Source organism: Netta rufina (assembly GCF_964035555.1).
Source record: "Netta rufina genome assembly, chromosome: 19".
In the NCBI taxonomy this organism is placed as follows: Eukaryota; Metazoa; Chordata; class Aves; order Anseriformes; family Anatidae; genus Netta; species Netta rufina.
In genome coordinates this window covers 33,293-268,149 of record NC_140143.1, presented here as the reverse complement: position 1 = coordinate 268,149, position 234,857 = coordinate 33,293, and the positions used below count along the sequence as shown (strand labels likewise).

The 234,857-nt window shown below is 42.1% G+C and overlaps 12 protein-coding genes across 27 annotated transcripts; 5 read left to right on the top strand and 7 right to left on the bottom strand.

Moving 5' to 3' along the window:
• Positions 1–4,862: 4,862 nt before the first annotated feature.
• NOTUM (notum, palmitoleoyl-protein carboxylesterase) lies at positions 4,863–13,036 on the bottom strand (the record flags this gene model as incomplete). The annotated part of the gene is made up of 11 exons (XM_084298484.1): positions 4,863–5,792; positions 5,903–5,950; positions 6,446–6,593; positions 6,694–6,794; positions 7,372–7,563; positions 8,324–8,426; positions 9,825–9,883; positions 10,629–10,689; positions 11,843–11,938; positions 12,083–12,135; positions 12,507–13,036. The coding sequence occupies 11 exons, from the start codon at positions 13,034–13,036 to the stop codon at positions 5,486–5,488; spliced, it is 1,698 nt and encodes a 565-aa protein (XP_084154610.1). The 3' UTR covers positions 4,863–5,485.
• ASPSCR1 (ASPSCR1 tether for SLC2A4, UBX domain containing) lies at positions 11,995–66,703 on the top strand. Of its 6 annotated transcripts, XM_084298479.1 has the most exons (16): positions 18,855–18,969; positions 19,041–19,096; positions 20,161–20,275; positions 22,037–22,137; positions 32,105–32,162; positions 32,982–33,055; positions 33,557–33,995; positions 40,755–40,894; positions 44,029–44,110; positions 44,991–45,057; positions 46,086–46,148; positions 46,489–46,541; positions 62,693–62,744; positions 63,491–63,560; positions 63,888–64,075; positions 65,626–66,703. In XM_084298479.1, exons 1-16 carry the CDS (start codon positions 18,871–18,873, stop codon positions 65,637–65,639), a joined length of 1,671 nt encoding a protein of 556 aa, XP_084154605.1. In that variant the 5' UTR covers positions 18,855–18,870; the 3' UTR covers positions 65,640–66,703. The 6 variants fall into 6 exon arrangements, with proteins under 6 accessions (XP_084154606.1, XP_084154608.1, XP_084154607.1 ...); XM_084298482.1 differs by lacking the exons at positions 18,855–18,969; positions 65,626–66,703 and adding an exon at positions 12,009–12,128 and having other exon boundaries at positions 63,888–65,617; XM_084298478.1 differs by lacking the exon at positions 65,626–66,703 and having other exon boundaries at positions 63,888–65,617.
• Positions 66,704–66,923: 220 nt separating this feature from the next.
• CENPX (centromere protein X) lies at positions 66,924–70,949 on the bottom strand. Of its 4 annotated transcripts, none has more exons than XR_014618981.1 (6): positions 70,885–70,949; positions 70,741–70,792; positions 70,615–70,668; positions 70,285–70,373; positions 69,923–70,130; positions 66,924–67,564 (listed from the first exon to the last, which is right to left on the bottom strand). XR_014618981.1 is itself a non-coding variant. In XM_084298485.1 (5 exons), the coding sequence occupies exons 1-5, from the start codon at positions 70,912–70,914 to the stop codon at positions 70,116–70,118; spliced, it is 240 nt and encodes a 79-aa protein (XP_084154611.1). In that variant the 5' UTR covers positions 70,915–70,949; the 3' UTR covers positions 69,556–70,115. The 4 variants fall into 4 exon arrangements, 2 of the variants coding, with proteins under 2 accessions (XP_084154611.1, XP_084154612.1); XR_014618982.1 differs by lacking the exon at positions 66,924–67,564 and adding an exon at positions 69,556–69,794; XM_084298485.1 differs by lacking the exon at positions 66,924–67,564 and having other exon boundaries at positions 69,556–70,130.
• A 52-nt stretch (positions 70,950–71,001) lies between these two features.
• On the top strand, positions 71,002–83,365 carry LRRC45 (leucine rich repeat containing 45). Of its 5 annotated transcripts, none has more exons than XR_014618986.1 (18): positions 71,018–71,268; positions 72,080–72,141; positions 72,840–72,910; positions 73,224–73,402; positions 74,068–74,196; positions 74,864–74,976; positions 75,533–75,591; positions 75,704–75,781; positions 76,707–76,842; positions 77,171–77,248; positions 77,419–77,530; positions 78,034–78,104; positions 79,381–79,473; positions 80,059–80,151; positions 81,239–81,412; positions 81,507–81,654; positions 82,074–82,326; positions 82,931–83,365. XR_014618986.1 is itself a non-coding variant. In XM_084298595.1 (17 exons), the coding sequence occupies exons 1-17, from the start codon at positions 71,037–71,039 to the stop codon at positions 82,268–82,270; spliced, it is 2,025 nt and encodes a 674-aa protein (XP_084154721.1). In that variant the 5' UTR covers positions 71,002–71,036; the 3' UTR covers positions 82,271–83,365. The 5 variants fall into 5 exon arrangements, 3 of the variants coding, with proteins under 3 accessions (XP_084154721.1, XP_084154719.1, XP_084154720.1); XR_014618987.1 differs by having other exon boundaries at positions 82,847–83,365; XM_084298595.1 differs by having other exon boundaries at positions 71,002–71,268; positions 82,074–83,365.
• An 841-nt stretch (positions 83,366–84,206) lies between these two features.
• Positions 84,207–89,575, top strand: RAC3 (Rac family small GTPase 3). Its single transcript, XM_084298597.1, has 6 exons — positions 84,207–84,294; positions 86,626–86,697; positions 86,955–87,072; positions 87,692–87,754; positions 88,237–88,396; positions 88,514–89,575. The coding sequence occupies exons 1-6, from the start codon at positions 84,260–84,262 to the stop codon at positions 88,642–88,644; spliced, it is 579 nt and encodes a 192-aa protein (XP_084154723.1). The 5' UTR covers positions 84,207–84,259; the 3' UTR covers positions 88,645–89,575.
• Positions 89,576–89,623: 48 nt separating this feature from the next.
• DCXR (dicarbonyl and L-xylulose reductase) lies at positions 89,624–93,191 on the bottom strand. The gene is made up of 8 exons (XM_084298596.1): positions 93,106–93,191; positions 92,927–93,024; positions 92,614–92,768; positions 91,290–91,332; positions 90,885–90,984; positions 90,655–90,719; positions 90,443–90,560; positions 89,624–89,919 (listed from the first exon to the last, which is right to left on the bottom strand). Exons 1-8 carry the CDS (start codon positions 93,161–93,163, stop codon positions 89,816–89,818), a joined length of 741 nt encoding a protein of 246 aa, XP_084154722.1. The 5' UTR covers positions 93,164–93,191; the 3' UTR covers positions 89,624–89,815.
• A 1,081-nt stretch (positions 93,192–94,272) lies between these two features.
• RFNG (RFNG O-fucosylpeptide 3-beta-N-acetylglucosaminyltransferase) lies at positions 94,273–102,829 on the bottom strand. Of its 2 annotated transcripts, XR_014618985.1 has the most exons (9): positions 101,924–102,829; positions 101,058–101,106; positions 100,435–100,537; positions 99,929–100,082; positions 98,846–98,934; positions 98,594–98,759; positions 97,150–97,235; positions 95,793–96,928; positions 94,273–94,769 (listed from the first exon to the last, which is right to left on the bottom strand). XR_014618985.1 is itself a non-coding variant. In XM_084298560.1 (8 exons), exons 1-8 carry the CDS (start codon positions 102,380–102,382, stop codon positions 96,862–96,864), a joined length of 1,173 nt encoding a protein of 390 aa, XP_084154686.1. In that variant the 5' UTR covers positions 102,383–102,829; the 3' UTR covers positions 94,273–96,861. The 2 variants fall into 2 exon arrangements, 1 of the variants encoding a protein (XP_084154686.1); XM_084298560.1 differs by having other exon boundaries at positions 94,273–96,928.
• Positions 102,830–102,845: 16 nt separating this feature from the next.
• On the top strand, positions 102,846–118,655 carry GPS1 (G protein pathway suppressor 1). The gene is made up of 14 exons (XM_084298559.1): positions 102,846–102,913; positions 105,370–105,462; positions 106,949–107,130; positions 108,350–108,514; positions 108,710–108,845; positions 109,010–109,087; positions 109,493–109,553; positions 109,897–109,982; positions 110,410–110,504; positions 111,605–111,710; positions 112,113–112,193; positions 112,320–112,457; positions 112,620–112,754; positions 113,487–118,655. Exons 1-14 carry the CDS (start codon positions 102,881–102,883, stop codon positions 113,559–113,561), a joined length of 1,464 nt encoding a protein of 487 aa, XP_084154685.1. The 5' UTR covers positions 102,846–102,880; the 3' UTR covers positions 113,562–118,655.
• A 1,179-nt stretch (positions 118,656–119,834) lies between these two features.
• On the bottom strand, positions 119,835–133,527 carry DUS1L (dihydrouridine synthase 1 like). Of its 3 annotated transcripts, none has more exons than XM_084298355.1 (13): positions 133,167–133,527; positions 130,121–130,229; positions 129,415–129,465; positions 126,847–126,959; positions 126,006–126,088; positions 125,683–125,816; positions 124,635–124,779; positions 123,821–123,917; positions 123,356–123,444; positions 122,947–123,113; positions 122,341–122,378; positions 121,353–121,428; positions 119,835–121,071 (listed from the first exon to the last, which is right to left on the bottom strand). In XM_084298355.1, exons 1-13 carry the CDS (start codon positions 133,401–133,403, stop codon positions 120,923–120,925), a joined length of 1,488 nt encoding a protein of 495 aa, XP_084154481.1. In that variant the 5' UTR covers positions 133,404–133,527; the 3' UTR covers positions 119,835–120,922. The 3 variants fall into 3 exon arrangements, with proteins under 3 accessions (XP_084154481.1, XP_084154482.1, XP_084154483.1); XM_084298356.1 differs by having other exon boundaries at positions 125,713–125,816; XM_084298357.1 differs by lacking the exon at positions 121,353–121,428.
• A 1,919-nt stretch (positions 133,528–135,446) lies between these two features.
• On the bottom strand, positions 135,447–175,522 carry FASN (fatty acid synthase; the record flags this gene model as incomplete). The annotated part of the gene is made up of 42 exons (XM_084298244.1): positions 135,447–138,529; positions 139,558–139,809; positions 139,928–140,026; positions 140,610–140,830; positions 141,294–141,521; positions 142,026–142,214; positions 144,364–144,603; positions 144,892–145,043; positions 145,196–145,287; positions 145,770–145,921; positions 146,989–147,190; positions 147,489–147,712; positions 149,740–149,862; positions 150,011–150,130; positions 150,683–150,861; positions 151,392–151,542; positions 152,526–152,729; positions 153,075–153,229; positions 153,336–153,454; positions 153,671–153,835; positions 155,702–156,091; positions 156,242–156,552; positions 157,871–158,074; positions 158,301–158,480; positions 158,797–158,982; positions 159,077–159,157; positions 159,433–159,624; positions 159,973–160,148; positions 160,617–160,732; positions 162,925–163,128; positions 163,422–163,556; positions 163,948–164,042; positions 165,205–165,394; positions 166,593–166,780; positions 167,134–167,593; positions 170,345–170,479; positions 170,729–170,844; positions 171,491–171,613; positions 172,060–172,260; positions 172,993–173,166; positions 174,459–174,611; positions 175,396–175,522. 42 exons carry the CDS (start codon positions 175,520–175,522, stop codon positions 138,392–138,394), a joined length of 7,542 nt encoding a protein of 2,513 aa, XP_084154370.1. The 3' UTR covers positions 135,447–138,391.
• Positions 175,523–185,544: 10,022 nt separating this feature from the next.
• CCDC57 (coiled-coil domain containing 57) lies at positions 185,545–225,293 on the bottom strand (the record flags this gene model as incomplete). Its single annotated transcript, XM_084298689.1, has 15 exons — positions 185,545–185,771; positions 192,319–192,541; positions 192,882–192,995; positions 195,789–195,925; positions 196,583–196,811; positions 200,504–200,557; positions 202,728–203,012; positions 206,339–206,476; positions 208,031–208,139; positions 216,273–216,330; positions 218,763–218,819; positions 218,973–219,003; positions 219,607–220,463; positions 224,191–224,234; positions 225,025–225,293. 15 exons carry the CDS (start codon positions 225,291–225,293, stop codon positions 185,545–185,547), a joined length of 2,832 nt encoding a protein of 943 aa, XP_084154815.1.
• On the top strand, positions 220,022–234,557 carry SLC16A3 (solute carrier family 16 member 3). The gene is made up of 5 exons (XM_084298245.1): positions 220,022–220,100; positions 226,759–227,002; positions 227,413–227,556; positions 227,943–228,710; positions 229,927–234,557. The coding sequence occupies exons 2-5, from the start codon at positions 226,780–226,782 to the stop codon at positions 230,211–230,213; spliced, it is 1,422 nt and encodes a 473-aa protein (XP_084154371.1). The 5' UTR covers positions 220,022–220,100; positions 226,759–226,779; the 3' UTR covers positions 230,214–234,557.
• Positions 234,558–234,857: the final 300 nt, after the last annotated feature.

The following is a 234,857-nucleotide window of genomic DNA, read 5'->3' as shown; positions in this document are numbered from 1 at the left end:
GTATATGCTTTCCCAGACTTGGTTGCTGCTCAAAGGTCTTTTAATTTTATCTCTAAAAGTTAAGTAAATTTTCTGCTGGAGTTTCAGAATGCAAAAAACACACCACAGAAAAAAAGATTCCTCACAGACCTCACAGCAGCGTTGCTGTCTCCCCACCTGCAAACCAGCCCCTGCTGCACTGGTCCCAGGGTGGCACCAGGGTCCTCCTAGGAGCTCAGCACAGGTGCAAGGAGTCAGCTCGAGTGTGGCCAGACCCAGCCCTAAGCAGGGAAACGTTCCTTAATGCTGCCAGGTAGTCATCAGATGTGCTGATGAAGCCTGTAACTTCCTAGGGGTGGTGCTTGGTAACGGTGATAATTGCTTAATATCACTGTTTCATATTCATATGTTAATGTGACAACATAAGACCCACCCACAAATCACCACACACAGCGCTAGATACCATAAAGTGATGACAAAAGAGACTACTCCAAACCATCTTAGCATGCGGTTCTGGGGCAGCCTGGGTTTGCCCAGGTGAATGCTGCTGCCCCTTCTCGCATTGCCCTTCCGTGCACTGGGACTGGGAGCTCATGTGGGCCAGCTCAAGGATCTCAGTGACTGAAAGCCCCTGATCCCACTGGAAGAATGCCCCCTCTGAGCACTTGGCTGCCTGTGAAGTCTGCTGGCAGGCAGGACCTCCACCTGGGAGGCCACACTACAGCAATTCCTGCTGCTGGGAAGCTCACCTGTATATGAGCTTCCACACGGACAGCATAGGCTTTGGTGGTGATGCAGCACATCCAACTTCCAACTGTTTGTTTCCACTCATCCACTCCCTTCCCTTGCTCTTATACATCTTGCTTACACAGCTGCTGTGTGAGCTCGATCAGGATACTCAGGTTTAAAAAAGAACAGCAGAAAATTTACACCTGACAAGGATTATTTTTAACCTGGATTAATCACTGGTCTGATTCACAATGCCAATGAGCATGCTTGTATCCATGCAGCAGTGGCTTTGATAAACAGTAGCCAGAACCAGGGGACTGTACAGGAACCAATTAAGCTGGTATTGCTGCTGAAAATCACTTGTGATCGAACTGTGGTTTAAGAAGAGACAAATTCTGACAGACGTAGGTTACAGCAGGATTGCTTACCATGAAAATTAGTCACTCCAGCAGTTTAGCATACTTACAGTCAGTATTTTGTAGGCCAGGGATAACTCCAACTGTCTTGTTGCAAAACTCTCTCCAGTTTTCCTTAAAAAGACTTCTGGTGATAAATGTAGAAACTCTGCATTCATTCTGGGGTGGAATTATCACAATTAACATAACAACAACCAGGAAATGCAACAAGAAGGCCGAGGAGCTGCAGGCAAACAAACTGGCACTCTGAACCCTTGCCCTTCCTGACTCTCTGTGATGCTAATCCTTCACCTCTAGCAGAGGTTTTTCCAGGCTTTACTGACAGTGTTGCTGTCTATATTGTGGCATGTCCGGTTAAATGGTCTGTGTTACAAGGCAAAGCTATTGCTGCTTTGGGTTCTCACCCATCCTGCTTTGCTGCCCCTGTGCAATTTCAGCACTCCATCAATGATGCTCTGTTGCATCTAAACATCTGAAGTCACACTCATCACTTTTCTTAAGTCACAGGAGGAGCTCCTCTATGTCCTGCTTTTCTTCCCACCACTCCCTATTAAAGCACTTAACTGCAGCTGTACCGCACTGGCTATGTGGGGGCAGTGAGGAAATGTTTACTCGGAGCAGAGCTGGATGTGCTGCCCGGCTCCTGCTTCTGCAGGCAGTGGTGGCACTCCAGAGACCTCAGTGTTGTGAGGCAGATCTGGTAGAGGTCAATGGTGCCACTAACAAATAGTGGACAGGAGCAGTGCAGCTGGTGGACCACTGCCTTCAGCCAGAGCATTGTGTTTGAACATTCAGGTCTAGCTTCTGAGGATCCCCAGGGCCTCCAGGTGCTGCCACCAGTCTGATTTCCTAGCATCTAACAGGTGTATTTCAAAAGCACTTCAGTTTTCTTTCCACTTTAGAAAGGTGTAAACAAGTATCACATAGAAGGTACGGCAATAGAAACCCACAGCTTCTTGCACCTCATCATGGCAGCTTGCTGCACTGCTCCTTTGAGACCCTGCTGTGCTGAACAGGGAACTATTCTGCATGCTGTTGCAGGTTTTTTTGAAAGATCCAGGGCCAGTCATTTGCTGCTGAATGACATGGAAGCTTTGCAATTAAAATGAGTACTGAAAAGCACGCATGCCTGCACATCAGACTAGTGGTTCCTAAGTGGTAAATCACAACATCCTACAAAGTGAGAATTGATGAACCCAGAAGAAACCATGACTACTAAAACATCCAGACTTTTAGCCCAAATTCCACACCAAAGCTGTGCTGCCATGAGGTTGGAGCAGCAAGAGCTAGCACAGAGAGCAAATCTTGATCAGCTGCACCACAGCTGCAACAGATACTGTGGAACTGAGGAAGGAATAGCAGCGGCGATGCTGTCCCACAGCTGCTACCACACTGTCGATGTGTTTTCACAGTAATGATGTTGCCTCCACATTGCTGGTCAGAGGAACGGGGCACCTTTCTCTATCACAGCCCTTCTGTACCCTTCTTCTCTCCAGTGCAGCACTTTTAGCATGCAGTTCCAGTCAGTAAGCCTGACAGATAATAATTGTCCGTGGTCTTCACCAGTGTTTTTGGTGTGCATTACTAGCTCAGGTCTGCTGTCCTTCGCAGTCAGGGATAAAGAGGGGCTCACTGCTTACCTGGATAAAAGTTAAGTTTCAATCAGCCTGCTGCAACACCATTAGAGCCCCTGTGTATTAGCAGCCATTGCTGTAGTAAATAGTTATGGGCTCTGCCCTCCATCTTACAAATGAAACTTTTACGTGCCCAGTGTCTGAGTCTGGAAACTATAATCATGTAGTGCAAATAGACACCTCTGCTAACAACTTTTCATTTCTTAGTTGCCTTTTAATTTTGGATCAATCACATGATCCTGATAGAGATGACTTTTCAATGATGGGTGTCTAATAGAAAACATCTCATCTAGCCATAAGATCCGAGTACAAACACATGGTACTGAATTCTTCCAGTCTTACCCATTTTGACATTGGCTTCCACATAGCAAATGTCACTGGGGATGAACTTAGGAGTGTCAGAATCACAAAGGCTTGGAAAAATTATTTATTGCACAAGTACGAGAAGAAATATAGAACTGGAAATGACCACCTGTGTTACAGATTGCAGTTCCCAGCTACTGCTGGCAACCACTTAGTATATATTTTTTTTCCTAATAAATTAGCCAAATTCCCCCTTAATAATATTTCTGAGGAATTTCTGCTTCCTGTTATATCTTTTGAAAGACTGTTGCAGAGCCATACTAAGCTAAATGAGATCACTGACCTCCAGGGATTTTTTTTCCTCTACTCCCAAGAAAAATAGATGTCACTTATCTCCTCTGAACATTCTTAGCCTCTTAGAAATTAGCCTTTGATTTAATGCTTTAGTAATACAGGTAGTCAGCTCTGCAAAAAATATTGCAAACATAAGTAGTGGCATTTATACTTTACCTTTTCCTAGTAGAAGGACATTGATGGACAGAGACTAGGGCACTTGCCATATCTACAGATGCATTATCTTGTGTGTAGTCATTCTATGAACTACTGATGTAGTAGTTCAGCAGTTTCCCTCAATGCTCCCAACTGACAAACTAGTGCATAGCAGAAATTCTGGCTACTACTCAAGTACCAGCACTTTATACTGATTGACTTCACATGACTCCAGCCCTCAAAGGAATCCCATCTTCCCATATGCTTTTTCAACCATTCTCTGTACTGAAGAAGCCTCTCAATTTAGTGCCAAAAATATAGTCAGAACAATTTTACATCAGTCAATAAAACCTAAAAAGTATAAGTAAACCCTATATTAATAATACGGAAACTCCATTGATAGCTTTCCTGCATGTCTGTTCTTCTGGGAACACCATCCATTTTGTCTTTAGCTACTTTTTTTTTTTTTTTTTTTCCTTTTAATCTTAAATGTGTAATAAACCCCATCTTGCACAGCAGGACTGCTAATTTCCTATGTGGTACTGCCCGAGTGTTTGCTGAAGTCTGTAACCAGTAACTGAATGGTTGGAGTTTTTGCTTTTTTACTCACCTATGACAACAAATTTCACACATAGCGCTACCCTTTTAACCTGGTAAGATATTTCTTGGAAGTGCATGCTTCAGCCACACATTCCTGATCCCTCCCTTGTTCTCCTCCCATTACAAAGAAGATTCTATACAGGTATGTTCTCTGAGGTGGGCGCGTTTGCAAGCAATCAGTAGAATAGCAGTATGTTTCTTGACTTGTGTTCGCTTTTTTTTTTTTTTTTGCAAATGCTTCACCTTCTAAGACAGACCAGATAGTATGATCAAATCAAATATTTCTCTAACTAGAATAGTGGCCTTTGCTGTAAAACCAGATCTCTCTGCATCTTAAAATACACTGCCCTTGAATCCCTGACAAAACACAAACTTCAAGCTGAAAATGCTGTGCAAGTAAGCAAACAGCAGATGCTGGGAGAAAGTATCTGTACTTAGACCTCACATACTCTTCATTACAGAAACAATGACAAAGCATATTGCAAGTGGAACACTGAAGTCTAATTAATATAAAATGTCAATACCCCCCTCAGCCCTCTCCCAGGCACAAGTGATCATAAGGAAAACCCACCCAAATGAGCAGCATATACAACTTTACAAAGACATATGAATGGTTCTCTGGTCAGCCCTTATAAATAGCATTTTACATATTAAAATAAATATGTCCACATTGCCAAAGTAGCAAGAGGTGCCTTCGTTATTTAAAAAAAAATATGTTACAAAACAATATCATTTATATTTCTTGCTTAGTTTAAAAAAGTAATAAAAAAGTCATTTTATAAAATAATACAGAAGTAAATTGATTACAAGAGTGTCCATCCCTAGCACATGTCCTTTGTTTGTATGTTATGATATATCATGAGATGCTGACCTCCAGGAAGTCATGTAATCATTCCTTCACTTCTTGTTGGACAAAAGAAATCCAGTGCTTGCTTTTTTCACCACTTGTATCGAGTCTATGATGTAAAATTCATGACAAGGGAAAAAGTCCTAGATCTGGGGAAGGTTCTCATTGCTGCTATTTATGGCTTTACTACTCCCTGTATTAGATTGCCTTGTGTAAGACAGGAAGAGGATGTGAATGGCCAGAAGTGATCCCTCGAGTTTGGAGGTAACAAGTTCCAGACAAATTGTGTAAGCAAGAAATCGCATTTTTTTTTCTTGACACATCTTAAGTGTGCAAGAGTGCGGGAACATGTGGTTGTGTACAGGTTTCTGCCTGCATGGGGGGTGAGCATGCACCAGCCTGTATGAGCTTAAGGAAGAAGATTAGAGTGTGTGGGAGAAGGGCCCCGAGTCCCCTCCTGATCTCCCTGCCCCTCAGAAGATCCTTTCCTAGTTACCACTGCTGAGCATCCCCAGAAGTTTACTGGGCTCCAGGCCCTGTTGCTGTGCCATCTTCTGAACATCAAAACCCATGTGCATGAGAAACTGGATCACGTTCATCTCCTGCCCTGTGAACTGGTCCCTGATAGTGGGGCACGAGGGGTTGCAGTGGGGCCATGGACAGCTGTCAATCAGATGAATTGGGCAACCTTTCAGAGGGGCTTTCCCATTTTTGTTGCTCTCATGTAGGCTCCGATCCCAACAGTGCAGGGCACGGGGTAATGATGTCCCCTTCACCTGGATGTCCGTCCAGTGACTGAAAAGACAAACCACACAGATTGTATCAGAAGGGTCAGGTTATCAGAACTGATTAATTCCCCTACTGTTTCCGTGTTGACCTTTCATAGAATCTGTAAAATCACTCACTTGCGTGTAATGATCTCGTGAGACAAACAGGCAGGAGCAAAGCTAGCACTAAAGAAAAAAAGGGAAACATTGATTAGGATTTGTCTTGGACGGACAAATTAACTCCTGTTCAATAGAATATTCTGGACTAGGCAGAAAGTGGAATTTTTGCTGCCCTGACAAAGCTTTTAGAAACAGAGAAGCTTATCATGACATAAAACTTGGCTGGACTGGAAAAGGGGTTCCATCCTGCCTAATAGTGTACATCTACTACAAGAGACTCCTGAATACCCGCTCCCGCATGCAGCAAATAAAGTACATTAATGGTTCTTCCTCTGTTGTCTCAGCTATCTCAGTGTTTTATGATCAGTACTTAATAAGGACAACTGGTAACTGTGAACCTGGAAATTACTTTGCACTTATTCAGAAATAAAACCAGCAAGATTCTTGGTGTAGACTAAGCATAGTTACCAAATCTACGACACCAGAGATCTGAGAAACGCTGCCAGAATATTGGATAAAATACTTGTTTTGGAAGTGAGTTTTCCTTACTGAAAGACTTACGTTACATCCTTCAAGGTGTTTCTCAGCTCCCTGCCCAGATTCTGGATGTAGAGCCACTGCCCTTCCTGAACAGGCTGGCCAGTGAGGTGTACATTGTCTACAGTAAGCTGAGCCTCATCAAAGAGCCATTGGACAACAAAGACTGGACCTAGGAAGACAAAAAATTCGGAAAGTGAATGGCTAGTAAGTTTGCTGTGAATACAGAGAAAACCTTAGAATCCATTTTATCTCTCTCCTCCGATACTTACATCGAAGAGTAGGATAAATCTTATATCCAAAAAAACAGTTCCATTCCTCTCCCTCTTTAAACTGCAGCTTACAGCGTTCAGGAACAATACCATTCCAATACCTGGAAGACAAAGCAACAACAGAATGAATGTCATAATGACATCTTAACAATAGTCTATCCATATCATGCTATATTTCTGTCCTGGTTATCATTCCAGCTTAATAAAAGCAGCATTCTTTCTTGGCTACATTGTCCTACCAATGCATTTGAGGGCATCTGCAATTGCACATTCTTTTGCACACCTATATTTGAAATTTGATTTTATTAAAAAAAAAAAAGTGAAAAAAAAAACAACACTGACATTAGATAATAAATAAATACTCTTCAAGCATCAAAATACAGGAAGATCAAAATTCACTCAGAGGGTGGCAAGGCACTGGAAAAGCTTGCCTACAGGTTGTGGATGACCCATCCCTGGAGGTATTCAAGACCAGGTTAGATGAGGCCCTGAGCAACCTGATCTAGGCAGTTGGCAACCCTGCCTATGGGAGGGGAATTGGAATTAGATAATCTTTTGAGGTCCCTTCCAACCTAAGTCATTCTACGATTCTATGAAGATAGAGGAGAACATGATTCTATGAACATCTTTCCACTATTAATCCTGTATAAAAGCATGCTTGAGAGCATGTGATTGTACCTTATTCCTCTTCTGATAGCTTCTGTTGGAGCACACGTTATGGTATCGATACAGTCAGTTCTGCGATACTGTTTATTATCCAGGAACCATCCGGAGTCTGCCAAGCCTCGAACCTGAATCCCTTGATAACCCATCTCCTCCAGCTGCTCCGCCACTCGATCCACATTCAAGAGCACTCCTGTTCCTCCAGCACTGTAACAGCAATTTTAATACTGCAGTGATGATGCTGGTGTAGCTATTAAATGGCTGGCTAGTGTACATATTCAGCAGTGACACTCAAAACAACTGGTTCTATCCACAGGACAATCCAGTTAGTAGTTACCAAGTTATTTCCTTGCTTTGCAAAACATTCTGAAATAAAGCCAGCTCTGAGTAACAATCTGGTACCTCAGAAACAAAATCCAGTTCTAGTTCTTTCTTTTGGGAGATATATAGGCTTTATACTACTTGCAAGAGTTTTGGCTGCTCAAAACCTGAAAGAATCTCAAGTGAGAAGTGGCAAAGAGTGAATTTGTCTATATTACACCCATGTAATATATGCTGAGTGTATCACAGCAGCGCAATGTAACAAGATTCAGAGCATCTGTGACAGGCAAATCTGAGTTTTTAATCAGATGTCTTGTGAATAGGTTCAGCACATGTGTCTCATGGCATGTATCCACAGGTGCCAGCATTTTTAATGCAGGGCAGAATAAACACATCCCCTCCCTCTTGCAAATCTTTTACCCTGTTATTTTCTTATAAATGTACCTGGACCAAAAGCTGAGGAAATACACTTCTATCATTTCCTGCTGTACCACCCAAAGGAGAAAACTGAGAACAGATGTAGAGTTTGTTATATTACAGTTACTACATTCCTAGAAGAAATTTTTCAGGAATTTAGCTCATCCCTAACAGCTTTCTGCTGTGGAGATCTCCTGTCTTCACCACAGGAATTCTTGTAGACACTTACCTGCTCCCTGCTAGCAGCAACACTTTTGCGGTGCTAAGACCTTTTCCCACAAGCTCCTTTATAACCTCTTGAATGATCAGTGCTCCCATGAAGGCATATTCATCTGGAACAGAGACCTCAGCATCAATAAAACTGTTTCCTGTCCAGGTTAAATCTTTTGCTTCCTCTCCACAAACGCTTAAGAACTTTATGAAGGAATCATGAATCTAAAAGCAGGCCCATTTCCTCTACCTGTATCAAACTAATCTAGTAAGAAATATTCTCCCAGTACAGAACTTCCCTGAAAGAAGCGAATAGACAGCAAACAGAATAAAAACAAACAAACAAACAAACAAACAAGAAAACAAGCAGGCCTTCCTACAGCAGTGCATAGGAACTGGTAAACTAAGAGAAGGAAAACAAGAGCAAACCAGGAAGGTGCTGTGACCCTTTCTCTATTCATGGTGAGTATTCTCCCAGTCCATAAAGCCAATTCAGACATGCCACATTTCAAGACATATTACACTTGCACCAATTCCCAGGCACCACCAAAACACTGTTTGCTGTAGTGTAGCTGCTTCATAGGAACAACACAAGAAACTTACAAAATGAAAAGGTCCTTACTGTGACAGAAAGTATAACTTTGGTATCCACAAGTCATCAGTTTCTTGATACTAGTTAGTGAAGAGACATTGAGTAACAAGGTGTCTGGTTTAAGGTCAGAGCTCAAAGATCAACTCAAAGAAAAACAGTAACCTCCTGCCTTTCCAGTGCCACATCACAGAATATCTTAGGCCTATCTCTTTCTTTCACAGCAGTGTACATCAGCAGTAATTTCATTCTGTTCAAAGAAAACTCTTCATGAACAAAGGCAAAGAAGACAAAGTTCCTTGTGCTTATACAAGTATTACTGCACCAATCCTGCTTCACTTGGGAAACCCAAAGAACTACATGATGTAGAACAATTCACTTGCATGAAATTCAGCTTAAACTGGCAGAGGACGCCATTAAGCAGACTCCTAGAGTTCTGGCATTATCAAAATGACAGCTGATGCAAAACAGGATTGTACGCAAGCAAACTACCCTGTTTTACAAAGAAACCTGCAGATAGCTTTAGGTTGACATGAGGAGAGATATCCTCCTCATTCAAGTTTGAAACTAAATTCACTTGCCTCTCAGACTAACAAAGCCAAAGTTGCACGCAACAAACCATGGTTCCTCAGCTACACCACTTAATTTGCTGTGTGCTGGATGGAACCTGGGGATTCATCTAAAAGGAATTTAATTCCTCTAATCCTTGCCTACTGCATCAGCGTAACATCTCTGCAAGCAGTGGCTCTGAACTATGTCAAAACAGACTGAGCTAAAGAGATCAGGATGTTTTATCTGGAAGTAGCTTGATATTCTTTCCTGCCCTTCAGCAAGAAAAGCCTGTTCTTCATTCATGTTGTTTCACAGAAGTCTGGCCATATCCTTTAATGTGTGATGTCTGTGGCAGCAACAACCCATCAGTAACACTCACTTTTCTCGGACTTGGAAGAGGCACCACTCCAAACATCACTTGAGCAATAAGGGATGAATCTGTAAAAGAGTTGTGTGAGTACTGATGTTCCTTAGACATGCAAGGAGGGGGTGAGGATAGGGTCAAGTAACTAGAAGAAAATTAAATTCTGGGGAGGGGAAAAGGAAGCGTTTCTTGTCCACTTAGACACTTAACATACCTTCTTGCACACAAAGTGACAATTGCAACTCTGTCTTGAATTTTCTTCTGAACACTGGTAGTTTTACTGAGTTAAATCAACAAGTAATTCCTGTTTTCTCAATCTAATTGGAGCACTAAGTTTGGTGGACAGAACAGAGGGCCACAATTTTGCTCTCAGCTGTCCCACTGATATGGTGGGTGACCTGTCACAGGGAAACTGTGCTTCAGGAACATCCCCTCTCTTCTGCTTTTTCCTCACATATAGATGCATGCATAAACAGATGTTTTTCTCATTTCTCCTCTTTGAACTAAAAGAGTTACTCCATGTTCCTCTCAAATTGGCAAATGTACAATACACTATCAGCCCCTGCCCACAACAGTATTTGCCACTTCATTTATTTGAGAAGGCTCTCTGAGCTATCCCCAGTTTTTCTTCATTAGATCACCCCACAACTCCAAGCAGACTGAACTTGGGTTTCTCCAGACCTTGCCAGCACAATTTAGTTAGAGAGGTGAACTGGAACAAATGAGGAAACGTACAATTTCCTCTTGCAGACATTAGTCTTAATCTGTCTCAGTAGCACTCTGTTAGCCCCAAAAGCAGGAGAAGCAGTCTCTCCTTACACCATGTTCGCGTTCCACCAGTGGGGATTTTCCTCTGGCTGTGATGACAGGATCCCAGTTCCTGCAGATGGACATAAAGAAACAAGAAACATACCGATGACAGTGTATGACTTCAGAGTAACTGTATGAGTCTAAAGCAGAATCTCTGACCACGTAGAAAACAAATGTTCACAATGTACAACATTGGTTAGAGAAGATGAATGAGCATTTGTAAATCTGCCCTTAGGCATATGTGACTTTCAGAATTTGATTTGTGTTACAGATGAAGCCTGTCTAGAAAGCTTCAGTAGTATAGTTTCTGTAGTACAGAACAGAACCTATGAACACATACTTAAGACGATCAGCATTTTCCCAAACACCAAATCCTACCAGGTCAAACACAATATTTGCAAATGTAGGATTCACTGTCTGTGAATGAGAAAAGTCTGAGTTTTCAGAAGGGCTGAGTATAAGCACCAAGAATGAAAAGGAAAGTTCAACATTTCTCTGTTGACTCTGGAGCCCTGTTGTCCAGCGTGTGTCTTGGGTGTTAATTCCATCTTATGCATTAAAATCAAAAAGCTAAAAGTACTTTTATGTGTACCCCAAACGTATGCTTTCACCGAGAATCACTGTGATTGCTTCAGTGACATTATACAATTATAAACGGGGAGGAGGTGGAATCACACAGCTCCACACAAGAGGCCCAGACAATTTACCCCATTTCTGCCTGGCACGTAGGGCCAGTACTACTGTCCGCAAACCCATCCAGCCCATTCTGCAAGAAAGTACAGCTGTCCTGACAGACAGATTACAAGGTCCAAGTGCTTCCGACAGGATTAAGAGCAGCTTTCTTTGGAAACCAAATGACAAAAACAAGACTATGAAGATCCCAGCAGGTCTGTCAGCATGTGAATACGTTTAAACTAAAGAGAGTACGTTGGCGAGAGTTCAAAACACCAGTATCGCCCACCAGCCATAAGCAGACAGCCAAACACACGCGTATCTGTGCTTTCATGACTGTGCGAGCGAGCAGAGGCATATTATTTGCACGTACTCACGCAGGAACCGTCTGCGTGGGAGAGGCCGTGCTGGTGCCAGGCAGGAGCAGGCGCCCGGCAGCGGCTGCGCGCCCACCGGGACGAGGGGGCCGCCGAGCGCTGCCTCCGGGGAGCCGTCCCCACGGGGCAGGGAGGGACCGGCGGCCGTCCCCACGGCACGACGGGGACACTCACCCACTCTGGTCGCGGGCCACTCCTTGGAGCTCATGAGCCTCCGCATGGTGTCGTAGCGGCTGTCGCAGTTCTCCCTGTTGAAGCAGTACCACCCTCCTGGCGGGGAGAACAGGGGTCAGCCGCCCCCGCCCCGCCCCGGGCCGGGGGCCTCGGCTCCGGCCGACGGCTGGGGGAAGGCGGCCAGCGCCGGGCCGCCCCCCGCCCTCCGCCCGGCCCCGGCCCGAGCCGCGCGAGGCTCACCTTCGAGGAACAGCAGCCACCGCCGGCTGCCCTTGGACTCCTTGAGGTAGTAGCTGCGGACGGACAGAGCGGAGGCGGCGTTAGCGGGAGCCGCGCCCGACCGCGGCGCTTTGACGCCCGCAGCGCCGGGGCCGCGCGGAACACGTGGCGGGGGCGGGGGCGAGGCGGCGGCGGCGGCACCGGGGCCGGCGGCACCGGCGCCCGCCGAGGGGAGCGGCTCGGGCCGCGCCGCCCGCGGGCCGCGCGCTGCACCTGTCGCTGCAGAGCCGCCCGCCGCCGCGCGGTGGCGCCACAGCCCTCGGGGCCGCGCCGGGGCCGGGGCCGCGGGGAGCGCTCGGCGGGCCGGGGCCGGGGCCGCGGCCGGGGGCTGCGGGGCGCCGCGAGCCGGCGGCGAGCGCGGCGGGGGGCGGCGCGCGGGACTCACCCGGCCGGGCTGCCGTCGTTGCAGGTGACCGAGGCGTTGTGCAGGAGGTGCAGGCGCAGGTCGTGCGGCAGCGCCTGGGCCGAGCAGGGGTACAGCGACTGCGCCAGGCTCTTGACCTGCGCCATGAAGCTGTCCATGTTGCCCTCCACCGCGGTGAAGTCCAGCGGGAAGCTCTCGGCCGGCGCCGCCGCCGCCGCCGCTTCGCCGCGCTCGCGCACCGCGGGACCCCGCCGCCGCCAGCCCTTCCTGCCCTCGCCGCCGGGCCCGGCGTGCAGCAGCCCCAGCAGCAGCAGGAGGTGCACGGCCGCCGTGCCCATCGCCGCCCGCCGCCACCCGCCGCTCGCCGCGGCGGCAGCAGCAGCAGCCAGTCCCCGGCGGCGGGCAGCGCCGCCCGCGCTCCGCCGCGCCCCGCCGCGCCGTCCGCGGGGCCGGGGGTCGGCGGCGGGCGGCGAGGGCAGCGCCGGCGGCGCGGGCTCGGCGGCGCGGCTGCCGGCGCAGGAGCCCGCCGCCCGCTCCCAGGCGGCGAGCATGACAGAGGGGCACGGAGTGCGCGGGGAGCGCGCCGGGGGCGCCGCCAGCCCGGGCGCCGCGTGGGGCAGCAGCCGGCCAGCCCCCGCCCTGCCCTGCCCTCCGCCCCCTCGGAGCGAGGCGGAGGGAGCGGGGGGTCTGCGCCGCGCCCGCCGCACCGCCGCGGCGAGCCAGTGCCGCGGCGCGGGGCCGCTCCGTCGGGGCGTCCGCCGCGCCGCGCCGCCATCGCCGCCCCTGCCGGCGCCGGGGCCGCGGCCGGCGGCGCCCGCCAGCCTCGCCCGCAGGGCGGCGGGGGCACGGGGCGGCTCCTCCCGGCCCGGGCCGGCCGGCGGGCGGGGGGGGCTGGGGCGCCCGACGGCGCCGTGTGGCCGCGAGGGCCCGCACGTGCCAGCCCCGCCGGCGGCGGCGCCCCCCCGACCCCCCGCGCTCCTGGCGGCGGCTCCGCCCCCCCGGCCCCGTAGGGGCGGTGCCGCCCGCCCCCCACCCGCGGGAGGTGCCGCCCCCGGCCCCCGGGTCGCGCTCTTCCCCGCACCCCCCGCGGCGGCCGGCCCGGGGGGCGCCCGGGCGGGCCGCGGCCGGCGAGCAGCGGCGACGCAGCGGCGGCCGTCGTTCCGCCGGTAAACGGGCGCTCCGCTCCGCGCCCGTCGGCGGCTCCGAGCCGGGGGACGCCGCTGCAACGGGAACAAAGGAGAACGAAGCTGCCGCGGCTAAAGTTAGAGGGGACGTTAGCAGAGGGCTTTTTCGCAGGACTCGGTAAGCGTGCGGGCGAGCCGGGCGGTGCGGGAGGATCGCGGGGGGCCGGGGGCGGCGGCCCCCAGCTGGGCTCCTCCCGGGGCCCTCGCCCCGCCCGCCGCCGGCCGCAGCGCTCAGCGCCTCTGAGGGACTTCTGGGTGCCCTTCGCGGCTCGTTAGGCTTATCGTCTAGCGGCTCTCCCTAGTTTTCTCCACTGTTTTGACATTTCCAGCAATTAAAGGAAAAAAAAATCCCCGACATAAAAGTAGCGTTAAGTATCTGTTACTAGGACGCCTGTCAACTGTAAGAGCAAAGCATGTCACAAAAATGTTGTAACTACCTCAGAATTCAGTGTTATAAACCGAGGGAATGCAGAGAAAATGCTACACTTGAAATAATTCCTTTGTTTAGTTACCCAAACGGACAGCTTTTGCACTTCAAGAGCACCTATTGGTGGTAGGGTGATGGTTGCACCGGATGATCTTGGAGGTCTTGTCCAACCCTAATAGTTCTATGATTCTACAATTCAACAGCCCTCAAGAGAGGAGCAAGGAAACAGGCTGCCTTTATGAGGAAATTTAACGTATCTGCGATCAAAAAGGTGAAAATAGCGTATTCTTGAAATAATAAGTGGAGTTTTTTGTTTGTTTGTTTTATTTAATTATTGGGCAAGAATTAAGGCTGTTCAGCTGCTGCAACTACACTTTTTACCTTAGCACATTTGGACTTTTAAAACATCCTCAGCTCTGAATTTCCTACATGCATAGCTTGTGATTTCACAATAGGATTATCACTTTTTTTTTCTTTACTTGTTCAGTTACTCTTACGTACCCAGTCCCAGCTCTGTCCTCAGTCAGATTTTTTTTTTCTAAATATTTTATTTAAATGCTGATAGTACCATCAGTATCCTAAACCAGGAAAAAAAAAAAAAAAAAAAGTTAAACTGAGGTAACCCTCCAGTCACATGCTGCATTCACCCCCAATACATTTTTGGGCCCAGCACAATTCTGCATCACTTTATCTTTTACTGCACCACCTTTAAGATCCCTTCCTCACCAGCCATGATAAGTGTGAGCAATTGGTCCCTAGGACCAGCTACAGCAAGTTAAGAGAATTTGCAAGGCTGACAGAGCAGAGGTGCAGCTGGTTAGTTTGCACAGTGTCTGAAGATGTTAATCTGTAGGTCCTGAGTGCTTTGGGATCTCTGGAGTAGTTGGCATAAACAACTCCAGGAGCTCATACTCCACTAGCTACAACAAGAAAATGGGACAGATAATGTTGCTAAACTTCACCCTACTTTCTTAAGAGAAAAGGGTGCTGTTTGTCACACTGATGGGCTTATGTTCTTGATGTTCGTATTCCATCTCGTTGGGCAGATCTGGAGTTACTGGACTCTGTAACACGTTGTACCAGCTGATGCATTCACGGGTGACACTGAAAGAACCTTAGGGCAAAGAGAAGCACATGTTAATGTTGCAGATCTTTGGGCTTTTGTCCAAAGAGGGGAAGCTAAGAAGTTAAATAATTCCTGTCTTGGCTTTACAGGGCTCCCTCCAGCTTTCCTGTATCTCTTGTTTCAGATAACTCAGGAGGAGGGTTTCTCTCAGAGCACTCTTACTTGTCATCCTTCCAAAGTCCAGACAAATGTTTGTATTACTTCTGTCATGAAGGAGGAAGGGGGCTGTTAGAAGAGTGTAAGACTGTCAGGGTATGGCATGAGAGACTACTTTCTTACTTCTAGAAAATTCTACATTTAAATTTGGTACAATGTAAGTCTGACACACTGAATTTGAGGGAACGTCCGAGTGCATGCAGATTTCAGAGAATTGTACAATACTATCCATCAATGCAACAGCTTCACTAAATTTTAGTCCTTTGGTTAGAGCTGTCCTACGTAGATTGCACCCAATATGGAAGAAAGCTCAGGGAAAGCAGCAAAAGAATTGGATACCTCCTCCACACACTGAAGATTTGACATTTTTATGTTGTGTTGATGCATGTAGGGGGCCAACAAGAGATTTTTAACCATTGGGAGTAATGTGAAGGGAGATGCTGTTTCGATTTAGTACCTCTCAAAATGAAATAGCCTGTATAAAATGTTCCAGTATGTCGTAGTGTAATTCAGTATTTTGAAGCATTTTGAACTATGCTATACAACAGGAAATGAGACAGTTCTGAAATTCCCTAGTACTCTGCCAGGACTTGACCTCTTGATGTTTCCCTATCAGAAGCTGGGAGGATTTCTCCAGGAGCCCCGTGCAAGGACTTGTGTTTCAGGTGTTTCCCTTTGGCAGCCAGCATTCTTGCACCTGATCTCAGACGCTCTGTGGCCCTGGCTCAGTTAAAGTTCCTTGGCTCATTTATTGGGTCTCAAGTTGATCAAAAGTTGGTCAAAGTGGTGGGGGAGGGAAGAAGGGGTAGAAGATGTAAGTTACCCCACAGAAGGCCACTCACTAACAGATAAAATCTCACATTTGCATGGTCATGCTACTTTACCACCATCTCTTCTTCTATCAGTGGGGGGTGGGGGGTAAAGGAACTTCAACAGGGCAACACAGTCCCTTCATAGCCTCAGTACAAAGTGATGTGTGGTTGGAAGCACCCAGTTGAACGTTAGTGGGACTCAGCATGATTAGTAGTACATACCATTAGTAAAGACAGGAAGAAATACTTTACAGTATTGTCATTACTCTGATAAATAGCTATTCTGTATGATATTTTGGAACTGTTTGCAAAGTATTTCTAGATGTTCACAGTTAATTTCCGATCCATTTGAAAGAAAATAAAAAGTTTTTTTTTCCCCCCATGCTTTTTCGAGAAACAAACTTCTGCATTATTCTCTGCGTGAGTGTGTGACTGAATGTAAACATGCATAGTTATATTATGAAATATCTCCCTAATGCAAAGCACATCTAGCTGCCTAAAAAGTGATTTTAGGGAAAGATTGTTTTACAGTTATTACACATTACAGTATTCACTGTAATCACTAATGAAAAGCAATTTCTAAGCACTTTTTAGCATGATGGATGTTGTTTTGCTGAGGCTCACCTGGTAGATTTGCAGGCATGCTCTTATCCTGACAGTGGCAGAAATCTGAATTGTTAGAGATATTTTCAGCAATTCCCTAATGAGTTCCTATTACTTCGTAGCACTTTAATGAACTCCAGGTTGTAGTTTCCTCTCCCTTCTTTCTCTCCTGATTCTTCTAATTTCAGATAAATATTTCAGATTAGAAGTGGCTCTGGATATGAAATGTGACCATTAACCTCCATGCAACTCTCTGATTATGATATGCCATTAAAAGCTAGATTCATCTCTCTAATCCAGCCACTTGGAAATTTTTGGCTCAAATTACATTGGTATTTTTTTTAACAGGAGCAACATTTCTTTAAGGGATGTGTCACTCTCAGATGCAAAATAGAAAACAGCTGCCTCTTTCAGACATCAAATAAGAACCAACCCCATCCAGAAACAAGACCAAATTTTTGGGCTCCATGAAAACCAAGATGTATCTTTTTAAATTGAATGGCTGCTCCACCTCAGCAGCTGACATTAACATAGCCTTTTTAATTGTTCCTTTTTCTTCATACCTTCTGTTGAAGGTGTAACAGCAGGATATTTTGTTCTGTGATAAGTACTTGCAGAGCTCTGGGTTTCTACCTTATTTTAAAGACTGAGAACTTGCACACCATAGATATTTGTTGCCCCTTTTGTAGGCATGTGAAAGTTTACAGGACAATCTTACCCTTAAGTCATAATGCCTCTTCACATTATATTCTACAGCAAAATGCTCTTACAGTGGCAGGGAATCACAGGAAATATGTTGATGGACTTATGAATGTTACAGAGATGGTAGTGGAGAATGATTAGTGATTGTCTTAATAAAAGCTGGGGAACACCAAAGAATAAGTTCTAAAACATAATTAAGTATTTCTGTCATGCAACACAACAGAACTGTGGCACCCATTGCCTCAGGATCTTGTGGATGCCAAAAGCTTAGACAAGGGGGCTCAAAACACAGCTGAGCATGTTTATGTAAGAAAAATCCAGCAGACGTTATTAGATGTAAAGATACAACCGCTAACTTGGGAAGCCCAGAAGGCACTAATTGCAAGGTGCTCAATGTTTTTCTTTCTCTCTCTTAGGCAGTGGGATGCTCTAATTTGTCTTACCACTAGTGTTCTGTTTGTGACACTGTGTAGACACTCATTTGACGATGGGCATAATGCTCCCCTCTTCTGAGTTTCTCTCTGAAATGAGTTTGTCGCTATAGTTTTTATATTTTGCCAAGGGGTACCTTTCTTGTAGCATTGGTATTTTCAGTCTTTAGTCACTGTCATCACTGCTTGCTCAAGAGGAAAGAGCTTACATCTGCAGAAGAGGATTCTTGCCGTACATTCAGCACGAGTGCGCAGCCTCCTCAGCAGACCCTTAGGCTTAGGGTGAAGAACTGCTGCTGGTGCACGTGCTGTCCGCTGCCTGCGAAGATTTGCTACTTCGCAGCGCTGGCGTGCTCAAGGATCTGACCTGTTGGAGCAGGCTGCTCAGGGCCGGCGCCCAGGCGGCTTCTGATCTCCAAGGAAGGAGGAGACTCCGCAGCCTGTCCGGGCTGCCCGAGCCAGTGCTCCGTCACCCGCCTCGGAAGAGCGCTCCCTGATGCCGGGCCGGGCCCTCCCGTGTCCCCGGCGCCGGGTCCTGTCCCTCTGCCCCTCGCGTTTCCTCCGGAGCCCCCCGGCCCGGCCCCCGGCCCCCTCGCTTTCCGCGGAGGGGAAGGCCGGACGGTCTCGCTCTGCCTTCTCGCTCTTCTTCCGAGAAGCCGAGCGAACCTGTGCCACCGGCCGCGTGTCTGTCGCTCGCTGCCCTCCCTTCCTCGTCGGGCACGCGTTACCCCGTTTCCCTGCCTTTGTTCTAAGTGCCGCTCGTGCTCCGGGCCCCGGCCGTGCCGCGGGGAGCCGGGAGCCGCTCCGCGCCCGCCGGCCCCGGCGCCCTCGGCCGCTGCGGGGCGAGGCGGGGCCGCGGCGGGGCGGGCCGCGGGCGGGGGCGGCCCGGGGGCGGCCCGGCCCCGCCCCGGCAGCGCGGAGCCAGCGCCGCGGCGGGCGGGAAGATGGCGGCGGCGGGCGGGGGGGGAGCCGTGGTGTCGGTGCTGGCCCCCAGCGGGCGGCGGGTCACGGTGCGGGTGGGGCCCGGCACGGTGCTGCTCCAGGTGGGTCCGGGGCGGGGGCGGCCGGCGGCGGGGCCGCGGGCCGGCCCCTGACGCCCCTGTTCTCTCCGCAGATCCTCGAGGAGGTCTGCAGGAAGCAGGGCGGCAGCCCCGGCGAGTACGGCCTGAAGTGAGTCTCACCGCGGGGGCCGGCCGGGCGGCAGCGCTTCCCCCGTCCCGTCCCGTCGCCGGGCCCGGCGGAAGCCCTGCCCCGCGCTGCCCGGGGGCCGGGCCCCGCCCGCGGCTGCTCCCCGCGCCGGGCCGCGCTCCTGGCGAGGCGCCCGCACGGTGCCCGCGGCCCCGGCCCCGGCCCCGGCCCCTCTCCCCTCCCCTCCCCTCCCTGCTGCGGACGGCGCCGTCGGCCTGCAGCCCGGCCATGTGGGCGCCCTGTCGCCCGCCTGTCCCCGTTCACTGAGCGTGGCCTCGTCCCGAGGGCGGCCGGGGAGGCCTGTGTGAAACACGCGTGGGAGCTGCTTGCTGTTCGGTGTGGGCATTCTTGTGGCGGGTGGGCGGGCGGTCTTAGAGGGGCCCAAGGCGTCCTTTAGCTGTTTACTGAGGCTGGTGTTTGTTTTAGTCATTGCCACAGCTGTGTAGGTGCTGCGTGATAGTGCATGAGGAAATCATTCGTAGTTATCACGGGAGAGAGGTCCGTGCTGTACAGTTAAGGTTATGCTCTAGAAAAGTTATTTTGTTTTAGTTAAGCTCTGGGGTTCTCCTAGTGCTGAGTTCCATTCACTTTTAGGACGTGTGCTGAAATCCTGTGTACCTTCCGTGAAAACACTCCCTTCCCTGCCTTACACTCACTTTTGCTAGTTGACAGACTGATAGGAACTCTTCTGTCTTACCTACTGTTTTGACTATATACTTTTACAGTATAAAAATCAAGAGCTTATTCATCTCACTGGCAGTAAAATACATTTTTATTTAGTGTTGTATGCAGCATGTGAATAGGTATTCAGTTGTTGTTTATCTCTTAAAACCTAAGTAGGAATACAATTAGAGGATTTTATCTCTGACCTCTACAACCTTTAGTATTTTGGATAGGCAGTACCATCTTACTCTATGGCTTCCAACCAGTCTGTGGAGAGTTCTGTTGCTTCAGACCTGGATGTTGCACTGTTGCCAGTCCCTAAAGTGATCTGAAGGTTGCATACGATGGTTCCTGGTGTCTTCATTTACTGTATTCTTCTTCAGGTTTCAGAGAAGTGTGTTGGATCTCTCTTTACAGTGGAGATTTGCCAGACTACCCAACAATGCCAAGCTGGAGATGGTGCCAGTCTCTTGCAACAGAGTGGGAATTGGAAATACGGTATGTTCATTTCACAGTGTGACCTGATTTGTTTAGTTTTTCAGACATGCTGGATATGATCTTGTCATGTCTAGTGAGCAGGAACATGTTCAGGCTTGATCAAAATGCACGAGTGGAAGACTACCTGAAGAATAGTGGAGGCGTGGTGAAAAAATAGATGTAGGAAATTAGGAGCTGGAAGTCTTTGCTTACGGTCCATATGGTGGTGGTGTTCCAGTGACGTGTTGGTGGGCAAGGGGATCTTTTAGGGGGCTGGCAAACTTAATAGACGTAAATGTATAAGATGTTAAAGATCACTGTTGGCTTTGCTCAACAGTTGCGTTAGTTCCCTTTCCTAATTTCTATTTCTGTTACTGTAGTTTGCTTCTGAGCTTCAACTAAAATTTGAAATTCTTAAAGAATTCACGATATGTTCACACAGCTTTGTAGTTTTCTCTGATATGTGCTGTGTTTAGCATTGTTCTAATGTTCCTATTTATTATTATTTGCAAAGGGCTTATGGACGCTTTGTTCTGTAGGAATTATTGTCAAGTTTAGGAGACTTAAATCTTTTAATGCACGTCATTCTAACAGCTGGAGACAGAACTTTTAAAACAATGCAGAGATATTAATGAACATAAACATGTTATGTGGTAAAAATGATGTAATGGCAGGTGATCTAGGGGTGCTATCGGTACAGTTGTAGTGATAAAGTTATTGACATTTTTCTTATATGTTTGTAAACTTAGACCAGTGCCAATTATCTCCTATTATTTTATATAGAGCCTGGGATTTTGAGAAAGACTTTTTCTAATGGACTGAATGTGACTTCCGTGACATACTTAGCTTTGAACTGTTGCCCAAAAAACTGATGCAACTGGCAGTCTGAATTTCAGGGCTGGATTCTTATGGAATGGTGATGTCAGCTGTCATCAGTCTGCTGTAGATGAGAAAAATCTAAGGCCTGTATTCAGCACTGAAGAAATCAGGAGGTCATGTTAATGGTAGTATGAAACTACTTAGTTTTGTTGGCTAGTTGTTGATGATGCCACTGATTTCTTTATTAGAAAAATTCCTGTCTCCAGCAGATCACAATTTGCAGTCCTGTAAGGACTGGCAGGAGTTGTGGCAGATTACAAACACGTTCTTCCAAGGAAAACACTGCAGATTACTGGAGTGTGTGGTGTCTATTTTCATTTCCTGGGGGAAGGGGAAGGATGCAGATTTTGGTGGGGACAAATTAAAACAGAAAACTGTCCCGCTGTTTCTGTAGGCAGATAGTAACATTAGCCAGTACCATGCTATGCATTCTCACTGTAAGAAAATATGTTACAGGTTGTGCAGCTGAGAGGAATACAACAGATTCATGTGACCTTATTAAAGTGGTAATTTTTCTAGCAGTGCTAAATGTGTACTGTGGGCTTGGACTCTGAAAGCAAAGCTGTTAATTTTATTCTGCAAATCTTTCTAAATTGAAGTTGCACTGTCATGTTAATTTTTCAGTGATGTGAGAGGAGACTGAATGAATTGCCCAAAGAGAGCTATTTACTAAAGGACTAAAATCATAATATTCATAATAGAATAGAACTATTCTGAATATTAACTTCTAAAACAATCATTAAATACTAATTGTTTTTATCTAATGTAATAATTTGCAGCAAGTGTTTAGAAGAAAGTCACAATTTTTGGTTAGCGTGTTCTAAAGATCAAAGAAAACACTGAAAAAAGTTGTAGTGAAGAAATTTTCATTGAATTCTTGTATTTACTGTGTTGTTCCTATAGGTTCGGATTGCATTACAGTTAGATGATGGCTCCCGTTTGCAAGATACCTTTCTCTGTCAACAGACTTTGTGGGAAGTTCTGAACCATTTTGCAAAGACCAGGTAAGCAACTCAGTGGAAAAAAAATACTTGTTTGGATGGGTCTATGTATGACAGTATTTAGTTGTTGTTACAGTGTGTTGTGGTTCAATCCCAGTAGGCACCTAAGCACTGTACAGCATCTTGCTCTCTCCTGCTTGTTCCCTAGTGGGATGGAGCAAGAGAATCAGAAGGCCAGAAGTTAGAAAACTCATGGGTTGGGATAAAGAGTTCAATATTTTTTTTTTAAACTCACTTTAAAAAATAAATAAATGGGAGGGGGTGGGAGAATGACGTAAAACACAATTGCCCACCACCAGCTGACCGATTCCCACCCAGTCCCCACGCAGCAGCACCCATGGTAAGCTTTCCCCCAGTTTGTGGAATACAATGCCACATGGTATGGAATATTCTTTTTGCCAGTTTGAGTCAGCTGTGCAGATTGCGTCCCCTCCCAGCTTCTTGTGCGCCTCTGGCCTCCTTGCTGACAGGGCAGTATGAGGAAAAAAAAGGCTTCAACTGTGTAAGCACTGTTCATCAACAACTAAAACATCAGCGTGTTATCAACACTACCTTCATCACAAATCCAAAACCTAGCACCATAGAAGCAACCATGAAGACAATAACTCTATCCCAGCCAACATCACCACACAGTGATCCAACTAAATCGTGCAGAATTGTAGAATTTACATTTCATTGCATTTTTTTCCTTTATAACACAGATGTTTGCCTTTTCTTTGCTGTTTCATATTTGACAATCCATTGTTTTGTTGCTATTTTTTAATACTGGACTTGCAGTCTTGGTTCAGGGCATAAACTGGAAACAAACTGCAAAGGCCAGAAAGAAACTATATACCTGGATGTATTGCTGCATTGTTCTTTTATACAAACTTATTTAAAGTCAAGTTACTTCCAGAGCTGAGAAGCTAGTCTAGAATATCTTCATCACTAGTATTTTTTGCGTTGCGGTTTCACGTGGTAGAGAGAGTTCTTAAGCAAGTTGCTGTTGCTTTTGGGACATGAGCAGATCTCCAAGGAAATAGTTCTCAGCAGGCTGATGTGGCTAATTAACTCCTGATTAACTCCTACTTAAATGGAAAAATATTTGGTCTTACATTTATTAAATATATACGTGGGTTAGAAATCTTATTGAGTCTGGTTCATTGCTTTCCTTTGTCTCTAGCTTTGACTTTAAAACGCAGTATTGTTTTGAAATGTCAAGCTAAAAAACTTTTCTCTGTAGACAGTTTTTATTTTTTTTCATGGCTTGGAAGATGGAGCCTTGAAGCTGTGACAGCCATTCTACTCTGAACAGAATTTCCAACTTTATTTTTCTTTTTGTATTGTTGTTGGTTTACCTTTCTCTTGGTACAGTGTCTTTTCAGATTTTGTGTTGCTAGCTTGCTTTTTCTCTTGTATTCCTCACCTTCTACCAGTTGTTCTGCGCTTTTTCTAATGTGACTAAGCTTGCTTCTGTTGCACTCAATCCTCCTGCTCCTCTGTACAGATGCTGTATTGTGCAACTAGGAACGGTTTTTGTTAATTTCTCAGAACACTTACATACTCGTCAATCTACAGAGATAGTGGTGATCTGTGTGGAAACTTCTTAAGTCTCCAAAGCTATGGTGCTAGAAAAGCTATTAAATAAGTGGTCACTGGGAAGGGACAGGTGATAGTTCAGTAACCAGTAGTAGTTTCAGATAAGCTCAGTCTTTCAGCGTACACTTAGAGGATGCAAAATCTTGGATTGCCATTTGTCATCTGGGCTGGAGCAATTGACCAGTTATGGGTATGCATTAGCATTAGACTACTGTACTAGCGTAAACTACTTTAAATGAAGTTTGATGTTGCTTATTATGTACTGCAATTGGAATAGCCAAAGAAACACAGTTCTGAGGATGAATTGGTCAAACTTACCGCATTAAGTCAGGGTAGCACAGTTGAGTTGTGTAGCTTGAGTTGCTCTGGAGCTGTTGTGCTTCCCAGGGATGCACTGTTTGTTTTCAGCCAGCTTAGCTCCTGTTCTGGTTTCAGTTAGAACAGAGTTAATTTTCTTCCTAGTAGCTGGTAGAATGCTATGTTTTGGCTTAGGATGAGAAGAGTGCTGATAACACCCCGATGTTTTAATTGTTGCAGAGCAGTGCTTATACTGAGCCAAGGACATCTCAGCTTCTTGCTCTGTCCTGCCAACGGGCAGGCTGGGGGTGCAGCAAGAGCTGGGAGGGGACAGACCCAGGACAGGTGACCCAAACTAGCCAAAGGGGTATTCCATACCATCTGGGGTCATGCTAAACAATACATAGGGGTGGCTAGCCGGGGGGAGGGGGCCGGACTGCTCGGGGTTAGGCTGGGCATCGGTCAGCGGGTGGTGAGCAATTGCATTGTGCATCACTTGTTTGTACACATTATTAGTAGTAGTACTATTATCATCATTGTATTATTATTATTGTTATTATTATTTTCCTGTCTTATTAAACTGTCTTTATCTCAACTCACGGGTTTCACTTTTCATTTCTCTCCCCTGTCCCAGAGAGGGAGGGGGGAGGGTGAGCGAACGGCTGTGTGGTGTTTAGCTGCCGGCCGGGTTAAACCATGACAGCTCCCTGAATGGCCCATAACAAGATCAAATGAGTGCCTAGTGTCGGCCCAAGGGAGAGAGTTAGGATCATGGTGTGTGTGTGTGGGGGGGCGGGGAAAGCAGGTCAAAAACATCTTCTGAATAGCAGCAATGGATTGAACAGTTACTGCTCACTTCCCACGCTCCTGTCTAACTCCCCTTGTAGTATTTGTGCAGCTTCGTGGGGAATTGGCTTACATAGCTGATTTGGCTGAAAAATAATGTTTTCCCTGTTATTTTTCAAGTAGGTCAGTTTCCTAATCCAGGTAAGGGCTGTCTCTCATAGACAGTTATGGTAAGAAGTATAATGTGTCTCAAATAAGGATCCAAAAGGAGGAAGCAGATAGGTAGAAATGGTTTGTGACAGGTTTTTGTTTTTTTTTACTCAAAATTTTGTATCATCAAAATATCTGCTGTGTGGCATTTAGCTCTTAAATTGAAAAGGACAGTCTTTATGTAAATACTAGACATTCAGATTTTTTTTTGGAGTGGGAAAGAAGTAGACAAGGGGAATGGAGAAACAAAACCTGGGTTTATTTTTGGGGGTGTTTTAAGGCCTTTCTTGTGCCTTGTTACATACTTGGTGCCCTCTCGGAGACGAGTGCCTGTTGTAGTTGGGGAAATGCTAGACTGGTGGAGGTTTTATTTGTTACAGGACGTAGTAACACTACTAGTCAATATACATACTGCTCTTTTTAGGATTATAACTGCCAATCTGTGCTAAGTGTTATTAACTTCAGTTCACAAGACACAGCTGTTCTTTTCTGCTCTCTGGAAGCTGAGCTTAGATGTTTGGATGGACTTTGCAGACTTTTGATTAAAGTCAACAAGCAGCAGAGATGCTGTGTGTGACTTGCATAACAAGCTGGAGCTGTATCCATCTGTATAGATTTCAGGGGTTGTGATGCTTTTTAGTATGTACGGATGCAGTTGACTGACTAGTCATCTAGTTGTTGACTTTTGCTGAATCCTTCCCTTGGATTTCCAACTGAAGATGTTTTTGTGGAATGTTCAGCTGCTGTGAGTGCGTGAGGGGGAAGTATTCTAAATCCACTGGAATTTCCCCCAGGTCTCCAGCGTCCATCTTGGCTAATTGGGTCTGAAGAAGGTCTGGAAGCTATTGTAAATCTGCTCCTCCTCTCAGCGTGCAGCAGTCCTTGCACAAGATGTTTACAGGCCCTGTCAGATCACTACATGAAGGAATCTAATCTGCCTGCCGTTCCCCTTCTGAAGAACAGCACATCAAAGAAATGACAGTGTGTTTGATGTGTGTGCTTGCCTCAGTGAGTGAATGTAATGGATTAACAGCAGCTGGAGGAGGAGCCTGCTGGCTTCCAAGAGTTACACAAAAATAAGTCTCCCAGGGATCTTTGCTTGGAGTCTGTTCTGCACAGATTTGGTCGAGGGCACAAGTGTTTTAGCATCAGGCCTGGGAGAACTGTTGCTTTTCAGTCTTCCACTCTTGCTTCTGTGTCACCTTCATCAGCTTTGTTGACTTTTACATAGAAGTGATTGCAGTCAGGACACTTGACAATTTTGACAATGGCTATGACTCCTTACTGCTTTTATGGTATTATTCATTAAGTTTAGATATTTTCCATGTATTTTCAAAAGGCTTTTTAATCAAACGGTTCCTTGGATTGACATGAAAAGAAATTTTGGGAAGGTGAATGGAGCTAGTTTATATAAGTCAAATTGTTTTGCTCTCTTATGGGTCTTTTGGGTCAGGATGTATGTTTATTCCATTGTGCCCTCTCCTCCTAAATTGTGATCATCCAACTTTAATGATAGGCAACCTGAGGTTTAAACTTTATTACTGTGGGCTGCTTTTGTCTGCCCTTTTCTGTAATTTCAGGGAGAAACTGTAACCAATAAAGAGTCTGAACTGTTTCTTCCATGTCTCAGCAGTCTTTTATTTTTATCAGGGATTTCTATAGGGATATAGGTGATCCTGATTGGAAGCTAAAACATTTGAAATAAGGTAGGGATGACTAGCTCTACTGGCTTGTCTGGAAAAGTCTGAGCACACATGGTCTGTTATGATACGCTAAAAGTAGTCTCTTAGGTGCTATTTTGCTCCAAACTTCCAGTGAGGAGACAAGGGTTTTTGTTTGTTTGTTTGTTTGTTTATTCTCCTTCTTCCCCTTTCCTCATCAAATGCTAGCCTTTGGAGCTTAGTTACTGCTGCAAAAGGAGTAGGGGAGGTAAGAGCCTGGGTCTGGAGTTACAAGGTAAAGCTCAAGGATCACAGCGTGGACATGCATTATCTAGCACAGCACTCTGGCAAGGTTTGCCTTCCTTGCCAGAGTGTAAGCAAAACCCACTCATTATTGGAGTCTTTTTTTTAATAGGATTGGAAGCAGAAGTGACAGCTGCAAAATGCTTCTTGAATTGAGTTACTCAGAGGTTTGTGATAGTCTGCATCCTATATGCTGATGTTTTGCTGCCATTGCTTTGAATACACTAGCAGTTTTAGGATTTACAAACACAATTGTAGGTAGGATCTTCCTGCTGTATGGGAGAATGCCTGGAATAATGGAACCAGCTTTCCACCCATCTTTGGCAGTAGTTTCAATTACTCCAGTGTCTAACTGAGTAACAGCAGATGAGGGGTCACATAGGAATAGTCATACTGGTGCAAATAGTTGTTCATCTGCTACAGATTGATTCCTACAGAGCATTGTATATGGCTTTCTATCCTTGACAGAGTATAACTGATTGCAGTACTATATGTGGTGGCAACCTATTTTTTTTTTTTTTTATCATCTAGAAGGGTAATTGTTTTTCATAATCTGAAGGTTGAATGTAATAGCTAGGATGCTCTGGGTTTGTCTGTCACTTCCTGCATGGTAGCATTTGATGCATTGGTTTGGTTGGAGAAGTGTATTCCCCCTCTAAATAAAATAAGAGATACCTCAGTACTGAAACCATTCGGATCTGTTGCAGCTGGTCCCATAGTAGTTCTCAGCCCCTCACTTCCCTGAATGAGACCCATCCCTCAGGACTGGTTTTACAGGTTGCTTTATTTGGATTTGTTGAGTCTAGCAAGCAGAGCCTGTCAGTTTTGTTGTGACTTGCCTTGTCCCATATTATCATGCTGTTGCATACTTTATTTAGAAAGGCTTAAGTTTTAACCTTTAGATCAAGGCTGGAGATAGACTGTTGTAATTAAAGCAAACAGAAATCTGAATTCTGGCCTGTGCTTAACAGGTTTGCTCTCCCACATCCTCCATCTGGAACTCTTTGATGTGCTCTTGCTCTTGAGGATTACTCAAGGATTGTGTATTGTTTTCCAGATGGTGTGTTCAATTCTGAGTGACTCCTGATTCCAGCTACTTCACTTATATTTAATTGAAGCTGCATTTTTAGTCTAAATGTAAATATCCTTGATGAATTTTTCTAGAACTTAATGGCTATATCCTTTTGTTTTTCTGCTCTATAGACTCACTGACTCTTTCCCTGATCATTTATTTCATATCACTTTGTACTGGGCTAACAAGATACATGTTAAAATATTATGCAAAACATCGATTGTATATATATTCTTCTGAGCTGCTAATCTGTGATCTATTTTGGACAAAATAGAGAGACTGCATAAGGTATTGACAAAGCTAATGGTGTTACATAACTCCAATTGAACATTATGATGATACTTAAGATTAGAGGAACCACTGCATTGAAAGTAGTACATTGCGTTTGGGTACACAGACCCATCTTCTGCTGTGCAAGCAGATTGATAGTGTGCTAAGGGTTATTTTGCATCCTTACCTGGATAGAGAATCTTATTCCTGTCTTAAGATGGTCTTTCTGTAATAATGATTATAAATAATCACCTTTGTGTTGGGTTTGTTGCATGCCTACTTGTGGTCTTAACAGCTACAAAGTAGAAACTTCTCTAACCACAGTAGTCAGTGTGGCCACAGCACAGACATACTCCATAACGTGCAGTCACTTCAGGATTAGTTACTTGGTTGACTGAATGGATTTTGGCTCCTGCTTAAATGATCCTTTTTCTTCATAAATCTGGGAGATAATTTTGTGGCTGGGAGTATTGTAATTTAAACACACACGTTTTGGGTTACATGATGCTGAAAGCAGGATGTTTTAAATAATGAACCCAATTCATTTAACTCCTTTATAGGAAAGTTAGAAGGAACCCAGGCTCGCTCACTGATTCCCTTTTCTTACAGGCTTTCCCTGTTCCACCCCCCAGGTATGATGCTCGCAAATTAAAGCATAAGATAGAGAATGAGTCAGACAGGTCCAGAAGGTAGTTGTCAGTGGTACAAAATCTAGTTGGAGGCCAGTAATAAGTAGAATGCTTCAGGGCTTGATGGAGAGTCCAGTCCTGTTAAACATCTTGATTAACGATCTGAACAATGAAGTAGAGTGCACTCTAAGCAAGTGTGCAAATGACATGAAGCTGGGGAGAATAATGGATTTCCCAGAGTCATGCTGCCACCCAGAAGGACATGGACAGGCTGGAGAAAGGGACTGACAAAAACCTCATGAAGTACAGCAAGGAAATGTGCAAAGTCCTGCACCTCGGGAGGAACAATCCCAGACAACAGGATGTGCTGGGGCCCCTGTGCAGCTTGAGCAGGGGTGTTGGACCTGAAGGCCTCCAGAAGCCTCTCTTGTCCTCAACCATTCTGTGATTCTGAGTCCCTGAAGGTACAGGTGATAGGTGTGAGTAATGTCATAGATGTAATTGATCTGAGTTCCTACTTAAATTTTGTGACACCTGAACACCTAGTAGATGAATGTTTTATAAGCATATTTAAGGGAATGTGTCTGTGACTGATTTTGCAGAATTGCAAATAGTACAGAGAAATTATTGAAATAGATTTTCTTAAAATTTCTGATTTCTGGAGGGAAATACTGGAGTACTTTCAGGCTGCCAGGGCCTTGTAGATTTTGCTTTTTTTCTGTGAAGTTCACTCCAATCGCTAGCCTCAAATAACTGAGAAGACAGTGAAGTGCCAGAATTAATTTACATAACCCTCTAAGTTATTTGCAAAGTTCTGTTTGAATTTAGTAATAACACAGGCATAATAGCACATAAAATGGCAAGTTGATTCAGTGACTAAATTCAGCCTCTTTTGTTTGAGGTCTCAGGAGATGGGCAAGGATGTGGCTGTCAGGTGGATTTCATTAGCTGATTTGTAGAGAGGTGGATTCTGTTAGTCATAGGAGTTGTGTGAGTATTTCCCGGTGGGGTGAGGCATAGGAGAAAGCTTGGTGGTCTCCATCTACTGTAGTCTGCTGTTTAGAGAAGCAGATAATCAAGAAAATTAACATTTAGTATTTTACTATCTTATGTTAACCCATTCAATTTTAATTTCTTCAGTTCCCTGGCACACTGCTTTGCCTTTCTGATTGCAGGTTGAATCCCAGGGGTTCAAGTTTTATGCATTGCTTTTCTTTCTTCTTTTTTTTTTTTTTTCTTTCTAAAAAACAAACAAAAAACACAAAGAACTTGAAAGGATGAGTATAATTGTTGCTCATGTTTACTTGGATGAGCGCTCTGTGCTGAATCACTATTTGTTGTGCTGGTTTTCCTTGCACAGAATAATCCGCCATCAACACTTATGTTTGGTGTGCTGTTTTTTTTCTCCCACAAGATAATACACTATTAATGCTTGTTATTTTTTGTTCCTGAGGGGGGAATTGGATTTGGAAAGAATACTGATCATAAGAAGAGGCTTTTTTTTTTTTTTTTTTTTTTTGTTAAAGCTATGTCAGTCGTTAAGCGGAAAATCTACTTCACAGCTTCTTGGTTAATAATGGGAAGAAAAAAAAAACACAACACAATCCTTCCATCTTTAATTGTTCTTTCAGTTCTCTAAATTGTTTTCTGCACAAATTAAATTCTCCATAGTGAAGCTGGGAGATGCATCAAGGTAAGGCACATAGTTCACTTCTGGACATGATGTTCCCAGTGGCATCAAATGATTCTTACCTACAGTGGAAGAGAGGAGTAATAAACCAAGTCTAGACTACAGAGCCTGATCACTCAGTATAAATCAAAGGGGTAGGCTGTACCCTCCTAATTGTAGGCTTGGGGCCAAATCAACTCCTGTAGTAGAAGTTTGCATCTGCAATGATTCTTTCTTAAATTGAATGCTGATACTATTGAAACCAGACTTGATTCCAATTCCAGAGTTAAGTACTAAGGCACTTACTAGCTGCCTGTACAAAATTCTGGTCAGGGCTTGTTAATGCTTACAATGGTGGCTTCTCCAGTAATGAAAGAAGCAGAGAGTGTGTGGCAATTATCTGATTAGAATTTAGGGAGGCTTGTGACAAAACTCTAGGTTGATACCAGAATAACTGATCTCTGATAGGATTCTGAATTAATGAGGGAACCGAGTCATCTTCCATATACGCCTTCACATTTCAGTGATGCAAGAACGCGCACATTTCTGCACGCAGTGGGCACTGCTGATTGCATGAATGATCTTGGATGGATGAAAACTGAGACTTGCTATGGTAGATTGTTATTGGCTTTTTCCTTTCAATGTTTGATCAAATAAATATGTAATAAAGCTTCTATTCTTGAATGCCGCAGAATTGCTTATCTTCAGGAAAATGGGAAGAGTAGCATCTTTTTAAGAATAGCACTTGGGTCTGCCTTCTTCACAGCCCTGAACTAGTTCTCCCTCTTTTCTATGCTATGAATCCTTTGCTTATATCTTCCTCTGCAGATGGCCTGTCATCAGCTTGCATCATTGCCTCACTGGAATACTCACCTGTATGTTTATCTTCACTTTTTCTAGAGCAGCAGCCTTTTCTTTGGCTTTGTTTCATCCCTGGTCCCTAAAATCTAAAAGCTTCTGTTGCTTTTTTTTGTTGTTGTTTTAAATCTTTCTGATACTAAGACAAGCAACCTCTTTGTTCTCACATTATTTGCTTCAGAGCAGTATTTCATTCTGTTCTGTTGCTGCGCATACATGGGAAGAAACTGACCCTTCCATAAAGGAAGTACTGTCTATACATTAATAAACTTTTGAACTTAGATATGGGTTTAAAAAGAGCAAGTACTAGTCATGTTACAGATCGGGCACTGAGGCACTCTAAGAATGATGTTGAATTTATCTTGTAAAATTGACTCACTTCAGAATTAACTTGAAGAATTATTTCTCCTTTGTTTTTCAACTTGTCAGGAGCTGTGTTTAAGGAACAGTGAGTGCACTGGAGCAAATTCTTTACTTAATTTCTAATACCAATTCTGTGAAGTGTGTAACGGCTGTTGCTGGAGTAACAGGGAGGAGGGTGATGCTAGCTAATTTTGCTTCTTACTATTTCTCTACGTTGGTTTTGGAAGGGATAGACTGCTCTACAGATGCTGCAGTATTTTGCTGTTTATTGCAGGGAGTTTATGGAACAACATGGTGAATTCTGTCCAGTCTGTATTTACATGCGAGATGAGGTAAGTCACCAAAACCTTCTTAACCATCTCTTCTTCTGTCCCTAAAATACAGGGAAAACTTAGCTCCACTTTCCAACCTGGAAAGTGTTTCTTTTGAACTTTCTTAAGAGGGGAAGTAGAAAAATGTTGGTCTTTTGAAAGCCTGACAAGTCTGTATGGAAAAAAGCTTTTTTGGAACATAACCCAGAGCCGTTTAGACCTCTGAGCCCATAAAATGAGCTCAATGACTTGTTTGTGTTTTTCTTTCCAACTTCTTTTAAAGCTCAAGAGTCAAAACAGTGGTTTCATTTTAATAAATATTTGCTTTCCTCCCTGTTTTGATCTTTTGCTGTTAATGTTTTGTTTAAAATTTTGTATGTGTGTATTATGGAATTCGTTCTCCCTAGCTGTCCCCTTCACTTCCCACTGACCTCTGTGGACAGATCGTCTTTATTCTGGAATGGGTCATTACAAGCAGATGGGAAGTGTATGTAATGAAATCAGCTGTCTTCTAGCTCAGATATGTTGCCTGTGATTTAACTGCTGACATAAAAAATAACGCTTTGCTGAGGTTGAATCAGATTTGGACGTACACATGGGACAGAAACATGTATAGGTTGTCTTCAATGAAGATCCCTTAGTAAGCAGTGAATATGGTAAAGCCAAATGGGTGAATACAGATGTATTCAGGTCTCATTTCCAACTGCAGAAAGAATGTGCTGTGAGTTGTTTCTGGTGCTGTGTGATGATTATCTTAATATAGGCTTCACTCTAGAAAGAGCTCTTTAAATGCTCTCAGATAGACAGTTACTATCTTTTTTTCCTCTGTTTTTGTTACAGATCTCAGGAAAAGATGCACTAGAGAAGACAACACTGAAGTCACTTGGTCTGACTGGAGGCAGTGCCATCATCAGGTTGGGAGGAGAAAAGTTTGGGCTCTTTATTTTTCATTTTCACTCTAGTGATGAATTTGTTTTGTTTCAAGTACCAAAAAGTTGAATGAAAATAATTCAAAAAAGACAAACATCACTGCGCTTGGTAATTGTCTTTGTCTGTTTACCTGAAACTTCTGCCCATGAGGTGGGGAATAGACAATGACAGGTTTTCTGTGATCATCTAGCCAGTTTTTTGTAATATATACAGAAGGTGGGAATGATTAAAAACTGTGTTTTACAGCTGACTTTTTTCTTCCCTGGAGGGCGATTTTCTTCCCTTCCTGTGGGGAGGGTAATTCCTGTTTTGCTTCCTCCCTCCTCCTAACTTCAGAGCAACTGCAACTGGTTCTTTGTAGCTCTGGAAGAAGCAGATTATTAAACTATGGTCTAGCTGTCTCCTTTGTGTCTTGGTCATGTTGAGAATTGGGAGGACAGCACTTATGATAAATAATCTTTTTTTTTTCTGGTGTTGTCTTTAAGGGTTGTCATGAAGAAATGCAGTTTGTCTGGTCAGGAGGAAGCTGTGGATGCCATGACACAGTGTAATGAGCCAGTGGTGAGGCCAGGCTCTATCAGAGGAGCAGAGAATGTGCCCTTACCTCAAATGCACGTGTTCCCAAAGGACTTGGACCACAGGGATGTGGCCTTGTCTTTAAACTGTTGCACAGACAATCGAGGCTTGATTAGAGAACCTAATGCCAGTGTGGAGGAGCTGTGTCCTCCCTCAGAGCCCAAGTCTACCCCATTTGTCCCTTTTTTTGGAGATGGACAGCGTCTGGGGGACACTTCTGTGGCTACTCCACCTCTTGGGTTAGATAAGCCATCTTCAAAGCTGCCAGCGACTTTTTCTAGCCCTGGAGGCCCTTCTGAGCCAAAGAAGTCAAAGAACAGCCAAGAGCTGCAGAATGAGCAAGAGCAGGTAAGGTAAAATTTGTTTGCAGTGAAGGCTTTGTATCATGCCTTGGCCTAAGTGGGGAAAGATGTTTCCATATTTGAGATGCTGTGTGTTTCTTCCCCCCCCTCCCTCCCCCAATTTAGCATTGGATGCCTTGGTGATATATAGTTCTGCCAAGTAAGTTCAGTAACTTGCATTTTGGTCTGTTTGCTATAGGATATACAAAAGATGGGAATTTATGAATTTGTCCACTGTCCAGAGGCAAGCAAAGCTTTGAACCTTGAGATATCTTTGGTGATTGGTTCTAATGCAAGCAACACAAGTGCATTAGAAACAGCCCAGAAGAGCTTAAATTTCTGCGTCAAATTTCATGAAAAGCTAAATGTCTTTAAAAAATGCCCACTTGTCACCTGAGCCCTGGAAACTTGCCTTTTTTCTTTTTTAGTTGCTATCGACTATGTAATTTTTCTGAAGGTGAGCAGAGTTTGTCCAGACTTATATTTTCTATTACTAAGAAAGCGCTTACTGCTTGTTGTGACTGACTTGCCCTCTGAATGATCTGGGAGATGCAAGTCTGGCAGAGTTTTCCACATGGAAAGGGATAACCTTTCTAGCTCGTTGCAGGATTATGTCCTAGGAGAAGTGGTCTTAACAGATTTGCTGCAACTTGATCACATACTTCTAAGACCTGAGAAGACAGAGTTTTGAACTCTTAGGTTGTAAGGTGTACCCTATTTCTCATCTAAGATGTTCTGTGGAACACTGAACTTCATAGTAAAGCAATTGTGAAAGCAGCATCCAATGCTGGTGGTTGTTAACATCTGCTTCCTCAGTTCCTCCTGTCCATGGTTGCTTCAACTTACCGCTTAACTATTGGTGACACAGTGGATTGCAAGGCTCACAGATGTAGGAAAGGAATTTTTCAGCTACAGTTGCACCACTTTTGACAAAATTTAGCTATTTGAAAAATGAGGTCTGGGCATCTTCTCTTCCTTTCAGTCTACCCATTCCTTCTGTGAGTCTTAATTTTCTTATGATTGCAGGTGATACAGAAACCTTCCTTCCTTTTCCCTACTTCTGTTTGCATATAAAAGTATATTCTGTCTTGCTTTTAAATATCTTGCTTCTTAAATAAAGTCTACCTCTCTTTAACAGTTTTCCTGACAAATTGTGTGGGTATCTGCATTGTTGGTGTCTCCAAATTAAAAATGAATCAGTTAAAATTAAAAATGCTTTGAGTCATATGTTGATACCAGAACTGGTGGCTCAAGAGTGCTATATTGTTGATACAGGCTGTCTTTGAATGATGTCAGATACACTTTCTGTAGGTCAGCTATATGAAATTGAATGCCCTCGGCAAGGATGGATATGTCTGACAAGTGGCATAGAAGAAAGTACCAGAGATGTTAATAATGTATCCTTATTAAGTTGTGAATTTGTGTGTTGGGAGTTTCATGTCCCAGGTTCTCTGTGACCAGCTCCTTCCCTTGTCCCCTCACTGCACACATCACCAGGGCTGGATTTAATCTTCAGAGATCTCCTCTATTTCCCAGTTTTTAGTACCTCCTAGAGTTGGAGTTTGGTGTTTATCTTTGATTCTGATCCAGCCAAGGGATTAAACAAAGAAAAGCCATACGCAGGAAGAAAAGACGCCCAATAAGGTTCCAAGGGCGCTCAGTCCAGGAGGAATTTAACAAGGCTATGTGTATGCCCTCTCATTGATGCAGAGGTTCTACCTTGGTTGACTTCTTTGTGGTTGCAGTCCATTCTTCATGAGTTTCTGAATTGTTTAGGTGGAGAAGCCAGACCCTGGAAGGACTCTGGAACAGTTATAAACGTAGAAGAAAGAGGTCTTGCCAACCCAGTGGTGAATGTTTTAGTATATTAGAAACATGTTTGGGTCCATTTAATCAGTGTTATTTAACCTTTTGGAACAGACTCTGAGTGTGGAGTCCTGAACAGTAGGCTGGGTGATTTGTCTGCTCTAATGCATTGCTTGCTTCAATCACACTCTCACCTATGAGTGATTTGTAAAGGAGGAGTTTTAATTGTGTCTGAACAGGAAGGAAGGAATGGTGCAAGTGTTAGGTGTTACTTTTCACCAGCCTTTTGTCTGTGCTTCTCCATGTGCTGACTGGAGAGACAGAACTAATTTTAGTTTTATTGGCTACAGCTTAATGTGAAGTTGTGCTGATGGTCACAGAGCTGCACCATGGTGGCCTAGGGACTCTTGTTTGTGATCCAGGATCTTTCTCAGAATTGCAGTCCAGTTCAAACCACTTAGAGGCGCTTCGGGAGCCAGCCATCCTTCCAGTTTGAGAACAGTTTTGGAAGCAGCTGCAGATTCTGTTGGGGGGGGTCTGCCCTTGTGTTAAACAGCATGTGATTTTGACTGCTGCTTTCAAGCCCTTTGATCTCTGGTGCTTTTGCTGCTGATTGATTACATTTTGTTCCCTCCTCCATTCCTGCCATCCTCTGCTCTCAGCAGCAACAGCAGAGCAGGGCTAGCCACATGGCATCTGCTTTTTGTCCCTTTTCAGTCCTGAGGAAAAAACAAAACAAAACAAATTATTTTTAAACATCAAAGGTTCATTTTTGTAAAAGAATCTTCCCATTAATGCTTTGCCTGTGTGTGGTTTTTGGAGCTGCAGAGAGGCTGGATAAAATCTGTGCTGGCGTCCCTTCATTTCTTAGGATAAAGATGGTTTACAGACAGCTGCATGCTGACTTTGATGTCAGAACATTAATTATTAGAAGGTAACTTTACACCAGATTCCCCTGGAGATTAGAGCTCCCTGAGGTGGTGGGGAGGAGGTGGGTCTGCAGGGAGAGCTTACTGCTGTGGAAAGCACAATAGCCACCACTATACTTCAAATTAAATAAGGGTTTTCCTCAGCTTACCTGCTTACTTGGGGCCAGGATAGTGAGCTTAGACTGAATTGCATTCTTTCTAACACCTAGCTGTATTGCATAGACTGCAATTACATCAATTGCCTGGTAGGCACTGTTGTGAATAGATGGCTTCAGCCTGCTGGTGAAAAGTGTGTAATGTCTCAGCTTTGGTAGAAATAGAGATTTCAAAGAACTGATATTTTGGGAAGGTGACAAACCATAATGCAGCATCTTTGTCTTCTGAAAGGTATTACTGACAGAAAGATAACGGCACAATGCATAGATTTCCTTCCTTCCAAGTTCAATAGTGAAAGGCAGAAACTGCCCTTATGGTGGCCATCTTTTATTACAAGAGATAGCTAGCTACCTTTTGGCACTTGAAGAAAATACCAGATTCGAACTGGAAAGTGAGTAGGTTTACCTGGTAGAGTCCTTTTTGTAAGTAGCCATGGGAAGGTAGCTTTCAGATTCTGCCTGTACTTCGGTGTTGTCGCTGAGGCTTTAAAGCAAAGCTGTAGTGAGAGTATTTAGATTGGGAGATCCCGAATTGGAAGAGTTAAGTGAGTAAATGGTAATGGATAAAGAAACAGGATTTTTTCTGATTGCTGGACTCTGGGCGAGGAATTGGTGGAACAGCCTCTTTCTCTCTGAAGTGTTTCTTATGTCTGTAAGGAGGTGAGATTTATGGTTGGTTCCACTGGGTGTGAAAGGCATGGCAGAAGGAGTAATACGATGTGGCAGACTTTGCATCCTCAGAGTCACTGTGGTTGTCTCTTTATTGCTAAGTTGTGCCTAGTAGACACCTTGTGCTGCTCTTCTCTTACAGACCTAGTCATGTAATTCTGAAATTGAGTTGCAGAAACATTGAAAAACAAGCTCAAAACACCTCCGTTATTTTCCACAAAAACTCAGTTGCTACAGCTCTCTCCAGAATTTTCACTGTTATTAGGAGGGGTTAACTGAAAATTTAATATTAGGAAATTCTTACTGTAGTTGTGTGTTTTTGCAGTCTAGTTAGATGTAAACAGATATGCTTTTTCTTTCGTATAGAAGAAAGTGTGTTCCTTCATGTAAAGGGGTAGTGAAGTTATGTGCCAGTTTGGAAGCTAATATAGTCAGCATTCAGTGTTGGCTGGGGAACAGAAGAAATTACACAGTTACGTTTCAGCTGCTAAGTCTGTGTCTGTTCTGGGCCACTATAGGTATGGTGCAGAGAATTAAACAGGCACGTCTTGGCCGAATATAATTTGGAGGGCAAGAACAGGGCGTTTATGTCTAGGAAGAAGTAGTTTTGTGTCACAGCGCATACGTAGTTCTGCTGGGCTGAGTGACTGTAGAGGGGGAAATTCCTGCTGGCACAGTGCTATCTGCAGTGCAGAGCCAGTTGTCTCAGCAAAGATGTCTGGAAAGCGAGGTGTGAATGGCAGTTCTAAGGCAGCCTGAGATGGTGAGTGCACAGCGAGAAGGGGTGACAGCTAAACACCGTGGGCTGGGATATACATCCACTTTCTGATATGTTATTATTTCTGTTGTCTGGGCTGAAGCTGTCTTTACCTGCTCCCATGGTTTGGGAAGTGATTGACACTTTCCACTTGGAATCCTGCTGTTGTTATCACTGGTGCTAAATGATAAGTTTAGGATTTGCTAATGCAGACTTTGTAATTCCACTGTATGTCAGCACCACCTTTCACAACATCCCATAGGGTATGTCTGGTTGTTTTTTTGTTTTTTTTTTTAAACTTTGGAAGGAGAAGTCTGTTTTCAGTATGTGTGTTCTGAGTGAAACGAAATACAAGCCTGTAGGAGGAGACTGAAGTATACCTGATTATTTGGGAGGCCTGGTTAATTCTCCTCTAACACTGATCTGCCCTTACTGGATCAGTGGCTCATGGCAGTTAGGACTGTTGTGCCACAGGCTCTTTCCCAGAGGGTGGCTCTGTATGCTCAGGATCATTTCATGCAGGCAGCTCAGGGAGTTCTGCAGCCCTGGACGTTCCTCCCCTGAGTGCAGGGAAAGCTGCAATCAGGGTCCTTCACCCTCTAGTTAAAGCTGACTCTGCTCAACTTTCTAAATGTAGCCAAGGGTCCCACCCATACAACCTCGCTCTTCTAATTTCTCAAATTACCCTTTAGTGCCCACAAATAGAGTGAACATTGCCTTGTAATTTGTGTCCTCTCTTTTGACAATTGAGGGAGACTCCTTTGCTTCCCAAGGGGCCTGTGCTTGGGGGAAGGGAGAATAGATGGAACAGATGGCAGGAGGAGAGGACATCTAGGCACTCATTTGGATTGCAAAGAGTGTATAAGGCAATATATACTCTTAATATTGCCATGTATAAGGCAATATATACGTATTTGTTCATAGAACCTAGGGCTGTGTTAGGCTGGCAGCTGACTGTAAAGAAATGCTGTATCAACGACCAAAATTTTTATTCTGGTGGGCCTCTCCATTCGTGGACTCCTTCCCCCCTGCATATCCTATAGGCTCTAGCACAATATTCTGTTTTCAAGCTTTGGGCATTTACAAATTTCTAGAATTCAGGAAGTTTGAATTGTTCAAGGTCCAGTAGGTACAACTGTCTTTTGTGTATTTGACTCCTGTTGTGGTTTATATTCACATTCTGACACAGCTGCTTCTTTTGATGTCAGGGATAGTAGCCAGTATCTAACCCCTTCTAAATTGGAAGGGATATGGAGTGTCAGTCTCCCTTCAGAGATGATGAACACTGTCTGATAGTTTGGGAGTGTGTGTGTGCATGTGATTATGTGTATTCATATATGTGTATGTATACAGATGTATATAAAACTGCAGCCGTAGTTATAGGACAGGACACAAATGGGCTGACAGATTTGCAATCATGATATCCCACTGCCAGTGATGGGCTTTGGAAGCAGGGGGAGCAGAGTGGCCAGGCTGCCTGTGCCTTACAAGTAAGAGGGGTACATTGGAGGTCTCTGCTGTTTGAACAGCGTATCCACAGCAGCTGTGGTGTGGGGAAAGTTGCCAATAAATGTAATGAGTACCTTTACTGCAGCTAATGTGTATACTGAAGTGCTCCCCCCACCATCTGTCTGTTTTGCCTACAACAAAGGTTGATTTCTTTCTGAAAAGGGTTTTGCTGTCCAAGGGAACTTTGTGTCATTTGACACAGAATACTTACCAGAAGCCAGGTTAAAAAGTTGAAACATACAATGAAAACCTGCAATGACTCAGTTCAGAGAACTCAACAGGTCAAAGGATGGCTCCCTAGAGTAAGGAGAAATGGATTGAGACCTAGTACCCTTGGCTCTGTGGCAAGAGAATGTAAGCCAAGAGAACATAAAGCATGATGACAGGCAGGAATACATGGCAGATGAACAATTTAAAAGGGCGGTTTATAAGCAGTAGTACATAGAACAGCACCTGTATTAGTTGTGTACTGCCTGTAGGATGAGAGTGGAGTGGAGAGGTAAAGTATAATTTTAGGATAGGAATGCTTATAACAAGGTTGTAGCTACCAAAATATCATTGTGCTGTCATGTCAGTGAGAAGATCCCACATGCCCGTCCTGGAGGGGAGTAATCTCTCCTTACATTACCTGACTGCAGAGGTTATTGCCCTGGTTTTCCTATACAGACAGGAGAGCAGCTGGCTGTTAGGGTGTCACTCATCAAACAATATAGGCTTCTACTGCTTGTTGGGAGGAATTGTGCCACAGGCTCTATCAACTATAAAAAATAACTAGTCAAAACAATGGCAGCCTCGATACAGTCAGTCTCTGATCGTATGGTCATGAATTCCACACTAGTAATTGTAGTTCAGTTTGAACACACTATTCTTTTTTCAGGAACCTTTCAGAATAAGCAAAGTAGTGCATTTGAGACTAACCTAAGCCTGTTTTTATTCTGTAGTTTGTGGAACGAGAGCCACTTTTATGTCACTTAGACCTGCTAGAACCACTTCCTGCTGGCCTAGATGACCTTCCTGATGATTTTTTTGAAGTCACAGTGGATGATGTACGGAAACGTTTGGCACAACTGCAGAGTGAGAGGTAAGTTCCCTTTCTGCTGGTGTTTGAGTTTGCTTCATATTCTTTTGCTGAGCAGAGTAACACAGTGCTCCTATTGATGGCTGTGATTTCTGGGGAGAGGGTTGTAGGTAAGTTACTGGATATGGAATTACTGAATTAATGATCAGCACTGGAAGTCTCTGCCCTTTATGCTGTTTAAGTTCAAGGGCTATCCCATGTTTCTGTGACAGAATGTATGTTTTTGTGTGAACTGGTTGACTATTTGTGCATGAGATAATTGTTTTACTTGGATTTTGAAAATTTAATGAAATGAAATGTCTGTGATGCCTGTGTGGTGGTAAGTTTATCTGAGAACCTCAAGGTAATGAGGGCCAGGCCCTCACTAAGGAAAGGATTAAAAGAAAGGTCTCTTTCTGCCTTCTGCATTTCAAAGAGTTACTCAAAGCCACTTAACACACTGTCTCTTTTTCTTCCTTTTCTTCCCCCTTCTTCTTAAAGAGCAACCACTGTCTATAATTAGATGTGTTTTGATTTGCGAGAGGCTCAAAGCAGTGGTGAGCTCCTGCTTTCTGTTTTGATCTGATTTCACATTTACTACTAGGAATTAAATGGCTGGAATTAACAACTTCTAATGGACAAAACATATGAGCACAATGATAGCTTTGTGAGAATAACTCTCATTGAGTATGCTGGGCTGCATCAAAATAAGCATGGCCAGCAGGTCACGGGAGTCAGTTCTCTCCCTCTGTTCTGTTCTCGTGAGACCCCACCTGGAGTACTGTGTTCAGCTCTGGGGCCCCCAACATAAGAAGGACAGGGACCTGTTAGAGGAGGTCCAGAGGAGGGCCACAAGGAGGATGATCAGAATGCTGGAGCACCTCTCTTATGACAAGAGGCTGAGAGAGCTGGGGTTGTTCAGCCTGGAGAAGAGAAGGCTCCAGGGAAACCTTATAGCAGCCTTCCAGTACCTAAAGGGGGCTACAGGGAAGTTGGGGAGAAGCTCTTTTATCAGGCAGGTAGTGACAAGACAAGGGGTAATAGCTTTAAACTAAAAGAGGGTAGGTTTTATGTCAGACATTAGGAAGAAATTCTTCATTATGAGGGTAGTGAAGAACTGAAACAGGTTGCCCAGAGAAGCTGTTGATGTCCCATCCCTGGAAGTGTGTGAGACCAGGCTGGGTAGGGTGTTAGGCAACCTGGTCTAGTGGAAGGTGTCCCTACCCATGGCTGGGGGGTTGGAATTAGACGATATTTAAGATCCCTTCCAAACCAAACCATTCTGATTTTATGACATCATTAGCAGCTACTAGCTTTTTCAGCCAGTAAGAAAGGCCATGTATTTTAAGAAACAGCATTCAACTTTTATTAGACCTCATCAAAAAAGACAACTTTGAGAAATTACCCAAATGGAAATAATGTAAAATTAAGCTTAACCACAAAGCAAGATGTGGGAATGTTTGGGATGCACATGAAGAGAGGGAAGAACTATAGGAAGACATTGTTCGAGTAGCTTGCTGTTGAATATTCATGACTTCATTGTACTTAAATTCTGAACTAAAAACTCAGGTTAAGGTAATGTTTGTCTCCTTATCACACCATTTTGCTGTCAACACGTCCTTAAGAACTTAATTTCATTAGTGTATTTATTTTCAAGAGGATCACAACGTTCTTTTAAACTTTACAAGTATTCTGCGAAACTTCGGGACAGCTCACTTTGCAATATAGCCAAGACTGAGCTGAACTTCTTACTTAGAGCTGTTCCACCTCCTCCACCCGCCAAGGCCTCTAAAATCTGCATGTGTACGCAGATTGGCCTGAAAATTGCTCTGTCACTTGTGGGTCTGGAGTAGTTAGTGGTACAAATGTAGGGTCATTTGGTTGGGGGTTACTGGAATTCAGCCCCGTCAAAAAAGACGTCATTTCCAAATTTGCTGATGCTTGTAATCCTTTTTTTCCCTTGCAGCCAGGGATAAAAATAAAGGCAAGTTGCACATGAAACTGATATCATTTGACTTCTGATTTAAGCTGGTGAATCTTACCAAGAACTAGCTGCATGCAATGCAATGCTTTAAGTGCAGTTAGAATTTAACTCTAATTTCATAAAGAGCTGAGAATTGGTGTAAATCAGAAATTGGTACACAAGGAAGAAACGGAGCAGGTTAATTTCATGTTTGTTTTTCAAATTCTGAGTAACACTTTCAGAGCATCTTTGCGGTGTACCGGCAGACAGTTCTGGGTACAATTGGTGAAGTAAGCCCGTAGCTGTTTTGTTCAGCAGCTGTTCCTGAGATACCTTGATGACTCTCAAAAAAACAAACAAACAAAACCAAAAACAACAAAAAAAAAGCCCACACCTAAAAACCTGCAAAAATATGTATATAGAGGTTCAAACTGTTGAGGTATAATAGAGAGTTTTCAAATAGTTGTGCTAAATTTTAATTAGATGATCAAATATTTCACCAAAATTTAGTCTAGTAAATGAGTTATCTGGAATTAAGTACAAACAAGGAAAAAGATCTACAGCTGAACATGAGATTGAAAGGGATCTGTTGGATCTAAGCTTACTTTTTTACTTAGAGGTAAAAATACATATTTTTCCTGAATGTACTGTTTTATTGTGAATACTGGCAGATCTTTTTTGCACCTACTACTCCCTTTAAAAGACCAGTCTGCAATGCCATTTCTTGAATGAGATGAAACTTACTATTTTTGTTTTGTTTCTCTGTTGCTGATTAATTAACCTGTTAATTCTTGTGCCAATATTGTTTTTTCAGTAGCTCTTCTCCCTCCCTGAAGTAATCTTGTCCCACGTTAGCCTCTATTTCATTAGTTTAATAAATCCATCTCTTCTCACATAATCTCAGCAAATGTTCTGCTGCTGTTCTTAGTAGTGTTTCTGGCACCTGCTCTAGTGAACTTATTTTTAAACTTGTGCAAGAAAAGTAATTTTATACAATGCTATCACCAATGCTCAAGAGTTCCATATATGAGAGTGGGGCAGGGAGCTGTGAGAGGTGGGGAAACTGCTGTGAGGGATACGTGGAACAATTGATCAGTTTTCATCAGCCCTGCTTCAACTTAACACTTTCTTAGTAATACCAAAAAATATCTTAAAATTATAGAAGTCATAGCTTGTCATCTTCCCATGTATCTAGGAAACGCCTGGAAGAAGCTCCACTGCTGACCAGTTCTTTGAGGGAGGCTCAGATGAAAGAAAAGATAGAACGTTACCCTAAGGTAGCCTTTGTTCTTTTTCCAGTCCTTTTGGCTAGTCCAAACTTGGGAATTAAGTAGCTTTGGAAACCAGTTGAGAACAACAGGATCTTCAGTTACTTACAGGAGGACTTTTCAAATTTCTGTCTCCATTAATTGTTTGTGGGACTTGCGTAACAGTGGTACCACGTAAAATCAGCTGGCCTGTAATGGTGTTGTTAAGTGGCAGGCAGTACAGGTCTCTTTATTTTATTCCAGGTGATTGTTCAAAACCCTTATATGTGCACACATCAGTATGTCTGACTGAGCTTTCCTATCTACCTGTCCTCTGTAAACTCTTAAGATTCAGTAATGTCTCATTACAGGGTAAATGATGTTATGGACTGGAGATATCTCGCTCTATAAATATGATCCTAATGCAGTTTTTGTCGTCTGTCTTATTGCAAAGTAATAAGAGATTAAGTTCTCGAGTTAGGTGCTATCTAACCAACACTGGAAATAGAATGGTACAATTTACTTCAGAAGTACTGCCTGGGGTCTGTCTGACTGAGAGGATTCCTGCTACTATGGATGCTTTTTTCTGTACCTGTCTGTGTTAAGGATATAGAGTGACTTCATACTTCATTTGAGCATCACTTAGCACAAGGAGCTCCTTCTCTCTGAATAAATACTGCTGCATTGTACATCATAGTGTTTCTATAGATCAACTCTCTTAGTCTTTGAAAGACAGACCAAGGAGGAGCTGCACAGCAATTGCTAGCCTGTATGTTATTTTGCCCACGTAGAGTAAATAGTTAAAATCTCCCTATTTAAAAAGAAACTTGCTCACAAATTTGAAGCTAAGGTCACGTCTTACCAAATAGCTATATGGAACTAACTTAATGTACTTTGCCTCTGACTCTAGGTAGTTTTGAGAGTCCATTTCCCAGACCGTCATGTTCTACAAGGGTTCTTCCGACCTAGTGAAACTGGTAAGAGGTATCTCTGCTTCAGTCTGTGTGCCTGCAGCTAACATCTTTCCTTGTTGGATAGTTGCATGACAAAAGAGGGGTGGTTCTGGAATGATCTTTCTGCTGTCCAGGGGAGGAATCGTGCTCTGAAAAAGCAGCTGTAGCTAGTTATACTGTCCTTATCCCTGAACTGGATGAGAAGGGAGTCTGAGGTAATTACCTTACTTAAGGGGAGTTTATTTCCAGGATTACTTGATGGAGACTGTCATGCTGTTTGATGGCAAAATATTTGTGTTCAGGAAAGTGTTCCACATGATTTCCCATTATTTGGGTTGAAATGGTATGTTACAGAGTTTTTTTTTTTTTTCAGAGAGAATCTGTAAATGAAGTCTTGGTGGAGCAAGAGAAAAGCTTGCATGCTTCCTCTATGTCAAAGCTTTTTTTTTTTTTTTTTTTTTTTTTTGGGGGGGGGAGGAGGAAACCAGCAACAACAACAACAAACAACAAAACATGCACACAAAAAAACAAACCACAAACCTCCCTTCCCACACGGGAAAAAACTAAGGAAACAAGATTTACCTACTGTAATAAGGATAATGGGCTGGACCTTTCTGCCTCTATCATTTCAGAAAAGGTAGTAAGTTAGACTGCATACAGTGTAACCCTTACTGTTATTGATTTAGATCCTCGTATTCTGAGATGGCAGTGATACTATGTTTTGATGCTTTTCTATGGAAGAAAACCTAATAATTAGCTACTAGTGTCTTACCTGACTACTCTGAAAATCTTGCAGCTGCTATTGGATTTCCTAGGAAGAACTTCACTGCCATCTTTAGATTTTTGCCAGGGGATGAACATGTCCAATTTTTTTCTAAGAAATTTGTAATGGTAATGGGTGTAGTGTACCAAATATGGTACAGTTGAGTGGAGCAAAAGGTGATCTGCAGATGCTGTAGAGGGCAGTTCTGTAGAAACAGATTAACCATTCTGCCCAGCATCTGAAGAAACAAATGTATTCAGCAAACCTTTCTCTCCTCCTTTTCTTACAGTTGGCATTTTGAGAGACTTCGTAAGAAGCCATCTTGCAGATGCAGATTTACCATTTTATTTGTGTAAGTGTGCTGTTGGTAATACTTGACCTTACTTCACAAAGTCTATTTGTAGCTGTGATGTGTATGGGATCTTGTGATGCCATGAGAGATGACCTGGGGAGGGATTTTTTCTCCCTAAATGTGGCCTCAGAATGCAAAGGAGGTATAATCTGCTCACTTAGCCACGTTATACATCTGCCCAATAAGAAGCCTGTGTTGGCAGTATAAAAGTGTCACTTTTTTCTCCCCAAAAAAATCAAACAGAGAAAAAGAAAAAAGCAGTAATCCTTCCCGTACCTGCTGTGCTTATTGTTTTGGTTGCTGGATGGTCCTGTTTTATAACTTGTTTTTTTAACTTCAGTTATTGCACCTCCCAGAGTCATCTTGAATAATGAAAGTTTGACACTCTTTGAGGTAAGGACTCACGTCTGCTCTCTGATTCTTTGACTTGCTGCTTTCCCTTGCTGTCATGTGCTTTAGTTACTTAAAAAGAAGACGTGTAATGTTATGATTCATGTAGACTTCTGCTTAGCCAAGAGTAATGGAACAAGGTATTTCAGAGCACAAGCTCCTCACCAGAAGAGGTCCACCTTGTGCAGGAAGATGCACTTTTGTTGTTACGGGGGTGGGGGGATTTGTGTTTTTGTATACATATGCTCAGTGCTTTTATGAAGTCCAAACCGTATTTAACCTTAAAACATTATTGCAAGAGCTGAGTTAATGACAGTTTGTTGTATCCTTAGTTGGCCTAATATAGTAGGAGATGTAACACTGGATTTGGATAGGTACAGCAGGAGGTAGAGGCTACATTAGACAAAAGTCTGACTTTTTTGGAAGTTACTAGATGAGACTCCAGTTTCTCAAATCCATAGTCCTGGATGCTTTTGCAAATGTTGTATAAGGTGGTCTTGAAGTCTTTGGCTAGAGACCTGGGTCTGTGTAAATCACACATGCTAAAAAGAGACAGGATTAATTTTTTGCCAGCTGCTTTACCCCAGACTCACCATGTTTAAAATGTGCTGTCATTCAGAGATTTGTAGACATTTGTAGCAATGGACTGAAGCTCACTTGCAGAGTAGATGGTCAAGCAGACTGCAGTGGGAGTTTTAGCTTGATGCCCCTAAGGGAGCAGAACAGCAGGGAGGCAGGAGAGGGATAGAAAAAGAGACCTTTTAGGCAGCATGGTGAATTAGGTAGGGTTTAGTATGTCTCTGAAGTTGTTTGTAATGAAGCTTTCCAAATTCCACAACTTCCTGACCAGGCTGTGTGGGTGCAATACAAATGTAGCTGATCATAGGCTATTGAACGTTCAGGGAGGCCAAGTGTGGATCACTATGTTCAGTGGGAAGTCTCCACTCTTCCTAATACCCTGTTAAGAATTTGTGGCTGAAATTTGACAGTTCAGGAGTGGTTTTGTTATGTCAGAGTTCTTTGTATTATCACAATACCTGTAAGAGGTGTAATTTCTTAGAGAGTCCTGAGCATCTTGGGGATCACAGCCCTGTTTGGTTCTGTGGTTCAGGAACTCTGTGTGCAGTAGCTCTTAGTCCTCAGGCTGTGGAGAGGCTGCTCTGTTTTTATCAGCCTTCCTACTCTCTACACGAGCGTGGCATCTGTTTGAATGTGCTGCGTGCATGGCAGTGCTTCTCCTGCCAGACAGGAATGGGACAGCATATGTGTTAGTAAGGCATGATACCATGGTGGGTGGGGAGAAAAATCATTTTTCTTTTCAAAGCCCTTTTGTATATTTTACTTAATAACAAAAATACCAGTGGAAAACACGTTGTGTCTTTGAAACAGGAGGTTTTGCCACTCAGGCATGAAGGCAGTTCCTTCCAGCTTCCTCTGACTTGTGCCATCTCATCCACATCTGCCACCCAAAACACTGTCTCAAGTCCCACATGGTAACCATGATGGGAAATGCAAAAGACAAATTTTGTCTTCAGATTTCTGAGAAACCCCAGGAAAAGGAAACTGGTTATGGTTGCATTGCTAATAATACATTTGGAAAACATTCAGAGGAAGAGCAGATGGTAATAAAAAAAAATAAATAAATAAAAGTTCTGCACTTGCTAGCTGTTCTGAGGCAAGGGAAGCAGCCTCAGAGCTGTGACTAGTACAAACCGGTCTGAAATGGCACATGCACACTACTCTCTGCCCTCCTGCTCCCCTCTGTGTCCTAAGCTGTCATGTGTGAACACATCCCTCACCTAGAGTTCCTTTAAAAACATTTTTAAGATGCTTATTGGAAAGATTTTTTCAACGTTCTGAAGTCTCTCTGTAGCTCTCACCAGCAGATGTCTCCTGCATAAAATGGGTGTTTTTGTCCTTTCCTAAGATTTGGCTGAGATGCCTCCCAAGGTTTCTTGTCTTAGCATCTGACTTACCATGTGTTCCTTCAAAATACAATGCTTCATTTGAGTTTCTCTGCAAGAAGTGATTTTTTTTTTTCCATATGCCACATTTCCATCTAGAATCCAATGAATTTAGTTTGCCTTTTCTTTTGTACCTCCTAGATGCTGAAGACTCACACTCACATTCTACCTCTATAATTTACCTTTTCCCCATTTTTGGTTCACAGTTCATTTTCTCTTGGATATTTTGTTGCTTCTTTGAGATCTAGGTACTTCACTTCTGGAAGCTGCTTTCTTCTGTTGTTTTCAGTCACTGTTGGAAAGTATCCTGTCTGCTCATGTGCCTATCTGTATCACCTTAAAATCACCTGTGACCATTCTCTTCCTTTTCTTTAGTTAGCTTCTAAGTCCTTTGTATGCTGTGCTCGTTCCCCATAGGAGAAGCTTTTCTGCATTTCACATTGAATGCATCACCTTCTTTGCTGGCCCATATCTGCTTTCTATCCCATCTATCCTCTGATGTCTCCGGTCTCTTTTGTTACCTTTGGTTCATATTCTAAATAAACTTCAAAATCCTCTGTTTCCCTTTATTCCGCAAATCCCCCTCCCCCAAGAGTGTTCTTTTATTTTCTTTTTCAGCATACATCTGTTGTTTCTCTGGACCTCTTCCAAAACATAACTTGTTCAGTGAAACACCAAAGAAATAATTACTTTTCCCTGTCTTTGAGTCAGAAATGTTGTGGCAGGAATTTTAATTGGCTATGTTAAAGTCTTCATTTGGCACCTGGTACCGTTACTTGTGCTTGTTACATGTGTGGCAACTTCCCAGTTTCCCAGTTGTGATGGTAGTTGTGGAATTCATTCCTTAAGACAGCTTCTTGAAATATATAAAAATGTACTGTATTACTGCACTGTAAAGACTTTTTGCTTTAGAGCCTAGTCTCTTTTAGATCTGTTTAGAATTGACAGCTTGATAAAGATCCTGATCATTTTTAATGTCAAGCACCTTCAATTTATGATGGCTTTCTTTAGGTTTAAGTACTTGCAATATTGCATGCAAAGGTGCAAAACCTTGGCATCAGTACAAAACTGATTGTTCAAGATACAACATTCTAAAGCAGAAAGTTCTCCTACTAATTGACTGTTTTAAGGAATCATCTTTCTCATTTCCAACTTCTTCTGTGTCAACGTAAAAGCAGACCATCCAATTAAAATAAAGGGTGGGAAATTCAAAGTTGAGAATTGTTTTTTTTTCATGCAACATATAATTACAGTGCACTCTAAAGTATAATTAGAATGTGATTGTGTTGAGCATTTGGGCATAATTAAAGAAAAGAAGATGTTTTAAAGCATAATCTGAATACACAGGATCACTTGTTTGAAAACGTAGAATGCACATAAAAGTATCTTAAGCATGAGATTTTAGGGACTAGACCATGACCTTATGAAAAGATCATCATCACATTATCTAAGTTGCATGACTTTGATAATTTTCTTAATCAGTTGTCTCAGTATATACAAATGTAGGAATGCATGTATGGGGAAAAATATCTTGGACTTCATATGCATCTCAGTGAGCTGAGATGAGTTGATTGTTACTGCTCTGGAACAAAGTCGTAAGGTGACAAAATCAGCAGCTCATTACTGAATAGTAGTCAAAACCAAAACAACCTGTGTTCCAAAATCAAAATGGAATATTTGAATTCAAATATATAAACTGTCACAGAAACATAGAATGGTTCAGGTTGGAAACCCAAAGACCTTAAAGACGACCTGGTTCCAACCCCCCAGCCGTGAGCAGGGCACATCTCTCACTAGATCAGGTTGGCCAAAGCCTTGCCCAGCCTGGCCTCAAAAGCCTCCAGGGATGGCGCATCCATAGCTTCTCTGGGCAACCTGTTCCAGTGCCCCACCACTCTCATAGTGAAGAATTTCTTCCTAACATCTAAACTTAAACCTCTTCTTTTTTTTGGTTTAAAGCCATCACCCCATGTTCTGTCACTACATTCCCTGATAAAATGTCCCTGTCCAGCTTTCCTGTAGGCCCCCTTTAGAGGTACTGGAAGGTTGCTATAACGTCTCAGTTCTTCTTCAGTGCTGTTTTCTTCTACTTCATGCAAATGATGATGTGACACATACAGGCAATAGAAAATGCGTATGTGAAACAGTATGGGCACTGCTAACTTCTTACAGCTAGGTGTTCTGTAGAAGCTTTTGTTTGCATACAAACTTCTGCTCAAAACCATAATGTGGATGTTTGTGCTTTTAAAGGAACTTTTACTTAAGTAATTTAAGCAGTAGACACACATTTGCTGGTTACAGCTAAGTCAGCTGAAGAGACTCCTGCCCCACTATTCTCACTTCTGGCACCTGGGCTGCCATCTATTTCAGTCTTGATGATTTTTTTATAAATATAAACAGTTTAAATAACAGCTATTTTCAGGTTCAGGTCTTTTGGCTCAAGTGGATTAGAATCCCATAACATGTACAAATCCAAGTGTTTGTTAATATCTTGTCAAGGGTGATAGTTGAAGGTCTGAAGAAAGTAACCTTTTCAGTGGTTACTGGTGCTTTGGCTCAGATACGTCACACGCTCTAAGAGCTTGCTGATGCAGTAATGTCAGTGGACCTGAGTAAACTCTTTTCTGCCGGAGACCTTGCTAAAGGTTATGGTCAGTTTAAAGAACACACTTTCAAGTTTTGTAATTTTTCTCCTTCTGCAGCTGAATATATAAACTCTGCACAGTTTATAATGTAGGTTGTCCCTGTAGCCCATCTGGCGCAGGAAACTCAGATAGTTGGAAATTTGTATGTCTATAGGTATATAACTTTCTAGATTTTTTTTTTCAACATGAGCACTCAGGTTAACATTTCAAAATGCTATTGTTTTCAACAGTTTATCCCTGGAATTAGGAAAGTCAATGTGGTTCTTTACAGGTAAATTGAGTTGATGATGAAAGGAGCAGGCCTGAGTGCTTTTTGTAATGAAGTTTATTTGCTTTAGTCTTGATTACAAGAACCCTAGGGAATTAGAAATGAGTGCGTGATTTGACCCAAATGCTTGAGTCTAGCAACACTAGTCTAATGAGGTGAGTAGAGTAGACGTTTAGCAATAAGGAAAGCCACGTGTCACTGGATTGGCAAGAAACAGCAAGGGAACTGACTTGTTTGAAGAGCAAAGAAATTCATGTATGCTCAGGGTGAGGTGTGAGAAGGGAGAAGACTGCAAGGGCTGACGTGACTTGGAAGGATAAAATGGGGTGAAAAGAGGGAGCAGAATGAAATGTGTGCTTAGATGGAGTTTGGCTCCACTGTCAGTTTGGAGTTTTAATTTTTTGAGGCAACAGCTTCTGCAGTGCCAGGAATGTGAGTTGTGGAGGGCATGATAGCTTGTGCATTAAATTCTTGAAGTTGTTTAATGCTCCTGAGTGTAAAATGTCCATTTTATAAAATGAATTTGTAGATTGAAAAGAGTGTGTTTAATGCTGGTGGCTATGTTGCCTGTGTCCCTCACACGGGGCTCTAAAGAGTCCCTTTCTGGTCCTGATCTGGTTATGGCAGGAAGGATTTTGTGTGTTTACAGACATTTTATTTGGATAAAGCATCAAACCAGGAAAAAAAAGTTTCCGCAGAGAACTTGTCATACCGTTCTGATTACCTGTCCTGCTTGTCAGAGGCCGAAGTGCTCCAGTTAATTTGGATGGTGCCTTGTCCCAGTTCAGGTTGTCTTATCCTGGGTGAAGCTTTGCTATCTGTTACTAGTGCAAATCTTCTTACATCTTATTTTTGTCTTGAGAAAGGGAAGGCATTATGCTGTAATGTCTTCTGCTGGAGGTCCAAGTGCTCAGCAGGGTATCTGAAGGAGGCTTTCTTCTCCCCAAAGAAATGGGTGCAGAAGTTCTGGCTTTCATGTCCCTGGCAACTGTGTCATTGTTGGATGCCCTTTTTATAGGCAGCTGTTACTAGTTAGGCTGCTTTGGCTGAGCGTCAGTGCTCTTAGTAAAAATGACACTGTCACAGGCCAGGAGCAAGAGGAGAATTACTTCTGGTGTTGGGCCAGGTGGGGCAGCACTGGGGACAGGACCTGCTCACTGCTAACGTGTCTCTGGTGTCTTTCAAACTGTGAAATTCTCAGTCTGGGAAGAAGTTTGTGTGAGTCAGTATCAATTTCACAATTGTTGTAAGGTTGAGGGCAGACTACAGTGCCTGGTCCTGCACTAGGTGGGATTGGGCTTGGAGAAGAGGAGCTTTTATGCTAAGGTGACCATGCGGTGCTTATCTCTGTACTATTAGAGCTTGTTCTGGAATAACACTGTGTTAATACACTAGAATGTGTACATTAATGATGTGGGGTTCTTCCACACATCTTAGGGAAAGGGAGCACAGGTAGCTAATTTCGCAAGCTGTTATGGTATCTCCTTTTTATGGCTGTGTGAAAGGTTGAGAAGGGAGGTTGTCTTTATTGGTATTAGAGCTCTTTATGTTTGTCAGTTTGTGTCATGTAACCTCTAAAATTCATGGCTTTTACTCCAGGTGCTCTGACAGTGGTGTTAGCAGTAGCCTCCTGGAATGTTTTGCAGCTTACGCAGTTCTTTTGCAAACATGTACACACATAACCTGACGCTTCATTTTAATAAGATATTTCTTAGATGACTAGAAATCTGTTTCTATTCAGAACTGATCTTCCAAAACCTGTGTACTGCCATGCTGTATCTAGCAATTCTGTACTTTTTTAAAAGCATTTAACTTTAAAACTTTTAACCTTGTCTTTACGTTCCAAAATGAGATTTTGTCTAATTACTCTCTCATAAATGATTTTTCATCTCTTAAAGTGCTTTGTTCTCCTTTAGCTCTCAGAAACTTTTTAGATTGTTGTTCCCGAAACATGGTGCTTAAACTGTTTAGAAACAGAAAATTAGAAAACCAAAGCGTAGAGGAATAGATTGGCTTATGGCTCTTCACAGTCCGTTCTTGGTTTTCTAGGTTGCCTCCTGTCTTCTGAAAACACGTGATGCTATCATGTCTAACCACCAGTGAACTATTACCTCTTAGGTAGGGCTGGGACACATAAGAATTCCTTTATTTCTTCCCTTGAGTTTAGCTGTGGGCTGCTTAACTGCCTTCTGTTTTCTCCTCTTTGAGAGATGCTTTGGTGCACAGGGAACTCAAATGTCATCATCCAAGGATATGGAAATTCTCTCGGTGAACTTTAAAAGGATTTTCTAGAAACTTACGGTGATTGTTGAGACTATCAGAGGCAGAGACTGCTTAAGACCCAACACAGTGTTCTGGACATTGACTGCTGCCAGCCTGGATGTTTTAGGAACAGACCGTTGCAGGTTCTTCTGTGATATGACTGGGAATTGGTTGTTTGGGATTGCTTGTCCAATGTCAGGCATGATTCAGAAGCTTTATGCTAGAGGCCTTATGCTAGTAGTAGGTTATCCTCCAGTTTTCAGGCTGCTGTGATGCTGTCTACAAGAAAGCGTACATGGTGTCTGAGGTAGTAATGTGAGCATATTTGAGTGTTCAGATATTTATAAATGACTGCAACTTGTTGAAGTACCGTATTATCAATATTTCTGCTTTCTCAGCCCTCTCACTATGTTCAGCTGATAAGATTAGAACTGTGTTCCTTCATCTGGTTGCTCACAATGAAAGGAAAGCCATTATGCGGTAAGCAGAACCAGGAAAAAAGACAAATATTGTCAGCTTGTTTGCTAAGATACTTGGGCTGAAAGAACTGTCTGAAGTGAGTTCTTCTGAAATGTGTATTTACAGTTTAGTGAGCGTGCAGATTGGCAGCAGTGTGTTTTTGGAATCCATGGAGAAGACTTCAAGGCATTACTTTGATTTTTGTTGTTGTTACTGCTGTTTTCACCGGCTTCCTTATCCTTATGCCCCTTGAAGTGTTTTATAAGTTCTGCTCTCCAGAACAGATCAACTACAGGCTTCCCTGTTGTAGCACTTGGCCTCGAGTTACTTATAGCTCTGGTTGCGTGTTTGTGCTTTCCTAGGCTAGCCAAGCTGAATTTTCAGAGTTGCTCTTCTCTTTCTTTCTCCTCCCAGAAACAGGCACTTGAGTAGTGTTCATCTGGGGACTTTAGTAGAAAGAGTAATTGATTGCAGAGTTAATACTAGGAAAGAGTTAGCAGAATATAAGAATACCAGCCACTGGAAAAGTCAAAACAGTAAAGAGGGCAAGAAGCCATCTTCTGTCTTTAGAGAAGCTAAAGGAATCCACGCACTTCCACATAAATATTTAGATTTTTCTAATCAGATCTTAGAGTGCACCAAGTGTTTCCTCTGGCATGTACCGTGGGCAGGAATCCAGAGGAGCTGTTTGTTCCTCTTTTTTGCCTTTGGTTCTGTTTCCATATCCTATTTGTTAATGCCGTTTTGGGCAACGTCTGGCATTTTGTTTAGTGAAGCAGATTATGACTTGGGCAGTGTGAAGCCTTCTGCGCTTTTGGCAATAGTCTGAATGCAGTTTCATAAAAAACAAAAAACAACAACAACAAAAACAAAAACAAAAAAACAACAAACAAAACAAAACAAAAAAAAACTTCATCAGAGTCAGTCTGTCAGAGGTGTTTCCAGTGGCAGGTCTTGCATTTACCTTACTCACTAACAAAGAAAATTGCAATTAGTAGTGAAATTCATCCAGACCAAAGGATGGCATTTGCCTTCCTGTGTGAGGTTTTAGCCCTTTACTTATTCATTCTGGATTTTCTCATCTAACTAAATTTTGGTATTAATACTACCTCCAACTAGGAGGTCTTGCTAGTTCTTGTTCATTACCATACTCGTAATGTCTGTACATACTTGTTTCTTATGCTGGCTTTGATTAAGGCTAGACATTGCAGTAAGGATGAGGCCTTCCTTGTGTGACTTATTTTAGAGTAGAAATTCTGCCAAAAACGTTCTTTCTTCTACTATTAATTTTGGAGGCCAAGTCTTTCTGATCTCAGCTCAAGGGCTCAATGAATGCTCTTTATACCTGGATTTCTTTCTAAGTAGCCTTCTCAAAATAGTGCTTTCAAGTCTTATCTTTGCCTTATGAATTTTAAAGATCCTCTGTTCAAGCTGGTTCAGATTTCCCCTGTATTGGCTGCAGAATATCCATCTTCTTTCACAGTTGCAGTCCACATTGAGAAGCTTTGTTCTCAGGTTATAAACAAGAACCACTTAGTCAGTTTGCCCCTTTCACCGTGACTGTGGTGTTTATTTCTATTTCAGCGATGCTTTGCAGTCTTGCTGGAGAAGCTTTTGATCCACCGGCTTTCCGGCTGAATTTTCCAAGTGCTAGTTTATGTGTTTGGGGTGTGTGTACTGTGCAGTATTTCATGTTGGTAGCTTGGGTTTCTCCTTCCATGTGCGTGTTCCTTTGAAGTGCTTATTTTCTTATTCATCTTTTAAGATCAAACTAACAGCAGACCTGTGGCACTCTAATCTTTTCAGATCATGTAACGGAAAGAATGCTTCATTCTGGCAGCTGCAAGTTCCCCTTAGCAGTCTCTGCCTGATTTGAAAGCATCATTCTGTCTGTGAACAGAATAACTGCATGGTAACAATGTACATGTTTTGCAGTACTCAATTCTAGGATTTTTTTGAATTTGTGTGTCTGGAAATGACCACTGAAGGAGGAAGTATTGAGACATTATTTGAGATGGTACTGCCTGAAACCTTTTCCATGCTTCAGAGAACAAGTTACTAAAACATGCAATAAAAGAAAGCAGAAATGTTTCTCCTCTGTGATAAACAGGGGATTGCTGTTCTAGTGTAGATATTTTTGTCATGGAATGCAAGATCCAGTAGACCTAACATACCACTCTACAACCAGGATGCTCTGCTGCCATAAACCACACTCACCACTGTGGTATCTGAGTAACTTCAGGCTGAGTGCCTGAAATAAAACTTTGAGTTACTGTAGCTACAGTTTGACTAAATGTGGCTTTGTGAGTAACAGGCTGATCTTCAGCTTTAAAAAAATTGAAAGTGTTCATTTAATTCATTTAAACTTCTGCAACTGTAATTAAGTGTATTGATGAAGCTGTGTTATTGAAATCTTTTTAAAACCTGAGGAATAGTTTGTGATGATACTCTTTAAATGGGGAGGTTGGTAAGCAGAACGCAGGTTCCTCTGCTTCTTGCCTCATCAGTGACTGTGGCTAAGACCCTGGATGGGAAATATGTGTATGTATATATGTGTGTGTACATATATATACATATATTTCTCACTTCTACTACTGCCATTCTGTATGACTTTTAATAAGTTACTTAGTCTCTTTAAATCTCAGTTTTTCATCAGTACAAAAAATAGCAATTGTACTTTCTCACATTTTTAATTTACTTTGCACGTTACTTTTCTTTCCATTTGTATATTTATATAAACATAGATAGATAGATGTGTGGCATTGGAATAGTCTGCCCAGGGAAGTGGTTGAGTCACCATTCCTGAAGGTCTTCAAGAAACATGTAGATTTAGAACTTAGCAGCATGGTATAGTGGTGAACTGTAGTACCAGGTGAAAGGTTGGACTAGATGATCTTAGAGGTCTTTTCCAACCTAAATGATTCTACGATATAAAGTGAACAATGGGACACCATTCCTAACTGGATTTCTGGATGCTGTTGCAGTATCAATAATCTAGCTGCATCCTGCAAATATGTCTTTTACAGCGTGATTTGTATGTTATATTTCCATTGTTTAATTTTCCCCAGTAAGAATGACATTGTATTTTGGGTGAAAGCATCAAGGAAGAGAAATGCCGTATATTTGAGTACAGTAGCTAGCTCTTGACTTGTAATTCTTGGCATATAGCTGAATGGAGATTTTTTTTTAATATTTGTTTCAAACAACCTGAGATTCATTTAGTCAATCTGCTAGGCTCAGTGTAACTGTTACAAGTTCCTAAATTTCTCTTGGTTTGCAGATCTTAAGAGAGTCCTGTACTGTGAGTTTAAGAACTGCAGCACTCTTCTAGGGACGTTGATACATGCATTAGAACAAATGCAAATGAAGAAATAGCAGCTGACTTGTGAATATAGGTTTCAGATAATGCTCTACACAGTATTTGATTCTTGCATCCTTAGCAGTACATGGGAATACTAAAGGCTCCGACTCTGGGGTTGTATGTTTTCCTGGACTGGAGATACTAAAACATTCTTATCTTTATGCCAAGACTTGTTGCTAGTGGACAAGACTTTGGCTAGTGGAGTTATTCCACTCTGAGTGTGTGCATATATTTTTAATGTGAAATTGGTGGTGGTTTAAATACTTTTGTGTTCCAAAAAACTTGCAGGCGGCATTTGTCCTATCAGTGACTGGCTGGAGAATTACTGGGATGATCAATGAGATGTAGCTAACTGTTTTCTGTGCTGAACCCTTAATAAGTATTGAAATAGGAATGACACCTGAGAATTCTGCAGGAAGGAAACTAGACAAAGGATGGTATGAATGAACCATTATTCTTAAGAAAGAATTGAATTGAAGAAAAAGAACTTACTGGATATAAATTTGGCAAGATGGGACTCTGTGTTGGCTGAGCCCTAGGAAGGGGTAGTGATGGAGGGAAGTGAGCCATGGGAAGGAGGTTGCATTTTGTATACTTATGAGCTGCTGTCTAGTGCCCTTAAGTGTCTTTCAATTAAATGATTTTGAACTGAAGCATTTGGACTGATGTTTTGCCAGCAGCTGGAAATGGTGGTGGCCGTGGAGCCTGAAATTTAGAACTACGGTTATTTGTCAACTTGTGAGTAAACAGCGTAGAAGTTTATACTGGGGCACATTCTGTTTGTGTGCTTGTGTGGTTAGTGTGTCTGTCTAGCTCTTGGTCTGTTTCTCTCTCTCTTTGTGCCTCATGCAGGCCCTGCCATGAATTTTCTCTGACCTCTTGGGGCCATTCCCACATGAAGCTTTGATGTGTGTGCCCAGAGCTTGATTGACAAGGAAGTTTTGGTGGTGGCAGCAGGAAAGGAAGAGAAAAGAACAGGGCTTTGAACTAAAGGGCTTTGAGCTCTGAGATGCTGTGCTTACTTATCTCCTTCAGAATGTTAATTATTTACCGAGATAATTGGGTGGGAGAGGAAAAAGAGAGAGGGGAGGTTATTAAAAAATTCCAGCACTAACACGCTACAAAAACCTAATTTTCCAACTTGCAGCCTTCATGAAAAGGATGTTGTGTGTAAGAGGGCTTGAGTGTATGTGTGTTTGGGGAGGGAGCGTTGAGGGGACTCCTTTTTAAGCCACCCATTTCCTAAATAGAGGGATCCCTTCAGACAAATGCAGCAGAAACATCAAAGCTCTCGCAAGAGTTTTCTCTGGGGGTTTCTAAACTTTCTGGCACTTCTTAATTAAAAAGTTTATGGAGAGCCGTCTTTCTGATTGGAGCAGGCAACTTTAGGCCCTGTTGAATGAGGAATGACATGTTAAAAGACCTAATAGATAATGATTTCTGCTAAAATGTCAGTTCAAGGATGTGAATATTCCTGGCTTCTTAGGCAGGAGCTGAGGCTTGGACTAGACTGAGGGGATATCTCTCCTGCTTCAGTCTAACATGTGGGCCATACTACATGTGAAAGTCTCCAGAGCCTTTTGGATTAAAGTCCAAAAAATTTTGGCATTTGTAATGCCAAATACTCATTTGACATTTGTAGTCGTGAAGATAAGTGAAGCTGTTTCAATTTGTCTGCAGTTCATACAGTTTTATTAGTTTCTGTACTAGGTAGGAATCCAGATTCCCCAGCAGAGATCAGGGTTTGTCTGAGTTCTTGTAATTGTGCTGCTGGATCAAGTCCAGATACCATCAGTTCTAGTATCCTGACCATGCTGATGATGGCAACAGAGGATCGAGACTTGAGAGCAGGCAGCGTGCCCTGCATGGTTTCTAAGTATGTATTGATGGTATGAAGAGAGGCAGGTAGATGGTGGTGTGGTTTTTTTTTTTTTTTTTTTTTTTTGGTTTGGTTTCTTCAAGAGAAGAAGTTTAGTATTACTGTTTTGTTGGGGTAAATGTAGACCATCAGTCAATGTCTTCTGTCTCCCTGATAGTTGCTACCTATGACAGTCCTTAACTCTTCTACACTGTGATTTGGCTTCTTTATCTGTCTCTTAAAATAAAAGGTCTTCTGAAACCTTAAAAAATACTTCTTTATGTAATATTACACTGACATGTTAGTTCCAGTAATAAGATTTGTATTTTTTCCTTCAGAATCCTTGCTGGTGTACAGCTGGTTACACCATGTCATATTAATCTACATGTCAATTTCAGCCCTTTTTAAAAATACAAGCCTGTGCTTGCAGCAGTGCCTGCTTTTAATAAGAAGCTTAATTTTGAATCTCCTACTCTGCAGTTCCTTGAGAACACTTGGATGTACCATCTGGGCATGGTAATTTAGAGCATTTTTATTTATCTTTTAGTTCCAGTTTTTGTACTGCTTCAGTTTCTTTGCAAGTGTGGTGTCATACTATAATCTCTGTAATGTAAGAGCAGATTTCATATTTATGTGCAGTTGCTTTTATGATTCCTCAAATGAACCAGTGGGACTGCAGGCACAGATTTAAAGTTTCTCTGTTTCCAAGCGAAGAACCAAAAGATGATAAAGGGACTGGTGCATCTGACATACAGGGAGAGGCAGAGAGAGCTGGGGTTGTTATGCCTGGAAAAGAGAAGGTTCTGGGATGGGAGTGGATTTGTCAACGTGTGTAATTACCTCATGGGAAGTGGCAAGGAAGATGTAGCTAGGCTCTTCTCAGTGGTGCCTAATGAAAGGACAAGAGGAAAAGGACACAACTTTCAGGAACTTCGATTTAAATGAAGAAAAAAAATGCTGTTTGAATTGTTTAATACTGGAGCAGGCTGCCTGGGTAGGTTGTGGAGTCTCCCTCCCTGGAGGTATTCAGAAGGTAACTGAACATGGTCCTGAGAAAAGTGCTGTAGCAGACCCGGCTCTTAGGAGAGGAGATTGGACAAGACAATTTTCAGATATCCTTTCCAACTTCAACCATTCGGTCTTTACTAATAAGGAACTTAAAATGAAACGATGACCTGAAATTACTGCGTCTTTCGTGAAAGAAAAGATCGAGAACAAATTTACTTGCTTTCAAGTCTCCCTAATGATGAAACTGGTCCAAAATCATCATTTAAATTCTCATTTTTAGTAGGATTCCTTAATATGTATGTAGTGTACCAACCAATTATTATAGGGTCTACTTTTAACCGAACTTCTTATTCTAACTTTTTGCTGTTTTAACACGAATTGTATTTTAACTCTCTGAATTTCCTTCCCAAGTCTTTTCTGCTGCTTCATGTCATATTGGCCTCAGAAGTGTTAGCTACCAAAGTTGAAAAATCTTCTCTCTTTGAATTATGGGTAAATGACAAGACTTAATTAGCTTGCTTTAATACTTGCTTCTCTGCCTTTTCTCAGTTAGGGCTGCATACCATTTCTGAGACTCACTTTTCCAAATAACGTTTATTAAACAGCTAAGAATTTTACTTCATTGCCTCTGACTTCTTGTTCTCTAATCAGCATACTTAATTTCATTAAGTCTCTAAAATCCAGTATTTGCCTTATTTTTTCATATGTTTTTTTCTGTGATGTTGAATTTTACTACATTGTGATCACTATTTCTTATTGTCTTATTTTCCACTACAGTTTGAATCTGGTCTTGTACTTAGGGCTAATTGAGAGTAATTTCTTTTCTTGTACCTTTGGAATTATTTATTCAAGAGGTCACCATCTGAGTTATATTAGTACTATTTCATTTAATGTGTTAATATGTTCAACAGGGAACATAATTCATATTCTGTACTGAATTTGGTTCACTATATATTTATGCAGAGGTAGTTGAATAAAGCTATTTAGCGATGACATAGCAGATGGGTACAAAAAAATGAGAGAAGATGGGCGAGGGTGTAAGTTGTTTAGCTCTATGGTTGAGAAGCTTCATTGTTTTGATTTGTTGCTATTTGAAATTTAAAAAAGAGTGAACTGTAAGACAGGACACTATTTGCTTCTTTACATTTGTGTAACTTGAGGGATATCAGTTGCAACCTCATTCTTGTGTGATGGTCATACGTCTTAAAATGGAGGAAAACAAAGTATAAAGCAGTATGTTAAATTTAGAAACAGATGGAACTAGGTATCAGACCTGGTAACTACCATTATAGACAATGTTACTGTTTGTTTTTTTCCTCCTGCAGAGTGCATCTCTTCAGAATGATAGTAAATAGTAGGAAGGGAACAACTGAGTCTGGCTTTATTGCACTTCTGGGTTGACAAAGGAGCAGTTTATTCTGTTAAAATATGAGCTCATGGGAACCCTCTTTAATGTGTTCTTTGTGTATACGTTTTGACCAGAAATTGCTTGTTGTTGACTACTGAAGAGGTAGGCAGAAAGATACAAGGTAATGTGGTGCATACCTTTCTGGGGCCATCCCCAGTGAGATGAGCAGTGTTTCTCACCTTTTCAGTGATCTGGTCAGCTGGGGCACTGTGGCATATCATATCATTCTACTATGGTGGTAGTACTTACAAGTTCAGACTCGATAAATTTATGTACTGTAATATACCTCCATTTGATTCAGTGTTTCATCACCTGTATGTATATTTCTTTTTAAGGTGGGTAACAGTGTAATTAAAGTGCAGCTAAATGAATTATGCTTTGCCTGACTGACATCTCACATAATAGTCACTGAGGAGTTGTTGAAAAACAGGAATCACACTGGTGTTCTGGGCACACTCTGCTTTTGTTTTTATCTGGTTTGGAAATAAATGTATGAATGCAAAATCAATAATAGCATTTGAATGTGAAATAAAGGTTGATAAATGCAGATGTAAAGGAGAGGCAGTTCTACACAGTCCTACAGTTACCTAGATCACATAATGAGCTAAATGGATTAAAAAAAATAAATGCTCGAATATAGCAGTTTAGACTGGATTGAAAACAAATAGCAGGTCATTAGCACAATGACCACATTGCTGTACTTGTCTAATCATCTGTATGTAGTAGAATAGCTACATTGTACAATTTTGCTTAATATCTAAGTGCCCCGTGCTTTACACAAGTTCAGACTTCTGAACTGTAGATGTTTCAGTGACCTGATCTTAATCTGAATTGTCCATAATTGTCTAACCGGTTTCTAACATTCACAGTGGACCATGAAAATATCTACAGTCAGTCATGTATTTTTCCCCTTTACTGCAGGCTAAACTCTTTCCAGCTGCTGTCATTCATTTTGGATCTGAGGAGCGCAGGGGTGAGTGAGCCTCCTCTCTTCTTTAGCTGATAGTATTGCACCTATGTAGAAGACTGAGAAAACTATATCTGTACATTCAGATCCCCCCTTTCCCCCCCTCCCCCCCCCAAAAAAAAAAAACAAAAACAAACAAAAAAAGGCAATCCTTGAGAATGCTGGTAACTGTTCTCATTTAGAATGGCTGAAGCTCTTCAGAGCTAGAGACCTAGCCTGGTCCTGCAAGAATTGTATTTGATTACTGGTTAGCTTGACCACAAATGTAAGTATAGTACCTTTCTTGTGAGATTTTCTTAGCCTATGGAATAAGCGTTATCTGCTCTGAGGACAAGAATGATAGAAGAATCCTTCTGTGAAATGCTGTTACAGACCTTCTGTTGTAGTATACTAGCTGGAGATGGGAGAATAGATTCGAACCTTCAGTTCTCTGACACCTGTGGTTTATGCATAGAATCTCTGTTTGTCCCAGAGATTAAAGAATGCTGCAGCTTCACATAATAGCTTCTGAGATGCGGTGAGCACTGGAAGAAAATGTCATTATCTTGAGTTTTGAATGATGAAATAGAGCACCTTGACTTGTGAAAGAAACCATCATAGTTTAAATACATCCTATTTGTCAGCTGGTGGAAGGAGATTTACTACAGTATACAGCCGGTATTTGCTGATTGTAGAGCTATGTGATTTTGTGGTGACTGATGTCTTTGTTACCAAACAAGTGTTTGTATTTCATTGGATTTTATTTTAAACAGATTGTTACCTGAAATCAGACCTGCTGAGCTCTGCAGTTTCCCCTTCTGCAGCTGATTTATTAGTGTCCAGGTATGTTGGGACCGAATAGAGTTGCAAATGAGTTTTTCAGGGAGGGGAAGCGTGAAGTGAGTCTATCTTTCTAAAAAGAAATATGATCTGAAGATAGATACTAGGACTTCAGCTTCTCCTTCATACAGTCCTACTTGAGTTTGTAGTTTATGAATCACAGAATCCTTCTTTGTAAAGCAGCATTTCAGTGACTAAAGTAATTCTAAGGTCTTTATTATGAAAAGGAAGAGCCTTTTCAATCTGACTTTGAAAGCTTAAAGGTGGACTTTACATGGGGCTATTATGAAAAAAATGAAGTTTAATTCAATTTGCTTATTTTCTCCTCAGATGTTTGTCCAAGTCATTAGTTCCTTCTGCCTCATCATCTTTAGAATCAACAGTTCTGTCCCTACCTGAACCAGAAGCAGGAAGTGACAAGAAGACTGATGAACAACCAGAACCAGCAAGAGTGTATGAAGCTCCACAAGTGTTGAAAAGGGACCCTGGGAAAATACCCAAATGGCTGAAGCTGCCAGGTAGCATGAAATTGGAGGAGAGTTCTTCTCCTGCTGAACTCCACAGAAAGGCAGGCTTCTTTATATCAAATGCTTTGGATGTTGACACTGTTCTTAAAGATGTCAACAGAACGCTTGCAAGATACATACATGGTTCAGTGCTTGTCAGTCACGAATCAATTTGTGACCTAAACTTCAGCCTTCAGTGGAGAAGCACCTGAATGCTGTTTCCAGGCCGCGTTGAGCCTGAGGTCTAATTCATTATGCTTGCAGCATCCTTAACTATGTCCTGAGTTCTTAACTATGCCAGTATAGTTCAAATACTAATACTAATGGGCATGATATTCAATCTATAAATGGCCTGTGTAATCTGTTAAAACCTCCATCAGTTCTTTGTCCTTTACTGGCATAGTCTCTTTTAGTCCTTTCCTTTCTCTTAATTTTTGAGCTGGTCTTTTTGTTGATCTCTTTACTTCAGAGCAGTAGTGGTTTTCTCTAGTTGAGATTGCACCCAAACTTCCATTATGTCTTTTTTTTTCCTCGTCAGAGAACTGCAGCCTTGGTTTTAGTCTCAGAACCAATAGTTTGTGTGGTTTTATATGAGAATTTATAAAAAAATATGAAGGACTGAAAAAAGCATTCCTAAATTAAACAATTGGCAATACTGATTTTCTGATGCAGTGGCAAAGAATAAAAAGTTAAGTCAACCCCCCTAAAAAGCAATAAAACTAGGAAGCATTATCTGAAATTCCCTGGCTAATAATGCCAAATTTTAGTTTCCTGTTAGAATTTTAGTACTTGATTCTGTGGGGCTGGCAGTGTAGCATACGGTGTGTAGTGATTACTGGAAGGCTGCAAACAGTGGGTCTGTGTGTGTTTCCCTGCTACAGCTGATCTGTCCTTGATGGGACAAAGGACAGTGGTTAAACTAAAAGAGGGTAGATTTAGATCAGACATTAGGAAAAAATACTTCATTATGAGAATGGTGAGGCACTGGAACAGATTGCCCAGAAAAGTTGTGGATGCCCCATCCCTGGAAGTGTTTAAGGCCAGGTTGGATGGGGCTTAGTGCAACCTGGTCTAGTGGAAGGTGTCCTTGCCTCTGGCAGGGGAGTTGGAATTAGATGATATTTAAGGCCCCCTCCATCCCAAACTATTCTATGAGTCTATGACTGATACTGGGTTACTGGTGCAGATTATGTGGAAAACAGTATCTTTACTGTTTCCAGTATGCTTGAACTGTTTCACTTGAGTACAACTTTCTTTCCCAAGTAAAGATGATCAGGATAAAGCACAAAACATCTTGTCTACCTATGTAGGTTATCTACAAACAGCTTGTATGAAAGTTTAATAACATATTCTGATATTTATGTCAGTAACATGTAAGATGAAATTCTCTTTCCTGGAAGCTATGTTGTATTTACCTTTCCACTTGCTGAAGAACTACTTGTCCATGCTACCCAACTGTTGTCTGAACACAGGAACATATAGAATGAGATCATGTTATTGAGAAATGATGCAGTGCCAACTGTGTGGTTAAGTGTTTTAATGGTCTTATGTTTGTGTTGTAGGTGGGAAGAGATGAAGCATTTTGGGGTGCAATGAGCATTCAGCTGTGCCTCTTTCCTGATGAACTACTTGAGAATTTGTAAGAAATTGTTGGTGGCCCAGGAGAGGCCTAATCTGTATGAACATTAGTTATAAACAGAAAATCGCTTTTTCAGCTGCCAGTTTCATCTTTTGGAGGAGTGGAAGGCCTATTTATGGGCTTTGTGACTACAGAATCAAGATTAGAGGTTAAATTTAAGATTTCCTGCATGCAAATTATGTGAATAGAGCATCGAGGGGGAGATGATTCCTAGATAATCTTTCTGAAGGACTTTGCTTCCATCCATGTTTTTAAATTTGAATCTCCCTAGTTCAACCTTCAAAGATAAGTGGAGGCTGGCTTCCTGAACTCTAGCAGCAAGGTACAATTAATTCAATTTTATCTATAGTTTAGTGCTGCCTAGAACAAGACTTCTCTCTGCTTTTTGCTGGCTAGGGTTAGTGCTGCTGGTAATTCTGGGCGTAGTTGCCTGGAAAGTCACTTCAGAGGAAGCACTTATACCACAACAGATCAAATAGGCTTTTCCTGTGAACCACTTGGTTTGCTGCACTTGTATTGTTTTCATTTGCCAGAATCTTTTTAACGAAGAACACAGGTATCTATTAGTAGAAAGCATGCGGAGTTTGTTTCTGCCACAAGCTCTGTGCTTTATTTTCACTATACCTAATTAACATCAGTAATTATGGGTATAATCAGAAAAAAAAAAAAAATCCCGTAAAAGAGTCTCTTCATGTGATCTTTGATCTACAGATTTCTTCTTTGGTCTGAGTACTTCCACAGCAAAGTAGCTGTTCTCTGCAATGCAGTTAGTGTACAGAGGGAAGTGCTAGTCCTGATCTTTGCCTCCTGCAGATGTTGTAATGGAATGGGTATTACTGTTTAGAACTGTGCTTATATTGGATATGAACTATATAGTGCTACTGTAGCCATGGTGCTGTATTTTATTTGAAGTTTTCTCCATGGACTGGTGATTTATATTGGATGAACTGGGGTTCCTTGTTATGGTAATAAAATATTTTCCGTTTTCCCTGTATAGACAATTGTTCCCTAAACTATGTGTGCATCTGCACGATTCGTAGATGTAATAAAGCGCAGTGTCCAGAGGAGGCCGTTTTGTCGGTCCCTTTGATGATGTGTTCCTTCCCCCAGTGCTCTGCTTCTCTATTGCTTCTCTGTTAGTTCACAGGAACCTGTTCTCTTTTCAATGGGCCTGTCATGCCTCATTCCCTTCCTCCCATTTTTTTCCCCAACAAAGCAAAACAGAGCTTTGTACCATCTGAATGAACTTCAAAGTGGCTAGAAAGGGCACCCAGGGTTCCTGGCACTTGTAATTGTCTCCCAGTCTGGCCAACATTTCCCTTCAGGTCTAATTACTTCCAAATGCTCCCAGATGCTTTGAAGAAAGTCAGAGGGAGGGGAAGGCATGAAAGGTGGAAGAGGAAAAAGACTCCAAATGGAGGGAGCAGAATGCAAAAATGTTGATTGATTTCTTGTATGACACCTAAACACAAACAGGGAGGGTGTGCAGCCTCTGGCAGTGGAGAACGAAAGAGGATTTAGAGCAGCAGCTCTATAGTGCTTTCTGTGGAAAGCAAGCCCTTCTGGCACTTGACAGGATAGCTGTAAAAGACATACTACAGCAAAACAAAAGAAACTAAAATAATGTTTAAAGCTTACTACTTTAGTGGATTTAGTGTGGGCTGAGCATGCGTTCCACAGGACTGCCTATCTTGGTTCAGGTGCTGTGTTATGCTTGCTCTTTCCACAGAAGTCAGCAGTGTATTGTAGCTAGAGATACTTTGCTGAGTACATGCAGGATATATTGGAGGCAAATATCCATAGGTTGGCTCCCGTATAGGTGCGCTGGTGTGTATATACTTGTCCTGCTGTTGTCTGATTCACTGGATTAGAATAAATGGAAGAATTCTGATTAGTAGGAAGTTGTGCTGGGCTTTCAAATGTGCTAGTCTTGTTTTTGAAGAGCACAGGCAAAGTCAACTAGTTATGACTAGCTTAGCTATTTCGATTGCAACAGTTTTGATAAAAGAGCAAGCACTGTAGTTGTCACCTGCAAGTGTTTTAGGCAAACAGAGGGAAATATCAGGATAGCAGTATCAGTATTATTGGGGCAGTTTCTTGGGTTAAGCACAGGGATGAGGATTAGGGAGCTAGTGTCTGGTCTGTCTTGACCTAACTGCTGTTCACAGAAAGTTAGGTTGACTTAATCTGACAGAGAGACACTAAAAAATCTTGGCAGTTTCTTTTTAGCTGTGGTTAGGGATGAGCAACAGCTGCAGGATCAATATTGGTTTTAACCAGATCCCCAGAGTGAACTTTCTAATAATCTAAAAGTCAAGATACTGGTTTATCCAATTATAATCTGATGGGCTATGCCAGTGAAAAGAGGTTTCTGGTGAGGAGGTAGCATTCTCCCTCTTGACTCTTGCAGCCATGTTCATCTTGCTGTGTACACTAACTTCAGTCAGTTGCATATCCCTTGTGTAATACTGTAATGCACCAAACACAATTTAATCTACTCATTTTTCAGGAGAATGAAAAACTGGTACTTTCAACAGCTGGACCAGAGGTCTTATTCCCCCTTCCCTATGCAAAAAAAAAAAAAAAAAAAAAAGAAAAAAGAAAAAAGGGTGGGGGAGGGTTTAACTGTTGCTGTTACAGTACCACTTTACCACTAACACTCAGATCTGCAGTCACCTACAGTCAAGAGTGCTGGTGGCTGGGGAATTGAACTCCTACATTTCAGGGAGGTAGACTGACAGATCTGTATGCCACTAGGAGTCAGAATGGGGGGAAGTAAGGATTTGGAATGCGGATAAGGCAAAGTAGGAGTGAGTTCTTTAAGAGGAATAAGGCCCTGATACTTAAAACTGCAGGCTCTTCAATAAGGTAGTTGCTAACAAGGATTCCTACTGTGCCAAAGAGCAATACATGCAGATACCAGATTTGCTTCGATCTTTCTTCTGCTGTAGTAGCTGAACTCATTTTTGAGGTTGTTGGGCATTCAAAGGTAGTATTATGTGCATTTTTTTTTTTTGCTATTGACTTTTTTTTTTTTTTTTTTTTTTTTTTTTTTTTTACAACTTGGTTGTGGGGTTGAATGCTGAACTAGGTCAGTTACTTCACTGGTTTCGTTGTACAGCTGCACAAACAGTTCTCTTGGCAAAGAGGCTGCAATGGAGAGGGTTGGGGCACTGCTTAAACTGGTACTGTCACCAAAAAGAATGTGTATTAAATTTTGGTTTTATTTATGTTTCCAAGTGACTTGTGTCTGGAGTGATGACCTGGATGGTTCTTAGATGAAAGAGTACAGTGACCTACTGAGCCTTTGCCTGCTACAGCTGCCAGTTGGAGGGAAAAAAAGTCACTATTACTAATTATAAAGACTACAGATAGCCAGCAGCAATGTGCAACCCTTAAGATGCTAGTGTCAGCTGCTTTTTATGTAGCAAGCTATGTATTTCCCAACAAAGCCAGTTCAGTTGTGTGAATCCTCCCTACATGTGTAAGGTTTCTTATTTCACAGCTCCCGCCCCCAGCCCCCCCACTGGCTGAGGGGCCGAGCTGTCCCATGATGTGGGATTCTCACACATGCTGTTTGTTATTCTGTCCTTTTTCCTTTCGTCCTACAAAGATTTAGAGAAGAGGGTGGGTGAGGGTAAAAACTGTGCAAGTCTTTGAAGCAACTTGACTTTTGATGATTAATTACAGCAAAGAGCCTGCACAAGGGAGGGAGACTTGGTTTTGATTTATTGATGTTTCTTTGTGAGAACAAATTTATAGCAGAGTGCAAGCAGCTTCTGAGGAGAATATCAAATGGTTAAAAGGTTCTGAACATGCTTTGATGTCACAGTGCTGGAGAAATACTGGAAAGTAGTGAGGGACAGGCGCTGTTTATTTATAAAACAAAGATCAGATACCTGTTTTTGGCAGGAGCCTATAACAGCGCTCCTGTTAACAACCTATTCATTAGACAGACTTGGAGCTGAACCTTAAGTTTCTGCCACAGCTGCCTGCTGAGGTGATGAGAGCCTGATGTTTGGATGACATTTCCAGCCATTAAGTCTTTCCATGCATCTCGTCTTGTGAAGCAGCACCTGTTTCTCACATTAGCTGAGAAAGCAACACCGCTTTACCATGCTCTTAAGTACAGGCTACTGTTAAAGGAGTTAGGCAGCAAGATGGAAACCAATTGCAGTCTATCAAAACTGCGTAGGGCAGCCTCTTTTTAAAAATAGTACCTGATAGCATAATTGCCTAGGGCTTTGTCATGCTTGGTAAAGAAGAGAGGAAATGGAAGCCGTATGGCAGAGAAAGAAGGTGATGACGCTGTTCTTCCTAGAGCTAGACGCTGAGTACACTAAGCCAGATGTTCGCTGTCAGGTCAGGATCTTCTGCTGGCAGCTGGCATGTCACATTTGCTTCATGAGGTCTCTAGAAATCTAGGAGCTGTAAGGAAAGCACAACAGCTTCTTTAGCGTTTTAATCAACAAGCCACTTGGCACATTGTTGGCTCAGTTACACCTGCCACAAGGAAGAGGATTAAGCAGCCTCAGTCCACATCCCTACCCTGTTGAAGTGCATTCGGACTCCAGTTACGTACCAGCTGTGGCAGCACTTTCTCTACATGCTCAATATTCACGTTTTCCACGTCCTCCGCTTGAGCCTGCCGCGCTGCTCGTGCCGCTGCTTCTGCGGTACAACCGTGAGGACAGAGCTGTTGGGGGGGTTGCCAGGAGGGGGCAGAGGCCGGGGCTCCGGGAGGGCGAGGCTCCAGCCCCCTGGAGGCCGTTCGGCAGCGGGCACGCGGCTCCCCCGCCGCTGCGCCCGGCCGCGGGGCTACGGCACCGGAGCGAACGGGGCGCGGGCGGGGGCCCCTCGAGCCGGTAACGGGCCCCTGCTGCGGGTCGGACGCACCAAGTGCCGCGCTCACCTCGCACGAAGACCTTGAGCAGCTCCGCCGTCAGCCGCAGAGCATCGCCGTTAACTGCAACGACAAGGCGCTAGCGGGAGGCGGGCGGGGGGGGAGGTGCCGCGCCGCGCCCCGCGCCCCCCGTACCTCGCGTCTTGTCGTCACGGAAGTGCAGGCGGAGCAGCCGCTCCACGGTGTCCTGCGCGGAGAGAACAGCCGCTGAGCCGCCCGGTGCCGCCCCCGCCCGGTGCCGCCCCCGCCCGGTGCCGCCCCCGCCCGGTGCCGCCGGACCTTCCTGAAGCCGCCGTCCCGCTCCTCCATGGCGGCGCGCGCGGCCGGCCCCGCCCCGCGGAAGTGCGGCCGGGGCGGGGGGGGGAGGGGGGGCGCGGCTCCGTGGCGGCAGCGCCGCGCCCGGCGGCGGGAGGTGGCGCCGCGCCGCGGCCATGGAGGAGTTCCGGCGGGCCTACGCGCGGCTGTGCGCGGCCGGCGGCGCGGCGCCGCAGGAGGCCGTGCTGCGGCGGCTGCGGGAGCTCGGCGAGGCGCCGGGCCGCGGCCGCCTGGACCTGGCGGCGCAGAGCCTCTCGCTGGAGACGTGCGGCGCCCTGGGCCGGCTGCTGCCCGGCGCCGCGCCCTTCGCCGAGGTGGCGCTCGGCGACTGCGGCCTGAGCGAGGAAGGTGGGCGCGGGGCCCCGGCCTCCCCCCCGTCCCGTCCCCCCCCTCCCCGGCCGGGAGCCGGCCCGAGGCGGGGCGGGTCCCGGCTGTGGCCCGTCCGTGCGGCCGCCGCGATGGCGGGGGCGCCGCGGGCTGCCGGGGGCCGACAGCAGGAGAGAAGGAGCTGGGAGCGCGGCTGCAGAGGAGCGGATTATTCCAAGCAGATGAATCTGCCCCGCCTGTGACTGGGCAGTGAGGTGACAGCGTAGTTGGAAGCTGGTCACAAATCCCTTTTTTTTTTTTTTTTTTTTTTCAGAAGTGTTTTCCTTCTGTCTTCGAGAGTGTGTCTTCAGGTGTTAACTTGAATAGAAGGGATTGGATGTAGCTACCGGTTCAGGAGGTCTCATGCTAGTCAGCTTTAATTGCTAGATCGTTAGTTCCAGGAGACGTTGGGTAGGGATTCTGTCAGCCATAGGGCGATTCTCTACTCGGTCCCTACTGTGCGAGCAGGAATTCAGTAAGCCAGCGAGAGCAAGTGTCTTGTCTGTGTGGCCTGTCTGGGCACAGCCTGTTTCCGTGCCTGAGATAGGAAGGCACATTGAGTGACGTGCAGTTCTCTACCCAGATTCTTCTTTCTCTGGTGGTAGATAAAAAACTGCCCTGAAAGTTCAGGCTCACACCTCCCCAGCAGCATCACTAGCCATCTGCTAAGTGATACGTTTTGTTGTAGCAACCTCTTCTGTAGTAGCTGTTGTAAAGAATGTTTTCCATCTAAGGGCAGAGGGTTGCATACATACCAAATAAATACCTGCATTTGTTGTTTTTCCCTACCCAGGTGTGAAACTTCTGTTGCATGGTCTTTGTTCGAACACCACGGTCAAATCTTTGGATCTGAAGGTGAGTCTGTTAGATTAAAATTAAGACAAATAGATTGGGAAGGAAAGGGGAATACAAACTTAATCAGAGTTAAAAATAGACAGTTTGGGCGCAGTTTAATTCAGTTTTGTACATTTCTTGTTTTCCTGGGACTCAGTCTTTGCCTCCCTAACACTGCATCACAACTTCACAGAATTACCTCACAGTTCATCTTTGTTTTTATTCACTTTTTTTGATGGGAAGTTGTTACTGTAGATTCTTTGTCAGTTGTTGTATGGTCAGATGTAGGCTTTTCCTCGGGTTTCTCTGTTAATCTGTGGGTTACTAGTTAACTTGTTCTTCTGTAGAGTTCATCCAGCTGGCTAGTGTCTTTCTGCTAGCCTGGGGTTTGGAACTAAACAAGCACTTTCAGAGGTGATAATTGGTGTGCAATGAGAGTGCCCTTCTGTCTGCGTTCCTCTAGCACATAGTTGTTCTATTGGATCTACAGTCCTAAACTGCATCAGACCCGTCTTTCTCAGCTGTATCCACTGTTCCTCCAGGTGTGTTTCACTTTCCAGAAGGTTGTCTGATACGTAAAATAAATAACACAGGCCGTCTTTGACTGACTGAAGTCAGTATTACAGCTGGAGTACACTTGGTGGTGTACACCTTGCTTGATAGGATAGCTAGACTGGGGCAGAGTGTAATTTACTGATCACCCAGGACTTTTGTTTCAGGGAAATAACCTGCGAACCATGGGAGCTGAGGCTTTGGGAAAACTTCTTAGGCAGAACAAATCCATCAGGAGGTAAAAAAATAAAATAAAAATGCATCTGTCTCTCTTTCTGTTATTCCTGCCAAATGAAACACAAAATTGGAAAAGAATAAGGGGTGAAGATGGGTTTCTTGGGGTAGGAGGAATGTCATGCTGTTCCATTTCTTGTGAAGGAAGTAGAACTGGAGGTGCCCCTTCTGAGGCTGTAGGTTCCTAGCAGCACCCTGCTATCTGAAACTGAGTTTCTGTTAAGGGAGCTGGATGTATAAATGAGTACCATGGTCCAGGTGTTGTTCAAGCTCTTGCAACTGTCTGTAGACTCCTGTCCTGTTTGATTTTTCCCTAGCCTAATCTTGGAATGGAACAGCCTGGGCGTGTGGGAGGAGGGCTTCTCCTTTTTCTGCCAGGGACTGGGAGCAAACAACTTTCTCCAGCGACTAGATCTGCGCAATAACCAGATCAACCATCATGGGGCAGGAGAGTTGGCCATGGCACTGAAACGAAATGCTAGCCTACAGGAGCTGGGTAAGAGTGACTAGTTTTTGTCCACCTACATGCATGCACATGCATGTGTGCGCACAGGCTCATTGCAGCCTGCCCTGGTACCTGCCAACCAGTCAGCAGTTATTCCCAGTTCCTGTTAGTCCAGAGTGCTTTGCAGGGCGGGAACTGTAATTGGGATCTCTGGAACCAAAACTGCAGATGAAGATTGCATGCTTGGAGCAGAACAGTTTTTCTGGGAGGACACAATGGGTTAATTTCCATTTCTGGATCCTGTTGGCATGCCTCATGCCAGACTCTGGAATTTACTTTACACTTGCTTTGTTCTTACTAAGGAATTTTGCTAGAATTTCATTTAGGAAAACATGGCTCTTGGTGATGGTTCTTTCTCATCCATAGATTGTGGTTGTGGCAGGAAAGCTCATGAGATGAAATTATGAGGGGCAAACTTGTGTACCTGTTAAACTGTGATGGTTTTCTGCATTTAAGATTCATTCTTGCTTTGCCAATTATTTTCCCTCCCCTTCATTCATCTTGAAAAGGGAGGTAGTAGTCATATATGTATGTGATGAGACCTTATGGGAGTAGTTAGCACTGCATGAAGAGGTATAAGGAGCATGGCTTCTCCTGAGCCTTGTATTTTTCAGCAGATGTGTGACTACTGTGTTGAAAGTTTGCTTTCTGTATAGATTTGCGTTGGAACAATATCGGGCTTCTGGGTGGCCGAGCTTTGTTGAACTGCCTGCACAGCAACAAGACCCTGAAGAGGCTGGAGCTGGCTGGGAACAATGTTCCCAGTGACATCCTGAAAGCTGTGGGTAAGTAGGACTTAGAATTGTAGAATAACTTAGGTTGACCCTTAAGATCATCAAGTCCACCCATCAAGCTAACGCCACTAAGCCATGTCCCTAAGCACATGGGAAGGAATCAATAACTCCTCTCCTGTCTCACATGAGGGAGGTAGTACTTGAAGGATATAGAGTGCTTGCTGCTCCAGAAGGGAGCTATCCCTTCTCTCCTTTTCTCGACAACATATACACAGTGCCCTACATTGCTACTTCTTGTCCTCTAATGAGAGCTAGTCAGTTTGGAGATGTTACTTTTACCAGCAGGATGGAAAAACAATTTGAATTAAAGACTGCTATGCCACATTAATATGGGAGAACTTGGGGCTTAAGTTTGCCCCTGAGTAGCCAAGTTTGGATATGGTTAATGCAGCTTGTCCTTCGTCATTGGTTCTCCTGTGACTGGGGTGTTGATTACCCCACATACACTGGTGTCTTTGATTACGCCCTGCCTTGCCTCTGTAAGGTGAGAGCAGTGTCTGTACATGGACCTGCCTGAGAAGAGCCACTGTCCTGGTGCTTTTGGTAGCACCAAAAACTTGATCGCTTTTTTTGTCATTTTGAGCGCTAGGTCCTCCAGCAGTGCTTGCTGTTCTGTTGCTATAGAAACGTGCATGTTCTCCTGCTCTCTCTGCATCAGAACAAGCCCTGGATCACAACCAAGACCGTCAGACTATCCTCAGTGAGACCCAGAACCGAGCTTGCATGCTCAGCAAGGAGATTTTGAATCTGAAGGATGAGAAGACCAAGCAGGTCAGCAATCTTATACGTCAGCAATTCAAATTGGATGGCTGAAATCCAGTACTTTCCCTCACAGTCCCCATGAACCACTTAGTGACAGGTATAGCGCACCTGAAGTCGCACATACATCTGTACAAACAGTACCCAGCATTGTTTAGTAAATAGGGTTCTTCCTCTGAGCTAGGTTGCTCAGGAAGCAAATCCATGCCAGTATAGGTATTGACACATCCCCTGCTGAGCATATTCAGTCTGGATTCTGGAGGAATTTAAGTGTGTTTTTTCGCTCATATTCGTGTTCTCAGTTCTGCTGCTGTAACTGGTTTGGTATTTTCCAAGGAGTGAAAACCTAGAAATACAAGTCTGTCTTCCTTCTCACCCTTCATTGTGTAGAGTCTAGCAAATGACCTCAGTCTGACATGCTAAGGAACCATTTAAATCTCCAGTTTGCTTTCTTTCAAGAGAGTGGCCTGACCTGTCTCCTGCTGTCATTAGGAAGAGAAAGCTGAGACACATAAGTGCTTGAAGCTGGTGCAGTTCATTTTCTCACTGATGCTCACCTTGTTCACAGTTCTTAGATTTGATGGATACTATAGACAAACAGAGAGAAGAAATAGCCAGGAGTGGCAGGTGAGTTGAATTTCTGAGTGCCTTCTGCTTTTTGATAGCAGAATTGGGCCCTTCCCATTTCCTCACAGAAATTAGCCACATTTTTTTCCTCTCTCTCCCTCCCCAAATGCAGGATATCTGCGGGACGAGTCAGCCAGCTACAGGAAGCATTGAAGGAACAGCACTCTATTATGAATTCAGTGAAAGCCAAGTATGGAGGAGAGAAATGTTAACCTTCTCAGTGCTCAGTGCTGTATAGGCAGTGCTGAGCAGAGCTGTTAAGAAAGGGGGCTAGCTAATCTTGTAGGGTGTCTGGCTTAGTATTTCACTTAATAATTTCTTCAGTAATATCCAGAAATTATGGCCAGATCAGGCCTTTAGATTTTTAAGTAAAACCATAATGCATTGCTGTAAGAACAAATGAATTACTGAAGGTGAAAAGAGAAAAGGGATTGTGGGGATGGGATAGGGACGTATTACTTGCACAGTTTATAGCTTGGCAAGAGACTGTACCTGCTTCTGCTGTCAGCTGTCAGTATCCTCAGAGAAACCACTGCAGACATGGAGGAACCTAACCAACAAGGTTCTGTGTTTAGGAGCAACGAGCTGGAACTGCCCAGGAGTGGTGTTAGGCTGTGTAGAGCCATATGCGCGTTACAGTGTTTGGACTTCAAACACTGATGAGACTAGCTAGTTCAGTTGAAGGTAGTTTCATTATGCCATGCCTCGGAGTGGACATGTCCCTCATGTAGCGAGTAAGCATTTCACTTTCGCTACCTGTGGTTTAAATTCTATCCCTAACATTAGATAATCTTGCAATGGTACAAAAGAGCCAGCTTTATTCTTCTGTGAGACTGGACAAATCCTGGAGGGGTCCAGGCAGGGAAAACATCTCATTGCAAATGGGATGGGGCACCAGAACACCAGGCTCTGAAAAGCCCCAGGTCAGTGTTTGCAGAGGCTGCTGGGTGCAAAGGTCAATGGGGTCTTTTACCCAGGGGCAAAAATTGTTTCATTTGGCCATCTCCATTTCACCCACTGCCAAATTCATGTTAACATTTTGTACCACGTAGTTTAGAGAGCTCACTGGAAGTGTCTTCCTTAGAAAGGGTCCTGAAAAATATTTTTCTGTATAGACTGCAGATGACTGAAGCTGCCCTGGCTCTGTCTGAGCAGAAGGTGCACAATTTGGGAGAGCTTCTGAGTGCCATGAAACAAGAACAAGCCAACATGGTTGAGCGCCACTTTGCAGAGCTCCAGCAGCAAAAGCAGGTGGGCTGGATAATTCCTAGTTAGGTTTGAGAGCAGGGTTCTTGGTCATACTTCATTTGTATAGATTTGGGGGATGCAGGTTGGGATAGGCAAGCATGATTCTTACCATAAGTGGGTTAGCCACACCTGCTGTGACAAACATTGTTGTGTAAATTAGATAGTGCTATAGTCATGGAGAGGAGTCACCGTGTTTGTGGGGTAAGTTGGATTTGGTTGGTTGTGGTGTTGGTTGAGGGTAAGTTTGCAGTGCAAAGAATTAAGGGCTGTACAGGCTCTTTAATTTTTATGCCATTTATGCCATTTAATTTTTATGCCAATTTTTATGCAGGAAGGTGCTGATCGAGAAGGAAAGCTTTTCCGTGATTTGTCTGCTTGCAGTGAGAAGAACTTGCTTCTAAGAAACCAGGTAGGAAAGAAAGTTCGAGGCTGAGAGGTAGAACCTGGGCGTTGTTTGCCTCTGCTGTGCGTATGTCCTCTGCTTTAACTCATGTTTGTGTCTTTGCTAGTCGTTCTATACAGCCAATTTGCTTTGCTACTAGGAGAGGAAACTCCTTTGTGGTGGTAATTTCCTTTTAGGTGGATGAGTTGGAGAAGAAGTGCAAAGTCCAGCAGGATCAGTTATTCCAGCTGAAACAAGACTTGACCAACACAACAGCAGAGCTGAAGCTAAGGGCTGTGCAGGCTGAGGGTAAGCAGAGGGGCAAAAACAGCTCATGGACACCCATGGGGTGTTGCTACTGCCAGTGAGTCAGTGGTGCGAGTTAGCCAAGGAGAAAGGGTGGAAGAGTTTGTGATGTGGTATAAGTATTGCCTGCCTAGCTGGAATGCCCTGGTTATGATCTTCCAGTACCTAAAGAGGTCCTACAAGAAAGCTGAAGGGAGGGATTCTTTATGACGGAGTGTATTGATGGGACAAGGAGTAATGGTTTTAAAATAAAGGAGGGTATATTTAGATTAGATATAAAGAAGGAATTCTTCATTATGAGGGTGATGAGACACTGGAACAGGTTGCCCAGAGAAGTTGTGGATGCCCCGTCCCTAGAGGTGCTCAAGGCCAGGTTGGACAGGGCTTAGAGTAATCTGGTCTGGTGGAAGATGTCCCTGCCCATGGCAAGGGGTTTGGAATTAGATGATACTTAAGGTCCTTTTCAATCCAAACCATTCTACAATCTGCCTGGTTTTAATCCTCAGAGCGCCTAGAAATGGAGAAGAGAAGATTAAAACAAAGTCTTGAAGACATGGAATCACTTCGGTTAAAAGAGGTAAGAATGGCCTTCCTGAGTTTGGTCTCTCTTTGGTCCTGACATACAGTGGCCTCTGGAGACCATTGTTTGCTGTCAACTGCTCTTAAAATTAATCTATTCAGAGTTTCTGTGGGAATAACAGACCATTTCTACAAGCAGAGTGTTCTACCAGTTAGCAAGAGTATAAGCCAGAGTGGTATGTGACTACTGAAGAGATGTGGAGGCTGGTCCGTGTGTCAGTCTTGCTATGCATAGTGGTAATTGCGAATAAGGAATCTTGTCATGCTTACTGAAGTAAAGATGCATTATTGGAGCAAATGAAGACATACATGCTGTATTCAAACAATCATTTAAGAGGGCTCAGCTTGCTAGTATCTTCTCTGTTGTATTTCAGGGGAATTCAGTCTGAGTGTGGAGAGGACAAGAGGCTGTGATCAACTCTGTTTGGATTGTTGAGATGTCAAATCCCTTAAAAATAGCTCAGTAGATTTCTCTGAAGGTTTGGAAATCTTGTAAGAGAAGACATAGGGAAGGTAGATATTAGTTACACTACAACTCAAAAAGGAACCTCGGGTGTTTTGTATTGCTTGAAGATGAGAACTCAGACTCCCTCTAAACTTGGCCTGGAAGGGATCTCTGTCTAAGGTTCACAGTTTTTAGAGGGCAGATCAGATCCGTTAGAGCAGGTCCAGAGGAGGGCAGTGAAAATGGTCAGAGAGCTGGAACGGGTTGAGAGAGCTTAGGGTTTTTCAACCTGGAGAAGAGAAGGCTCCAGGGAGATCCTACTGTTGCCTTCCAGTATACAAAAAGGGGGCTTATAGGAAAGATGGAGAGAGGCTTTTCACCAGTGACAGGACAAGGGGCAACAGTTTTAAACTGAAAGAAGGTTGATTTTGATTGCATTTTAGGAAGACAATTTTCACAATGAGGGTGGTAAGATACTGGGACAGGTTGCCCAGAAATGTTGTGGATATTCTGTCATTGAAAGTGTTTAAAGTTGGGTTGGATGGATCTTTGAGCAACCTGATCTAGGGAAAGATATCCCTTCCTATGATTTCGGGGGGGAATTTGATCTTCAAGATTTCCTTTCAACCCAAACCATTCTATGATTCCATGATTCTGTCTACATTGTAGTTTCTTAGTGGAGCTCTGTGAGAGAGGGAGGTGTTTTTCTTTGATAGTAGCTGGGTCAACAAAACATTGTTCTGTTTCATGCTGAATGGCCATGCTGTTTTACCTGGAGATGTGAATGTTTTTTCTGGTACTTGTTTAAGTGGTTTCTGATGCTTTGCAGGTGGATCATATGACACAGCACATGGAGGCCAGTGAACGTTCTCTGCAAGACAGGGTCCAGAGGCTGGAGGCCATCAGGATAGCTCTGGAGGAGGTGAGAATGGGCGCTCTAGGTGCACTGGAATGCTCAGGTAGTGCAGGAGAAGGCTGCCATGGGTGCTTTGTAGATTCTTCTAATGATGATCTGTGTAAAGACTGTAATGTGCTTTGGAGAGGAACAGAAGACAGCAACTGGGGCATTCAGTTTATTGGCTAAAATTATTTTTACTGTTTTGGATGAAGGAAAGAGAAGGTTCCATGGAGGAACTTGTAGATTCTGTTTGAACAAAAAAAAAGGGTTTCCTTTGAACATGGCTAGATTCTCTTCAGGATTTAACTCTATGGGTTTTCTGTGGGGTCCCAAGGAGCATGTTTCTCCAGATTTGTTCCCCCAGCTAGATCTAATGCTGCCCTTTGGAAAGCTTCACCTATTACTTGCCCCTGTATAACTGAAATTTTCACTGAATTTAGGTGGCAATATCAGGGTGAGTGTGTCATTTGGGTTTGTTTTCCCTGCCCTTGACTGAGAGAGGAAGTTGTCACTTTGTGGCCTGCAACTGGAAGCTGCTAATGTTTGCTGGTCAGTGTTGCAGTGATGCGGCTTCTCTACATGGAATGATCTTTCATGTTTCTGTGGCAGGAGCTGAGCCAAGTCAAAGCAGCTGCACTCACTGAGCGAGGACATGCAGAGGAAGAGTTAATAAAAGTTCGTAATCAGGCACGGCTGGATGAGGTAAGGACTGTTTGTGGGCCCTGCCTCTGTGGGAAGGACTGGATTTGGCTGCATAGCCTGTTTTTGTCTTAGGGAGCAGGTAAGTGTAGCTCCTTCCTCTGAGCTTCACTCCGTTAGTAATAGTTTGATTTCTGAGGAAGGAATTCTGAAAAGTCTGCTTTGAATTGTCTCCAGAATGTAACCACTGTCCTCACCTGTTCTGTGCTTTCCAGTAGTAACAGAATTGATGTGGATATTGTCATAGCAGGGTTCATCTAAGTTACCAGTTTTCGAAGTTAGTAGCCAGGTGTAGATCCTGTTTAACAGCAGCTTTCAGGAGCTGTTCCTGTTTCTCCAAATGTAGAAGAATTTTCCCAGATGGCTACTGCTGATGGTTAAAAAGTATCACTGCAGAGTTGAACTTTCTGGAAATGGCAGTGAAGTCAATATTGTACAAGACAATGAGGGATGAGGAAAATACACCAAAAAATATTAGAAGTTTTACTTATACATAACAACACAAAATAAAATGCTTTACAGAGTTAAAAACATATAAAAGCTGCTGTTTGTTTCTCTGTTGGGACAATAGTTGCTTAGCTGCGTACAGTGGTGTTTCAGAGACATTCAGGATATGGAGGAGGTGTGAATGCCGGAGGTGTTATTGGTGCTTCTACCAAGGAAATGCCTGTTTCTCAGCGAGTGAGCTGGGCTTTGCAGCATCTCCATCAAAATGCTTTCCCATAGAACACAAACAACAAAAGGAGATATGAGAAAAACCTGTGAAACATCAAGAGGTTTTTTTGGGGGTACTTTACAACGTATCATCCCTGTATGGTGAGAACAGTAAAATAGGGACACCTTATAAAATGGTGAGGAGACAGCCTCAAAACCCAGGAAGCACAGTGTTCAAGTCAACAGAAAGCAACTTGGTTTCTCTCTGGAATGCAAGGGATATGTACTATATCTATTATGGATATATCTTGTGCTTGTTCTTCAGGGCCAATTGACTGAACCAAGGGTTCACTGTGCTGGGGACAAAGATGAGAATATCCCTTCACAGGAATGAAATAGGACTGATTTATTTTATTTTTTTCTTTGTGTCTTACAGCAGCAACGACTAGAACATCTACAAGAGAAGCTGCGGCTAATGACTGAATCACGGGATGAAGCTCAGAACTGCTGCCTTAAACAAAAACAGATGGTTAGTGAGGCTCAAGCTAAGGCCAGTCAGTTGAGCCTGCACGCTGATGGACTCAGAAGGCGGATAGAGGAACTTCAGCAGGTAATTTGGACTGGAGTAGAGATATGGTCACCACAAGGTCAGAACAACTTGCTGAAGTTGTATGATTAATCATTTATTTGTCTTTGTGTGTCAGGACCTGAATAGTAAGGAACAGGAGAAAGTGACAGAAGTGAATAAAGTGAAAGTGGAATTACAGGAGCAGATTGGACACCTACAGGCTGAACGCACAGCACAGGAAGGGCTGAGAGAGAAGATTGCAGCACTGGAGAGACAGCTGAAAGGTGATAAATCTCTTCATGCTTTTCAAATGCTAATGCTTAGTAGCCTAGAGTGGGCCTGGAACTCAGCTATGCTTACAGGTAGTGACAGAGGTGCTTCCTGTCTTTGAATACAACCATGAATTTTACTCTCCATCCTCATGTATTGGCAGGGATTCTTATCCTCATTATATAGCGACCAAGACTTAGAAACTAACAAAATAACCGTCTAAAGCTGCATAGCAAGCAAAATGTTTGCACTTCTTGCACAGTGAAGTATAACATCTTTGCAAAACCTCTCCCATAGGCTTCTGCAGCTGAAGGTGCCTTGCAGCTTGCAGTACTCATCACTCCTGCTTCTGTTGTCTTTGGCTGTGCCTGTTATTCCTGTTTGTTCTAGGGACACCCAAACTTTCTGTACCAATGCTGCTCTTCTTTCACAGTCTTATCAAGCAATCACCGGGAGGCACTGCTGGACAAAGAAGGTGAAATCTCTGTGTTGCTGGAGAAGCTGAGAATGAAAGAGGCTGACATCTCCAGGATGAGGGAAGAAGAGGCCCAGCGAGCAAATCTGTTGCAGAATGCCATCATGGCATATGTGCAGGGCTCTCCCTTAAGAACCCACAGTTCTAGGAAATGAAAGTGTGGCTTAAAGAATCCAGATACCTTCTGTCAGAAAGAGGGTGAGCAACTCAGGTACAGACTCTTCTTTCTAAGCAGGACAGTTTTGGGGGTGAGGTGAAGGCTTTCAAACTGAAAACCCCTCTTGGTTTTCAGAAACCTTGCTCCCAACAGCAGAGGAAAGGAGGAAGTAACCAGACAAGTCTAGGATATAGAGGCTTCTGGGTCAGAGTTCTATCTGGAGTCCTTCCCCTTGCATTGCTACAGCATTTGAAGCAATTTTTATGTTCTTTTACATAGCACCAGTCTGTCAGCATACCCTGTTGTTACCAGTTGGGTTGTATGTTCCCCGAGAAGTGGTCATTCTGAAACACTTGTTTGAATGCCAGGGCAGTCTGTTCACAATGAAACCTTGTAAATGATTGCTAACAGTGTTTACAGCTCCCTGTATGTGGGAGCCATTTACTCTAAGCCATGGGGCCCAGAAGCTACTGATAGTGTGGATCTTTATTATAGCCAGTGGTTACAGATGCAAGCAGTAGCTGAGAGGGCTCACTATGTCTTACCCTGCTGCTCCATGGCCCTGGCTGTACAGGTGCTTTTGTTATATATATGAACAGCTCTGTGGAGGACTGCTGTGCAGTGGCAATCCATATCTGTGTTGGATTCCCGGGTTTAGGACGTTCTTCAATTCTCTACAACACCAACGGACATAGAGAGAGTTCTGTGTTCTTCCTCATGAACTGCAGCCCTTGACTAGAGTTCTTGTGGCCAAAATGCAACAAGATTTAATTCTACTATGAGAAGAAATGGCAAAACTGTCCTGGCTTCTCAGGATCCTGGAACTGAGTGCTGGTTTGGGGGCCTCACCCTCGAGAGAATGGATGTTTCTGACTTGCCAGGGTGTGGATGTGTTTCCTTTTCCTGTCAACAGAAGTCCATCAGGTGGCAAGCAGAAATGGAAGGGATGTGAGGGTCTGAATCAGAAAAAGGGGAGAGCTCTGTCAGGATTCCAGAATGAGAGCCTCCTGCTTCAGTGAATCTGTGGTGGGAGAAATTAATAATTTAAGAGGCAAGTGGAAAATTAAATTTGTATGGACCGGTTGACCTGTATTTGTGGTTTGTTTGTCATAATTCAGCTTTGCTTTGCTGTTTTAATAAAGAATTTTTGCATTTTTCCATAATACTGGACAGTGACAATATGGTTATTTGGCTGATGTGGAGGGGCCTGCCACTGTGTTACTTTCATAGAGATCCTGTTTGTCTGCATGAAGTGATTACGCTGAGTGTCTGTAGGCTGAGGTTTTGTACCAAGATAAAAGCGGAGCTGGGACCTATCTCCCACTCACAAGGAGGGGGCCTGTGTGGGCAGTGCGACTGTAAGACCAGCAGGTAAGGGAAAAGCAAAGCCAGAGACCGCCCCTCTGAACGAGTTGCCACTCTTCTTGGCGGAGTAGCTGGAGAGCTGGAGGAGTCCCGAGGTAATCTTTATTCGGGATTCTTGCTGCCGCGTTTTTGTTCACCACCGCTAGGCTAACGGCAGCGAAATCTCGGCGTGGCTGCACGAGGGTTGGACCAGAAGCTCTCGGAGGCCTTTTTCCACCCTTTATGATTCCGTGACGCGAGCTACAGTGCGGCCTGATCCTGCGCCTTCACCCGAGGCCGTGCCAGCCGCCCCCCGCAGCCGCCAGCAGCACCGCTCGGCCTCCCCGGGGGCCGGGGGCTTGCCGTAGGGGCCGGGGGAGCCGCCGCCAGCCGGTGGCTGCCGCCCGGAGGAGCGGGAGCGAGGGTGGCCCGGAGGTGGGGCGGGACGGGGGCTGCCGGCAGCGCCCTTCGCCTTCCCCCCGCGCAACCGCAACCCCCCGGCGGGCGGTGATCGGGGGCTGAGCCCCGGCCCCGAGGCTGCGGCGCGGCCCGGCCCGGCCCCGCCCCGGGCCCCGCCCCCGGCGCCCCGCCCCCGCGGGCTGTCACTGCGGCGGAGTCGCGGCGGCGCCGCCATCGCGGGCAGATGCAGGCGATCAAGTGTGTGGTGGTGGGCGACGGGTGAGTGCGCGGCGGCCGCGGGCGGCGGCGGGGCCGGCCCGGCCGCGCCTCGACCCGGGCGGCCCCGGACAAAGCGGGCCCGAAGCCGGCGGCGCCGCCGGGAGGGGAGGGCGGGGGGGAGGGCCCGGCCCCGCCCCGCCCCGCGGCCCGGGCCCGGCGGCCCCGCGGGCGGGAGGAGCCGCTCCGGGCCGGCAGCGGGACCCGGCCGGCCGCGCCCGCCGCCGCCCTCCCCTGAGACCGCCGCGGCGCCGAGGGAAAGGCGCGGGGCGGCGGCGGGCGCCGGGGCCGGGGCCGGGGCCGGGGCTCCCGGCGGCGAGCGGAGGCCACGCGGGCGCCGCCCCCGGCGCTCTCCCGGCGGCCGCGCTGCGGTCCTGGGGTCGTGGCAGGCGGGAGATCGGGGCCCGGTGCCGTGGCGGCCCCGCCGCTGTTCCCGCGAGCCCCGCGCCCTCCTGTTTGTAAACTTGAGCCTTGGTGTCCGGGCGCTGCCGGGCTGCGCGTCTGGCGGCGTTCTGCCCGGGGAACAAAACCCTGCGCTGCCTGGGCCTCGAGGCCGTCTCCTCGCCGTCCTGTCAGGTGTCCCCGTTGGACTATTTTCACTGTACGGGGATGATTTGTTGCAAAGTACCCCCTCCAAAAAATCTCGACGTTCATAGGTTTTTCTCATATCTCCTGTTGTTTGCGTTCCGAGGTGAAATACATCGCTGTTTCTGGTTTCACCACGTGTCTCGCCATCCTTGCTCTTCTCTTTTGGCTTTTTCTGTATGCCTTTTTCTGAGAACGCATCTGCGTTCAAGATGCAGGTGTGCAGTAGATTTATGGTGCTTTGTAACTTTTCCTAGCTTGTCCTGTGCGTTTTTCCTCATTCCTAATACTATGCTCTTCTGATCATCATAGCAAGCCTGGAGCTGAGATGCAGAGTACTAAATGTGAACTGGTCTTAGGCAATGACTGCTCTTTCCACCCTCTCCTGCATGCCACATCCTTAAACATGCATTTGGAGTGAAGTGTTCCAGCTTCTAACCTGAGGAGGCTAAAAAGCAGTAGGAGAAAGAGTCACCTGCCAAAACAGCACAACGCTATGATGGAGGGGGCAGTAACATCTGGGAGTAGGGCATGCTGGAAATGGATTTCAACTCAAGGCTTGCAGACCAGTGGTATTCTGTAAGACCAAACTGACAGTGCAGAGACTAAATGAACTTGGATACCAAACCACTTAAAAGACACTCATATCCATGATCTATGAACGATGTGACTGCCATGTGTGGTGGGTGAGGTGCCAGTTCAGGAGAAGAGTTGGACAGGTCAGTGTAGTGGTTCTTTACACAACCTCCCTGTTCTTCTAGGGAGGAGATGTGGTCCAGGGGAAAAGCAGGGCAGGTTTGTGTAGTGGTTCTAGCTGCGCTATGCGTCATCCCAGTGCAACATTGTGCAGTCCCCTGCAGTCTCTCTCTTCAAGTCTGTCACGTCACCTTTGTGAGAACTGGGTAGAGAATACCCAGTTCTTGGCTGGCTATTCAGGTTCACTCAAGCACTAACCACCAGCTGTCCCTGTCACTGGCATTCACTATCAGTTTCCCTGAAAGGCTCTCCACAGCACACAACTTGTAGTGATAAATAGGTCATTTCCACTCCCATTACCCCCTGTTATAAATAAGCTTCTCTCTTATTCTACAGGGATAACTAAAGTTCATATGCTAAGGCTATTGTCAGCAAGGCCCAACTTGTGCCAGCTGCCACCACTGGGTTGACCAATGCCATCTGCCTTCATCAAAGCCCTGAGCCAGTATTTTTAGTGATCCAAGCCAATGCCAAAATCTCTTTCCAAACTGATAGTAGTCACTTTAAAGTTCTTGTTGTTGTTGTTATTTTTTATGGATACTTATTTTTCCCCCCTTTATATTTACTGAAATTCGATTCCTATGTCTGAGGAGTTTGAATAGTGTGTTGTTGCACTTTTTTTTTCATTTCACTGTTTACCTATTTTGCTAGGTTATTATGGACATGTTGAGCAATAGCAAGCCCAGCACAGAACCTTATTTTTTTCCCCCCTCATGGTTCCTGGAACAAATAAATTTTTCTAAGTGTTCTGTTGAGGCTGAAGAGGTGGGGAAAAGGAGCGGGAGAGAGCAGGGTCAGATGTATGCTGAGGCAGGATGCATCTGGTGAGTTCAGACTTCGTCCCTGACAGAGAATTCTAGCCTGCTGCAGATCCATTTCCTCATGTTTACTTTCTGCCTAAACTCCTTTTTTGGGTGGGGTAAGGGTGAGTTTTCCTGCTTCACTGCTTTCTGCTGTACCTTTCTTTATGCTTGTCATTCTCATCCTCTGCAGAGCTGTAGGGAAGACCTGCTTGCTGATCAGTTACACCACAAATGCCTTTCCTGGAGAGTACATCCCCACTGTGTGAGTAATGGCCTGGGCTTCAGATACTCTTTGCTCCTCATGTGTGCATGTGTAAAAGTTAGTTTTCTGGGTAAGGAGACTATGAACTGCACGTGTGAGTATGCCTGTGGTATGGGGGTGTGTGTGAAGTGGGCAGAGTACTCCCACTGGAACTGTTGCACAGTGACCCCCTGCTGAGTCACTGCCCCTTGAATTTCATCTGAAGTCAGGTGTGCGTGAGAAGAAGATTGTCACTGATGTGGATTCTTTCTTGGCAGGTTTGATAACTATTCTGCCAATGTCATGGTAGATGGAAAGCCAGTGAACCTAGGCCTCTGGGATACAGCAGGTCAAGAGGATTATGACCGACTGCGGCCTCTTTCCTATCCACAGACGGTGAGTGCTGGGTTTGGACTTGCTTCTAACTGTTCTTAGTTCAGGACAGGGAGGCTCTCAAGGACATCCAGGCTTCATTTCTTGGTGGAATGAAGTTCCCGTAACTTCAGCCATAATTCTTGTTGTTCAAGGAGGCTCACAGCTGAATTTCTCCTAAGTGATTGTCTCATTCTAGTTCCTACTTCACAGTGGTGTTTGAACAGTTATGCATGTCATAGAGATGCCCAGGTGTAAGGAATGGCGTGCAGCTGCAGTAAAGCTGAGCCATGTTCCATAGTCCCGTTCTCTCTTGGTGGCACTGCTCACCATTGGACTGCGCTAATACTGCTTCCCTGGCTGTAGCAATTGCTACATGGCCTCTCCATCAGGGGTGAAGACTCACACTAAGGTGTTTGTGGCCACAGGTTCTGAACATGTAGAGTTGAGTATTGTAAATTAAAATGAAGTTGTATGTCCAAAATCTGAATTAGTTTAGCCACCTTAATGGGAAAGGGTTTCATACAGCTACAGTCCTTGCTGGTGGGAGGAGGTTGTCTTCTGTAAAGCTCCTTTCTCTACTCTTCCTCCGTTATCTCTTCCTGTTCCCTTATACACAACTGGCCCTTTTGTTTCTCCACAGGATGTTTTCTTGATTTGCTTCTCACTCGTGAGTCCAGCATCCTTTGAGAATGTCAGAGCCAAGGTAATGTGTTCTCCTTCTTGGTGGAACAGTAGAAAGGAGGAGCCAGTGAAGTCCACTGCTCCACTCAGCACTGTGACCGACACCAACAAGCCCCATGTTTCTAACACTCATGTTTTAAGAAACAAAGGTCATAGTCTGCAGTTTTTAAGTGGGGCGTTCTCTTTATTCATTGGCTAAGTTTTTGCCTTTTCAAATCTGTCTCTTAAAGATGAGGAATGTCCTAGAAACAAAAACGCAGTTTTTCTGCAGTGTATGCAGAGCTGGCTGGTGCTATCTGTCATGATTCCATGTTTCCATGACTTCATTATTACATTTGTACTGATCTCTTTCTGCAGAGCATATTCAGAGTTGTAGGCAGAAGTATCCTGCTCAGGTGTTGACACCATGTCAGATATTAGTAACAACCTTGCTAATAGCAAATGCATCCTCATGGCTGCATCTACTGCCACAGCTACTTTTCTCATCATGCATCTCTGTTTCAGTGGTACCCTGAGGTCCGACACCATTGCCCAAATACACCTATCATCCTTGTGGGCACCAAGCTGGACTTAAGGGATGATAAGGACACCATTGAAAGATTACGTGATAAGAAACTGGCTCCTATCACCTACCCCCAAGGTTTGGCCATGGCTCGAGAGATCGGTGAGTCTCATGTGCTGGCAGGCCTCCATGGCATTGAGATTTTTGTTTTGGAGTGGGTGAGGGACACTGTCTCCTGGTAGGACTGGAGTGGTTGAGCTGGAGCTCTCTTTCCCCTAGGGTCGGTAAAGTACCTTGAGTGCTCTGCCCTGACACAGCGGGGCTTGAAGACGGTGTTTGACGAAGCCATCCGGGCTGTGCTCTGCCCACCACCTGTGAAGAAGCCTGGCAAAAAGTGCACCATGTTCTGAGGGCTGTGGCCTAGGTGCTGGCTCAGCATATTGTTGTCCTCCGACAGATTGCATATTAGCTGGGTGTTTCTGGAGGGGGCTGGGATGCGTAGGGCCCTTCATCATGTACGAAGTCAGTGTTTTTTAAATGTCTCTTTGATTTAACGTCAATGTTGATGTGAAGGGGCAGCGGGGGCAGGAGACTAGCTGAGGGCTATACGGCCCCCAGGGAAGTCCAATGGGGAAGGCAAGGTAGCTCCTTGGGGCAACAGGCTGTTTTGGCTCTCCTGAGCTCTAAACTGAAAGGGCTTGAGATATCCATTCTGTGCTGGGAACACCTGTTTTTTTTTATCTGCAGGTGAAACACAATGCTGAAGATCCTTGTGGGAGTGGGGAGGGAGCTGATATAAATGGTAGTGAATTACAAGAAGAGTAGTGGGGTCCCCTTGCCCAGCCTACTGTGGCTAATAGTCAACAAATTGGTGCTCCAGCAGATATGTGCCTGAGACTGTTAAAGGAATCATAACTAGACCCAGAAGGGGTCAAAGCAAATGAAATGTGAAGCTGAAAAACTAATCATTAGGTGCTTTATTGGATACTAGCCAAACTCAGTGAGTGAAACAGCCCTGTGCAATCACTGTATTTGCCTTTGTGTGTGCACACCCTAGGACAGCATGGTGCTGCTCCCCCCCATCAGTCTTTAGCAGGGCCTCCCCGTACAATCCAGTCTCTGCAGAGCAGGGCTGAGGTTGTTGCCTCTTTTTTTTTTTTTTTCTTTCTACTAAAGAGAGTAAAGAAAGCAATGAGGAGTCTGCTAACTTCTTCTTTCCCTTCCCACTGAAAGTGCAGGCAGGCTCTGTGGATTTGGGTGGAACAGGGAGAACTTCTGAAAGGTTGTGGGAGGGGTTGGAATAGGGTTGGAAGAAAGACAGATCCAGTTTCTAATCATCATGTAGAGTGACAAAGATAAAACCTTATTTGGTGCAATAAACATTCTCCATGACAGCGTATGTGAGCTTTATTATATAGCAGCCTTCTAAAGGTAACTTTTTGCCTCACTTCTCATACAAGTTCCAGCCCTGCTGTCCCTCTTGTCCAGTAACACCGGGTCTTTGTCACCGCTTTCTATCCCATTTACATGTATGCAGTACTAGTATGAAAATTAGGCCAGGTGTGAAATGCAGGTTTCATCTTAGGAAACGAGAAATCCCCCATCAACCATCAGTGAGCTGCCAGTTGTCATAGCACTCTTGTCACTGAGCAGGAAAAGAATGCTGTTCACCACATCATCCACCTCTGAAATCAAAACATAAAGGACATCCAATGCACCTTTCAAATTGGACTAGAGAAACATGCATTCCAAAAGGTATGTCTTTGGCCTCTACATGGAATTGGAGCAGGGAAATATCTCTAACCTCCACTCTGTGCTTGGTGTGATCTACAGAACAGTGTTGCTGAGACCTGGACATTCACAAGTCCTTATTGTGATCAAATGACATAACTTAATCCACAGCAAGCACCTATGCCCCCCCACCAGTCACATTCAAGAACAATAGAGTAAGGGTATTCCACTTGTCATAAGAGACAAGGCTCTAGAACAGGGGTGGTAAGGTTGCCATGTCCTCATCAGATGCTTCAGAAATTCAACCACAGTCACTCACCAGAGGCGTGACTTTGCTCAATACAAAACAAAACAAAACAAAAACAAAACAAAAACCAAACCAAACCAAAACAAAACAAGGTATCTGTGGCTGTGATATCAATTAGGGAAAAGGTCTGGATATGATAGACCTTAGCCTGGCAGCAGATCTATACTGACCTGCAAACTTTCCTAGCGGAATCCGGTTAATCATGGCAGCAGATTTCTGAGGATCACTCCAGTTAATTCTCCCCATGTCTGTCATAACTACTGTGGGATTCACAGTGTTCACCCTAATCTGAGATCAAAAACAACACACTATATAACCAAACTGTACTGAGAAAAAATGCTCATGTTCAGCTTTCACACTTCTCTTTCATAAAGAATCCTACCTTGTGGGGTCCCAGTTCCATTGCCATTACCTTGCTCAGCATATCCAAAGCACTTTTAGTGGAACCTTCAAGAGAAGGGAAAGATGGAAGGCATTTAAGTGTATAGCATTTTGTCTAGATCACAGAGAGGTATTTTACTCTGCTCTGAACTGGCAGCCAGCATCATGGTGGCTATGGGTCTCCAGCTAGTCAAAAATGAAACAAACATTGGTAGAGCTGCACACACTTACAATAAACAGCATGATCCCGCAGGGCACGCTGAGATGCCTGGCTAGAGACATTTACAATTGCACCTGGTGTCCCTTGTGTAATCATCTGCCGAGCAACAATCTGAAGGAAAAAAAAACAATGCCAGAATCATAACAGGAGAGAACATTATTTCATTCAGTAGTAACCTTCAAGGGCTACTGGGGTAGCCAAAAGAGCAAAAACATCCAGAGAAAGTCTTCACTGCTTCCTACTTGTAAGAGACAGGGTCAAAGCAAGAGAGTGAAGGTATTGTACAAACAGGCTGTCAGGTTGATTTTGGATTATGGTCCCCTTAGTCCTCCCCCTGTCAGGACTTGTTTCCACTATGGAGAACAACTTAGTTGCTGCTGTTCTTAGAGACAACTGAAGTGACAATTCAGCCTCACCTGGGAAACATGAAGCACAGCTCGAAGATTCACATCAAGACACCTACGGATAAATGAGATTTAAAAATTACACAGTGGTTGCAGGCCAGAGAGGAATAGTTTTGAGAAGACAAATGCTGCAGATATCTTGGAAGCATTGTTAATACTTGAACACTGATAGAAATGCCAAGCTGAATGGATATAACAATAACAATTAGGCATGTGTTCACCAATAAAACCATTCAATGGAAGCAAGCTAGTTAGTGGCCATTTCCCCTGTGCAGAAGGGAAGGTGCACTCATGCATCCTCACATTTCTAGCAGGACTCTGTTCTTTGGCAGATTATATAGCAGTTCTATTAAAGTTTAAACAGTGATCCCTGGGCCTCAGCCAGTGGCTCCTCTTAGGACAATCAAATCTTCACAAGACTTTGAAATAGGGAATCTGCTATAGAATTCGTAGAAGAAACATCTACTCTATTTGTGATATAGTCCTTCCTTGGTCAGATTTTCACCAGCTAGTTCTACAGAATCATCTAAGTAGAATCTGTGCACTTTACAGTCTAGTTACAAATGAAGCCTTTATTATAAATGGAAAATGTGGAGCTATAATGTCGGACGAAGTATGACATCCATCTTAGAAGGAAGTAGCCTCAGCATAGCCTGTATCCTAAAGCTTACACACATCTGGAACTAAGGTCCTTTTGAGGGGGAAAAAAAAAGTCACTGCAGTAAGGAAATTTAATTTCCTATCTTGTTAATTTTTTTGAATCTTGATTGGGATCCAGAATTTGGACTCGATGATCCTTGTAGGTCCCTTCCAACTTGGGATACTCTATACTATTCTTATACTCCTTTAGCTGGCTTTGTTGTCTCTTTCTAAATTGTCTTATCAACAACTGTCTTTCAATTTAGTAGTGACTGAGCTAGGACTAGATTAGAAGCTCTGGGAAGGTCTGAGCTTGATTACCAGTGAATGGTGCTCTTTTCTCCTGCACAGACTGGGTAAAGTGTGGGTACTATCTAGAAGGTGATGTTGCAAGGTTCTGGCTACTCAGTAACAGCGTGAAATAACCTTTGTTCTTAGTTTCCTTTTGATGTTTAAAAAGAGTATGAAAGGTGATTTTTTTTAAAGTAGTAAAACAGTGGAGAAAAAGCAGACCAAAGCACTAACAGCCAACAAAACACTGTGAAAATTAATGTTAGAGGCTATCTCGAACATTCTGCCACAGTTCTTTACGCTGACCGTTTTGCTAAGGCTCGGCAGACAGCACCCTTCTACCCCGAAGCACAGTCCAGGCACGGAGCAGCCACCGGTGCCCACCCGGGGTGGCCGAGGCACTCACCGGTCAAAGGCCGCCCGGGTCACCTCCAGGAAGGGCTGCAGCACCGCCACGGCCGCGTTGTTCACCAGCAGCTCGAAGGGCCCCGCCGCGCCCACCGCCGCCTCTGTGGCGTCCCAGTCGGCCAGGTCCAGGCACAAGGGCTCGATCCCGGGACACTGCGGCGAGGGCGGCCCGGCCGGGGGCCCGGGTCAGCATCGTCGCGGGTGGGCCGGGGGGGGTTGGGGGCCGCCGGGGGTGGCGGTGGCGCTGCCCCGGGACAGGGCTGGGGGCTCGCGGGCGGGGTCCCGCAGGGGGTGCCGGCGGCCGGCCCTACCTCTCGGGCGAGGCTCTCCAGGTCCGCCGCCGTGCGGCTCAGCGCCGTCACGCGGGCCCCGGCCCTGCTCAGCGCCACGGCCACGGCGCGTCCGATCCCTGCGGGGAGACGGCGTCAGCCCCCGGCCCCCGCCCGGCCCCCGTCGCCCGGCCCCCGCCCGGCCCCCGCCGCCCGGCCACCTTTGCCGGCCCCAGTCACCAAGGCCCGGCGGCCGTGGAAGCTGAGGTGCGGCTCCATGCTGCGGTAGAGCTGCGGCCTGGGCGGGGCCGGGGCGGGCCAGGGGCCGGGCAGAGCCTGACAGCGGCGCGGCCTGGCGGGGCCGCAGGGCAGGGCCCTCCCCGCTCTGGGGCCACGCGAGTCCCCGCTTCCCCGGCCGGGGGCTGAGGTTCGGCCGTGTGGGCCGGAGCCGGGGCACCGCGGGCTCGAGCAGCCAGCGTTCCCGGAGCCGCTGAGCCTGTTCGAGCGCTGCTCAACACGCTGCCGTGCGGCGGGCAGACTCGTAACCAAGGCACTTGCAAGGACATGCTGCCCTGGAGGGGGCACAGCGAGGAGCCATTTCTGGGCCTAACGAGCACACGACAGGCACAGAGTTGAGGTTTATTGCCTCTAACTAAAGCATCACAGTGAGAGCACGGAAAACCTTTTTATCAGCTGATGAAAGGACCTGCTTTGTCCACTTAAAGCTGCAGATAAAAGTTGCAGGCAGCCCTAGTCTCATAGTCAGTGCCTAGAAAACTAGCTATAATTGTATAGGACCCACTTGGTTGAGGCATATAGGATTCCTCACACAGAACCTGCATAACAATATCAATTTACTGCAGGGTACAATGGAAATATGATCTAAATCTAGTTAATAGGTCATCTGTAAGTTACTACGACCAGTTTACTTCCAGGGGTAACAAGCATGTCTCCTGATTTGTAGGATCGACATTGTGTAACAGAAGAGCAGCACAGGCAATTATACATCCAATTAGCATGTTTTGTTGATAGAAGCAGAAGTCCACTTGTAATACCCAGTTTATCCATTGCATTCTGAGTACTCTTAAGAACTGCTGTGGCATATTTAATAAATGCAGAAACAGGATGGGAAAAGTGCCTATACAGATTTACAACACTTAGTCCTTATTTCAATACTTTTACTTTACTCCACTTTCATAATTATTTGCAAGAATTCTCCTCATCCCTATATCTTCCTCTGCACACCAAATTCATCTAATTCCTGTATGCTTTTTGGTGATTTGATATCAACAGGCTGACAGGAGACAAGTTTTTCTGTATTACAGGGTTTATGGCCCATTTTTAGTGTAGACATTGAGTGAAGAAACATCACAAAACACAACTTTTGACACACTTAAATATTTAATTTCATAGAATCATTTTATCATAAGACAGTAGTTTGATTTAAAAGCTGCATCCCTGATACAACTATAGAGCCTAATGTATTGTCAAGAAGAAAAACCTTAAAAGAAGCTTGAGCACAAACTGTTCTGTATTGCCATACAAAAGAATGTGGTCTTTTTCAGCTTAATAAACACCCTACCAGCATTAGACATGAGACAGCATACTCAATTTTGGATGAGCAGTGACTACAGCGTGGAACTTTTATCACTCAGTTTTGCTGCCACCAGTATGAAGTATTGCCATTTTTGAACTGCAGTTTGCCACTTAATCACTACCCAGTCCATGCTGTCTGTGGTATCTGACAAGAGGCTGCTCCCAGTAGAAGAGGAAGAACTCCAACAGAAGAGTTCAAAAATCACTGAGGATGAAAATGCTGAGGATGAAATCTCAAGTGCTCATGAAGCTTCATAATTTTCTGCTATAGGAGGTTGAAAAGAAGAACCTAACAAATATTTTAAAAAATAAAAGAAAGTTGTTTATATAGATATCAGTAATCTCCAGAGCTATTAATAACAAAATTATTAAACCATAGGATGTCCAAGTTCTTGTTAGCAGAAGACCTAATAGAGAGGCAGAACATCCCACAACCTACTATTCCACAAGTCCTCCTCCACTGTCTGTAACAGGCTGTCAGTGTTACAGGTGTTCCTGCTGTAGAACAGCTGCTATGCTAGCTAGACTTTGATCTCCTTTCCTACAGTGCTCTTATTCCCATGCTTCACGGTCAAAGCACTGCCTTGGTAAGGATAAAGGAAAGGGGAAATTTAAGAACAAGCTGCAGGAGCAGTCAGCTCCTCAGTGAAACTAAATAAAATCATGCAGAGAGGACAGTGTATCAAGTTACTGAAAGGTTTCTTTTAAAAAAAAAAAAAAAAAAAAAAAAAGTGCAAAGAAAAGTGTATTATGGGAGGCTGATACCTCCACTAAGTTTCATACTTGAAAACACTGCAGGTATTTACCTACATTATACCACTTTTCAAATGGCGGGAAGCAAAGTAACTAGCTGAAATACACAGTATAGCTTGGCACAGCTGTTCAAAAATCTGCAACCTGCTAGATTCACTTCTAGCCATAAAATCACGGTTCTAGGCTATACAATGTCTTTCTATTTTTCTCCCCTTAATTCAGCCTCAGACTTAGCACTAAACCAGCAAGTATTTTCTAAGGAGTTTGAGTACACAGTGGTTTTGTAAAGTAATTTTTTAATGCTGTTCTTCATATCAGGTATAGATTGCACGGTCAAAGTTTGGATTAACAGAAAACTAAATATACGGAATCTCATTTCTTCCACTTTCAAAACTAAATTTACTCTATTTAAGAAACAGCAGTAGGTGATACTGCTACAGCACTGAACTTCTGATTTTGTGCAAGTGTACAGTTTCCTTTTACCAATTGCATGATCTATTTATTGAAACATCAAGACGTAGGGTAAAAGCAAACATTTATTTAAGCCTCAAAAGATTACCTTTAGAAGCTGAAGTGGGGTAAGCACAGTCACACCATTAAAGGTCCTCAAATGATATCATCAAAAACTTCCTCAGGGCATTACAGCTATCTAGCATTCCTCCTCTCTCAAAGACAGCTAAGGATACAGCACAGCTTCAAAAACAGGGTGTTTCATCAGCCAATGAGCATGCTCTAGCTCATATAACCTGCTGTGGGCAATGTAGGAGAAATGATTACTATCTAGCCTGAAAAATATTTTTTCAGTATCAAATATGAAGGGAATAGTCTTAGACCTAGCAAACCACCATCATAATCAACAACCACTGCCATTCAGTGGTAAGAGAACCAAGTCTGAAAATCACCTCCATGGGAGGTACACATGGACTGTTGGGAAGAATGTGCACTGTAAGCAACTCTTATGCAGTCCTGAGTAAGCTTACACAAGGTTTTCCTTACACAGGGTTTTCCCATGACAAAGGCTTTCACCCTTGTCTACCCTAGAAATTCCAGTATTTCTGGTGGTTACAAGCAGAGCCTGTTCCAGCCCAGAGGCAGAAATAGTATAATATTGGCAGGCTATAGAAGTTCTTAAATAATTCTGTTCCCAAGAAAGACAAGCAAAAACTTTCTCTCCTCTTGTCACCATGGGGACTGCAGTCTGCTATAGCACTTCAGCTTCAAGAGAGCTGCTCAAAGCTGGTAACAGTAGTAAGAACACTAGCGTTTTAAGTACTGCGTTTGCCTAGGATGTGTCTGAGCACAGATTCATGTGTTAGGCAGGGCTCACATGACATCAGATGAAAGCATAAAGTGACTTGTACACATACATGTATATGACCATAGCCATTGTATGAAGAGCCACTGGACCAAAGAACAAGGAACAAAAAATTTTCTTTTCTGGAACATCCCAGGCTGCAGCTGAACACACACCTTCTTGCCAGAATTACACAATCAAAGTCTTGCTTTTGTAAATAGAGTCTGTCTACCTCCTTTTTAGATATTTTTGTTTTTTGGTAGACAAAAAAAAAGTCCAAACTCCTGTTTGATGCAAAGTAGGTAGGATACACGTGTCAACAACTGGTCAAAAATTAGAACATCTTCTTAGTAGGGCACCAGATAGTGTCAGGATACAGAAGACAATGGACAGATTTAAATCTATGAAGGAAACAAAAATCAGATTGGAACTCTCCAGACCAGGAACATTTTAGCATTGAATGTGCAGCAGACTAATAGAGCAGAAAAAGCATTCCTACCCATCTTTGACAGCAACAAGAGAATGGTATGAAACAATAACCCCAATAAGTGGGGTAAATAATATTACAGATGATAAACATTGAACAGGGCAGGGAGATCTGGTTTTGGAAGTGGACACTTACCGGGTTGGATCTTGCTGAAGCCCAAACACTCCTCCCACACTCACAACATTGTGTTTGTTCTCAGGGTCTCCATAACTTAGGGTTACCTGGAAAAGCAAATAAACATTCAGAAATTGTAACACTAATGCAGAAAACCAGAGTAGAGATAGGACTATTAATGAGGTATGAAGAAAGACTCCAAAGATCCTGTCTCATCTGAGTGGATTACATTTGAAAAATGATGGTCAGTTTTGACATAAGCAATATTGGCAATGGATGGTAGCTATTTAGTGGACCGTTATTCACCTAAAGGCAAGCTGGAAGTATAAACAAAGGAGCTGAAAGTTTAGTTGTAACTCATCTTGTCCTTCAAGGCAACAGTAAGCTTTGTAAGAGCATCAATCCTGCTAATGTCTGTACCTTTGCTAAATAACATGTTCATCCTTACCAGACATTGTCTGAAGTCTAAAGTAGAAGTCTTAGAAGGAAAATAGAAATAATTGGATGTCAAATGGAGCGCAAAGGACTGCTGTACGACAAACCTAGCAACAAAGTTTAGATCTCTAGAATTCCAGTTCGGTACTGCTCTTCCATACAAGTACTGTATTAAGAAATTTGCGTGTGCAAGGTACAAGAAGACTTCAGCCTCCTGTCAAATTGCAGATCTGGATTTTGGGTTAGCTATCAGTCTCAGGGAAACAATGATCACCACCAAAAGCCCAGATTCAGCCCACAGTTAAATTCCCTGACACAAGGGATTATATCACATCCCATACATTTCCACTGCATAATAACACTACCAGGAAAAGATAAGCGAGCCTTTTGTAGGGGCAAAACCACACTTTTCTTTGTTCATGGTGGTAATCAGTAAGAGGCAGAAAAAGCTTCTTGATAGCCTTATAGCTCCATCTACTGCTTGTTAGTAAAAAGGTATCCCAGAAATTTAAAACAAAACAAAACAACAAACAAAAACAAAACAAAGAAAACCGATTTATTCTAAGAAGCACTGACTAGGTTTCTTGAGATTCAGACAAGTTATTCTTAAAAATGATCAAATAATTATGTCTTAGTTATCAAAGAGGTACTTGCTGTAACTCTGATGCTAATTTTGTAAACAGTATGAATTAAGACAGACTGTATTTGGCAAAGATACTTTCTCGCATCAAATGCTGTTTTCTTCTACACTTGCTGCTATTGTGACTCATGGAAATTCAGAGACTAAGAAATGAGGAACACCGTTATTTAGATTTAATATAGTAGAATGTGTCCCTGAAAGAGGGGACAGCTGTATGACCCAACTGGCTAGGGTGGAAGTATACTTTTTACTTAAATGAAGGAGATGGACAGGACACAGCTCTGAGCTACTCTCTGTAGACATCCTCCTTCACTGAAAAGTACTAAGTCTATTCAGTCTTTCTGATCAGACTGAGGTGTAATTATTAGAAAAGGACATGCTTAGCACTACCTGTTGCAGCACAGACTCGCCTCGCAGCCTCTGCAGATTTTCCAGATGGGAATGGAACAACGGGCTGTGCAGCAACTTTACCTCCAGCAGCCCTTCAATGATGTAGCCAATTGTGCAATCATCAGGCAGACGCACTCTTTCTGCAGTACTGATGAAGTTACCCAGGCTGTAAGAGTACAGGAAACAAGATCAAAAGCACTTTAAAGCCTACCAAACACATTTTGGTAGAACTCAGCTAGGAGCAGTGTTTACCTGGCCCAGGGACTCATCTTCAGAGCAAGACCTCTGCTGATACAGAACCCTGCTCCACCTGTGGCAAACCAGAATTTCACGCTTGTCTTCTGAAGAAGCAACAAGAAAAACATGCTAGTTACTGATAATCAGTTTTTTTCCCTTTGGCAGGGCAGGCAGGGGAATTTGAGGCTCTATTGGATGTCATATACTTCACTTGAATCAGAACAAGACTACAGACTAATCCTATTTCTTCAGGCTTCTACAAGCCTGGTTAGCTTTCTCTCAAAGTGAACTTCACCTTGGAGCTGACACCAGGTGAACCATCAAGTTCACACATCTGAGGGAGCACATGTGAAGTGAAAAACTACAGTCCCACTTCTACACAATTCCAGTTATCTCCTGCTAATTCTAGGCAAGGGTCACAGCTAACTCGGTCTTCCTAAGGAAATCAAAGATAGTTCATTGGATGCTTGGTTCCAGGGAGAGTATTTTGTTGTGCAGTCTTCCCTAAAAAGCTGCTTTATAACTGACTTTCTGGACAGTGGATTATTTACATTCAGGCCTGTTAGCGTAGAGGACCTCGTGAGAACTTGTCCTTTAACATGTATATTGCAACTGAGACACCTTTGCTTCTACTTCCTGGAAACACAGTAATCGATCAGTATTGGAAATGCCTTAAATACCGAGAGAGCCCATCTTCCATCTGAGTTTGGTTCAAGATGATGACAGTATGATACTGCTCTCAAACAAACAAACAAACAAAAAAAACAAGCCCCCAAACAAGTAACAGCCCTCCCAAACCACTAAAGCAAAAGAAAGGATCAAGGCAGGGAGGCCCTACTCACCTCGGTGTGAGGGAGATCACCAACATATGTGAGCAAAGGAAGAGAAGCAGACATCCACCCAGGAGACAACTCTATTGTACATAAGCATGTACATGTAAGATCAGATCAAAGGTCCATTTCACCCAGCACCCTGTCTCTAACAATGACCACTGCTTGCAGATTAAATCACTTGGTCTAATGGGAGATCCTATGAACTCTCATGGGTTTAAAAGCATAGGTTAGGATGACTCTCAGCCTAATTGCAAACTTTGCTTACTGATCCATCACTTTGGACATGGTCAGCTGCCTCAATGGGATGGTCCAGACTTGGTCGCCCCACATAGACATCCTGGCTGTGTGAGAAGGCAGATAAGAGACGCAGGAGTGTCCGTGGGTTCACATAGTTGTCATCGTCCACATGGCAAAACCATCTTCAAATAAAATGAAAGAATAAAATTACTGCACAGCAGTGACAAAGAAACAAGTTATAGTTTTAAAGCTGCATCCTGATCTTTCAGACTTGGAGCAGGAACTATATCCTATTATCCTGAATAACACAATTTGGAAGCTGAAAGCACCCATAGATCCTGTATCTGGAAAGAGACTGAAATAATAACCCCTGCTAGGTTTCAGATGATACTTTTTTATAAACACTGCTTCCTGCTGCACCACTTTCCCTACCATCATACTAATGTTGCCTTTGTCACAGGAGTAGAGAAAGATGCCCATGCTTCCTGTGAGCACAGAAGTAAAAGAAACAAAGTCAACCAGAACAACACCCACTTTTGCCCAGATTCTAGGAATTTATCATATTCCACAGACATCTTGCAACAGAGAGCTTGCCGCGTGTGGACAGCTGAACAGTTGGTGTTGATCATATGATCCCCTAGGGAGGGAAAAAAAAAAAAAAAAAGAAAAAAAGATCAGCCCCATCAGAAGCATTAATATTCTAAAAAAGACAAAGTGCTCATTTGGCAATAGTACAGTGTATAAAGTACATATGGTACATGCATGGGTAGTAAAATTTTAGAGAGGCATTGCTCACCATTTGTGTGTACGGCTTGAAAGTTGCCAAGTATGCAAAAATATGTTTAGATTGCACAGTATATAAACAGCGTCATGAGACTGTAAGCAAAGGAAATGCCTAGTATAACTTTGGACCACATAGACCGAAGCTAACTAACAGGAAGTAATTGGGTACAATGGTAAACCCAGAATTCAGGAAGCTCCAGGCAGCTTGTCCAGTAGGAACAGCATTTTCTCCTGTGGAAGGAGAAATTGTCTCCATTTTCTCTATCTTTACTTCCCTAATTGCTTACGTAGCATGAAATAAGGACATCTGGGGAAAGTATGACCAACATAAAACTGTTATAAATGGCAGCACAATTCTATGAGGCATAGCTTACCTGCTTTCAGGCGTAGCTCCTGATCCTCCCAGTCTGTGAATATAAATGTCTGTAGAAGACAAAAACAGGTGGGGATAAAGGTATATCCATAATTAAGGATTTCAATGCCTAATTTCTACTTTGGTCAGTTCCCAGTCAGAATCTTGAGTATTTTATCTTGTTAATTTATTACACGTTAACCATGGCAGGGGAAACCCCAGCAACTTCAGCTCTTCCCTTATTGGATAGGATTCTGCACTGCAAACCAGAAGAAACCATTTCAGTAAAGCATCCAAGATTTTGGTTTCCTTATCCCAGGGTACAGATAAGGAATTTCCAAATAACAATAGCTATCCCTTTTGGGAATATTTCTCTTCACCTCCTCTACAATTAGGAGTCATCCACAACTGTTACTCACGCTAAAAAAGAAAGAATGAAAGTCAGGGTGGAGTGTCAGATGGTAGCACTGCCTTGTCCCAGATGCTGGACAGAGCTGCATTAAAATGCTTGAATATAAGGAAATTCCTAAATAAGGGAATAAATTCTACATTGCTCTATCCAAAAATTTCAGTCATTGAACCAGCATGTCCAAAACAGTAGCTTAGACATATCAGCACTAGAGATCTCTCACTGCCATTTACTATTTTACTAAAAAAAAAAAAAAAAAAAAGCAAATTGTTTCTGCTTGGACCAGTGACCCCAGACAATACAAAAGTGGCTTAATCAACAACAAACTCTTTCAGCAATACATTCAGGTGAACTACTTAGACGAGATCGTTCTCCTCAGTCCCATGAGGAAAGATGTGCTGAACCCCAGCGAGGTGCAAAAGCGCAGCTGGCACCTGGAGAAACCTCGGCCGCAGGTCCCCCACGGCGCCTGCCCTCACCTGTCCCCTCGCCTGGGAGATCCAAGTTTGGAAAAGCAAGTCCAGGCGCGTTCTGTGATACTTCCTCGTCGTCTTCACCGCGATAAAGATGTCCTTCAGCTCCAGGCTCTCCTTGGCCGAGCCACTGGAAGGCCCGAGGCGGCCCTGCCGCGCGGGCTGCGCGGTGCCGCCGAGGCCCCCGCCCCGGCCGCCCGCCCCGGCCCCCGGGCCGCCGCCGCCGCCGCCCCGCTCCCCGCGCGAGCCCGCCCGAGCGCCGGGCACGTCGCTGCCCGCGGGCTGCGCCGCGCCGGAGCCCGCCCGCTTCGGCGGGGGCCCGCTGGGACCGGCGGCGGCGGGCGGCGGGCGGCGGCGGGGCGCCGCGGGGGGCTGTCCCCGGGGCAGCAGCAGGAGGAGGACGGCGGCGGCGGTGACGGAGAGCAGGACGCAGGCCCTGCGGAGCCCCAGCCAGGAGCTGCTCATGCTGCGGCCCCGCCGGCCCCCGCCGCGCTGCGCGGCGGCCTCATGGTCCCGCGGCCGGGCGGCAGCCCCGGGTGAGCGGCCCCCGGCCCCCTCGGGAGCCCCGCGCCCGGCCGCCCCCGCCGCCTCCCCCACGCGGCCGCGGCCGGCCCCGGCCACCGCTCGCCGGCCGCCGCCGCGCCCCGTGAGGCGGCGGGAGCCTCCCGGAGGGGAGCGGCGGGAGCCCCCTGGGCCGCGCCGCCCGCGGGAGCAGCCGCCCCGGGCCGGGGCCGGGGCCGGTTAGAGGAGTCCGCCGAGCGCGGCGGCAGCTCCTGCGCAACCCCCGCCCCTCCGCGCCGCCGCCCCGTGCGCCGGTGGGGGGGGGGGACGAGGCGGGCCGCGGCCCCTTTAAGGGCTTCACCTGTCGGATGCGGTCTGGCGGAGCCGCGCGACCCGGAAGTGGAAGCCGAGCCGGAGGTAGAGGCGGGGAGGTCAGCCGGAAGCGGCGGCCGTGAGGGGAGGATGCCGCTGCCCGTCCAGGTCTTTAACCTGCAGGTACGGCGGTGCCGCGGCCGCTGTCGGCGGCGCTCCTGCGCGGAGCCCGGCGGCTCGGCCCGGCCCGACTGCGGCCTTCCCCGGCGGCCCCGCGCCTGCGGCCCCGCCGCTGGAGGCGGGGGCCGCTCTTGGCCGTCCCTGGGCTCGCTCGTCCCTGCCGCCGGAGGTCGGCTGCGCTGCCGCCGCCGCTTACGAGGAATTGCGGCCGGGTCCTGCGTCCTCCGCCGCCCCCTCGGGTGTTTCTCGCGTCGCGGGCGCGGTCGGCAGGGACTCGGGTGGGACAGGGGCGGAGGGCCTACGGCACAGGGCTGCAACCGCAGGAGCCCTGAAGGGACTCGCTGCAGAGCTAACGTGGACCTTCCGTTGCTGCATAAGCGATCTGTTCGCAGGCGGCCTGACCTTCATCCGCTCAGCAGCCAACAGGCTGTCAGAGCGAGTGGGTGTGGGAAGTCAGGACAGGATGAGGTTTAGCACATAGCTCTGCTTGTTCATCAGCGACAGAACTGTGCTGCATTCCCCCCCACCCCTCCCCCGAATACAGCAAGAGACCTCAACGTGAGTGTCAGACCATCATTTTGTATGAGGCCATATGAGGTACCTTCCAATAGGGCCCAGAAATTCTTGGGGAGTGAGGTGTTTTTTTGTTTTTGTTTTTTTTGGGGGGGAGGGAGAAGGTGAATTGTGAGTAGCTCTTAAGTAAACCTTGTCCTTTCCTCCCACAATGAGTTAGATTGAAAGAGTCTGAGTTTGCATATCCAAGTGGGACTTCCAGCTCACTTGTGTTTTTCCTTGCCTGGGACTTTAGGACAAACGTAGAGGAGTGCAGCCTACCAGCATAGCAGGACACAAATCATTTTGTTTCACTGGTTGAAATTATTGTTAGTTTCTGTAATAGTGCAGAGTACAGATTAGGTTTTTACTATGGTAGACAAATACAGTTTAAAAAAAAAAGGCAAACTCACTGTTAGCTTTTGCGATGTAAGAAACCAAATAAGGTGGATGTAAATGGAAAAAGTAGTGGTCTCGGTACACAGCAATTGAAATGGCTTTATGCACTGTTTTCCTGAGTGCTGATCTGAGCAATCAGACTTTCATTTGCACCCTCCCTCTCTTTCCTTCCTTGAGAGAATCACAAACTAGGAAACAAATTTTTATTTACTTTATTTGCATGTGCCTCAAATTTTGGGAGAGCAAAAGCATTGAGATATGTACATGTTTGGTATGTATCAGTATGAAAAAGTAAACTCTGGATAAATGCCAGATAGTTCATTTCTTTTGAGTTAGAAAATCTGGACCTGCCCTATTCTTACATGTGGGCACATATGCACACAAATCAATCCTATATTTTTAATTTCTTAACAAGAAGCAAAACTAATAAAAACGTAGAAATAGTTTGGTGTTGGTAGTGGGGCAAGGTTGTTGGCTATGTTTTTTTCTCCAAAGATCCACCCATACAATTTTCACCAAATCAGATGTTGCTTTTGCAATTGGCACATACTCAGCATTTTATAAGAAGTTTGGCTTGGTTTTACCAAGTTTAAATCAATAATACCTAGAAGGAATGCTCAACATTCTTTTGACTTTGGGGAAGAAAGGAGTCATGAGATAACATGCACATTTTGTTTGTTTGTAGGAATGCACAGTAAATTGGTCTTAAATGGTAACATGAATGGGTATTGTAGTCACGTATTTATATTGATTTCACATACTGCTATTCCTCACATGGTTCAAAGCAGTGCAAAATACACTGGGAGAATAAAGTTCTGTTGTTTGTGCAAAAGAAGATAAATCTAACCAGTTAGACAATGGTAAGTCTAGTAGGATTGTTCAAATGATCACAGATTTTCACAGAGCAGATACATTTTTTCCCCAAGCGTCCTTTAGAAAATGTGTAAATGCCCTCCTGCATTCTGTTCTTTACATTTCTCAATACTTCAGAATAAGTTTAAGTTGTCTTTTTTTTATTTTCTTTTTTCTTCATAATTTTGCTTTTAAGCATTAAACTAGCTTTGAAAGCATCTGATGAGTTTTATGGGTACTTTTTGACTGTTTGGGAGGTACTTTTTGACTGTTTGGGAGTTTCATGAGCTGAGTATTAATGCCTGTTCTTCCTCAAGGAAGAGAAATGGAATGTCATTTGGAATTTAGCATCCATGTCCGAGATGCTTTGTCAAATCAGATTTATTGACTTCTTTACTTTCTTGTTTGATAATCCACCAAACCAAGTAAAATGGTCTGTGCGAATGGTGAGTGTTACTGCAGCTTGTTTAGGCAAAGCTTCATATGGAACAATGATATTGCTAGAGGAAAAATCCTAAACCTGGCTAAAAGCTGAGAGGTGTGTTTTCACTATTAAAATTTGGTGTGTATTTTAGCAAGTCCTTAATAGGTTGAGTCACGTAGTTCTTTCCTGCTCAAATGTAATAGGCTACATTTACCACATTTTGCTATTCTAGGGTGCAGTGGAGCCCATGCAGATTGATGTAGATCCGCAAGAAGATCAGCAAAATGCACCTGATATCAACTATGTGGTGGAAAACCCCACTCTGGTATGTGCTGGTTGAGGGCAGAAGGACTACGTTTCTATTACATAGCCTCTTCTTTCAGGTTTCTGAAAACTTCCTCATTTTATCCCTTGTTAAATTGTTATTTAAATGTTAATAGATTCTCTTCTAAGCACGGTGGCATAAGAATACCACTGGCCTCTTTTGTAACTCCTTGCATTTGCTATCCTCTACTTCATCTTCTGAGATGAAGGAGGAATTGCTGTTTTGTGGTATGCCATGTGTTGCCTGTTTGTCACCTTTTCCATTATGAAATAGTTTAGTACATGTCTTCTTACAGAGACATCATTCTCTTTTTTTTTTTTTTCTTGTCTTGTTCCTTGAGGAGCTAAGGTCAGGTGCCTTAAGTATGTAATTTGGATAGTATTATTTCCTTGTGTTTTGATCCTTTGAAGACTGCCTAAGGCTCTGAGAGCCTTTATGTTATGAAAGGCTGCAGTTGCTTATATCAATTTCTTCAATTTTTAATTAAGGGTTTGAGTTTTTGGCCAATCTCTACATATCAGCTCTATAACAGTGGGAGATGGGTGTGGTAGTTTTTTTTTTTCCTTGCTTTGTTCAGTAATAAGGCCTGATACCGTGTTTGATTTTGTAGCATTTGCTGTGCAAACCTCATGAAGTTCAGCAAGTCCAAGTGCAAGGTCCTGCTTCTGGGCTGGGGCAATCCCAAGCACAGATAAAGACTGGGCAGAGAATGGACTGAGAGCAGCCCTGATGAGAAGGACCTGGGGGTGTTAGTTGATGAGAAGCGCAACATGAGCCAGCAAGGTGCGCTTGCAATCCAGAAAGCCTATATTCTAAAATATATTCTAAAGCATATTCTGGGCTGCATTGAAAGAGGTGTGGACAGAAGGTCGAGGGAGGTGATTCTCTGCTATTCATGAGACCCCACCTGTGTTCAGCTCTGTGGCCTCCAGCACAAGAAGGATATGGAAGTCCGTGGGAGTCCAGAGGGGGGCCACAAAGATGATCAAGGGGCTAGAGCACCTCTCTTACGAGGACAGGCTGAGGGAGTTGGGGTTTTTCAGATTCTTTCTCAAGAGTATAAGATCCTAATAGTTCTCAAATGTAATATTTTCAAAAATAAGCAAATTGTCATTTGGAAACTATTCTGCAAGGGAGAACTATGTCTGCAATGGGTGTCTGGTTTTGCAAACTTCAGTTCAAATGATGAAATTTTGGCAAAATTATAAACAAGTGATACAAGTGATACTTAAAGTGGATTATATGAGCACCCTTAATGGATAGCAGCGCTACAGGAAAAAATAGTCATTTCCTCAGAAATCTGCAGTATATTATATTTACTTACATTTGAAGAAAGGAAAAATAGAATAATCTTACCTTTTTATTTGTCTTGGCCATGTTGCTCTCCATGTAGGGATCAGGACTGCAGGAAAACTTGTGCAAGTCACAGTGCACTATCTTGATTTAGTGTTGCCATCTTTTCTTTCTAAGACTGTTGTTTTTGCAGGATTTGGAGCAGTATGCATCCAGTTACAGTGGTCTGATGCGAATCGAGCGGCTGCAATTTATTGCTGATCACTGCCCACAGCTGCGGGTTGAAGCTCTCAAGATGGCACTGTCATTTGTCCAGAGAACTTTCAATGTTGACGTGTATGAAGAAATCCACAGAAAGTTGTCTGAGGCCACCAGGTACTAAAAGATTACAGGAAACCTGGGGAGCATTTTGACTGAATTAAGACACATGCCCTACAGTGGGGAACTTTGCACGTGTAATAGTAGAATGTTCCTTATGCAAGCTATCTTCACCCATAGAACATGATAGCAAAACAGCGTGTGTGTGTATGTGTTCAGGCCTAAGGTGCAATCCTTTTTAAAAATATTAAACACAAAAGACTTCTTATCTGATTCTGAAGTCTTAGTGTTTTAAAGGGCTACAGGTAGACATTGAGAGGAGTTTAGTCCTTGCAGCTACTTCAGATGTTAAAGAACCTACTTGTCTTTCCTTAGGTAAGTTATGGAGTTGAAGCTTCTACATTCCCTTATGTTCATAGATTAAAACCTTATCTAAATGTTTGCCATGTTTTTCTTCTAACAACAGGTTGGCTGTGGAAGGTAGCTTTTAATACTTCACTTAACCATCCACACTTCCTGTCTTTGTATTATTTTTCTTGCTGTGCGTATTTGCTGATTTCTTGTCTGTTTTGATCTGGGAGTCTTTATCATGGTAGTATGTTCATAGAGTTCTTATATGTGACGGGGACTGTTGGTAGAAAAAACGAATGGGTTTTTCTCTTTAAAATCTTGGAAAGAGAATTCTGTGCAAGTAGAAATGTTGATATGATCTTGATGGAATTATATTGTCCTCTGGGATTAGCTTGTATTTCACTTGTGTTCCATTGTAGATACCATTCAACTTATTTAAAATGAGGTATCTGTACAGTCTAGCTTTGCTATCAAGCCATTGTGATATAGCTGGGGAGAGAATTCACCAACACCTGCACACCGTGTCCCATATAGAGATGTCTGATTGGCTACAGTGACTTTTTAGAATATTTAAATACGTTGGTAAAATTTATTAATTTGTTGCAGCACTGTTACTAATTTTCTGTCAGTTGATTTATAGAAGAGATTATTTCTTTGAAATTAGTGATAAATTCCTTGTTAATTAATAAAATGCCTGCAAAAGCTCATTTTGAGAAGAATTTGTGAAACACCTGTGACGCTAATATTGCTATTTTCACTGCAAATCTTATCATTTTCTCCCCACCCTGCCTGTTTTCTCTCTCTCTTTTTTTTTTTTTTTTTTGTATATGTAGTGGTAGTGTTTTTAGGGAAACAGTGCCAGGTACTTAGCAGACATCTGTCTTGAAAAGCTTGCAGTATAATAACCCAGAGCAAACTCTTTCAGAGAACTGCAGAATACACCTGATGCTGTCCCTGATAGTGGAATCGAACCCCCTCCTCTTGACACAGCTTGGGTTGAAGCTACACGCAAAAAAGCTCTTCTTAAACTGGAGAAACTCGACACAGATCTGAAAAATTACAAAGGGAACTCCATCAAGGAGAGTATCAGGTGAGATGCAGAAGACTCTGTTGGAGCAAGGAAGAGCATTTTGCTCCTCCAGGCACCTAACACAGGATGTCAACTGCATTCAGTGCTTTAGGTCAGTGTACTAAGTTACTTGTTTGGTACAAACTGACTCTGTTCCATTTTTTTCCCTGCACTTTGAGAACACAGTTCATTAGTATTGTAATTCCTGTGCTCCAGGAGAGGCCATGATGACTTAGGTGATCATTACCTTGACTGTGGGGACCTCAGCAACGCTCTCAAGTGTTACTCACGAGCCCGTGATTACTGCACCAGTGCTAAACATGTTATCAACATGTGTCTCAATGTCATCAAGGTAGGAAGGCCTTGCAGGGACTGGTACTTGGTGTCTTTCTGACATTTGCTCTGAAGTCTACCTGTAATTTGCTCTGGGTACAGCTCTTGTGTCTACAATTATATTGTTTGTTGAAGTAACACCATTTATTCATGGCTCTCTACACTGTTCATGGCTCTCTGCAGGTTAGTGTCTACCTCCAGAATTGGTCTCATGTTCTGAGCTATGTAAGCAAGGCTGAGTCTACACCAGAAATTGCAGAAGTAAGGCCCTGTTTTTTTTTTTTTTTAATATGCGTGAATTTTCCTTTTGTTTTCTGTCTCTAAAATTTGTATAACAATTTCTTCCTTTCCTCTTTTATGAATTGCTTCCTCTAAGACTCCCTTCATCTTATAGTCTATTTTTCCTCTAGTCCAGCCACTCTCTGACTCCATTTGAGGTTCATTGTTGCCTATCTCCCATGATTTGCATGTCAGAAATCTGACTTATGGTAAAACTGAGAGACTTCCCATCCTCAGTTCTTTCCATAATTCCCAAGACAGATAAGGTGACGTTATTTTGTTGTTGATATTTGCAAATTAATGATTAGGATGAAATATCCCAAGGACAGTTGTAAACAAAATGATTTTCATACTGTTTGCTCACTACTGCTTTTTCTCATCCTTTAGCAAAGAGGAGAGAGAGACAGCCAGACACAAGCAATTCTCACCAAACTGAAATGTGCAGCAGGTGAGTGGATCCTTCATCTTCTTGTATTTTGCATACCTGGTTTTATGCCTCTTAGGTATCCATAGGGCTCTTTGACAGTAGAATGTGCTTGATTATTTTTTTTCCCCTCTTGGATTTGACAAACTTTGTATTTTCTCACCTGAAATACGAAATTTAATAAAGCTGATGAGACAGAACTCTCATCAATATAGCTTAAAGGATGCCCATACTGTCCAAGAGTCATGCTTCACTTCAGTAGTGAAGGCACTAGCAACTGTGTGGGAGCCTGTTCTACTCCCTAGGTTTTACAACTTCTAATTTGCATGCAACATAACATAAAGGACTTGCTTTTTCTGTTTCCTAGGCTTGGCTGAATTAGCTGCTCGGAAGTACAAACAGGCAGCAAAGTGCTTCTTGTTGGCATCATTTGATCATTGTGATTTCCCTGAGGTGAGGACCAAGAGGGAGCTGTATGCAGGGCTTGTGGGGGACATAATTCTTCTAAGTATTAGTTTGTAAAACTCAGATGCTGTAGTTATCCTCACAGCACTACTGTGTGGTTTGTTACTGTGAATCATGTTTTACAAAAATAAATCTCTGTTCTTGTGTTCTCTAAATGATTTACTTTAGATCACATAACTGTTCTGTGAGATTTGTGTACCTGTGCAGCAAAGTTACTCTTAGCAGCAGACAGTCACTCCTCATACTCTGGGTGAACACCTGAGAGCATGCTGAGTGGTTCTGCTGCATTTGACAAAGACTAATCTCCTCACTTGGTGAGGGAAATGCCTGGAGTAGAATACTTAATTCCAGCCTTCTGCCATTTCATTAGTCAATGATAGCGTCCCCATTCAGAGTGTGCTCTCTCTTTTGCTAGCTGTTATCTCCTAGCAATGTGGCTGTGTATGGTGGTCTGTGTGCCCTCGCTACCTTCGACCGTCAGGAACTGCAACGAAACGTTATCTCCAGCAGGTAACTGATGCCTTGTGAGGAGTTTGTATGCTACTGTACATCTTTTGGGAAATGGCACTTTGGTTGAGAATGGATTCTGATAGGAGTAGTAGCTTTCTCATACAGGAAAGAAAGAATCACTGAGCCTTGGTTTTGCTTTAGCATTAGGTGAGATTTCACTATCAAAACACAGTGGTTAATCACAGATGAAGTTTTTGTGGTATAAAAGAAGTTTCCAACCCAGGTTAAATCTAACAACTGTGTAACCCTATTTTCAATTTCTATCAGTGACCCACATCAGATACTCGGTCAGAGTGACAGAGCTCTATAGAAGGCAGCTGTAAGATAATTTGACTTTGTGTTATGACTTGTAGTGTATGTTAATTGTATTACTAACAGTTATTAAATTGTATTATAACTTACGATGTAGTCTAACTGTGACAGATGCAAGGTTAAGAGAATTACAGGCTTTGGGAAAAAATAGTCTTTTAATTTGTGATGCACAAATAGCCATGATACTGAATTCCTGATAGCTACAGCTATGGAAGCGCTAATTTTAATGTGATATGGAAAAGGGGTTATTAGCCTGACTTTTTTTTATTGTCTGATTCATTGGTTAAGGTCACAGTGTTCAAAAATTTGGGATGGAGAATTGGGAGACCACTGAGAAACAAAGTATCTTGAAGGTCTCCCACACGTAGTTATGGTGTATTAGTGAAGGCTGTGTTTTGAAAAGGATCACAAAATTGGCTAGCACAGAGTACAGTACACACATGGGTGTACAGGTGTTGCTTATGTTTTCTGGTTATATATTTTGATTCTGACCTAGTTCTTCCTATTCCAGTGTTTTTTCTTGCTTTATGTGAACAAACACTTTTACTACTTTGTTTGCCAAAAGTCTTTTGATTCCCTTTACCAGAGCTCTGATGCTATGATGCATCTTTCTGTCTTCCAGGCTCCCAGCCCTGCTTGAAAATGGGCTCTCTGGTCTGTTAGGGAGTAAATTCTTGGAATTTCCAGATGACAATGGGTTTTTGTAAACCTGCAGTTTGGAATGATGAGCTTGTGGGGTGTTTAAGTGGTGGGTTTCAAGGTCTGATCACTTCCATGTTTATCTGTAGTTCCTTCAAATTGTTTTTGGAGCTGGAGCCACAGGTTCGTGACATCATCTTCAAGTTTTATGAATCTAAATATGCTTCATGCCTGAAGATGCTGGATGAGATGAAGGTGAGTTACAGGGGAGCTGTGTAGGAACAAACCCTAGGAGTTTCCTTCCCCTAGCCTTTTGTGAGAAGCGGTGACTATTAAGAGTAGCTGAGTGTTCCCTGTTTGCTTCTTCTGTGGTGTCTCCTACCTCTTGACATGATAAAAATTAGGACTAGTTTAGGAGCAGAGAGTGAGGAGAAACTTTGTGTGTTTATACACACACACACACACACACACACACACACATATATATATATGTAAAATATATTGTGAGTTTTATTCATTCTTGTTTTATAGTGTTGTCTTGCAGTAGTGGATATTAATATTCTTAAGGCTTAAGTATACGCATCTATATTTTAAAGAACATAGAAATAATATATCTTTCCACGCTGCCTCTCAGCTTCTGATATATTTTTTGCACAGGACAACCTGCTGCTGGATATGTACCTTGCGCCTCATGTCAGGACACTTTATACTCAAATTCGAAATCGTGCCCTTATTCAGGTAATTGTTCCTTTAATCCTGAGAGGTAGATGAACAGTGAGATAGGCTATCTCTTTGTAGTTGCTTTTCCCATTGTGTTTCGGAGGATGGGAAACCCTTGTCAACTGAATATTTTCTTGTTCCTAGTACTTCAGCCCCTATGTGTCGGCAGATATGCACAAGATGGCTACTGCTTTTAATACAACGGTGGCTGCTCTGGAAGATGAACTTACTCAGCTGATCCTGGAGGGACTGATCAATGCCAGAATAGACTCTCACAGTAAGGTGAGTGTGTCTGAGCCACAGATTATGGACTGAATAGCTGTACTAAGGTTTAAAACTCAGATTCTACAGTACCCCAGCTTTGTTCCCTTGGGCAGAAGGGGCTTTTTGCCCCTGTGAAACCGTGTCATAGCTCGTGCTTAGAGTTTTCTGTACTGGTTACAGATTCTTTATGCTCGGGATGTTGACCAGCGCAGCACAACTTTTGAGAAGTCTTTACTAATGGGCAAAGAGTTTCAGCGACGTGCCAAAGCTATGATCCTGCGAGCTGCAGTCCTGCGCAACCAGATACATGTCAAGGTATGGGCTAATTAAATGTGGACTTAAAGGCAGAATTATGACTTTTTTCTCCCCAGAAACAGTGTAAGTTGGTGATTTGAAGATTGTGGACAAGAATGGATATACTGTCATCATGAATGGACAAATTTTCTTATGATATCAAATACAAAATACAGAAGAAACAAGAGTTTCTAGTCAGTACACAGAATTTCTTGTATAATGCAAAATGTCCTTTGAAGTTAATACGCTCAAGTTGATGCTCACTAATTCATTCTGTCTAATTCTTGACACAGATCTTTTATCTTACCAAAACAAAGAAACTTGAAGCAACTTTTTAGTAGAGAAAATAAGAAATGCATGAGCTGTTTGGAGTATTCCTTCAAGGATCCAAAAGAATGCCCGTAGGGAGGATAGGCCATCTGCCACAGAATGTGTTAAATTCGGTAGCATATTCATCTCTGTGATAACTAAGTGTCAGATACAGCTTCTGCATCCAAAGGTACTTTGTACTTGGTAAACAAAGAGTGTTTTAAAACTTCTGGTTTGACCTGTATAGGAACAGTTCTTGTGAACTTTAACTGTAGAAATTGTAAACACAAAGCTTTTTCAAATCCATCATTATTTATGAGCTGGGGGTATGCTCTCCTTCTGCGTTTATCCTGCTTTGCTTCACCTGTGGTTTGTTTGGTCTCTTTGGAAGCACTATGCAGGATATTTACACATCACTAACTAGGATTTTTTTTGTTGTTGCAGTCTCCTCCAAGAGAAGGTAGCCAAGGGGAGCTTACTCCAGCTAACAGCCAGTCCAGAATGAGCACCAACATGTGAAAAACTTCATTCACTACCAAAAGAAATGGTCCCTCTGGGACTCTGTCTAGTGTCTCACCCACAAACTGCTGAGCTTTACAACTGTCTCTGTCTCCCTCACTTTTTGCGTGGATTGAGAGGGTCAGGCTGATGGTAGATAATACGAATATTCCAGTAACTTGAATTCTCCTTAAAAAAGAAATTTCTAAAAACAGGATCCCTGCAATGGGTTTTCATTTCACTTTTATTAGGACTATCCCTCCATTCTCCTTCATCCACCATGAAGAGTTGGCACATTATTTGTACAGATGCTGATTTTTTTTCCCAGCTGCTATTAGTTTTTTTGTTTGTTTCAGAGCTTCAAAAAGAAGTAGTGTTAAGTTGAATAGACAGGAGTGATCTAAGATGAATTTCACTGGCCTGAAAGTATCGCCTTGATTCTGATCAATGCTGTGCTTTCTGTTTATTTTCAAGTGCATTGCTTTCAATTATGGAACTGGAGTTCTGATAGGAGAGGCAATTCTTTTGCGAAACTCTTAATGGTATTTTACCTACACCTTAAAACATGACACCACTTCCATGCATTCAGTCACAAGCCTTTATTTTAGGGTGTTATGTTTACCTAGATCCATGTTCTTTTCCTTTGGTCTCTGTTTTCAAGACCTGTTTCCTGATGTGTTTCCACTTGCATGTGACCTGTTCTTGGGGTCCAGTGTTATCATAGCAGTAAATCTCTTCCTTAAGCAAATACTACTGCTGCTTGTCTAGTCTCACTGGCACAGTGCATGATGGTTTCCCAACATGTTCAGCAGTTACTTCTGGCAGCATGGATAGATGCCATAAAACACCATGCAATTCCTGGAGCAGAGCTGAAAACAGGCAATCTGGGTGCCTGCTCTCCAGGTGCATTTATTCTGCTTTTCCTTTTATTAAGGGATTAAAAGTGGCAGCCCAGGTGTGTACGTGTTTTTTGTTAATGAAAGAAGACATGCACTGAATTTTCTGAAGTCACTGAAGCCTTGCATTCATCTAATCCATAAGGCAAGCTAAGAATTTTGATCCAGCCCTGACTTGTCTGGCAACTGACTACAGATGTTATTGTTAATACTTTTTTTTTTAAATATGTTGTTACACCTAGTGCATTAAACAGCAGGATCAAAAAGCTTATAAGTGTTTGGAGTTCTGTATTAAAGTCGGTTTCTAGATATCATGATCAAGCTATTGATTTTTTGCCAAGCTTGCTGATGTTTTGTGGGCTGCTATATTTTGCCTTCTGGTCTGTTTGGAGCTGTAGTTTGGATGAACTGTGAAGAAAGTGGGATTTGAAGGGAATTCCTGGTTTGCATGTAACAGTGCTCTTTCCGTCTGGCTTTCTATGCTTTTGATAGGTGCTGAAAATGGAAGCAGCAGTAGTTCCTGTGAGGTCTTTGGGTAAACAAGTTTGGCATGGAAAAATACTTCTCTTTTAGAGGAGCAAAAGGATGGACCTCATTAATTAAGAACTTTGAGTCCAGCATCACTGATCACCAGCTTTGAGAGAAAGGCAGGTTGACTACTCAAGTAAATTGCTGTGCAGTGTTGCAGAAATACTAGGAAAGTCATTTTAATGCCTTCTCATGCTGAAGGGAAGCCATTTAGATCTATCTATTCCTAAAATGGACCAGTGATACCATTTTTAAGGAAAAGATCTTACGCCCTTCTCTGGAAAAGATGGTTTTGCAACCCAATTAAGTGCATCATGTCAGCCAGCTATCTTTTCTTATATGCATCTCCTGTTCTCTTGATTTTATTAGGCTACTTTCATTCCATCCTGTAGGCTTTCTACTGAAGGAATCCTCAATTGTAAATAGAAGTCTTCTGCCTCTTCAGCATGCTGTCTTGAGAATCTCCATTCTTTCAGCCGATAACATCTGTCCACTCTTGGGAAATGGCTGGAAGTAAGTGTCCTTTAGCAGTCAGCATTAAGCCCACTAAGTTGCAAAAGCAGTTTCTGACTTACTGTGGCCCAAAGCAGTTCCAAAGCTAAAGCAGAGACTATTAGTTTCTTCTCTCCAGACAAAAATGCTTACAACTTCTTTTGGACAGATAGAGCATTTTTCTCTTCTTGGTTAGCCCATTGGCACGGTTCAAGTTCAGTATATGCTTTGGTACGGAATTGTTGGCTTGTAATTCTTCAACTTGTGAAAGAAACTGTTGCTGCTCTAGAATCTTGTAGATTTGATTCAGGTTCGTCTAGCTATATTTTTTCCAGACTTTGCTTAACTCCTGCTTCAGTTCGAACCAACATGCCAGTCCAAAAATCAGGAAATACAACACAGCACAGATGTAGTTCTGTATAACTTGTATTCATACACTATTTCCACCGCTGAAAGATTTTTATCTTAAATTTCTAAGAGGGAAAAAGTAATATATGAGAAAATGACTGACATCATGAATCTTCAGTGATTCCCTGTGACCACTGAGCTAATTCAGGGAATAAAGATTTATGGTTTCTGTAGCATGTTGCTATGTCCAGGATGTGTTCAGTGATACTTCATTTAAGTGGACTTCATGAATGTGTGCAGCAGCTTTTGTTGATAAGGAAGGAGATACCAATGGTAGCCCATATTTGATGGTGTCCTCATGCGGAGTAAATTTTTTTTTTTTTTTAACCTGACCTGGTTAGGGATTAATGAAAAACTGAAGTGTTTTTTTTTTTTTTTGCAAAGGCAGTTATTTTTCAATTAGCAAAACTAATTTGAGTATTAATGCAGAAACTGTTGCTGTAAGCTGTAAGAGTGTTTGAGCAGCTGGGGATGCTTGATCATTATCTGGCCAGAACCTAACACAGTGGTCTATATTGGTAAGGTTTGTAGAGGGAAGTCTGTGGGGAGAGATTATTTTAGAATTTAGAGCATGGCTGTATGTACCATTCTGATCCATAAGCTGCTGTCATTTGAGAGATTTCAGTGGGTGAGGGAGAAAAGGAGTTCTGTTTCTGTTCCCTGCCATGAACATATGATATGTATACTGATTTCCAGGAGTCTATTGTAACCTTGTCAGCATTATTTTCCTAGCTGAGTTGAAATTTCAGCATTGTTCCATCTTCTGGATGGTTCCCAAAACTGCTGACAAATAATGTATTATTTCTAATGGAAGCAATGTAGTATAAGAGAAGCAAATAAGGAACCTTTAATAACAACAAAAACACTTCTGATAAAGACCCATTGTGGAAAATTTAGAAAGTGGTGTTCAAGTATTTATTTTTTTGTAAAGACTGAAGTCTCAACCAACTTAATCGAACAGAGAACCTCTTTGAGGTTCTTATGTCATGTCTTTCATTACATTCTACCTGAAGGAGGGAATGGGAAGGCAGTGTGTTCTACATGATTAAGTATTTTGGTTTGCCATTCTCTTATGAGAGCTGAGGGTAATACAACTAAATTTCCTTTTTCAGTAGCCATTAACTGTGAAAGTGCAGTATGGTGAAAAACACATTGGTACGGGACTGAACAGTATCTGTCTGCTCTTAAAGAGTAGAGATAAAGTATTCTCTGTGTTGTAAGTGAATTTTGTACTTCAACTGATACTAGTTTGGCTTCTGTGTTCTTATTGATCTATGAATTCAATTCAAGGTTTCATAGAACCTGATAGAACAGCCCTGCTTTAGATTATCTTACAGGTTAACTTGATCAGCCTAAATTAATTAGATAGGAACAGAAACTTGCTAGTATGATATATCAACCTCTCAGAGAAATGTATGACATTCAGTGGTTAAAAGTTTGGTAAACTCATAATGCAACTAAGACAGTTTCTTGAGAGCAAACAAATGATTCAGCCTTGGGATTTTAGTAGGCATTAAAAGATGCTCAAGATAACTTTATTAGCAAGAGATAGCCTAACTCAAACAAAAATTTAAGTAGCAAGATCTGAAAATCTGTCTTACGTGGGAGATTGGATTTGGTAATTGTGTTGCCCTTCATCTCACAGAGGTTTTCTAATACTTATGAACACATAGCTTTGACTAGTATATACTACCTTCCTGCAGTTTACATAACTGAAGTCTGTGTGTACATAAAGTTTGTGTTGTGTAAATACAGGCTGAAATCTGGGATTTATTAATTTAATTATCTGAAATGTCATAAACTGGCTGCCAAATAAAGGCAGTTAGTTTTCTTTATGTCAGATGAACTACTACTGCTTTTTCTTACATGCATCTGAAGATAGATTTACATACAGAAATCCAGTCTCCTAGAAGTCCAAAGATCAAGGCTCACTTCACCAGCATTCTACATTGCAGAACACTGCCTCCCTCTACTTCCATTAATGTTAAGTAGTGTATTTCTTCTTGAAGGTTTTTGAAACATAAACAAAATAGGACATAATCTTGCTGAGTTTGCATGCTGCAATTTTTTTATTAGAGATAAGTCAGGTAGCTAGTGTACTGCCTGGCCTGAAAGTAATCCCTAGTTAATGTAGGTGCAGGTGTGCCCAGCATAAATGGCAAATGGTTCTGCTTTGTATATGTTGTAATGGTGCCTCCTGACTTGCAAGCATTGGTTGTGTCCTGGGTCTGTCCCCTCCCAGCTCTTGCTGCAAGAAATTGATACACTGGTCATTGTTAACTCATTGATTGCAATCTATTAATTATGATGTTCTGTAATGTCTGTTGAAAGTTCAGGTTGCATCTCTTTTTTTCATTACTGTAGTGACTTGTAGTTAGATGCACACTGGGAATTTTGTGTTGCAGGGCTTGACTGAACACTATTGCAGTCCCATGTTAGGAGCACTTCAGTCTTCTGCCATACAGTGGGCCAGGAGACAAAAATGTGTATGTCTCTTGCCATTGCTTATTGTTAAGAGGAGATGGGGACAAATACGCCTTAAATACTAATTCTGTACAGACGTGTCTATTTAAGACTCAACTATAATGCCCTTCCTGAATTCGGGAGCCCGAAGCCAGCTTGGTCTTTTCACACTGGTGATTTGGTGATGAGACTGTGTACTCAGGAGACAGGATCTAAAATCAAACTGTCTGGTTAGTTATATAACCCAGATCACTCACATTAGCACCAGTCCACTACTGTTTTACAATAGTGAATGTTTCTCATGCAAAAGCCTTTTCTGACTTCGTAAATTTTCTCTGGCATAGTGAATGGGAGAATGCTTGATTTTCCTGATATTGGGGGGGGGACGGGACGGGACTGCAAAAAGCGGGAAGGGTCTAAGTGAGCAGTTTTAAATGCTACAATTATGAACATTTAGCTTTTTATTAAAGAGGGGCTGTTCTGAACTATGTTCAGAACACTGTACAAGTGTGTATCTGTGCAAGGGAAGGAGTGGAGTACTTCCATGGGAGATAGGTGGCATGGTTTCAAATTTCCATTTTTAAATAAGGCAGAGGGGCATTATTTTTAAATTTGGTACTCCCGCACTAATCACGGGCTCTTTGGTAAATACTACACACTTTCCCTCTCCTGGGTTTCTGTGCTAGTTCCTGTTCACAAGGTAAAGTAGAAAGAATAACACCTTCCAGGTTAGTGTCTAAACTTGAATTAAATACAAGGGTAGTCAGAAATTACGAAAGCTGCTGAAAGACTTGGTTAGCAAATTGAGTAAGGCTGGGCAGATGGTATTCCGAGAACACCATGGAAAATATTTTGTTATAATAAAGAACAAATGAAATGGGAAGACTCATGAGGAGAGTTTGAACTACTTATATTGTCACAATCTATAGAATGCCACAACTGTTAGGCAGCATTTAATTCAGCTTCCAAATGGATATGAAGTTCTTAACTCTTGTGATCTCTCTAGAGGACTTGAAGTGGGAATGAATGTCAAGAACTAGATAAAAGATTGTTAAATGTAGCCAGATGTGAAGCTAAAGATATGCATAATCAGCTGATAGGTAATGTGCCTAAAGAAATTGTATGGAAAATTTGAACACAGACTAGGAAAGCACAAGGGTGAGTGTTAATGAGGGTAGGCCAAGGCCTCTGCTTCACATACACTGCTCTGCTTAGTGAGCTGGAAATCTTGTGAGCTCTCTTGTTAGTAGTATGACTAAGACCAGTTCCGCACAGTTTAAGTAAGTCTACAGTTCCTAGCAGTTTGGTCTCTTTAGCGTACTGTTCTAGTCCATGTATGAACTCATGACTCTATGACATAGCTTGTAATGCAGGCTAGGAAATATAAGCTAGTGATGAGACCTCGAAATCCTGCCTGAGCTCAAGGTGGGGGAGGGGGTGGGCGTGTGCACACGCATGCATATAGATATAGACATATATGCATAAGAGGGGCACAGTTGTTGAAAAGTTGTGTTTTTTGTTTTTGTTTTTTGTTTGCTTGTTTGTTTGTTTGTTTTTTTAAATCTTTAACAGCTGTTTTGGTATGGGTATAGGTATATAGTCTGTTTCCAGCAATGTACAATGCTTTATAGCCCCACAATGCTATGTGCTGGGTTTACAGCTCATTTCTTTTCAAACTCGGTGTAACTTCCCAAAGGAATGTCTGAGAGGCAGGTTAAGACTCTCCATAATTAGGAGTCTAGAAAGCACACTGAACATAGACAGCTGCGCTGACTGACTGCCTAGAGGACATGCAAAACACATGGAGAGGGGGAAAAAGATAAAAGTCAGGGTAGTAGGGTCTTTCATGTGTAGAACTACAGCAGGTTTTGAGGCACTTTTTCACAGTGTTTATCATATGGAAAAGAAACAGGATCATGTAATTATGCAGTGTGGGTAGGGACCAGTTCATCGATGTGGTTCTAATTTAGCAAATTATTTCAGCAACCCCTCTCTATTAAAATAGAGATTTTATTTTCCTCCTGGCCTTTAGCTCAGAGGAGAACATTAAGCTTTAGCATACTGTATAAAACCAGTAACTGTTAATCCACAGTGTGGTTATAGCAATGTATGACACCTTCACATTTTCGAAGTACCTCAGGTTCCTTTCTGTGGTGACGATATGGCCTTCTGAAACTCAAGACAGACATGACATTTTCCATTAGTGACAGAGTCATTAACGTGATTGTTTTTAACACTCCAGGAGGTTGTTCTAATATATGAAATTTATTCCCCACTATTAAAAATATGACAAACGATTAATAAACTTAGCTGAAAGCAGATGGTAATGGCAGCACATGGTTGCCTGCCCCACCAACCCAAATGCAGCATTTTCAGTCTTTGAAACACATGAGAAATTTAATTGCATCCTTTTTATTTCAAATGCAGGAAAATTCCCTGAGTAAGCAGAGTTTTAATTAAATAAATGTGTCCAGAACTTAAAATAAACCTGTGGAACAAGTTCACAGAGCTGACAGTGCTCTAGAGATGGCAGTTTCTTTGGCCCAGGGAAGCAAAGGCCTTTCAGAAGCTCTTTTATTATTCATTTCCAACGCTTCACGATGCGGTGTCATCAGCCTCCTTCAGTATAGCTGTCTCCCCAACATCCACATCTCTCTGACTGATCTCTGGGTTCTGAATTCCTGTTTGACTGCTCTGCCACAAAAGGGATTTTTCATACTTGGTCTTAAAAAGCAATCCGTGACCTGAAGAGGGAAGGATGAGTAGAAGAATGAAACAGAAGGGAAAAAAAAAAAGGAAACTGAAACGAACACACTGGAAAACAGAACAACTCTTTCCCTGTAGCTAGAAAAAATGGGTCCTAATGGTCTGGTCTGGAAAGAACAGATCCCCAGGTCTTGGAAGAAGAACTACCACACACACTAGGAAGAGCATACGCTTAATTGTACAACTATACTATATACAGAGATGAGACATTTGCTCAGTGATGTCTAAGGACAAACTTGATAGGAACAGCTGCACTTACCAGGACAGTCTGCTGTTTCTTTGAATGCTCTTTTCTTACAGCAGCCACGGCACATGTTAAACACACATTTATTGCCCTGGGTGAGGTGGTGGTGTAAAGAAGCTTGTATCAGTTTATTAGTGAGAATAAATTCATTATTTAACCATAATAAGCAACAACAATACAGCTCTGTACATTCAAACCTTTGGAAAACAGCTGGACTCATACACTAGCCAGTCACACCTCTGTCTAATGAAGATGACAGAGCTTATGTCACAGAGAGTGAGGAGGCTGGTGACATAGCTATTAGTGATAGCTTATGCAGAGAAACAAAAATAATAAAAAATAAATAAATCCACTGTCCACTTCTGCAACAGCACTAAGCTGTTGGGCAGCCCAAATTACATACCATAAGCAGGCAAATGTCATAAGCACTTTGGAACAAGAGTTATGATATTTGTTACGGTTGAGCTTGCTATATTTCTCTAGAAAAGTACTACGTGAAACAAGGTGCCTGACAGAGATGCTTGGTACCATCTGCAACTGTGCCTAAAATATGTAAATGTTACCACATCAATTACTTCCCTTTTTTTTCAGACTAAATACACTAAAGTATATACTAAAATATAAGGTATGACCCTTCTTCAGGGGAGGGCAGTAACTCAGCTGGATATTTTACAGCTTGCAGACTAGGTGTCTCGAATGCTTTGGCTTACACATGCTTAATAAGCTTTAAGTAATTTTTTTCCCCCCACCAATTAATTTTTTTTTTTAACCTTCTCTCTGGCCATTACATGACAGAGCTTAGAAACTTAGCAGCTAGGAAAAAAAAATACAGACCAATTCTAAAGACTTGAAGGGCAGCCTGCAACATTACAATGATGGAAAGGCAAAACAAAAATGAGTCCAAGCCCCATTTCAAACGATCATGGTGGAAGCACTAAGCTGTGTTAACTGGCCAGCTTCATGGAAGCTGGAAGTGCTTTAACAGACACTGGCACTGACTTACCTTAGGGTTCCCACATTGATCACATTTTGCGTATTTGGCTGCAAAAGACAGAGACCTGATTTTAGGAATAGTGTTTTCATATGGAAAGAGTAAATTCAAAAATTCAGGATCATACAAAGCTTGGTGCCTCTCTCTCCAACCAGAGGGGGACTCTTTGAGATAGAAATACAGCACTTCAAAGAATTGTGCAAAGAAGGTAAAAGATATTGACTTTCACAGTGTGTCTAAGCTATATACATAACAGCTATAAACATAAAAGTTTTAAATTTCAGGTCTAGTGCAAAAGAGGAGGAAAATTGCTTGAAATGCGTATGCAATTTCAATTTCAAATACTAGCAACTGATAAAATTTAATTTATAAAGCATTTGGAGCTTAAAAAGTTGCTTGTAGTGGACATCCACCTACTTCTTTGATGATTAGATATCTTTCCTAATGAACACAATTTGAATAAATGTTGCCTAGTACCAAAGTTTTCCTATAATGCCCCATCTTTAAAAAGAAGCTTCTACAACTACATAGACAAGAAGAAAATAGTAGCGACTTATGTTAAAGCTAATACCAGCAACTTCCCATGTATACATGTATATGCCAATAGATGGAACTTACGTTTTAAAGATGGATCAAAGCTTTTATTTGGATTTCTTAACTTCTTTTTTTGCTTATTCTTTGATAGAAGCTCAGAATTTCCATCTTCATCCTCTTCCAGAGCACGTTTCCCTCGCACACCTTTTTCAGTCCCCCTGGTTCCATTCTCCTTGCATCTCTCCTTTGGCCTGAAATGGTGTACATCATTATAAGTTGGCTGAAGGGAAGATGTTCCCTACAATGAGCAACATCCCCATAAACAAAACAATAATCAAGAAAATAAAGAAAAAGCCACAATAAGTATAACGAAGAGTTTTCATTTGTTTTCAAATGTATGTAAGTTCCTAGAACAGAACTGAAGGACTCTGCACTGACAGCATGAGCAAGAAACGCATATGTGTATCTGGTCATGTTAAAATAGATAACTCACCCTGGCCTGATGTATGGCTGACAGATCCAGTGGAAAAAAGGTAACCCTTCTTTTGGCTTTTCTCCTTCTTTCTGATTAGCTATTTCTTCCTGCAGCGTAGAGATAAAGTCAGTTTTCCTGTAGTTCTCAGGAAATATTCTAAATAATGCCTCAAACTCCAGGAAACCACAAAGAGTAATTTAAAATAACTGCTACTGACAGTTAAATGTAGTCAAAAAACCTCTAGTAAGACAGATGAAATGAAGATTTGTAACTCCTAAATCGGCTTTCTCCAATGTAAAGCTGTTTGGGCTTAAGGGGCTGGTACTGTAGTAAGCTACCCATATCACAGTTCGTAAGCCTCCAAGTTCCAATGAGGTGGCTAACAGACATCAACGGTATGGGAACATCAATGGGAACATACATGGTATGTTCCCACCAAATGCAGACAGAGTTGTTCTAGGAGATTAGGGCCCATCTTGGTACCTGGCATCGTAGCTTCAACTCCCTGTTGACATCTACAATTCCCTCTAGAGTCTTCACTTTTGCTAATTCTTCACGCAGCTGCTGGTAAACTTGAAGTCTGAGACAAATCCAAAACATCAAGTCATGTTTATTCATTATTGCTAGTCTAAGGAGATCATCTAAAAATGTCTTTTATAAAAAGCTTTTTACAGATTTTTCTCACTGCATTTGTCTGTGGTAGCAGCTTATCTTCTTTCTTGTGCACAGACACCTGCTACTCTTGCAGGTAAATAGTTGCAAGTTTGGGCACATAAACAAGGTACTCTAAGATAAACAAACATAAACATACCATGCATCAGCTACTCAGTAACTGCCATTGACCACGCTCTTACTCCACAATAAATGTGAGATAGCTTGCCTCACAATGAACGAGAAGTTAGTTAACTCATGTTTACCAAAGTGCATGTGTGCATATAGGCAATTACCACAGTAGCAGATGTGCTGCAAGCTCACACCTTCGCTTATCGCGTGGTAACTTGTTCATTTCCCAAGCCTCGTTTCCCTGTAGTGAAGGTTAAAGGCTTCAGACCACATTCTCTCCAGGTAGGTCCAGGAAAGAAAACCTTGCAACATACTAATTCAGGTCAGACAAATTCTTGTATAGAATCATAGAAACACAAGGTTGGAAAGGACCTACAAGATCATCTAGTCCAACTGTCCTCCTATCACCAATACTACCCACTAAGCTACTAAATTATATCTTGTATAGAAAAACCAGATGCTTGTTAAGCAGGAATACACCTGAAAACATGAAGTGCTTTCTGGAGATACTCACGTGTGATGCCAGAGCTTGAAGAGATGAGCCCTAACATAAGACAGTGGACAAGGGTACTTCTGCACTATCTCCAGATACTCCTCAGCCATCTCCCACACCAATGGGTTTCGGCCCTCAAACAAAGCTGGATTATGAAGATTACCTTCTAGGGAATGAAAAGAAACACTCAAACTTTCATTTCAGGATTGTAATGGACAACAAAATCTGGGCTCTGTAGTTAACCAGCTCTGTTGTGATTGTTCTGGCCAGTCACGGACACATCAGCCACAAAGAGGAACAAAGCGTTCATAAATTCTAGCCTGACTTCAGGATACTATATTTCACTGTATAATTCTTAATTGAGCACAATAGATGATACCTAATTAAAATATTAACCACAAAGGCATCTAACCTTTCCACAAAAACTTTCAATAAAAGAAAAATCAATGCTTTTCTTGGCCAGTGGTTAAATATTTAGACGATGGTATGTCCGTACTCTCATTTGTTTGGCTTAAGTTTGCCAATACAGCATCTCACTATGCCTTGCTCTAGGAGTTTGATAAACCTTTTGTTAATCTGTGTTTTCCTAAAAATAAGATTTGACAATGTCTCAGGCATCATGTTTCATTGCTTTAACTGTGCAAGTGACTGGAAGCTTTTTCTGATGTCTGTCCTATCTTCTTGTAGCAAGTAATACCACTTCTTTCTTATCCCAAACAAATACGAATCAGCTGCATCTTAATCAGTGGACACACTTACTGCATCAAGACCCATTCAAAAACTATTCCACCGATTAACCGATGCTCTGGAAATATTCCCAGACAGGCATCCTGTATGTCTTTGTCACGTAATTAGTCTCGAGCTATCCACTCAATGGTACTACAAGTTCAACACAACAATTCTTACTGTAAAGTGCTTCCTGGTCCTGGTAAGAGATACCCAGTGTAAGAGGATAGAGAAAGGCCACTCAGCTTTCAATCTAAGTTGTTCACCATGTCAGCCTGATGTAGGCTTTTAATAAATGTGTATGGGGCTGCTAAAGAGAGTAAGAAACAGTTTGTATCCTCACCTATTAACAGTAAAAGCTCATTTTCTTTACCTGCAGTCATGACACCATGCACTCCTGTCTTACGGATACATTCTTCCACATCACTGAGACACTGGATGTTTCCATTTGCAAACACAGGAATGCTCACGGCTTTTCTATACCAGTGAATAAAACAGATGCATAATATTGAGAATTAGGAAGGACTCTTTAGAGTCAATCCAGAAGTCCTACTCCTGTCACACAAATTCACGCTTCGGTGCCATTGCACTCACTGCTTAAAGAAAAAAAATCGCCCTTCATAGTGTGCTAGCAGAAATACATTAAGATTGGTACTGCTCACTAACCTGACAGCTTGAATGTGCTCCCAGGATGCCACGCCAGCAAGTGGTCCCTTCTGTTCTTTAGTACGGCCATGGACAGTCAGCAGCTAGAACACAAAGCTCCATTTACTTTTTAAGTGTATGAACCACTGGAACAAATCCACTGACAAAAGATTTCCTTTAACCCCATGCATTTCATGGATGCTACTGAATTCCCAGTGCTATTTAAAAAGTGCAGGGCTGTTGGTATCATGGAAAGGTACCAATGAAGTCCTGGGCTTCATTCATCTTGCTGCTCCATGGCACGATAAGGTCTTATCTTGGGAGAACCTATGGATTTCCTATTGCATTGGCTCCTGTTTGTGATACATTGATCTGGCATTGCCCTCAGCAGAAGGCCTAAACACTGGCAGTACTGTCTCTAACTACAGACTGCCTCTGAAATTAAATCCCAGAAGGTTTGCTTATTTCTTAACTGGTGGTGGCAACCTTTGGTACTAGTGGTTTTTTATTTATATATATATATATATATACACACACACACACATATATATCCCTGTGTATTTCATACATTCACACTGCTTCCTGCAGTTCTTTGGTAGACTGAGGTGCTCACCCACGGTGAAAGATGTCACATGGTGAAGTGATTACAATAGAGACGGAACTCATGACCTGTTCCGTATCACACTACTGAACTGCTTGCTGCCTATGACTGCTAATATATACAATCACATTGTACCTCATTTTCCTTGTCTGTAAAACAATGTAGCCTACTCATCTCCACAGTACATCAAAATCTGGTCACAAGATGCTTTATACAGAGACGTGTCCAATGCAAAAGTACAGGGAGCAGCTGCCTCCTTACCTGGCAGCCAGCTTTCTCCAGCATCTGCGCATACTTCACTGTCTTGTCAATTTCTGGGAAAACACGGATTTTGCATGTGATGGGAACAGAGAGCTTCTCGTTAGCCAGCAAAACTGGGAAAGATTGAAAAGACAGGTAAGTGGGCTGCACAATGCTATGAAGAGTGCCTATTCTCAAGATCAGATACTGGGTGTGGTATGGAAAAAGCTTGAAAAGTTAATGCTATGCAATTCTCACAGCTTAAACGATGAGCAATGTCCTCTGCAATCCTTATTGTAGAGGTTCATCAACTGATAGTAAACGATGCACAAAACCTGCATTCTAATAAGGAGGCATTAAATGCTCAGCATTTAATAGATCTAACTCTTCCACCAAATTTAACCTTCACTCTCAAAGACCTCCCCCCTCAAATCTTAACCACTGATACAGGTCTACTACTGTCACAGCGTGTTGCGTCCCTCCTTCTCTGCCAACAACATTAACACTTGCCTAGATTTCCTACTAGAGATCCTTTGCTTCTATATAAATTATCATCCAAATAATTATGAGTAGAGCCTTGTCCATGACAACCAGCAGCTCATTGACTGTTCATGCTGGGGGCACCAGTACATGCTAGGGCCACACAGCTGGAATGCAACTTTGCAGAAAAGGACCTAGGAGTCCTGGTGGACACCAAGTTGAACATGAGTCAGCAGTGTGCCCTTGCCACTAAGAAGGTTAACAGTATTCTTGGATGCAGTAGGCAAAGTATCACCAGCAGCTCGAAGGAGGTGATTCTTCCACTCTACTCATCGTTGGTGGGGCTGCAACTGAAGTGCTGTGTCCAGTTCACCTCCCCTCCCTCCCCCCCCAGTACAACAGAGACATGGACATACTGGAAAGAGTCCAATGTAGGGCCACTTGGACTGTAAAGGGACTGGAGCATCACTCCTATGAAGAAAAGATGAGAGAGGGGGGACTGTTTAGTCTAGAAAAGGGAAGGTTTGGGAGGATCTCATCAATGTCTATAAATACTTTAAGGGAGCCTGCAATGAAGACAAAGTCAGGCTCTTGTCAGTGGTGCCCAGTGCCAGGAAAAGAGGTATTGGGTACAAACTGGAACACAAGAGGTTCCATCCAAAAATCAGGAAGCACTTTGCTGTGTAGGTGACAGAGCACTGGAACAAGCTGCCCAAAGAGGTTGTGGAGTCTCCTTCTTTGGAGAACTTTAAAAGCCATCTGGAATCAGTCCTGTGCAACCTGCCCTAGGTGTCCCTGTATGCACAGGAGGAGTTGGACCAGATGACCTCCAGAGGTCCCTTCCAACCTCAACCATTCTTTGACTGAGGTAGGTTGTGATCCCAGTCAAATAGGAAACAAATGGGTCAGGGTAAAATCTACAACATCATGTTAAACTTCCATAGTCTTTACACAGGGCATGGAATTGGAATGCTACCAAAAAGAGGGCTAATGAAAACAGCCAAAAGAAAATGCTGACCAGTGGCATGCCTGAAATTCTATTTTCTTCCAGAGCTTAGATGTATAATGCATGAAGGCACCAGTTTTCTTCTCATTGAAATCCTAGAAGTTCTAGCGATCACTACTTCCTACCACGCTTTTGAAGGAGCAAGTGAGGTGTATACACGTCCAAGCAGAAAACGGTACTGTGTGGAGAAGGAGGAAGAGGCAGAAGCTTTGCCCAGCTCTTACAGAATAGCCTAATAAGACAACTCTTACAAACCAAATGCCCTGTGTTCTCTTCGCACCTTGAGGCTGTTCTGATTTACATCTTTCACTCCAAAAAGAAGCACCCTAACAACCGCATTACGTGGCAGGCAAAAAAGCATTGTCTATCTTTCTAGGTTCCCAGCAGTGTCTTTTTTCTGTACATCATTCAAGATTCCCTGGACTACAGGGAACACAACAGAAGTAAGAGTCTATAATGTCACAGTTCAGATACTTGCTTTGTGGGGGGAAGTTGGGGGAAGACATTCTTTGCTCTATACAATGATCAAAAGCTTTCTTAAAAAGAAAGCAGTTCCAAATGTATTTATTTACATATAGATATATGTATATATATACACACACAATATTGTTCACAACCACTACCAATATCCCAAGAACACCCTACACAAGTTTGAAGAAGAGAGGCATAATTTGTTAAGACGTGGACGGAAAAAGTACACTGAGCTGATGACAAAAGGGCAACTGTAAAGTCAGAAAGAAAAACTCTCCCTGGTACTTGAGAACTTCAAAGTGAAAAAGTAAGGTGCTGAGTATTCTCCTGTTTCTAGAGGTGAAGAGCCACTAAGCCATCACTAGACTGGGACTTAAATCACTCCCTTTCACCTAATGTGAAAGGTACCAAAGTCTTTTAGCAGACCTAGTTTGTAGTGGGATATCATAAAGTACCACGAGGGTGCCATTGGAATACAAATACAGTAATAAAATAAATAACCCCCCCAACCTTCCTCAAATAAACCTGCTGCACCCCTTATCCCCACAAAAATTAAGCCTCCTCTTACTGATGAATTCATCCCATTCCCTCTCAAATTAAGCCTCTGAAGTGAGGCCTTTCTAAAGACTTACTCATTCTCTGGAGAAGATCCCATTCCTCTTGCAGAAATGCTCCATAGTGACCTATAATAAAATAGCATATGACAGACTTGCGTGGAACAGTAAGGTTCTGAAGTATACAGCTTTCAGAAACATTCACACACAAAGATACAGATACTGATGCCTCACTGGCAGAAACAGATTTGTTCTGTCCTTCCCAAACTGGAGGAGTTGGATTGTTCTGTTTCCCATACTGTCCTAGATTTACTACACTGGTTCTGGCTTTTGAAATACAGCTACCTTTGCAATACTCTTAAGGGTTCAGCAGGTTTTATCCTCTTATATGCTAACGTGAATAAACTCTGTGCATGTATCAAGGAAACAGGAGACACTAAGTGACAGCTTAGTAGTATTTTAAATGTTTTTTTTTTTTAATTTAGGCTCTTTGATTGAAATCAGAAAAAAAAAAATCAAGCTCTTGCTAAAAATGAAATTTTTGAAGAATATTCTAGATGTAAGAGCGATCACTCAAGAGAAGTAGGAATTATTAGTATACCTAATTTTGCTTTAGGTACTACAAATCTGTACCTATTAAAGTGGATGCAATTAAGTCTGATTTCAACAGTACTGCAGTCACCCACACCAAGGCTTAATTTGATCTTTTTGATGTCTCACTGCCAAAGTACACATTTAAAACACGCAATTTCTCTGTTTATCCAGGGCTCAGATTTGCACATACCTCTCTTTGCAATCATCTGGGGACAACCCAAATTTAGGTCTATGGCATCACAATAATCCTGAGCCAACAGTGCTGCTTGGACAAACACTTCAGGGTCATTGGCACAGAACTGAGAAAGACAAAAACAAGTGGAAAAATCAGGCAATAGCTTTTTTTCAAGTACTGATAACATTATGATATACTTACAAAGCAACCAGTTGCTACAGAAAATGGGCATAATATACACAGTTCATAACAACTGTAATTTCTCAAAAAGATCTGTGACACCAGCTAAAGAGTCTCAAATTTCAAATGACAAAATGAGAAAGATAAGCATCAAGAGGCAAAGAAATATTTGCAGAGTATTTTACATGTGGCACCCATCAATAAGAGGAAACAACTCTTCAAATTCCCCGTACAACAAACAGCTGAAGCATTTGAATACATAAAAAGTAATGCAGAAGAAATGAGTTACCAATGGTGTCTGTCTCAGGGTCTTGAGACAATCAAACTTTGTAGATACTAATAAATACCATTGCCTCTAAACTGAATTGATCTGTGCAGAATGTGAAATAGAGACATTGGGCTGTTAATCAAATGCTTGGTCACAAAAATAATTAACTTTAAGCTTAAAACATTGAGAAAACATTGATGTGTTACAATTACCTTAATTTGAAGCGGTTTTGTTGAAGAGGATAGAGGCAGACCATTCCTCACAAGTATGCTTTTAAACAGATTTTCTAAAATGTTTTATTAACAAAAAATAATCCACCGTATCTTTAAATTTAAATAATATGGATTTAAACTGAAACAAATATATAAAAAAGCATTACTTAAACCCCGTAACACTTTACAAATCACAGCTGACACTGACCAAAGCCAGGAAAGTCATTTGCCTTCTCTGAAATGACAGAAAACCTCCAACCAAGCCACATTAATGTGTATTTTTACATGGAAAATAAATGCTCCAGGGAACAATGGGCTCATATATATCTCTGCCTGATCTACTTCCCAGTGCCTGTGACAAAACCCAAGCCTGTCCAGAAGTATAAGAAACAATAGTCAGGTAACAGAAAAGAGTACTGAATAAAGAAGCTCTGTGATGGCAGATAACCAAGGTACCCTGTAGAAAAGAGGGTGTGAAGAACAAAGTAGATGAAAGCTTTACTTTCTGAATCAGAAAGAGGGATTAAGTTTGCTGTCTCCTTTCAGTGCATTCTGATGGAATCATAGAATATCCTGAGTTGGAAATACCCCACTAGGATTATCTGTCAAACTTCTGGCTCTGCACAGGACACCTATAAATCAAACTGTATGTCTGAAAGTGTTGTCAAAATGCTTCTTGCACTCTGACAGGCTTGGTGCTGTGAATTCTTCCCTGGGGAGCCTGGTTGAGTGCCCAATCACCTTTTCCTAACATCCAGCCTGAACCTCTCCTGTCGCAGTTCCATGCCATTCCCTGAGGTCTTGTCACTGTCACCAGAGAGAAGAGCTGTCCGTCCATTCCCCTTGTGAGGAGGCTGTAGGCTGCCATGAGGCCTTCCATCAGTCGCCTCTTTTCTAAGCTGAACAATCCAACTGAATTCAGCTGCTCCTCAGCTATCTTCACGTCTAGACTCTACACCATCTCTGTCACTTCCCTTTGGACACTTCAGGTCCTCCTTATAATTGTTGTTGCCCAAAACCACACGCAGTACTCAAGGTGAGGGCACACCAGCATAGAGCAAAGTGGGATGGTCACTCCCTTTGGCTAGCAATGTCATGCCCGATGCACTCTGGCAGCTGCCAGGGCACGCTGCTGGCTCATAGTCATAATCACACCATTCCTCTGCTCACACTGACTGTCTTTCCCTGCATTATTCTCCAGCTCTACAGGCCCCTCCCTCATTGGGATAGAGTGGTAAGAAGTACCCAGACCTCACACAGCACTAGTAAGACAAGCTTAAAGGGGTGTACTTTTTCTTGCATTTGCTCTTCTGTCTCTGTCGTGGTTTAACCCGACCGGCAGCTAAACACCACGCAGCCGTTCGCTCACCCTTCCCCCTCCCTCTCTGGGACGGGGGAGAGAAATGGAAAGTGAAGCCCGTGAGTTGAGATAAAGACAGTTTAATAAGACAGGAAAAAAAAAATAACAAAAATAATAATAACAATAATAATAATGATGATACAATGGGGATAATACGAAAGTAATAATAGTATGTACAAACAAGTGATGCACAATGCAATTGCTCACCACCCGCTGACCGATGCCCAGCCTAACCCCGAGCAGTCCGGCCCCCTCCCCCCCGGCTAGCCACCCCTATATATTGTTTAGCATGACGTCAGATGGTATGGAATACCCCTTTGGCTAGTTTGGGTCACCTGTCCTGGGTCTGTCCCCTCCCAGCTCTTACTGCACCCCCCAGCCTGCCCGTTGGCAGGACAGAGCAAAGGCTGAGATGTCCTTGGCTTAGTATAAGCACTGCTCTGCAACAATTAAAGCATCGGGGTGTTATCAGCACTCTTCTCATTCTAAGCCAAAACACAGCATTCCACCAGCTACTAGGAAGAAAATTAATTCTGTGCTAACTGAAACCAGGACAGTCTCTTACTATAGCTAAGCACTGAGATTGTGGTTTCAGAGACACGTTCAAAAAACTGTGATTCTCCTAGAGTGGTACAAGATCTGGAACAAGCCTTGACTCCAGAAAAGACCAACTGCGGTCTATCTCCAAAGACAAGGTGCAGAGAACTAACACCGTTTTAGAAGTTTAGTGCTTCAGGTCTGTCATACTCTACTTCTCTGTCATACTCTACAACCACTTTGAAATCTGTGTAAAATCGACTAGTTTGTCCTCGTGAAGGTTTGGAGAATGTATGAATGTACGAACACAAGAGTGTGGATGACAAGGGCAAGGGCACATTTGGCAGCGTTGAGTTACTTCTGCACTGTTGCCAAGAGCACACTGCAAGGCGAACCCCCGGGAAGCTCTGCCCGGCAGTCCCCGCCGCTGCCGGCGGCGCTAGGGCTGGCCCGGTAGGCGCTGCCGACTCGGGAGCGAACCGAGCGGTCGGTCCCGGCGCTCACCTGCACGATGAGCGGGCGGTCCTCAGGACAGGCCTCGCCGTAGAGGTTCTCGCGGCGGTAGTTGGCGTCCCTGAGGAAGACCTGGGCATGCAGCATCGGCGTGTAGCAGAGCTGGGCACCGTGGCGGCGGCTCAACAGCCTCCAGGCCAGCTCGCTCTGGTCCACCATGGGCGCCACCACGTAGTGGGCGCTCCGCAGCGTCTCCCGCCAGAAAGCCTCCCCGCGCAGCTTCGGCATCTCCCGCCCGCGCGGCGCTGCGGCAGCTGCCGCCTCGCGCCGCTGTACCGGGGCTCGCAACCGCCACCTGAGGCCTGGAGGCGGGCGCGAACGCCGAGCCCTGGCAGGGCACAGAGGCGGCCGGACGGTGCAACCGCCATCTCCCTCCGGCCGGCTCAGCAGTGCAGCTGCGCACCGTCCCCTCCGGAAACCTCAGCGTTACCGGCAGGGGCCGCGCGCGGAGGAGTCCTCACGGTGAGGTCCTCGCCCCCGGGAAGCAGCGTGGGGCTCGTGCTCCCTGTGTCTACGGTCGCGGAGGGCGGTACTGGCCGGGACGTTACAGGACAGTTCCGCTCCGTGGCCCTGCGTAGCCGCGCGCCGCCCCAGCCTGTGGGGCAGCCGCCGTGACGGCGGGCACGGGCGGCCTCACCGCCGGCGCCCGGGAGCGGTGCCACTGCTAGTGGGGCTCTCCCGCGGCCCGCTGTGATCCACCACGAAAAGCCCCGTCCGCCGGTCGTGCCTCCCGTGGCGCGACCTGTGCAGCAGTACGTGCCCGGAGCCGTTCTGCACCCCGTGGTAGCGGGCAGCACACCCATCTTGCCCCAGTGCAGTGCCCAAGTCCTGAGAAATATCTTTGGTCTTGCACTTCCTCCTCTGTCCCCAGCACATGCCATGGTGAAGGGGTTGTTGACTATTATGTGAACTGGGACTGAACGAGGGACCTCACTTATCCTCGAAGTTACGAAAGTAATGGATAGGTACCACCAGCACAGAGAAGTGGAATGAGCCACTGCACCAAACTACTTATGTGACAAAACTACACTTCTGCATCAATTTAGAAAACTACTGATCACCACAGGGGTGACACAGGGCAGGATTTCCCATCAGCGAGTATGTTCAGGAAAGTAAAAATAAAAAAATGCCACATTTCTACTCATATCAATGTAACTTATTTAGTCATAGTGTTAGACTATTTTTTCCTCAAAAGAGAGAAAATTGAAAAAAATCGTTCCAGTATAGTCTAAGAGGGGTTCTACCTACTCTCCAGTTGTTCAGGAGTCTGCTAGAGCTTGTCTCCTGACAGCCTTCACAATTAAAGTTCACTGCCTAATCTCACATTTCTCCCCCCTGCTTTTCTAGCACTCATGGTTGCGATGAATTCTGCTGCAAGAAATAGCTAAGCCTGAAGCTCTTCTGGTTCTTTCCTACCACCTCTTCCACTACCTTCCAGAGGCCTAAGCAATCAGTTCTGCTATTTTGAATACCCAGACTCTCCACCCCTCCCTTTTCCACTTATGCTGTTTCTCCAGGGTTTGTTTTTCCTTTCTTTTGACCCTCATTTGCAGGCAAGGTGTTCGATCTTAACTAATTGCAGGAGTAACAAATGCCTGCTTCCTTTTCACTACTCTATCCTAAATCTTTTGGATTTTACTTGACCTCTCTCATTGCCAAAGACAGAAAGCTTCTCCACTTCAGCTGTCTGGGATAATTGTTTAAAGTCACATGAGTTCTGTTAATCTATGACACTTCAGGGCTTTTGCCTTTGGCAAAAAAAGTATTTCTTCCCCTCAGGAAGCTGACAGAATACAAAAGCAAAGTAATAGCTTTAGTGCTGACAATTATATCCACCGTTTACCATATGTTCTTGTTCTCTCTTAGGCTATATTGCAGATTCAAGGTTTACTGCACACTATTTCACAATAGCAGTATGTGTTTTTTGTGAGCCTAATTAAGGCTTCAGGGCCAATAAACGGCTATGTTTTGCAGTCATAAGGAAGACTAGCATGGTGTAGAGAAGCTTCTGAGAAACTAACTAAAAAGGGATGCAGGTATCAATTGACAAGAGATTTCCACTTCAGTTTCACAGAGAAGGGCAAATCTTTGACTTCTCAAAATCAGCAATTGCAGTGTTTCTTTTTGCATGATGCTGCTATTTTTCCACCTGTCTAGTTAATAGATGACCAAGAAATAACAAGCAATACCAGCGCTAATAAGGTTTTTATTTTTGGCACACTGTTTTCAGTAGCCATTTACATAATGGGTTACAGGGCAGCAGCTCATAATTAGACAATTATGGGAAAAACAAAACAATAACCTTCTGCTTTTCAAATAATAACAACCACAAGAACATTGAGAGAATAAAGGCTATAAGTAAATCTCGAGGAACTTCTATTACTAAACCAGTATCGTCAAGCTTTGCCTAGAGGAGACCATGCACATTTATGTTTATACAGAGAACTTGTACAACTCCTGCTCAGAGAGCTGGAACAGCATTAGTCCTTGCTCCCTCCACACAGCCCATTCAGAACTGCACCATTTTCATTCCAAGCTGAACAGCTGGGTCAGACTTGTTAAACACTTCATTTCAGTGCAGAAATATTGTACCTGTTTGATTAAAGTTTAATCACTCCTTTATTTTTCATTCTAGGTTTTCAACATAACCAAGGCAAAAAGGATTATTTCACTCTGTGTGAGGCTCGCTACAACTGCCAGCAGTAAAACAAGAAGGAAAAAATATATATCAGTCCTCATCATTTTTGTTTTACATGGTGTCATATGCTAGGATGTGCATGGATAGCATGCAGTAGATACAATGAAGTCCCATATTATGCACATATGCCCAGTACATATAGCCACTCCTCAGTATCACATTCTTTGCAGATGTAAGGCACCTTCCCCTTCACACATTACCTGCCTGCCTCCTTCCATTGCCACCTAACACCTGATCATCATACCTAACAACTTAATAGCACGTATACCCATTGCCTATCTAGCACTCTCAATGACCTTGAGGTAGATGCTATTAGTCCCATTTTACAGATGGGGAAACTGAGGTGGTAGCATTAATGGCTTATCCAAAACCACAACAATGGAGCCAGAATTAGAATTTGAGAGTTTCCACTTCAGTCCTGTGGGTGTGTGGTTTGGTTGCATCTAAGGTACTAAAATCATGGCAACAAGAAGCCATGCTTCAAAATAATATTAAAGTCTTCTTTATTATTGTTATTTCTACAGATCCAAATTAGATATGCCAGCAACAGTTTTACCTTTATATCAAGAAATGAGAGATTTCAAATAAAAGTTAGGATTAAAAAAAAATAGAGAATAAGACAAAAAGCCAACCAGTGATCAATTCTGTTTAATTCTAGGAGAGCCGAAGAGAAAAACATTCTTTAGACCAAAAAAAAAAATAAAAGAAGAAAGAAAGGAAGAAAGAAATAAAGAAGAACAAGATTTATTCTGGAAATGCTTTAAGCTGACATTATGTTGTTTGTATTTCAGATTTCACAAAAGAAATACCTTAAAAAACTAAAACCAGTTAACCCAGCCACTATCCACAGAGGGTAGTACAAGCAAAAAACACTAGGTCAGAACCTGAGTGAGGAGTCAGCTGTTCCTCTCACTACAATGTTCCTGTACTAACAGGATACTTCACTGGGGAACGAATACACAAAGAACTGGGGATTAAGCAGTTCTGGGAGGCACAATAATGCCTCCTACTTGGTACCTTGTTGCTATCCTGGTCTCCTCTGTATCATAAGTGTAGCAAGGATTTACTGATTTTGGAAAGGACAGATCCAACACAGCAAAGGCATTTTTTTAAATTGTATTTTATGTAAGTTTCCTTAAAAAAAGGTACTATATCTTAAAATCATGCCAAACTGATAAATTAGCTAAGTTATGTAGGATCTCCCATCTCATTGCCAAGAGAAAAAAATCAATACCCAAGGCTTAAGTGAGCCCTGTGCTAAATAAAATATGCAGGGGCTTTGGGTAGATGCTTGTATGTTTGCCTGAGCTTCAGTTATGGGAGAGCAGGGGTAGGAGGACTTGTACAGTTATCAGTGAAGAACTCTCTTCCCCCTGACACTCCAAATGGCTGGTTGGGTGGAGAGACTGGAGGTGGGAGGGAATAAAGGTGAAGCAATAGTAATGCTTTACTATGGTTCTGGTAAAGCATAGAACAGAACCTTGCACAAATATAAACCGAGTACATCTCTAGGGACAGCTCTGCCTGTTTTTATCAGCTCAAGTTAATGCTGTTCAATACAGTTGCATCTGTTGAACCATCCATACCGCCCCCCACTCCTCTCTCTTCTCAAAAGAGAGAATGATGGCAAGAACGCTGCCTTCTACCATTTCCTTTCTGAACAGGGCAGGGTGTGTGTGTGTGGGTGAAAAACAAACAAAAAAACACAACCACGGAACAAAACAAAAAGCACACAAAACCAACCAACCAAAACAAAACAACAAAAAACACCAAATAAACACCAAATAAACAGGCTGTTCCAAAGATGCACTTTGGTTTAAAAAATTGGCAACTTTCCCTTGTAGAATAGATCTACCCCTCCAAAATGGATGTTTTTCTCCGGTACCCATGATAAATTAAAACCAAGCAAGAAGGCTCTGGTTTGACACAATAAATACTTAGAATATATCAAATTAAAAAAAAAGAAAAAAAAAAGAAAAAAGAAAAAAAAAGAAAAAAAAACACAGTTACAAAAGCCTCAATGGAATTCTCTTTCTGACCTAACTACAGACAGATTCTTCACAGACAACAGGTATCTCCGAAATCAGCTGCAGCTCCCCTCTCTGCTCACTGGGCTTGGTCAACAAGTGCTACCACTTACCCTTTGGAATACTGTTAAGACAAAACAATATAGAGCACAAGAAATCTACTGCTAAATTTGTTTTTCATACTGCCAAAGGTGTAGGAAGCAACCATCAGTGGGGAACCCTCACAGCAGTGCACAGTGACAGAGTCACAGCACTAATGTAACATGGACAGGGATAAAACAAATCATAAAAAGGGAAAAAGGAGAGAGAACCCATAAAAGTTGTGAAAGAAGAGTGAGTGAGTGAGAAAGACCAATCAAATGCAGCTGGACTTCCCAGTTCTGGCAGCAGAGCAGATGAGATGTTGAACAACAGGAAGAGTTCCTTGGGGTCTGTCATAACAAGGAATGTTGTTGGCATTTTCTTCACCATTGACAGTAAGTGAGCAGAACTTAACCCTCTCTGACACTGACACGTGGTTCTGCCAGTGAGCTGTGGATGATCCCAATAATTGATTCAACACCATCTCCCTCCAATAAGGTGCGGTGATCCCCTTCAATGACATGGACAGACACTTTTCCATCACATACCTGTACAGACGCAAAACAGAAAAAAACTTGACATTCTCAATTTACAACAAGCTAACCACCTGGCTGTTTTGGGTTTGTCAGTGTAAGTTACTCGTATTTTACACCACTGTCTCTACCAATTTAATTGAAAACATGACCAGTTTTACTCCGATGCATTTTTCATAGATCAGCTACAGGACACTGTTTGGAACTCATGTTTTAAAGCACTGTAATTTGGCAGCCTGACAGGTGACCCACTCAAATATAAGCTGGGCAGGAAGACAAACAATATGATACTGATAGAATAATTTACCTACTATATCAAAGAATGACTGAAGTAGCTACTTCCAATCTCTTAAGAAAACCAAATAACCCTCCATTTATCTTTCTCCCGCCATCCCTATGCCTCTTCTTTTGAGGGCATTATGGAACTTTAAATCACATTTCATAATAGCTTGGAATCAAGAATGAATGCAAGTCAGAAGTCTGAAGGGGCAGAAGGTGCTAGGAGAAGAAAAGTAATTTTGAAAATCTTTTACTGTACAGATACCAGGAAAGTGTCCACAAAGTGTAACTAAGAAAAAGCTGCCTCTGTTGTCAGAGGGCCGACATTCGCTCTTCAAAGTCTACCCTCATGCAGAAGCCAAACTTTAGGGGTCTACAGTCAAAAAAAAAACAGAGTCTCAAAGTTACTTCTGTTGAGTCACATTCTTCTAGTATCTTTATCATCTATTTAGGTCATGTATCTTTATTGTCTTATTTATTGTCTGTTTAGGGAGCTACAAGAATTAGCTACAGAAAACAGATTATCCAATATAGAGGCTAGACCTCCTTGCTCTTCCTGCCCTGAGACAAATGTATGGAACCAATCAACTTATTTGCTTCTTGAGTCTTTATTTCTTGTTAGAGCATGATAGCTGCAGAATAACTATTTCTTTCAGTTATGTTTCATCTTTCCACCCTTCCGTAAGAATGGTTTTCCATGCTTTCCTTTTATTCTCCCAACTCCTAGGGAAACCTCAACAGCCAACAGGAGGCCTCAAACTGACCTCAGAGAGTCTGTAGTCTCCACCCAGACCTTCTTCATATTCATTGTGAGTCTTCGCCCGCATCAGTGTCACATTCCCATGATACTTTGACTCTGGTATATACTTGTCAGCAGCCTTCAGCTTGTGGTAAAAGGAAGCAGCTGCAAAGCTGAGTGCTTCACGATTGATGTTTTTATGAATCTGAGTTATCAGGTCTGCAGCAGCATTGACACGAGCCTCCAGATCTTTCAAGGGCAAAAGAATCTCCAACAGCTAGAAATATTAACATTTTTTTTTGTTTAAGTCTCAATATCTGGGAATTAATGTACATTAAAAATAACAAAACAAAACATCCACATCCCTCCTTTGCAATATAAGAAACGAGCATTACCTTATTATATTCAATGCCTGTAAACTGCTGAACAAAGGCACACAATGCTTCTGTCTCCAGTGCAGCCTCATTTCCTTGGGCCAGCTTGGCTCTGTAGCTCTGGAAAAGCAAGCAGTAAAGAGCTATCAAAAGAACTATATACCTGAGCTTGAATGCTAGATAAAAACAATTCTAGAACAAAAGACTTTGAATTGGAAAAGAAGGCAGGGGGAGAAGAAACCAACAAAAAAGTGAAACCTAAGCTTGGTACACAGGAAAGATACCTTGAGGACAGAATAGAAAGCACATCTACAGGTGGCAATTACCAAGAATCTAGGATCTTTCTAGGATCTCCTAGAAAGCACAATTAAAATGGAAAGGAAGGCTTAAGGAGGGTTTCCTAGCACCCCTACATTAGGATCTTGTCTTGAGGGCTCCATACTAATATTATGATTTACCATGGCAAGAGCAGCATTTGTGGGTCAGCCCTAGCCAGTTATTGAAGACCACCCCCCACATGCTTCCACTCTTTAGCCATCCTTAAGCATCCACTATCTATAGCTCTGTCCCAACTTCTCCAGCAAGAAAAGTCTCAGCTTTTCAGATAGTTCATATCTAGAATATTAAGCTCCCAGTAAGTATCCAATCCTCCCTGACGACAGATGATGGTCTCCACACTGAAGATTTTCTTTGCATTTCTTACCTGAGTGTAAGCTGCCACAAAGGAATGAGACCCATCAAAGAGGAATAGACTGTTGAGTGCATGGGAGGCATTTTGTTGTCCTTGCAGCTGGGAGCACATTTCAAAAGCTACACAGGCACCAAAAGAGTATCCAGCAATGCGGTAAGGTCCTTCAGGCTGTATCTGCTTCATACAGTCAATGTAATAGGATGCCAGACTCTGTATGCTGTCCAACGGAGCAGCTAGAACATGAAAGCAAGTTAGAAACAGTCAGGTGAAACAGACATTAGCAGAGACAATTATGTTTTCATGAACATAGAAACAACCTCATTAGAAACATCCACATTATTTTAAAGGTAATCTTCTAAATCACAGTGAACAAACTATATTACGGAAAAGGAACAGCAATGCTTCTAGTTTCCAAAGACAGGTAGAACACTAAACCTCGTTTTTCTCCCACATGTTTACCTGCTGGCAGGGACTCAATGAAATATCTAATTTTTCCATTTTCCCCATGCACAAGCTTTTCAATCTAACCTAATACTTCTCATTATCTGGGGTTGTTAGACACAACCTTGTGTGGACTGTAGGTACTGATGCTTGATCCTCTGAGTTTAAGTGTCCAGAAACAAAACTCCTTCTACAAGGGAACTGAAGTTCAAAACGTTAGATTTACAAATTCAAGATACTGAAGAACTGAGATACCTTTTGTGCACTGGAGCCCATAGCACGGCATATGAAGTCTGGAAGCGAGAGTGTAGAAAACTGCAATGGATCCCTCAATGGGGTGAACAAGGAAAAGAGGGCGCTCTGTGCTCTGAACATCATTGAGACGGGTAATCGTTGGCCCCTCTGGATTCACCAGCAAGTTGTTCAAATCTAATTTTGGAGGCTCGCCTGGGCCTGTCTTCAACAGTTGGGATGGTTTCAGCTCTTTGAAGGAAAGCACACCAGAAAAACACAGTTAGATACAGGATCAGAGTCTTGGTCTTGTACCATAACCCTAAAAGAGGTGCTCATGGTTGCCCAAATTAGCCCATTGGCTCACAAAACCAAGGCACAGACATAAGGATCTTTCTACCATCATGTGCTCCGTGGCAACTGTATATGCTTTTAGCTTACAGTAAACATGATGTTATGTCGTTTATTCCTACAGATACACACATACAGCTGCTTAAGAGTATCCATTTAGGCAGATACTATCCAGGCAGCAAGACAGCTTTCACAATCTCTTATGCTCTTCCCCTGGAACTGGTAGACCTAATCCAATGTCAGTGCATTTCACCAATATGTCTGTCAAATAAAAGCTTTTCAGCTATAATAATCTTATTTCATGGCTTGATAGTGGCTTATGTCACCAGAGATGAAAACAATGGGTTGAGTGCTTAATTATTTGTACTCAGATGACTGGTAGCAACCCTAATTCAGGCACTATACCCTCTGCTGTCCCAGACTTGGAGGAAAGTTCACGAAGTTTGTTGATTGTAAGGAGTCGGATTTCTCTCATGGTCATAATGATGTCGTAGTCTCTCTCCAGTGTCTGGCGCACCTCCACACCCATCAAGGAATCCAGGCCCAAGTCTGCTAATGTGCTGTCAGCATTCAGACTACTCACGTCTCGGACACCTGAGGAAAAAAACAGCAGACAAGTGAAAGATCAATTTCTTTTCAGCTCTAGGCCTCTCTTCTCAGCTTTTCTGTTTTTCTTCAAACCTGAATAAACTTCAGCTACAGAGCAGAATTTACCACTCAGGATCATCTAATGCTTTCAAAAATTACTTCTACAACCCACATCTGGTCATATAGGATCCAGTCTTTAGGGTACGTGTTAAATGTACAGAACTTTATGACAGGGAATACATTAGTCCCAGCTACATAGCTATGAACATTAGCGTTTCAGCTCTATACAAAGTTTAGAGCAGCTACCTAGAGAAATTTCACATACTGAAGACTGTAACTGAAACCACAGTCTTAGGCCTAACACAATCCTAGGTCACGAGATGAGATTGAAACAGTTAGCAGTGGCAATGATGGCTTATTGCAACACTTGATGCTTATCACATTAGAAAAACTGACTTTTCTTCCAGTCTTAATTCCCTCTTCCCCATCAGTTTTGCACTGTTCACATCTCTCATCCTTTCCTTACCTGAAAAAGGCTTTTCATAATAACACCTGTACCCATAGTTTTTCCTCTCCTGCTCCACCTTATCCTGACCCATGTTTCCACCCTTAGGCTTCTCACTTATTTCTCCCTTCATCATCTTCAGCCACTCCTTCCAAACAAACCCTACAGTGGGTACAATTTCCCAGACACTCCCATACATTTCATATAACTTCTAAAAGCCATGAATGTTTTCTGCAGTCAAATTTGGTGTTAGTTACTAGACACAATTCTTTAAGTAACCCTCAGGAGACTGTCTAATTTGAGTGCCTCTTTTGTTAGGAAAGAAAAGATCGGTATACACTTCTGTTTGGAAGGGAGACAACTGAAGTGGGACATAGTAGAATTGGCAGAGATTATTCACTTTCAACGCAAGAACAGGGGACACTGTGGTAAAAGGAAGCAGGTTCAAAACAGACAGACATTGCACTTCTTATAACACATAGTTCAGCTATGGTTCACATGGGATCACACAGAGCTGATAAGAGAATACACTACAAGTTAATTACTAAGAACATAAAAGCCACTTTTTGCAGTGTGGGGAATTCCCAAGCTGAGTGTTTTCAAATCTGGAGTAGCACTCAAGGCATTAATCATATATCTGCTCCCAGAATTTTCCCCTTGGAGCCATTCCTATTGATTCTCCACTTGGAGAAAGGCACCAGTCCACTCTAAACAAAACCCAAGGGACTGAAATAAGCGTGCACGTGTACAGAAACACACTATGGGAGATAAGCACACACTCAACAAACTGTATTGTTGGAGACAATGAAAGAGAAGGAGCAACTTAAAGACAAACAAATAATCCCCCAGTCCACTCCCTAGAAACACCACTAGCACAACACGCCCACACCACAGCAATCACAGGGAGATGCTGAACAGAGCACCTGCAACAGCACAACTGCGTTCCAAAAGTGTTGACATGTAGACACTGCCCAGCAGTGCTTGCTCTAGAGACCTGGCAGGATAAGGGAAAATGGACGTTGCACACTGTTCCTATTGGTTTCTCCATTTGGGATGTCATGTTAGGCCAGCCCTAACAAAACCCTGAAGCTCTCTCCAAAAGGGAGAGGACTAAAAGAAAAGAAACAATAAGAGAAAAACAGCTGACTCCAAAGGACAATAAATTAAATAAAAGGTAAGTGGAAAAGATGAATAAAAATACATTTTTTTAAATAAAGGGCAGATGGGGAATCAGAGGTGCATAGCATTGCACTAAACAGACCACTCTAAAAACCACCCACCCCTCTGAAAGCGGACCAGAAGTCACTGGCTGCTGCCCAGTCATAGCTGGGTGGCAGCAGGAGGGAATCAAGCTTTTGGACGCTATTGGACACAAAATACTGGAACAGATGCACCTCCAGTTTCACCCCATCATGCTGTTCTCAGGTTCTCATGCAAACTGCTGTGGAACTAACCGTATGAACAGTATCCCCATGTCTGCTTCAGCAAAGGATGCTTCTAGAAGCAATCAGAGGATGAGGTACTTTACATCAGCCCCCACTTTCCTCCAAACAGCAGTTGAAAAACAATATTCCCCTCAGAACATACCGGAGAAATACCACTTCTAGAAAAATCAACTCCAACTATGCAATCGCTAGGCTTTGCATTTACCAATGATGTGAGCAACAGCTTCTACAAGATCCCGTTGATTGCTTCCTTCGCTTTTCACAGAGACCTTCTCTGCTAGGACAAAACTGGACATGACAGGATGAGATTGATTCAGGAAGGTATCAAGCACCTCCAGGCATGAGCTGATTTGCTGGGGAATGGTTCCCCCAATCACAACATCTGTGTTTCCCACTGTCTTCAGGATACCCACATCACCAATGGCCCCCCATTGGATTGCCAGGCCTGTAGGAAAAAAATCAGAAGGAAGAACACACTAGGCAACTAACTAAAACACATGGCAGCAACAAAAGGGAGTTAAAAACAGCTTAAGCAAATGCCTGCATTTCCTTTGTACTGTTAAACAGTCAGTGTTCATTCACGCATGAACGACTAAGGTTAACAGCTAGGATGGGAAATAGTCTTCAACATTCATTATCATCCTAGAGACAAGCGTACAAATTTCTGGTGAATTGGTTCTCCTCTGGATGTTTGATGGGATAGATTTTTCTGGGCAATAAATAGTCATCTTACCTGGGAGTCCATCATGATGTCGCTGCTCACAGATGCGCTCCATGGCAGAATTGGCAAAACCATAATTACTTTGCCCAGCATTTCCTCTTCCACAGCTTACAGAGGAAAACACAACAAAATAGTCCAGATCTGGGCACTTCTTACGAGTCACCCTTGGAATGGAGAAGGAGACAAAGAAACCCATCAGAAAAGCCTGCTAACTATGTGTTGCTGTGGAAGGCTAATGTAAGACTAAAATGACTAAGTTTGATCAATTCTGTAACCATAAAACTAGTTCATATTTATCCCTTCTACAGATACATACCAGTCCAGATGAAGGGTGCCCGAATACTTGGCCTTGTTGACCTCCCAGAATAATTCTGGGGTCTGATTTTCAATCATGGCATCTCTAAGGACCTATTGGAAGGGTTTAAAACAAAAACAAAACAAAAAATCAGTATAATCTCCAGTTTAAATTTGCCATGTTTTTTGAGATACGAAAGGATATCACTACACAATGGATTTCTGTAACTTTACAACACAGATGTAGCCTAGATCTCCTCAAATTACAACAAAGCCAACATAGTTTGTGTTAAGTCTACTCTTTTCAGCATTGCCACTGCAGTCTTCAACTATCAAGTTCTGCATAGTGTTTTTCTTGTCCCCAGGAGTTATGGTAAATATTCACCTGATCAAAGAACTAAGCTGGCTGGCTGCATACTGCTGCTTCCCAGGTCAAGGGGTCAGACCCATCAGCCTTTATTTATTCATCAGGTAAGGAAGGGTCAAAGTGCTCTTTGAAACACAAAGAGATAATCTAAAACCTGAACTGCCCTCAGTACAAAAGCCACTTTAATGGCTGCTGTCTCTTAAAAGTCCTAATTATTTTTGGCACTTACCACAGCCAAATTAAAGATGCCCCCAACTGGTCCAAGCCGCAAAGCTTCTTCTATCAATAGCTGTGTTCCTTCTAGTGTTCCAATATCACTAGTAGATACCAACACTTGGATTCCCAGTGCCTTCCATTCTCTAACGCATTTAGCCTGGTAGCCTACCAAAAAAAAAACAAAGCCACAGTGAACAATGTCTACGATGAAGCATTCAGACCATTAAGCTTTTATTAGTGGGCTTCCTACAATTTTCTGACTAGATAGGGACCAAATAGCTAAATAAGTCCCAATTAAGCTACAAAAGGAAAACTGAACAAAACCTGAATAGTAGATAGAAATCACTTGAGTTTCAGAAGTATCCTAAACAGATCAAAACGTGGACAAGGGATTTGGAAGAACATTTGGAGGATAGGGTGCAACACTGAAGTGAAATAAACCTAAGAATTTGCATAATGAGACAGTAGAGTGGCTAGATTAGAGCAAGACAACCATCAGTAGTGGCACAACCAAAACTTGAAAAGTACAAAAGGATTTGATCTGTATGTTTGCATAAGTGGTACAATTGTTAACTTGCCAATAGAAAGAAGAAAGCTGTAAACACAGAAAGAAGTTATGGCTGAATTTGTATAAGGAAACATTTAAGACTACCACTGATAAGAAATCTTGGTACTGAGACTGTAATCAACCTAATGGCTCAAAACTGAGTAATAAAACTAACTGGTGTTACCAGACAGTAGGGCACATCTTTCTAGATGAGTTATCTGAAGGAGCAGAAGCAAGCATCCACACTGAGAACTTGAGGCATAGAGTATCTTTAGTAAGGTGTTTACAGGTCTTTTCTTGTGGCATGCAAGCCACCATGCTACAGCTATTGGACAAGGCAACGAGGTAGCTGGATACAGACATTATAGAGGGGGTAAGGGTAAAAGCTACAGAAAAAATCCTGGGTAAGGAAGAAGAAGGCAAACATGGATTGATAGAATTAAGAAGTATACAAAAGAAGAAAGAAGCAGTAGTAAAAAAAGAGGCAGACTTAAAAGATACTTCTTCCTTTAGAATGAAGGGGATGACAGCTTCTTGAAAGTGAGAGAATATACACATGAGAGGAGGGAAAAGAGTGATCAAGACATTCCTATTTGTTGATAAGACACTTAAAATGGAATGTAACAATAAACTGAGGTCAGCTGAAAGGCAGTTACGTTCCCCATCCTTTATGGTTTTTGCTTACCAGTTCGTATGCCAGAACGAGATGTCAGGACAAGCTTCTGTGCTCCTCTCTCAATTAGCCACTGTGCCAACTCAAGCCCAAATCCTCCTAGGCCCCCTGTGATGATGTAAGACTTGGTCGGTGGACAGGAAGTTCGGGAGATGGCAGAGAGTTTGACTGGTTCAGACCTTCTTAAAGGATATTGCTTCTCCTCTTCTTGGACCTTCCACAGCAAAACAAAACCAAATAAAACCACCAAAAACCAAGTTAAGTTTGGATACACAAACATTTCCCGTCTTTCCACATACAGTTATGCTCCTCCTATCAACTGGGAGTCAAACTTGTAGACTGAGTGACAGACTTGACAACGTTACATACATTCTAGTGTCAGTAGCAAAAGCTGTAAACCTGTGCTGTTTTGGTTACACAACTTCAAGTCAAACTGGATCAGAATATCCCATATAGTACCTACAGAGGATTACAGATGCATCAGAGAATCAAAAAAATTATTACGCCCTTACCTTTATCATAACTTTGCCAATGTGTTTTCCCTGTGCCATGAACCTGAAGGCAGCTTCTACCTCGTCTTTGTTGAAGACTGTACTTCTCAGGGGCTTTACCACACCATTTTCTATGCCTTTTGTCAACAGCTTTGATACTACTTCCCACTCTTCGTTTGCTTCTCCAAAGATTGAATCCAGTAGGATCCCATGAAATGACACGTTCTTGAGGAAAAGAGCCATTCCTGGAAAAAGCAACTTTGTTATTACCTGATGCTGCTGCCATTTTAAAATGGAGTCTATCTTCTGCTTCACAAATGTTTTTGTGTAGCTTGGTAGTGTAAAACTGAAGAGTAAAGCAGTCATTAGTTGCTAGAATCCCATGTTTTTCAAAACACATTCTTGTATATACTCTCTTAAAGCTATATTAATTAGGTTGTAATATTACAAGTAGACCAGTTTAACAGAAACCCCACCTATAAAAACAGTTTCAAAATAACAAGCTAATACATGGTCAGTCTGATATTAAAAAAGACGTTTTGTGTATAGTGCCATCTGAGTCAGAAGTCACAGAGGAACTGGAATCCCATATACATCCCGTCCTTCTCCAGCAGGAAACTCTTCTCCATACAAAGCTTTCACTGATGCTATAGTCTTTTGAAATTTAGTTAGAATTAAAAAGTATACTGTCAACACTTGTTATATGCAATTGTTCTCCAAGAGAACATTCTGGTCACTTTTCACTAACACATCACGTTGCAATATTTGAATTTGTTTTTTGGTCCAAGAGAAATGGATCCATCTTGCCCCTTCGCCATCAAAATGGTGCAGATATGTAGTGAAACAACAAAATAAAGTTCCCTCAGATCAAGTTATTTGTAATTTTCTGAAATAAAAATCCAATTACTTTCATTCTACAAATGATCAAGTTTACCCAGAACAGAGGGCAAAACTTCATCTTGTATAGATATGCACTTCATGTGTGGTGTGGTCAACATGCTGGAGGGAAGGGATGGGTGGTGAATGGAGAGCAGCCCTGGGAAGAAGGACCTGGGGGTGCTGGTTGATGAAAAACTCAGTATCAGCCAGCAATGTACTCCTGCAGTTGTACTGTTGACATGTACTGTTGACAGCTAACCATATCCTGAGCTGTATCACAAGAAGCATGGCTAGCAGATCAAAGGAGGTGATTCTCCCTCTCTGTTCCAATCTCTTGAGACCCCAGCTGGAGCACTGTGTTCAGCTCTGGAGCTCCCAACATAAGATGGAAATGGATGTGCTGGTGGAGGTCCAGAAGAGGGCCATGAGTATGATCAAAGGGCTAAAACACCCCTCTTATGAGGACAGGCTGAGAGAGTTGGGATTGTTCAGCCTGGAGAAGAGAAGGCTCTGGGGAGACCCTATAGTGGCTTTCCAGTACCTAATGGGGGACTACAGGAAAGCTGGAAAGAGACTCTTTATCAGGGAATGTAGTAACAGCACAAGGGGTAATGGCTTTCAACAAAAAGAGAGTAGGCTTTAGTTTAGATATTACGAAGAAATTCTTCACTATGGGGGTGCTGAGGTACTGGAACAGATTGCCCAGAGAAGCTGTGGATGCCCCATCCCTGAAGTGTTCATGGCTAGGTTGGACAGGGTTTTGACAACCTCATCTAGTGGAAGGTGCCCCTAACCATGACAGGGTGATTGGAACTCCATTATCTTTAAGGTCCCTTCTTACCCAAACCGTTCTATGGTTCTGTGATTCTATGATTTGCTACTTCTACAGTGCACTAATCTACTACAAATAGACATGTTTCATCCCAATAAGTTTATAAATCTTGTCTAACAGATCTAAGAAATTTAAAAACTAAGTGGTAAACTGGTAAACTGTGTCATGTGAAGCAAAAGCTGCTTCTTACTACCTTCCAAGCCAAACTCTTTGTGGGCAACACATCCTACATTGATTATAAAGAAACACTTCAGGAAAGATCACTCACTTATTTTGCATGTTTTATGAAGGCTTCTAGAAAAATGCTGAATGCTTCTCCAATAAGGTATTCATGGAAAAGGCTAGAGAAATTGTTAGTGATAGAAGCAATGCAAATTTTGCAGTGATGTATTTAACATATGGCTTGTAAAGTCAAGGCAAAATTCCTATTTATGAAATAAATGTTTCAGCTAAAAAGCTTTTTCTAAATTTGAAGATTAGCCTGCGTTACGATAGTAAGTAGGTTGTGCTGTCATGCTTGCTTAAACGTAACAAAAGGTATTTCCTGATGCCTCATCTTACCAAGTTGACTGTTGTTAGATAGATCAAATTTGCCTATTTCCAAAAAGCGCCCATGTTGAGCAAGACAACGCAAACTGGCTTGGAGCTTTTCTTCTGCCAAGGAATTCAGCACAAGGTTGACACCTGCAATGAAAGAAGAAGCAACATCATTAAACTCAACTCTGTGGAGAGCCTACCCCTGTTTTATAGTGATCCCTTTTGTCTTCAGAAAGTGCAACTATTTAATGTGGCACAGCTAACTAAAGAAGGAAAAATAATTTTGAGTTCAAACCTTTTCCGTTGGTAACTCGTAATACATGTTGCTCAAAGGTAGTATTTCGGGAGCTGGCAAAGCTATTAGCATCCAGCTGTGGGAACCTTGCTTGGAGGTATTGGCGTTTCTCAGCAGAGCCTAGAAGTACAAGAGAAGTAGATGACTGAATGATGTCAGTACTTTTATGTTAATTCTTTAGTGATGAAAACAATCCATTTTTATCTTTGAGGTCTCAAGAAAAGATTTGCAGTCTAAGCAGCCACCAAGCAGGTGGTTCAAAGCTCTCAGGCTCTCACGGTGTCAAATGTTAGGACAGAGACTACTCATTTATGGGACACAGAAATGACCAGAAATAGATGAAGCCTTACAATAGACATTCTTTGATCACATCACTGAATTTAAAATGAAGCAATTTTGTTCTCCCATACTTCTGAATTACATAATATACAGAAGGTAGACAATTTTTCTGTGCTGTGAAAATTTCTAGCATATAGTCAGTAGTTGGTTTTGCTATGTATCCCTTCCTCAGACTAGAAACTAGGTCAAGGTAGCAGTAGATCATGCTTGGGAGAAAAAAATGTGTACGTAAATATATTTTTTATATAAGTGTGTACACATATAACAAAAAATATGTAGGAGTGTACATACACACACATATACATTTAATAAAACTGGATTCTCAGTACCCACCTACAGTAGTAAACACACGGCAGCCCATGCTCAGGGCAATGGCAATGGCTGCTTGGCCCACACCTCCTGAGCCAGAGTGAATAAGGATACTCTCACCCTTCTTCATACCACCTCGAACCACCAAGGCATAATAAGCAGTGGCATAAACCACAGGCACCGAAGCTGCTTCTTCCAGAGTCCTAAGAAGCAAAGTGAAGGGGAGAAGAGATCTTTACCCTTGGAAGCCTCCCAGATTCTCCTGATGAAGTTTGCTTTTCAGCAATAGGAAGGTTAAACTGCCAAGATAGACCGAAGAGTATAAACGGTTCTCAACAATACGATAGATTACCACAGTGGCCAAGCACAGCTAAGGGCTTTATTATTCTACAGAAGTATTTCAGTAACTCACCAGTAACATAATCAACACCAAAAACCTTTGCATATACCAAAACATAAGGAGCTAAAAGACCAAGGAAGAGATGAAAAACTAGTACAAACCACTGCAGAAAAACAAAACAAAAACAAACAAAAAACCCACAATGCTCAGCTCCTGCAGCAAATCAGATGACTGAGCCAAATCCTACTCAGGAGACTATACCTCTATTATCATTTCCCGGAGTAGAATCTACTTATTATGCAGTCCTGTGGTCAGATCAGGGTTGTCATTAGCCTCAGGCAGCAAGGCAAATCTTACCCACATACATGAAACAGAAAACATAAGATGACCTACCAGTTTTTAGGGACTTCCCATAGAAACCTCTTGTTACAGTCTACCACTGTTGCCAGCCCTTTTGCTGACACCAATCCCATCACCCTTCTTCCAGCCATGTCCCGTCCTGAGAACTCCATGCCCAGCATGCACTGCTGTGAAGTCCAGTTACCTGAAAGAAGGTAAACATCTTTTACAAATGAAAACTTCTCTTTTAAAATCTTTTCCTAGAGAATTTACTGAAATAGTACTCCCTGAAAGCTGGAACCCTAGAGACAGAAAAAATGCTAAGATTTGTCTATTATGTACTCAGTACATAAGCCACCACAGTTAATCTCTCATTCTTAAGAACAAGAATAGCAGAAAACAACATGGTCTCATTAAATTTCACTCTCTGTCCTCGATCATATTGCTTTAGTTTCCAGCTTGCATCTGAGAAGCTTCACTGAAACATCCTGTTTCAATGACCCTTTTTTTGCTCTGTAAAAAAGAACGATACATAAACTAGAAAGGGTGATTACAGAGAAAACAGGTTTACTGCTAAACCTTTGTTTCTGTGAACACACACTTTAGGAAGAGACTAATTTCAGTCACGAAGGAAAACACAGCCCTAGTCAAAGTCACTCATAAAAGTCTCCAAACATATTTTTTACTTTGTTTAAATGAAGCTTCAAAACCATTTCACAGACATTACATTAATCCTTAACTCCCTACCACGCAAGATGATAATCTACATTTCATATACAGCAGATACCTCACCTTGTGTTTTTCTCCCCTAAAAGCAAAACATGGCCAGCAGTATGGCAGCATGAAACTTCAACATTCTCAACTTGGTATGTACCTTACCCATCTCTGGAATCTCCAAAATTTCACCTCATGCTTGGTATCTATGCGATGGGGCTAATGTTTCCTTCACAGCATTTTACCAATTCTGCCGTGTGAAAAATGGGGCTATAAGTGGAAGTAGAACATGCAAGTTTTTGGTGCATAGTCCTGAAGTATGGCTATACTTCCTTTTCAAAAGTGTACTTTCTTGCTAAACAAAAGTTGATACATACTTTATCCGTTGCATAAATAAAATTAATGAAGTTATGTGAATAAATTCTATCATAGTAATATATGAATATTTTTTCTTCTAGTGTAATTTTAGCTTACCAGGGATAGCATCTGGAGAAAGCTTTCCTGTGGCCAGCATAATGTCCCGGAAATTAAGAGATGCATAATAGACTTTACAGAGCTGAACATCTGGATTAGTTGTGTAGAAGTGCTGAAGGGGGGAAACAATCCAATGAAGGGATGAGAGATCTCCACGTGTCAATGCATTGACGTAGGCATATTCTGTCAACTCCTGAGGTTGTCCTGCAGAAGGAAGAACAGATTAACTTTATAACTTTATACACATTAACACACTTTGAAGAGTGAGTAAACTCCATGTGTAATTGCTGCCTTTTCCTCTATTTGCTCTCCCCACAAAGCTCTTACTTACCCTGCAATTCTGCCTATACCCTAAATACTTTATCCTTCTTCCTGGTACCAGAGCATGCTACTATTCAGTCTGAGCTAGAAAGGAAGAATTCCAAATTATCCACTTATTAAATAATAAGAAAAAATGTGGGAACAATAGCTACTCATAGTCTATGAAAGTCCATTCATATTCTATTATTTTAAGCTCTACAAGTGACCCTTAAACCTCAAAGCAGTTACCTTGCTGCAATGGGAGATGCCTGAAGGAGCCCCACTTTCCATCGCGATACACATTCATCACCAGATCTCTCTGAACAATCTCCTGCATCTCCAGAGAAGAAAGACTAATGGATGGGACAGCTGATGAAGGGTTCAAGTTGGAAACGAACACACACCTAGAAGCCAAGAGTTGTCATTATGTTAGTTTTGGTGTAAGACTGAAAAGAATCTAAGAGAAAAACATCTCTTCTCCAACTGTGACTCAAGGGCATGCTTTTGTACCTGACTCTGTGGCCTTCTGCTTCCAGGCGAAGACAGTTCACCATGCCCAAAATTCCTGAGTTCCCACAACTGGTGGCAGTCAACCACACAGGCTGCTCCGATTGGTTGGCCAAGATCTCCTACAAGACAAACCCCAGACTGTTTTGCCTGGAACCTCAGAAAGGAAACACCCCTTGTATCCTTAAGGCAGAGATGAATCAATTGTACTTTAAGAAAAGCAACTGAACAAATACATACTCTTTTTTTTCCCCCCACAACCCCAATACTGCTAAATATCTCATTAAGAAAGTGTAATGATTTGGAAAGCCAAATGTCCAAAACACAGGAATTCTCACCTTTAAGGATTCAACCCACTTATAATGGGTCTCATCTATTGGGAGAAAAATGGGTGTTTTGGCAGGGGATTGCCGGCGACACAGGAAAATAACCGAGCCAAAGAAAGATCTCTTCATTGCAATCATATTCAGTGAGGCCTTGCTGAATAAGCCTTCCCATTGTGCCTGTCAAATCACATACAACAACAATTAAAGTTTGTGATGTTTCTTTTAAATCAATTAAAACTACAAATCACCATCTATACTCCTTGCTGAGTCTCCCTGAAGACTGCCTCACTGGGAACAATAGGCCCTGTCCTCTGTTTTCTTGCTTTTGCTGGAAATTTTGGTGTTAGCTCTGTACTGTCTCAGTATAAATACATATTTGTTTAACGTAGCAGTATTTCATCCATGTCTAGACTATTCCTTCTTCCCTAAAATCCCTAAAATATCCTCTGAATGCAGTAGTACAAAGCCCTGGTTAGGCAACTTGCCTTACTATACTATGAGATATGCAAAAAACAGCAGTAACCATGTTGTCACATCCCATACAGGATTTGAATGTGCCTAAAATTTAATTTCAGCAGTCTAAGAAAGGCACATCTTCAGGGACAAAAAGAATGTACAAATCCCAGCAGAGAAAATAACAAAAAGGGAAAACACTGAGTTTATATATTACTAATTTAGGTTGTGTAAGCCCTATCTGCAATAGAAAAAGTGGGACAGAGGAAGCACAAAAAGAAACCACAAATCACCTAAATTCTTCAATCCTGTGAGAGGGAAGGGAAAAGCCTGGAAGCAACAAACTTGTAGCAGGGAAGGAGCACCTATATGCTTAAATTACATCAGAACAACACTTCAGAAAAACAAGAGAACGAGAACACATGCGTGGTATGTGCAGGAGCACTGAGGCTCTACAATTTTAATCATATAAAGGTGACTACAAGCTACATAAAACAGCAGGATGCTTTGACAGTGTGGTATGTGATATCAAGGACTATGGAAAGTTTTCTGGACAGGGACATTGTAATAACTCTAAGACCCATTCTTGCCTCCATATTGTAGTGAGTGGGGCTACATCTGGCTGGCCACTGGCCAATAGTGGTGTTCCCCAGGGCTCGATTCCAGGGCCAGTTCTGTTCAACACTTTCATCAGCAATTTGAATCCAGGAGTTGAATGGTTGAATGCATCCTCAGCAAGTTTACTGATGATACTAAACTGGGAAGTGTGGTTGACTCCCCTGAGGGACAAGAGGCCTTGCATAATGTTCTGGACAGACAGAAGCACTGGGCAGTTCCCCCTCCTGTTTATATGCTTCCTTCAAGTACTGGAAGGCTGCAATGAGGTCTCCCTGGAGCTTTCTCTTCTCTAAGCTGAACAAGCTTCCCTCAACCTTTCTTCAGAGAAGAGGTGCTCTAGCCCTCTGATCATCTTAGTGGCCCTCCTCTGTACTCATTCCAAGTGCTCCACATCCTTCGTGTGCTGGGGGCCCCAGGCCTGCACGCAATATTCCAGGTAGGGTCTCGCAAGACCAGAGTAGAGGTGGACAATCACCTCTCTCTCCCTGCTGGCCACCCCTTTTTTAATGCAGCCCAGCACAGTTGGCCTTCCGGGCTGCAAGTGTGTGCTTAACTATTATGTACAGTTTTCGATATTAGAGCTGGAGGAATGATATTCTGACACTGAAGCCTTTTAAGATCCTACAGTGAAAAAGCTGTACCCTCTAGCCCAACAATGCATCATGTTATTTTAGCTATAACTGAGTTGTCCTGGCTAGTGCCTTCCTAGAGATTATATAGATATACGCACGACAATGACTAATTTTTAATGCATAAAGAAAGGCATTCCCGATTGACTTAGTTGTTTACTCTTCCAATCTAATCTGTGGCAACTGACAAGTCTTTTCTTCTGAAGTAGTATTCCTTAAACATATTTTTACAGAGAGCCTCAATGGAAATCAACATCTACTCAATATTCACCACAAGAAAATATGCAAGCAGCAGACTCCAGACTAACCACTGAGAAAACATTTGTCCTTCCAGGATATTTACCTGAGACAGGAAGCTATGCTTCTGCTGTAGGTCTGGGATTGTAAGGAAGCTGACAATTTCTCCAAGAGTTTCTCCTTGAAGAAGGGTGTGTAGCAAAATAAACCCTCCTTCTTTCACTGCAGCTGCCAAATTACAGACAATTTTAGTGGTGTTCCCTAGGACATTTGTTGAACAGTTGTATACCACCAGGTCAGCATTGGTCAGGTTTCCAGAAGGAGGGTAAGATGGATCCCACTGGCTATAAGAAATTCCAGCATCTTGTAGCTCTGTTTCATTAGCTGAAAGAGCTTCAAGGGAGCAATCGGTGGCAATGTAGTCCAGGTGCAATAGGGGTTGAGTATTCAGAATACTCGTGACACGAGAGAACAGATGTCCATTTCCTGCAAGAGCCTGTTAGAAAAGAAAAGAATTGGAAATGGAAAACCAAGCTGAAATATGAATGATATTCAGAATTGTAACTGGAATAATAGAAGTATGTGATCAGGTTACTGGGAGGCATGGAAACACAAGCTATGATTTCATCCCAGGCTTCCAGCTAACCTCCACTATCTTCATCCTGTGACTGGTCATGTTCTCCAGTGCCACATCCAGGCAAGTCTTCAACTCTGAAGAATCTAGCAAGCCATTGAGAAGAGGGTCATCCTGGAAGTGCATTTTCTCTTGAGTCACTATCTGTTCCAGCTCAGAATGTAGGTTTCCATTCAGTTCCAGATGGCAGATTTCAGCAAGGATATGCTGCAGGCCCTTCTGCATGGGTGAGGACCCTGCAGCAGCCCCTGCAGTTTCTAGGCCGTGGATGATCAATTTGACACCATGCACAGCCACTTTAGCCTGTAAGTTCTTGATCAGACCTATGGAGTAGAAGACAAAATGAAAGGAGGAGTCAGATTTTCGAAACATTTTTCTTTTCCTCTTTCTGAAGAGAATGTCCCCTCCCTCATTTGCTATACCAGGTGATCACCACTGATCAAGTCATAGTCTTATATCATCAGCCTAGCCACAAAGACATAGTGCATTATTCTGTGCTTTCCCATAATTACAGATTATACAGTAGCTGCAGCCTCAAAACAAGTAAGGCTTGTGCCAAGACAATATAAACCACCGAGACTACCCGGGGTAAAGCTGCAACTCAAAGAGGGCAACTAACAGAAAATCTGTGATTGATAGGAGCTTTAGAGAGTTGACAAGGAAAGTTGTATTTTTCCACAACTACAAAAGTGAGTAGAAGATTTTCACTTTACAATTGAATGGAAAATTGCTGATTTTGACTGAGATCAGCAACAGCATTAACAAAAATAAATAAATAAATAAATACAATTCCACTACAAATAAAAACTTTGGCCACAGTATCCGGACAGGAGGATATACTGAAGAAAAAAAAGGAAATAAAATCTTTAAAACTTATTGCCAAATCAAAGGATGAGCATGAAGTCACTTTACCAACATAGAATATTAAAAATGACATCTCAAGGTATAGCAAAGACCTCAAAAAACAACCCACAAACCCAAAATAAAGAAAACTTGCACTTAATTCCTCCCTGCCTCCTTTGACAGAGATACAAGAAGGCAATGAGCTAGGCACAGATGATGTCTCTCCATCCAGAGAGCATTAAACTAGGCTACTGGTTTCACAATAGTCTAAGCTGCTTTTATTCTATTCTTGTGGCAAATGTGAACTTTCTTTAGCATATCTCACTAAAACACTTTCTTGTGCCCACATATAAATGGGAGCAGACATGTTACCTTCCCCATCTTGGCAGTTCACAGGAAAAACAAAACAAAGCAAGCTAAGAAAGCCAAAGACTTGATGAAGTAGGCTTTCTTATCAGTTTTTGAAGTAAGCAGACTGGATTTCTCCATGAGGAAGCTGATTTCTGCCTCTCTGCTTACAGGAAAGGTTGTGCTATTTGACACACTGCCCCTTAAAGAAGTGGAGATGCCCCCACCTGCTGGCTATACTCCTACTTGCGTTCCTGAGGTACCTCAGGCAAAAGTAGTTTTTAAGCTTCTAACAAGTGTGTGGACATAGGACTCCTGCTGAAGTTTTGTACAGAGACCAACACTCAATTTCTTAAGTGCTCTAAGGATTGAAGTAGTATGAACAGTTTCTTTCAGTTCTGGCAAGCTGGAAGATTCCTCTAATGTGAAAACGAACCAACCCCACTCTACCTTTACAGTGCTCCAGATAGGCATGAAGCTGGGCACTGGAAGACAAACAGTTACTCTCAATATAGGGAACAAAGCAGTATTTTTCCAGGGTGGGAGGGATTCGTTCCTGTTGTCGTCGTGGTGCCACAGAAGCATGAAGACCATTAATCTGAACACCTCCTGCTTTGAGGCTGTTAAGACAGTGGTCAACAACAACATCTAAAGCTGAAAGACAAGAAACAAACATAAGCTTGCATCAAACTCTATAAGCATTTTCTTCAAGGTGATCAGATGAACAGTGAGTGCTATATCAGACCATTACAAAGGGTGCTGTAGAATAACTTGGAGAGTAAGAAGGCCCCTAAAGTCCATCCTACTTCTAAGAAAGTCAAACATTCATACACACAGCACTCAAAGGAACTTGTAAAAGCCCAAAGACAAAAGACATTACCTTCTACATTGTCCTGGTACTGGCACACATGCTCTGGATGCAGCACTGGGTCAATATACACTGAGCGAATCCTGGTGGGTAAGCGTAGACTGCGCCCAGTCTCAGCTAAGACTATCATGTGTAGTAAGGTGTCAAGGAAGGTCACCCAGTTTCCATTCCACAGAACTTTCCCTGCACTTCCTGCAGAAGAAGAGAGAGTGGAAACCTCACTGTAATTTTGTCATTCAGCAGATGTGGGAAGTCGTTACATAACTACAAAGTCTGTTGCATGCACCCAGCTTCCCTTGTTAACTCCAGTAATCAGTTTTACATTGGACATAACAGCTTTCCCAGTGCCCTGTTAGAACACTTAGATGTTCTCTGTTACCACACTAAAAAGCATAATTACTCCACAAAGCATAGTCAAGTGGACCACTAATACAAAGTGAACTAAAAGATAAAATATTCATCATTACAATAACCACGTTGATCATTCTTCTATAGAAAGTAAATTCACCTTCACTGTTGCATTCCAGAACACCCTGGAAAGTTGGTCCATAATTATATCCACGAAGATGCAGCTCTTGGTAAACGTCTTCCTTCAAGAGGCCAGACTTTGAGCTTGTGTCTAAGTGAGTCTGAAATGCAGCTAGCTGGTTATGAAAGTTCTTCAGAGCATCGTTTTCTAGGAGGTTGATCTTCCCTGATGGGCACAGTGGCAAGAATAAGAATCATCAGTGTTCATACATAATGGATTTGAGTAGGTCAGGGCACACACACACACTTCATTCACTTACCACTCACAGCCAAATTCCCATTCCCTGACACTTCAAAGCAGTGGGAAGCAGGCATGATTCGAACTTCCAACTGCACTGATCCTGCAAGAAACATTGAGGAAGACAGGGCTGCAAGGTCAGTTACTGCCTCCATTCTCCAGCATCATTTCCAGACTCATTCCACACAACATGGAGTAAAGGTGACTGTATGTGTTACTTGACTGAACAATCAGTAATTTCATACAGACATGTTGCACTCCCACTCTTACCTGTCCCGTTCTCCACCCCCCCCCCCCCAAGTTCCTCTCACTTTCCCTTTGCATTTCTTTCCTTACGCTCCTTTAATTGTTGCAATTGTGACAGTACCACTCACTCACCCTTTTTGGGAAGGATAGTTGCCTGATGGATTGTAACTTCTTCAAACATAACAGCTGTTTGTTCCATGGCCATGCCAAGAGACCGTGCCAGAGATCGCCAAGCCAGCACAAGGTACCCAGTTGCTGGGTAGAGGATTCTACCATCAATGCAATGACCAACCAGGTAATGGTCAGGAGAGTCAGGACTCACGTCTGTGACAGAATAAAGAGCAGAATAAAAATAAAAAAAAACTCACAAATAAAGAGATCTTTTGCCTTAAGTTTCTTTAAGAGGATGTAGTGTTTTTCCCAGCAATCCTGATTGGCAACATGCCAATCTTAAGACTGTCAGTCTGAATCAAGACAATTTCCTCCTCTGTTCATATTCTTTCACCCCATTTCAGAAGTAGATCCAGTCTCTTTGAAAATGAATAAATAAAAATATATGAAGTTTCAAAAGATGACTTCAAGGATGCTGTGCTTTGAGTGTCCTTTTCCTAGTTTTATAAAAAAATGTAGAGATAAAGTAGGAAAACAAACAAAACCAACTGACAAACATACCAATATTGTAGACTAAAGCAGATGCAGAGCCTTTGGAGCCTGATGGAAAGTCTTCAGCTTTTGGAACATCCCAGTCCTGGCTGTGGTCCCATTTGATATATGGAGAAATAAGGGGTGTTCCAACAGGGACAGGGTATTCCACAGATGGGAACATGTTGTTTCCAAGAACATTTATCCTAGGAAGACAAACAGGATCATGACTATTGGAGGGGAAAAAGAAAAAAGGAAAAAAAAAAAAAATAAAAATTGACCGTAATACATAAAGGTCATATAGTAACTGTTCCTGGGCTCCACGTCTGAGACTTCTCCAGGAGTTCCATGAACATTTACTATAACCAAATTCTAATTCTAACAGTCTATGAGATGCAAAGTTTACTTTCTATGAGCCAGTTCCAGGCTCCTAGGCCCCAAGAAATGGATTCCTTCTCTTTGAAAAGCACCTCCCCAGCCCAAACAATCTCTAACCTGTGGAAATACTTCCTAAATGAGCATATAAAATACGTAAAGCATAGGTGTAAATCCCATTTTTCCCAAGTTTGTTGAAAGAGTATTTCAATCACGGTGAAGACATGCATGCTAGAGAAGAGGCTTGAATTCTCTCCTAATTGATAACCCACTCACCCTTGATCCCTTAGTCTCCTTACCCAGTTAAATGAATCTTTCCAGCCTGTGTTAGGAAGAACTCCAAGTTATTCTTCTGGTCCTTCTTCATCAAAGGTAGAATAGAGCATGATGGTTTCAAACTTCTCCTCAAGATAGCCTGGTCAAGTAGAGTTCAGAAATCACTCGTGGAAGGTATTACTAACTTTTTTGCCTCTGATTTTCCCTCCCCTCCACACACTACAAAGACACTGTTTTGTCAAACTGCTTCTGCACCTGTGCCAGGTGCTAGAATGTGCACATTTAAACAGGCTAGAAGCAGCACAGCACAATACCCTTCCAGCCATACAAGAAACTGCATGTCTTGTAAGGAAGAATATATGTAATATTCATTAAATTCTGCCAAATCACACATCTCCCTTTCCCAGGCAAATTAACCCATGAAATCAACAGCTACACTTCAAGAACTGCAGGATCACCCCCTTGAGCCTCCCACTTGTGCGCCACCCCACCTTAAGCTCTTGCTCCCAGGATCAGCCTTTTTCAGTCTGTAGCTTCCTACAGCATTTTCCAAACAACTGCTACTAAATCAAAAACCCAGCCTTGAACATCTGACCCAAATTTGATCTGTTCTTTAATTTGGTCTAAAGTCTTTAAATGGAAGAAGGAAGAGAAAAACAACACTCTCAAACCCAGCTGATGAAATCATTAGTCACTTGCATTAGATTTCAAAATTGTACAGTGATTTTAATATTAAATATAAAATCTTTTTTAGAGAAAAATACATGTCTAAATAGTTCTGCTCTGATTCTCCCTTCAAGTCACACTTTCAAAGCACAAATAAAACTAATATACATAAAAATATATACTGGATTGGAACTCTGAAGCACTGTACAACTATAAAACTTGATTCACAAATGGATCATCTTAAGATTTGTCTCATTTTACATGCCATGGGGCAAATAAAAAGGACCAGCTCTTGAGACTTAAGGGACAAGCACAAGACCACAGCACTGATCTTGTGAGACAAGCACAACCTAGTGTACCTCACGTACTGCGTTCTCTGATAAGGGGCTAAATCACAATGACCAGTTCTTATGGGATGGGAAAAAGGGAATAATAGTGTTCTGAAATAGATGATAGAAGACATTTTGTGTATGCCTGGTATTATAGATATCCAAGTCTTTTTTTGGAAGCTGATGAAAACATTTGATGCCATACAAATTTGCATTTAATCACCTCATTAGCATCCTCTCAAATAATGTAGATATGCGAAGCAACGTTTTGCTTCAGTATAATGATACTCAAATTCCCTGGAAGGTAGGGGAACACAAAAGAGAGACTACACTTCAGGAATCCAAAGGCACATTCTGGCTTTTTACTTTGATCACACAGGACAAAGTTACCCGGCAGAGGCTGGGGGGAAAACCTCCCCAAATCCCATTCATTAAAGATGGTTAATGCTTGGACATTCTGTTTTTTATAAGTTCCATTGTAAGTGCTGTCTATTTTCAGCTCACATTGAGGGTGGGAAGAAAGGATAGGAGGAATGAACACCACATAATTCAAAACCCCACAAAATAATGAAGAATACCTAAAAGCATGCATCTTAATATTAGTATAAAGGTATTTTTGAGAGTAATAACTCAGATCTTACTTCTCTGAAAAATTAACATGATGTAGACATACTTAATATCTGTAAGAGATGCAACACTGCATATTATATTATTTTAGACAGTCATGTTAGTGTGGCATTGTGTTTTCTTCTTTTCTCCTTGAATTTCTACGGCTATGTAAGTTTGATTATACAAGTCCGCAAATGAAGTGAGAGAGAACAGTATCAACTGAACTAGCTTTTAAAAACTGAAAAGGAGAATACGGGAGAAAGAAACACCACTACCAACTACAACTTTGCAATACAAGAACATGAAACTACAGATGGCAATAACAGATTTTCCACAGAAAAGCCCTGTTAGTCCTGAAATTCTCCTCCCTGCCCTGCTTTATACACATGTGCCCTATTAGGTCCAAACAATTTTCTTACTCACTGCAGTTTGGAGAGCTACCTATCAGCTATCTGAAATGCAAGACAATGAATAAAGGCCACAACATGAATGCATGGCTAAGGAAGTTGTAGTATGTTGGGATTTTTATTAATTTATTTAAAAAAATAAATAAATTCTTAAAACTGGGAGAGAATTGAAAGTACTCGAGTAAGATACTATTCTCAGAATGGGAAGGAAAAAATGAAAAAACAAAAAAGCACTATTCCCTAATCTTCAGACATTCAATTCCTTTCCTGCAGGAACATTTTGAGATATACTACCACATTGACACAATCAAATAGAATACCTGTAAAAGAGCATGTGGAGCAATCTCCACTACAACAGCATTCTCTGGAATATGCTTCAGGCCTTCATGGAACAGCACGGGACTCACTAGGTTGTTCACATAATACTCTGCAGAGGAATTCCTAGCCAGATCACTTTGCCACTGAGATTCAGGGATAGATGTACTGATCCACCGTGCTGAACGAGGTTTAGGGTGTGGAATGACCTGCAGACCGGCAATGAAGAGGGACAGGAGGAAGAGTTACAGGTCATAGATGACAGCAAGACAGGCAAAAGCAAGCAGCCCTTGCCCCCTTTTTTGTGGGACCTTTTCCTCATCTTGACTGCTGAGGTCACCATTCTGCTTAATGTGATAGGACTTCAAAACTTACAGATGTCTACACACTCTTTAAGAGACTTCCCCTCTTAAAGGATAGAACCCTCTTAGCTTAACATCACTGATGCTCAAAGCCAGGTGCCCCACCAAAACTCAAGCACACCATAATTCAGTAACATTACCTTTCTCAAAGCACTTAGCAGCGCTGGCGCAATAGATGCCATATAATAGGAATGAAATGCAACTCCAGCACTGCGGACCTCCTTTGCGAACACACCATCCTTTTTCAGTTTGGCTACAAACTCATTCACGGAGTCCTGAGGAGAGGAATAAAAGAGAACTAAAACTAACAGCTCACAATATATTTGGGAAATGTTTGAAGCACTGTACTATCTCCATGCCCTTTATCACTTGCCACTTAAGGGGCACCATATCAGTGATGAGATTATTGTCGTTCTCAGTATTATCATTCATCACTCATTATACCCATGGCTATAAGAATATTCAGCATAAGAAATCTGTCATTACTAGCTTACACTTCCTCTCAGAGAACTTTTGAGTGTTTGAACTCATAAAGAACACCATGTCCCCTCCCACTGGGAGGGGTGCTTTTCTTTTCAAGCAGCTTAGCTTCACATTTTCTTCAAACTAGAACTTCACAGGTTCCAGTCACAGATCTGGCATGCACCATGTTAATTCTTTCCTTACCAGAGGCCCCGAAACAGTGACAGTATCTTCAGAGTTGTGGCAGGCTGGTACCACATTTGGAGGGCAGCGCTGCTTACATTCCTCCCATGTCAGACCTGCAGGAGGAAGAGTTCAGGACAACATGTTTTGAGAAGTAAGCCTTGTGATGAAAGGCAATCCTCCCCACTAAGCATGTAATCACTGCACTGAATTCAGCATTTTACAAAACTGTAACGGATTCCTAGAAAGATCACATACATCCCCCCTCTGCCCAAAAGTGATTCTGCAAAATCAAAGGATGTTTATCTTATGGCTTTAACGCTTTATTTGTCACTGTGATATTGAGCACATATTACATGGATACAAGTCACAGTAAAAGCTTGAACTCAAAATCAGATTATGAAAAACATTATATGCATCACTCTAAGCTAAATTCTGTGATAAGGTGTCACATTTAATATTAAGCAGAAAAAGAGCTCAATTAGGTAGATAGTACTTTATAGCATTGGTTAAAATAAGAAGCGTAGGTTTATAATATGAGACCCAGTCATCAAACTCATTGCATTAGACCTGCAACAGCTTTTCTCTGAAGTGTTTCACCATTTTTAATCAACCACTACGTCTAGTCATATGAAACAGGAAAACAATCATGCTATCAATAGTCATGTTATTTTTAAACATATAAATTAGCATGAAGCCACTGAAGACAAACTGCAGGGTTCAAAGCTCAAAACTTCACCCAGTTGTGAACAAAACTTATAATTGACAGAAACGCTGAGTAGTGCTGGACCGGGAAAAAGCTCCTTCCTGAGTACCAGCAGGCACAAGCATGTGCTAGTGGCACTAAGTTCTGTGAGCCAACTGCCCATTACATACCAGTGACTTCATGTCTCATTCTTGCAGACTTCAGAAATACTGCTTTTTGAAAAGAGTAAAGAGAAAAAACACTGTGCCTTATATTTTTCACTTCTCTTTTCAAGGTAATTACTGGGACTCTGTCATTTGTCACCTGTCAATAAATCTCTGTATTTCCACTTAGTTTTGGAATGATGACCAAAACTCTTATGTATTACAGGTCAGATATTACTACCATTGTATCAACTTCAATATTTTATAACCTGTTCTTCATCAGAAGAAAAAAAGAGGCAACAGTAGCCAAACTTTTACAGAACTGATTGCTATCACAAACACATTTCAGAGCCCAGTTTTATGTTAATGCCATACAGCAGAGATCAGATGCACTTTCCTCTATCACTCTTTTGCTAAGCATATACCTACCAACAGCAGCCATTCCTCCTGGGGGCAATTTGGCCTCTTTAACACATCGCCCTCGCCAATAAGCAGCAAGAATGGCTTCTTCATGACTTAAGGAATTATCTGCATAGCCACAAGCTACTTCTCCCACTGAGTGGCCCAAAATCCCATCAGGTTGCAGACCTGCAGCCTTCAGCATATCAATTTGGGCAATCTGCAAGGAAAGGCAGAATTAATGATTCCATACCAGAATAAGCAGGTGTAAGGATTCAAAGGCACATAAGAGTGCTGGGTGCATTTCAAGATTATTTTTTTGTACAGACTTTCTTCTTGCCCTTTTTTTTTTAAAAACACACACACACACACACAAAAATAACAGCAGCTTCAGCCTCATTTCAAAGCATGTCAAGAATCATCATGTCTCCAGTATTGTTTGTGCTTCTCCACTGTGCAGCTTTACCCTAGGACATTATCTCCAACAACAGGAGGTTACCAAGAGCTTGACATGAGCCAGCAGTCTGTGCTTGCAGCCTAGAAGGCCATCTGTGCCATGGGCTGCATCAAAAGAGGCATAATCAGGAGGTGATTGTCCCCCTCTACTCTGCCCTCATGAGGCCTCACCTGGAGTACTGCATCTTTGTGTATCAAGCACAAGAAAGATGCAGACCTGTTAAAGTGAGTCCAGAGAAGGGCTACAAAAATGATCAGAGGGCTGGAGCACCTCTCCTATGAAGAAAGGCTGAAAGAGCTGGGGATGTTCAGCCTGGAGAAGAGAGGGCTCCAGGGAGACCTTGTTGTGGCCTTTCAATACTTAAAGGAATCTTATAAAAAGGATGGAGAGGGACTCTTTACTCGGGTAGATAATGATAGGACAAGGAATGATATAATGATAGGAAGTTGTGGATGTCCTGTCTGTGGAGGTATTCAAGGCCAGGTTGGGTGTGGCCTTCGCCAACCTGATCTAGTGGGTGGCATCCCTGCCTATGGCAAGGGGGTTGGAACTAGATGATCTTTAAGACAGCTTCCAACCCAAGCTAATCTATGATTCTAAGAGTGTCTGTATAAAGCAAGAGCCAAGTCCAGCTTTCCAGATCACTTTAAAAGCTCTGCTTCTAGTTTTTTTTAATACACAACAAATCCTGCTTTGACACTCTTCCAGAATTAAAGAGACTCCATTTAACATCATTTCGTTCTTTTTCAGAACAAATTTTAGAAGGCATTCTATAGAACTTTGTTTCTTGGCAGAAACATTTACATAAAACTTCATATGTTCCTTAGTATCTTAGAGAAACTACCCCACATTACATGCACAGATACACACACACAGAGATCAGTTTACATCAACATTCCTCCAAGCATCTTGCAAAGGGCTGGGCCCAAAACTAACCAAAATCTATCTAACTGCAACTAACCTGAACAGCAGCTACTCCAACAAATGCATTGACAGTCTCATCAAAAGTATTGTCATCTGCTTGCAGAAGCAGGTCTGAGACCTTCAGTCCTGTGTTCTTCAAAGCCTCATCTGAGCGCATTATAGACTGGCGAAACACATCCAATTTCATAAGACTCAGGCCCATACCTTTCCACTGGGTTCCCATGCCTGCAAGGTAAGCAAGAAAACGTGCTTTTGTAATGCTCTATAATAGAAGTGCACATCATATGCTTGCTTTGGAAGTGAAAGAATCCTATCTAAGGACAAATCACCGCACATTCCTAACACCCTCTAAATTACGCACTGCTTTTTTGTTCTCTGGACTTTGCTGTCAATAAAAGATAGCTAAATTGGAAGCATTAGATAAAACACAGAAAACATGATTCTCCTACACATACCATGGGTCTGCATAACAGTTCCTCATTCTGGAGAGTGGAAAAAACTTTAGTGTACAAGATCCAACTATTCAAGCTTCATTTCTATTGAAGAATGCAGAAGCCTGGACGCTGCTGTGGACCTACCTGAGCAGATGTACCAGAGTGGTCTACCAGATGCCTGAACTTGCTGAACCTCTCCGATGTCACTCTCAGTGCCAAGTAGGGTGTAGCCCCTGTAGGGCATGAGGGATACAGGAATTGCAGAGATATCAGTGAGCAGGCGTAAAAATGGACCGCATCCTCTATGTTTTTTGCTCTCTTGAATTAGTATTTCTACAGCTTCCTGTGTTCTGCCACAAACTTGAACCAGTCTTGGCAAGTTACAAGTCTCTGGAGGCTGATGTTTCTTCTCATTTGGCTTCAGAATGACATGAACGTTAGAACCTCCAAAGCCAAAAGAATTGATGCTGACTAAGCCACCTTTTGTTGGTGTTGGTTCACAAACCACTTTTAAGGAGCCATTAAGTAAAGCAGGAATATCTGGATTTGGGTCACTGAAATGAAGATTTGGGGCCCACAGCCCGTGTTCCAGAGAGAGAACGACCTGGAAGACAGAACATAGTATTATGTGCTCCATATTTTCTTATTTTTATTTATTTTGTTTAAACTATATTTTGTTTTATTTATTTTTATTACTATAAATGACTATGTAAGCATACACAAAAGCAGCTCCTCTTATTTTTGTATAAAGGGACCCTTCACAGACTAACATTATCAATGTGGTAGAGGCAGTACGTACTTCACTTAGGCAAGTTTTAAGGCCATGTAGAAAGTAAGTGGTTAAGGTTAAGGGTGGTAGTTTTAAGTTTAGCTTCCAGACCCTTTCTAACTGTAAAGCCATGCAATCTTGCTGGAAAAGCAACCTGGCAACTAAAGATATCACATCTTTTTTCTCCTCTTTCAGCTATTCTTTCTTCATCACACTCCATCTTTCCCCATTCAGGTGACCACACATACTATTCTTTATTACAATAAATGCTCCCATTTCTGCCTTTACCACAAAAGAGACACACTGAACCACTGGTGAAAGGATTTTCATGCTGCTTTCTATCCATTTGATGTCTTCTTCACCCAGAAAAGCAGCAGATGGATCAGAACTGGCAGAGCCAGCACAGAAAACAGCACAAGACTTACAATAAAAAGCAAGAACTACCTTTTTCAATAACAACACTACAAACAGTCCGTAACACCAAGGCCATAATCATTTGTGACAAAAGTCCAGCAAACCAAACACCATAAGGTCAGTAGCAGATACTGCATGTCCCGTGTGTTTGGCAATTCCTTCATCACCACAGAATTGTCACATAAACAGATCGTGGTTGGGAAACAGTTCTTCCAAGCTGACCATCAGACATGGCAAACTATCCAGGAAAACAACCATAAACGTACAGTTTCATCTCCAGTTAGCATGTTATAAAGCCACAGTGACAAAAGACTTTTCATGAATGCTATTCCTACACCTACAGTACTACTTACTTTGAACATGCTGTTGCTTTATAAAACATACATATTTGTCCTCTAAGCCTTCCATGGCTTCTACATAAGTTTGAGAATGCAGTACAATGCGTGTACAGCACAGCCAACAAGAAATTTGTCTTTTCAACTACTCAGCCTAATTGTTGTACAGCAAAGTGCAGATGAGTAATCCCTCCCTCACCAGAACTCAAGTAAAGTGGCCTTGGCAAACCCTAGTATTCTTTCTTATTCTTTTTTCCATAATAAACATTTCCTTTTTTTACATGTGACATCTCACATGTAAAAGCATTTTATGGAATGCCAAAATAAAATGTTAACAGAAACTGCATACTTCCTGAAACAGTTACTGTCTTAGAAAAGGATGACCTTGGTGTAGTTTCTGGTTTGGCCTCAAGAATGCAAGATCTGTCATTCTTATTAAAATTCCAAATATTAAAATGTCAATTGCTGCCCAACTTTCAAAGAACCGAGAACAGAGACAGAACTTCCAACACCAAACCAGACATAGCTTCAGGTGCTCTCAAACATGCCAGATCTGGGAACAAGACCTAATACAACTTAATAGAAGCACAACAAAAAGACATTCTAACACGTGAAAGGTGCTACGGGCTCTTGCCTACAGCTGTAAATTCTGATACAAAGTTAAGTGAAAAAAGTGATGGAAAAGTGAGAAAATACGATGTCACAGAAGTCTTCAAAAAAGAAACTGTGGTCCCTATTTTTGCAATTCTGCATTCTCTAAGAAACACAAACAGGGAAACAGTTACCTCAAAGCTTTGATCCTCTCCTGACAGTTCAGTCCTCACGGAAGAACTGTACTAAGCAAATTGCTCATAACATACAACACATTAAGGATGGAGAGGTTCATTTTAATGAATCAAGTCATCATTCCTACTATTGAAAAAGGTGGCAGTCCAGGTGATAGAGGTTCTAAAAAAAGGTTAAACTTTCCTCTACAGAGAGACAGATATTGCAGTTTCCACTCTTTATTTGCAGACAAGGCTATTCACAGAAAGCTTTACATACTCAGATCATAATAATTATTTTAAAGAGCCTAAAATCGTAGCAGTGATAGTATACTTGAATTCAGTTTGCATGTCTATAAGGCTGTCAGTAATAGGCTTACAACCAAGCATGAACCATAGCTAGCTCTTTGCTAAGCAGTTTAGCAGCCAGGGCTGGGAGATGATTGTCTGCCTACAGCAGTAATTAGTAGGCCAGTTGCTAAGACAACCAGTTATTCAAGCTGGTAGCCTCGTCCCAAATAAATCACCTGGCTTCTCACCAACACAAGACAGACTGGGAAGAGAAATACATCCTTGACAAACAGCTCAAAGGATCAGCTACTCGTCTGGTACAGAAACTGCTTCTTACCTTTGGTCATTCAAACTACTCCAATACCTCTCTATTTGTACCTCCCCTGAACCCAATGACCTACAGAGTTCTGTTAGAAGTTCCAGTGTAAGAATAATCAATAAGGTGACCTCAAACCCCTTATTCTGAGCAGAGTTACATTCCTGTAGAATTGAGTGGTATGTGTGAATTATAATGTTTGAGCTTGCGTGCACGTGTGAGTACACATGGCAGAGGGTCACCTGGGCACTCATGTACAGCTTGCAGAATAGCCACCTTAGCTTTTAAAAGCATTTGCAGGTGAAACAAGCAGTAGGCAGTAAGGAATCACCTGACTTATCAATACCGGTGTGGATTTTATTCTGGATCAGTGCAAATTTTCTTTAAAACAAACAAACAAACAAACACAGCCAATACTAGTCCCTCCCTCACCCCCATGCCTTTTCTCTCACAAACCACGTGTTACCTTGGCTAATGCAGCAAGTCCAGAGGCAGGCTCTGGATGACCCATGTTTGACTTGGTTGATCCAATCAACAATGGCTCTCTCTCACGTTGGCAGAAGACATCTGCAATGCCATTTACTTCCTGTGGATCTCCAACCTAGAAGGAAAGTAATCAGAATGGCTAGTAGCCAATACTTCCAAAACACACCACAAAAGAAAATGAAAGGTTAACATATTTGGGTAAAATACAAAAGCAGTGAAGCAGTATATATTCCATAAACTGGTAGAAGACAGAAATACAATTCCTTTACCTTTATTTTGAAAGAACAAAGAATAATTTGATGCAAAAGTGTGGCAAGTGGTGCAAGGGAAGAAAATACCCCAAAACCAAAGAGGTCATACTGACCTTGGTGCCTGTTCCATGAGTTTCAACAAACTCTATGTCTCCAGGCTTGATACCACATTCTCTGTGCAGAGAACTGACCAACTGCCGCTGCATGTCTCCAGATGGGAATGTCACACCTAGAATCAAAATTGCCATCAATTTCTCTCTCTCAATAAATGCTTCCTGTTCCGCTTTGAGCACTCTTTCAACTGATTGGGGCTACCAGGACAAAAAGAAAGCTATCTTTTCAGGGTTTATACTTATGTCCTTTGTACCAAACACAGCAAGCCTATCAGGCTCTTAGAAATTAGTGCAGAGGAACCAGAAATGGAACTAAACGAATGATTAGAGTACTGTGGGAAGATACTGGTTAACACTGTATGTATAGATCAAGCAAAACATATAAAACTTGGCATCTCCATGAGTGGGAAAAATAGGACAGGAGCAGGAAAAGAGATTTCCAGTAACAACATGTATGTTTCTACTATCTGTGCAAAAGTTACTCCAATATATATAAAGTATATCCCAAGAAGCCTAAACTAGCAACAGGACACTCCTGATACTCTGTATAATAACAATCACCACTTGTCTCCTTTCATTCCTTTACAAAACAGGGGCCTGAACATTGTGTTACCAAAGTTGAAAAAGAAAAAAAAAAAAGTACAATGAAAAACCCTCACACACCTAAAGAACAGGAACCCCGCAATAATCTTTCTCTGATAACAAAGACTCTAGAAAGAACTGTTCTGCAGGTATCTCACTTTTCAGAAGCTCAAGGCCCACCTTGCTCTTTAAAGCCATCAGTGTTACTCCCAGCATTAACTATTGTGGCATAGATGCGTTTAGCCATGGATTTCTTGGTCAAAAGAACGACGACAACAGCTTCAGAGCGACAATATCCATTTCCTGAGAATAGAGACAGAACAAGTCATTAATCTATTCTGCTTTGAATAAAGTAGCAAAAGCACCACACACTAAGGTTATCTCATTCCTGAGCTATTGCTTAAAACGGATTGCTTTGGAGTACAATATGTACATTTGTTTAGAAAAGAATGTCCTAGAAAGGCTCACTGCTCATCACAAATGATGAAAGAAACTTTACATCAAGAGACAGTTATTTCCTTTCCCCACTGGCACAGAAACGAAGCATACAATTTATTTTCCACAGGTAATTTTCTAGGTCTAATGGAGCTATGCAACACAGATAAATTCCAGGGTATGTCCCAAGCAGCGCACCTAAGAACAAGGACAAGACCAGCTATGTCCACTGTTACCAGAGCAGATTCTGCGTCACAGATTCAGCAATAAGTTCATCTTGTACAACAAGACAATTTTTCATGCTAATGCCTTACCTGAAGCATCGAAAACTTTGCAGGCACCATCAGGACTAAGCATACCCAGCTTCATGAACTGCACAGAAGTGTTGGGCTTCAGCAGAAGGTTGACCCCTCCTACCACGGCTGCACTGCACTGTCCATTACGAATTGCCTTATAAGCATTTTCTAGAGCCATGAGACTGGAGGAGCAGGCTGTGTCAATAGTTAAGCTTGGTCCTTAGGGAACAGAAAGGGAAAACAAAACAAAACAAACAAAAAAACTTTTTTACTGTTAATTTTTCTCAAGTTACTCTCCAAAGACTATAGGATGGTTACTACAAAATGCATTTAAAAGATACGAACAGTTGCTTCAGAACATTACAGGCAATCCTGATACACTGGGAGACAAGAATCACCACCTCTGCCTGCTTGCCAGTAACAGGGGATGAGAAAGGAGGAAAAAAATTGCCAACAGTTAAGCTTTAAGGGTGCACTTTAAAATTTCACCCCTATCTCCATCAAAAAGTATCACAACCAGGTAACATCTCCCCATTTTCAACAATGATATCACTCCCACTTCCTGGTGCTACCCTTACCATGGTCCCTGCTGTCTACTGCTCTTCAAGGCAATTCCCATCATGCCTTTAATCATACCAGTCCTGTACCACTCCTACTTCTTTCAGAGTTACCCGTTCCAGTTAGTTTTTCTCCTGGCATCATTATCTTTCATACGAATGCCAGCTATGCCCATTTTCAACAACTGAAGTACAAAGCCTCGTAATGAGTCTTAACACAGAGTTACAACACGGTTTTTGCTTCTCACATGCCTCTTTACAACAGCTGCATTCTACTTTCTCATCCCCAAAGAGTCAATACCTGATATCCATCCCACTTCTTTAGAGCAACCATGGTACAACCATGCTGAAATTGCAATTACTGATCAGCACTGACAGGTCTGAGGACACTTACCTTTAAAATCATAGAAGTAAGAAATCCTGTTGGCGAACATAGCACGCTGGCAGCCAGTCATACTGTATCCCAAAAGCTGTTCTGGATCTTGGCTAAAGGCTTCAGCAGCTTCTGACCCACTTGCACCAACCCATACACCCGTGTCTGTGCCACGAAGGGTAGCTGGATTAATGCCTATGGGAATATTGGAAAGCAGATTACAGCAAACAAACTCACTATGAGGGGAAAACTGGTAAGGTATCAGGTACAGATGGTACCAGTTCACAAAATACAATTTCTTACTGTCCATTTCTGGCAGACCTGCAGCCCACATAGTTACTTTTCTACCCGTTTCAATCGCAGGCCTTCTGCAGAGCTCCTGTTTATTCGACCTGTTTATTACAACAGAGTCACAATCACGCCCTAAGACAGCTTTTTTGACTTAGATGGGTATTGATAGAGTCTTGTGTAGAAGTGTACAACTATTAAAGTTATAAATGCTGATCAGATAAGCTAACAGCAGGTTTCCAATGCAGAGAAAAGAAGCAGACAAAGGGATAAAAGTGCAACACATGGAATGTCATGTGAGCACTTGACTATCCATTCTTATGCAAAGCCTAGATCTGGAGTATGAGGAAGAAAAGAAAAAAATATTTGGCACAAAAGCCAATAAGCTAGCACAAGAAACAACTCTCCTCCAAAAAACTGCATGGCAATCTCAACTTGTAACAATCTGCTGTTTCTTCTCTGTGCTGCAGGAGTCCTGAAGACAAGCAGACTATTCATATTCAAGCCTTAAGACTGAGGCTCAGCAATTGTTAATCTGTCAGAACTAGCGAGCTGGTTACAACTTTTTCCATGTGCTCCTTATGTTCAGACATGAAACTCATTAATATGAAGAATTATTTTTTTGGCTCTGTGGGCAAGTACCTAAAAAGCTCTCGACACTGGCAGTGATGGAGAAAGGAGGCTTCTCTTTCTGAAAGCACACTCCCTGGGCAAACTTCCTATGGTAGCAGCTCTAAGGCCACAAGTTTTCCTTGGATCTTGCCAATAGACAGGAATACAGCAGGTCATCTGTCATTCTTTTAGACCATGGATGAGAATTCTCATGGAGTCATCTTCCCTTTGCACTACAATTATCCCCTGGGCCTTTAACAAAGGCATCTGTTATGGAACTTCACAGTAGAGCAGTAGTGTAGGGACACCAACATACAAAAGCTCTAGTACTGTTGACTGTTTAAATGTTTCCGTAGTATTGGTTCCACTGTATCAGACCAGTAGAGACTTTCTGGCAGTCAGTGTGTAGATTTCCTAATTCAAGTTCCAGAACAAAGCAATTTTCTCTAACCCTCATACCAGTTCTTCCGTCTCCTCTCTACTGTGAGCTTTCTTGTTAGTGATCTCATCACACAGGTGCATGTCTACACGTGCTGCACAAAAACGATACACCACAATTCTCCCTTTTCAGTCATTCACCTGCTTACCTCCATCCAAAATAGCTTCATAAGAAACTTCCAACAGCAACCGAAGCTGAGGATCCATTGTATGAGCTTGTTTGGGGTGGACCCCAAAAAAGGAGGCATCAAACTTGCTTATGTCCTTGAGCTTTCCATTTCTCTTGGGCAGCCCATACATTCCTGAGAAGAAAAAATCAACACCATATCACAGATTACATCAGTTTTGAAGCAGCTACTAGATGAGACAAAGTACAGAATGATCACAGCTGATTCTTGATTACAAGTGAAACCTTATTTTTCCCCTGCAGTATCCAGAGCGCTACACAAACACCTATCCACTCATCCCTCTAAATCTTATTTGGAAATTAAAACACCGTATTAACAAAAACAACTGTGATTTTTAAGACTGTTCTGGAAATGGCAGCAAAAGGCATCTATGTAGTTATAAGCATTTGTGCTTTGGAAAGTTGTGCCAAGCACACAAACTCTGAATCGTTGGTTCCAGTCAGAAGAAAAACAAAAACTACTTTTCACCTTTGCAATTCACTAGCCTGGATTGGATAGACATGGGCCAAAAATTTCAGAAGGATAATCAAACAGAAAAGAACATTCTAGAAAGCTACAAATCATGGGACTGGAGTCCCTCTGCTACTTCGGAACCCAGAAAAATAACAGAGCAGTTTTATTTCCACAACTACCAGGATTCACAGTACTTAGCTGCTCTATCATAAGTGTGCTTTTCCCTGGAAGATACATATTATTTGTTAGCTACTACTGTGCAGGACATGACCATAAAATGCATTACTTAAGACCTCTGTAGAAGTCTTCTGTTCCTGAATTTCTTGATGATGTATCAGAAGTGAATTCAAAAACTCTGATTTTGCATCTGATAAATCTTTTCCTTTTGTAGGATAATTCCTCTGAAAAGCTCAGAGCTCCAAAAGGAGAGGCAATAAGCACTCACCTGGTTTCCACCTCCGATCATCCTCTGTGACCATATCAACTCCATTAAGTAGGTTCTCCCAAAACTCTTGCAAGTTCTCAGATTCTGGCAGCTTTCCTGCTATGCCTGCAATCACCACGTCCTCCATCTCCTAACTTCTCCCTGTTGCTGAGATCCAAGAAAGCAGTAAGACTAGTAAGGTTTCACACAGAGGAGAATATATGCATCTCTTGCCTTCCTGACATGTTGTGACAACTGTATTTGTATGAGAAACACCCACACAGAAAAAGCCCATGGAGTCTTTACTACAAAAAGATATCCCAACTAATCAAATAGACTGTATGATTTGTGGGGACAATGGGGACGAGAAAACCGATGCTGAGGCAGTGCCAGGCTTTGAAAACCACCAGTTTCTATATGACAGCTAGAAAATGAACAGGTCTCTCTCTACCAAAGGCAATGCCTCTTTTTAAAGTCAGCAGAGAAGAAAGATTAACATGCTGGAGCAGAAGTGGGTGGAGAAATTATGAAATGTATATAGTAAAATACATAATTACAAGGCAAACCTTACAGGCAGCAAAACGAGTTCTACAATCATTCCAAAGTTAAATACTAACTTAAGAATCAATAATAAGTAAGCTTGTTGGAGGGGAAAAAAAAATAAAAATGCACACACCCCAACACACACAGAAGAAAAAACATAGGAAGATTGCAATACAGTTTAGCATTATTATAAATACCCGAAATGAGAAGTAAATTTTAGATATAAAGCATTTCCCAAAACACTGAACCTTGCACTGCAATACCTTAGAGGACTGGGAAAGAGGAATTGAGTACATGGGGCAGAGGGGGGTGCTTTAAAATAAGAGTTGACAGAACAGACAGATTTCACATCAGGGAAAACCCTAGCTGTTGACCCAAGAAATTTGCATTCTAAGACCCCAATCCCATACAACACAGCATGACAAGCCATCTATACAGATTGCAGCACCAAATGAGAGCTCATATTACACAGTCAACACACTCACATTATTTTGCATTATGCTGAAAATATATTAACGAAGCAGAAGGAAGGCAAGTTAACCTGATGTTGTTCCAGTTAAGTTCAAATTATAATTAGTAGACCCATACTGGGCAAGTTACAGGGGAAAAAAAAAAAAAAAAGATACCCATTTATATAGACATGGTTGCACGAACAGAAGATATAATCAGCACAGTACCTCCTTAAATAATACTTCTGGTAAGTAGAGGCAAAATATTCTCTAATGTGTGGGTTTTTTAACAAGTAAAAATCACAATAAAAATTAGTGTTTAAGTAGATAAGTCTTCCTTTGAAGGAAAAACTTTGCAATGGAAGACCTAAAGCTTGACTTCCAGCACAGATTATGCTCCATTGTGCCATGTAGGCACTTTCCATAAGTACTGTTTGTGCTTGATCATCTCTCTTGTAAAATAGTATTAACAGATACTCTTAGATGAACACTTCCACAGATGATTTTTCAACCCAAGACATTTAACTTATGAACATATTTTAGTCTCTTTAGAAATTCTTATAGTTTTTGAGCAATAGGCCTCTCTTCATCCTCACATTGCTCTGGCATAATAACTTCATGTAACTTAGAGGTGACTGCATGGTGAGGCAGAAGGAAAGCAATGCCACCTGGTTTGCAAGGCTTTTACAGAGGTGTAGAGCAGCCGACACACACCACCACAGAGGTTGCCTGATCTCTTTTGCTCCTCTTTCCTTCAGCAGTTATCTCCATTCAGATCTGTGGAGTAACCATGGAATTATGCAACATGTAACACTCTGAGGTAGAAGAGATGATTACCTCATCCACTCCATCCTTTCTGGGAGCAAAACCAGAAGTGCTCCCAAAAGGACATTTCGGATTTCTCAGTCTTTAGTTAAATACTTCAGACAACAGAACTTCCATTCCACTCTCAGTATTCATTTAAGAAGGAAAACGGTGAGGGCTTTACTGAGAAACTACACCCCAAAACTGAAGTAGGTAGTAATATGCCCAGTCTATTTTGCTCTGAAGAGAAGCTTCTCAGTTTTTCCACTCACAAAGGTCTAGCAAGTCAATTTTACTATTGGTGTCACCACTGTACCTGGAAAACCCATCAGGGACTGTAGCTCTGCTATACTTGCAGCAGTTCTGTGCTGGGGGCAGAGAAATAACTGGATCTTAGGCATGGAGCTCACAATCCAAGCACACAACAAGAGCCATGCAAAATGATAAATGTGATTAATTTTCAATTTTATGCCTCAGCTCTTCGGGTGATGATATGCAAGGAGATAAATATTGTTTGTATTTCAGGAGACTGAAACTTCTCTTCTGGGATTGTCCCTTCCCTTTCACTGGAGTATCAGGAAAACTCCATCCAGGTATGGCCAACCTTGACAAAATGTTATTCTGAGACAGTGAAGAAATGGTATTTATCAGCAAAGCAATTTTTGCCAACAAGTTATGACTGCAGTTGAGCAAGACTGTGTCAAAGGCAGAAAGACGCTGTGGTAATCAAAATGTACAAGAACAAAAGCCAAGAAGTTAATTTTAGCTGGGTAAATGGGTAATAAGAGCCACAACTTAATGATTTATATACACAAAGAACGGGAAAGGTTTAGGCTTGACATGAAGGGCTCTGGATGCCTATATCAAAAATAACAAATTATGGACCTAGTGGCAGACAGTACAGGTGATTTACTAGGGATAAGAAGAGTTGGAAAAGTAGAAATCATTAATATTAAGTACTCTAATTCAACAGAGATTAAAGTAAACATTACAGCTACCAACGATATCTTTGGTCTTCATTGACAGCTAATATACACGTAGGCTATTTCAAAGTTTATGGACGTTGTCCCCAAATGGTACAGTATAGTATGTTAGTATACTACAGACTCACTCTTCTTTGTAGAGCACTTTTAGACTATACACAGTACATTGACAGTTTTTGAAGTGTATGACATGGCACCAGGAAAGAAAATTATTTCCACAGCAATTTTAAAGGAGATTGGACTACAGCAAATATATGTAAGAAATTGTTCCAATTATATCTGATGGGCAAGATGGACAAATGTAACAGGTCAAAAAAGGAAAACAAAAAAAAGATAAAGAGTGCCAATTTCTTAAGGCTGTGTTTTGTTGGATACAACCAAACATATAACATTCTTTTTCCTCTCTTTGCCTGATGGCTTTGTTTTAATAGAATTACGTAGATTTTTCATAGACAGATTGACTTTTTACCCAGGCAGGGGAAAGAAGACAAAAGAATAACCAAAAGACACCAAAACCCTCAACATACCAGTCTGATAGACACCTCATTAAGCATGAACTACTACCTCAATGGATTTACACAATATTTTTTTGCAATGATATTCCTTTGCTGACTCACTGAGACTAGTAATAGCTAACAATCCCTCCTGGTGTTATTGACTAGTAATCACTTTCATAATTTTATACTTGTGTTCTGGTTATCTACCTCCCACATTAGCCACTTGACAAGGTTGGTTTGTTTATTGATGTCAGCTCTTTTCTCCAATCATCTTAACGCCTTCATAACCGAGCTCCCGCGGACGGTGTGAGGCCGGTAGCGGCCCCCCGGCGCGCCGGGCCCGGGGCTTCTCGGAGTCGGGTTGCTTGGGAATGCAGCCCAAAGCGGGTGGTAAACTCCATCTAAGGCTAAATACGGGCACGAGACCGATAGTCTGTGATAACCTTGCTCTCTATGTATTGGATACCTACTGATATCATCACAGCCTACTGCTATTAACAAACTTGTAAGCTTAACTACTGCTCTCCAATGCATTTAACAAAAGATGATTTTCAGTGCCCCACTCATCTAGCACCAATAATGGATCAAGAAGAAAAATGTTGATCACTGTTTTTTAATCAACCACATCAGCTGTACAACTTTGTTTTCTCTGTGCCTACTGAGATTATAAGCTTTTAAAGCAGGAAGGAAAGAGGAACTTAATTTGTTCTCCCACTCATACCTGACTTGCCAACCCCCAAAGAGAATAGTTTTCTTATTCTGCTGTACCTATGACCACCTAAAGTATATTTATAATACAAATGGGGGCTGGGAGCAAAGAATAAAGTGCAAAGAAACAGCAGGAAAAAAAAAAAAAGAAACAACCAAGCCAAACCAAACCAAACCCTGTTCTGCCTGGTGTTGTTCTCTTTACTAGACAGGAACGTATCACTTTTATTTATTAACTGTTATTTTGATGGCTGTCATTATGGTAGGTACCATGGACAGTCTCCTCATACTCAAGTCTCTATTACTAGTTCTACGCAGTCCAAATCTTGATCTGTTTTGGAGCTCCCCTCACCTTAAAATGAAACATCCATGACTCCTCTATAGCCTTCTTCAGCACAGATATTGACAAAGGGTATGTTTTCTTAGCTTGTAAATCTGACTACATCATAACCCATGTTTCTTAATCTCTGATTATCATTTCTAAAATTTACACTTCAAACTGCCATCCCATAGAAACTTCATTTGCAGAGAGCTATAATGTCTGCTTCCAAAAAATCCTCTACAAAATAGAAGCAAACACAGGCTGCTTTTCATTTTTGAAAGCACTTGGCTACTCTCAGTCTATGCACTATAGCTCCAGTTTAACAAAGACCTTTTAACTATCTCTTTCTGTCTCAAGGCTGGATCTGTCCCACTGACCACAAGACAAATGGAAAGCGGTAGTGGGGTTTTGTATTTAAAAACATATTTCTTGGCAGGAAACACAATCTGGTTCAGAGTTAGGTGGGAAAGGTAGGTTAGACTACTCGCGGAATTAACACAGCTCTATTGATTTCCAAATGATTTATACCAACTGATGTCCCCAGTATCACTATACCTTAAAAAAAAAAAATCTGTTCATAACTGCCCTCCCTGTAGGGACTTTGTCTTCTAAATTCATCCACTAAATGCAGCCTTTCAAGTTGCACTGCTATTTTCAGTTCATTTCAAGACGCATACAAGCTGCAGGAAAAGGTGAATCCTTTGTTCAAGTGAGTTTTTTGATTTTTACTTTTGATTTTAAAGGCAAGACATGCTCCAAAGCCCCCGACACTGCTTTCTGAAGGACTATACAAGCTAATGTAAACTGCTTTAACACAGCCTGTTTCAATTTAATAAAGTTTTAATAATTTAAATAAGCTTTAATAATTAAAGCTTTAATAATTTTAATCTTGTAATATAATAAAGCCATAATAAAGCTTTTAGCTAGGAAAAAAGGGGTTTTGTACCTTCAAGAACCTTATGCCAGACAAGAACGTAGAAAGAAAACCAATAGGAGCAAGAACAGCAGAAGAGAAGACCACGATTGTTTTCCTGACAATCACATCATCCAAACCAGACTGGTGTACAATGAATGAGTTATTACACGTGAGCAGCCGGTTTACATAGAAGCAGAGGCTTAGCAGCATGTGCTGCACCTTTTTTGAAAACGTTTCCCCGTACGTATCGACAAGCCACCTTTAGGGCGTGCAAACGCTAATCTCTTCACTCCCAAGGTTTCTCAGCTTGCTACACTCGTGCTGTTAGGCCAACTCGGAACATCGCGGGTGACGGAGGAGCCGCCGTCCTTCTGCCAGGACGGAGCAGTCCGTTTAGCCCCGGCGGCCCGCCCGAGACGGCCCGATGTGCCCGGCCGCTCGATCCGCGCACGATCTGGGCCGCCGCTGCCGCCCAGCCCCGCGGCGGCCGCCGGGCGCGGCCCCTCGGAACCCGCTGAGCCGCCCCGCGGAGCCCTGCCGCCACGGCTGGGGCGCGGACGCGCCGATGCTCGGGGGAATGCAGAAAGGCTCCTGCCGACGGGCACCCGAAGGCTGCAGGCGGCGGTGCCCCTGCCCGTGCACCGGCCCGCGCCACGCGCTGCCCTGCACCCACAGAACCTGCCCGTGCCGGCTCGGCGGCGAGGGGTCCCCGCCCGCCGCCAAGATGGCCGAGCGCCGGCACCACAATGCAGCGCTGCAGCCTCTCTCCGCTCCGCCTCGCCAGCGGGAGGATGCGGATCGCTAGCCCCCCACCGACTGGCGAGGAGTCTCCTCAGCGCGACCGCGTTGGGCCCTGGGAGAGAGGCCTGCGGCGGGTACGGGCAGCACGAGCATCTAGGCGCGGCGGGTAGGGCGCCGGCGCACGGAACCTTCTCGTCGCGCGGGCCGAGCCCGCGGGCCCCAGCCATCAGAAGCGGCCATCCGACTCCGCGCGGCGGAGGGGACCGGGCGGAACGATCCCGGTGCGGCTGCCTGGCGCAGTAGCCCGCGGAGGCGGGAGCGGAGGCCGCCGCTCTCCCAGCCGTTCCGCATCCGCTGTGCCACCGGTACCTGCACAGGTGCGGAAAGCTTCGTGCCGAGAGGACCCTGTAGTCAGCTCAGCGCCGGACCGGGCTGCTGCGGGGCAGGCTCTTCAGGCGGACTCGGGCGCTGCGGCCGCCGGTGCCGGGCTGCGTACGTCCGATGCTCCGCGCTCTCCTCACTGTCTCCCTCTAGCTCCCACCGCTATTTAAGCAGCCGCCACCTCTGGCGGCCACGCCACATGGGCTGACAGTTTACTCCTCGCCGCAGTCCAATGAGAGCTGGGGCAGGGCCGCCCTGAGCCGGCCCCGGGGGTGATGCCAACCCCTGCCCGCCAGAGCCGTTCCACAGGAGGAGGGGGTCCTGGGCAGGCCGGGGCGGAGCCGGTCGGGCCCCCGTGCCCGCGGCACTGGGCCAAGCTCCTGCGCCCCGCCCTGGAGACCGTGGAAGGCCAGGCTCTGCGAGCGGCGCCTGGCTTTGCCCGAGCCTATCGCAGCGACCGCCGGCCCCCCGCCGGCCCAGGCCTCTCTGTGTCCCTCTCCCCCCTTCCCGCGGATGTGCACACTGTGGTTGGGAATACTACTGCGCCAGCACCGTGGCTCGGCAGGACTCGCTGAAGCCGGGCGGGCGCCGGGCCACGGATCGCCCGCGCCCCCGGCAGCGCACAAAGAGAAGGGGCGCGCGGCTGGACGCGCAGTCCCGGGCCGGCACCCAATCCGGAGGCGGGGGCGTGTGGGCGGGGGCGCGGCCCTGCCAATGGCGTGCCCCGTAGGGGTGTTGCTAGGCGATAAGGCGATGTGGTGACTGTTGAGGGGACGGCCGAGGCCGGCGGCGTCGCGAGCAGCACCCGCCACACGCCGGCGGCAGCGGTCGTTCACCCCGGCGGAGCGCGGTCCCGGGGTTACCAGAGGGCGGCGGGCACGCCGGCCAGGGATGCGCTGGCCCGTGCCCGGTCCAAGGTGTGTGGGGGGGGGGGGGCTACCCACAGGCGCCGAAAACCCGCTCCCCTCGTGTGCCAGAAGCCAGTCAGTGGTTCACCTACCTTTCCAAAAATGCAAAAGGCGAAAGTTGGCTCTGTGTGCAGCCACCTTTTGTCCACTTCCTCCGTAACTTGTACTGCTTCAATTGCAGCAGTAAAAAAAATAGAATGTTGTTCTGTATCACCTACAACACAAAAAGGCCGTTCTGCCTTTTGGTCGGCAACTACGGGCCCAAAGGCTAAGATGCAGGAAGCATCCCCCTTCTCTGCGTGTAGAGAATGTTTCAGTCAGAAATCCTGTTTCTGTTCATGCTTTCCACTGCTGTCACCACTTAAATACAGCTGGCCTACAACCTTCTGTCAGCAGAACTTTTGCCTTTATCCACACCTTCCTCAATACTATATAGTTTTTCAACCCGTTGATAACAATGAGAAATTTGCTCAGAGTTTTATTTTTTTAGAACTCCGATCTGCTGAATTTATTTTTTATAGGCTCTCCTTGCTTTGTACAATTCAATTGCATCCACACTACTACCTCATCACCCTTCGTTCTCATCTGTTTTTAAGAATTAATGTCCAGTTTGTTAAATATTTTGGTCATAGTAAAAAGTTATGAGAATTCCCGTCCTCTGTTTAGGACACAGTTCAACCTCCCCACAAGATCCAAGCAATAAGTCTATGTTATTTGTTATTATTCATGTTTTGTAAATTTTCAGCATACTTACATGCCACATTCTTCTAAAAACGTATAATGATTGAACTCTTTTTTTTTTTTTTTTCCCTATCACAAGGAAAAATATTTAAAAAAAAATCAAGAGCCATCATCTTCCCTTAGTACAATTTTCTTAAGAAAATATGTTTCTCAGGGAAACTGAATAAATTAAATTTGCCTTCTTGGCAAGAGATCTGCAGGACCAGGCATGCCAGGTGACATACTGGGGAAGAAAAACAGCACTGCAAAAGAAACAAACAACAAAAACCCCACAAATAAATATCCACAAAGAAAACTACAAAGGCATTTCTGAAGTCTGCAGCCCATGAGATTATCTCGACGATGTAGGAAATAAAGAGTAATGTTTTCCAGTCTCAGATGCAGCGTTACAAAGATTATGAATCAAACTACTTTTTTTTTTCCCCTAATGACACACTGCTTTTAATGCCAATTGCAAACGCACAGAATTTCATAGCATTAAAATATTTGCATCTCCACATTTCAATTAAAAATATGAAATTGGAAATAAAGTAATAATTCACAGGATAACCTGCAGCTATTAAAAACTGAAATTTACACATTGTGCTCTAGAAATAACCAATGAGAGCTGTAACTGTGGTGTGATCTGAGCCAAAATTCCTGTACTTGTTAGAAATCACTGCTTTGAGCTACAAAAAGAGCTTATTCAGGGCCTGGTTCAAGGGAATGCATCGTGTTTTTCCAGCTCACAAACAATGTTAAATATTGAATCCAATGACAGGATTTTCAAGCAATTAAATGGCTCAGAAAAAAAGCTCACAAGGTCTCTCAGGCCTCATATTGGCTTGGTAACATCCCAGTGAAATTTAATTGCAGATTTAGCATTTAACTTTAATATCATAGCACCTTTGTTCTAAAGCAAAATATTATCAACAGGAAGTAGAAAAACAATTACTCAAGATGTTCTCAAAGTGGTTACTAACATATTGTCAGATGCCAAAGAGAGAGTCTGTTTGCAAACAGTACCAGGAAAGCAGCACTTAAAAAAGTACTACAGAAGAGATTAAAAAAGGGAGGGGGGGGGGGGGGGGCGGGGGCCACTTACAGGTAGTAGCTCTCTTCCTTCATTAATCCTGTTCAGACTTCACTTTTTTTTTTTTTTTTTTTTTTTTTTTTTTTTTTTTTTTTTTTTTTTTTTTTTTACCAGCAACTGAGAAGTATTATTTACTTCAACAACACCACTCACAGAATCACAGAGATTGGAAGGGACCTCTTGTGATGACCAGTTCCTGTCCCCCTACTCAAGTAGGGTCATCTGGAACAGATTGCCCAGGACCACATCCAGTTTGGTTTTGAGTATCTCCATGGATGGAGACTCGATAACCTCCTCTCTGGCCAATCTGTTCCAGTACGTGGCCACTCTTTGAGTACAAAATGAATTTTTGTTGTTGTTGTTGTGTTTTGTTTTCTAAACGTCCTGGAATGTTCATTACTACATAGATATCCCTCATTACATCACAACCCACTCAAGTTTTCTTTTAGTTTCACCTGTTGTAAGACTTATTTCTTACAATACTTCTGCAAGATTCTAAGAGTTTTTCATTGCTTTACACTTCAGGTAGTTTAACAAAAATATTATTAGTAGTGTGATGATAGAAGTTCAATTTTATACTCTCTCGTGCTCCCTGAACAAGTGGAAAGAACTGCAGAAGATGACAAACAATATAGATTAATGTATGATCTTTTCAAAACCCTTTCTTTCAAGTTGAAAGATAGCTGCACGGGATTAACGGTTGCATTGTTAATTATAAGAAAACAAGTGGGTTGACACATCCCACTTCTAAGTTTAAATCGCATCTACAGTTTCTCAACAAAATATTTGCTAAAGACCTGCAAGCCCTGCCTAGCGGCACAAAGATTTACATATGTATTAACTGGGCATTTCTAAATCCATGATGCAAGCGATATTTAACATATATAATTAAAATAAATGCGTATTAACACTGAAGACTATAATCTCACCATGTACACAGATTAACCCTTTCTCAAGAAACTGGGAACAGTATTTCTTTTCTGGCCTCAAACATCCCAATTTGACATATAAAAATGAACATCAAAGTAATATTTAGATCTAATTTATATTCTTTTAATGTAAATTAATAGCAAGCATGGACTGAAACTTGCTGCCAACAGAGAAATCAGTCTTTAATATTATAGTTGCGGATTTTTGACATGTTAGAAGAGATTTTTTGTTTTATGGGATAAGTACAAGATAAAATCCTGGATTTTAACTTCTGCTGAGCTTCCAGCTTGGTGCCTCTGACTGTCAAATCTGCAGCTGGCATTTCAAGTTTATCCTTGGCTTTGATATTTTGCTGTGATTCTTCAGATTGCTCACTTGAACATGTAACTTCAAATTCCAATGCTCAAATAAATAAATAAATAAATAATAAATAAATAAAACGTTGTGCTTATGTTTACATTTAATCAAAGACTGGAGAACTGAAAAGAACTGGTTTACATCTTTCCTTTAAACACACAGCTGCCACAGTGGCACATTGTCAAAATCTTACATCAGGCTAGGAAGCCATTTTTATAGTAGCTAACATAGGGGACACAGAACTGTCTATTAAGGCCTGCCATATGGGTGGTATATCTCAGCATCTCCTGCTCAATCCTTGCTTATCTGTACCTGTTTAGTTTCCATAAGCATCAGACTACTTGACAGAGAAGAAAGGAAGACAGTTGGAAGATCCATGAAACCGTTCAATTCAAGCACTACCTATCTGTTCAGCTGTTTTTAAACATCACATTTTACAAGCTTATTCTTCTCTCCACTGTGAGAGAACACACAGTACCTGCACACTGAATAACACAATACAAAGTTAGACTTACCTATTCCCATATTGTGAAATGGTGTTAAAGTAGTTGGCTGCAATAGTTTGATCTCTTTCAAGAAACCACCAGGAGATGAGAGCCGTGTTAGGAGAAGCATGATCTAAAAGGCTCAACAGCAGTTCTGTGGGCTTGACAAAGCTGCATTACTACCACTATCATGTGGGTTTGCTTGCCCCCACCCTTTTTTTTTTTAATTCTCTCAATCTTTTTCACACAGGAAGGCATTTGCTGGGGAAATCCTTGTTTTCTTTGTCTAAAATATTTCTGTGTAGTAGAGTGGGCTAACTCAAAAAGAACTTTCTTTGGTTGGGAAACAGGAAGATTGGTCTTAATACCAATGGAAGTCTGTTCTCCAGTCTCTCATAATTGTCTGAAAACCACTATCTCCAACTAAATCAACTGCAGCCTTATCACAGGTTTCATTAGGTAAGATAAGTGGAATTGGTCAGTCACAGTAGTCATTGTAAGCTATAAGCAATGCTTACAGGTGCTAGGATCCAGCCACTTAATCCTTATTTTTCAGTGCACTGAGATTTTAACTTCAGATTTTCTAAACAGAGCCAAAGCAGACAGCAGAAGTAGGCATAATGTACTTGTGATAATACACAATACAGTATTCTGTAGTTGAATTTTTTCAAGCTTGCCAGGCTTCAGTCCTAAGTACTATCCAATCACAGAGCAAGAATGAGAGGTACAAAAATTGACAAAGATAGGTTATTCGCAGGAGAAGGTAAATTCTCATAGTCAACAGACCATAGAAGAAAGTGCAAACCAAATTCTACATGGAAGGAAATAATTCATTCCATGATTCAAGAATACTTATCTATGGAGGGTTTATAGCTCTATGCAAAACATGACACCGTGGCAAATGTCAAAACATGACACTTCGAAATCATTCTTGTGTTCAGGCTTAGACTGAACCAGTTGTTCATTTATGAGTGTGCAATATCTATGCTGGGTTGGCTTGGTGCCATTTGTTATTACAGGTGGCAAAAGCACAGTGTGCTCTTGTGCCATCAATATGAAATGTTGTACAGCTTGCCATCTAGTGGCTACCTACACATGTAGGAGACAGAGAGAATTGAAGCTTGGAAACCATTTGGGTATATTTGCCTCTGGAAAAAAGGACTCGAATCATTATAGTGCATTACCTTAGACGTCTAGCACGTGTCAGATAAGGAGCAGAATTTCATGAAAACATCAATGCTTTATCACAGTGCAGGAGGCAGTGTTTGAAAAGTCACAGACACAGCTTCAAAGATTATTTTAATTGAACAGGAGCCACAGCAAAATGAGACTCATTGTCTTTTGTGGTCTAAATAACAGCAATGAGCAGATCCATAAATATCACATAGTCAACACTGCTTACTGATGGTCTGCTTATGAAAGATTTTGTCAGTTTTGAAGGGCCCTTTGAATTCAACCAAGGGCATGACTTTCAGACAAAGTGGGAGGCCCTAATCCTATAGATCCAAAGGCAAAGCAACCGAGCACCAATGTATCCATCACATGCGCTCCTTTCTCTGAAGTTTTCTCTATGCTTGTCTCTTGACATTAGACATGTTGCAACTAGTAAAAGCTACTTAGGTATTTGGAACAACAACATAGAACAAAAGCTTTTTATATGGATGGCTATTGAAAAGCCTTGGGCTGGAAAAAATCCGCATTAATACAGAAATTTAAACAAACTAAACTGCAAATTGGCAAGGTTATATCTACAAAAAGTAAAAGAACCAATACCCCAGAATTCAAAATGCTATGTGAAGTAAAATATCCTTAGCAAACTCTGAATAAGGACCGCCATATATTACTGGTTCTGCTTGGGACTGTTCATGTCCAAAGGACCCTGAATAAAATCAGCATGAATATGTGCAGTTGGGTGACATTTAAATGTAATATCTTGGTTTCCACAAACAAATAAACAAACAATGAAAAGGCATACCTAACTTATAAACCTATAACTCATTTTCAGAAGTGACCTTGTCAACAAGAACTAGTGAGAACATAGTTAACAGCCTAAATTGCTTTTGAAAGTGAGCTTAAAATTTAGTCTGTGTAAATGCTTAACATATCTTCTATTTGATTTATGTTAACTACAGTGAGAGATTAATATTCATATTGATTTCTTTTTTCTAGAACTAGAAAGATACAGGCAGACATGTTGCTTGAGCAAATAGAAATTTCCCCAAATGGAAAATTTCGTTCAAAAACTTTTCACTAGATATTTGCTTTTGGCTAACAGTGCCTCAGAAGGAACACCAACTCAAACAAGTTCCTATTCAGAAGAAGAACATTTAAGTGAAGAAAGTGTAGCTAGGGGATTAGTTAATATTTGTGAAGCACTTCAAAGATGAGAAGTTTTATGTAACATAGAAAAGAAATCATGAGTCTTTCCCTGATTAAGGGGTAAACTGAAGCCAGAGCCAGAGCTCTCTTTCTGTTTGTTAATATTTTACCAGATTCTTTCTCTGGCCAGCTTTTTACCCACATGGATTGCTCTTAGAACTGTCAGTGATGTCAAAGCTGTTGAAATTCTGTCTAGTGTGGAAACACTTAAGATAACTTTTGATCCATAAAGTGTAGAATTTCAGATCACAATGTTTTGCAAGTAACAGCAACAATAAGAATTATAGCAAAAGAAACTCCTGTATCCAAGTTCAAGTAGCAAACCAGAAAATTTACTTTGCTTCAAAACATCTTAATTTTTTTTTTTTGTTGTTGTTTTGTTAGGATACAATGTAAACTCAACTAAACATCCCAGGACCACAGTTATGGATAGCTGTGGACGTGGAGTTTCTCAAAATGTACAGTGGGACCATCCACCAGAACTGGAGCTCTACTCTGACATGGAAAATACAAAAATTTCATTTGCTCCAAAAGCACATAAAGTAAGTGGGGGCAATCTAAGTGCAGGCATAACTTGCCTTATGCTCATACTCCTTCTGCACTGACCCCAGCCTCTGCTGACCCAAGGAAACCTAGATGATCAGGAACATTTCACATGGTAACACAAAGCACCTCCCACAGTACTGACTTCACCCTAAATGGGACCTTAAGCTGAATAATAAGTAATGTTTGCCTTTGTTTCCAGATTAACTACTAACTGTCCATAATAGCAAGTAAAATTGGTATTAAACTAAACTTGAAGAAAAAAAATCCAGTTTTTAAAATGTTTTACAAAGTTTCTCTCCTCTTACCTAACAAATATTTGAAAATTAAAAAAGACCCTATAGCCCACAGGTGAATAGAGAAAGCTTGCAGCTTGTACAGGAGCTATCCCTAACCCTTATCACACTACTGTATGTGTCATGATTTTGAGAGGCAAGCACACAGCTTTTCTGACAAGCAACTTTCCTTTGAGGATGGACTGTCATCAGCATTCAAGATACATAAGTCATGGAAGACCAATGTTTCCCACCTGTTCTCAGGGACATAACATAAGAGAAGGAAAGAAATGAAGTGTACTCCTTACTAGTACAGTATGTACACAACACTGATGTTTTTAATCAGTTTGTACCCATCAACTCCTGTTGCAGGATCACCTGAACTAGGAGCCTGTACTCCTTTCTAAAACCCTTATTTCTACTTGCCTGCAGAATTAACACAAACAGAATTATTTAATTCATGTTATTCCTACAGTACAAACTACAAAATAGCAGATAGAGTAAAGAGAGAGAAAATCAAAATATTTCTTAGCTTTCTGACTTGCTTCAAAGTTTCCACAGGCTCAATTTGATTGTGAAATGAACAAAGTATGTAACAGTCCATTTAGTAACTCAGCATTAACATATATGTCATTCACACTGCTAAATATATCCAGTCATATACTGGAAATATAGCAAATTACAGGGCTTATCTGACATGCCAGCCATTTTAAGTCCCAACAGGCTGTTTTATATATGAAAAATAACTGTACGAAGCTGTTCAACAGGATCAGAAAGATCAGAAGATCAGAAAATAATTCTCACACTATAACCATTGCTGCTTCACCAGAAATGCCCATAAAACATAGCTATTGGTATGACAGATCTGTACAGCACTGAACTTGCAAAATAGATGTTTGCTTATTTAAACTAACTTGCTTGTCTTTGTTCCAACTCATCTACTCCTGAGCTTTCAAGCCTGTGTGTGCATCACTTGTATCTGAAAGGCAACTATGAAGTTGCTCCATCTCAATGATGGTTCTATTCACCGTAACAATGTGTTTGATGGATATACTAAATTCAAGTGAGAGGCTTTAAACTATAAAGATCAGCATGAATAATGTAAGCCTCTGTTAAAAGAAGAAGCAGAACTCCTTGAAAATTTTATATATTTGATTCTGAAGACAGGGTGACATGCTTCCAAAAAAGAAAGATTTTGTTTTCATAATCTTGTTTTCTAAAATGTACAATTCTCTCTAGTAGAGCTAAGAATACTATTTGGATGATTTCCTAGAGGAGAAAGCTTAAAAAAAATCTTATGTTGTTTAAGTCCTGTTCTTGCAATGCAGTGTTTCAGGGTCTGCATGTAATGAGTAAGTTCTGCTATCAAGCATTCTTAGGGTAAATCAGGATGCAGACATCAAATTCAGGTTGTTCTCATGCAAAATGTTACCCCTTATTGATGTTTCACTTGTTTTGTGTTGGGAGTGTCATCTTTTCCTTTTGTTATTCTCTAGATCCCCCAAAATCTACAGTAAGTTTTGCAATGGTGGCTGGAAATTTCTAGACGTTAAGAAACTGATGTCCTTGCAAGGCTGCCAATTGTGTTGCATCACGCACACAGCAGCATGAAACTGCATGGCACTATCAATAATGTTTCAAAGACATCCTTATCCTGTCAATATAAGCCTGACCTGAAATAATCTTCCTATTTCAGTCCCAGCCCCACAAAACCAGCACACAAATGACTCTCAGCACTACATCCACTCTAGTCCTACAGGTCTGTCAATGCACATTAGTTTGTCCCTGTCACAACAGAAAGGTACTATGTTTATAATCCATTTTTCACTTGGAAAGCCCTTTTAGGTATTATTTACTTTTCATTCTTTTCTGACACTAAAGGTGGTTCAGTGAATCCTTAAATTTTCTCCAGTATTATAATTTAAGGCCATTATGTTTAGTCCCATCCATGGCAAAGGTTAAAACAGTTTTCCAAAGTTTTTCCAAGAAAGGATTACTTCATGAACAGGTTAACAGTTATGGAGACACACATAACATTCATCTGCAATACCGTGCTCAACATAATGACTACCCTTTATAATGTTCCTTTATAATTTGCATGTGAAGAGGCTATACTTTGCTGCCCATACCTTAGAAATGGCACTCCTGCTAAAATTTCCAAGAACGCACAGTTTTGGCCACAGTGTAACACTGATTAATGTTCAGTCTTTCAGTGTATTGCCTAGGTTTTACTTTCTCCTCTCATCCAAATCCTAGTAGGTCTGACATGTAAGGTCAGGATTCTGTCTCACATGTAAGGATTTGTGTGTGTGTTTTCTGTTGTTTGTTTTTGTGTTCTAACTTGTTGCAGTCAACTATAAAATACTAGCAAATAACAATCACTAGTTCACTGTGTGCCCACAGCATATACCACGCTACATTCTTGATCCTACATTTTTAGCCATTAGGTCTTAGCACACTAAATAGTATTATGGCTATTAAGCTTTCACAAAAATAATTATTAAGTAAGGATTTGTCAAATTACAATTTGATCTAACAGTCACTTAGCAACAAGTGAACAGTGCAATTCTCAGACAGATGCTTTCATGTGTGTCCCAAATAAAGTTCAGACTATGTCAAGATAGAGCAGTATTTGCATTTTCAACTAGTATTTAATAAAAGCAGAGAAGTATGGGAAGTGTTTATAACAATGTCATTAACACCAGTGAGCTGTACTGGCATTTGCCTTAATTGTTGGACAATTCGGGTGACAAGAGAAAAGTACCTTAAAGTAACTCATTAGACCATTAAATTCTGAACACAGGACTGTAACACCAGTAGCACTTATGTAAAAATAATTAGTGCAATGTGGCAGAATCCACTACTAGTTTTCTTCTAGATTAGTCAAATTACTTTGCACAGCTTGCTTACCTTGTTTAGTGTTGTTTTGAGAACTGAGAATAGAAGGGCTTGATCTCATTTCTAAAGTTTGCCAAATACCTTGGCAAGATCTATGTGCTCTAGATGAAGAAATCCAGGTCTGCTGGGCTTGACTAGGACTTTCCTTGAGCGGCTGACTTTGAACCATCTTTGAGGATGTATGTGCCTTTTGTTGTTCTGGCCCACAACTTCCAGTACAGAAATCTAGATTAACCTGTGCAAGTTTGAATATATCTTATAAAGATATATATATTTTCACACCAGATACATCTGAAAATTATTTAAATCTCTTTGGTGCATCTTGGTCTTAGAAAGACAGAAGACTTTGGCACCAAAGAGGCAAGACTAAAGAAGAAAATTATTAATTATAACTCTGAAAGTTTGTATAAGATGAACATCTTAAAAGTGATTGTGAGACAGTAGTTAAATAAGCCTGAAGTAGAATAAAGCTCTCTTAGCAAATATATGCATGTTTCAGGAAATGACTGTTGAGGAACTCTGATTGAAAAATCCAACGGAAGACAAATTAGATTAATGATAAAATTGCACTGTACCTGAGCAGATGGTAATTCTGTTTCTTCCCCACAGCTGCTTGGAGCTTTTTCTCCCTTTAAGTTAGGGCAGGAAATTATGGAAGAGATCCTTGAGAGATGATGTTGCTTTGCATACTGCAGCTCATAGTATGAAATGTTACATTAACACAAATAACTCATGGCCTCTAAAAACAATACATTTATAGCTCAGTTTGCTGTTACACTAATAGATTTAAAATAATCTTTTATAAAGATTAAATAAAATTGCATTCCCTTTGGAACAACACGGCCAAACTAACCTCCTAATACAAACTTCTTGCTAATTCTGTTCAAAATGTTAATTTCTTATCACTGTAACTATCATCCTGCTTGTTACTCAAGTTTATGTTGCTAGGGCTATTCTTCACTTACATCTTTCCCCATGATTACATTACAGAGGAAATGCCCCCAAAGAATTACTTCAACCAACCACCACCACAAAAAACCACCACAGCTATGGAAAGGTGATTTGTCAAGATGTAAAACAAAACAAACAACAAACAAAAATTAATTATCCCATTAAGCTTCACCAACTTTCTGCATGTTTCAATTCAAGTTAAATCTGACGAAAAGTGAACTGCTTCAGCCCTGTGAAAGGAGGTGAAAATAAGTCTTTTGCTATCTATTTAAAACTAAAGAAATGGGATCAACCCATCATATAAAGTAACTGATACTGAAATTTCTTCAGGTAGCCTACAGTAATAAATTCTGTCTGGTTTTGGTGAGGATGATAACACTGAACACAGGAACAAACATAGCATGGTTAGGGCAAGGGATTATGAAAAAACAAACAAGCAAATAGAATAGCAGTGCTTGGAAGCTCAGCCTCAGTTCAGGAGCGGGAGCATCATCAGGTATTTTCTGTGTGAAGAGCAGCCTGGAATGAGACTACTGAGGATGAAACGCTTCAATGTAAGAAAGGACATCCTTCTTTCTAGTTTGGACAAATTTCAGCAGTAATGGAGATTATCCCAAAATGTTCCAGAGCTGGAAAGATGCTTAATGATAGCCACTTCAATCATGAGCTCCAAGCCATCCTTGAATGGAAGAGGTAGGACAGCTACTGCTGGAGTTTAACACATCACCTGGAAACATACAGTCAAATGCTGACCCACCAAGAGCCATGGACAAATTGGATTTTCAACATTAATTTATTTTTACAAAAGCAAGAAGAATCTTTAATGACTTTTAAAAGAACAAGGAAAACATGAGAGGTAAGAAAAATAGCAAGCATTAGTATATACCTCATTAAAAATAAAGCAAAGGAAGACTGCAATGGATGGGCAATGACTGATCTCAGTTCAAAAGTCAGCTAAGCTCTAAGATGAATTTTGAAAGAAAAAATAAAGAGTTGAAGTGAACAGGGAAGAAAAAACAATGAAAAATGTGTTGAATGTTTTAAAATACAGAAGAAAAAACTCCTAAAGACATACTTTCCACTCCCCCCCCCCCCCAAAAAAAAAAAAAAAAAAAAAAAAAAAGCTGCTAGAAAGCAGCTCACTAGAAAAGAAAGAGGAATCCTGGTAGACTACAGGTTGAATGTAAGGCAGCAATACATCCTTGAGGTCTTCAGCCAACAGCATCTTGGGCTGCATCAGAAGCACTGCCAGCAGGTCAAGAGAGGTGACTATTTCTCTATCAGACACTGGTGCAACCACATTTTGAGTATTGTTTACAGTTCTGGGCTCCCTACTAGAAGAAAGACACAGCCACACTGGAGCAAAACCAGCTAAAAAGATATTTAACAGACTGGAGTATCTGACATAAAAGCAGAAGCTGGGGAGGCTGGCCTTGTTTAGCCTCCAGGAGAGATATGTCAGAAAGGATCTTATTAACATCTATATGCACCTGATGTGGTAAGTGGGAGGAGGCAAAGACAATTGAGCCAGACTCTTCTGAGCAGTATACAGTGGACAAACAAGAGGCAATAGGCAGATAATGAAATACAGGACACTCTACTTAAGCATAAGGGAGAAAAAACCAAAACACAAACCCTACCACCAAATCTGAAATTCCTTTACTCATTGCGATCAAACACTGGAACAAGCCCCCGAGAGAGGTTCCCAGAGGAAGTATTTCCCCAGTTGAACTTGGTTAATAATTCTACTGAGTTTTATGCCTCAGAGCAACAACCTCACCTTTTCTGAAAGAACATTGTTTGCTGCCCTCAAAACTACAACGACAATCAGCTGCTCTGACTCAATCCTCACAGGAACAAATCTGCTGATCAATTAAGTAAAGTACATAGTGAAATCCTGATTCTAGTGAAGTCATTGGGAGATCTGCCACTAACCACTGGGGGAGCCAGAATTTATCCACTTGTCTCTCTCATGAAAGCTGCAATTTAAGTATAAAAAGCTCTATTTAAGTTACAAAAGATTACAGACAGGTTAATTACACATTCTGCCTTCATATATGGAAAATGTGTTGTTGCAATAATTTGGACAAGGGTTCTTCAAAATCCCACACCACTGAATACTTGGAATTATGCTCACTGATTAATTACTTTCAAGTTTATCTTTGAACATATTGCAAATCCTTCAAATACCCTTATCTCACTCATTTAAGACTAAGATTTAGCAAACTCACGCTTGTAGTTCAGGATTGCATTTATGCTGCAGTAACACAAGTGTTTTTGAATTTTTTTGAATGAAAACCATGACTTTAAGTTAATGAATTTATAACTTTAAACCATGACTTTAAACCATGGCTTTAAGTTAATTTTGAAGTGTCAAATGTAACCCTTCAAGTATAAATCTTTCCAGGTACCAAAGGAGGACTTGAGATGAAGTTGGTAAAAGGCATTTAAATGCAGAGTTTTAAGGAAAGTTAGATTTGTGGAACTAGAATTGGCTTAACTGTTCATTATCACTAGAGGTGTGTGATTACCTGTGTTGCAAGCCTGTGTTGTAGATGCTTTAGAGCTGAAAGCTGACACTGTGTTCTTTTGAGAAGTTCTCTTGGAGAAAGACTACCAGAGGCAACACAAACTGTGCAGCGCTTAGAGCTAATGGGATGCCAAAGTCCTATAAAGGAGAGAAGATACCAAGGAGGTATTCTCAGTTATTTTACCATCAATATTACATTTTCAACAACTGTTTATAGCCAGTATAAATGAATCACTGAACAGAGGCCTTCATTGGAGATGGATTCAATACTATGCGAAAACATGCCTAGTGTTTTTTTTTATTTATTTAACGTTTGCTTCATTGACAGAGCAATTATTGCATGGTATTTAAGTGTCCACAGTGAAGTTTTCTTACATTTTATATACTTTTGATTCCACGTTATCCTATAGTAAGCTTTCCTTTCTACTTTCATAAATATTTTTTGTCATCTTAAGAGATAAACCACCTCTCTTCTGTTCTTAAAAGTATTAGTTCAACTTCCAGTTCCCACACTGACATCTAAGCACCAGGGAATCCTTCATCGAAGATGTCCATTAGCAAAAAGTTTCTGACTACAAACTATCACTGTTTTTTGTTAGTAACTCTATCACAGGATAACTTAAGTTGGAACAGTCAGCACTTCAGTCTCACATAAACTATCCAGCTCAAGGATTAGCCAGGTGCAGCACTTTGTTTTCATATTAAAATTTAGCTCTCTCCAGTTCAAAGAATCAACTGATTCACAGCTTTTATTCTAAATGTGTAAGCTAGCACTCTTTTCTAGAATACATTTACCTTCCTTTAATACCATTCCAATATCTGCTCTGTGTCTGTTTCCCATTTCAGTCAGCTGCTGCTTCTCTTGGCTCAGAATTGGTATTTTTCTTGCTGCTTCGTTCTGTTTATTTTGCACTCCTTGTAGAGGGCAGCTGAAACCATACTGCAGACTAACATCGGGACAACAATTATCTGAGATAGGGCAAAAATCTACCATCTTTTCTTCAAGAGATTTGTGTTTTGACCCCTGGAAACAAAACAAAACAAACAAACAGACAAAAACAACGACAACAACAACAGACAAAACAACAACAACAACAACAACAAAACAACAGATAGAACTTATTAAAATATCTTGAAAATGTCTGCATGTTCAGAGATTCATACAAACACACATTAGAAGCTAGTTGAAGGGAAAGAGCAAAGTTGAAGTCCGCAGCTTGTTTTTGAGGGTTCATTTTCAAGATTTTGTAAGCAATACCGGACAAATTTAAACAATGGAATAAATCAGTATCACAGCCTAGGAAGTTCCAACAAGTATGCTCCATATTGTTATCTGTAAGTGTAAAGTAATACATACAGGATACACACCACATAACTGTAAACAAGAGAGCAGATAATATCAAAATAAAACGTGGAAAAAACATTTTACTGCAAGTAGCAAGCTACCACAAACCCTTTCTTATGTGATCATTGCATGCATATGCACATGTGGGGTGGATATGACTTAAAACACTGTTAAGAGAAAAAAGCTGAAGAATAAAAAGTAGATTCTATAACTGGTTTTGTCTCTGCAACCCTGAGTCTTACATATATGAAGTATTTACCCAAAAGACCATAGAATCATAGAATCATTAAGCTAGAATCATAGAATAGAACAGAATCACATCCACGTTTTTCAAGAGCCTGGCTTCTTTCAGCCCTTCTTCCAGGGGGACATGTTTCATATATTAATTTAAATACTCATCATTCACCAAAGAAATTGTCTCCCTAAAGACTTTTTTAAAACTACACATTACCACAAGTATCTAAACATCACCCATGTTAAAATAGTTTTGCAAAAATCTTGCTCATCTACAAGTTTCTCTTCTGTATATAAATAAAATAGAAGGGTAGTACACCGTAACTGTGCAGTGCACTGTAATGGTGCTGTTCCAATCAGCTTTCAACTATGATCACCCTGAACACAGTGATTCAAAGAGTACACACTGAAATGTGTTATCCATACTGACAAAAACAAACAAACAAACAAAACCACCACATTGGCTTAGTATGTCACGCAACTCCCAAACATTCTCTTATTTCTTCAGATTCATGTATCTGAAAAGAGAAGGATAAAAGAGGAGGCCCTTGAGAACATAAACAGAAAGCATATAAGTCCACAAACACTGTGGGTAAGCGCTGTGGTTTAAACCTGGTAGGCAGCTCAGCAACACACAGTCTCTCACCCACTTCCCCTCAGTGGGACTGCAGAAAGAACCAGAAAGGTACAAACTTAAGAACTCATGGTTTAAGATATTTCACTTGTGCACACACGCAAAGGAAAATAAGGAATTAGTTCACTGCTTCCCACTGGATGCAGATGTTCAACTGTTTCCAGGATCACAGGCTCATCACACATAACAGTTAAGAAGAAAAATGCCATCACTCTAAACATTCTCCCTTCCTCCTCCTCTTCCCCAGGTTGTATTACTGAGCGTGACATCATAAGGTATGGTATAACCCTTTGGTCAGTTTGGGTCGACTGTCCTGGCAGTGTCTCCTCCAAACTTCTTGTGTGCCCCCAGCCTCCTCACTGGCAGGGCAGCAAGGGAAACACAAAAGACCTTGACTCAGTGTAAGCACTGCTCAGCAACAACTAAAACATCAGTCGGCTATCAACACTATTTTTCATCACCAAACTAAAAATATAGCACTATACAAGCATCTACAAAGAAAACTAATTCAATCTCAGCTAAAACCAGGACAGGCAGAAGGGTGGAGAAATAAACGCAGGGGGTAGAATCTGTAAAAACATGATGTAAGACATCACAGCGGAAGAAGGAAGGCATATCACATTGGTGTACAGAAAGTAATTTATATCAAAGCTACCAACATAAGCAGCTGAAAATTATTACATTCTGCCCTCATACGAACACAGTGAAATTAAAACACTGAGGCTTAACATAAAGAGAGGTAAAGGCAATGCCCACTTACAGTACTACCAACTGTCATGCTATGTACCACCTCCATTGTACCAAGAGGTGAAAGTGCAATGCATGTCAATGAGAAGAATACTATTTCCTTAAAATTCATTTTTCATGAACTTTTCATAAAAACATTCAACAGCATTACACACAACGACAGCTTGTAAGATGTAGAGTTAGGACTGAAATTCAGAAATCTTTTCAGGTCCGTGTCCTACTACTTGTTTATACACATGAAGCAAGAGTAATTCACTATTTCATACTGAAGGCAGATCACTGTCTACAAAATATTCTTATTCTCATATCCAGCCCTGAGAATTCAAATACAGTTTAGCACCATGAAGTAAAGGTTTAATCTCTGGCACAGAGAATGTTCAGTAACTATCTTAGTGTTTCCAAGGCAAAGCCACACTCACTTTTATTTATTTATTTATTTATTTATTTATTTATTTATTTATTTATTTATTTATTTATTTTTATTAAGGTTTCATCCCTACTTAAAGGAACTCAAAGAAAATAAGAACGCATCTCGGACAGTAGCTTGTAAAATATTTTCTGCAAAAGAAGAGAATAGTTGGTATAAAATTCAGTTTTCAACTAATTCTGGAAGTAGCAAAAAAGGAAAAAAGATCTGTCTATACTGGCACACAACTTCCTAAATGTAATTTCACAGTAGGAACAAACAAAACTACTTTTATATTCAGCAAAATGATGCAGTATTTAAAAATATTAAACATCGTTATGGATGGTAGGTTATGCGCATTTTTACACATGGTTCAAAAGGTTCTGAGATTTTATTTAAACATTGTTATTGGTTCAGCTCCTAAACCTATTAGCTTTTAATGTAATTATCTCTCATCATTCTTCATTACTTAGTTGTTATTTCCATTTTCTTGAACTTATAAGGTTAGTGGTGAATCTTAGCAGTAAAATTAAATCATAAAACAGATATTGGTAGATTTTACAGATGACTTAAGAATTAGAAAAAAATATTTTGAAATTGTATTTTAACCTGTCTTACTTTAAAATTCTTTTGCTATACCATGAAATCTCTGGGAGGCAGTAAGGGGAGAACGTATAGTGACTTAGTCCTTACTTGGTATTCTGTGTTATTGTTTCAGCTCTCAATCCCATTATTATTTTTACTGAGAGATGCCTCTGCTGTGCATTAATGCCGACATTGCTTCTACCCTTTAAAACAACATAATGAGAATTAACATTTGTAAACCCTAGAACTGAATAAAAACGCTTCCAGAGCCAATGAGCTTTTTCATCTTTTGTGGTGTGCGCTCTAACCGATGAAGGCGCTCAGTGGTTTCTCCCAGCCAGATCGAGCAGGTCCTTAACCCGCCGGCGGCCCACGGGCTATGCAAAAGGCCCCCGAGGCAGCCTCGCTGCCCAGTCAGCACCGCCCCCTAGCGACGGACTGGCGGAAGCGAGCCCGGCAGGTACGAGGCTCTCCGAGGAAAGCCAGCAGGCAGCCAGCCCACCTCAGGGAGTACCCCGCAGCGCTTCTGTGGCAGTTCAGGTTGTCGAGCCTATTCTATGAAAATGCACGTCTTGCACGTCAGTTTCTCTAAAGGAAAACGCATACGTCTCATACAATATCCCCAGTTCCTTTTTCTGAAGAACAAAGTGTACAATGAGAAGAGGCTAAAAAAAAAAGTGAAGAAAAAGAATAAAGACAAGGCAGGAGCTCAAATTCATATTTTCATAAAACAAAAAGCAAATGCAAACCAAAGCTTCACAGTACCTGCTGGTTACAGTCCACTATTGACACAGTATCTACGTTATCATTTTGATCCAACTCAAAGCATATTGAAAAATTTTAGATATTAAAAAAAGGCTAACAAATTTAAAACAGAAAATTCGGGTGATACACAACAGCTTAAGAATTTGAAAGTGGGGGAGGAAAAAGATCAAAAAGAGCTTGAAAGATCAGAAATGACTTGTGCCAGGAAATAACTAGTCAAAACTTATTCCCTAGAAAGAAGGAGCGTAAGTTTGTCTGAAAAAAAGTCACTGCTAGCTCATTAGCGACTAAATAAGAGTATATAAAATAATATGCTAATTATTAATTACACATACATATTTAGGTAGTTTAAATCTCTTTGTACCTTTTCTGTGTTTGGGCTTATTATACAACCCAAGTTATTTGAGCTGACATTGATGTTGTTCAACGTGGTTCTAACTGAAACTTGGTCTGTGCAAAATGAACCTTTAAAAAAAAAAAAAAGAAAAAAAAAAGAGGAGTATAATATGAATGTATACATACTTATATAGTTTGGGCTTTCACAGCAATAGCTGCAGAACTTTTTCTCATTACTATACATTTATACTACTTCAGTAGATGCACTGTAAACAGAGTTGAGGAAATATAGAAAGTAGTACAGTCTCACACTATGTAATTATCAGTAATCTACAAAATACAGAAGTATCTATCGATGACATATTACAAAGTTCAGTTTGTTGGTAAGTAGCACACAGACAGAAGTTTTTATTTCTTCCAATACTGCATTATTTAATTGTTGGGAAACTGGCAATACTCAGTATAACAAGAATAGTTAAGACATAGCAGATTCTTTCTATCACAGTTGAAAAAAAAAATCACCAATAAATTTAAATCAATTTTGAAAAATGTTTCTTTTACTTACAGTAAAAATGGGAGTGTGAACATTTTGAATTATGTGGACAAGGCAGGGAAAAGAACAGAGGACTTTCTGGAAACCAGAAATGCCCTTCTAAGTTACTCTCCCACTGTCTTAAAAATCTTGTATTTAACATTATAAACTCTCTTAGAGATCAAACATAATCTCTATATATTTTTAAACAGATATAAGGAGGATTATTTTAGTTGAATAAAGAATTTCAGCCAAAGAAAAAATGGATAATTAAATTCTGAAAATATGTATCAGCGGACAAAAATGACTGGTTCTCTTGGACACTGATATATTCTAGCAGGCACAAATCTTCTGCATATTTGACTGTATCTTCAAAAAACAATGGACTAACTTCAACCGCTTGTATGAAAGAACTATTCTTTATTAAAAAAATATTTTTTGCTTTAATTGGTTATTAATGTTTAATTATTAACAAGGTTAATGTCTCATTATTAGCAAGGCTATCAAGAAGAATATATGCTTAAATTTAATGAAAATGCAGACTTCATTAACTCATTATTTCACATAGTAAGTGACAGTTTAATTCTGCAAACTGATATGACAAATCCCACCTTACTGCAAAATTAAAACAGAGAAGCTTAATGACAGCTTGGTACAACACAATGATTTTCACCAGTGTTACCTTAGTTTTCTGAAATACATAAAACAATTCATAGTGGGTCTGGAATAGCTTAAAGCAATCAGAACTTAAATGTTTACATAAATGAGGCATAGAAAGATGCATAAAACAGCTATCTACCTACACTTACATAACTGGTAAAAGGTGCTAAAAAACAGAGCTAGCTACTCCACACAAGTCCTTGAAAAAGTTCTCATCTATTCGTTTTTTAAAATGAAAACAAATCAAAGCTTGTTATTCCATTACTAAGTTATTGTTGATTCCTTCTCTATTCTCTCTAAAGTTCTAAGTCACAAGAATGTTTATGAAGAAAAATTCCAGTTTGTTTCCAAACAGGCCTGTACTAGTGCCAACCAAAATCAAACTTCAAAAATTTTCATAAATTTACTACAAAATGTCTAAATGTAGTAGACAAGCCTTCTGTAGTTCACGCATTTATTTATTTTCTGTTATCAGCTTTTTTCCCGAAAAGATTAATGCAAAAAAGAAAAAAGATAGAAGTTTTTAATCAGTGATACACTAAAATGTTTCTGAGAGAGACTAAAAATCTGTTAGCCACCCACTGATTTGTGACAATATTTGGTAAAAGGGATGCATTTCAAAGTACTATGTATTTTTAATTTTGATACATTTTAAAAGTTTTAGTTTCTTTAAGCTAAGAGTGTCACCTAAGGGAAGAAAAAAAAAAAAAAGCATGCAGGACAGTTATACATCTGTGTAACAACACCCTCAGCCTTTTCCACCAAATTACCAGGATTGAGTGACGAGATTTCTGTAGTTAGGCCAGTGATAGTTTGTTTTGTCAGAGGAAGAGAGGACTGTATCTGTTCATCAAGACTCTCCATTTCTTTCCTCATTTGTGCAACAGCAGCCCGAAGGCCGGCATTCTGCTCTTTCAGCTTCTGTATTTCCAAGATTGGAATATCTTTTCTAAGATAACTTTTATCATCATATTGAAGTGTCTGTAAAATAAAAGCACAACACAATAACAATCCTTCATTCATGAGCAACACAGATCATACCATACCACCACACACACACAGATATTCATACTTTCAATCCAAGAACAGACTATGGGAAAAGAACCATAGAAAAAAGATGCGGTCATTCTGAGGATTTGCCTGGGGAAAAAAAAAGTGCTAACAGAAATGCTGCAATGAGAACCTGACATGGGGGAGGAGGCACAGAAAGGGAAGAAGATGGCCACAGAGGTGGCTCTACCTTATCACTGTTCTTTGAAGTGTGCTGTCTCTGTTTAATGCATGGGTACACCATCTCTTGAAAGAACTTACTGGCCCAATACCAAACTCCTTTCTGATGTGTGAAATTCTCAGAAGTGTCATTAGAGATCATCTGTTCACAAGAACATAAAGAGGCTGGACATACTTTGCTAAGCTGGAAAAAGGGAAGTATATGGAAAGCTAGTTGTGTGTGAATAAAGTGATGGCCCAATTGGGACAACAATGTGAAATGTTCTAGATCATAACCTTTGAGGACTGTTTTCCTGTTGCATCAAATATTGCTTGATCCAGAATCCAATTTCTGACAGTCAGCAACAGCATATATTTAGGAAGAATACATGTACAGAAAAAAAAATAATTATTTTTTATAAATTGTATAGGGAAAAAAAAACACACAACAGGAGCAACCAAAATAGACACATTGTAAAACATACTTCCTGGTCATTCAAAATTCCAGCACAACCTTCAAGACAGTTCTGGTAGGACCAATGAAAGATTACATATTTGAGTCCTGACATTAATTACTTCTACCATTTTTCAAAGCGTGGCTGCAAACATTTTTGAAGAAGTTACATTAGAGTGACAGCAGTGTATTATAATTGTGACTTCATTCAAACAGTGAAGAATTTAAATTCCACTTTGTAAAATCCTCCCTAGCTGGTGGAGACATTTGTCACCATCTATTTAAGAAATAGATACTTTTTGGCACAGGAGTATGATAAAACCCTAGAATTATAGAATATACACTATTATAGTCACTAAATTAATCTTAATTGCAAACCATCCAGATCAGATATTTTTTTAAAAGAAAAAGAGTCTAATGTGTTCGTAATATTTGTATTGAATGCTGCTAATTTATGTTACTGAGCCCCCAAAATGTTTCTTTGTATTCAACCCTAATATTTAATTATTGCAAAGCAGCAGTCCTGCCTCTCCAGAGGGAAAGGCAAATCAAGGTGCTGTGCATACCCTGGACACAGGCCAACAAATTATTTGAAATTCAACATTTATGCCTTGCATTGGTTTCTAATACTACTCCTTTTCAGTCTACTCCACCATTCCCCACTTTCCTCAGTCCCCTTACTCTTCTACGAGAGTCATCTAAAAGCTGGGATGCTAATGGACTTCCAATTAAATTTCCCTGTTGCAAGGATGCCGGCTGCCTCACAGCCCCTCTCCTGTGGCTCTTTCTGCCCTAGGAGTACGGGGTATCCAGAATATGAGAATAATCTCTGTCTGTTCTGCTTTTACAATCTCTCCAAGGTTGTTTAGGTGAGGATTAAGGAAAGGGAGACTGAAAAGACTTCAAGAGAAAGGCAGCAGTAGGTACCAGTACATCAAATGTGTATTCTGAATTCTGGGGACCAGAACTGCATCTCAATCTGCAACACACATATGAACCATTATGGTCTGAAACAGGAATACAACTGTTCCAGGTATTTGCTAGTGGAAAAGGGTCTAAACGGAAGACCACATTTTCATCCAGAGTTACTGTAAGTGATCTTTCCTTATCAATGCACTTGTATGGTATTAGCATGCTCTAGTTAGGCACGTGTGATCTAAGACATACTCAAACTCAAGCAACTACAAGCAAAACTTTCCAGGCTGGTGTGTTTCACATCTGTTGCTAAATTAAAGCCCAAGAATGACTAGTGCTATATTTCTAGAACTTTCAGGGGGTCTCAGACCAATCTGAAGATTGAAAGAACCACACACTGATAATATTGTACTACACTGTATTTAAATATTAATCTTTCTTGTCTCAGTAGTCTGAAGAAGATGCTAGCCCAGACACTATTACTTCTTTAGGAAGAATCACTGATGCAGTTGTTAACCAGTTTTTAACTTTTAATCTTTTTATTTTCTGTTTGTTTATAATTCATTTTGTACAGAAAAAAAAAAAATAAAAAGAGATAAGGTCCTAGTTCAGAATACTACAATTTTTTTTATTGTTTGTTTTTTAAACAATGACCCTTCACATAAATCAGAGATAAAAATAGTTTTGCTGAGATGGGTACTGCTTGTCCTACAGGCCAAAAATGTAACACAGAGAGAGAATACAAGAACATGAAGAAAAGCGTGAAAATGAAAACAAAGTTATACCAGCAACAGTAACAGATTACAGTGGGCAAGAATAGTGAAAGTCAATAGTAAAATAATGTCCCCTTACCAATCTCTATTCTCTTTGTATTTGAATGAACACTTTACAAATCAGTACAATTTCAGATGAAACTGGAAAAACAACTTGCTCCATAAAATGTGTGTGCTGCAGTCTACCTTCGTCTATTTTATTATAAAAAAATGTTTTCATTTATCTTCTTGAATATATTACTTACCATAGAAAACACTGGGCGTGCTTAACATTACTTTGTTTTCTTTTTTCAGCAAGATCAGATAACACACACTTACTAATCTACTGCTGAGTATCTGTAACTGCCCAGTAGGATGCACTGCAGCACAGTTATTACTTTCACTCTTTTAAAATAGACCATTTTCAATTCTAATGCACAACCCTCCAGCATGGCTTCAAACCAGCATGTTTCCAATTTTGAATGGTGGTGTTTTTTTGTTTTGTTTTGTTTTTTAACATATGCATTTAAGTAGGAATGAAAGGAAAACTTGTTTCTGAGACTAAAATAAAGGACATTATTTTAAACAGCTGGCAAATTACGATTTTTACAGGCAAGGCTTCAAAATATAACTTCACAACTTCCAGATTGACCCCGAATTGCAACTAAGAGTCTCAGGTACATTCCAGAAAACAATTCTTCCCATTTGGATGTGCCACAATGGTACTGTACACTGTCTTCTTTTGGACCAACCATCTTTCTACATACAGACTGTTCCTTTTCCCAGTAGGTTACAGATCAGCCATAATAAAGCCCATGACACCTAACCATATGTATATTCCAGGCCACATGCCTATATTTTGAATTAAACAGGTGCCTTAGAGGAACTCTTTACAAGAAATTCAGTGGAAACAAGACCCATAAGATTTTCATCTCAGAATGTATTTATCTAAGCCAAGAGATGAAGTGTTGTCTAACCTGTTTCTCTCCTTCAGAGAAAATACCATAGTTCAACAATGATGCTTGTACTGTCTGTTCTTTCTCAACAGTCATAGCAGAAAGAAGAGTTTCCATTTCATGCAGCCTGTAGCCTGTCTTCTGTAGATAAGCTTCAGCCTAGGAGAGAGGGAAAGAAGGGGAAGCAGAATACATTAGTATCTAAATTACAATGAGAATAGAGATTTAAAAAAAAGGAAAATGAATTTTTCTTTAAATTACACGACAGGGACTCAAAGCATATACCTTTTGGCTCTGTCAAAAAATGCCTCCACAGAAAAATAATTTGGCTTCATTACCTCATCTTCTTACTGCAAAATGGACAATGATTTTTCGTTTCTCAGAAGTGTTCCTATGTTACACCTATTAATCGTTTTCAGAAAATGGGAAAATAAAACACCAGAGTAAATGTCTACATTATAAACTTCATGAACAGTACAGGTGTTTCCTCTGTACCCATGGTTTTACTTGGCCACTGGTCATTGAGAATTAGTTAGTCCACTGTGTAACTCTCTCTAAGCAATAAACATGTTGATACTGTATTTTATTTTTCAGGAACATTTATACTTCATAAAATAAAGGTGTCCCCCCTTTACACAAGGGGATAGGATAGGACAGGCAGAAACAGTATTTAAATAACAGAGGGTTGATTTAAATTAGATATTAGAAGGAAATTCTTCACTCAGAGGGTGGTGATGCACTGGAACAGGTTGCCCAGAAAAGCTGTGGGTGCCTCATCCCTAAAGGTGTTCAAGACCAGGTTGGATGAGGCCCTGGGCAACCTGATGTAATGGGTGGCATCCCTGCCTACAGCAGGGGAGTTGGAACCAGATGATCTTTAAGGTCCCTTCCAAACCAAGTCATTCTATGATTTTTGGCCTAGCACTGCTTCTTTTTCTTCTTAAATGTCAAGAGAAAAGCAGTCTCATTTCCCAAGTTCACTTCCAATTATATTCTACATTTGTTTGGATGAGAGGCCAAAAACTAAACATCTCAGTTATAATGACTGACCACATTGCTATGTGAATAATTTAAAATATCATTTTAACATCCTGTTCATACAAAAATAAGGAAAGAAGGTTTCGTTGTTTTTTAAAATATAGACAGGTGGGAAAACTGCAATCTCCTCAAGGTTTCACAGTTGAAGGTCACATTCCACTGACAGTTAGTAAGACTTTTATTATGAAATTACATCAATATAAGAGGCAGAATGGGAAAAAAGCGCCTTGTAATTGGATGTATAACAAACAACGTATGTTACCCATCTTCTAGTTTTTTTATTATATAAAAATATAATATATATAGTATATTACTGCTTCTAGTTTTGAGGCTGACCTTTTCTGCAGTTTCAAGGTTAACAAATTTAGCAGTGTGCTGCCTACATAAAAAAATCTTACACAATCTCAGATTACTGAACACATTCCCAACAGTTCGTTACAAGAGGCAGCTGCCAGACAAGTAAAGCAACAGCTACTAAACAAGTAGTGCATATATATTTATTTTTAACTTGTCATTATACCTCTCACAAATTTAAACAGAAAAGGCAAAACCAGAACAAAATACACACTTATACAACTATAGCAGTATTAAAACATAATATTATCGTAATACATAAATGATTGATTGCTATGTGGCATCACAGCAACACAACACTGTTTTTCCACATTCCTATACCTGTTTCTGACAAGCAAGCTCTCCTTTTACTTCTTGGATTTTTCTCTCCATGTGATGCTTCAGGCTTATGTACTCCTCACACTGATGACCTATGTGACTGTCATCAGAACTACAAACAAAAATAAATTTATATTAAAGAGCATCTCTGGTGAGCTAATGAGGCATACATATAGAAAACCTTTTGAACAATAACACAACTAGAGATATAAGATGCAAGAATTTCCTAAAGAAACAGCCAGATAGATTTCCCCCCTTTCCACTATTCATAATTAGTGATCGCTTTAAAAAAATTATCTTGCACCTAAGTGAATAAACCTTTTAAAGCAACATGACCCACTATGTGCATACTATTTGATATCCTTTTTAAAATACAAGTTTTTACTGATTTTCCAAGATGTCCACTGTCAATTAAAAAGGTCACACAACGCAAAGTATATCGTATGTTTCAGTAAATAATTTCAGTATGTTCCCCTAATAAATAAATAAATAAAAATTATAAATTTATAAATTTATTTAAAAAATAACTAATAAAAATTAGTATTGTTTCAACAGTTCTCAGCTACCAGATTGCATTAAGTTTTGAACAGTACTCTTTAAAAATTAGATGTCCTCTTCTGACACAGGCTCTTTACACCCTCAGATAACCTCCCCTTTAACCCATCATAGAGAATATTCACTGGTGAAGCTCCCTGAGAATGAGTTCAAGTGGATCGTTTTTCCACGCTTCAAGTTACTCTCCACTCTCCCTGCCTTCTCCCACCCCCTTTTCTTTGAACAGTTTTGTGACCAGCATATGTTGCCACGTTACCAAAGTCAAATGATAATACTTATTCAATCCTATTGCTATTTGTTTGGTGATACTTCAGAACACCTTATAAAGTACATTAGCCATTGCATCAGCCTTGGACCTTCTTGAATTGGTCATTCAGTGTGACTCTCAAGAACACTTGTGAATAAGGCTATATTCTGGCAAGCAGCACCACCTTGTAAATATAACGTGATCTCTTTTTGTTAGAAGCTATTTGGCCTCACATTATGTTAAAGATACATGCTTGTACCCTCTTTATTTATTGATTAATAGGGATTCATCAGAAGGTTAGATACAAAATAGCTTGGACTAATTATAAGCTTTTTTAAAAGTTTATTACATATGTTGTACAATATATAAATCTTTATATATTGTAAGTAAGCAAGCAAAGGAAAAAGAAAAAAAAAAAAGTCATATTTCTGTCTTTCTAGTTTCTAGACTCTAATCATAATGACTTCTCCAGACAGCTACTGGTAGGATATTTTAGACTATGGCTACAATGAAAACACAGAAGTTCCTGTCATACAGAAAAGGTCAGCACCATACCATGCAGGACAGGCAGAGGAGGCTGTGTTAGGACAAGTTCTGTTTAAGTCTGCTGTTCCCAACAGTTATATCACTGTGCATGGTAGAACATTTCTAACTTCACTTGCAAACATTTGAAGCCTTATCCATACATACATTCACAATATAATTCATCTTTGAAAGTCTTGTTCAGTATCAATCACTTCCTTCCCTTTCTGGAATATGAGATGTTTCACTGCTCAAAAAGAAAGCCATATCTTTGGTTCTGATTAAAGGTCTAATTTAACAGCTATTGCTATCCCAGCTCCTTAGTAACACATCTACAGACCTGTCAGTATCTGATCTAGCTAGTGTCCAGCAAGTTTTTTTCTTGTCTTAATTTGGTCAAGTATTTTGCTTACTGCTATGAGCATAAGAACAAGAAGTTACCCAAGAAATCAAACATCACATGTGAACTATATGATTGTTACAAATTAAATTCTGGTGTCATAATAATGAATTACAAAACCAATCCCCAAGGAAAAAGTGTTCTCTTCTGACAAATCCTTTTCTGCTCTCCGCAATGTCTCCCCTATAATCATGCCAGCTCCCCAACACATATCCCTTATGTAGGGACATGCTGTCCTAGGGAAAGCACACTTTCCATAGGGAAAGCATGCTAATTTTCACTTAATGCTACACTGTCTCTAACCCATTGCTATAAACTGAATAAGTCACTGGTAGAACTCAAGGTATAGGAGGTGTAAAAATAGCCAGGGTCACTTCCGTTAGCCTTCACTCTGTTCATGCTCTAAGCATCCCTCTGTCAGAATAGGCAACCTTATCTCCATAGTCAGAGTGCTCTCTACTGTATGAACAATGTTACTGCATTAACCCAATGCAAGTTTTGTCTTAGAGGAACTAAATTTCCCTTTTCCTGCATACCATTCTAAGGATATCACATAGAATCTTTTAGGTTGGAAGAGACCCTTAAGATCATCAAGCCCAACCAACAACCTAACACTACCAGGTCCACAAGTAAACCATGTCCACACCCATATGTCTCAAGTACCTCCATGGATTGGAACTCCTTTTCCACGGGCAGACCATTCCATTGCCTAACCGTCCTTCCCTTGACAAAATTCTTCCTGATTTCCAGTTTAAACCTCCTCTGGTACAACTTGAGGCCATTTCCTTGCATCCTATCACTGGCAACCTGAGAAAAGAGACTGACACCCTCCTTTCAGTTACAGAGGGTGATGAAGTCTCCCCTCAGCCTCCTTTTCTGCAGACTAAACCCCAGTTCCCTCAGCTGCTCCTCATATGTCTTGTTTCTAAGTCCCTTCACCAGCTTCGTTGCTCTTCTCTGGACGCATTCTATCAACTCAATATCTTTCTTGTAGTGACGGGACCAGAACCGAACACTGTACTTTAGATGCAGTCTCACCAGCGCTGAATAGGAAGGAACAGTCACTTCCCTGGTCCTGCTAGCCATACTATTTCTGATGCAAGCCAGGATGCCATTGACCTTCTTGGCCACCTGGGCACACTGCTGGCTCATTTTCAGCTGGCTGTTGACAAGTACCACCAGGTCCTTTTCTGCCAGGGAGCTTTTCTGCCACTCTTCCCTGAGCCTATTTCTTTGCCTTGGGTTGTTATGCCAAGTACAGCACCTGGCACTTAGCCTTGTTGAATACCATGCAACTGGATGTAGCCGATCAATCTAGCCTATCCAGATCCCTCTGCAGAGCCTTTCTACCCTCAAGCAGATCAGCACTTCTGTACAACTTGGTGTTGTCTGCAAACTCACTGAGGATGCACTTGATCCTTTCATCAAGGACCACAGAATCATCATAGAACAGCTTGGGTTGGAAGGGACCTTAAAGATCATCTAACTCCAAAACCCCTGCCACAGGCAGGAATGCCACCCACTAGATCGGGTTGGCCTAGGCCCCATCCAACCTAGCCTTGAAAGCCTCCAGGGATGGATCATCATTGATAAATTAAGATCACTGATAAAAATATTAAACAAAATTGCCCACAGTACTGACCCCTGGGCAACACCTCTCGCGACCAGCCATCACCTTGATTAATCTCCATGCACAATGACTATTTCAACCTGGCCATCCACAGTTTTTTACCCAGCCAACAGTACATCCACCCAAGCCATGAGCAACCATTTTCTCCAGGGGAATGCATGGGAAATGGTATCAAATGCTTTGCTGAAGTTCAAGAAAACAACATCCACAGCCTTTCCCTCATCCACCAAGTACAGTGTTGTATCCTAGAAGGAGTTCAGGTTAGTCAAGCAGGATCTGCCTTTCATCCACCTATGTTGACTGGGTTTAATCACAAGGTTGTCCTGCATGTGCCATGTGATGGCACTCAAGATGATGTGCATCTCACCTGCAAAATTGTTCCAGCTCTAACTGATGCTCTTCAAGGTTTTGTTGATAGTATTTGTCTTTTTCTTCTTTCATTGACAAGCATTTCCTTCAGTGTATCCAGCTGTATTCTAAGATCACTAATCTCTGCCTGCTTAGCATTTTCAGAAATTTTCAGATGAGTGAATGTGACATCATAGAGTTCTAACCCTTCATCTCTCTCTTCTAAAGTTCTTAGGTTATAGACAAAATCTTTTAGTTTGTTAAAATTTTCATGCATGTCTTGCAGTCGCTTTATGACATCTTGCAGCATATTCTTTTGACAAGGGAACTGGCAGTCATGTAGCTCTCTTTTACTAATTACTAAATGCCACTACATTTTGGGGTGTGAAAATATAATTTTTGCCTTTATACAGATGGAAAACAGAGGCATGAAATAATTAAGTCACTCAAAGGCATGCTTTCTATCAAGAACCTAAGAGCAGTCTAGCGCCAAAAGAAGAGCTGTTAACTGCATACATTTCTCTTTTCTTGAAGACATTTATGTCAAGTCAAATCAAAATACTTGACTACTAGGATTAGATCTTTCCATTCACTAACAATATTAACTGCTGTGTCCCATTAGTCTTTTCTTGACACTATTATCTTAATATACTTCCTGTGTCTCCTTCCCAATGATACTTTACTCATCAATTACAAACCTCCTGTTCTGTTCTCAGTTAAGTCACTTTTCAGAAAGTACAACAGATATGGGGAAATAGCTTTATTTCAGTAACATGTTAACCACATCTTTAAACTTAAAAAGCAAGTAAACAACATAGAAGTAGTGCTCTTTTCTGGTGTAACTATCTGCTTCACTTCCATCTCTTCCTATTGTTTGTTCTCCACATTTGCCTTACATATAACGATAAACTCAGCAGAAGAGAAGCTATTATTATTTCAAGAAGTACTATATATATAATGGCTGATTTTTACTTTAATAAATAAATCTCTGCTCTGATTAAAAAAAAAAAAATCACAAATCTCTGGAGTCATTGCAGCTTCTCGCCACACTATATTATTGTGTCAGTAGTTCCAGATAATCCCATCTGAATAAGAACAGGGTTGCAGAGTACAAATCAGACAACTGTGCCTTTGAAACAGTGGCTTTTTAATCTTCTTAAATGAAAGAGATTTCCAGATCAGCAAACGTGATGCAGTATCTCTATGGTAAAGCTTGGCACAATTTTAACCTAATTTTTCCTCACAGATGAACTAAAGAAATTAATTCTCCATGTTCAAATAATGAGTCTCTGCTAGCTGAAAGTGATAAGCATTAAAAAAAAAAAAAAAAAAAAAGCTTGATTTTCTCAGGCACACTGAATAATAGAACAACAAACACTGCTAGAAGACAACAGTCTACTGGTCCTAATTCTGCTGGCATAGAATTCCCATTTATTTTTAAGGCAATCAAAATCAAATTAAGTGTTCTGTTCATATTATGCTTTTTGTTAGTAATCTTCAAATTATGCTACAGTATACAAAATAGTATAAGTAGTATCTTCTTCATTTGGGTAAGCAGAAATAGATTTTTTTTTTTTTTTGTAAAACACATAGAAGTGGATATGCATGAGCCTTTTTGCCTGTTACATGCAATGCTACATAAATACATTAAAGATAAGATACACCTATGGTACGCTTTCTGAACTCTAGCAACACTGAAAGAAACTATGCTCAGTCTAAACCAAATAACGTATCAAAACACTTTTGTAAAAGCTATGTAAAAAAAACTACACATGATGCATTAGCTAACCTTAGCAATACGTTATTAGACATTACCTTTGTGTAAAGAATCAAAAATAAAACCACATCTCCAGATTATTAAATCCTCAGAATTATCAAACTTAAGTCACTTTACTTTTTTGGGAAGAAATGGTTAAGAACAATAATACTTTTTCTATTACTACAACTATTACTAGTACTATTACTACAACCATCTCAAAATTAAAACGTGTACGTTTCCCATAAAAGTAGCTTGTCTCTAAAAAATATACTTCCTTCCCAACAGCACCTAACTTCCTTGAATTAATGGCACTTGTAAATTGAATGGGGTACTCTGAAGTGGATGCATGTTACATTTAACATGAGAATCACCAGCTTCATAGAAAAATATGAATAAGATGAAAGGTTGCTGTTATTGCAATATGACCCACAGACAGAGTCCTATCAGGATCTATGCCCATCTCTGCTTACTGCCTTAAACTGAAAGACGTCAGTAGCCTTAAACATGTGCTTTCCACCAGAGACCTTTTTTTTTTTTTTTTTTTTTAAAAGAAATGCATTTTAATAGGAGATAAGGGAGTATTTTGCCATTAATAACAGCTGTATTTATAACTGCAGTTTAGCTTGAGTAATGACCATATCAGAAATCAGAGTCAGAATGGAACCCCCCTGCCATGGGCATGGCACCTTCTACCAGACCAGGTTGTTCAAAGATTCATGTAACCTGGCCTTGAATGCTTCTGGGGGTAGAATTTTCAGGGAAATCACAGTGCAATTTTAAGTATAACTCGCATAGATCACCTGGATGTCTGACAGTCAAGAGAAGAACAGTAAAAATACATCTAATGACATTAAACGAAGGAAGCAGCATAGATATGACACTACATCTTACAACAAAAACAGCTTAGCCATACAACATCAACTGCAGAGATACCCATTAAAATCCAATAACTTACTTTAAGCATATCCATAAAGAGCAGTTTGATAGGTACTCCTGTTGCTCCACATATAGGCCTAACGGAATTTATATCAGCCTCTTTTACCAAAGAAAAATTATGGCTTGGTGGTCAATCAGACAAAATCAAATGCAGCTAGCATATCTGATTCAGTGGAGATTTCACTATCGTTACTAATAAAATGCTACTTCAGTGATACAAGATTAGATGCTACATTTAAGCTAGCTACTTTTCAACTAAATAAAGAGAGCAAGGTGATGTTGAAGAACAATACAGTACAACAGGTAAGAACTTTTCCAGCTTAAATGATCCTATGGTAACCTTCAGACTTCCATACAACCCCTACTTGTAAAATAGATTTAAATCCTTCACATTTTGTTCAAGGTACAAAGAATACGTACTTTATTCTCTGTTCCTTGCTATCCTTGTAACATATTGCACATTGCACCAAGAATAAGATATGCATAACAGACTGGTAGAGCTAATACGGTAGTATTGCTTGGATTCTTTTCAAAACTACTAACAAAAGTGAGACACTCCCACATAGCCTGTAACCATTATGTGTCTCTGTCTAGTCGCAACTGTTTTCCTTGATGAAGCAGTAAGAAACAAAACAAAACAAGACAAGACCACCTGAATTTTATCACAGATGTTTCACTATGTGCTGCAAGTCACAGGAAGATGTTCAAGTAGCACAGGCCACATATGTGCAGCTACAGTGTTAAGTCGTTCTGTGCCCTATCACTGTTGCAAGGCAAAACAAAAAAAAACAAACACACACCATATGGATGCAGTTCCAAGAAAAAAAATACTACGGTTAGTGATACAAGTTAGTATCACTTCTGTGCTGTTTCTCTCTTCACTGTTAGTAACTCTTCTGCTATTTACCTTCCAAGTAAGGTCAGTCATATAAAACAGCAAACATACATCATGCATTATACAATCTTATCAGAGCAGACAAAATATAGCAGAAACTGGAGGATAGGTTAAGGACCAGTAACATGTAAAAGAAACCTGGAATGTCTGGTAATAAACAGGGACACAGCTGGCAAAATATGTGATGGGCTGTACTATGGGGGTTCATGACTGCCTGATGTCAGGCTCTGCTATTAGGACAAGCAGAAGAATAGAAGGCACAAGGGACTGCATAAATAAAAGACAAAGTATGACTGTAAGAAACAATTACCCCTGAGACTAGGAAACAGGCGCATACGCTAAAGAGTATCCAGGAAGATAAATAAAAGGTTACACATTACAAGAAGCACTAACACTGTATCCCTAGAGCAAGTATTCTCAGGAACGACAGGAAGAGACTGATACACGGATGGAAGAAAGGAAAGCTACTGGCAAGCCAAGGACCAAGTACTCTGAGGGGCGCTTTAAGTGTGGAGAGGGAGAAAAAGACAGAATTAAGCAAGAGAGAATGAAAACATTGCCTTGGGGAAAGCCAGCAGGCGGAAAGCAGATTGTGGAATGAGGAGTGAGAGGTCCCATAGGTGGCTCAGAGAGTCTTGAGTCTAGCGCTCCAAGGCAGAAAAGCACATGCAGATGGCAGGCAGACTACCGAGGTCGAGTACCCTGAAAGAAGGCAGTAGAGAAGAGCAGAGCATAACAGAAGATAATGCTTGGGACTCAAAGGCAGCAGATAGAGGGCACTTCGTGGCAGGGAGAGCAGAAAGACAGGTCCCCGATGAGAGAGGGGGCACAAGACGCACGGGTGCCGCGTGGCAGCCCTGAAGGACAAGCAGAAGACGCGCGGACGATACGCCTTCCGATGGCGCACGCGGAGTAACCCGGGCACAGCTTGGCTCCTACCAACGCCAACCCACCCGTCCTCCTGCTCGCGGCTGTAGGCCGTGTCTCTATGGGAACCGTGGTGGGCCCCGCCTGCCCGGTGGGGGGGGCGTCACCATGGGAACCGCCGCCCCTGACGTCCGTCCCAGCGTTAGCCGCGGGCGGGCCTCTGGCGAGCAGGGCTCGTACCCAGTCCGCGCTCCGCCGGCCGCGGCCCCGCCCGCCCACCGCTGGCCCCGCGGCCGTCAGCCGCGAGCTGCCGCCTGCTCCAGCCTTGTTCAGTACCGCCAGTCGGTTCCCCTCGCTCCCCCCCGCCCCTTCTTGCTCAATAAACCAGTGCTAATCGGTTTCTCTCGTAGCATTCGCTCCCAGCCGCCTAGTACCATAATTTTTTTCTAGCATCTTCCCTGTTATCATACAGCAGTCCTTCCTTCACGTTGTGCGAGTAAGCACACACTCCTTTTTAATTCCAGCCTCTTTTAATAATACCCACTTCTTCCAACACACAGCCAACACTTGTGTCATAGTCCCAAATACCATTTAGCTGTTCGCATGTCTTCCTGTTTCATTCATTAGTATTAAACAATTTCTCCCTACTCCAGATCAGGAAAGAGCACCTCAGCCTATTGTGGGCACAGCTGTTTGAAACAGGAGTTGACAGAGAGCAAGCTTTCCATTCTCTCCTAACTCCCTGTGCATTGCTTGAAAAGCTTCAAAAAGCTTGTAAAACCCAAGCTTGGGCAAACTGAAACTATAGGTTATGCAGCACAGATAAGTATGTTCTGCTACCAAGCCACTTCATTATTCACAAATGTATCAATCAATTAAAACAGAGTACATCATCTACGTGACACTGAGGAAGATGTAATGCATGAACTGGCCGTAAAGTGTGATTTTCTCTTAGTCACTCTAGATGACTTGCTTGTCTGGAAGTCACGAGGCAAACTTCCTGTAATGCTTTCTTTTTTTCTCTCATGCTTCTGGATTATACAAAATGCTTTGCCAGGTGAGAGACCTTTCAGAAACCTGAATGTTGCATGAATTGTAATTATACCTGAAGTATGCTAATTTTTAGAAAGTAGAACATTTTCAGTAGCTCTTACTTCTGTTTTCTTAGGGCATCGGAGAAAAAAAAATAATCCTGACCCCACATCACCTAAGTAAAGGATAAGTTATTTCCACTGGTAGCTATTATTGAAAATTAGAATCAGAACTAATAACTGGTCTTTTGAATTAAACTATGTTTCATTTAGCTACACGAAGTGTATCTACATATAATATCAAAACACTAACTTAATAAAGGGATTCTGTTAATTTGTTTACATAAATCACCTCTGGTTTAAAATACACAGTGAAATCTGGCCTCAAATCATCTTCAAAATCTTCTGAGCATACAAAAATTACACTGCAAGTCCAAACATAACTTACACTTTGCACTGGGCCTCTCAAAGCATTCATCGGAATCAATATATAGTAGGTGAATGCTTAAATCCATATACCATTTTGGCGTACTCCTTTTCTTACCCTGGGGTTGCTCCGCCTATCAACTGTGTTATCTTTTGCAACACTTCCTTCTCCCCTTCCCCCCCTTCGTTCAGATTAGCTGTCATCTTCTCCAAGGTATCTTCAGATAGCTCCTAGTCACACAAGTAATGCACGTTGGTTCCCCAAATGAGTGACTGGCAGCTTCTACTAATTCAATACTGTTTAGAATTGGTCAATCTTAATCTTAACAGTGAGTCAAAAAAGATTACAGTCTACACAACATGGAGTTTCGCATCAGGGTAGAAAGCCATACACCCCTAAAATAAATGCAGAAGACGTCCTGGTTTCACAGACAGAAATGAAAGGAAGCATTTTCTTTTATAACAAAAATTAACAGGAATTTAGAATGGAGAACCAGACTTTCTGATCTTACCAAACACTAGTGAGTTCGGGAAGATATAGCCACAAGGCAGATTTCAGCCACCTCTGAGACACAGCTTCTAAGTACAAGTCTTTGGCCCCATCAGTGTATTGCAAAATAGCAACATTTACATGTGGCTTGGAACCACAAGGAATGTTTTTGGTGTAGGGAATACTACTTGACAAACAGTAAATGTAAGAAAAAATATATAAACCAAAACTAACATTTTAAAGATGATCTTCTAAATAAAAGTGGCCCAGCTTGCAAGGGACTCTAGAGGACCTTTTGATCCCCAGTATCTCTGAAATTTGGGTGCTGCTACTAAACAACATGTGTATTTGGGAAACACTTAAATTCCAGTTTCATCCAGGTTAGGAGAATATGATTTCCATGTCTATCTGTACAATAACTGTGGGTTCTTATTTTTAAGACTATGCACATCTTTGTAGGTACAGTTCATGTTCCTCAAATGCATCTTGAAAGTAATAAAAAGGCCTTTATTTTCATACTTGCTTTAGAAACAAACTAAAAATTGTTGAAACCTCCACTCCAAATATTACTGGTCTTTCTGCAGTAAAGATCTTACAAGGGCTCTTTGTACATGGTCTGCTGCATGTACCTTCTGAAGCAAAGGCAGAGATGTATGCCCACACAGTGCAGTTAGCGGTATCTGAAACTGTTTGAAACATTCAATGTTATTGTTAACATTCTTAAAAACATTGCAGTAGAAATCTGTAATTAATATAACATGTTAAATTCAAGTGTAAATGAGAAAACATAGCCTCAAAAATAAAATATCTATGAAAGCTTAGTAAGAAAAAATATTTACAGGCACTTTGAAGGTAATATTTAGGACTTACCTACAAAGGGAACAGCAAAGAGTGCAGTTCGAATGGAATAGTAAACAATTAGTAAACTGTCAATCAAAAATGTTATGACACAGACACATCTCTACAGTTTAGGTGTTAAGGAAGGAAATTTGCCATAGGAAGACCTACGCTTAACAAAAATGAAGCTTTGTCCTAATGTCAGCTACTTGATTCCTATTACACTATGTTATTTCTATTATTCCTACAATCAGTAACAATCCTTCAGCCACTTTTTCCTCTTTGTAAGCCTGACTGCTAAAATGATAAAAACATGGACTGGATTGTGTGCTGTTAAGTGCTCTACAAAATGGAGCACCTAGCCCAAGGAATGCTACTTTCTGTGCTACACTTCAAGAACCCACCACAACTTGCATGGCTGCTGAACATAGCAGTTGTTCACAGTTTTACACACACTCAGTTTTATAATTCAACATTTGTATGAATATCAGGAGAGCCACAGCAGATCAACAAAGACAGATCACTCCACCTGAATTTAAAAAGGAAGGAAGCTCATAGAAGTCCTTCTTATGTGAAGAAACAACAAAGGAACTGTGATCGCTCCGTGGAAAACAGAAATGGCAGCACAGAACAAACCTCAGCTACAGAGGCCGATTTGTTCATGAAAGCCCATGGCTCCTTTGGGTAGCTAGGGCAACATCCCATGCTGGCTGGATTCAGCCCCGCGTGGCGCCCCGCGAGTGCCTCAGAAAGCTCGTGCCGGTGCCGGTGCCCTGCGCGACGGCCTGCGCGGCCCCAGGCGCCCGCGGAGGCTCCGCTTCGAGCGGGCGCCCTTCCAGCCGCCCCGGCGGGCCGCTGAGCCGGGCTGCACGCGGCCGCGGAGCCCCTGCGCCGGCTCTGCGCCGGCTGGCCCGTAGCGGCGGGAAAGGGGGCACGTGGCGGCGCTAGGACCCGGGCGGCCCCGCTCCGGCAGGGGAGGGGCGAGCAGACGCGTCCTGCCTCGCCGAAGCGCTCCGCAGCCGGCGGGGCGCAGACGGGCTGGGACGGGTCAGCGCGGGCGCACGGGGTGAGCGGGCAGCGGTCCGGCGCGCTCAGGGCATCCCCACGCCGAGGCGCGGGACGTGACTCAGGTACCGAGGTGGAGCTCGCCGCGCGCGATGCTGCCGATCGCTTGGATGCGAGGGGCCGGGCGCCGCGGGCAGCGTGGGGAGCGCGGGGGTCCGAGCCGGGCGAGCCCTCTCCGGAGCACGGGCGGGAGACGGGCGCGCCTCCGCCTGGTGCCACTCGGGCAGTGCTCGGCGTGCGCGAAGCTTTGTGCGATCGCGGCGCGGGCGGCGCCGCTGCATCCCTCGTCCCGCGGCTGCGCGGGGGCCCGCTGGGGCGGTGGGCACGGTGCGCTCTGCCCCCGCTCCGCCGGGCTCCCCGCGCGGGACTGGGGGACCCCGCGGCGGGGCGCCGGCTCCCGCTCTCGGTTCTCCCCGGCGCGAGGGGACCTGTTCTCAATCAGTGATGCACATATTTTAATTCAATTTATTTATTGTAACTCATGCTTAGGTACTTCCTACAAAGCATCTTGACAGGCCCCTGTCTGACACAGTAGCGCACTACTTGTGGCTTATCTGCTTAAATGCCAGCCATTTTAATCAAACATCCATTTCCAAAGACTGCTGTAATTCCCACTCCCTACAAAAGCATTATCATATTTGCCAATGCCTTCCCTGACCTCCTGTCCTCCCCAGTAGGGCTCCCCATGATTTTCATTCTCCCAGTTTGGTCTTCTTTGTTTTATCAGTTTTCTGGTTGTGCTGCATTTGCTTCTCTTAAGGGCTTGCCAGCTTTCACTATTCTCCTATCTCACTCTCCAAACTCCTGGGATAAACAAGTAATTCAGTGCTGTTTATACTTGCTGGTGGTGTTCTATACCAACGCTTATTATTAATCAGTCTCCTGTTCCCACTTAGCCTCAAACCATTTTGCTGTTGCTTCAGTGCTACACTAACACACATCATGAGTTACTAGCACACTAGAATGACACAGTGGATTCCCGCTGCAGGTTTATTTGTACAAAGAATGGTGATCAGTGTCCACTATATTATCAGGGTAAACTGTTCTGCAGGGGAAGTTAAGTTTGTTTGTTTGTTTTTATAATGAACATGTTAGAATTGTTTTCTTTATATTATCTGGGGAAAATCAGCTTATATTATAGCCTTTTTTTTCCTTAATGAGCATGTTACCAGCAAGTACCCCCAGCTTATGGTGGTCTAAAAGCAAAAATGTCATGGATCTGCATAATAACTTGAAAATGAAAGATTAATTATTATTGTGACTTTCTTCTTACCAAGAAAAAAATATCTCTTTTAATCTCAAGATAAATATTTTCCTTAATTACAAACACAACTTGTAACGAACAGTTCACTCTTCTTGGGTACCACCTTTGAGACAAATACACTAGTTCTGTAACAATAGCATCATTGACCTCAGCAATTATTGTCTCTATATCAAATGTTCAGTTTCTGAGAATTGGGCTTATTTTTATGAAACCAATGTTGTTTGTTTGTTTTTATACCACACCTATTACCATAAGTGCAAATTTGTTTCTGTCAGCATCACAGAGGGACCTTGAGACCAGACGACACGTCCTTTCTGTGTGCACAGAAGCAATGACAAACGTGACTTAGGTTGTATTTGAATTATCCAGTTCCTTTCAGTATGCTTTCAAAAAGAGGAGTTACAGTATTAAATTTCATTCTTCGTGTATCATGAGAATTAATTTCAGCCCTGCAATTGTGGTGCTTTTGCAATTTGGCTTTCCAGTTGTTTACTGTAGAGAAATTACTTTGTGTAAAAACAAAAACTGATAAGGATAGATAAATACTAATTAATGATTCAGTCCCATCACCAGCAGTACCTACATGCTTATTTTTGTGGAATATCATGGGACTGGTCTGATATATAAGGTGCTCGCATGCATGTGCATTGTATCTCAAGCTGGGCTAGCAAATGTAGCTGAATGTATTGGGGAAAGATCAGCTGGCCCATAGGTATCCTGTTACACAATCACTTTGGACAGTGCAGCTGCGTAACATGGCATCATATATCAATATATGTGACTTCACACTTCATTCACAATATGTCACCTTAATATCTTTATAATTTCCCTTGAGTTATACTTCTAACTGAACCACAACAGGTGTACTGTAGTAACAGATTCTGTTTTACCTTTTAAACTGCTGAGTGCCACACCTTAACAAACTTCCACTCCCTCAGAAATAAATATTGCAAAACAATACAAGACTTCACCCTATGACATCCTAAACTAAACAGTTTACCAACTGCTTTATCCAAAAAGCACTTAACTCTACCATCCAAGAGAGTGTGTTTCCAAGCATGTTTCCGCTGTTTCTAGCAGTGCCGGTGCCAGTGTTCTGCACTGGTGAGGAAGCCGTATTGCTGCCACTCAATCTGCTGTTTGCATTTTTTTTTTTTTTCCCCTTCTTTCCCCTGTGCAGAAGCATTTAGAGTAAGGCAAGTCAAAGACCTTTCTGTGTGGATTACGAGCAAAAAAGTGCTATTTCCCAACAGAGGCAGGGTCCGGCATAGAGGGGAGGTGACTGCCCCCTCTGTGTGTGAGGAGGGGCTGGGAGCACGATGGTGACAGGCGCTGTGCACTGGGGCAGGCACAGAGCTGCACAGCCTGAAGCCGAGAAGACGCCTGCGGGGCGCTCCCTGCTGCTGTGGGCACACTTTCTAGAGAGGCAGCTGCGAGGCTCAGTGCCCAGTTGCCTAACCAACCGTTTTCAGAGCGTTCACAGAGCCGAGTAACAGCATTAATGTCCTAATGTCCGGGGCTGTGGCAATGTCCTTACAGGGGACAATCCCTCAGACTGTGCTTTGCTTGCTTTGGCAGATTTGAATTGCCACTGTTGTGACAATGGGAACTCAGGAATGTAAGCCCCCAGGCTCTACACTGAAATGAAAGTTGAGCAGTAGTAGCAAAGGGATTGAGGAGGAAAGGCTGAATGTGGAGACCTTTGAATCCTAGTACCAGCCTGAAGCCAGTGATGGCAGGAACAAAGCCCATCTTGTGGGTGCCTCATGAGCCACTGGTGGAGCACTGCTCACGCACTGGAGCCAGTAGCTCTACGCTCCCAGGTGTGACCCAGATGCTGAAGGAGGAAGCCAGAGGCAGTGATGTTTTGCAGCAGCCGGAGCAGGGCTCCAGCTGGCACCAGCTCTGCTCAATGCCCAGACAGTGCAGTCTGGCCAATGGCAGTTGGGATGCAGGGCAACCCACTGCCCTCACAACACCCTATAAAGAGAGAATCGTTATTGCTTTCATTCCATGGATAAGAAACTAAACAAGGATCTCTACCTTGCTCAGCTTGGACTGCCTTTTGTGATTGTACATCTCTCAGCCTAGTGGGGTTCCAGTCTGAACTGGGACTCCTACATGGAAGTTCATGTTTTCTCTTTCATCATCATTATTTATTTCTATCTAGCCTTGAATTCCTAGGCAAGATTTCTAGCAAATCTGTCCTAGTTCAATGTGTTCTGGAGAAGTTCTCAAGCTACATGGGTCAGCCTACAGACTCACAAGTGTCCTTCTCACTCACACTGCTGACCATAAAGTACCGTGTAAAGTTGGTTACACGCTAATATTAATTCTTGCCATTTCTAGCTGCTACTCTTTATAAAACAAATGTCTTTCTATATATGCACTACATGCATTGTCACACCAAACCCACCCCTGACCATGCTACCTACAATCACCTCATATTTCCTTCAGAGACTGTATTAGTTCCCACGGCAACAGCATGAAAACAGAGATTTAACTACACTTGCTCCCTTTGTTTCACACATTACCAAAGGAAGAACTCATTTATCATAGAATCATAGAATGGATAGGGTTGGAAGGGACCTTAAAGATCATCAAATTTCAATTCCCCTGCCACAGGCAGGGACATCTTCCACCTGACCAGGTTGCTTAAACCCCATCCAACCTGTCCTTAAATACTTCCAGGGATGGGGCATCCACAGCTTTTCTGGGCAGTTCCATTCCATTTATAATGGAAGGAATCTGGAATAAATACTGGCAATTCTATCACGTCTGTTTGTTTAGATCCTAAAACTCACCATCAGAGAGCTAAATGTGATCCTTTGCTTCTAAACAGGGCTGAACTAGCAAATACAAAAAGAAAAGCAATCTTTTGCAGTAGTTACCTAGTAGCCTCAAGAAGCGGAAGGCAATATCCCCATACCAAGCACTGGAAGCAAAATTGTAAGAAAAAAAATTGTGCAAATCAACCATGAGCCCATCTCCTCCGGTGCTGGCCCTAGTTTGCACAACCTTACAGAGGAACCTCACTGCTACTTTTTAGTTCTTCAGAAAGTAAATACAGTCAAGCCTAGTAAGCCACTCTACAACACGATGAAAGGAACAGGATGAAGTGAATTTCCTGCTCTGTATTTAGAGATGTGGTTCGTTTAGCTAAGGTTAGTGGTCTTTTAATTCTGATGTGTTAACATGAGCGATGCATGGATTAAACTAAAAGACCAAGACTAATGTATGAGTGCGTACAAGGTGGCATCTGAGGGTCTGGTATGTTGTTTTATGGTGATTCTTAGTCATACAATGAAAAGAAAAGTAAATGGATGCTATCGTTTCCCATAGCCTTATTTTTATGAAATGCTGGGAGTAGTACATGTTCCCTTATGTCTGCAAGTCTGGCCTTTTCACCATAACAGAAAACAAAACCATCTTAGAGCTTGTTTGTCTTGCATCAGGCAGGGCTGGTAAGTCATGTCGGCCAGCTGGAACAAAATGCTTCGCTTACCGCGTAACCTGCTCTGCTAGGCGCGGAAGAGCACGCGAGCGGCCGGTGAGGAGGGTATTTCTACCTGTCCCGAGCGAACGGGGCTCCGCGGGCTGCGAGCACTGCACAGGAGCCCTGCGTCAACCCTGCCCGCACGTTCCCGCTGCGCGGCAGGGAAGGCGCACGGCAGGGCGGAGCGCCGTCCCCGGGTGGCGCGGTCGGCTGCGTCTGCTGCAATTACGGGAGGCGCCCCGCCCGCACGCCCGCCCAGTCACGTCCTTCACGTCTCAGTGCGGCGGCCTCCGGCGCGCGGGCTGCCGTGGAGGCTCGCGACACCGCACGTCGCAGCGGCGGGGTCACGCGGGGTCGCGGCAGCTGGGCCCGCCCCGCGGGCGCCGCCCTGTGCCACCGCCAGCGGTCCGTGGCCAGGGATAGGGCCCCAGCCGGGGAAGCGCCCCGACAGGCCCGGCCCGACCCGCGAGGCGCCAGGGAGGAAGCGGCTCCGCGCATTCCCTGCTCGGAGACTAGTAGCCTAGTGGAGCCAGAGTGGGAAGGACCCGGGCCTTCCTCCGGGCCGAGTTTGCGGTGTGCCGGCTGCCGAATTAGCTTCCTGCTCCCCTGGAGAAACTCTGAGAAGCTTTGGCAGTTCTTTTCTGGAAGGAACAAGCGTGCTGCCGAATAGCTTTTGAGGGTGATTTGGCTCAAAAGCCACCTGCCACTGAGATTGTGTGGATGTACTTTACTCTTTGGGTCACATAATTCACATAATTCCTAGCGCATATCGACCATTAGGCAGACCTGTGTTTCTCAAAGCAGAAGCATTCTTTGGTGATGAACATCCTCTCTGATGTGCAACTGTGCTTGCATTCCTCTTTTAGGTAGTGCTATAGAAGAACATTGAGCCAACAGGAGTATTAATTGTCCTTTAAAGAAATTGCCACGTTTTATTCACACAAGATTTTATATATAATTTTTCTGAAGTTTCACTTTACAAGTCAAGTCTTCTGTAATAAGGATACCTTACAGAAACTTAATTGATGTGATACCTAATATCATCTCTCTGATGTCTTCACTTAACAATAACACTCTGCCTCTTCAGTATTTTTTTTCCTCTTTTAAAGCTTTGTGGCATTTCTGTGTAGCACATAAAAGTCTCACAAGAAAAAAAAATTATTTATTAAGGAGCTTGTGGCTACAGATAGAAGGTGTAAAAGATAAGATTCAGTAAATAAAATATTAGAAAATTAAACTGATACTGTAATAACAACAGTAGAAAGCATTGCCATCAGGCACACAGTAAAACCAAACATTGATGAAGCTACTAACTCTGATCTTCCACAAAAACTGCCCATACTGATTTTCATTGTACTCTAGCTTAGGTGCTTACTTCATGTGTGGAAATTAATAGCTCATGAAAATTACCAAGAGATGTCTGTCTTTTCAAGATACCTGTGCATCAAGGCTGTATTGTTGACCTCAGAAAATCCATTTGTCCAGTGTTATACAAAACACTTGTGATGCGCTGGGATTTTGCATCCAGGTCTTCTAAGTGAATAGTCCAAGCGTTTCATGTAAAAGGTCTTGTGACAAAAATGACAGACTTTAACGCAGTAGTTACATATTTATGAAAGTTGAATACATCACTGAACTGCTGTAATGGCTCTGTTTTTTTTTTTATGAAATGGTGGTTCAGTTGAAACACAGGCTTGATTTTGGGAGAGCTGTGAAGGGATGTTCATTAAAAATTCTACTGTCTCATTTTTGTGTCATTTTTTGTAGATTAGTAAGCCTTAACGAGGAATAGTTAAAAAGCACTGCATCTTCAAGATTTCTGTTAAAAATAGTCTGATATCTTGTTTGTAACTTTAATTGTAGTATAGGTTCTGCCTATTTTGGGTAGATAACGGCCCCCAATGTCTGTAAACTGATTCTTGTAAAATGTTCTTTTGTAAAATGACTGTTTCTTGTTTCTTAGGGAACACTCTTGAGCTTTGTCATGGGAGCTGTAGTAGCTGATGATGGTCCATCTGGTGTTAAAGCCCCCGATGGAGGCTGGGGCTGGGCTGTCCTTTTTGGCTGTTTTATCATCACAGGATTCTCCTATGCCTTTCCTAAAGCAGTTAGTGTTTTCTTCAAAGAACTTATCCGTGAATTTGGTATTGGATATAGTGACACTGCTTGGATTTCCTCCATTTTATTGGCCATGCTTTATGGAACAGGTAGGTAGTTCTCTGGTTTTGAACCATTGTTGCATCATACAGTGTTTGTAAATAATACGGTGATTCGCAGTGTGAATCACGATGGTGTGTCATTACTTGTGTACAAGTAAGGCATTCCAAGAATTATTGTCAAGCACATAAATCCAGAAATTATTTAGGCACATACAGCTTCCATATAAAATTAAATCTCTGTAACTTCGTAACTAAAGGCTCCATAACTAAAGATGATGGAAAAGAAAAATTGCACGACACTGTAAATGGAAAAGATGAAGTATTTGACTCTAGAGAAAGGCACAACCTCCTGGATTGGCCTCAGTGTGGGCAAAGTAAGGAAAGAAATGTGAACTGACATGAAATCAACTGCAAAAATTGGTTTATCTTAACAACTGTAACTTGGTCTTCTTGCCTAGGTCCACTCTGTAGCGTATGTGTCAATCGCTTTGGCTGTCGCCCTGTCATGCTGGTGGGTGGCCTTTTTGCATCAATGGGAATGGTGATAGCCTCCTTCTGCACAAGCATCGTTCAGATCTATCTAACTGCAGGTGTGATTACTGGTAAGTAATGTGCATGATTGAAAATGACAACTAGTATGTTTGCTTTAGGCTGAAGTTTCATATAAATGACAAATGTCTAAACTATTGGGATCATCTACATGGGCTTTTATAAAGACAGAAGATAAATTTGCATTTTTTTAAATTATTTTAAATGAATATTATCTTTTCTGGTATGTTTAATAGCCACTGCTGTTATCAGTGAAGTGAAACTGTAGAGTATAAGAGGAATAGGGGTGAAATTCTCTTACAAATGTTACCTGGGAATTCTTTTGTCCAGTTGAAGAAAAAGCAATCTTACACTATGAATCAGAAACCATGCAATTAATTTTTTTAAAGCAATATTGGAGGGCAATATTGATTTTTTTTTTTTGTACATTCTATTACAGGTTTGGGTCTGGCACTTAACTTTCAGCCTTCACTCATCATGTTAAACCGTTACTTTGATAAACGTCGGCCCTTAGCCAATGGGCTGTCCGCTGCTGGGAGCCCAGTGTTTCTTTGTGCCCTTTCACCATTGGGGCAGATACTTCAACATGAGTACGGTTGGAGAGGAGGATTCCTTATACTGGGTGGGATGCTGCTCAACTGTTGTGTATGTGGAGCACTAATGAGACCTTTGGAGCCACCCAAAAAGTCTGATGCTACCAAAGAACCTGCTGAGAAGAAAGCAAAGAAAAAACTTCTGGATTTCAGTGTATTTAAAGATGGTGGCTTTGTAATCTACACACTAGCAGCATCTATCATGGTGCTTGGACTCTTTGTTCCCCCAGTTTTTGTTGTGAGTTATGCCAAGGATTTAGGGTATCAGGACACCAAAGCAGCATTTCTTCTGACTATTCTGGGATTCATTGATATTTTTGCTCGGCCTATTTGTGGAATGGTAGCTGGTCTCAAGTGGGTTAGACCACGCTGTGTCTACCTCTTCAGTTTTGCTATGATTTTTAATGGCTTTACAGATCTCATGGGTTCTATGTCTGTTGATTATGGTGGCCTGGTGGTCTTTTGCATTTTCTTTGGCATTTCTTATGGAATGGTAGGTGCTCTTCAGTTTGAAGTTCTCATGGCTATTGTTGGTACCCAGAAGTTTTCCAGTGCTATTGGTTTAGTGCTCCTGGCAGAAGCTATGGCTGTTCTAATTGGCCCACCATCAGCAGGTACGTATTCAATTCCAGCATTCAAAATAATTTGTTACATCTATTTATACAAATTGTATGATAAAGGAGAAAAAAGACAAAATGAGGCACTCAAGAAGTGCATATTTTACTCATGTTTGCACATGCTAACACAACTTTCTGCAGCTGCAATCAGAAACATTCCAAAACAGAGCGGAATGATCCTTCTTGGATCTACTTCAGGATTGGTTAAATTGCCATCTGGAGATGCTGCTCTTTCTTCCCTCTAAGCATGAACTGGAACTCTTATTAGATGGCATTGTATGAGATGAGTTTCACACAGAGTGAATAAATTTGATGAAGTTCAGACCTCTTTGGATTTGGAATTGAGTGTGAAACCTGTCAATTTTTGTTGGAAAGTACTAGGATAGATTCTGTATAACCATGGTAGATTTGAAGGAGGAAAAGCTTCAGAAGATGAAGAGGAAAAAAACTTACAAGGAGAAAACCTCAGGAAGGTAGATTGACTGCTTCTGCTGCACGTTTCACAACCCAAGAATAAGGGAACATTGCAAAATATTATTTTACCATAATTTGAATCCAAAATCACAACTTCATTATTAAAGTACATAAGTTTAACAGACACTGTACTGCAAATAACAACACTTCAGTGTCACAGAATGTTTAGTGTTTACAACAGACACTGAAAACCACCTATTGTCTTTGTTGTGACAGAATCCTTTATGGAAAAAACAGTACTGTGCTTTGCTTCCTCTGATCTTCAGGTTTAAAGGGAAACTTTCTTCACATCCTTTCTCCCCTTTTTTCACCTTCACCCAGTCTTGTGAAAATCTGGCTAAAGGATCAGAAGCAGTCAGTTACTCCAGGCTGCCTATTAAATGAAACTTGCATTTTAGCAGGCCATTTGACTCCACAGACATTTGCACTGCCTGCGTAGAAAGGAAGGTGGGAGAGGAAGCTGACCGTACAGATTCTGGCCATGGATTTTGATCTGAAATACGTGACACTTGTCTCATCTCCTGCATATGAAGACTATGCTGGTTTTATTTCAGCTGAATTGCATGATACTGTGTGTGTGAAAAATATTTTGTTATGAGGTTGTTAAAGTGCTATTTCAAAAACTTGGTTATAGTTATGGTACTTCTAGGCAGGAGACATTTAAATTTTTAAAATGCAGAGAAAAAATCTTTGCAATATAATCACTTTTGTCATTTATCTGGAATATTGTCTTTTTTAGGAAAACTCTTGGATGTAACACGGAGGTACATGTTTGTTTTTATTATTGCTGGAATTGAAGTTACCACCTCAGCACTTGTATTGGCCTTGGGAAATTTCTTCTGCATTAAGAAAAAATCAGAAGAACCACATACAAAAGAAGCAGCAGCAGAAAGAGAGGAACTAAACAAATCTGAAGACAAAACTCCTGAAGATGCCAAGGTGGACTCTATTGAAGTGGAACAGTTTCTAAAAGATGAGCCTGAAAAAAATGGCGAAGTTGTAACTAACCCAGAAACCTGTGTGTGAGTGTGGCAGAAAATTGACAAAGTCTTTAGAAGAGAGTCAAAGATTTTCAATGCTATTTATTTTAGAAATAGAACTAGTTTAGGGCTGGGCCATCTGCTTTATTAACTGGAGGACAGTCAGCTGATGAAGTCTCTCTGAGAGCTGTTTTATTAGACAACCTGTTATCAGAAAATTAGCTTTATCGGTAAAAGGTGAAACGGTGTGGTTATACTTTTTATGTAAACTAAAAGGCTTTTATAAACACAAGTAGAATCTTGCTATGCATCACCAGAAACTGTTCACTTGTAAGAGATGTAGGAAGGATATATCTTAAAAAAAGTGGCACTATATGTATGCTTTCAGACAATATGGATGAAATTGCTGTGTTGTGCAGCTAAATGTAACTTCCCTTGACGTGCTCTTTGTGAAGGAGAAAGAGTTTGAGATGGAGAAAAATCTCAGGAACTTAAAAGGTCTCCATTAGGTCTTTGAATTTCTTACTTTTTTAGATTTTCAGATTAATTGGCTCAACCCTAATATAATTTTTATATCTGTTACTTTGATTTATTCCAGCATATTTCTCTAAGTTTTGTCTAAATATGTAATCTTTGTAATTATCATCTGGAAACTGTACGCAGAAAGGTACATTGCTGAATACTGTCTTCAGCAGATTACGCAAGTGATATTCCTAGCTAATGCTGAAAGAAAAATAAAACAAGCAGATTCAATCCCAACAGACAATAAGCAAAGTTAACCTCCATTCACGTATAGTTTTCAGTACAGTTTCCCTGTAACATTTGAAAATATTACAAGTAATATCCAGAAGATGGAAATTAGGTTTTCTAGGCTCTTCTGAAAGAGTATCCATTTTGTATATAAAAGAAACATTTTAAGCGTCCAGATCACATATAACAAGATAGATATACGTTTGTTAACTGAGGGAAAAGGTTGAGACTGCTTTGAAACATGTTAGCTATCTTTGAAATGCAATGTTAGCAACATAAGAAGGACTTAACATTTTTTTTTTTTAACTTTTATTATTTTATTTTTATCCCACTTCTCTATCCTTTTGCTTAATCTGTAGAAGTTCAGGGTGCCATTCTTGTTGTTTGAGGAAACATCGTGCAATTGTTGATCACATTTATGACAGCACTGCATAGGAGCCCATCAAGAATGGGGTCTGCTCTACTACTTGTTCATTGCACAAACAGCACAGGGAGGCTGCACAGTCCTTAAAACTCTAACAATGCATGAAGAGGAAACACAAAGAGATCGGACAAGGTAGTGACAGCAGATTTGAAAGAGAAAAGATTCATTGTCAAGACTTTGGATTGGGAAGAAAGGTAAAAGGAAGGCATTCTACATTTTCCACTTTTTTTTCCCCCCAACCAAATACATAGAAGAAATGTAATCTACAAAATCATGCTACTTCAACCCAACTTTCAGATATGTTTATAAAAAGCTCTGTAGGATTTGCGACTGCAGTAACACTCTTCAAAACAAGCTTACTTGTAATGGATTCAATTTTTCTTCTTAATAGCAGGAACATTGGCTTTGATGTTCCACATCTCTTATTAATTAAAATATGTAAGATACTAATCCCTAAACCTCTGTATCCCTGCATAACAAAGTAACATCATTAGTTGTCTCATACTTTTATCATTTTAGCAGAAACACAGAGTAAAACTAAGGAAGGCCCCAAACCATTAACCATTCCCTAATTTATTTTGCATACCAGCTTCCACTCTGTTAATTTTTTCAAAATGGTTTTGCATTGTTAGGACAAATTTGCACAGAAATTGAAATCTTAGGATCATGTTCTCCTCTCCCGTCCGCCCCCTTTGGACTGATCTTAAATGGAAATGGATGCTGTACTGAACTAAAAGGTTTATAGTAAATATAGGACGTTAAAACTTTTTTTTTTTTTTTTAAATGTATTTCCTATTTATCAGCAGAAATTGCACTGGCATGTCCAAGTCATCAGAATTTAGTCATACAACTTAGTTCCAGTTTGCCAAAGATTAAATCAGCACTTGGAATACTACTCTGCTAGCCCCAGAAGGTCACCATGTCAAAGGGCAAGAGGAAAATGGAAACCACAAAGCCTGTTTCAGATGATACAATAAGGCCCAATACAGCTTGCAGATTTAAGTTTCGCATTCCATTTCAAAATGTAAAAACTAGAAACCTTCCAAATGTGAATGCAGATTCTGAAATAGTCATTTTTGTCCTATTATGGGTTTTGATCACCTAATTTCTTTGCTATACTGTTATCATGGAACTAAATAGTTGTTTCTGTGACCTTAGGGTTTGATAATTTTAAATACATTCTGCAGGAATTGGGACGTGATGATCCTTGTAGTCCCTTCCAAATCAGGATATTCTGTTATTCTAGATTCAGATTTTAACTTCTATAAAATTTTGGCTTATACTGACTTCATGGACTATGTTTCATTTTCCGTAGGTAACTTCACCGTTAAGATGGAAACCAGAAATGTTAAGTTACACTTTTACATGACTGGGGCAGATGAGGGAGCTATTAAGACAAGGGAAAAACATTTCAACAAGATCCCTGAAAAGCATGTATCCAACTGCTTCTACAGCCACGGCCACAAAGGCCTCTATATTGAGCTCCTCCTCCCCCCCGATATAAAAAAAATAAAAAAATAAAAGCACCAATTCATTAGACTCCTAGTGCTACCTAAGAACAACAGCTAGAAACTTACATACAGAAGGAGAAGATTGTATCTGAATCCCTTTCTCTTGGCAAGATTAGCCTGCTTCTCATTAATTTTATTCTGCTTATAAATGCACAAAGAATTGCTTTTAAACCCATCCAGGTATTTTTGGTACAGTACTTCTTTAATCTCAACTCCGTAGAGATGCAAATCCCATATGTGCAGTTTGTGAGACGTGCTCTTTCATTTATTTTGAGAATGGGGGTGGTCGGAGTCAGAAAGCATTGCTGAAGAGAGTAATTGCTTGGAGGCACAAACAGAATAGTGCTGTGCAACATAGATGTAGATGAACCTTTGTTCATCCTTCACCTATTAAAAATTTTGAGACTTGAAAACTGAAAAGAAAGGTTGAAAGGCAGGTAACTGTACAACTGAATTACCAAACATTTCAGCAACATGCTAAGTTGCTCTTGCATCTGCTACTGGTACATATATAATTTTTTTTTTACATATAGTTCTGGAATCTATTTAAGAAGTCTGTAAGAGAAACAACTGAAATCCGAGATGAAAAAATATCTAACTAGTATAATACAAAACAGATGAAAAACTATTTTCACAGATTATTTATCTGAAACTAACGAACGGTCTCTTAATGCACAGGCTAGCATAATGCTAAATGTTTTTTAGATCTCTGTATATTCTATAAATTGTGAGCTTTAGGAATTATGGTTAAAATATTCTATGCTTGATCATATAATGGATCTTAGGCCCATAATTTCTTAATACAAAAAGAGGGTGTGCGTATACATGCCTGTAACACAGAATATATCAACAGGTGAGCACGTATGTATGTATGTATCAAACATGCAGAATACAAAGTAGAGTGGAAAAGAGATCTGTTTACGGGACAATGAGCAATCCATTGTTGAAACTATTTTATTCCTCCTCCCACACAAACGTAAGTTTACTTTTTATTGTTATTGTTACTTCTCAATAAAAGATCTTGATCAGAACCCACAAGATCCCTGCTGAACTAAAAATCTTGAAGTCATGGAGCTTTCTGTTTAAAATCGCAGTCTATTTTTTTTTTGTCCTTATATACATTACAGCAAGTCTTCAGTAGTACCAGCTGCTATAGCACCTAGTTCCCTTAAGCTGAGAATTGAGATAGTATGAAAGACTGGACAGTTCTTGTGCTTGTTAGTATTAAATCCCACCCAAACAAAGTGTTAGGTGATGTAACATCATTCTCTAAGAAGAAATGAAAAGATTCCAAAAATCAAGCGCTCAAACTTAAAAATTAAATTCCCGAGTACACTCATATATGTACCTTTGTTACCTGCCAAAGAAAATTTTAAATTTTGTAGGCAATCATAAACAGAGGGTTTTCAGGAGCATGCAAACTCTTAGATTTTAGATAGTAAGTACTGATTTATGTATGCCTGTCTGTCTCTCTGCTACTGTTTTCTTGGGGATTATGGGAGTACACTTCAGTTTTGTGCAAGTAAGACGACATTTTATTTCCTGTTAATGCACTTTAATGTTATATGTACATTTATACCTAGATTTATTTTATGCTTTTCTAGTAAACAGTTGCAAATATAGTGAATAAATATTTATTTGGTTGTCTATAACTGTGGATGTGAGAAAAAAAAGCTTAGAAAAAAACACCTTTAATGCCCAGATTTGGAAATTGGGTTCCATTTGCACATGCTCACATAGCTATACAAATGCAGTGTGCTTACAGAGAAAAAATAACAGGAAAGAGTGAGCTGTCAGGCAGACAGAATTTGATGTCTGCAAGGGGACTGCTTTTGCAATGACTCAGTTTGACCACTTCTAAAATGGAAAAGGGCTTCCTTCTGCAAATGATTCTGAAGATCACTTTTAAGCATCAACTTATTTAAAATAATAGCTATTAATTTTGTGGTGCTTCACTTAGGAGTTTTTGTCCTCTACAGAGTGCTCCAGGTTGCATTTGCAGGTG

Coding starts and splice junctions, on each gene's coding strand:
- DCXR (XM_084298596.1), bottom strand. CDS start 93,163: ATGGAGCCGCACCTCAGCTTCCACGGCCGCCGGGCCTTGGTGACTGGG. Junction 91,333..92,613: donor ACCCGGGCGGCCTTTGACCG/GTGAGTGCCTCG, acceptor ATTTATCCGTAG/GTGTCTTGATGTGAATCTTC. Junction 89,920..90,442: donor TCCGCTAGGAAAGTTTGCAG/GTCAGTATAGAT, acceptor TTTTGATTTCAG/AGGTGGATGATGTGGTGAAC.
- GPS1 (XM_084298559.1), top strand. CDS start 102,881: ATGCCGCTGCCCGTCCAGGTCTTTAACCTGCAG. Junction 108,846..109,009: donor TGTGTCTCAATGTCATCAAG/GTAGGAAGGCCT, acceptor GGCTCTCTGCAG/GTTAGTGTCTACCTCCAGAA. Junction 110,505..111,604: donor CGAAACGTTATCTCCAGCAG/GTAACTGATGCC, acceptor GTTTATCTGTAG/TTCCTTCAAATTGTTTTTGG.
- RFNG (XM_084298560.1), bottom strand. CDS start 102,382: ATGAGCAGCTCCTGGCTGGGGCTCCGCAGGGCCTGCGTCCTGCTCTCC. Junction 100,538..101,057: donor GGAGCTACGCCTGAAAGCAG/GTAAGCTATGCC, acceptor TTCCCTCCCTAG/GGGATCATATGATCAACACC. Junction 98,760..98,845: donor AAGATGAGTCCCTGGGCCAG/GTAAACACTGCT, acceptor GTACTCTTACAG/CCTGGGTAACTTCATCAGTA.
- DUS1L (XM_084298355.1), bottom strand. CDS start 133,403: ATGCCGAAGCTGCGCGGGGAGGCTTTCTGGCGGGAGACGCTGCGGAGC. Junction 123,918..124,634: donor TTCAAGCTCTGGCATCACAC/GTGAGTATCTCC, acceptor GATTTGTCTCAG/ACTTCAAGTTTACCAGCAGC. Junction 121,429..122,340: donor ATCAATGTGGGAACCCTAAG/GTAAGTCAGTGC, acceptor CACCTCACCCAG/GGCAATAAATGTGTGTTTAA.
- RAC3 (XM_084298597.1), top strand. CDS start 84,260: ATGCAGGCGATCAAGTGTGTGGTGGTGGGCGACGG. Junction 87,073..87,691: donor CTCTTTCCTATCCACAGACG/GTGAGTGCTGGG, acceptor GTTTCTCCACAG/GATGTTTTCTTGATTTGCTT. Junction 88,397..88,513: donor GGCCATGGCTCGAGAGATCG/GTGAGTCTCATG, acceptor TCTTTCCCCTAG/GGTCGGTAAAGTACCTTGAG.
- ASPSCR1 (XM_084298478.1), top strand. CDS start 18,871: ATGGCGGCGGCGGGCGGGGGGGGAGCCGTGGTGTCGGTGCTGGCCCCC. Junction 19,097..20,160: donor CCCGGCGAGTACGGCCTGAA/GTGAGTCTCACC, acceptor ATTCTTCTTCAG/GTTTCAGAGAAGTGTGTTGG. Junction 45,058..46,085: donor CTTCCGACCTAGTGAAACTG/GTAAGAGGTATC, acceptor CTTTTCTTACAG/TTGGCATTTTGAGAGACTTC.
- LRRC45 (XM_084298595.1), top strand. CDS start 71,037: ATGGAGGAGTTCCGGCGGGCCTACGCGCGGCTGTGCGCGGCCGGCGGC. Junction 77,531..78,033: donor AAGGGCTGTGCAGGCTGAGG/GTAAGCAGAGGG, acceptor TTTAATCCTCAG/AGCGCCTAGAAATGGAGAAG. Junction 79,474..80,058: donor TCAGGATAGCTCTGGAGGAG/GTGAGAATGGGC, acceptor TTTCTGTGGCAG/GAGCTGAGCCAAGTCAAAGC.
- SLC16A3 (XM_084298245.1), top strand. CDS start 226,780: ATGGGAGCTGTAGTAGCTGATGATGGTCCATCTGGTGTTAAAGCCCCC. Junction 227,003..227,412: donor GGCCATGCTTTATGGAACAG/GTAGGTAGTTCT, acceptor CTTCTTGCCTAG/GTCCACTCTGTAGCGTATGT. Junction 228,711..229,926: donor AATTGGCCCACCATCAGCAG/GTACGTATTCAA, acceptor TGTCTTTTTTAG/GAAAACTCTTGGATGTAACA.
- CENPX (XM_084298485.1), bottom strand. CDS start 70,914: ATGGAGGAGCGGGACGGCGGCTTCAGGAAG. Junction 70,793..70,884: donor GGGACGGCGGCTTCAGGAAG/GTCCGGCGGCAC, acceptor CTCTCCGCGCAG/GACACCGTGGAGCGGCTGCT. Junction 70,669..70,740: donor CCGTGACGACAAGACGCGAG/GTACGGGGGGCG, acceptor TTGTCGTTGCAG/TTAACGGCGATGCTCTGCGG.